Source organism: Manis javanica, chromosome 18 (assembly GCF_040802235.1).
Source record: "Manis javanica isolate MJ-LG chromosome 18, MJ_LKY, whole genome shotgun sequence".
Lineage (NCBI taxonomy): Eukaryota > Metazoa > Chordata > Mammalia > Pholidota > Manidae > Manis > Manis javanica.
The window spans coordinates 1,485,887-1,769,477 of NC_133173.1; the positions used below are offsets into that span (position 1 = coordinate 1,485,887).

The following is a 283,591-nucleotide window of genomic DNA, read 5'->3' on the forward strand; positions in this document are numbered from 1 at the left end:
TGGGCTGTTTCAAGCTGGCCACCAAGATCTTTGATATGGACCTAGACACGTATATGAGATCAGATAGCAAACAGACTCATACCAACTCTCACTTTTCCTAGGTGCTCACGAATCCCACGAATGTGGAGGAAGCTCTGGCTATGAGCCGCGCCGTCTCCTTTCCTGGTAGAAATCCCTCCTCTCCGAACTGCAGGTGAGCCCAAGAGCTGCCTAGCGGAAGGCACTTGTGTCCTTTGCCCAAGTGCTGGTTGGAGATGCAGCTCATGTGTCACCTCATGTCTGTTACGTAAGGACTCACTCGATAAATTTCTCCTTGAACACGGTGCCAGGAAAAATTTCTCTTTCCAATCTGATTCCAAAGTGGTTATACAATGAGAAGCATAAGGGCCAGTGCATTTCCCTTTCATCCGGGGAAGTCAGAGGTAAGTCCAGCGCTCAGATGTAGTGAGAAGGGCCTCATCCCCGGTGCCTGGAAGCGTCCTTCTCGTCTCCTCTCACTTGCTTGAGTTGGATTCAGGTTTTCCAGTTTCCTTTTGGGGTTTAGTGAGGTGCAAATGTCCCCCAAAGAAGTTTGCACATATGTACATGTACAAGGCATAGATGGCCCTCGTCCCCTCTTACTACACCACCGCCCGCCCTGGCTGAATGCCAGGCACTGGGGGCATAGGATGAAAGGACGCTGCCCAGGGACTGGATGCGGTGGGCATATTGGGAAGATCTACAGATGCACAGAGAACCTGAATGCCAGACAGAGCAGGGTCAGCACTGAAACCGGGGTGGACAAGAGGCTAGCGGTGTTGAGAAAGAGACGGACTCTGGACATGACTTCTGAGTGGGGAAGGCTTCTGGGGAGACAGGGAGCTGGAGCTGGTCTGAGAAAGAAGGAGCAGATTCGGAGGCAGAGGTGGAGGAGGAGCATTTCTGACTTAGCAGTGTGAACAGAGACGGGTATAGGGAAAAATTAATCGCCCTCCGCATTTGGCAAAGACCTCCGGACTCTGAGTCTGCAGGCGAGAATGTGAAGGAGGCAGGGGCCGAGGATGAGGCTCTGTCCCGGCGGTGCGCACTTTGCATTTCACAAACGGGCCTGGGTTCCATCTCTCTGTGGTTCCACTGCCCTGTGAAGCAGGCAGAAGAGAAATGATGATTCGCTTTTATGGCTCAGGCACTCATTCTGAGCGACCCAGCCCGGAGTGAGAAAGCCCGTTCCCCAGACCTCAGTCTAGGGCCTCCTTCACTACGGTAGCTCCATTTCTGGAAATACAGTAGGAGGGGATTTGCAGGGCCAGGCCAGTGAAGTTCATCTTGGAGATACCATGTTTTTCATATTTTTCCTGAAGGGGTCAGGGTGGGGGGGCTACTGAGAGGGGGCAGCCGTGAGTGTGATTCACAGCGGCGGCTCTGGGGCAGCCCTGCAGACGGTGCGTTTGCAGGGCGCGCTGCCTGCGGCCGCCCGGTTCTCCGTGCCTTTCCGTCACCGTTACCGAAGAGGAAGTGAGGGATAAGCAGTGATGTTTATCTTTCCAGCTCTGAACTTCCAGATGCTGGAATCCCCCAGGGCTGGGGAGAGTGGGTGTGGTCACTTCCCACCATTGCTGAAGGCGGGGGGAGATGCGGCAACCCCAGTGGGGAAGAGGGGGTGTGATTTCCTCCCAAATAGGAAACTTATCTCCCAAATGGGAGGGTGCAGAGAGTGGTCGAGGGCTTATCTCCAGAAGCAGATGACCAGAGAGGAGCCCTGCCCAGTCCTTTACCCCAGGGAGAGTGAGCCAGGCCGGAGCAGGGAGAGGGGGGCCCAGGAGCTCGGGCGCGCCCCAGGGCAGAGTCTCTCCCAGGACCCCGAGGCGCGGTGGGGGGTGTCCCAGCAGCCCCTCCCGGGATGCTGGTGGCACTGGGACCGGAGGAGCAAAGACCACATGTGGAATTGGGAGCAAAGGGGAATTTTGGTCCTTTCTCCCCACTGAGTCCAGAATTCTGGGACGAGCAACTCAGCTCTCAGCAGTCCTGCTTCGGAGATTCCAAAAGCCGCAGGGCTGTCGGGGTGGGGGGGGACGAGGCATCCTCTCTGGGCACTTACAGTACCACAGGAAGGATGTCCCACCCCCTTGTCAGGTGGAGAGACTCAGAGCCAGACGCTATAAATACAAATTGTCAGCCTGATTAATGATGTCATTTCAGTTTTTCTAAATCCTTACTTCAAAAAATCTGTTTTGTTGGACATAAAGGTATGCATTCTCCCTCTCCCAACCTTCCTCCTGGTGTCTGCCTTATTTGTAAAGGCTCTTTTTAAAAATTTTATTTATGCACATAATTTACTTACCTGCATCTGTCATCTATGGCACGGGGAAATCTTTACCTCATAGGTGTGTGTGAGATTAAAGTAAATAAGACAATACATGTGCGGTATTTAAAACAGTTTGCGAACTTCAATCCATGGTACCATAGGGGAGAAATTTTCCAGTTTTAATTTCTTCCATCTCTGCCTGACTTCCAAGGTTTCGGTATAGTCTGAGATTTTAACAGTTTCATGCTCATTATTAAGCGTTTTTTTTCTTTAGGAGTTATATAACAGAGAATTGTTTCGTCACTCTATTCACTATAGTAAATTTGTTTTCTTTGTTTTCTGTTTAAAGTATTTCTGTGCTTGAGTGTTGTCGGGCGGCTGCGTCTGGGGAGGTCCGTCCCTGCCCACCAGGTGAGGCCCCAACCCTGGGATGGGGGAGGGTTCTTGACTCTGAAAGAGAGATTCTCTGAGCAGGTAGGACCAGTGCAGGTAAGGAAGGGATTCATTAAAGCAAGAGGAGTGACAGGTGGTGTGCAGGCAGCAGAGAGGAGGAGGGGCAGAGGGGGGACCGGGAGGCCCGCTGAGCGCCTGCCCAGCCAGCTCCCGAAGCCAGGGACCCCTGCCTCCAGGGCCTGCTTGGATCTGCACAGGATGGGAACTAAGTTTCTACCACCCCAGGATCTGGGGGAGCCAAGGAGCCCTGGGTGGAGTGAGATTATGTTCTGAGAACTTCCTGAAGGCAAAGAAAGGAGATTTTCAGGCTACTAAGGAACGTGATTGTACAGCTGCAGTCCTGTCTGGGCCTCCCAGGCGACAGGAACTTGCAGACCCAAATCAGAGCTCTCAGTAGCCCCTCCCTACTTGTCTGAGGTAGAACAGAGACAGAGTGAAGACTTGTGCTTAAGTCTAGAAAATAGAATGAAGTAGAGTGACAAAGACTCTCACCACTGGAAGAGGGCAGAGACAATACACAGTAAGTAGAGCAGCAAGGAGGTTTTATTTAAGGCAAAATGCACCCTTGAAGAAAGGGCAGTGTGGGTGACCTCAGGAAAGGATGTGGTGGGGGGCGTAGGCTTGACTTGTGGTCTCCTGATGTTTGTCTGCAGTGAGAGACGTTATGTCACCACCCAGTCAGTCCTCCAGATATTCTGTAAGATAAACTTAACACGGGGAATGTATCGATCCTGTTCTTCTCCGGGACAGCGGTCGCCCTCAAGCAGGGGCAGCGTATCAGGAGTGCTCACCCTGCCTTAAGATAGGCTGTTGGCCGATCACCAAAGAATATGTCAGCAATCTTACTTCCCAACTCTGTGGTTTTTAAAGTGGAATCTTAGCCTTAAGATGGAGGCCCTCCTGTTCTTATTATACTGTTTCTATCTTGGCATTTTTCATCATCGGCAGGAAAAGTTCATCAGGATGCTTGTCCCATGTCCTGCCCTCCCTCATCGGCAACATGTATATTCTCAGTGTTTATATATTAAGTCCTTTTGTACTCCAGCCTCCCTATTATTGAGCTCTTGAACTTGATTTATAGCCCAATTGCATGATATTTTTCAGGAAAGTTACCTCAGAGGCGTATCCTGAGCTGATATATTCCTTAGGATGTCTTTCTGTTGCCTTAAATCACGAGCAGCATCTTGCTGGGTTCTGAATCCTGCTTGGCCGACTCTTCCCCTCGGAGTTTTTTTCATCCATTAAAGGAGTTTGAGGCCAGCTCTGTTTTTCTTCCTTTGCCAATGATGTTTGATACACCTGCCTAGATGATGATAGGCATCTCACTTTATCCATGAAATTAGAAGAATGTCTGCCCCCTTTGTCTCTTAGGACTTCTTGTTCTAAACACAAGGAGGTTTACCTTGCCCGGGGTTTCCTCCCCTAATATGCGGTTGTCATTTTCCTGGGTGCCCGCTGATCTGTCTCCTTGAATGTGGGTAGTGCCTCCTCCCCTCCGTGGGACGTAACTGGCTCATCAAGCCTGTGTTACCAGCTCAGGGATTTGGCCACCGGTGCGGCTGGCTTGGAGGAAGGAGTCTAGAAACCCCCTAGATCCATGTGTTTTGTTTTTCATCATTCACTTTACTGGGATGAACTTTCCCCTTCCAACTTCTGATCGGTTCAGCCCTCCGTTTGTGGGTGGGTCCAGCCAGGGTTGGTAGCCAGAATGTTCACAACCTGCGTGGACTATTCAGAAAGCAGCACAGGGCCTGTGGGGGTGCAGGTGTAGGGCCCCCACCCTGTGCCACATATTTATCCTTCACTGTTGAGTCATGGTGGCGTGGCCGGGTGACGTCTGGGTGACCTGAGAGGGAAGGGCTGGGGAAGCCATTGTAGCAGAGACACGTAGGCGGAGCTGGGACAACAGCTCTTTGCAACCAGTCTGGAGTGAGTCAATCGTTAAAACCAGAATAGCCGTGCAGGTGCGTGTCCAGCCTCCGGGGCCAGGGACCGTCCCCCTGCTCTGTCTCCCAGGTTCTCCATCTTTGCCTCGGGCGGGGATGTCTCACAATGCCGCCTGAATACCGGCGGCACCCTCCAGAGCTCAGAGCAGGGCCAGACAGCGAGGGGGCATGCTTGGGGAACCTAAGCGCGTGCCTGGCCAACTGGCCTCGCCGCATGGCTACAGACGGCACCCTTGCTCCCATCCATGGCAGAAGGTGCAGCCCTGAGGGTACTTTCGGGGATGGTGAGTACCATCTGCACAGTGAACTGAGGTTGGCTTTAATTGTTCCTGAATCTCACCACCGCCCAGGACTGAGCCAACGCATGGCTCTATCACATGGCAGACAAACTGTTAGCAGAAGCGTGCCAGGACATACGGCTCTGTTGGCATCAGCAGTGACGCGCTCAGAATATCCTCACAGAGGAAGGGGATCAGGAAAGTAGCGGGATCCTGGCACCTGAGGGACAGGGTGGGGCTGGGGCTGGGGTGCGGGGTCCGGGTCAGGGCCAGTGCCTGCCTGAGACCTCTTGCAGGAGACATGAGAGGGGAGGGTCCATGCAGAGTGTCATGGAAACCCAGTACGGACGCGGCTTGCAGGGCTTCGTGGACATTGCACTGCTTCTGGAGGAGGCAGGCTGGTGTCTTTGTCAGGCAAACCCCAAGGGACACAGGCTTACCCTGCAGATCCCCAAGACCCAGGGGTGATAGGCTAGGGCAGGTGAGGGCACAGGAGGCACTGTGGTGTGGGATCCTCAGACTGGGAACTAATTTAGAAGGAAAAACGCAGTCTATGGGGTTGACAGTAAGCACGGAGCACCCTAAGGGTTGAGGATAAACAAGTGTTATTCAGGGTCTGCCAGACAGGAGCTACGGCAGGCACTTGGGGCTGAAGACCACGTCACCATCTCCTGCAGGGCCGGTGGCTGAGGAAACATGTCATGGTGGTGGTGACGGCAGTTTGACGGGCAACACTCACCGGGCCCTTAGCGGGAGCCTGGCTCTGTAAAGCCCAGGAGCTCGCGGGCTCGCTGCATTACATGAACAAAGTAAGCGGTGTTTCTATCCCCATTTATGGATGAGAAAACAGCAAAGAGAAGAACAAACTCCTGCTCAAGTGACGCAGCCAGTAATGAGGAGGACGTCAGCGAGGTCTCTTCCGCCGGGGCAGAGTGGGCGACAGACTCCCGAGGAAGTAAAGAAACTCAGGACTTCTGCAAAGTAGAGAAAGTAGCAGTTGAATTCAGCACAAACAACAGGATCGGCCCAATCAAATGCTGCCAGGAGGCATCTACTGGCAGGCGCTGCCAGCCAGCTTCCTCCCCGTCTCTTCCTCCTCCCGCTCATGCAGTGCAGCTGGGTGCGAGCCGGAAAGCCACGCGGGGGGCACACGGTGGAGACGGCAGAGACCTCAGCCGGGGCTCCCTGACCGAGGCGGGCTGAAGTGCTGCAGGCTGGTCGCCAGGCAGTGGGCGCTCAGAGCCTCTTAGTGGAGGAGGTGGGGCTGGGATGAAGCCCAGACCACCTCACAGTAAGGTGGACCCGTGTTTTGTTCCCGGTGTGGGGATGGGCACGGGAGGGCCAGCTGGAACTTCTCGTAGAATCCTTGCTCAGTGTACCCGGGTCTTGCCTTTTGGAGGAGAGTTTCAGATCGTGGGCTCTGGCTGGCTGGAGTCTTGGCGCATTAGGTCTAGCCCTGCCCGGCCGCTCCAGATTCCTGCCGTACACCAGCTGCCCTGGAAACGGAAGCCCTTCCCGCTGCGGCTGGCAAGGTCCCGGCAAAGAGCCGAGCACAGCGGGACTGTGCGTCATGTCCACCTCATTCTGCGAGAGGTAACTGGCCCATGTTTCTCAGGAGGAACATACAGGGAAGGTGCATGTTGGTGAACCTGGAATTTCTGAAGAAGTTGTGAGAATAAAAGAAACAGTGGGCATGGCTGTGTATGGGTCTGGTGGGAGGGGCTGAACCCAGACTTTTCTGGAAATTCTGGACGCATTGTGTGGTCCACGGGCTGGGAAGTTGGGTTCAGCCCAGCTCCCAGCTCAGACTTCCCGTGCCAGCTAGTGCCTGAGGTCAGCTGGGAGTGGAGGGCAGTGGAAATGGCTCCCTCGCTCCCCAGGAGCTGCGCTGAGGAAGCGAGGTGAGGCAGCCCTGACCTGAACGGTGGAGTGTCTCCACGAGGAAGAGGACGGACAGAGGGAAGCTAGGAGCTGTGAGGAAGGCGTTTCCTCCCACAGGAGGGCCTCAGGCTGTGCCAAAGGGAGGCAGTGCCCATGATTTACGAGGCACCTTCTGCTCTTGGAATGTTCTGGAATGATTGCCTTTGGAGATTACGTACTGAGGAACCGTGTGAAAGAATTCTTTCCAAGTGTCTTATATCTAAGTCTTGTATCTGAAACTTTGGAGAAGTTAAAACATAGAGGAATCAGCTCCCCATGCCCCCAAAATCTCGAGCTAGTTAAGGAGCCAATGGTTGTTAGTGGTTTTAAGGTTAAGAACGGGGTGTTATTCGCTGTTGAATCCCAAGGAGGTTGGGCACATAGACTGGCCAGAGGGCTGCTCGCCATGAGCGAAGCAGTGGGATCCTGGCTTTGGACCCACCTGTACAGGGGTCAGGAAGGGTCACCTGCTGGGAATGTAAACTTTGAGGACGGGGTGTCTGGAAGTGTGAGAGATGGTAGCGGGCTGCGCTGCGTGACCTGCTTCTTCCCTTGACACACAGACGTCATCAGTGAAGTCACTAAATTCACAAGATACTTAGAGTTGGTGGATTATTGTTTTTTCCAACACAGGGCCGAACTGAGAAGGGAGGCCCCAGGGACCCAGAAGTGGTGTCACACCCAGATGCGGAATTTTCATTTATGACCTGATCCTCATAGTAACTATAAATAAAGGATAAGTCTTTAAGTACTCCTTTATTAGATACTTATTATGTGCCAATAACTATGGCAAACTCTTCTACGGATTACCTTATGTGACCCCCATGACATCCTCGCGAGATCCATGTTCATCTCTTAATTTCACAGACTAAGGCACGGAGTTCAGTGACTTCACATCACGGGGACCTTGGGCTGGAACCCAGCCCCCCATCTAACTGCGGTTTCCCTGCTCTTAGCCAGCTGTTTGTCTTTTCCAAAGCACAATGGTTTTTCAGTTTATTTGGCTTGAAGAACACGGGTATAACAAAGTGCAGAACTTCTTTCCCGGTGTGGGAACACCCAGGCCACCTACCTGCCTTTCTGTTGTCTGCTGGACACACAGCGCGTATGGACTGAATGTCTGTCGCTCAGAATTCCTATGTTGATGCCTTAGCCCGAGTGAGGTGTATCTGGAGGGGAGCCTCTGAGAGCTGATTAGTCCAGGTGAGGTCGTGAGGGTGGAGCCTCGCGGTGGGATTCGTGCCTAATCAGAGGAGGAGATGGGGGGGGAGCTTCCGCTCTCTGCCGAGTGAGGACACAGCCCCCAGGTGGCCGTCTGCAGGCCAGGGAGGGTCCTCCCAGGAACTGAGAGTATCAGCCCCTTGACCTTACACTTCCCAGGCTCCAGATGGCTGAGAAATACCGTTCAGTTGTGTGAGCCACTCAGTCGGTGGTATTTTGTTACAGCAGCCGAGCTGACTAACCATATACCGATTTGCCTTAGGAAAACAGTTTTACTGTTTTTGAAAAAAAAATATTGTAAAAAATTCAATGAAAACACACAATAAGGAAAAATTATTCCAAATTCCACTACTCAGAGAGAATCACCGAAATGAATCTGCCGAAGATTCTTGCGGGCAACCCTCTAGGCTTCTGGACATGGGTATCGATTTGTACAAAATCCGGCACAAATAGCCTCAAACTTACATGATATTCTCTAGTTTGCTATGTACACAGCATGCTGGTTTCCTAAGGCCGCTGTAACAAACAGCCACACCCTGGGTGGCTGCGACGGAAATGTGTGCCCCATGGTTCTGGGCTCGGAAGTCAGGGGTCCTTCTGGAGGCTTCGAGGCAGAAACTTTTCTCCCTTTTTGTGGTTCTTGAGAATCTTTGGTGTCCCTTGGCTTACAGATCCGTCACTGCAGTCTCTGTCCCCATCTTCACGTGGCGCTTTCCCTGTGTCTGTACCCAAATTTCCCTCTTCTTACACAACCACCAGTCACTGGATTAGGACCCTCCTTAAAACAGCACGACATGACCGCATATCAACTTGATTGCACCTGCTAAGGCCCTATTTCTAATAATGTCACCCTCACAGGTACCAGGTAAACGTGAATTTGGTGGGGCCACCACCCATCTCAGTACACATGGATATATGTTTATGTAAATAAATGTAGAGACCCATTATTATTTTTCAGCACACTATAATATTTTGGTGTGGCTAGATATCGTAATTTTCTCACTCCAGTCTAGGTTGTTTTATTTTTCTTTTTGGCTGTTTTCAGCATCTGCTTGATATACACCCTACACATAGATTTTATACTTGTACAGTTCTTCTCAGAGAAATACCATTAATAGGGGTGGTGAGGTAAAGGGCGTGCACGCTTATGATCTTGGCATCTCCTGACGGGTCCTCAGGGGGACGGTCCCAGCGAGGGGTGCGAGCAACGCCAGGCCGCTCCTCTCGCACACCGAGTGTGGTGGTCCCTGGAGGATTTCCAGAGCCTCACTGGTAGCTCATTTCAAGACACAGAATTATATGCCTGTATCTGACATACAATGGGCATTTAATAAGTGTTTATTGAATGAATATGGGTATTTACAAAACCCAAAAATTTCCAGGGAAAAATAAAAACTTTCTTGATTGCTGCATTGGGTAGAGCAATGTCCCTGCATGTCCCACAGTGATTTTTCTCGGGAACCAAATGCATGGGAGGGTGGAGAGCAGATGCTGGTGGTGGCTGGGGGTGGGGTGCTGTCCTGGCCCTCTTGGGGTGGTGGGGCCAGCCCCCCGAGGGGGCAGCATGGCATCCAGGCTGGACTGGGTGGCAGTCCCTCCGTCTGTGCAGGAGCCAGTCCCAGGGCACCCAGGTTACAGGACCAGGGGAATCCATTTGGTAAACAAAGGCCAGTCTCCTTCTGCCTTCCAGAGGCGGGTGGAGGAGTGTGCCTGGGTTTGTGGGCAGAGGAGGAGGGCCCCTGGGAGCCTGGGAAGACGGCGGGTGACTCCAGAAGGCAAGGAAGCCTCGCATGGACGGTCACTTGGGAAGCCGACTGGCAGAAGGGAAGGGACAGTGAGCCACGGGGCAGGACAGGAACCAGAGCGTGTGGCTGGGCGCTCTTGGCCAATAAGGTCAAGGCTGTACTCAGGTGTGGGGGTGCCTGTACCCTACTGTGCCAAAGGTGGTCCCGAGGGACCTGGAAAGGAGGAGCACGTGGCTGAATGATTCACGGACTCACACGTCCTTTGGACGCCCGCCGGGTATCAGGCACCGGGCTCAGGAGGCACCGACGGACCCAGAGCCCTCCTGGAGCTCATCCTCACCCCAGCTGCTCATCGCTGAGAAAAACTGCTCATAAACTGTGATCTCAGAGAAAATACAAAGTGTCATGTGGGCCAGGGGACGGGGAGCGGGCTTGATCCAGTGTGGGGACGTTGAGGGAGGTGAATGGGACAGGCTGGATGAAGGAGCGGGGGTCACACAGAGAAGAGGGGTTTAAGTGAGGGAACCCAAGCAGAGGGAACATCAAGGGCAGTAAAACCACTGTGCCGGGAAGTCAGACCCGAGCATCTTAGGGCAAAACGTTGAACAGCATTATTTACCGGAGAGGAGATGAGACTGTTACAAGTAGACAGTTCTGACCTCTGACTGGCCCTTAACCTCAGTGTTTATCATTTTGAGGGGAGATGCGTTAAAATTTCCAGAAGCCCAGCTTAACAACTCCCTTTGGGAACAGAGACCCACCTGTAACCTGGGGCCTCTTCCCTGAGACCAGACCGGCTAGTCGAAAATCATTTTATTCTGTTAGGGACAGAAAACTACTCATGACACGTCACACGAGGGCGCAGTTGCCCAACTATGGAATCAAACTTCCAAGAGAGGTCGGGAGAGACTTTGTCCGCCCAAACTCTTCTGAATGACAAATTACGATGAGTGTGAGAAATGGTCCAACGTGATTATATTAAAGTTGCCGACATCTGCTGAGCGGGGTGCTTGGAAGAATTTGAGCCCATTCTTGGTGCTAACTTCCAAGACGCTTTATCCACTATTCCTGCTGTTGGGACCCCAATTAGAGCTTCAGCTTAGGTGTGCAGGGCCACCAGGCCAGAATGTTTTCAGAATATTTTCTTATTTTTATGATCCCAGAAACAGTTGCATGCTCATTACAGAAAAGAATCTCATGCTTATGCAGAAAGCCTGATGTTTATCACCTACATATATGTGGATTATATGTCTAGATTATACAAAATAGATTATACAAGATATGATTATATATATTATATATTGTGTTCTGTCACATATGCATTTCAGTATACAAATCAATGTACACACTATACACATTTATGAACTATGTTGTTTTTTCCTATGAATACACATTTTTGCAAAACGGACGGCTTACATTGTAAACGGTCTGGTACTGGCTTTGTGCTTCTGGGTCGTTTAGGTCACCCCACGGGGTCACTATCTCACCCTGAGGCAGAATGATACCTTCACAGATAATTAACTCCCCAAATGGACTTTTCTTTGTATCACATGGAGCCCTGATAGTACGCATTTACTGCCATGACTATTTGCAAATTATGTATTGAAGATGCGCTTCATTTTCCAGGTTCCTACTTGGAACCTTCTAGTCTAACAGGAGAATCGGGGGTCCCGAGTTTTGGCTCCTGCTCTGACAGCACTCGTTGCCTGACTGTTGCTGTTTCTCTTCCCATGGCTGAGTCTTTGTTTTCCTATTTGCAAAGTGAAATATCCCTTGAACTTTAAACGTGTAATTCTTGCAAACACAAAACTACCCGGTTAAGCCACTCTTGAGGTCAGTGTTTTCGGAACAATAAGCAGTATCGTGCCCCTAGTGGTTCCCGTGTCCTAGGCGTTGTGTCAAGGGTGTTACACGCATCATCTCACGTGTCACAACAACTGTATGAGGTGGCGTCACTAGCTCCTCATTTTACAGATGGAGAAACTGAGTCATAGAGTAGTTGTGACCTTGCCTGAGGGTCCCAACCTGTGAGTGGTTAGTTCTGGGATTTGAACAGAACGCCTGACTCCAGTGAGCCTGGGTCTTTAATCACAGAGCTAGCCATAGAATGCAGACATTTTCCAATCTTTCGTAGTGGCCAGGCCCAAATGGAGGGATGTGTAGAAGGAGGCCTGAGTTCTCTTCTCCTGGTGGGTTTTAGTTCTGGCCCTGAGGCTAGTGTGGGTACTTCCCACAACCATTCTGGGCTTCCGTTTCCTTGTCTGTAAAGTGAAGTGACGCCCTATCTTTTACCATCAGATTAAAGGAACTGGAAAAGCTGACAGTTTGGGGAAATGTGTTTTTGTGTTGATATTCTCTGTGCACATTTACCCCGTATCTTTGAGAATTTCCTGGAACCGGTCTGTTTCTTAACTTTATCCTATTGTACTATGTTTGAATGACTGCACCACTTTCAGAACACTCTTATAGTGACTGGCTTTTAGATCCCAAGAGAAGGGGGGAAACTGAACTAAGTAGTTGCTGAGACCAATTGCAAAGTGTGTGCATGTGTGTGTGTGTGGCAGGGGCTTCCTCCATGCGTAACACCAAGCAATTCTCAGACCCCAGTGGGGTATCCGAGAGTTCAACTCGATTCTGACACTATCTGCCCAGGCCGAGGCCTCCGTCCTACACCCTGCCCCCACCCCACTCCAGACCCCAGCCAGCCCCCAGCTGTTACCTGTGCTCCTGACCGGCAGCGGCAGTCTGGAGGGTCCCACGACCTCCCTCGTAGGTTGCATTAATTTGCTAGAGGGGCTCACAGACTCAGGAAACACTTTCTTACGTTTACCAGTTTATTAAAGGATGTGGCAAGGGACCCCGATGGACAGCCAGATGCAGGGATGCATAAGGTGAGCCCCGGACATGGCATCTCCTGTGCCTGGAGCCTGGGGCCCGCCCGGCTCAGTGGCTCCCAGAAGGGTTCTGCTTCCCCAAGCCTGGAAGTTCTCTGAAAAAGGAGGGAAAGGGAGAAAGAACCAGCAAGATCGCCTCTTGGACTGGTACGGAGGCTTCATTACACAGTCTGACTGACCAAGTCATCGGCTGTTCAACCTCCAGCCCCCAGGGTGGGGGGTGGGACTGAAAGTTCCCACCTGTTCATCACAGGGTTGGTTCTCTGCGGCCAGCCCCAGCCCACCTCACCTTTATGGCTCTCAACATTTTCAGGAACTGTGGATGAAGACCAAGTATATCTGAGAAACAGCCAGATGGCCAAATATATATTTCCTTTAAATCATTATATGATTATCCTTCTTGCATCCTAAACCTTGCCCTCAATGTATGAAATGCTTCCATTTCTATCTTTCTGAGGCCACAAGGGCTGCAGCTTTCTTTTGACCAGGAAGACCAGACAAGGGTCAGAGGCAACACACGAGTGGTCCCACGAGCGGGCACAGGTGAGGGCTGGACGCAGAAAGGCCCCGGACCTCAAGGCAGGTGACGTGGATTCTGACCTCTGCTCCCCCTCCCGGCAAGGTCGTGACACTCAGAGCCGAGTCCCTCAGCCTTGACTCCTTGCCTGGAAAATAGGGCAAATGCTGGCTCAGTGGTTCTCTAACTGCACCGTGTAGACTCCGGGGCCTCCAGCCGGGCAAGGGGGAGCTTTGGCGCTCACCACCGGGGTCAGCCGGAAGACCACCCTGTCGTCTGTTTGATTCGGGCATCTGAGTTCTGCCCTGCGTTTGTTGACCTGTGTCCCCTTCTCAGGATCCCTGCCTCTCCATTCCCCCCGCACCACACTGGGCCTCTGTCCCCAGGCTGTCTCCTGACTGCCCTTCCTGCCCCCACCTGCCTGGAATCTGTGCCACAGTCTGTGGTCCCAGCACCCTTCCCAAAGGGCTGCTTTGCCTCGGTCAGTTTCCTCTTGAGAAAGTCCCAGAGGTTTCCCCCACCTTATGGAAGAGAATCCACAGTCCCCACCGTGGGACCACAGGCCCTCGGGCATGTCCCTCCCAGTCTCCCTCGTTGCCCAGCGTTCCTCTCTGGCACCTTAGATACTGGTTTCTTGCATCCGTGCCTCATCAACACCCTCTGTCTGCAAAGTGCTGCCTCAATTCCTTAATCTGCTTGTCCAAATCCTACCCGCTTTTCACGTTGCTGTGTCCGTGGAGCCTCATAAAATCTCTGAGTTGTTGTTCTTAAAACATTGGTCTTACAAGATGATTCTTTAAAAAAAAAGAACTGCAAGGAAGTAAGTTGGAATTAGCTTGGGCCGCGCCGTGTGTTAGCGTCTTCCTGGGGGTTAGAGCGTGCGCCTTATGTCCGCGGCTCTGAGAAGGCCTGCAGCGAGGACACCTGCCCACCCAGCGTTTCTTAGACAGAGTGACCACAGAACCCCTCCGCCCTCCACGTCTGTTAACACACTGCAAAGTATTGTGGGACTTTGTCCTGGAGACTCACCTGTGAAGTTATTCTTAACTTACCTTTATCGATGCCTTTATCGATGAAGACATGGAGACTCAGAGACACAGTGCTCGCATGAGCTGAGCCAAAGCAGCTTCAATCCCTGTTTTTTCCTTGCTAGACTGTGGTGACTTAGAGTACAGGTCATCCAACAAGGACCCTGAGAGTTATTTTCAGAGCCTTGGACGTCACTTGCCTCTATAAACTCTCATGTCTCTTTCCTAATATCTGAACTTTGTCCTACTTCTCTTTTCTAAAAATGATTGTGTCCAAGGATTTTTGTTGGCGTTTCTTTTCCTGCCACATGTTTCACAAGTGAGTAACAAAAGGCCCTGATTTAATTTTTCCAAGAGTCTCATCAAATCATGAAAAAAATAAGTAGCAGATACATTTTCCAGGATACGCCTGCTTTACATCAAAACCAATAACTATGAAGAGGAAGGAGTGGTGGCCTGGTTCCAAGGTGATACTCACCGCTGAGGACGGCATAAATTACATGGTGGCCGGCAATGTGTGTGTGTGTATTTCTGCTTTAATCTTAGCTTTGAGGGTTTTAATGTATAAAATAAACATTTATCATTTTTCAAAAATAAAAGTAAAAATTAGTAAATTTTTGAAGAAATATTTTGCATATATGTTTACCATTTTATTATTATCGCTTGGCTTTTAAGTCCACCTCTTGTAAGTTATGAGATCATTCTCTGTGTTACTCTCTTTCTCATATTAAGAGTCATTTGCCTGGTCAGGGGCCTCTGTGCATGTTCATGGCTATACCCCAAAAAGTGACATCAGGGGGCTGCACACTGTTGGGGACCAGATCTCGCTGAACTAATCTGGCTAAGGTCACTAAGCAGACACTTAAGCCAAACAAGCAAACAACAATAATGGCAACAGGCACTGGGAAATAAATATATGGAGTTGCTACAATGTTATCTGAAAAGTCTAGTGTTCAACAAAACATTATGAGACCCGCAAAGAAACAGGAATATGTGACTCACACACAGGGAGAAAAACAGGATTTGAGAGGGCCCAAATGTTGCACTTGGTGGACAAAGACTTTGGAGCAATTATCAGTGCGTTCAGAGAACTAAAGGAAACCATGATGGAGGAATTTAAGGAAGGTATAATAACAATGTCTTATCAAATATAGAATATCTATCAAGAAATGATGAAAAAAAAAGAACCAAGTACAAATTCTGGAGCCGAAAAGGATCATGACTAAAATGGAAAATGCACTAGACATGTGAAGTGATAGGTCATAAGAAGAAATAAGCAAATTTGAAGATAAATCAATAGAAACTATGCAATCTGAAAAACAGAAAAATGAATACAACCTTAGAGAAATGTAGGACATAATGATTACACCCACGTACACATAAGGAGGGTCCCAGAAAAAAAGGAGATATAGAAAGGGGCAGAAAATAATAGTCAAAGAAGTAATGGCAAAGTCTGATTTAAAAACCCCATTAATCTACACATTCAAGAAGCTTGGCAAATTCCAAGTATGACAAATGCAATGAACTGTCACCCAGAGCATATTCAAATGATGACAAAGACAATGAGAACATCTTGACAGCAGGAAGAGGCCTGACAGGACAGTAGACATCGCAGGGAATCACAAAAAGATTGACAGCTCTTTGTCATTGGAAATAAGGAAGGTGAGAAGGCAGGAGTACGGCGTGGTTAAAGTGTTCAAAGAAAAAAACCTGTAACCAGGAACCTGACATCCAGTCAACCACCTTTCAAAAGTGGCAGTGAAATAAACCGTAAGCAAAAGCTGAGAGAACATGTTGCTCGCAGACCTGCCTTACAAGAAATAACAAAGAAAGTTCTTCAAGTTAAAAGCAGGTAACACCAGGCAGTAATTTATATCCACATGAAAAAAAGAGCACCAGGAAAGATAATGATGCATGAAATTATAAAATTACAGAGTTGCATATTTTTTTCTCCTGACTTATCTAAAAAGCAATTTTATAAAACAATACATATGCCATTGTATTGTTGGGCCTAGAACATGCTGAAATGTAATATACTGATAATAACAACAAAAGGAAGTAGGTGAGAGGAAAGCAGTATTGGTGTCAGGACTTATTAAATAACCAAATCACCAGAACCATATTAGATCATGTGGAGACCAAAATTGCCTTATCATATCCCTGATTTTACAGGGACACAGAAACACTTAAAGGGAAAAGCTGGACTTTGAAGTCAGAAAATGTGGGCAAATCTTTGCTTTGAGAAACGTTTAGCAGCTTGAACTTGGGGTATGTTGCTAGCTTCTTTGAGTCTCTGTTTTGTGACGGAGCAGCTGCATTTAGTGTTATATAGTATCTGACTTACCTTTGTCCCATTTATCCTGGAATGTGGTGATGCACTGACAAGGCCAGTGGATTTGCCAATGGGTGAGAATGTTCCTGTTTGTGTCCCCCACGGCAGCTTGCCAGCTCAAATCCTGCCAGGCCCAGATCCAAAGCCGCCCTTTCCTCCGTTACCTCCCAAGGGTCTCCCAGATCGCATTCTCTCACCCCCCCAAGGCAGAACTGAATCTTTCCGGTACAGCAGGCACAGCCTCAACTGCACTTAATTCCATTCTTGCTGTCACGAGTTATCTTCCCTTTCAGACGGGGCGTGCTGAGGGGAGGCAGGGTCCCCGTGCCTTTCATTTCTGTCCTGTCTCAGCAGGCACTAAACGAAGGAGAATTCCTGACCCCATCAGAGCAGCTCCAGGTAGTCCTATAGTAACTGCTTACCTCTCCTCCTTATAAAATATTTTGTCTTAAAAATGTTGCCTCCAGCACATTCCCGCTTTATCAGGAGTTCTTTTAAATCACAGACTTAGAGATTGGGGAGGGAGGAGGAAGCTGCGAAGTCTGTGAAAGTCTGGGCTGCCGGAAACATACAAACCGGACTGTGCTGCCGTGATCTGCTTCTTGCCCTTGAGGCGCCGAGGCTCCGAGCGGCGCGCCCTTCCGCCTCTCTTCTGCGTTGCTGGGTCTCCAAGCGCCCACCCTGGGGATGCATTCGTCCACGATCGCGGGGAAATCGCTGCGGGTTATGAAAACAGGCTGCAGCCAAGCCCCGCTTGCATGTAAATGCTCCTCTCTGCTGCCTCAGCAAGAAAAGGACGCTCTCCTTTCAGAGCATTTTCCGTTTAGAACCTGAAAAGAAAAGGAAAGGTAAATGTTAAATTTCTCCCCGGGGAGCATTTGGCACCCCAGACGTCCGCTGCTTGGAGTCGCCCCGCCCCCAGCGTCCCGCGCGCCCCGCCCCCAGCACGTGCCGCCTCTCATTGGCCGGCGGGTCCCAGCCCTCACCAATCGCACGCGCCCCAGTCGTCATGGCGACGGCCGGCGCGTCGGGCCGCGGGGACCAGACAGGACCAGAGCGGGGACCATGGCGGGGAACCGGTACGGCCCGGGCGTCCGGATGGGCCACTGGAACGAGGACGTCTACCTGGAGGAGGTACGCGGGCCTCCCCGACCACCCCGCCCCGCACGCGCCCAGCATCCCGAAATCCCCTCGGGACGCGGGGGAATCGCACCTGCGGCCCGGCAGCCCCGGCCTCACGCCCTCCCACCCTTTCCGCGGGTCCCTCGGCCCCTGACTCCGGGCCTCCACTCCCCAGCCCCCGCGCCCCGTGCGTCCCGCTGGCGTTGCCGCCCAGTGAGGAGGCACCTGGCAGAAACACTATGTTCAGGTAGGAAACACCTAAGCAGGAACTGCCCCACGACTCCCTCCTGCTGAGTGTCCCCGTGTCCCGTCACTGACCTTATACTCCGGCCTTGATCTCTCCTGTGGTGGTCCGACGAGGCCCTCGACCACCTGTGTGTGCATGTACTTGGGGGGGGGGAAGGGCTTCCAGTGTCGCCGTCACACCACCAGGGGACCTCAGCTGGGGGCACATGGCCACCCAAGGGCACTCACAGGGGTCCCTTGCTGGAGGAATTACAGGTACGTTTCTCTTTTGTGCCTTTCTCATTTTTCCAAATATTCTACCATGAAATAAAAGCATTACGGTAAGGCTAAAAGGTTTTCCACTTTTCCCATGATGCCCACATTTGTTTTTCTGTCGTCAAATTTTGCTTTTTCGACTTGACATCCTTCTGAACCAATGGTTGCCAGTAGGTGTATTATTCAGCGCTGTCGCTGACCCTTTGGGTTTCCTTCTTTTTTCTCTTTAATCAGGAGCTCATGAAAGACTTCCTAGAGAAGAGAGATAAGGGCCAGCTTCTCATACAGAGGAGCAGAAGACTGAAGGAGAATCTTCTGAGACAGGTAGTTCTAAATTCAAGCACTGCTTTCAAAATTCTATGGAATTAAGTGTGACCACATGTTAAGCAAGCAAAACTTCCACAAGTGAGTTATCGTTTGGAAAAATCCAAGTTTTTCTCGTTAGATCAGAGAACCACAATGTTTAAGACTCCTTAAGTATTTTAGAAACAAGGCAAGCATGCTCTCAATTATGCTTACCTGCATTTTCCAAATTAAGCAACAGATTAATACATGAATAAGTAAAATGCCCCTTCATTGGCGCTCAATAAATTCTTAATGGATTTGAATAAATTATTAATGGAGCCAACCCCTGTGATTTTTCATCAGCTTTGTTTTGCTTCTTTTGGAATTACTGGGGGTTTTGCTTTGGCAAAGTGGGAGGAGCTCTGTGGTAAGACAAGGAAGAAAACTAAGAACTTGAGGGGATGCAGGACTTGATGCCTCTCCTATTGAAATGGGTCCCATACTGAGAGGGAAAGAAGGGTCTGGCAGTGGCCTCCGTGCCCGCCATTCAGGATTTGCACGGTTTACCTGAAACACTCCTATTTAAATTGCAGATGCAGCTTTCCGTATCCCAAGATGGGTACATTCACTTTGGCGACAAAGTGATGCTGGTGAATCCCGACCATCCTGAGGTAGAAACTGACCTGCTTCTGCGTGGGGACCTGAGCCTATGTGTGACTCCAGATGAGATCAAAGCCCTTCTAAGCGATGAATTAGAGGGGCCCTGTGGCCTGAGCATGGCTCCAGCCAAGATCCCACTGGGCAGAAACACTTTTGTCATTTTGAGGTAGAGATGCTTCAATTTTCAGCTCACTTGTGTCATAAAGATGTCCTCACTTGCAGCCGCAGGAGGCCTTGGGGCTGGAGCAGGTCTGGCTGCAGGCTTGGGTCACACCAGCATCCTCTGTGATTCTCATGTTGCTCTCCTACCTTGAGGACTATTGTCAAGGGGCCGTTATGATCCTCTTTCCTTAAACATCAGGATAATTGCTAATTCGTATTCAACTAAGAATGTTTAATTCAAGGGTATTGGATCCAGCGAACTAAATTCATATTCTGCCCAGAAGCTGGGCTTTCCTAATAACATCTCAGCATGCTCTGAGCTAATGTGAGCACTTTTATTGCTCTTGGTGTTGTTATTTTCACATTAAAATAGATAGTTCAATGCAAGGTGGAATTACATGGGATTGCTATCTTAAAATTAATTGTCCACTAAAAATGTACTTGATGAGATTTTGAAAATGAGCAATTAAATTCTTTGAGCAATTAAATTCTTAGAGAACAGGACACATAATTGCAATGAAACAATGTTGCTTTCAATTTGTTAACTAAATATTTGATAGTAGTATTTCTATTACAAGAAAATAGCCAATCCTTTAAGTCTTTAATTTAGATTTCTTTTGACTACAGATAATTTACATTAAGACAACTAAAAGTTGACACAACTTGTGTTTCCTAAAGGATTGGGACGGAAAGCTGTGTCAAGTGTCTGCAAATGTTTAGAAAGAAACTTGATGCAGGTGCCTTCTTGTAGAATAGCTTGATGTGCTCGGTCCCCACTAGGCTCACAGAGTAGGGACTGTGTTGTGGCTCCTGGGGAGAGTAGGCCGTAGGGAGCCACTGGATTTGAAGGCTGAAAGAAAAGACGTTTTGTTTAGTTACTTAATTCAGTTATGGGGCATGAACCCACGATCAAGGAAATCGATTTTAAACAAAATATTGAAGCGTAGAGTGAATCTAACACAGACAGTCTACATTATACTTATTCTTCCTGACAGTGTAGACAGAGATGCTGATGGTCAAGTCCTTCGATTCGGGCAGAACTTCCGCCTTGGGATAACAGGAGGCTTTGAGGACAAAATGGTGAGTCGCCAGGCGGTACATGTACTTGGAAGCAGCCGTTTTTTCCAGGTAGGCTAGCGGCTGCTGTTGAAGTGGACAGAGAGCTCTCCGTCCTGGCTTCAGTATGTTTTCAGCCTGCACCTCTTCACAGGCACTTTGGAGCCAGTTCTTACCTTCTAACTTTGCAAGTTATGAAAATACACCCTTAAATGCTAGAGTAAGGAAGAAAAACCTTTTGGTAAGATAGCTGGCAAAAAGAAAAAAAGTGACACCCCCTCCACCACATAAATAAATTATTGGATTAATTAATAATCACCTGACAGCTGGCTAATGTCATCAGTGCCAGCAAGGTATATTATCAGATAACTTTTCCTTTACTTTTTATTACCAAACTTCTGTCTAATATGGGAGAAGGATAATATGACAGTCATTTCAGCTTCCAAGGACGACAATTTTATCTCTTCTCAAAATCCCATCCCTCTTATTTTTTTCCCTTGTATCTGGAATAACAAGCACTTCTGGGGTATTCATAAAAAGTCCAGTGATCATGGCATTTGAGATTCGTGCCCGATATATTATTATTTCTCTTCACATTAATGACAAAGAGCTTGTGGTCTGGCATAGCTATTCTTGGCCACCTGAAGTCCTGATTTCCTGTCGCTCTGAAAGACACATCTCCCCATTCCCTGGGGCTGAAGCAATACCACATCCGGGACCCACCTCTCCTTCTCACCCACATCTGGCCCATCACCCAGGCCCATGGTGCTCCCTCCACGATGCACGCTTTACTGTCTTTCATTCCCAGTGCCAGGGCCTCACTCCATGCCCCCACGGTTTGACTCCTCTGGTCCATTCTGACACTTCAGAGCATAGTAGACTGGGGACTGCCAGACTGATCCTTCAAAGTGGTCACCTCCCATCCCCACTGAGAAGTCACTAGTGGCTCCCCTTAGGCCTCTGAATGAAGGGCTGCTGTTTGCTGTGGCATTTAAGGCCCTCTTTAACGTGCCCACACTTCTTGCATTTGACCCCCTGGTACCACGCCGCCGCCTCCTTGGAGCCCTTCCTGAGCTGCTGGGAGAGCTGGTGTCCCCACCTGGGCCCTCCTTCAGCTTTTCGCCCCTCTGCTGACAGGTGCTTCCGCTTCTGTACGCAGCCATCCCTCCTGCCGGTCAGAAAGCTTCCTGGAGATAGCAGCGCATTCCTGCCTTCTCCATAATGAGATGCTTTGCATGTGGAAACCTGTCAAAATATGCAGAAATGGCTCCGAGGTTTGGGGTAGAGGTGGATCATTAAAGGGTCAAAAAGCAGCTACCAATTCGGACTTCTTGGCAGGGTGGGGTACTTGGCAGGGTTCCGGGCAGCCAGGTAGTGAGGTGCCTGAATGGGTCCAAGTGCGGCACCTTCCCGAGGGGCGTAGGGCCCCTGTGGAGGCTCACAAATGGTTGCCAGCTGCGATGGCGTTGCTTCGGGAGCACATTGCTTCATGCAACAAGTTTCACGCAACAGTATTTATAATCAGTACAATTTTGATCCAGTCCCTGTGCCCTGAAAAAGCAGAAGATGGGAGTGGGGGTGGGAATGAGAACCGAGAGGGAGTTTGGTGTTCGGAGGGGGGAAGGGTGGCCTGAGGTGGTGGGTGGCGGCCCTGCATTCCCAGATGGCCTCTCCAAGCCGGGGGGCACCGAGCACTCATACTCAGGAAGGGCAGGGTTGTGAGCACACCTGTGCGGTTGGCACCTCATTCCCCAGCGTTCTGAATAGTGTCCTGTGGTTCACCCGCTTGCTGCTGTTTTCAGTTATATTTATCAAGCGACCACAGGACCCTCCTGAAGTCGTCTAAGAGGTCCCGGCTCCAGGAAGTGTACCTGACAGATGAGATCTCCTACCTGAACTGCTGGCAGGCTGCCTACCTGGACCCGCAGCTGCGCCTGGAATACGAGGGCTTCCCTGTTCCGGTGAGCCGGGCCCGGGAGGACCCCCGCTGTTCCTGGGCGCGACTTACCGCCTGCAAAGTGGGGCTTGTCAGGGCCTTCTGTGTATTTCTCTCTCCTTTTCACTCACATCTCAAGCTCGGAAGGCACTCCTTGGTCTGTGGCAGCATCCTGCCGTGGAGTTCCCAACTGTGGCTCACGTTCGAATCATCTAGAGAGCATTACAGAACTGGGAGGCCAGGCCCTGCCCCCGGGCTGGCTGAGAACCAGCGCGTGGAGACTGGGCCGGGCAGGGCACGCTTCTTCCAGGCCTCTGCCACGTCCTCATTTCCAAAGACACGGGGCATTCTGGGGAAGTGAAGGGGCCAGCAGGGCAGCCACACAGGCGAATGAGGAGGTCCTGCAGGCCAGCACCCTCTCGTTCTCACCAAGGGGCTTTTTCTCAGGGGCCCAGTCCCTGCAGGACTGGAGCCCGAGGCCTGATCCTGGCGGGAAGGCAGGTGGGGGCGCAGGGCTGTTGGGAGGGCCAGAGGCTGGGCTGCTTGCTCATGGGGCAGCCTGCAGACGGGGAGGGAGTAAAGCCCCTGGGGTGGGGGACTTACAGCAGGGAGAGCTCGGGGCAGGCCAGGCTGAGTCTGCCCAACCCAATGGGCTTCTCTCCCGAGCTCTGGGGGCTCTGCAGGCCCCGGGTGGCTCTCCCAGCACAGGAGGCCACACCGGCTCACAAGCACCATGCTCGGCATGCTTCTTCTCCTCAGCTGGCCTTTGCCAGGCTTTGCTCTAATTTCCATGATTAAAGTGTCAGTGCCTCAGTTCCTTCTCCATGAAATGGGGTGATGGTAACATCTACTCGTGCGTTTTTGCGAGGAGTAGGTGGTCAGGACACTTATGGGCCTTCCCAGCAGTGCGGCTGGCTGGCCTACACGCAGGCAGCCCCCAGGTGTACACCGTGGAGGCGGTGGGGCTGGTTGGAGTGGGTGAGGAGCGGTGGCAGAACACCAGCCCCTCTCACTGTCACCAACCCAGGCCAGAGCCTGAGGCGGGTCCCCAAGCCTCCTCACGCTCTGCCGCACATCTGCAAGTCAGGAACCTCATATCTGTCTGGGCTGCCTGGCCGTGTTGGTGTCCTCTGGCCAGGGACCATCCGGAGCACCTGTGGTTGAACATATCACCCCGTGGGGAAGCGTGAGGGGCATGCCACAGGAGGGTGCCAGGAAGGGGGCGCTGCTCCTGATGCATGCTGTCGGGAGCCGGCAGTTCTGCGATGGGGCATGTCAGCTCACACTGTCATTTGGGGGAGCAGTGGCCGCCGCTCACAAGAGCTGGGCGGTGGGTCTGTGGTGTCCTGCAGCTGCACACGCTCGTGTTCTGTGCTCTGACATGGTCCCAGAGGGGTTTTGTTTTCCCCTTGCTGCATCACGGTCATAGGGTGGCCGATATGGGCATCCTGAGAGATGGATTCTGTCCCAGGAGAGCACCCAGCCCTGCCCTGAGCGCCATGCCAAATGCGGACGTGATGGCCGCTCCTTCCTTACGCGCACAGCTTCAGCTTACACGGCAGGATACTGGAATGATGTGCGCCTCTTCCAGTTACAAGCGTAGTATGTGTTCACTTAGAAAAGCTGGAGGAGTACGGCGGCCATCACCAGTAGGTCTGTCTGTCCTTCAGGAAAGCCAGCCGCTGCTGGTATCAGCTCCACCCTTTCCCATGCATATGGTTTTTATTTACTTTTTACAAAGTGGAATGTCACGAATATCACTGTTTTACACTTAAAAGTACTACTGATCACATCTCATGTTGTCAGAGATTTCAGGTGACTGTAGAGTGTGTCCTGTCCTGTGTGTATCCACAGTAGTGATCTAGTCAGTCTGTTGTGGTTTGGCTTCTGTCTATATATAGTAAATTTAAATGAGTACATAATACATTTCCAAATGTTTGCTTTCAGAAAACCAGAGACCTTATTTCAGTAGGGAAATAATGTGCTCTCTTTATCTTTAAGGCAAATGCCAAAGTCCTTGTCATTCACTGCGGCACGAACCGGGGCCTGGCGGCCCACCGGCACCTTCTCTTAGGGTATGTGTCCTGGGGCTCAGCAAAATGCCAGGAATGGGGGTGGTGGCTGTGCCTATTAGCAAAGGAGCTCGATTTAAAGAGTGTCCACACACACCAAAGGTCCTTTGATGAAAAATACTGTCACATTGAACTTTGATGGTGTGAAAAATCCCACTAGCACCTGCTCCATTTTACAACTTCTTCTCCACAAGTGGGTTTTAGCTGTAATGGGGTCCTACCCACCTCATCCCTGACCACACATGGGAAACTTCTGGCAAGCATGTACTTCAGAGAGCCGTAGGGGTGTAAATGGCTGAGGCAGGTGATTCTGAGGCGAGCGAACAGCTTACAGAGAGCTGGTGTCCCATCCTCCGCGTTACTTCTTTCCTGTCCCAGGACCTACTTTGGAAAAGAGGCTGAGGTCGTTGCTCACACACACCTGGATTCACACAGAGCCGAAAAGGCCAGGAACCACTGGATGCTCGTGACTGGGAATCCTAGGAAAGACTCATCCACCCTGTTGGACCTGCCCAAGCCTCCAGCCCAGGACACCCAGGCCCTGGAGCGGGCAGCGGACCCGGGGTGCAGTAACCCACCGTAAAACGGAGCTTTATGGGGGATCAACAATCTTGGTCAGGCCTCAAGCTATTTTTAAGTACGGCACAGAGCTTTCTGAATACTACATTGAAACAGAGGCTATTAAATTAGTCGTGGGGGTCTAGGACACAGAAAAAACCTAGCTCTGGGGAATAGTTCCTAACGAGTGTTTGAAGGTGACAGGTGATATTCCTCCGTTGATTGTGGATCCTCTACTTAGACACTGGGGGGCAGCAGCTTCTGCAAGGATGATGGATGAGGTGTGACGTTTTTAAGCTATGTCTATGCCTGTGCAATAAAACTATGCTGAATCTTTGCCAGCTTCTTCCCCTGACTGTACAATGTACTAAGAAACACACAGTGTGTAGCTGTGAGCTGTGGCCTTACCTTGGAGTTAAACGTTTTCCCCTTGTATTTTCGTTTCTACCTCTGGCTTGAGGGTGCGGGTGGGAAGGGTGTCAGTATCTCTACCTGACCAGTCACATTATTTCATAATGATTTTTGAGCCACAGAACCTCTTTATTTCTACCTTAGCTTTGAAACTGGCACATTAGTTGTTCCATGTGATCAGGAAATTTCTGAAAAATAAACGTGTCCTTCCATGTGTTTGTCCAGCTCTGCAGTTCTTCGTCGGGCCCCTGTGATGTGTAAGGTGTTTTCCCCCACCTGTAGGTAAAGGTGAGCTCAAAGGCTGGCTCACCTATGAGTTACCAAGGGGCAGAAAGTAAACCGCAGGTGAGGTACGTGCATCTTAAATAGATGCAGCTTCAAGCCAGCGTGGACGCACCCTCTCAGGGAGCAGGTGCAGCAGGAGGGCAGCAGTTCCTGACCTCGGCTGGGCCTGGGGCGCACCTGGAGAACTTCAGCAGTTGCAGATGCCTGGGCCCCAGCTGGGGAGTCCTGATTTCGTGGTCAGTGGCACAGCCTGGGTATCGGCTAGCACCTCTTCAGACGGCTTCAGCGTGCAGCCCAGGTCGAGACTCACTGAGTTAGGAGGTGGGGAAGGGAGCAGGGGTTCCTTGAGGGGGCCAGGGAGGGCTTTCCTCAGTGGGTCTCCACCTGGCTGCACTTGAGAATCACCGAAGAACATGGAACAAGCCCAATGCTCAGGCTGCACCCAGACCAGGAAATCAGAAATTCTGGGCGGGGCCCACCTCCAGAGAGGCACAGGTACTTAACTGATTTGCAGTGGAGCTGGGGTATCAGTATAAAGACTTGCTGATTTATTTTAATGTGTAGCCTGGGTGGAGAAGGACGGACTCCCAGTGGGCAGAGTCAGGTCTGCCTGTGTGTCTCCTAAGGGCAAAACCAGGGCCATGGGTAGGTAGGTGGGCTCCCCCCCGGGAAGGACGTTGTGGATCGAATGAGTTCCGGTGCCCAGGATTCTCCCCTGGCCCTGGCTGACTAGCTCACTGCACACCTGCGGGCAATGCATGGCTGTTGACTCTGTATAAAGAGCTCCACCCAGTGCTCTGGGCAACACAGTGGCAGGGCTGCAGGGCTGCAGGAGAGCAGAGCAGAGGCTGGAGTGGTGGCAGCGCCGAGGACAGAGGCCCAGAGGATGGCTGTGCGGGACGACTCTGCGGGCAGAGAGGCCCAGAGGCAGAGACCGGCTTGCTGCCTGCAGACTCGCTCCGAGTGGATGGGATTCTAGTGACTGACCTGCCACCTGGAAATAAAGTTGGGTATAACCACTTCACCCCAAGAACGTTTGGCTGTCAGTTTCTTTGGTTGCTTTGAATCCATAGCAAACTTGCCCGGGGCTGAACCCCACTGGCAAGACAGACGTCCTTCAACAGTCTGACCTGTCAAAGGTCCGGACCCCTTCTGTATTCCGGCTCCTGCCATCAGGCATTCACAGAAAGCTTCTGTTCCCTCCTGACCGAGCCGCCGAAGGGTCAGCCCCGGGAAGCCCGGCCCAGTGTGCCTGCTTGGAGCTCAGGACGCCAGACAGCACCTGCCACCTCGCTGACGGCGACGGTAAAGCACAGTCGTTCTACCTCAGAGACACCCACGTGGGGAAGAGGCTCCCTTCCATCTCGGAGTAGATGAGATCCAGCCAACGGCCAGAAAGTTAGCCCCGCTGTGCCGAGCACGCTGACAGATACGTCACCTGTGTGACCTTATCAGAGCTGCTGCCTCGCGTCTGCTGTGCACATCACAAAATCATACGGGGTTTTATGCTCAGTCACTCATTTGGTTCCCACTACTCTGTGGGGTCAGAGCAGATGTTGTTCATTGCTGTATCCCAATTTCTGGAAAAATATCGGTGCACTGAATGAAAGACTGAACACATGAGTGGATCCATGCTTTCTATAGAGGCGGCCATCAGCTTGTAGACGTTATGTCTCGTGCTCAAGGCCACACAGCTCGTAAATAGCAGAACCGGGGCAGGACGAGTGAGGTAAGACCTTCCTCTAAACCGATCTTCCCTGACCGGTCACTCTCCATTTTTTTGGTTCAGATAATTCTCTTTTATGGGGCCTGTGCACTGTGACATGTCTGGCAGCCTCTCTGGCCTCTGCCCACTAGGCGATTCAGCTCAACTAAAAATGTCTCTAGACGTTGCCCACTGTCCATGGGAGGAAAACTGCCCTCTGGGTGCTGCTGCCCCAGATCTCGTAGATCTTTTTTCTTTGCCATCTATAGAGCATTCCATAAAGGATTTGTTTCCTTTCTGTTTTTATTCTCTATAGAGTAATGCAACATAGAATATGCGGTCTCTAAGGTAGCTTCCAGGTATACCAATAATCTGCTGTTAACATCTGATCTTCTGATCTGGGCTGTGTGGACACCTAGGATTTTGTTCAGATTGGCCCCCTGGGACAGGGTTGCTGTGTGGACCTGTGTACAGTGCTGGGAGGCAGACAGGCGGGGTACACAGGCTGGCCCCCTGAGATGTGGAAAAAGTTCAGAATATGTATATTATTACTTCATCCTTTCAAATACGCTCGTATGCATGTGGTTTCTGCTGTTCAAAATGTGTTTAATGTACTTAATAAGCCTAAGTAAAAGTTATAAATGTAAGCATATATGAATGTGTGTGTGTCTAGCTAATGCTCAATCCCATGGAAAGGTGTACAGTGGCAGGCTGTGGAGGCCATTCTGTGTGCTGTGGGCAGTTGTCTACACAGAAAATGCCACCGAGTCACTGTTACGGCACAGGTGTGTCCTGAGCCATGGGCCAGAGGCTCCCTCTCTGCTCAGCTGAACACATGGCTCATTCCTGTGTGCCAGGGTAGTGGAGACAGCGAAAGACGAGGCTGAGACCCTGCAAATGGCGGAGGGGAGCGCGGTTGTGCACGGAGCACTCCAGGACCCCAGGAAGGACGGGGAGATCACTCGCAGGGCGCCTGGGGAAGGAAGCCTGCCCTCCAGTGAGCCTTGAGATAGAAAGGCCTGAGCCCTGGGGGAGCTGAGCTGCTCTCTGGTGGGTTTGGCCAGATGAATTATATTTTTCCGTTCGATCTCCTCACCAAAGGCAAAGATAGTAGAAACACTGTTTTTTCCATTAGTAAATTTGTGCAACGGCTCTTGATACCATCCAGAGCCCAGATGGGGGCAGGGGCCCACCAGAGGCCCCGGGAAGACCAAAGCAGGCTGGGCTGAGCCTGCCCCTGGAGGACAGCGATGCCAGGGGTCGCCCACCAGCCTCACGCCATCCAGCGCCCTGGAGGGGGGCCGCGGGGCCGAGACCTGGAGCCGCCCGGTGCCCCAGGAGACCCTGTTTCCCCCCCTCCCCCCGCGGCGGGTTTGGGCGTGGCACTTCCCAAAGTGGCCACAAGGTGTCAGTGTTAAAAACGCCAAGTCAACGTTTACAGTTGCTCAACGGTTGAACTTAATTTCAAAATACTAGGGAGTTTTCAGTTTTCAAATGTACGTTTTAAGAGGAGAAATCATAGGAGCGCGGTGGTCAGGGGTCAGCCCCTTATTTTTCCTGGGGAGACGGGTGTCAGGCTCAGGCAAACGCTGCTTCCAACGGCGCCCCTGGGGCTGCGCGTCCGCGTCCTGCCCCAGGTCTGCTGCCGCCCGGGCCCGGGGCTCCGGGTCTGTCTGCCCAGGAGGCGGCAGCGGGTGGCTGCGGGGTAGAGCCCACCGCTCTCCTTGCTGCTGCCCAGAACGGCCTCAGTTTCTCCCCAGGGCCGCTAACACCCCCTCGGAGCTGTGCGGAAGGTTCAGCAGCACAGAACGACGTGCGTGCGGCAGGCAGGAGGGGGCGGCGCTTCTGAGCCCCTGCGCTGGGGTTGAACCACCCGGCTGCGTGACCCCGGGTGCCCCTGCCCTCTCCGAGCCTCCCTAGGCTCATAGGGTAAAAAGGCGCTGACATACCAGCCGTCCACTGGGCTCGCTGTGCCGCAGCCCCTGGGCACCCACATCCTGCCCAGCGCTGGATTGGAGCTCGTGCTGATGGTCAGCACGGTGGGGGCATCTTGTGCCTCCCTGCTGCCCTCTAATTCCTGGCTCCCCCACGTGCCTCTGGGCTCCCCAAACGCAGGGCCTGCATGCTATACGTGCACAGTTTTATCGCTGTCCTCAATGTCCATACCTCCAAAAGTGACCTCCTTTTCCCCGCTGATTTTACCGGTGACTAAACGAGGCCAGGGAGGTGCAGTGACCCGCTTGGCACTGCTCATGAGCCGGCACATCCCCGTCACGGCGCCTGTCATTCTGAATTGTGTGCTTGCTTGTCTGTCTGCCAAGCTTGACCGTAAGCCCCCCGGGGACAGGGGAACTGATTCCCGGTTGTGTCCCCGTCCTCATCGTAGCCACATCCACGGAGCATTTTCTAGGGGCCAGGCTTCGTGCATCAGTCCGCGGAAGCCTCACATCTGGCCAGTGAGGGAAGCACCCCTGTTCCTGGAACTTGGCAGGACAGGAAGCAGACATGGAGAGGTTAACCTGTCCGGTGCTGACCCGCCGGCGGGGAGCCAGGCAGCTGATCCCCCTACAGCCCTCAGCCGCTAAGCAGTACTGCCTCTCAGCACGGTCTTCGATGTACGTCTGCGGGATCGCACGGAATCAGTACGATCAGAAATGGAGCGACGTTGGGGTGCATCATGGAGCCGCTGCGGGTGTGCATTCCGGTTCTGTGCTCACGGCTGCTTTAAATGTGCCATTCCAGGGGGATGGGGGTACCTGCCTGTAGGTATTGATGGAGGAAGAGGGAAGGTGTCGGGGGAACCTCTCAGCTCAGGGGCCACCCAGTCCTGGGCAGCAGGGAACAGGGGCAGGGCGCCGGAGGACTGGGTGCTGCCGCGGGCCCAGGGACAGACTGCAGGGAACTCCTCTCAGCAGAAGGTCGGCCCAGGTCCCAAGCACCCGCAGGCTGCCTGGGCTCCCCTGGAGGCTCTGTCGTCCCACCACACCCCCAAGTCCACATGCGCGGTGTGTGCAGTCTGCCTTGGGTACCAGTCCTGCTGATGAGTAGGTGCTCTTTGGAGCCCTGCACCCAGCAAGACTGGGGGGTGTCGGTCCCAGAGAGAGGGCGTGGGAGCTGCCCCCTGTATCCAGGAGGGGGCCGTGGGCCACGTTTTAGCCAGCTGGGTCCCAAGCCTTCCCTCCCTGATAGACCAAATTCCTGCAGCTTCTCCAGGCCCCTAGGGCGGCCAGGCTGCCTGGCACTAGGGTTGTGGACTCTGTCTGGTTGCTGAGTGCAACAGGCTGACCCACCCAGGGCTCCACCCCAGAATATGGCACCGTGCATCCCACGTGCTAACTCAGCACATGCAAGCCGCACACACAAACACCCTCCCTCCCTCTACCCCCACCGGCCTGGCAGAGGTGGCTGTCCCCAGCTGCTGGGCAAGAGGCCCCTCCTTCCCTCCCTGCAGTGTCTCTGTGCTGTGTTATTGTTGGCAGATATGAACAAGGTTGAACATCTGCCAGACATCTGCTCGTGGCTCTGAACGTGCTCCCAACAGGCGGGTGAAGGAGCGCCACCCTGGGGCGGAAGTACCAGGGCCTGTGAGCTGCCACCCCGGGGCGCTGCCTCATGGAGACGGTCCCTTTGGGGGCCTGGAAGGGTGGCGGGGAAGCCACTTGGCTCTCCACCCTGACCTTCCTCCCCGGAAGGGGCAATGCTATGGGCCAGGGACAGTCGACAGAAGAGAGGCCTGGTGGAGGTGGCTGGGGGGACTGCAGCCTCCCCGACTCCTAGGATGGACGTGGGAGGGGCCATGCCTCCGGCTGGGCTCCCAGGGCACTGGGCCCTGAGACAAAGATGTGACTGCAGCCTGTCTGGGAGCAGGCAGGGAAGGAGGAGGGCCAGTACGAGGTGCTCCCCTAAGCAGGTGGCGCTGCTTCAGAACCCAAGAGACAGGAGGGGCCTCAGTTACCCCGCCTGGGGGTGGGCCTGAGGGAGATCCCTTCTTCACCCCGTCTCCACCACTGATTGGGGGCTGCTCTGGCCACATCAGTCTCCTAGCTTCTCTGGCCTGCAGCCTGGATGGGGGAGAGAGAGCCCCAGCTGGCAGGCCCCAGGAGCTGGCAGTGGGAAGCCCCAGAGCGGAACTGGGCAGGACTGGACAGTTCCTGCTAGAGGGGATGGGAAGGTTGGAGGTTAAGGACAGCTGGGGCGTGGAGCATGCCGGTTCTCTCCTGCCCTCTGCCCTCTTCCCTGGGAGCTGCCCCCTCACCCCTTCCCACTCTTGCTCTTTCTGCCTTGTGCCTACCTCCCCTCATCCCTGACATTTCACAAGCACGTGGTGGAGCCATATAGGGGCTTCATCCTGTTCTATGGGGCCTGCGCCTTCCTGTCGCCGGGGGTGAAGATGCCGCTACTCCCCTTGAGGAAGGCATCCTTTGACCACTTATGCTGCTAAGCACTTGAACACAGTCTCAGCTGAGCGATTCACATGCGACTCCTCCATGTAACGATCAGCTTCGGGCCTCCACGGGAAGGTGGGCCTTCTCTCCCGGCCCAGCTCGGCTCTCTGCTGGCAGGAGGCCCCTGCTAGGTTTTCCTTCCCATCCTACCAGCTGCAGTTTCTGACCCTTTTGGGGCTGGAGCTTTGGAGAAGAGCAAGATCTGGGCATCGGGGAAGTCCTTTCCTGACAGGCGCTGCTGGGAGCCCTGCCTCTGGGTCCCCAGCCTGGGCAGATGGCCCAGGGGACTGTCCACCTTGAGGGTGCCAATGGGCCTGCCAATGGGTTTCTTCCCACTCGTTGCTCACTCTCAGCCCCTGGGCATCCCCGACACGTGGTTTATTCCTCCTGACGTCTGGCTCTTCTTCCAAGACAGATTCTGGATGGGACCTAAGGTGACCCCACATCCTCCCCCCGTTGTGGCCACACCTGACCCACAGGAACCATCACGGATTCTTTGAGTCCTCACAAATTCAAGGAGTGCAGGGCCATCCCAGTGCAGCCGCCTCTTCTTGCCACCAATGCAGCAAGCATCGCTTGGCCTCCTGGCCAGAGCTTGGCCCCTTCTCCCGAGCGTTCCCTCACTGCCCGTCCCCATCCTGGCTCCCAACAGTGCGTGAGCTCGAGGGTGAGGCTAGTCTGCCTGCCTACACCCTGCACAGATCTGGAGATGAGGCGCCACTGTCACTCACTAAAGTTTCTCTAGCCAGTGCCTGGCATTAGCTAATGCTCAGTGTGTGTTTGTTGAGCGACTGAATGACCCTGTCGGTTTGGTATGGCCCCAGTCTGACCCTGGAGGGAGCCTGGGGTGGGGTGGTGGAGCAGGCCCCTTGCATGAGGACCTTGGAGGAATCTTTTATTGAGGTTGATGGTTAGGGTCAGATCCCCTGCTGCGTTAGATGGATCATACTATAGACGGGGTGTGGGGGGCACGTAGGACCAAGCGGTGGGCCTGTCTGTGACCACAGGGCTTGTGAACGGCACCTTTACCTTCTCCTTTGTTTCAAATGAGCCACTGAAGGCCGACCTTGAGCATCGGGCTCAGATGCCCTTTGGCCTCCCTGACTTGTACACTCAGCTACTGGAACGACTGGCTTCTCTGGCTCCGGGCTTTCCTTTCTCACTCGGCACAGTGTTCGTTTGAAACATCGGGCAGCTTCTGCTTTTCCAAAAGCTGAGATTCCCTCCAGTCGTGTCCTCTTTGCTGCCTCATTATTGCCAAGATCTGCTCAGCCCCTCAGGCCTTCGGGTTCCCGGTCCCCAGGTCTGCAGGGAAGCTGATTTCGGGGGAGAAGCTTTGGAAAGAAGGCCGTTGAGCCGGCAGAGTGGTCCACAGCCAGGACTCGTCTTGCTTCCACCTCCGCAGGAAGCAGGTGGTCCCAAATGAAGCAAGATGGAACCCTCCATCACTGATAGCCGCATGGTGGGAAAATTGGGTCAAAACAGCTGTTTCAGTCAAATAGCTTCATATTGAGGTTGGTTCAATTACTCATTCATTCATTCATGGAGCCCCCGGTGTGTCCCAGATGTTGGGGACCCAAGAGACAGGCAAATGTAACTTAGCTGACATCTTCCTTCTGGGTTCTCAGCAGCCTCACCACATGCATGAACCACATGAAAAGGGAACTCTTGTTCCCCGTTGGCCCCCGAGCTTCCGCGCGCCTGCTGGTGACTTGCTTCCCGTCCACTGGCCACTGACTGTGTGGCCTGTGTGGTGTTCTTGCCCTGTCTGTGCCCACCTTTAGCCTGTGTTCCTGTCCACAGGGTTCTGAGCCGTCCCGCCTCTGGATGCTTGCAAGGGTCTCCCTGGACCCACGAGTGACATGTCAGCTGAGGCTGCAGAGTTCACGGATGTGCGGACTATAAGAACAAGTGAACAGGGTAGAGTCGGAACGCTCACCCAGCACCGCACTTTGAGGGACTCTCAGGCCCGGCAGCCCTTACGATCTTCTTCTGGAACCCCTACCTTCCGGGAAGGGTGACAGGGAGGGAGCTGGTTAGGGCTGATCCAGCCTTGGACGCTTACTCCAAGCAGCCCTGGAGCCATGATCTCTGGTCCCTTCAGTCCGGCCCACTGCCTTTCTGTGCCCCAAGGTGGCCTCTGGGGTGCGTGGGGGCTCACTAGGTGTGCATGACAGCTGGGAGAAGTGGCCTCGAACCCGTGGGCTGCCCTCTGGGATTCTCGCAGAGCCCTGCCCTGGGGCACCCAGGCTGCTCTGCGCCCTGGGCTGAGGCCAGCTCCCGCCCCGGCCTCCTGGGGACACTGGTGATGGGAGCCTGAGTCTGGGCTTCTCAGTGAGCTGGTCCTCCACTGGCCTGGTCGGGACTCCGCGGTCCTTCCTGGCGGCCTAGCAGCACCTCAGCCCCCAGTGGCTCTGGGGCTGTCCTGGTGCCATCAGGCGCAGGCCGATTCGTCCTTGCAGCAGGGACCCCTGTGCTAAGCCTCCTGGCCAAGCCCAGCTGATGACCTCTGCTGCTGGTCGGGCGCACCGCCCCCAGGATCAGGAAGCAGCTCACTTTCCAGATCTCGAGGCCGCATCTCTCCAGGCCTGCCCTTCCTGGGGTGCTCGGTCCTCTCTGACGGGATTTCCCTGTGAGCTGGGCAGGCTGTGATCTCCCTAGTGTTGTACCTGAGGGGATGCGTCCAGATCAGATGGGGCAAAAGCATCCTCCTCGACTTGCCTGGCAGGACCTGTCTGCCACACCCCTTCTCTTCTCCTGCCGGGGTCCCCCCGCCCCATCGTCCTCTGGGGCCAGAGGCGTGGGCTGCAGCGTCTCTACTCCCTCCGCCCTCTGCTGTGGAGCAGCGTCTTAGGCCCTGGTCTCCCGCATAGGCCAGAAGTATTTTCTCTCTATTCTGAAATAGACTAAGACATCTTGCACCCACACCTGCTTCCTGGTAAGCCAGGCAGGAACGGGGAACCCCTTTCTTACCGCAGCTGTAGCTCACAGGACTCCTGGGCGACTGGACAGCCCGACGCCCTGTGTGAGGTGCCCGGAGCAGAGGGACGGCTTTGCTGTCCGACTTTGCTGGCTGCCCCCTGCCGGCCTTCTCTCTCTTGTCCCGGCAGGGGTTGGCTTCAGGCTGTCTAGGAAAAGCAGGGGAACCGAACTACAACACCTAAAGGTGGTGGCGTTGACATGCTGGTCGGGCTTCCACAGAGAGGATCCGGTGCCGAGGAAGCCCCCACCCCTGTGTGCGCCGGTAGAATGTTTGTAAGACTCGTGGTTCGTGATGCCGAGGCCGGCCCACCGGTTCCTCAGGCGCGTGTAGCTCCAGGGAAGGGCTCAGAGAATGGACCGCGGCCGGCATGCGGCATGCGCTGGTGGGCTGGCTGTGTTCCGGAAGGTGCCCCAAGGCCGAGATGAGCACAAAAAAGAACTGACCAGTCTCCAGGGGTAATAAAGGGGAAGGACAAAGGCCAGAAACGAAAGCTGGAAAAACTGTCTCTAGATGATGGAGCAAGAATCGGGGTTCAGGAAGACGTCAAGCAGCCAATGGCAAATATTCGATTAAGGGTGCAGTGCCCGGCTGGATGCAGGGCAAAGCCAGTATTCGAAGAGGGCTGTGGACTGCACGCACACTGCTGCCAGCTGCCTTAAGGAAGCCGCTGCTACACCGAAGGAAGGTGATTTGGAGGCAGTAAAGCAGGAAAGAAGATCTGGGAAGTGAATCTTGAAAGAGCAATGGGTGTGGTTCCTGGGCCTGAAACCCACCCCCGAGCATGAGGGTCCTGCTGCCGGGAAAGAGAGGCCTGTGATTTTTGGGCCTTAACGCTGTAGCTGCTCCGGGGCTCCAGCTATCTGCTGGCAGCCGACAGGCCGAGGAATCTATGCAGCCCCTGCGGGGGACAGGCTTCCAAAGCCTGCTACGCATGTGGCCGAGGAGGTCAAGGGCCAGGAGGAACTTCCAGACATGTCCTTGGAGAAGCAGTAAACGAGGCACGGCCTCCCAAGCAGGACAAAGGGCACCTCAGCGAGCATGGCCGGTCCTCAGGCTGGAGGTCTTCACAGCGGCTGCCCAGCAGGATCTCCGAATTCCTGTGGGCCAGTGACGGCTGCGCGTCCCCGTTTTCCTCTTCATTGAATGGGACTGTCTGTGGATATTGTCCTGTCCCTGCAGGCCACTAGGTCTGCAGAGGGCAGCCACCTTGGCCTTAGATCAGTCGTTGGCAAGCTGCTGCCTGCTGGCCAAATCCCGCCTGCTTGCTGCCTGACCGTAGGAATTAAGTCTGATCGAACAGCCACACCCACTCATTTAGGTTATCGTGATGATTTCAGGTCCCAAAGGCAGAGTTAAGTCACTGCAACTGAGACCTGTGGTCCACAGGCCTGACGCATTCACTCTCCGGCCCCTTAGGAAGAAGTTTGCTCACGTCTGTTGTAGAATGAGAATCCTCTGGACCAAGAGGGGTCACGGCTGCCCCGGTGCAGAGCCTGCTGCGCATCTGCCAGAGAGTCTGCTCTTTGGGGCTGGGTCCTGGGGCTGGAGGGGACAGGGTCCTATGCTGTGGACCAGGAGGGTTTTCTTTCTGGGGAAAAGAAGGGGAAAACAGAACCTGGCCCCCAGACTCTGGCTGAGATCTGAAGGCTTGCCGAACACCTGTGCGCTCTTCCTGGCTGCCCTGAAGTTGGGCGTTGTCCGAGGGCGCGTTTCAGGCAGCAGGTCGTGAGTGAGAATGACATGTGTCGCTTTTGGCCCGAGACCCGGAAAAGCCACTGTCCATTCTCCGGGGCCCTCATTCCTGCTATGAAACTCGGCGGGTGTCATGCTGAGATGCTGGAAACAGGAAAGGGGCCGCCTGGGGCCCCACGTTGCCTCGGGGGACGCGCTGTCTTGGAAGGTGGCCTGATGCGCATCAGACATCCTGTGAACGAGCAATAAACTTTGTTGGGCTGGAAGACTGAGATTTGAGGATTAATTGTGTTATTGCCTCTGAAACTGCTGTTCTGACTGATACAGTATACATTACACTCACATCATGATTTAAATGAAATTGAGTTTATACTTGCATACAATTGTTATTCAGTTATACAATTTTATGTTTCTATTATCAATAGCCTCCTATACTATGTAAAGTCATCTTTGAAACATGAGTTTTAACAGCTTCATATTTCCTTGAATTATTCTATTGATAACACACAATGGTTGGGAAATAGGGTGAGAAAGACAAGTTCATTTCCTGTGCGTAAAAGAGAAATTTAGTGCAATTATTTCTGAAATACAATTTAACAACATGCTTATCGCCTTTGATCCTGGAAACGTATCCTCAGAAGATAATGAGAGACATGGACAAAATTTTATGGACACAGATTTTTGAGCTTTATTTACATTATCAAAATTGGAAATAATGTAAATGCCCAACAGTAACCAGAGAGTCACAAAAATAATAGTGTCTCTCTAGCGACTTCCTGCCTGTCGATGTGCCTTCTTTAGCATCGGCTGCCTGCAGCATGAGACCAGAGCGTGGATCTGGCTTAGCGACTAGCAGATCGGACGCCTCTGTGCTTCAGGCCGCACCCAGCCTCGCCCTGCGGCTGCCTCGGCTCACGATGGGCTGACCCAGGGTTGTCTACTTCTCATTCCCTGGCTCCGAAGATTCTTCAGATGGTCTCTTGGACATCAAACGATGACAGCCCGGCATTTGGTTACATAAAGTGCAAATGAATCATGAACACATGGATCCCATTTCCATTCAAATACACAGGGGTTTCGATTTCTGGGAAATGGGCTGTGGGGTGCTGGGCTGCGCGGCCCAGCACTGGGCCCGGGAAGTCGGTTGAGTCGCTGACTGGGTCCTCAGTTTAGTTACGTCCATTTGCTCTTCTTCCCCAATCCCCTCCTTAGCACCCTAGAAACCACAGCTGTTTAATTCCAGGGGACGCTGAAAGCTAGTCTTTGGTCCAAGAAAGAGGGGAAGCCGAATGCGTTTGCCAAAGGTTCCCGGGGTTTGCTTGTTTTGTTCCAATGCTGGTGAAGCTGAAGAAAATGCAGCGTGGACCCGCCCTTCCCCTTGGCTTCTGTGCTGGGACTTTGCAAAATCTCATCTCCTCGCTCAGGCTCTTCTCTGCCTTGTTACAAATTTCTTCCTTCATTTGCCTCTTGCTTGCTGGCATTTCCTAAGGCTTCATCCTTAGCCCATTGTTCTTACTTCTGTCTGAACCCTTGGCTTGACCGCTCTCTCTACACCGGTGATGCTCCGGTTGCATTCCCCAGCCCGGTGTCTCCCCGGGCCTCCATCCTGTACCCCTACACCCTCCAGGCACCTCCTCGCCCTGGAGCACACCGAAGTCCCAAACCCACTGGGTCCCAACTTCACTTCCCTTCCTCCTCCCCAGTCCAGCCCATCTCCCTGCAGTCACTAGTAACTAGAAGTCAGTTTGGTGACTAGAAGTACCAGCCATTCAGTCACTAATGCTACCATTTAATTAGTTCAGGAAACTGTGAGTTCTCCCTGCATGCCATGCAAAGCTCAGTACGGGGACATTAAGAGGAATAGACCTAGTTCTTGCCCTCCGCGTGCTCACAACCAGGTGGGGTGGGTGGCGGGCATGGGAGGGATGATAGGGTGCCAGGGAGCCCAGCATTGGAAACAGGCAGTCTGACATACTGTGGGAGAGGGGCATGGACCCCGTTGGCTGTGGGGGGGCATTCACAGGAGGGCTGGAGAAGGGAGGTGCCTGAGCTGAGAATCCGAGGGGGCGTTAGGTCAAGTAAGAGACCGGAGGGCACGGGGGAAACAGGGAGGTGAGGGCAGCCTGGGGAGCAGGTGCCTCGTGGGTTCTGGCGGCTGGAGCTGGGGCAGGCGACAGCTTGGCGGAGGCTGCAGGGGTGCATGGGGTGGGGTAGGATGGGGGGCTTAAACCCCCTAGCACAGGTGTGACTCTCATCAGACAGTTTATGCGGAGGCTTAGGGGAGTGCAGGGGGAGGGTGGAAGGCCCGATTCCTGCAGGTATCGGGGGGATGGATTTGAGGAGAGATGGAGGGGGGTAGAAAGTTGGGGGGCTGGAGTCATCCTGGGGTCACAGTGTCAAGGGAAGCCAGTAACTGGCAGAGGGAGCAGACAGAAGGCTGGGCATCTGAGAGATGAGCTGAGAGCAGTGATAAGGAAAAGTGTCCCCAGGGTTAACTTGTGGACATGGGGCTTGGGTGGCGGGGAATGTAGTGATGGTGCCAGTGAGCAGACACAGGGCTCAAAGTTGCCTCCTGCATTCCGCACACTCCGATTCTTGTCCCCGTGTTGGGGCACATGCTGGTCCCTCTGGCTCAGGCATGCTCGCCACCCGACCTGCCCAGACCTCCAGAGCCACCCCGGCCGCCCAGGGCCTCTCCTGCCCGATGACAGGTGTGTGCCCCCAAATCTCCCAGCGAGAAGCTTTACCTCAAGCCCACCCACTGCAGGCACCTGCCTCACATTCCCCTGTCCCTGCCCGTTAGAGCCCCTGAGCAGCTGCCGAACGCTGGGAGAAGAAAAGCTGCTCTCTGTGGTTGCAGAATGGAAATGCCCAGCACTGGGGAAATGAGGCCATCACAGGGGATTCTGGGATTTGGATTTGCGGCCGTTGTTACCAGTGTGGTCTGGGGGGTCTGGTGGTGGGCGGTGGCCCTCTGATGGCCCCTGGGGGCTGGAGCAACTCCTCCGAGTCCTGTCTGCCTATGAGGGGACTCCACCCGTGCAAGTAAGTGACCGACACCCTGGAGGCATAGGCCCGTGACCGCAGGGTGGGCACAGGCCTTTCAGAGACCAGTGTGGGAGGACAAGGGCAGATGTGGATGTGACCACAGCCGGGGCCCAGGTGTGGGGCCCTTTGGTCCCCAGGGGTGCAGGACGAGGGTCAGCCGCGGGGGGCCTCAGGAAGGATGAGGACAGGAGAGGACTAAGGTGCTGGGGGCAGAGGGTGGGGAAGGAGGGACGAGGACCTGGAAGGAGGGGGAAGCGAGCAGTGCCCCTAGGGAAACGGGGGCCATGCCCACTGCTGACAGTGTAGCCTCCACACCTACAGGGCGGCTGCCACCGGGAGGCTCCAGGCCTGACGGCCTCGCTGGCGGTTCTGTCCGCTCTGCGGCCAGTGTCGGCGGAGTGGGGACAGGCGCGCAGAGGCCGGGGACGGGCGGGGAAGGCAGCCCGGGGGGACAGGGTCGCTCTGGGCCAAGCTCAGCCCCCGGCACGAAGCTCAGCCTGCGCCCCATCACGGGGGCTCCGGCTCTTCCCTGAGTCGCCCCCGACCAGCAGCCAGTTCGACCCGCCCACACACCGGCTCCCTGATGTTGTTCTGCTCTGCCCGCTGGACGAGGACTGCGAGCTTGGTCTGCAGCTGGCCCCTGGGCCCCCTTGAGGACTGAGCTCCCGACTTGGTACCGGCCCCCTGTACTTGAGGCTGCCCCGCAGGGGAGACCTGGTCTTGGGTGGGCCGTTGACCTCTTCTGGGTTGGCGTCCATCCAAGGACAGCCAGTTCTCCCTGGAGAGGTGGGATTCAGAGACAGTGGTCCTTAGTCCCCCGGTTTAGCACTCTGCGTCAGCCTGACTCGGCGCCCCTGCTGAGTCTGCTCCCGCCGGCTCTCCCTAGCTGGACCCGCTGAGTGATCTCCCCACTGCAGGACCCAGCTGACCTGGGGGACAAGGAGGGTCCAAATGGTGCGCTTATTCCCATCCACTCCGACAAGGGAGAGCAAAGCCAGGACGCCCCGGGCTTGCCACGGGGTTTCCAGACTGGTTCTGGCTCCTGAGTCACTCCTGTGCCCCTCCCCACTCTCTGGCACCCCTGCCTGGACTGGTGCTGCAGTCACTGTCCTGTGTGCTCCCTGTGCTGGGCTCCCTGGTCAGCCGGCCAGCCAGAGGATGGGTGTCAGTACCCACTGATGACCCGTCAGGTCCTCATCTGCCTTCTCGTTTACACTGGAGGAGGTGATCAAGCTTTGGGGGACACATGCTGCAGTGTGCTGCTGGTCACGCCTGCCTTAATCAAGAGGGGGGGCAGTGAACGCGAGGTGATCTGCACGGTGCCTGACGCAGAGCAGATACTCAGGAGGCGGTGACGATCCCCATCCTGTCGCCGTCACCGCTGTCATCCCTGCTTACTGCCCCCATCATCATTATCGCCCATTACAGTTACTCGTATATAATCTCTCCACCTCCCAGGCCCAGGCTAGAGGCTCCTGCCATCGCACAGAGCTCACTCGGGGGTCTGCTCCGGAGAGAGAGAAGACAAGCCGGAGGGAAGCCAGAGGCCTTACAGCCTGGAGTCACCGAGCTCAGCCCATCAGTTGTCAGTCTCGGGCTGGGAAGAGGTTGGAGAGAAAGGACAAGGGCCGGGTCCACCGTGGGCAGAGCTCGGGAGAAGGGGAGCAGGAACAGCTGCTGAGCGGGAGCAGGTGGAGGGCTGGTTCTGAAGCGGCCGTGTGGGTGCCGTGCCCGCTGCAGCGCTCCTGTCCCACTGAGCAGTGGCTCGGGCCGGACCTGCGGGAACAGAAGGGGGTGTTGTGGAGGGCAGGCACCCGAGTCGCTGGTCGGTGGCCCCGCAGCCTGGTGCCTGGCTCAGTACAGATGACCAGGAAGTCCTCGTGGCCACGAGCGGGCTTCCTGATGCCAGGAGGGGCCGTGAGTTTCCCCCTGTTGACCTGTGCTTGCTCCTGGGTTACTCTCGGGAACTCACATGTAGTCGGCTTAATTTGTGGGAATTTTGTGTGTTGTCCGTGGGTAAAATAATGGTAAATATGTAGGTATATATGCGTCTGTGTTCATACATGGTGTAAGACATGCACACACACATGCATAATGAAAAATTTTGCATTAAAACAATAAAAGGTTTCCAGAATAAAGAGACTTTGTATCTTTGGGTTTGCAGAAAATATTTTCTGCTTTGAAAAGCCCAAGGAAAGTGAAGATTCGTAAGCAAGTTCTCGTCATCTCTGTGATTGGCTGGGTGGTCTCCCTGCTCAGGGAGCCCCGTGAACAAAGGAGACTTACCAGGGCTGGTCACCGTGGGGGCGGCAGAGGGCTGGGTGGCACCGGGGCCCTTTGGACTCACCATGTCTGTGAACTTCTGTCTTTGAGTCAGTAATTTTCCCCCGGGCCTCCGCGTCCCCGTGTGTACGAGGAGAGGGCTGCTTTGGGACAGGGGTCTTGCAGATGTGCCCGGCTGAGCTCTAGGGGGCTGCTGAGGAGTGGTGAAGGGCACCAGGGGCCAGGGCAACGGACTTGTCAGCCTGCTTCCAGCCAGAGCAACTTCACATCGATCTGCTTTATCTATTGATGTTCCAAGCAACATGTTTGAAAAAACCCATCTGGTCCTCCTGGAGGTTTGCAAATCATGTGCCCTGGCTCATCCGGAGCCCTTCCAGCTCCGACGTGCGTGGTTCCGTGACTGCCCTCCCAAGGCTTGAGGAGGGTACCAGAGGTCGCTGCTTTCCCTTCTGGGCACAGGGGGGTGGGCGCTTTCCCCTGCTGCAGTATTTCTTTAGTTCTTGATTGAGAAACTGGAATAGACACATTTCTGGTCTATATAAGGATACCTCCTATATCACCTCCATCATTTCTCGCTTCTGTGGCCCCAGGCAAGTCGCCCAGTCTCTCAGAGCCCACACTTCCACGTCGTAAAATCAGGAAACATATGAAATAGGACAATTCTTTCTAATCTGTGTGGAGAAGGGTATTGCCCATCAGTGTTAAGTGGTTAAAATTACAAAGCATTTTAATGCCATAAACTGGCAAAATAGGCTGTCTGTATAATTTTCTAAGTGCAAAGTAAAATTTGAATATTTAAAAATTAATGGGTTGGTTGAACAAAAAAATTGATTTTTAGGTTCATTTACCATCCATAGGGATGAAGGCTTTTGGGTTAATGATTACACATCAGACTGAAAAATAGCTTTACTGAGCTACCCCAGGCTCCCTAGGGGTCAGTGTCATGCAGGCTGTCACGTGTCCGTCCGTGCAGTGTGGCAGCCCCATCTGTGAGAACGTGTGGGAGACAATGCTGGCCTCCTCTGACAAGAGAGCAGGCCATTGCCGCGCAGGGCCTGACGGAGAGCCGAGAAGCAAAGCCTGGCACGATGCTGGCGGGCAGTGGGCCAGCTCTGTCCTAAGTGTTAAATGTGCTCTGACGATGTCATCTCGAAGCTCAGAGGCCCCACCAGAGGGAAACGGGGGGAAGTACGCTGGGGGCCTGGCCCTGAACCCACTGTGTAAGGGGAATGGTGGAGCCAGGCTGCTGTGGGCTGTCCGGCAGGCGGAGGTGCCTGTGCTGGAGCCGTGCGGGCCGCAGCCTGTGTTAGAGGGGAGCGGGGGCACAGTGCACAGTCTCACCTCCTAGCTAGCAGCCACCAAGCTAGATGACATACACAGTCACAGGCAGGGTCAAGGGCAGGTCTGGGTCCAGCGGGGAGCAGACAGGCCAGTCAGTGGACGCGGGAGGTGGTCTTGGCGATCAGACCAAAGCCTGGGAGCTGGGAGGGCTCTGGGCTCCCCCCCGGACACTGCTGACCCCTCACACACAGCAGTGAGGGGTGAGGAGCGAGGGGCTGGCCAGCCAAGCTCCCTGCGCCTCCAGTGTCCAGCTGCCTGGTCAGAATGGGTTCAGGACCAGACAGGGCCATTTCTCAGCTGGAGGTGTCTGTGTCTGTGACCCTGAAGGGCTGGGAGACACGGGGACCAGCCGAGGAAGGGGATAGTCCTCTGAAGTGAGCAAATCCAGGGGGCCTGCCGAGTGCTGGGGGCGCCCTCAAATTCTCAGCCAGAACCCTAGAGGGCCGGTAAGGGGGCACCATGGGGGGAGCATCGGGAGCGGCGAGAGCTGGGCAGGGAGTTGGAGCGTGGGTGGTCAACGGGTCATGTAACAGCCAGCACGGGGGAGGTGCACCGGCTCCCGGGCGCCCCTCTGGGGCCCTCGCTGTGGCTGGAGCCTCTCCTTTGCCTGAGGGCTGCATCCTCGCCGCCGAGGCACCCGGTTCTCCAGTCCATGCAGGTCACCCTTCTTCCTCCACATCGTAGTCCAGAGCTCCCAGGCTGAGCTGGCCCCTTCAGGCGCCTCAGGGGACCTTCTCAAGTCACAAGGAACTGGTGGCAGCACGCCGTGCCCTGTAGGTCACTCAGGGGACTGTCCCAGGATCTGGGTCCAAACAGCCCTGGTGACATTCCCGTGTGGGCAGGCCCCCCCACCCAGTGGCCTTTGAAACCCACCTTCCCTCCAGGCGGGCAGGCCTCCACCTCCTTGTGGGAAGGTGATGATAAAGTCTCTCTTATCGCCACATGCTCTCCCCACATCTATGTTTATGGTATAAATGTTGTGCTCTGAATCTTCCAGGTTTGCTCTTTGTAGTCAAAGCCACGCTTTTCAGATCAAAGAAACAGAAAATAAAACCAGTCTGAATATGTGGGTTTCCTATGGCTGTTGTAGCAAACTGCCCCAAAACTAGTGGCTGGAAACAATAAAAATGTATTATCTTACTGTTCTAGAGGCTGGAAGCCCAAAGGGGCCCAAGTCAGGATGTTGGCAGGGTCACGTTTCTCCCCGGAGGCTGGAGGGGACAGCCTGCGTCCTCGCTGCGTCTGGTGCCCGGATGCCACCTGCCTCCCGGCCCGGGGCGCCTTCCTCCCCCTCGCAGCCAGCCGGGGCCCCTTCCAGGCTCTCTGACACCCCTCTTCTGCTTCCCTGTCCTGCCTTTAAAGACCCCGGTGATCACATCGGGCCCACCTGGATAATCCTGGATAATCCCTTTACCTTAAAGTCAGCCGACGAGCAACGTTGACTCCCCTCCCCAGGTAATGTGACGTAGCCACGGGTTCCTGGGAAGATGGGGACACCTTTGGAGGCACCCTTATACTGCCTTCCACAGCAGATAGTAATTCCTTTGTCAAATGCTTAATTCATATGCTCAAAAGCCATGACTTTCAAAATTATAGTCTTTGCTATTATTGATTTAACAAAATCTGTTTAGGAGTTCCAAAGCCAATGACTTGAACTAAAAGGTCTTTTTTTAATTAATATTTTTTCCTGTCATCCTCTAGCTGGTATGAATGGAAAGCTATTGCTACTCCCGGAATTGTAGGGATGACATAAAGGATGCAGAAAAGCCCACGTGGATATTGGGAAACTCACACACACACACAAAAACATCCTCAATTTTCTTTCTACGAATTTAATCTCATTTCATGTATATAGGTCTTCCTAAACTGTTTGTGTTTGCAACCGAATTTATTCACTTAGCAATATAGCGCAGACATCTTCCTGTGACAATACATCTGACTGTATCACATCGTTTTAATGTCCGCAAAGCGCTGCCTGTTTATCTAGCACACTCCCACCGTAGCAGCACCTGGACGGGAATGAAGGCCAGTTCCCCGCCCTCCTGGTGCTGGCCACACGGCCGGCTGCAGCAGCCTGCAGGCTCCGGGCCTGGGGAGTCAGCTCCTGTTAGCCTGGGCAAGGAGGAGCTGCGGCAGGGGAATGCCGGCTCTGGATGCCACCCCTCATCCTGGAATGGGGAGGCCTCTCAGGGAGCTGTTCCGGCTCCAGGTGCTGATAGCAGAGTGGGCCGAGCATCCCTGTGGCACTGCCCAGAGAAACGATTAGAGAAAGGTGTGAATGGGGGGGTGGGCACTGCCGGGGACAGAGGGACCTGCAGGTGGATTGAGTAAAGTGGTGGTGACGCTGGAGCTGGACTGGGGCCCTGAGTGGTGGAAGTGACATCCATCAAGGCGCCAGAGGCAGGCACGGCCAGGGACCCTCCTGGGAGACCCGGGGCACTAAGCAGGTGGCAGGTGACCCAGGAACCAGGCCGGGTCTGCCCCACTTGCCTTCCTGGCGAGTCCCTCTCTCAGACACAGCGGCCTCTCCCTTCGGTCCTGTCATGTTGCTGGGTCCTGAAAACCATCGTATCCCTCCCCGGGTTTCAGTCCTGACTCCTTGCCTGCTTATTGTATATTCTTTTGGTCTTTTTGGTAAGGAATCCAAGGATTTATTTAACCCAGCAATCAAATCAGTCATTTAAAATAATAGCACATCTTGTCCAAGTCTAAAAATAAAATCTCCTGGTACGAGAAGGCAAGCCGGGGACACCCGGGGGGGAGCGGGCGGAGGGAGTTTCACAGCCCAGTTCCCCGGGCTGGCATCCACTTTTCTTTCATCCGTCCTGGTCCTGACATGGGCGGGAGTCAGCGTGCCTTCTGTTTTGCCCTGATTAAAGTCAGCCTCCACCTTCCCTGGGGCCCAGCTGCCCTTCGGGGGACGCAGGCTGCATTCACCACGAGCCGTGCCGCCCAGGCCCTGTGCAGATTTTATGAAAGGCGTTTTCTCTTGGATTAAACAGGCACTGTGTTTGTGTGTGCTGTGCGCGAAGGAGAAAATGAATCACTTGGACTTTGGGCAAGGATTGTAGGTGTTGTTTGTCCCTGCAATTACATAAACACACCAGAACTCATTAAAAAAAGTGTGTGTGTGTTGGGGGGGTGGGTTGAGTGCCTGGGGTGATCATGCAGCACAGCACACTTCCCATACCTTAGACCCCAGAAGGAGCTGTGCTCGGCCCTCTAGCAACAGACTCCGAGGCCAAACGAAAGTTTGAGGTTTTGCCTTTCTGTTTGTGGTAGAGGAAAAGGCTTAGGATCCGAGGGCTCGATTCAGAGAAATAACATTGCCTTTATACGCATTGGCTTCGTAAGGAGGGCAGGAGTTGGAAGCCACCGTCCGGAGACGTTAAAGATTTGCTGGCAGAGGGAAAGGGATTTTTTCTCCTCCCTCCCTGCCGAGGAAAAACAGTTCTAACGAGCAGTTACTTTGTAGTTTTAACGCAAATTCAAATCCTCCCAGCCCCGGAGCTGCCGCGGATCCCCCAGGGCTCTGTGCCTGGCCCCGAGGAACCTTCCCCGGCGCTCCCCGTCCTCACAGCCAGGGCATGAGTTTGCAGAGAAGCATCTTCCCCTGGAGGGAGAGTGGTGAGTGCGCTGCTTCTCCGGAGACTCGGGGGAGGTGGGACGGACGGGTGACCCTGTGACACCCTCCTGGAGGGGCGGAAGCACAGCGTGGGTATGCCTCGGGGTGCATGTGTGCGCGCCTGCATGTGCGGCACAGCAGGACGGGGTTCCTGTGTGTGCGTTGTCTTTGAGGAGGCTGGCTGGGGGCTCACTAGGCTGCTTGGCAGAGGGGGAGAGGGCTGGGGGCTCGGCAGGACTTCAAGGGGGTCAGAGAGAGCCCCTGCGGGGCAGCGGGCTTCCATGTGCCCCTCGGTCCTCTGCGGGTGCTGCTGGCATCCGTGTCTAAACGCCGGCTGCCAGGGTCCCCCCAGCTGTGCTCTGGCTCCAGCCTGAAGCGGACGGCAGAGGGAGCTGCTCAGCCTCTGGGGGCCCGGGGAGCGCAGGTTCCTGCAGCGGGGACCCTCTCAGCACGGGGAGGGGCCTCCGGACACCCCGGCCCAGCTGCAGGAACAGCCCGGTAGACCTGGTCATTCCTTCTAACAACCTCCTCCTTTGGCTCCAGAAATGTAAATAAACAGGCATCAGAGAAAACGATTTTAACCCCTTTGCCCAACTTTTAAAGTCAACACTGGCAAAGCTTGAGCTGCGTTGTGGTGTAAGAGAGGGAACACATGGTTCTCTTTAAGAAGGACAGCAGGAAGGCAAAGGCGCATTCCGGCTGTTCTGCCCCAGGAAGGTCCGGAAGACAAGGCTTAGAATTCTGGGACCCATTCGTTGGGGTTCCGTGAGAGCGTCTCTGAACTTTGCAGAAAGGCAGTGGAACCTGGGGACTGAGCCCTGGGTCCGTGGGGTTCGGCCACAGGGGCTGGAACGCCGGCCCTGAGGTTAACAGGCCAGTGGACTTTGGCAGGGTACCTCGTTTCTCCAGGGCTCATCAGTTCCTCCTGTGTGAGGCAGGGGTCACCGCTCTTACCTCCCAGGACTACGGGGAGGGGGGGTGCATGAGGCACAGCTTGTGAAAAGGCCTGGGCAGCGTGCATGCAATGCAGGTGCTCCCCGCTGCGGCGCGGTGGCCCCCTCAGTGGCCCCAGGTGGCACAGGGTCCCGGTCACTTGCAGAGAGTGGGCTGAGCATTTGGAATGTCTCCCGTTGGGGGTAGACCCCAGGGATGCATTTACACCGGGGACCCTCCGAGGGCGGGACTTAACCTAGTACTTAGTTGGTACTCAATGATTGGTGAAACATTTCACTCATAGGGAGGTCTTGCCACTTCCTGTCCCTGGCGGCCTCTCTGCCTTTGGTTAGGTTTCCCTGGTAACAGACGCCAGGACAGGGATTGTGTGTGGGAGGGTCACTGGGGAGTGTTATGGGCACAGCAGCCGGGAGGGCAGAAGAGGCCGAGCGGGGCAGAGGGAGGAGCCGGGCTGGGATGCCGCTGGGATCCGGCTGACCCCACGGGGTCTGCCCCCCGTGATGGCCGGGTATTGCACACTGTCCCTGGGACCAGGCGTAACCTGGGCAGAGTAGCTCTCTTCCGGGAGAGAGATTCAGCTGCCGGCTGTCCCAGCAGCCCTGGCGTCAGCCGTGGGAATGATGCCCCGCCTCGGGCTGGGAGCGCACTCCATCTGGGTGACGCCCGGAACAGTCCCTCGGGGACACTGGTCAAGTCTCTTTCTGTGGAAGACTGGAGATTAGAGGCAGGAGTGCCTGTCCAGTTAGGTTCTTACAGGGCAGTGTGACCTGGGATCAACCCCTTCTTATATTGGAGATGCACTCTAGAAAGTGGACGGAGGTCTGCTGGAGTGGACACGGCCCCTGCAAAGCCTTCCAGCCCTGCCATTCCACCCATGCAGATTCTGGACATGGACATGGCAGCTGATTGGTCCCCAGCGTTGGTCACATGAGGCCTTCCACAGGCACCTCAATTCCTTCCTCTGGGAATGGAACCCAGGAACCTGGGCCCCGGGGGCTGCCCATGGCCAGCTGTCAGCAGGGCATGTTGGGGCTGAGGAGAAGCAGAGGGAGGCTCTGCAGAGGCAGGGAGGGTGGGGAGTGGGGTCTGCACCCTGCACCCCGCACCTGACGATCCTCCCAAGGAAGAAGTAAAGCCGCATGGGACGCCGCCGTGAGTCTCTGGCGGTTTAGGCGCTGTATGAACACTGCCCTGGATTTATTGTATTGCCCTCCTCACCCGCATCACCCATTTTCTGTTTATTTTTCAATCTACAAAGGATGAAGTCACTTTGTTAAACACTTGGAACTCGTTTTCAACAGATCATTTATTCAGAGCATTCTGTGCTGCAGGCAGCAGGCTGGGCTCTGGGGATGTCACGGGCCACGTGCAGAAACATAACGACGGAGGGCTGAGGGCTGCGCGGGCTCTGACCCAGGCTGGTGGCTCGGGTGGGCCTCCCCGGAGCGCTGCTGTGTGAGCTGTTTCCTGATGGGTGCTTGGGAGTCAGGCCGGGCGCAGGCTGGAGAAACAAGCTCCCGTAACGGGGACAGTTGGAGCAGGGGTGAGAGGAGAGACAGGTCTCAAATCTTGGCGGCCTCGCCAGGCACGGTGAGCGTTCCTAGGATTCTTCCTCCGGTCTGTCCTCCCTGCAGCATGTTTTTAAAAAATCATGGTGATACATCAGCTCAGGGAATAAGAGCTTTTGCTGGGGAGAGGGAGGCCTCAAGAGCTCTCCTCTCTGTGTATCGGCCTCTGCTCCCCACGTCTGGCGGCCAGCCCCAAGCGTGCATCCTGCAAATCTCTCTGTGGCACCAGCATCTCCTTGCCCCTGGGCGCTCTTCAGCACCAGGTCCTGATTTAGGACCCTTGTGGGCTCTGACTCATTCGATCCTCCCACAACCCCATGAGGTGCCACTGTCTTTATTTCACAGGTGACTAAAAATTAGGCTGTGGGGTTTATCTAAATGGTGAGTGGCAGGACTGAGATTTGAACCAGGCCGATCTGTCTCATGTCAAAGCCGTGTTCTAAGTGTGCTGCGCTGCAGCTGAGAAGTAACCCGGCTGGTCCTCACACACACATGCTGACTCTGACGTGATGTTCCCACGGCCCCGGGCTTCTCGGCTCCTGTGAATGATCAGAATCACCACGTTCATGGCCTCACACCTGCCTTGGATGTCTGCACAGGTCGGCCAGCCATTCCCCACATTACTGACTATTAGCTTGCTTTCTATGGTACTTTTTTCCAAAATATTATTATTAAAAATATTTAAACATTCAGAAAAATGGGAAGGATCGTTGTCAGCAAACACATGCTCACTATCTAGGTTCTACAAGTGCTGTTTTATATGCTTTTTGCCCCATCATCTTTCCATCCACCTCTCTGTCCTTCACCATCCATGAGTCCATCTTATTTTTTTATACACTTCCAAATAAGTTTCAGGCATTGCAACACTGCACGTTGAAACACTTCGGCATGTATATAATTAACTTGAATTTGGTATTCGTTTGTTCTTCTCTAAGATAAAATGTGCCTATCTTAAGCACACCATTCAGTTGGTTTTGAAAAATGGGTACAGTTGTGTAAGACAAGGTCTCAGCCCAATACAGCATTACCATGACCCCAGGAAGCTCTCCCATGTCCCTTCTTGATTGCTTTTGGTTTTTACTAACAACATACAACGCATCCCTACGTTTAAAGTCCTGGTTTATAAAGGAACAGTCACTGCTTGGTTCTGGCCTGGCTATGGACCAGAACCTTGGGCTGTAAAGGCCCCCATGTTTGCTGGGCAGGTCTTGCGATGGGCTCAGGCTTGGCTGGGGTGCCGAGCGGGGAGAAGCACCATGCGGCAGGCTATTCCGGGCTCACAGGAAGGTGGGGAGGCTGTGCCTGAGCGCGGGGCTCGGGTGGGGCTGGGGCTCAGGGTTCTGAGAGCGGGGTTAGTACCGGGCTAGGCAGCGGTTGCCATGGGGACTGGGCCAACGGGCGGAAGGACCGCCAAGGCCATATATACACATGTGTCCTCAGGCCTCACGTGGGGCCCCTGCATCCTGAGTCAGGGAGATGGTGCCAGGCTGTGCTGTGAGTGTGGCTGTGTTCTCTGGCTGTGGTCCAATTGGCTCAGGGAGTGGGTGCAGTGAGAACACAGAAGCAGCCCAAATGGGTTGTAGGCCACGTAGGGTGGGTGTTTCCAGCTGTCTGAAGTGCTGTGATGGCATGAGACCCCAGGACACAGGGACCTAACACAGGGACTCCTGGCGCCTGCGGCCTGCCCCCTGTCCTTCCCATTGAGGATGGACGGGGCCCTGCAGCGGGGTGGGATCGAGGGAAAGAAGACAGAGCTGGTTTTTTTTGCGGAACCGCTAGCACGTGTCAGACAGGGACAGCACTCTTACTTGAGTCTCACGATAACGCCTTTGGCAAACGAGGGACCTGAAGCGCAGAGGGGCAAGCGGCTGATCGCAGGTCACCCAGCCAGCTAGCGGCAGCCTGGATCCGCGGCCAGCGCCCTTCCACTGCAGTCTGCTTCTGGGGACGGGACTGCATATGGACACCCCGGCCTGCAGCTAGGTACATCCCTCCATCTACAGGGCTGCGTCTGTCCATGGGCCTGACCACAAAGGTGCCCGTCTCCCTTTCTTCCCTGCCCTCTCTCCTCTTTCCTCTCCTCATCCCTTCCTCTAATGGCTATGTAGCATTGCCCTCATGCCAGTTACTGTGTAGGGCTAGAGAGAGAAGTCAGACACAGTACCTGGCATTAAGAACTCACACTTACTGGATGACACGGGTGCGAGAGGTCGGCATGGAGTGCTTTGAGGGCACAGGACACCTGCTAGCTCAATCAGTGCGTGCAGAGGGCTGTCAAGGAAAACTTCCTGGAGGAGGTGGCTCTGAGCCAACCTTGCAAACTCCAGGAGTTGGCTGGGGCGCAGGGTGTCTGTGAGTGGAAAGGGTAGTGTGTGTGTGTGTGCACACGCATGTGTGTGCCCCAGGCTTGGAGGTAGGAGGAGGCATGGGGCCCTGGAGGAGCTCAGGCATGAGGGAGGCCAGCCTGAGACCCTGGGCAGGGACTTAACACTTTTACTTCTTGAGTCAGTTGTGTCATGACAATAACAAGTTAAGAGAGAAAGAAGGGATTTCTTCAAGTTTAAAAATGTTGCCTTCTGGTGTGAGGCAGGAAGTGGTTCCTGGCAGCTGTGGGGCGAGGCGGCAGGGGCGGCCAGTGGCCACGGGGCCGGCCTGCGTGGTGAGGACCCTCGGGGTCGGCGCTGCTGGCATCCCTCGGCCTGGGAGGGACAGGAGAGCTGAGGGGCTCGGCTGTTTCCCCGCCCTTGCCCAAGGAGAGCTGCACACACACTGCTGCCAAAGTCATGCTGAGCAGGGGCAGCCACCCCTTGGCCCCTGGCGGCCCCCATTACCACCCTGCCCCTTCCAGCGGCTGTGCAGAGCCTCCTCACCTGGCTCCACATGCACCCCAAGTGCAGCCCTGCCCCCTGCTCTCCTGGAAGCCTCCTTGATCCCCGCCCTGTGGCTGGGCTGACCCCGAGGGCTGGGATTTCCAGATTGCTCAGCACGCTTGGTTTATTTATTCAGCCTTTACTCCAAGGATGAGGACTGCCTGGACTTTGCAGTCAGGGAGCCTGGGCTACAACCGTGGCTCTGTGCCTCAGTAAGGCTGTGCCCCCCACAGCCCCACCCGGGCCTCCTTTCTCCCTTCCTTCTCAGGGGAACCTGGATAAGTGGTGGCACCGCAGGACAGGTTAATGGTGGGGAGGGAGGCCACGCTGCCAGCACACACCACAGCAGAGGGTTGCTGTTACCACTGTATGGGGTCAAGGTCCCTGGGCCCCATGTCTGTTCTTCATACCAGCCATGGGTCAAACCCAGTGCCTCTGCTTGTCCTGTCCAGGGCATCATGGAAGCCCTCCCTCTGGGGAGAAGATTCTCACTATTAATGTGTGGCCTTCAGGAACTAGGAAAGACAGCGTTAGCGTGTTTTTTAAGTTCCATTTAAATCTGTGCCCAATCACATAAATGAGATTAAGGAAATGTCTGTAAGAGCTCCTCGTAAACTCTCAAACACGAATGCCGAAGCTCGTTAAGCGGCATTCATCATTTATTTATTCATTCAGTTATAGGTTGATTCACTCAGTACGTGTCTGTTGAGCCCTTTTGGGCCGGACCTGTCCTCGAGCCCAAGACCCACAGTGAGTGAGGTGAGGATGCCGGATCGGGGAGCTCGGGGTGTAGACGGGACACGGAGGCGATGCCCGAGAACCAAGCCAGTAACACGACTGCCTCCGAGGGTGACAGGTTCTGGGGAGAAAGGAAAAGGAGAGATGTTGTAGGGGTGGCAGGGGGCCCGTTCCGACTGGGGGTGGGTAGCAGGGAAGGCCCCCTTTGGCAGCATGGCAGGGAGGAGGCAGCCAGATGAGGACCTGGAGCTCCCAGAAGCGGGGGTGGCTTGGGCAAAAGCCTGAGGGTGACCCCCCGGGCTAGGCCCGTCCAGGGAAGGGAAGACAGACAGGCAACATTCTGGAAAACGTCTGCGACATGGTAAGGAATTTAGATTTTATTTTGAGAAAGCCATGCAGTCCTGGGGAGGAATGGATGGTGGGCACAGGGCACTTTTAGGGTAGAGGTGCGCTTTGCCATAAGGTGGACATGGGACATGCTCTGGTCCCAGTCCGCGAGCCGTCCTGCTGACAATCCCGAACGTGCCAGCATTGACTTGTCCATTGTACGAATGCAGGACGGCAGTTATAGGAGAAGCTGTGTGGAGTGTATGGGAACGTTCTGTACATGCTGAGCAACTTTTCTGTAAACTTAAAACCGCTGTAAAACAGAAAAACTTTTTTTTTTTTAATTAAAATAATTAAAGCCAAGTCTCTGGAGGACTGTTTAGGTGAGTGTTATGATTCCTCACATTCTAAAAAAACCTACCCGGTATTGTGTGGAAATGGGTTCCGGGGGCCCAGGTAGAAGCCAGAAGTCCACTGGAAGGTGAGGGTGGTAATGGGGCCAGAGGCCCTGGGGGCTGAGTTAGGATGGTGGCCGCGCAGAGGGAGGGACCGACGGATTCAGGGGAGATCAGAGCCGATGGGAAGCACGGTCAGCGGGGTGGAACGTGGAGGGACAGACAGCAGGAGACAAGAGGCACAACAGCTGACATTCCCGGGGGGCTCGCTCTGCAGGCACCCTCCTGGGACCCTTACAAGCATCACCCCCTTGCTCCTACAGCAGCCCCTGGGGGACAAGTGCAGGTGCCATGACCTTCCGTAGACGAGTCGGCAGCCCACAGGGTCGGCCTCTTCACCCACCCGTGATTAGCATCTGCCCACGGCCTGTCCTGATCCCAGGATTCTGGCTTCAGAGCCCATGTGCCCTCAACTCCTCAGGCCTGGGTCTTCTGTCCTGTGCAAGCGAGTGGATGATGGTGAAACTACCGAGACGTGAAAGCCCGGAAGGACTAGATTTTAGTGGGGGACATCGGGAGTGCAGTTTAATGGTATTAATTTTGCAATAGCTGTCTGACGCCCAGGTGGAGATGTTACGCAGATGACAGGAAAAAAGAATTCAGACTCCAGGGCCAGAGTTGTGCGTTGGGAGCTGTGGATGTGTGGGTGACACGTGGGTGACATGATGGGGCTCACGTGCCGCTCCGCCCCAGCAGCTGTGAGCCCCAGACAGGCATGCTCCTGGTTCTGTGCATTCTGGTCGCTCCACCTGTAAAATGGGCGTGAGGACAGCCTACCTCATGGAGCTGATGAGAGGGCAAACGGAGTACAGCGGGCACGAGAGCCTCTGACACACGGCCTGCGTGCATGTGGCCAGCATTCTTACCGAAAGCAGAGATGTGCATGTACCTGGGGGGGTACACGTGTGAGGCCTCCTGGGTGATCACACGAGGGGATTCTGCTTGGTTTTGATGCTGAGGAACATGAACCTGAGGCTGAATGGAGCCTAGGCTCTCTGACACCACACGTTCGCACAGCCGTTAGCGGGCGCTCCCTGTCCTGCTGTCTCTCTCTGAGATGAGTACACTAAAGCTGAGACATGACCAAGACCCGTGGGAGGACCTTGGCTGGGCCTGCGAGCAACGAGGTGCCCAGGTCTCGCCATGCCGGCTGCGCCTCCCTCCCTTCTGCAGGCACGCGGGGAGCTGGCCCATGAGCGTGACTGGGACTCGCCTGCAGGACTGCCTGGAGGGCGAGGGTGGATCATGTCCACCCGGGGATGGACTATAAGGATCTGGCAAGGTTTCCAGTCGTATTTGCAACTAATTCACCTTCTGAGGGCGGGCAACGCTTTCAGCTGGTGATGGAGGCAGGGGCGGGCTCAGGGCTGGTGTGTGAGGGGGGCTGGGGGCCCTCACAGGCCACGGCACGTGGGAAGGAGGATGCTGGCTGCTCCGGGCTGGGGTACCGCACAGCCTCCAGGCTTTCTGCCAGAGTGAGACAGCCCTGGGCCACTGCCTGGCCTGAGCCCCGGCCACACGGCACCCAGAAAGCTGAGAGACTCTGGGGTGTGAGCAGAGCAGGCGGCACTGACCGGGGCCCACGTTTCCCGCCCTTGCCAAGTGCCTCCGCTGCCCTCCAGCCACAGCCCTCAGTGTGGGGCCGTCCCCCATGCCTGCTGGCAGAGGCAGGCTTCTCTCCAGCGCGCCTCCCTGTGACTGTGGCCTGGACACCCCAGCAGGGTCTGGACCTCTGCACGAAATGCCAAGGGCTTCCTACATCACGCCTACACCCTCATTAAAGCCCCCAGGAAGCCCCAAGGCGTGTGGGGTGAGCGCCGGGAACATTCCATTCTTCAGAAGAGAGGGCCATGCACAGGCCCTGGCCAGTGCACTCTCAGCCCACGGAGGCCATGCTCGGGAGAGAAGCGTGCACTGCTCCCCAGGGCAGGGGGGTCAGATGTCACCCGTGGGGGGGAGAGGCACCCGGTCGCATGGCGATGACCCCGACAGGACAGACAGAAGCTCCTTGTCCCTGGCTCTGCGGACCTTACGTCCTTCCTTCTCACACTTGAGCATGCACCACACCACCTGGAAGGCTTGGGAGAACCGGCCGGGGCCCCTCAGAGGCACTCAATCAGCCTGAGAACTGCGGCAGCTTGAGAATTTGCGTTTTTAGCAGAGGCTGCTCGTATCACTGGCCCGGGGCCCCACTGAGAACCTCTGAGCTGCACCAGCTCGTGAGGGACAGTTGGTAATTTTAGGTTCGGCCTGGCTCAGAGAGGCAACGCCATGCTCTGGAAGGAGCCCAGCCTTTGGCATCGGTCGGCTCTTGATTAAACTCCTGGCCGACACCTTGCTGGCTGGGTGACCTGGAGGATGTTGCTGGGCTTCACTGAGCCAGCGATGGGCTAGGACCACAGGTCCCCAGGCCTGGTGCAGGGAGGGTGCTCAGTGAACTTTTGTGCAGTGACTTTTCACCCGTGAAATGGGTGTGATAGTGTTTACTAGACTGACGGCAGGATTGTGGGAGCTGACGTTCATGTCAGGCTCCCTGCAGCCTGCCAGGCACATGTAGGCACGGAGGTGACATGTCCATCACCTTCCTGCCTCCAGCCGCTCCCCAGCTGCCCAAAGAAGGCAGGGGCCAGCTGGTTTAGGCCGGAACCCCTTGCTAGGGCTCTGGGCTGGCCTCCTGGGTGTTCTTTGCCAACCCAGCAGATGGTGGGCCCTCTTCCAAGGCTGGGCTCCCCGGGCTGGCAGCCCCCGTTTGCACCAAGCTTTTTCACGTAGAGAAGTCAGATGGTGCAGGTCGGGAGCCTCTGAGCAGACCGTGCCAGCTTGGACGCGGCCGCCCCAAGTCACCTGTCCAGGGCAGGTGGTGAAGGCAGTGTCTGACTCAGAGCATCCAGGCATCTGACTCAGAGACCCGCCTCTGTGGGAGCAGAGAACGTCCAGGTCTCATCCTTTGCCTTTGACGGGGCCCCGTCCCCCGGCTTCCGGGATAAGCGATGCCGTGGTCTGGGCCGGGCAGCTGGAGAGAGGAGTGAGGGAGGAGGCAGCCCCGGGGCTGTGTGCAGGGAGGTAGGTGGGCGCCCAGGTGAGTGACTGTCCCCAGGCGGCCGGTCCCCGGGCGGCGTTAACTGAGGAGGAGGCCGGCCTCTCGGACCTGTGCAGGGGAGGGCCTGGGCTGGGGCTTCATGCCGGTGCGGGCAGCTGTGTGGGGCCAGGGCCGCCGGTGGGAGCCGAGTGCGCTGGGCACAGGGCCAGGCGGCGTGGGGTGTCACCATCCCGGGTCTGCAGCCCCCGGGCCTCTGGCTCTGGGATTTCCCACTTACCAGCCTTGGGCCTGGGGCTGTGGAAGGAGGTGGAAGTCAGGCAGCGGCTACTGCCTCTTCCGCCGCCTGCAGGGCTCCTCACCTTGCGTCCCCGGCGCTGACCGGAGACGGGTATTCTCGCCACCTGCCTGCCAGCCGAGGGTCCCAGTGCTGGCGAGCTCGTGCTGGTAGGCGGGCTTGCCTTCTGTGTGGAAGAACATTCCTTGCTCCCCGTGAACACAGGAGCCCCACTCCTGCTGCCCCTGCCCAGGGAACTCCTCCTGGTGCAGGCTGAGCCCCCAAGGGGTGGCACCTTTGTCCCTGGAGCCAAGCCCCAAGCCACCGATGGCCTTCCTCAAGCAGCCTGGGGAGCTCCCTGTGGGTGGCTCCCTTCCCTTCTCTGGGGTCCCCTGGGAGGGCAGCAGGCTCCCCTCTTTTCCTCCTTGCGTCCTCCCTTCGGGCCTGCAGTTAAGTGGCCGTCAGCATTCATGGCCACAGCAGAAGGCACCTCTCTGCTCCGGACAGGACAAGAGCTCCCCAGGTGCAGAGGCCCCTCCCTCAGAGCCCCTGCTGCGCATGTGTGCAGCCCCCCATGATGCTTGTCAACAGTACTGAGCACTGCAGCTGTTTCCCGTGCACTAAAATTTTTGAATGCTTTGTCGTGTTTGAACCTCACCACTGCCCGAGTTAGGTAGTGTGTCCCCCAAACTGAGAGATGAGGTGACTGGACCAGGACCACTCAGCCAGAAGGTGGCACCCTGAAGACCTGAATCCTGGCCTGACTCCAAAATCCATTCTCTTAGCTGCTCTGCGACATACCTTAGCGAACATTTATATTTCCTAAGTACAAAGATGGTCATACCCACAGGTTAAAAGGACCCCAAACTGTTACATTATAATTACCTACAGCAGTTGCGTAGTTCTTTTTATCCATGGGAGCTTTTTGGAATTGAAAGCTTTCACGAAGACCCGTATGCGAACTGTTCAAAGCAACGTTGTTCAGGCAGAAGGCAGGAGCTTGGGACCCGCCCTGGGCCAACCTCCTCCGCCCTCTCTGGGCCCCAGCAGTGGCCCTGGGGCCTGCAGGCAGAGCGGGGAGGGCGCGCTCTGGCATGAAGTGCACTCACTGGCCCGGCAGGGTCCTCATTCCTTAAGGGGCTCCTTGGTTCCCATGATCGCTCGTCAGCCTGAACTGGACATTCGGTCCCTTCCCTCCCTGCTCACACCCACGGCTCCGGGGCCACCAAGAGATTTGGTCTGCTGTGAATACACAGGGTCTTTTAAGACTTTTTGCCTTGTACACATTGTTCTCTGCTTTAAATGCTTCCTCCAGAACCTTGTCTCCTTCCTTCTCCATGTGGAAAGCCCGTCTTTGCTTTTCCAGCCTCAGCTCACGGGCTGAGTTCTCCGTGAAGCCCCATCAGGTCACCTGGGACTGTGCTGCTTGACTCAGACCCTGGTTATTGAACTTCCCACACTAGGAATATCCAGTTATAAAGCTCTCTTCTCCGAACGGGCTGTAAAGGAACCATGTCTTCATCCTTTACATCGTCAGAGCCTGGCGCACATGAATCTCAGAAAATACTTGTTGCGTAAATAAACGAATAACATCAGCATGAGAGCAAACCGCGCTGTAACAGGAGCACCTTACACACGTGCTGCCCATTCGGGCTGGCAACGAATTTTCATGCGGACGTTTTTTGATACGAAGACCCTAAGCAACATATTCATGTACACGGGAGACAAAGACCCAGTTAGGCAGAATAAACAGAGTCCTAAGAGCTTAGAGTTGGGGTAGGAAGGCAGCTTGAAATCAGGTATTTATTGCACATTCTTTTTTTGGATTCTGACTGAAGTAGGGACGAGTCTATGTCGGACCTGTTGGCTTGGCGAGGTTGCTTAGGGTGTGGCAGGAGCGCCAGGGCTCCTGCCTGAGGGAAGGCGGCACATGTGGGGCTGAGCACAGCCCGTTGAGGGGCAGGTCGCCTGGGAGGGGGGCAGGGCCACTGGGAGCCCCTAGGCTCGCCGCACTCGGAGCTGCTGGAGGAGAGGGTGTGCTTAGGGTGGGAGCAGTTCATGGGGCTGGCGGTGCCTCTGCTCCGTGAGCCAGTTGCTGGGACCACCCAAAGGGGGGTCTCTACAGGGCTAACTTCTGTCTGAGACGTGGCATGCACAGCTGGGCCAGAGATGCTTTTAAGGACAGCCCTGTCCCATGTACTGGAGGTGGTCACCACGAGCATGTTTTTCTAAAGATCCAGAGGCCCCTCACTGCTGGGATGGCTGGCCCTGGGGTGCCCTCCCTGCTGTCCAGGGGCCCTCAACTGGCAAAGTAAAGCTGGGGTCGGCCCAGGCCCCTTCCTCCATCTCCTACCTGCATATGAAGATTAGGGGCAGGGGGTTTTCGAGTCCACCCCCGGCCACAGATCTGGCTAAGCAAGGTCTCTGAGGAGGGTCAGGGAGGTTGAGGCAAATCATGGTGCACATGGACAGGCCCAGTGGCTCAGGGCACGGGAGCTAGAGGGGAATCAAAGCAAATACCCCGTAGGAAACCGCTGCAAGAAGATGGAGAAAATGTCAGGATGGTGGTTTTTGAACATGACCCATAATTGGGTTTAAAAGTGATTCAGTGAGTTGAGACCAACATTTCTTTTTAAAGAAGAAAAGAATAGCCTGTGTCAGAATGCATCAGATTGTTAGCAAAATCATATTATATGTCATCTTTGCCACGGTTTTACATTGCTGCACCACAGTAAGGGTGGTGTTCCATGAGATGTTTGTTTCAGTTGTGTGTATTTATTTACATACTATAGTATATATTTATACACATGTATATACATATACATCTTGTGTGCATTTATGGGGTACGTATTTGATGTAAAATGTAAATTCTGACTGAAGTTGAGATTTACAAAGTTTCAAAAAACAACGGGTGGGGTTTGCAATGGCAGAGATGTGTAGGAGAGCATTTTAAGCCCCAAATATTTCTCATCTTTTCTTTTAATGCGATGGCCTTCCCCCATCATCCAAGGCAGAGACCCCAGGTCTGTGAGCTGCAGGCTGGCCTCTCCTCCTGTGGGTACCGTCTCTTAAGTGGATCAGAAGAGCCGGAGTGGCAGGAAGGGCTGGGAGGGCGGGCGGGCACTCGAGCCTGGGTGCATTCCCTCTGCCCTCTCCTCGTCCTCACCCTCCTAGGGTGCTCGGGGCAGTTCTGACGGGCGTGCTGGGCCCCAAGCATGCAGAGCAGCTGTGCACGGAGCCCGGCCTGGGGGGGCCGACTGGCACAAAGGGTGGGCTCAACGCTTCCCCTGCTCTGCGCTAACCGTCCAAGGCAGATGATGAAAGTGTGCGTGTGTGTGTTCAAAGGCAGGAACAGAAATGATCTGGGAAGAGATGATACATAATCTCTTACCAAAATGCAAACAAAAGGCAATCATTCTCCACACAGAGCAGCAGCTGGACCACAGAGTCTGAAAACTTCTTTCAGGCCAAAGACTCTGCGATGACCTATAGTTCTTATGTAGCATTTCTTTGGATGTCCTGGCAGCTCTACTTAGAGATGCCCGGGTACCAATGTAACGGCCCCACGATTCATTCCCAGGAGGGGTCTCGGCTGCTTACCCAGGGGTCTGCTTCGAGCCGCTTCCTTGGTCCAGTCCTACCCAAAGTAGAGCAGACTTTGGGTTTGCCTGTTTCAAATTTGTTTTTTTTGTTTGTTTGTTTTTAGATTGTAATTAAGTGAGGTATGAAATTTATTATTGGTGTATGGAATTGCGACTTTGCATTTTAACCTTTACTATTAGGTTTCACTTTTGATACCCAGTGGTTACAAAGGCACTGCAGTGGGTCAGATTCAGGCGTCTTGGTGGAAGATCGGGCCCTCAGGGTGCCCAGAAGAGCACGTAAGACAGCACGGGGTCTGCAGAGGGGGGCTCTTATTTTGAGGAAGTGTTATCTAAAATGAGATCTGAAGAGTGATGAACATGTACCATAGTCAAGGGTTATAGAGAGCAGGCAAGGCTTGGAGGAATGCTTGTGCCTAGGCCCGGAGGCCAGAGGATGCCCGGGACCCTCAGGAGATCAGAGGGTTTAGTAGTTCAGTCGGAGTTGGAGGAAGGAGCAGAGATGGAGGCCGGGGCGGGTGGCGGGCAGGTGGTGTGGGGCAGCCGACGCTGGGCCACAGGGGAGACCCCTCTAGTCACTGTCCTCAACAGGATTTTGAGAAAGCAAGAGAAAAGATATGGAGCCACATAAGCAAAACAAGTCAGAAGGAAGATGTCTCAACTAAGATACAAGATATAAGGTTATCTATTAAATACATATAAGATATGTAAGATACAAGGTTATTATAAAAGGAAGACTCTCAGATTCAGCTTAAGGAAGAGAAATTAAAAAACCTAAGGAAACAACCTCTCCCTTTCAATCCAACCACATTCCACTTTCAAGAGACACATTTAAACCCAAATCACTTGAAGTTAAGAACAAGGAGATGGGTAAATACCACACAAAGGCAGATTAAAAGGGAGCAAGGAGCAATGTTAACTGTCAGACAGATAAAAATTTAGGCAACTGTTGAATAGATCAAGTACTTCTACCAAATGATAAAAAGAACACACAATAGAGATTTGAAAATCAGAAAATGTTATGCACCCAATAAAGTCACTGAAATACATAAAACAAAACATTTTGGAAACAGTTTAACAAATACAGTGTCAGATTTCAAAGCACACCGCTCCAAGATTTTTCAGGTTAATTAGACAAAATATAAATAGTTTGAGGTTTAGAATTCTGTGACTTACAAGATTGAGCACATATTTATGTATGTTGTATAATATCACATTTGAATATACACATAGTTGAAACCCCAAACAGAATACTCATTCTTCTCAAACGTGCACAGAACATTTAAAGCACTTAGTCACATCGCAAACCAGCTTACAAAGCCAACCTCCATGAATTCTGACAAATAAAAAGTGTCCAGGACACATCCTGTGGCCACGATGCAATTAAACTGGAATTCTCTAATAAAAAATTACAGAAACAGTAAAGCTAAATCTTGGAAACTCAACCACAAGACATTAACAGTAACACTAGCCATCTTCTAAAGAACTGAGTCTAACCTGGGACTCAAAACTGCAATTACAGGCCATTTCTAGAATAACAACAATTAGAGCGTCACATTGCAAAAGTCATGGGTCGTGGCCAGAGGGGTATTTGGAGGAGGACCTCTAGCTTTAAGAAGTAGTGACGATGATGGCGACCGTGTTGGCAGTTGTGACCAGCCAGGAAACTACGCCGAGGGATTCGCATCCAGTATTTATTCATTATGTATTATCAGAAAGTGGCTGTGAGGCGGCTGCTTCAGTCTTCCCACTGAACAGCTAACAAATCTGAATCGCAGAAAGGCTAAGAAGATTTTCCTGCTCAGACACTCTAGTTGGGCTCTAATGCCAGAGCAGGTAATGGCTGCATGATCTGCTGTCATTTCTAAAGTAGAAAGAATGGATTTGAGGGAACAAAATCTTAAACTCTGTAAGACAGAAAAAAAAGTCAAAGCAAACTATAGCAAAGGCTGGAAGGAAAAACTAACAGAAGTCAAGCGGAAGTAAGGACATTGGCAAGCAGACCCAAAGAGTAGATGATTCCACTAATTCTGAGACCTTCGGAAGGACCAATAGAATGAACCTGCTTCAGGCAAGGCTGGATCAAGGTGAAAAGGAGGGCATCCAGAGGAAATGCACCCGATGGGCTGTGAGAGGCAGAGCAGAGTCAGAGAAACAGTACTAAATGCTGAGCCTGTGACAGGCAACCTACACTAATACATGTGGAAATTTGGATGGAAGAGTGACTTGAGGACAATGTAAGCAGTCACAGTTGACAGGGGAAATGACCTTTAAAAGTTGAAAAGACGAATAACCAAGGAGGTGATGGAAGGCTTCACAGAACCACCTGAGAAGTGATGCCAGGACCGAAAGATTTTATGGGAAAATTATGTCAAGCTTTTACTAGATGTATTTCAAACGGTTAAACTATTTCAGAACATTAGAGGGAATGCCCGGCCTCCCAAACCCTTTTGTGATATCAGCCTAACCTAAGTTACCAGCTCAAAGAGACGACCGGCCATTTCTCTTTGTGAACATAGACCCAAAGTTCCCAGACAACATACAAGGAAACCGAGTCCAGCTCTCTATTAAACGAATTGCACGTGGTAACCCAATGCGGCTTGAAACAACAGCAAAAGACAGGTGGCTCAGTCTTAAGAAAGCGGGAGGTATGTTTCTCTGCACTCAGCAATCAAAAGAGGTGAGATAGGGCCAGGGGCTGAAAAAGCATTTAATCAACAACACCCACTCGTGGAGAAAATGCTTCCCAAAATACAGTGAGCAGAGTATTCCCTTAAGATAATCACAAATACAGCAGTTGATACCCTACTTAGCATAAAACTCTAGAGGAATTTCCATTAATGTATAGAAAAGGACATCAAACATCTCTATTGCAGTTATTATTTACCAATGTTCTGGAGACTTTAGTCAGTAAAATTAGAAAATAGAAATGGAATAGGTAATATAAATATTTTATAATGAACCAAGTTTATTAATGTTCAGAGGCCATATGATTGGAAACTCAAGAGAAGCTGCTTATATGTTACTAGAATAAGACAGATCTGTAATAAATTTATAAAATAAATAAAGTGATGAAATAAATATGCAAAAGTCGAATTTACTTACATATAAGCAATAACCAACTAGAAAATATATTTCACAAATGGCTCCATCCAAAATAGAAACAAAAGTGCTGAGGAATATATGTAATTAGAAATATTTAGAACCCCTATGAAGAATATAAAATTGGATTGACAACCTAAAAAAAATTCGAACCAATATAAAAACAAAACAATTAATTTAAAAATGTCCCTGGATGGGAAGACTTCCTCCCTAAACTCATCTGTAAATCCAAGGCAGGCTCAATAAAAATTTTAACCAGATATTTTGGAATCTGAGAGGATTATTGTCAAGTTCATCAAAGCTACTAGTTGACAAAAATTAGCCATAAATTTCAATTTTATTCCTCAGATATTACCCTATTTTTGTGGTAATAACTGTGATGTATGGTTGTTGTAAGAAAGAAATGAAGCATAAGAAATTATTAAGTAGAATAAAAAGTCCCTTATAAATACCACCCCCTCGCATTTCATTGTACCTTTCAAAAAAAGACTATTAATAGTTTGGTGTTTATTCCTACAAGTACATTTTTGTAAAAAAACTAGTCTCTACAACCATTTCATGGCATTTCTTAGTCCCACAGTATACTGTGGGTGTCTTTCCATAGCCACATAGCTGTTTCATTCTCGGCTGCAAAATGTTCCATTGTGTGCACGCACATGAGATTCTGAATAAAGCCTCTCACTGACGTCCATGTGGGTTGATTCCACCGTCCATCAGGCATTAAGCGCAGCACCTCTCAGGCTGCCCAGCATTAGCGCTGGCCTGCCCACTGTCTGGGAGGTGGGTGGCTATGGTGCTGACCAGCTTACCCACTGTCTGAGAGGTGGGTGGCTAAGGTGCTGACCGGCTTGCCCACTGACTGGGAGGCGGGTGGCTAAGGAGCTGACCAGCTTGCCCACTGTCTGGGAGGTGGGCGGCTAAGGTGCTGACCGGCTGGCACCGGCTGCACGATTATAACCGGGACCCGGCATGCACACCATGGCGCCTGCTGAGGGGATGCCCTCACACCTGTGCACCCCTCCCAGCCTCTCCTCCCGAAGGCAGCAGCCTGGGCCCCAGCTTTGTGAGACCGACCGCCTATTTCATCCGGAGCAACACCCATGGAGGGTCCCCCACGCCACGCGTGAGGGGGCCCCTGTCTAGGCGATGGGGGTCTGTGCGGGACGGGCCTCAGACAGCCCCTTCTGAACAGGGGGGTGGATGAGTTCTGCTGGTTTACCTAGATCCTTCCTGAGGGTCGTTACGCTTTCAGCCCGCACCGCGTGGAGGGGAGGCATACAGGAGGAGAGGGCCTTCGCCTCGGAGACGTGGGTCCCCCGGCGGCGTCCTGAAGGCCACACTGTCCCCGTTGCTGGGTCAGGTGGCCCTTCTGGGTGCCACGAGGGCAGGCGCGTGTGAGGGGCCCTACTTGGGGTCTCACGCTGCCTTCAGGGTTTTCCTGAGGCCCCGACAGGACACGTGCTCTGACGGGCAGTGGCGGCTCCTTGTCATCCGGTGTCAGTGAGCCCCTTGGGGTCCTGGGTTCTGTGGTCCAAGAGGGTGTGTTTCCTCTGCCACCTCAGTCACGGTTCTGCACAGAAACAGAGCCACGGGATCTACAGGGGGAAACAGGGGGACATTTGTTAGGGGGGTGGGCTCACGTGAGCATGGAGGCCGAGGAGTCCCGTGAGCAGCCCTGTGCAAAGCTGGAGCTGTCGTCCCTGTCCGAGTGCCAGGGCCTGCGAGCCTGGGGCATGAGAGAGGACCAGGGGGCATGAGGAACCAGGCGGTGGGAGTCCCAGCCCAGGGCGAAGGCCCCAAAAACCAGCAGCGCTGGCATCTGAGGGCAGGAGAGGACGGATGTCCCGGTCGGACAGGGAGCACACGCCCTTTGCTGCCTTTCTGCCCCGGGTGGGTTGGGATGTGCCCATTTACGGTGGTGAGGGCACCTTCCTTACTCCGTCTCCCAATATAAATGCTGCCAGCTTCTGGAAACACCCTCTCAGAGTCACACAGAAATAATGCCCACCTGCCATCTGGGCATCCCTAGGCCCAGTCAGGTTGGCACATACAATCAACCTGGGGACACAGAACTCATGAGAGACAGTCTCTCCCATCAAGAGATAACAGTGTAGACGAAGGAAGAGCCCAGACACACGGCCAGCGCCCACAGACCCCGCGGGGCTGGCCAGGGACGCACAGAGGGGACGCATAGTCGTCCCGCGCCGGCCCCCAGCCGCCTGTTAGAGGCGCTCCTCTAGGGAGAGAGGGGACCACATGCGGCCTCCGCCCACATCTTCTCTCTCCTGTCCAAGACCGAAAGAGACTCCCTGGGCCTTTGACGTAGGGCCCTGTGGGAGAATTTGGACATCTGAGCACGTTTTCTTGGCGGCTCCCCTCCCCCACGTGCGGCCCCTATCCCTGATGGCCCCCTCCCCCACGTGTGGACCCCCTCCCCCATGTGAGGCCCCCCTCCCCCACGTGCTGCCCACCCCAGGGATCTCCAGTGGCCTGCGTGTGGTCCGCACAGGTGAGGCCCGGGGGCCTCTCCGCCCGCGTGTGGCTCTGCCCGCACCGTGATAGGCACGTGCAGCTTCCCCCAGGTGCTCCCTGAATGCAGCCGATGCTGGTGGGGGTGGAGGGGTGAGGACAGGCTCCCTAAAGGAGGAGCTGGCCGGGTCTTTGCGTCTCAGCTGCACCCCTGGCTGTGCGTTTTCCAGGCCGATGGCCACTCAGCCAAGGTGGGCCTAGGCATCCCCTGGGAGCCAGGGCTTTGCCTCCAGTCCCCTCCTGTGGCCGGCAGACCCTTCCAGCCCTCACCCCTGGGGGACACGAAGGGAAGAGCAAGGGCCGTCCCGGTGTCGGGGAGAGGCTGCAGCCCCAGGACCCTTTGCTGGAGTAAAGCAGACCCTCCGCATTCCCTGCTGGTAAGTGAAAGCCGCTGGTCCTGTCGGCTTAGCCACGCTGGGCCTCTTGGCCTGCTTCCCAGGAAGCCTCCGGAAGAGACCCACGGGTCGTCCTGTGGAGGATGCCCTGGGGGCCCAGGGAGGCTGACAAGGGTCTGGAAAATGCCCCTGGATCCTGAGGCACAATCAGGAAGCCGGAGTTATGGCCTCTTGCAAGGGGATTTGGGGCGTGCTGCGGCCTGCCCCCAAGCTCTGCTGGCATCTGTTTCCATCAGGGAGTGGTGGCATCGGGTTCTAATGTCCCGACACAGTCACCAGAGCTGAGCGGAACCAGGCCCCCGCAGCCCTGTGTTTTCAATTAGTCTCTCCTCTTTCTCCTTGCCAGGCCTGCAGGCAAGGCAGCCCCCAAGAAGGGCAGTTCTGGCTTCTTCCCTGCAACCCTTTCGCGATTGTCCCCTTCCTTTCGTATGTTTTCCATAATGACAAGGACTATTTTGTAAGCCATCTTTGCTTGGACCAAAGGGCTGAGCATGTAGCCCTAAAGCGTTGCCAGCGTCCCACACCAGAGTCCCTGCCATCCCCCCGGGAGGGCCACGGCCTCAGGAATCGAGGCTCCCTCTGCAAAAACTTACTTTTAAAAACAGACGGTACTCATCAAAACACTGCTGCCGGCAGTCTGCTGGGATTAGCGTGGTTTCCACCAAGGAATCTGATCCCTCGGCTCTCCGCAGTCCCACCTGCAGACAGCTTGGTCACGCCTGAGGGAGGCACACAATATTGCATCTGGTCCTGGAGGTTCCAGGTGTTTGTGCCCTGGAAGATGCCCAGGCAGAGGGCCGGCCTTTGCTGGGACAGCTTTCCTGTGTTGGAAGAGAATATGGGCCAGAGCGGGAACTGGGTTTGTGTTCTAAGAATCCACACAGACTGTGGCAATGCTGGGGGAAAACTAATACGAGAAGCTTATACAGAGCAGAGAACAGGAGGGGAGGCAAGCCGGGGCTGGAACGGGGGTGACTGGCTCCTCCCCTAGGCTTGGGGTGAGGCAAAGACAGTTTCAAAAGGCACTTGGCCCTGGAATGTCACTATTTTGCATAACTTGCATCAGTAGCATCAGAAGGAAAAGCAACTATTCCAGAAGGATTTTTTTTTTTTAAGTAGAAAGAGGAATCTATTCATTTGCCTAAGTGAATGGACAGTTTGGCTTCAGGTGTAGCTAGATCTGGGTGCTCATATTATGTCACCCAGTCTCATTTTTCTCACTCTTTCTGTTCTCCTTCCTTTCTCTCCTCTTCTTTCTCTTGACCACCCCCCCAGCCTCTGCGCATTCCATCCCCCTGTGCAGGCCCCACTCCCAGGCACGGTGGTCCCCAGTGCATCCATGTTTATAGCCCCCCTGCTTAGCACCAGTGAAAGCCCTGAAAAGTTTTAACACAAAACTTTGATGACATTTCAGGTTTTCAAATGCTGAATGGATGCCTGCTGGCTGTGACCATCCACACGCACACACAGGCACACACACATGACCATCTCAGTGAGCTCCGCATGCACTGTGGGGAGTCTGAGCAACACGCAGAGAGATCTGGACACGTTAATATGGATGGGGGCATTGGTGTTGAGAGTTCCTGGTTCTGGGAAATTGAGTTGGCAGAATGCAAAGGAACTCCTGTTTTGGGAGACAGTGGGAGGAAGACAGGCATTTACAATTCAGATTTGAAAGGTGATATCTGGAATTAAAGGGAAGAAATGAGACCAAAAAAACATTCTAGAAGCTTGAATTCCATTTATTCTTCTGTCAGTGGAGCTGAGCAGTGACTGGTATTGAAAAACACAATCTTCTTTTAAGAAGAGGGGACTCTGTGGACTGTCTGTTGGTCAGTCTCTGCTTTTCCTAATTCAGTACTGGGTGTGCACGCACAGCACACGGTGGGCCAAGGGCCGCGCGCAGTTCGTTGTTCCAGCAGCAGGTTCTGTTCTGTGGCTTGGGCCTGAGTCACAGCTTTGCTGGAGGGGCCCCTCTCACCACCTGCTGGAGGAGACTGAACTCATGGGTGGTGCCCCCGGGCAAAGCAGAGCTGCACTCGCTGGGCTGAGAGCGGTGCTGGTGGCCTGATGGGTGAAGCCGGCTGTGGGGCCCTCAGTGGGGGTGGGTGATGGGGAAGGAGCCCCGAGGCTGGGCTGCTCTACTGGCTGGGCTGACCTGGGGCCCAGCAGATGGCGCACAGGCCTATGAGGTGCCCGCTGTGCACAAGCGCTCTGGTGAGCCTGGCCCACGCTGCCCTGCTCGCTTATGCCCACCCAAGGCCAGACTCCAGCCTGGGCCACGGGCTCTCCCTCTGTGGACTGGGGACACTGGTGGGAAGTGTCGTGGTGGGCTCCAGGACCTCCAGGGTCTCTATGGAGACGCTACAGGAGTCACCCGGGGCGGTAGAGGGGCCAGGCAGGCGCAGCTTCATCCCATCCCCGGCTGACCTGCCCTGTAGACCAGGGGTCCCTGGAAAGGTTTGTTTAAGAAGAGCTTTTAGGTTTAATGACCTCACAGAGTGTAGGTCCACCTGATCTCTGAGATCCCTCCTGTGACTCTGACCCCGGCTCTTCTGCTAGCGCCTTCCGTGGCTCTGGGCTTGCATTCCCCTTCTCTGGGCCTCAGTGTCCCTGTCTGTAGAATGAAGGTTTGGGTAAGGGAAGCCCAGGGCTCCACAAGCCCACGAGGAGGGGTGGAAAGCCCTTGGGTTCACTGAACCCCATTTAGCTAGTGCCACCGAGGCGCGGTCTCCCATCTGTCCTGTGTTGCTGGGTCCAGGCGCCTGTCCGCGGCTCCGTCCCAGGACTCTCGCGAAGCTCCCTTGTCAGTAGCAAGGCACATGGCTTATGCATTCCCTCCTTGCTCCAGGGACCCGCGCAGTGGCGGCCAAGCCCAGCGCGGTCACCGCCCGTCGGCCGCGCGCCAGAGACCAGGAGAGGAAGAGCTCCGCGTCTTCCCTGAGGATGGACCCGCACGGCCGTTCTGGGAGGAGAAAACCTACGAAACCCCGGTCCATCTCGCGGGCCCTGATCCTCTGTGGCGCCAAGACCAGTGACGATGGCTCCAGCCCGGACGAGAGATGTCCTGACCCCTTCGGGGCCGCCCTGGGCCCGGGCGAGGGGGGCGGCCTCCACGCAGCTGCGCCCCTGGCAGGCCCGCGGGAGGCCGGGCCCAGCAGCGCTCCTGGCCCAGCGCCGGCCTCCGAGGCTGCTCGGCTGTCAGCCGCTGGGGGCGACCGGGGCAAGGGCTGCAGGCGGGCGTTCTTCCTGAAGGTACGCCCGGGGGCGCGGGGGCCGGAGGGGCGCTGGGGTTTCGGTGCCCTGAGGAAGGCAGAGTTCTCATTCTGAGCGCAGGAGGAAGGCGGGCGAGGCCCGCCGGAACGGTAACCGGGCATGTAAGTAGTCCGTCGGGCTCAGGGGAGGTGCGGCAGGACGCTGTGCCGGCCGCGGGAAACTGAGTCAGGCCTCTGCTGGGAATGCGGCCGCCAGAGTCGGTGTACCGGGAGGTCTTGAGCCGCCGGCATGGAATCAGCCCTGTGGAGAACCCGACAGAACCAGCCGGGCGGGCCGGGCAGGGCAGGCGTGCGGACGAGCGAGTCTGCCCCTGAGCGCCGAGGGGGGACGTCTGCAGGGTGCCCTACTGGTCCCAACAGTGTGGGTGCAGAAGGCGGCTGCCCCTGAATGGGCGGAGGGGAGACTAGGGTCTGCCAAGAGTCAGAACGATCTCTATTCTAAGACCGTGTTCCAACTTTGGGTGTCACGGTGCTGTGGAAGTCGCGAGGTGCCCGGGACAGAGGCGACGAAGGCGTTTTGCTCCCAAGTTATTCTGTCAAGTGCGGCCTTCAGCCTTCCATCAGCGGCAGGACTTCCCAAGGGCCCAGGCAGCTCTGGCCCCGGAGCCAGGGCTCACGCGGTGACGGGCCAGCCCCGAGGGGTTTCCCCCACACTTGGCTGCCGGGACCCCCCCATCCCGGCACAGGCCCACAACTGACGACAGCAGGTAGGGAGCCTGTCCTGTACCCTCAGAGGGGGTCAGTGCGTACGACAACCTGTCCCCTCGAGGAGGAGCATCGTCGCTGACCACGTGTATGTTAAATGATGTCACGTGATGTTCTGTGACAGGTCGGCAGGCCCCAGAGAGGGGAAGCCCAGCCCAGTAATCCTCAGACACAGGCAGAGTCCTCAAGGGCCCCCCTGCCTGGCTGCTCTGTCACCCACCATGTGACATCTGTTGATATACCCTGAGATGGACAGAAGGTGGGACCAGCGGCCAGTGGGTTTGGGGGGCCTGGCCAGGCTCCTGATTTACCCCGAATGACGTGACACATATACCATCCATCAACGGACAGTCAAATCTATTCATGACAATATCAACTTATCTGGATTCGAGCTCAGATAATTGAAGTTCAGAAATGCTTTTGAGGTTCTGGCAGATTGTTAGAACAAATCATTCACTCATGTCCATCTAACTTCCTGAGCCCCAATTAGGTGCATGTGCCGGGCACTGTGGAGACCCACTTCTGCTCTCAGGGAAATTGTCTAAAGTGGACTAAAAACATACTCCAAGAGGGCTGTAGGGGCTCAAAAGGAAGGCGCCCACCCTGGGTACTCAGTAAATACTCATGGACACTGCCCTGCCTTGGACACTGTCCTAGGGGCGGGGCCAGATGGCCTGGGGCCTCCCCTCCAGCCTGTACTCTGGTGGGCAATTCAGATGTTAGTGGCCCGAGGGATGGGGCGGCACTACAGAGCGAAGCATAAGCCGGGTAAGGGGCTGCCCTTGTGGGGAAGATCGTTAGGGAGCTCTCCTAGAGAAGTGGCATCCGAGCAAAGACCAGAGTGAATGAAGCAGAGGGAGTCATGTGCACACCTGGAAAAGCACTGCAGGCAGCGGGAAAATCACCTGCAAAGGCATGGAGAAAAGAGTGCCCCGTGGCGCATCAGAGAGAGCAGGCACAGGGTGACAGGGGCCGGGAGAATGGAGGAGGAGGCGGGGGCAGCGGGGGCGGAGAGCCTGGGCCAGACTTTGGGCTTGATTCTGAGAGGGATGGGAAAACGCTGGAAGACCGAGCCGCGGAGCCACAGGATCCCTGCAAGGGGCGCCCTGGCTGCGAGCAGGGTGTGGAGGGCAGGGCGAGGGCTCGGGGGCTGGGACAAGGCCCAGGCCGAAGCCGCGCAGTCTGGACCAAGATGGTCACCATAGAGGCCCTGGAACTGGTCAGGGTGGGGCTTTATTTTCAAGGCAGACCTGCAGGACTTGATGAGGGACATGGAGGGGGGATGAAGGGCCATTGTGGTGGCAAGCGGTGATCTGGCCCACCCCAGGGAGAGGCGATGGTGCTCTCAGCTGGGAGACGCTTGGGGCTGGGAAGACATCAGGAGAAGGTGAGCTGTTCCCGGCGGGGGGGTCAGCATTTGACTCAGCAGAGGCGGGACTTCATCAGCAAAGAGAGGGGGTGCGGGAGTGTGTGGTGGCTGTGTGGGGCCACCGTGCACAGCAGAGGGCCCGGCTCTCTGGGGCACCTGCCCAGCCGCTGGGGGCTGCACACCTGGGGAAAGCCAAACGAATGGCACAGGGGCAGAAAGTGGCAATGAATCAAGGACAGCATCACTTTTCTCATCTCTGTGCACATGTTTCATGTATGCACCATACTTTGGTTTACAAGGTGTTTGCACAGCTCTTAGCTCATTGTCCCCTTGTCATCAGTATTTGCATATAAGAAAATTCACCTAAAACAGTAACTGTGCACATAGTGATTGTTTAATAATACTCACAGTAATTTCTTTTTAGGAGGGAGACACTGACTGTACTCGGTAATGAAGGCATGAGTTGCCAGCATTCGTCAAGTGCCTTCAATGTGCCTGGCAGTGTGTAAGAGGTGTGGTTTTGTGATGCTCACAGGCGAGTGATGCAGACATGACAGACTGCTCCTACTTCAGGGCATGGGTGCAGATGTGCAAGGGAAACCACGGGCACCCTGAGGAGGGATGCCCGCCTTTATTTGGAGGAGGTGACTTGGGAGCGGGAAACCCGAGATGTGCGGATCACAGTGAGCAGCGCAGAGGGGCAGGGGGGCACAGGCAGCGTGGGGAGGGGAGGGCCCCATGCTGGAAAGATGGCTCTTTGCTGAGGATGGGGAAGGGACAGCGTACACAGTCGAGCCAAAGCTGAGGCGGGGGTGCCACGGGATGGTGCAGGGGTTTGGCCTTCTTTCTCTTTTTAAGGACACAGGTGATCTCTGGCTGTCCACACATGAGCCCTGAGCAGGCGAGGCCTCCGGTTGTCTGGGCAGGTCCTGTGTCAAATGTGCCAGGGACACCCTGGCCCCCATCCTGGCCTGTACCCTGCCCTGTACCCATGCGTGACTCAACTGGCCCAGAGGCACCCCCCACCTTCAGAGATGCCATGGTTACACTGAGCTCAAAACAACATGTGGACAGAGGCCCTGTGACATCAGTCCCTCCTCTAGAAACGCCTAATAGGAAAATCAGAGAGCAAGTCAGATGGTCAGCCCGCTGACAAGAAGCCTTGGGCGATGAGCCACCCTGGGTGGAGTGATCGCCGTGAGGAGCCGTGCCGAAGCCGGCCGGACGCTGCACCAGGGCGAGTGAGCTCTGAACCCGTTGTGCAGCAGGCCAACGCTGGGATGTCCTCTGCAGGGGTCCCCCGCCCCGTCGGGGGCAAAGTCAGACACCCTAACTAAACAACAGTCTGTCAGGCCTAGGCCTTCGGAAAGAGGAAACGCCCAGAGTCCAGACCCGCTGTCCCTTTTCCAATGGAAAGAGCATTTGATAATGAATGCCCTGTGGGAGGCGAGCTCGGTGGGGGCGGATGCCTGCCCGGACTGCCCCTCTCTCCTTCTCCTGTTGCTGCAGACCCGGGCAAAGCCCCCGCCCTGAGCTACCCTCTGGGGATAACAAAGCTCATCTGACACAATCCTCCCTCAGGGAGCTTGCTGTGTGGAGAAGGGGACGGGGTGGGCGTCATCAGTCCTGTCCCTTGTCCTCTCCTCTGCGCTACAGCTCTGCCTGTCCAGTCCTCTCGTGGAAGGAGTCCCACGCACAGCATCACTGAGCCTTTCATGTCCCGGAGATTGTACAGCGCTAGGACTTACGCCCTTCATGACCGACCTTCCCTAGCAGCGAGTGGGGCCAGCAAGATTACTGTGAAATCTTGTTTTTCTAAGGGATCTGTTTTCAGCACACACAACCTCCCGTGGGCATTTTTGGGTAATCACAGCTCTGTTTCTTCCGCCTAGTTTTGATACAATTCCCCTCTATTTCACGGGCCGGGGCCCGCAGTACAACGCTGATAGTAGGCATCCTCGTCTCATTCCTAATTTCAGGGGGAAAGTTTCATTATTTTGCGAGTAAGTGTAATATTTGCTGCAGTTTTTTGTAGATTGTCTTCACTGGATTGAGGAGGTTTCCCTGTTTGCAGTTGGAAAGAAGTTTTTGTTTTTCCCCTCATGAATTGTTGAGTTTTATCACATGATTATTTTTCTACATTTACTGAGAGAATCATATGGATTGTTCTACTTTATTTTCATTAATGTGATGAATTACATTGACTGCTTTGAATAGACAACAGTGCATACCTGGAATAAATTCAACTTAGTTATGCTCTCTTATCCTTTTAATATAACCGTGCATTTGATATGATAATACCTTTGCCATTTGTGCTTGTGAGAGAAATTAACTTAAAATTTTCCTTTCTTGTAATGTCATTGATGGGTTTTTGGGTCATGGGTATGTCTGCCTTATGAAATGAGTTAGGGAGTATTTCCTCTTTTCCATCCTCTGGAATAGTTTGACAAATACCAGTGTTACACTTTTTTAAATGGTTGGAAGAATCCACCTATGAGCCATCTGTGCCTGGATATTTCTTTGTGGAAAGGTTTTAAATTACCCCTGAATCTATTTAATAGATACAGGAATATTCAGATTTTAAATTTCTTATGTATCAGTTTTGTTAAGATGCCTTTTTGTTCTAAGAATTTTTTCATCTGAGTTTCTGAATTTATTGGCATAAAGTTGCTCATAAAATCGTACTGCATTTTGTGGGAATTTTATTTAGATAATTGTAGATTCACACGATGTTGTGAAGAATAATGCAGAGGGGCCCTGTGTATGTTCTCCTAGTTTCCCCCAAAGGGAATAACATTTGCAAAACTGTATTATGATATCATAGCTGGGGTGTTGACATTGATAAGCTCCCTCATCTTATTCGGATTTCTCCAACTTTATTCATAATTGTGTGTGTGTGTGTGTGTGTGTGTGTGCACATTTCACCTTTTAGATATTGATAGGAGCTGTGGTGTTTACTTTCCATTCCCTATATTGATACTGTGTCTAATTTTAAAAATTAATCTGCCATTCCAAGGTATATCAATTTTATATCTTCTCAAAGAACCAGTTTTCAATGTTGAATTTCTCTGTCTCCAATTATTACTATTTAACTGTTCTCTGCTCTTATTATTCCTTCTTCTACATTCTTTAGGTCTGATTTTTGGTACTTTTTATCCAATTAGAGATGAAAGCTTGGATTATTGATTTTCAGCTTTTGTGTTTTTTTTTCCTATCTTAAGGCTGTAAGTTGTCTTCACATTTAGTAGCTTCATCCAGCTATTTTGATATTCCATACTTTCATTATTTTTAGATAGATATATAGATGAATGTAGGTATGCATTTTTCTATTGTGATTTCTTGTGTGACTCATGGTTTATTTAGAAGTGCATTGTTCAATTTCCAGGCAGTTAAGGATTTTCTAGTTCTTTTTTTTCTGTTTCTTTCTACTGATTCCTACGTTGATTATTCTGTATCCAGAGAACAGAATGTGAATAATTTTAATTAGTGGACATTTGTTGAGACAGCATATATATATATTGTCATTGGATGCAGTGTTCAGCATACGCTATTAAGTCAATTCAACAATCACATTTTTAAGATCTTTTTTATCGTTAGTGGTTCCATTTCCGTAGTAGTTACTGGGGGATGTGTGTTAAAGTCTCCATTTATTATTGTAGGTCTGTTTCTCTTTTATTTTTGTCAGTTTTCGCTTTGTATACTTTTAAGCTATATTTTTACCTGAATAGACATTTAGAATTAAAAAATATTTTCCTGGTGGATTAGCACCTTTATGATTTTGAAGTATCCCTTTTTTGTCTAGTGACGATCTTTGCTGAAAAAATTACCTGATATTAGTGTAGCTCAGCCCACTGCCCCCTGGTTAGTGTTTGTATTGTGTTTCTCCTTTTCTCTATCTTCAGCCTGTGTTCATTTAAGGAATATCTCATGTAAACAGCAGGAGGTTATTTTTCTTCCATCTTGCAATCTTTATCTCATAGTAACAGTGGGCACTGACATTTGATGTCATTCAAATGTGTTTGGGTCTGTCTCAGTCTCCTATTGTTTGGTTTCACATTGTCCCAAAATCATTATGATCCATTCTTGGGTTTTAAATATAAGTAGAACTGAAACGCATGACAGAAAGGGCAAGTGTAAATGGAGTTGTGTGTCCTTAGGTCTTAGTATTGTCTGAGAACAAGTTTTTACATTCGGTTTTCCCTCTCTTCCTGCCCTCTTTTAGATTCACATATTATTTTACAACTCCATTTCTCCTTCCATTAGCTGGTTACTTGTTCATTTTTTTACTGCTCTTTTAACCATTCAAACATACAGCATATGTTTCTAATGCATTAGTCTCATATACATCAATACTTTAACCAGTTCTCAGACAATACCAAGACCTGGGAACACACACCTCCATTTACACCTGCCCACTTTTGGGGATATTATTGTCAGGCGTTTCAATTCTACTTACTTTTAAACCCAAGAATGGATTATAATTATTGTTCCCCGTGGAGTCCATGTTCACTTACATCAGTTCACCTGTCTGCCCATCCCAGGATCCTTCACTCCTCCCCACACTTCTGTGTCTCTCACTGGGATCATTTTCCTTCTGCCCAACACAGGTCTGCCTCTCACACAGGCAGGACCTGGGGCAGCAGGGCACATGGAGAGCCACATGCCGGACGTCTAAATACTTGAGTTACAAATCAAGGTAAAATATGTTCAGAAATGTATGTACTGACCTCCTTCCTCGATGAATATACCTTTGTGAGAACTTGGATCACCAAGGTCAACTAAGCTGTGGGGTGGCTCAGGTGTGCCACCGGCCATGCCCCCCTTTCCCCACTGCCCCCAGCACTGCCCTGTGTGCGAGCATCCGGCCTCCTGCAGTCCCCTCGTCACCTGCCCTCCCCACCTCCCAGCAAATGCTGCCCTGGCGCCCGTCCAGCCTAGGGCTGCACCAGGGGAGTGAGTGGCTCCTGGTAGGATGGACTCAAGGGAGAGATGGGGCCAGGACAGACCTCCCTCGGTGCGATCTGGTGCACCACACCTGACTTTTCTCAGTTTCTCTCTAGTTAGATATCAGCAGATCACCAAATAGGCCCGAAGCTCTGTGCTCACTCACTGTGTAGCTGGTGGGGTTTTATGGTCTTGAGCGAGGTTGGGACCTGCACCCGGTAAAGGCTGTATAAATATCTGTGGAAAGATGTCTGCGTAAGTGAGTATAGGGAGGCACCCATAAAGCAGGGAGTCTTGGGATCAGCTCGAGCTCGCGCAGGTTTTGTGAGCCTGCCCATGGGCTCACACTGGCCCTTGCTCTGGGCCTTCCCCCTGGACACGTCATTCGGCTGGGAGCCTGTCCCTGAACACCCAGTCTGGGACAGCATAGCAGCTGTGGAGCCCAGACGCTGCAAGGCCCTCCCCCTGGGGCTGCCTTCTAAAAGGGTGCAAAATACTTGGATTCACATGGGAACGGCCTCCGTAGTATGGAAAATCCTGCTTGTTCCAAACTGAAAATGTTGGTGAGGCGAAGTCACACTCATGGAACATGACTCAGGATGTGAGGAGGCTAGACAGCCGCCCGAGGCCCTGGCATGTGCTGTGGGTGCACGGAGGGTGGTCAGGGCCCCCCACGAGCAGACAAGTCCTCGTTCCGCTGCCTGTGAGCAGCTCAGCCTGTGGCTTTGAGGCTCAAGCTGCCTTGGCAAGTGGGAAACCCAATCCCTTGGCCTCTTGCCTTTCCTGCCACGGAAGGGCAGCATGCGGAGGCTGAGAGCCACCCCAGGGAGGGAAGCTAGGGGCTCCCGGACTCCCATGGAGCCAGCCAGGTGGCCGCCAGGACGGGGAGGGAGGTGAGGGTGGTCCCCGTGCAGGCGGCCCACAGGTAGGATCAATGTGCGCCTGTACAACTGCCCCCCCCACCCCCAGTCTCCTCCTGGTTTCCAGGTGCCGTTTCCATTGTCAAAAGACATTTGGAGCTAATTACCTGGAAGCTGGTCTTTCGATCTTATTGGTGTGGGAGGGCGCCATTTGGTCAGTGAAAAGGGGTTTGGTGCAAAGAAGCAGAAAACAGAGAAATTGGGGAGAAGCAGCCGAACCGTGTACCTGCCCAGCCCTGCTCCTCGGTGTCCCAAGAGACTCTGTGACCGGCTGCGGAAGGGTTTCTGTGGTGGCTGCTTCAGAATCCTTGTCAGGCAATTCTGACGTCTGACTCATCTCAGTATTGGCATTAGGTGTCTTTTCAATTCGTATGAGACCTCCCGGTTCTTAATGTTCCAAGTGACTTGGACATTTTCCTTATTGTGTTAGGAGTGTCTTGATGTGATTTAAACCATCTGTTTTCGCAGGAGACCTCCTGCAGGTCTAGCGTGCAGTTCTGGGCTACCATGGTGGGTTTTTGTAAGGACATTTCAGTTTTCAGAGCCTTGCAGGGCTGTTCTCGTCCACTTCTTTTCTCTGGCGCTGCTGGAGGTCTCACTTCATCCCTGCAGTTCTGCCTGCTGGGGTGGAAGGGGCCTCTCTGGCCTGCCTGGTATCACCTGCGACCATCTGCTGCTCGGGGTGGAGCTCTGCAGAAGCTGCTGGGCCCGGTCCCTCTCGCACTGGTGGAAGGCAGGAATCTGGGGTGGTCAGCTGAAGCTGCCCCTCCCGCCTGTCCCCTGGTTATGGCAGGGGGACCGGGTCGGCCTGAAGACTCGCTCACCTCCACTGCCGCCGTAGGCTGGGCCACCTGCTGATGTCCTAGCTGCCGAGCAGGGGCTGCGACACCTGCCAGAGTTTGCTGTCCCTGAGTGGGCATTCGGGCAGCCTGATGGTGCCCTGGCTGTGGGCAGGGGCTGTCCAGCCCCTCGTATGAGTACACAGTAGCTAAAACCTCAGGACCCACCATAGGGTCACCCTCAGGTCCGGAGGTCCCTGGCCGTTCAGCCTTCTCTTTCTGGCTCTCAGAATCCTTTTACTGCTATCTGTTCACTGATCTCCAGCGTGTTCAGTTGTGCTCAGCAAGAAAGAGGACCGCGAGCCGAGGCCATCTTGTCCTGGAGCTGAAGTCTCGGTTCTTGTCCTGGAGCTGAAGTCTCGGTTCTTGTCCTGGAGCTGAAGTCTCGGTTCTTGTCCTGGAACTGAAGTCTCGGTTCACACGTTTGAGCAGATGTCTTTGCTTATCTCCTTTCTGGTATAAAGGCTTTTTCCCCTTGTCAGGTGTCTGAATTTACTAGCCTTGTCCAATGGCTACACCCCGTTAGCTACGCTGTGGAATATGTTGGCTGTGTTTGGGATTACTTGTTTTTTGAATGATTTGTAGAACTTGCTGTTAAAACCATCTGGCACCAGTGCTTTCCTCATGGACATATTTTAAACTGCCCAGTGTCTTGATTTTTATAGGCCTATGAAAGTTTCCTAACTTAGCTTGTCTTGATTTTGTAAGGTTTAATTTTCTCAGAATTTTCCCATTTTATCTAATTGTTCAAATATATTCTGTAGAGTTGTTTATAATATCCTCTTCTCTCTCTAGTCTGGATTGCATCTCTACTTATGTCTCCTTTTTATCTTTCATGTTACTCGTATTTCTCTCCTTTTGTTTTCTCGATTAATCTTGCTGGAGTTTCATCAGTATTTTAAAATATTCATCACAGAACCAATTTTTAAATGTCAGTCCCTCTATTGTATATTTTATAAATTTTACTCTTACCTTTATTACTGTCTCTTTTCTTTTCTTTAATGATTACCTGAATGTTACGGTCCGTGTTTTTTGTAATGTAAGCCTTTAAGGTGATAACTTTTCCTATATGTCTTCTTTACCATTAGCTGAATTTCCAAGATTGATATATAGATTTTTATTATCATTCAGTTTGAAATGCTTTCAAATTTCCAATATAATATCTTTTTTCACCCATGACCTATTTAGAAGTGTGATTCTTAATTTTTCAACATAGGGGTAGTTTCCAGTTAATCTTTAAAAAAAAACTTTTTAGTTCGAAATAATTACAGATTCACAGAAATCTGCATCCAGTACAGACAGTATACCCTTTGCCCAGTGTTCCCAGTGGGTACATCTTACTTAACTATATAGTATAACATCAAAACCAGAAATTTTATATTAGTACAATGTATGTGTTGTTTTACATTATTTTATTACATGTGCAGATCTGTGCAACCACCGCCTCAGTCAAGATACAGACCTGCTCCGTGAGCACAGGGTCTCCCCAGTGCTGCCTTCACACCAGCCTTATGCCCCCTACCCTGTGGCAACAGCGAATCTGTTTTCTGTCTCTCCAGTTATCTTTTTAAAAATGTTTTGTAATTAATTAATTGTGTTGTTGTCAGGAAATGTGGTGTTATTTCAGTTCATTGAAATTGTTGAGAATTATTTGATGACCCTGTAGGTGACTTTTGGGGAGTAAACATTTTGTTCATGTTTGAGTAGAAGTTGTCTTCTGCTCCTGAATCATGCTGTATACCTTGTGATTTTTATCTGCTGGATCTGACAACTTCCTAAGGAGTAGGTTAAACATCTTCCACTCTGTTTTCCTTATAGTTATGTCAGTATTTTGAGGCTGTGTTATAAGGTGCAAACTTGGAATCATTATATCTTCTTCATGACTTGAAGCAGTTACCATTATGCAGTGACTTTACCTCTATTAATTCTTTTTTTTGAAATCTGTGTCTATAAAGTGGCACCAGCTTTACTTTGATCAGCATTTGTCTGTTTTCTCTTTTTACTCTTCATTCCTTTGTTTTCAACTACACACATATGCACATATGTACATATATATGGTACTTTAAAATTTTTTTCTACTCCTACATTTGAGATGGACCATTCTTCAGTGGGTTTATGGTTGGATTCCAAAAGTCAATCCATAACAACAGAGCATCAAACTATGGGTGGCAAAAACCGATAGGTCTGTAAGGAGAGAGAGATGAGTCCACTATCATAGATGTCTCACCAAAGAAGGAAAATACGCACATGAAAAAATGCTCCACATCGTAAGTCATCAAAGCAATGAAATCGAAAACAACGATACCACTACACACCCATTCGAATGGCCAAAATCTGAAACACTGACCCAACAAATGCTGGTGAGGACGTGGAGCCGCAGAAGCTCTTGTTCATGGATGGTGGGAATGTAAAATGGTGCATCCATGTTGGAAGACAGTTTGGTGGTTTCTTAAAGACTAAACATATTCTTACCATATGATCCAGTAATTGGGCTCTTTGGTATGTACCCAAAGGAGCTGGCAGCATGTCCACTTAAAAAACTGCACACAGATGTTCGTAGCTTTCTCTGTAATTCCCCAAACTTGGAAGCAACCAAGATGTGCCTCGTAGGTGAGTGTGTAAATAAATGGTGGTATATGCAGAAAATGGAATATAATTCAGTGCTACAAACAAGTGACCTATCAAGCCATGAAAAGACATGGAGGAACTTTAAATGCATATAATTAAGTGAAAGAAGCCAATTTGAAAAGGTGCGTGCTGTCTGATTCCAGCTAGATGACATTCTAGAAAAGGCAAAACTACAAAGATGATACAGAATTCAGGGGTTGCTGGGGGTGGGGTGGGTGGACAGATGAATAGGCAGATCGCAAATGAATCCTCAAGGCAGTGAAAATACTCTGCATGACATTACAGTGATGGAGATTTGTCATTATACATCTGCCCAGAACCGTAGGGTGGACAACACCGAGAGTCACCGTAAAGCCAACTATGGACTTGGGACAATTATGGTCTGTCCATGTAGGTTCATCCTTGGTAAAAAATTTGCCCTCTGGTGAGTGACACTGATGATGGGGGAGGCTATGCATGCGGGGATGGGGGTGATTTCATTACAAACTTAAAACTGCTCCAAAAAATTCTTTTTATTTTAAAAAATAAAATGCTTAAAAAAATTTTAAGTAAATCCATCCTGACAATCCATGTCCTTTAGATGGATCCTATATATTCTTAAATTATGGACATGTGTGTGTATACAATTATTTCATTTTAGATATTTATGCTACTTTTCCTGTTTTTTTTCCCTCTGGTTTCTTGTCTTTCTATTGATTAAATTTTTCTCATTCCTTTTTCCTCCTCTGTCGGTTCTGCTTAGAACTCTATTCCTGTTATTTGATGGTTATCCTGGACATCTGGGCATACACATTCAGGTTTTCAAAATGCAAAATTGATCAGTTTTGTACTATTCCTTCTGGATAGTACAAAAACCATGGAATATTTTCACCCCTCTGTACTCTCTCCTAATTAGTATCCCATTATTTTCAGGTAATTTAGATCTATTTTTAATTTGTAAAAACACAAGACATTACTATGATTTTTGTTTAGATTTATCCAAATATCTGTTTTTCTTCTTTATCAACATAGTTTATATCAGAGGTCATCAATCTGTAATAATTTATCTTCCTCCTAAATACTTTTTTTTTCCCTACAAAATTTCCTTAGTGGGGATGTGCTGGAGACAAACTCCTTCAGGTTTTCTATCTGAAAAAGCTTTTATTTTCCTCACTCTTTAAAGATACTTCAGCTCGTATACAATTCTATGTTGATAGCTGTTTTTTCTCTTTCCATATTGAATTCATCACTTCACCACTGTTTGACTTACACAACTGCAGTGGAGATGAGAGCTTTCAATTCAACTGTTGCTCATTTGTGGACAGTCCGTCTTCTCTCTGGCTGCCTTTAAGATCTATGTGCTTTGATGTTATGTAGTTTCACTAAGAACCAAGTGATAACTTCATCTTATTTGGAATCTGTTGGGTTTCATGAATCTGTGGACCGATGTCTTTCATCAAGACAGTAAAATCCTCAGACATTACCCCATGCGGAATGAATCTCTGATCATTTCTATTCCCTCTAGGTATTCTCACTCTATCTTACTGCTGCTCAGTCTCTTTTTAATATTTTCCATTTCTTTTTTATTGCCATCTGGCTACATGTTTTTCAGATCTATATTTCAATTTTCTTGTCTTCTCTTCCATGCCATGTGATCCACTGTTCATCTGTGCAATCCATGTATTTACTTTTTAATATTAATAATTGTGTTTTTCTATTCTTGGTTCTTCTTCAAGTCTGCCGAGAAACATTCATAGTTTGTTCTTAAAATTTCCAATCATTTATTTACTTAAGAAAGTAAGTCTATTTGCTTTGTATCTGTGTCTGTCAACGTGATGTCTTTGCAGGTCTGATTTTGGTGTGTATTGCCCCCTCCAGTTTTCTGTCAGGATGCTTTATTCCAGAGGTACCAACAGTGTGTGTGTCGTGTGTGCGTGTGTTTAGTTTTTAGTTTTTAAAACATTTTCCCCTGAGGGCTCAGAAGTTCTGTAACTTTCTCTGGGGGAATCTTTACCACCTAGGTTAAAGCTGGTTCCTCCAGAGAAGATTCAAATTTGCTTCTCCCAAGTGGTTGGGACGCCACCAGCCTGGAACCATTTTAAACTAAATTCTTGTCTAGAGGTTTTTCAAACATCCATGTGGTATGAATTAGGGTTGCCAGCCTTGTGAGGCCGTCTGGTAATTGTTAATCTTCAGCGAATCAGGAAGGATTTCCCCCTTCCCTCCAGGGCCATTTCCACACTGACAATTTTCATGCAGTTTCTGAGGATAGGATGGATTTATTTCCAGTCCACATTTAAAATAAGGATGTAATTAGTGGGGGCTCCATCTTTATGCATGAGGGGTGTCCTGTTACACTCTTCATCATGAGAAGGAACTGGGACTTCCTCTTTGCGCCTGACATCCCATAACACTAAAGATGATGAAGTTTAAGTTCAGCCAGTTTATAATATGATCTCAGTGCAACAGCTAGCTTCTGGGCTTGCTTAGTTCTTGGGAAAGTTGTGTGGTGCAGACTTTATTTACTTTTTGGCCTCTGAGTATTCCTTACTCATTTGCTATTTCACTGGCATATTCACATCCCATCCAACACTTTTACTTATTTTTAGCAGAAGGATCAAAGAAACTAGTTCATCATCCTGCTAGAAACAGTCTCCTGCATTGCATCCTCAATCATTTCCCAAACTTTGTTTTCTATTTCTAATGATATGATGATCTTTGTACACACATCTTTGTGTATTTTGTCCAATAGTTTCCTGTAATAAATTTCTAGAATACAAAAAGGAATTGACAGAGTTGAGAAATATTTGGGAAATAGATTGGCACCACTTGGCAATGGACTGGATTTTTAGGGTTCCTACTGGTCATCAAACCAGGTAATTTGCATGTATTTTGTCGTTTAATCCTTCCCAAAATCCCACTGGACCTAAGATGAGAAAAAACTCCACTGAGGTATTTCTGTTAAATGAGTAGAAATACAGACCCTGTTTTGGGGGAAAATATCCAATTAAAAATAAAGTGATATTCTTTAGAGTTATCTTAAAATTTAGGAGAGCTCTCTCAAAATTAATAGGAGGAATACTTTTTTTTAACTGGACACCATAATTCTGTAATGTGTTTGGAAAAACAAACATGTAAGAATAGTCTGGAAGCAACGTAATGAAGGGCTGGTCCTATAAGCATCCAAACCGCTGTAGACGAATCTCAATGCCTTTCTATTTCAGCCTTTCTGGGGTTTGAATGGCAGAGGGACTCCATGATTTTCTCAGGAGGCAGCTGTTTTGTATGGAAATCACTACAAAGGCTAAACACCTAAATTGAATCTCAAAGAACAAAGGGGAGCGAGAATGGGCAGCAACACAGGGCGGGACCCAGAAGGGTGCCCTGGTGGGAAGGAAGGCAGACTGGGTGCGGGGAGGCTTGAGTCCGTCTGTGCGGGGTCGGAGGAGGCGGGAATGACATCCAGGGAGTCTGGACCTCATCTTAAATCTATCAGAGACCGAGCCGCCAGAGACTTAATCAGAAAGCGTCACGAGTAACGTTTGCCATTGCACAAAATCACGCCGGCAGGAGAAGGGACTGGGGGGCTGGACAGCTGTGTATTAGCCCTGCCCACCCACCGCGATGAAGGAGCCACCCCACCAGCTTTTAGTTTTGTCGGAGGTAATTGTTCAGTGTGTCCTGGGAGGAGGTGAGCTCAGCACCTTCCTACGTGGCCACCTTGAACCAGAGCCGCCTCATGGCGGTCGTGAGCTGCATTCCCTGACGGCTAACGATGCTGAGTATTGTTTCACGTGTGCCTTAGCTTCTGTTTATCGTCTTTAGGAAAATACCTATTCATTACTTTTGTCTGCTTGAACTTTTGAGTAGTCTTTCTATTCCTGAGGTGTAAGAGTTCTTTACATATTTTCAACAAAAGTCCCTTTCCAGATACATGACTTGCTAATATTTTCTCCAAATCTGAGGACTGTCTTTTCACTTTCTTGATGGTGTCCTTTAAAGCACAAAGGCTTTTAATTTGGGTGAAGCCCATGCATCTACATTTTTTTTCACTTGTGTTTTGATGTCGCATCTAAGAAGTCTTCCCCTAACCTAAGCTCGTGAAGATTTGCCCCTATGTTTTCTTCTAAGAGGCTTGTAGTTTTTGCTCACATGTTGATCTCTGATCCACTATTGTGTGTGGTGTGATGAAGGAGTCCAGTTTAATTTTATTTTACATGTGTTGCTTTTACATGTAGATATCCAGTTGTCCCAGAATCGTTTGTTAAAAATATTCTTAAAAAATACTTTCCATAGACCCCTGGGCCATTGGAACAGTACAGTCCAAAAGGAATACTTTGAGGAGGAGAAGTTTGAGCAGGTGGAATCACAAAGGCCTGGGGACGGTGGTCGTGCAGGAGCACGGGAGGGGAGGCGGGCTCGGGGAGGGCTCCCAGGTTTCTGGCTTCTGCATTTCCTCCCCATGTCGGGAGGTCTGTGGCCTCAGCATCCCACGTGGCCACGTGGCCATCCCTGAGTCAGGGCCTGGCCCGTTCATCCTCAGGACTTAAAGATCAAAGCCTGTTGCTGCACCATCAACCCAACCACAGAAAACGAGCCTCGACTAGGACGGCTGACTTACATTCTGTGGTTCCCTTGGGCTGGAACAACTATAGCATCTCAGTGCAAAGAGAAAATGCAAAGGCTTGTGTTTAAGCAGAAGGCAGCCAGCAGACTCCAGAAGCGTGGAGCCTTCTCACCCCTGGGGGAGGGGTTTGCGGTCCAGAATGATCTTTCCTGTAGGATCCAGTGCCCCAGAATTCTGCATCCTCACTGTGGGCACACTCCCTGGGCAGCCTGTGACTTTTCCACTTTTTGCGATAGTTGTTTGGCCCTGGCAGCCACGTGACTGATCCTCACTTTGGGAAAAATACCTCAAAGAGCTTTCTGGACGGTCTCCTTCATTCCTCACTCCATCATCACTGGTAAATATAGAGACTGCAACCCAGGTAGTGGTGGAGCACGCCGCCCACAGAACTGTAGCCCAGGGCCTCGGTCTCTGATGAGAACAAGGGGAAATGTGTCTGGAAATGCTGTTGCCAGCCCCTGACCTCAGTGACAAGTCCAGAGATTTGCAAGCAGCCCCGCCTCGGGAGCGGGGACAGAAGAGCTCTGTTCTGTGTGCTGGCGCCAGAGCCGCACCGTGCAAATGTCCGTGGGCTTCCTACAGAGGCTCCTTTGATGGGAAGCCGCTCCACCCAGCACATCCTTGCCGGAGAGAAACCAGACTCTCCTGGGAGCCGAGGAAAGAGATGTTGTTCTTGTGCGGGATCTTCTGATTTGTCATCATTTCCGAGGGGACAGCAGCCGTTTAGGTCCTTAGACATGATCCTCGGTTACATTCAGAAGCAGAGAGCTGAAAACTGGTCACGACCTTGCTTAGGCCGCCTCTCAGCTGACAGAGCGGGAAACTGAGCCCAGCAATCATGCAACAAGCCCAGGGTCATGAAAGACTTAACGCTGCTGGTCTCATGCCCCCTCTCTGCTTTATCCCACTGCGTGTTCTGGTGAAGGAACCATTGAGCTCGGGGTTTTATGGATTAGAAAGAATGAATGATGTCTTGAAATGATCCCAGTTTATGGATGTGTTTTGGATCCTTGTTGGTGTCCAGGAAATAGAAGGTCTGCAAAATTCGTGCTTCTCTTTGTGGAGCTTCGGGGGCCATACAGTTATTTCACGTGTCTGAGCGCAAACTGCTACTTAGGTCTCGTCTTGGGTTAACGGCGCTGCATTCCCGTCTGCCCCAGTAGCAGCCATCCAGAGAACCAGTTCACACCGCAGGCACGTCAAAGTGAAGCACAGCAGCTCTACACATCCACCGAAGAGCTTGGCGGTTGCCTGGTTAGACGCAAGTTATCGGAGCCTCCGCCTAGTTCAGAGATTGGCTACAGGGCCGGGCGAGGGGAACAGCTCCTGTTACCTGTATCTGGGGCAGCTTTGGCTGGAGGGCATGGTCAGGAAGGGAAGGGCTCCCCTGCACTGCCACAGGCCTCTGTGACCCGCATGTGTGGTTAGATTCCTGCTCCTGGGGCCATGACGAGAGGCTGCCCCGCTGGAATACAGAGGATGCTGGGGTCAGGTGGTTCTTCTGGCTGACTTTGGAGAAGGTCTTCTGCAGCCAACCGTGAAACCCCAAACGTGTCCCTCTTCCGATTGTGACATTAACCATTCCCAGGTAATCTGAACAAAAGCAAAACATAAAAGACTCCACTTTCTGTGATTCTCCTGCCATCGGTTGGCTTTACCCGCCAAGCAATTTCAAAATCACCTTTTGAACAGGATGCTTCGTAAAGAGGATTAAAAAAAAAGAAATTTAACAATAAGCCCACTTTGTCTTAAGTCTGCTAACATTACAATCAAAATAAGTGTGGATTAATCTTTTGTTTCTGGTCTGTTATAAAAGTAATAATGTTCATTGTGGAGAACATGGAAAATAGAGAAAGTTGTAAAATAAAGAAAATAAATATCCCTTATCCCATCTCCTAAACACACTGCCAACTCCTGATTGCAGGATGTTGTCTCTCTCATCCACTGCCATGTCCAGAAGCCATCCGTGTGCTTGGAATGGTGCCTAGGACCTAGTAAGTGCTTAGTAAACAATAAAATTTCTATCTTTGAATAAAGAACCATTGCTATTTTAGTGTATTAATTTCCAGTCTTTTTTCTATGCCTATTTTACTATAGTTCAGGCCCTATTTACAACATGATCTCTTTTTTTTTTACTTACCATCATAATACAACCGTATCTATATCACAAAACTCTTCATAAACCTTATTTTTAAAGATGTTTGATACATCTCATTTCTGTACTTATCTTCATCTCTCTAGGTATTTAGGGGGGATTACAATTTTCAAAGTGACTTTGCAAATAAGTCTTCACTTTGGACCAGGAGGCATGCTGGCTACGTCACTAGGCTCCTCTCTGTTCAGTGAGCCCCAAAGGGCTACAGAGTCTCATTTTATTTACTTCCACTGCCGTCCTTGTCATCCTGGGGAGCGTGAAGAATGGGAATAATGCTGGAGGGAAGGTGTGATGTTAGAATCGGATCACGACCTCAGAACTTGTCATTAAGCATCTTTTGAATATATATTATATGAAGCAATTAATTCAAGGTGTCAGTCATTATGCTAAGTTTTAGAACTACAACGTCTCAAGAATTCAACAGAACTAAACCACGTTCAGTAGGATCCTTGCTCTCCGCCTGAAGATTCCCTGCGAGCCTGGTTAATGGTGACTCTGTTCAGGCTAATATGGCGCCATCTGCTGCTGAGACAGAAAACGAGGGCCTGGGAAGATGAGTTCACTGATTTCAACACTTACATGCGCAAGAAATAAAAGGGAATTAATTGATAGGCAGTTTTTTACAGGACCCCCTTATGTCAGAACCGGTACAGTTTTAAAAAGAAAAAAGCTGTAAGCGGCCTTCTGGCCCCAGAGGCTCCAGAGTACACTTTTTAAACTCCCCCACCTCTTAGAAATGTCTATCAAAATTCAAAAAATATCTATGTATGAATAGGGAGAAATGCATGTCAGAGCAGGAAGCAAGAGAAAGGAGCCACTGCAACACGGAAGCCACGAGAACTTTCTGCATGACGTAGTGCAGGTGAGGCTGAACCGAAGGAAGGGGTCCAGCCTCTTGGGGACCCCATGTGAGGGAAATTCTGGGCAATGAATGGGACAGATGCCAGCTCAGTCGCTCTCTGTCAACACCTCAGTTCACAGCACCAGGGGTGGATTGGGGATGGGCTAGTGGGTACAGGGTAAGGGGCAACAGTTCTCTTGGGGGCTGCACCCGGTGCTGGCCGTCTACACACTCGGCACCTAAACCTAACCAGCACCCACAAGCCTGGCTTAAATAAAGGCAAGTAGGCCAGTTAGAAAAGGCGGGTGCAGCTGCTCTAACAAGCCTCTGGGGACACTGAGCGGAAGTCCCAGGTAGCATTCAAGCCAGTGATCATTTCCAGATCAAATAACAAACACCCAAAGATTCTATACTCATCAGATCTTTCACGTGTGACGACCACAGAAAAACATTCTCAGACGGGCAAATATTCAGAGAGCTTTCCATCCACATAGCTTTCCTGAAAGAAAACACACACACACACTTAAGGATCATGGCAGTGAGTAATGAAGCCAAGATAATTCAAGAATCAAGCCAAGATCCTTGTGGCTAATAAAGCTCTGAAAATAGAAAAACACTACAAAAAGCATTTCTGGGAAGAGAAGCAAAATAGCTAATACCGTTGTCCTCAGTATCAGCCTCTATCTGTGTCCCACCGTCCTTGGTCCCTAAAACCCCACGGTGAGGAGAGGAACGTGAAAGAAAGTCATCTCAAATCCTCATCCAAGTTGAGGGAGAGTCGCAGGCTTTCAGTCTCATCATTGACCCCGACAGAGAAATGAGTCTGATGTGCTGCTTAACACATTGCTCCTAAACCCAGTACGTGGTGAGGTTTCTAAGCTGTTAGTCTAAAAAGAGAGCAAGGAAAATTTGATCATAATGGCAAGGTAGAAAGAGAGAACCATAACCAAATTTAACTTAAGAATGTTGATTTTGAAAGTCCTAAATGAAATTTTCACGAATAAAAATCAGCAGGATAAGAAAATCATAATCTCTCAAGAAAATCATCATCTCTCAAGAATGCATGGATGGTTCAATACTAAGAAATCCATTTATGTAACAGTTATTCAGGGAGGTTTCCAAGTGCCAAGACAATGGGATTTTCTTGATCATCTTCTCAAAATCACACCTCCCAGCGTCCCCATTCGTGCCGCTGTTTAGTTCTGTCCTTCAGAGTGTTTGCCATTCCCTCTAATTACCTTTCATCCTTATGTGTTGGTTTGTTTGCAGCCAGTCTTCCTTCAGTAAAATGCCATTTCTCCAAGATGAGTGTCTTTGTCTGTTTTGTTCATGGTTCTGCTTCCTCGGTCCTGACAAGGACCCTGGCACGGGAGAGCTGGTGCATTCATTCATTGTGTGGTGCCTCAGTTCAATACCTATGCCGTATCTATTCATCCAATGCTTTTACTAAATGAGTGATGGTATCTATGAGTTGGTGGATGGTGGTGGTTCCGCACCCCTGTCCTTAGAGAGCCTGTAGTCTAGTGGGGGTGCAGACAATGCAGCAAGTACTTCCATGGCCAGTGTCAAAATCCCAGTTTTCTAAGTACATCGTTCTGTTTTAACGGACTTGCTGAATAAAAGGTGGGAATTGTTTTGCAGGAAGCATCTACAACTTCTCGAGAGAGGTCTGGAAAATCAGATGCCCAAAGTAGTAACTTCCTGCTTCCCAAAGCCTTTCACCAGAGGACACGCAGCAACTCGACCAGTAAGTGTGCGGGCAGACAGTCCTCAGGAACGGGGCTTGGCTGCTGCTGGGCATCAGGAGTGTCAGTGACGCGGGAGGTGCAGGGCAGGCGGGTCTCTGCTGCAGCTCGGCTCCCCCAGCTGGGCTGCAAGCGCTGGGGTGCGAAGGCCTGACGCAGAGGATGAAGGACAAGGGCTGTACTGCTCTGTCTGCTGACATGCTCAGTCCCAGGGCCTCCGTCCCCTCATCTGCTCCGGGATGGGAGATGAGGCTGGAAGGCGCCGTGGCTCTTGGTCGTTGCCAACAGTATGGCTGTAATGTGAAGTTAACTTGAAGAATGCAAAAATGCACAAAGAAATCAGAACCACACCAAATCCCCTTGTTAGAAATAATCTGTGCTAACATTTTCAGTCATTTCCCTCCTATGGAGACACACACACACACACACACCCCTTACTATTGGGAGCAGACACATAGTGCTTTGTTACATGAACGTGCCTCATCTCGTGAGCCAACTGCTTATTACGAGTTAAGTTATTCACATAACCAAGGTTGTTGAGTGTGTAAACGACATTTCGAGTTTGTGGTGATTGTCTCAGGGGAAATACAAAAAGCAGAGGATTGGTACGTGGCTAGGAGCTCACATTTGGGAGCGAGGTACTTGGATTCGGACTCTGCTTCCAGAACTAACTGTCTGCGTGGCCTTGGGAAGATCCCTTCTGCTCTCTGTCTCATATTATTCTGTTGCACGATGTACATCTAAAACCTATCTGCCGGGCTCATTTCCTATCTTTGGACGTGCTAGTTGCTTTTTTTTTTATGGTAAATTTTCATTTTTTTCCCCCTTTAAAATAATTTCTTAGAGATGGAGTTTCCAAAGGTAAATGTACCTTAGATTTTGACTTGTGCTGCCCAATTTAAAAGCTAACATTCCAATAAAGTGTATGAATACCTGTTTCTCCAATCCTAGCCCATAGTGTATTATAATTTAAAAATATATATATTTGCTATGCATGTGTTTCCCTAGTCCCTTCTTCCTCCACCCATCGTCTGCATTTTTTTTTCTTTCCTGCCCTGCTTTGCACCTCAGACCAGCTACACAGTCTGTGGGGTGTCAGTGTACAGTGAAAACGGTTTGGATCCCTGTTCAAGAATTTCAAGGGTTTCACAGCGGTGACAGTGGAGAGACCGTCACAGTGAGCCAAGGCCCTTCCTCCCATGCGCGGGGTCTGCCTCTGGGTGACTTCACAGGTCTCCTGCGCATGAAGCCGGCCCTGCTTGCACCTCGGGCACTGTCCTGTTCAGACCCCGTCCCCTCATCCTTCAGTTCCTGGTTGGGTTCAGTCCACAGAGGACTGGAGGTTGAGAGAGCTGCTGGCTTGCTCCTCCCCGTCCCCTGTGGTCTGTGGTCTGACTGTGGTCCGTCCCTCTGCGACCATCAGTCAGGCGAGGGTGCTCGACCTCCGTGGCCCCACCACTCACCGGGCTGTGGTAACGCCGCTTCCCCCACCGCCCCTTGCTGATGCCGAGGTGTGCGGTGGGACCCGCTACTTTCCTAAGCCCTGTCTGCCGCCTGGTGAATGGCCCCTTCGGTCAGTCTGCTCAGAGACCTACCTGGCCGCGCCCTTTGTCTCCTGCCAAAACCCTGGCTGACACTCGCCTGTGGAACAGGTGCAAACAACCCCCCATCTACAGATAAAGCCAAACGTTCCCTCATTTATTTCTCTCTTTGTGAGTGTTTTTCCATTTTTGTGACCTATTTTTCTATTGCAATGAGCATTTTATTATTAGTTCATAAAAAGCATCTTGGTTCAATTAACATCTGACTGTTATGATTGTTGAAAATACTTTCCTCTGTTTTTAAGTTTGTTTTTTTTTTACATGAAAATGTTCTCACCTTTACAAAATCAAATCTATTGATTTTTTTTCCTTTCTAAACGTTAAAGTTACATCAAGAGGACTATTAAATATTTAGCTCTATTTTCTTCTAGGTTTTAAATGACTTACCTCTTTTTTCCCAGACTTACTTTATCTGTCACTTATTTTTGGTGTTTGATAAGAACCAGGAAACTAGGTAGACTTCTTTAAGAGGCCAGCTGGTTCCAGAATCACTTGTTGGTAATATTTCTGCTCAACCCTGGCTTCGCTCTTTTAGTTTATTTTGTTTATCGCTTGCAAATAATATGCAGTTAGATTCTGAAAGCACATTTGGTGACCTTTTTAAAGAGATGCTCCAACCATTGGCATTAGTATTTTAAATAACATTTGCTTTTATTTATCTTCGTTTTATACTTTCTGCTTTTATGGTCACATTTATTTGCTTGATTTCTGCCTCTTGCTGTGTGTGTGTTTGATTTTTGCAGTGATTTGGAAGATTTACTCAATTTTTATCCTCACTTCTGGTTTCAAGATAAGTTAATTAATTAATCACTCGGGTTTGGTTAATTCTTTAATACTTGATGCTATATTTTCCAAGTTACTCCCTCACTGAAGGTGATGTTTTTCATCTCAATTTTCTTTTCCCACTTCTTTTTCCATTTCATAAGTCAACTTAACCTTAAATTACAAACCTGTGTTATTATATAATCACCAGAATCATCAGAATAAATAGTTTCCCTTTCAGAAGCTATTTTGGCTTTTGCTTTGGTGTTTATACACACATGGTCAGTGACTTTGCTCCATGCTAGATGTTTAACTGCTTCCCATCCCCCCCCTGCCCCGGCTTGAGATGATAGTTTTGATATATTTCCTGTGGCCAGAGCACATCCATGTGTGATTTTCAGAAAGACCAGGGGAGGGCTCGGACCTGGGGGGCCTGCTCTCTCCTGGCCGGCTGCGGGCTTGTGTCCATGCTGATCTGAACCCAGCGAGGACAGGAACCGCTAGAAGCCTAAGGGCTGCCCGGTCAGGGGTGTGGGGGCAGAGCTGGGGGGGCCTGGCAGCTCTTCCTGTGTTTGGGGGGCTCTGGGGCTGTTCTGTTCCCCCCGAGTTGCCCACCTGTTGCTCACCCTTGTCCCCTCTGGACTCCTACCACACCCTGCTGTCCTCCCGCAACACGCAGGCCACCTTGCTCTGCTGTGAGGCTGAGAGCGGGAGAAGGGGTCTCATTGCCCCCCTGGTAAAGTAAGGGGCTGAACGCCAGCACCGTCCCCAGAGGCCTGCTGCTCCACTGGCCACATTGCCCCGGGAGCCCGAGACATAGTCCCAGAGCCCCCAGGGCAGGTGCGGTCTGGGTGGGGCATGGAAATCTGCCCCGCTTTGTAAAGCACCCCAGGTAAATAGGAAGCGCAGGCAGGCTTAGGACTTGACCATCTCTAGGCACGCCCCCCCCCAGGCCCGTGACTCTGTACCCACTCTTTCCACCCTCTGCAGCCTGCACCTGCCCCCGGGCATGAGAGGCCCCCGGTCACTCTGGTCCCTGGCTGCTGGGAGCCGGCAGCTGGCGGGGGTCCAGGTGTTCTCGGTTCACCTTGGCCTTTTGGGTGCACGCATGATTTCCTCCTTTTTCTGTGCGTGTTTAGGTGTGAATCCTTACTGCGCAGATTCTCCAGGGACCATGAAAGCCGCGGGCCCCCACGACGGGCAGCCTTACTCCCTCTGCAGCGACAGGAAGTGTCTCTCCCAACAGCTGGATGGTCCAGAGGGAATGGCTGCGGTAAGGGTGCAGGCGGGGACCCTGAGAATGGTGGGTAGGGGCCACACTTGGCATGGCTGCAGGGGCGCTCCTGGGGGTCCCGTCCGCAGAACTGCAGGGGGCGGCTGACATCATGAGCGGGGCTCCTCTGGGCAGAGAGCCACTCAGGCACTAGGCATTGTGCAACTGCAGGTAAAACACAGACACACCGCCGGTGCAGGCCCGGGACTGAGGCCCGGTCTCACCTGCGCAGTGACTGCAGGCGGCAGAGGGGGCCAGTCCCGTGTTGCGTGGCCTCCCTGCACGGGAAGCAGTACACACTCGCCTCACATCTCCCTTCCCCTTCTCAAGTGCTGTATTTTCCATTTGCAAACGGGGCACACTGGGGTTCAGTGCTGGGAAAAGATGACTTCCCAAGTCAAGGTGACTACACGGGGGAAACCGAGGCACAGGGGAGTTAACTCACGTCCTCAAAGTCATCAGCTAACAACTGGCAGAGCCCGGAGAACCCAGGCCGAGGGGGCAGAGGGGCCCCCAAGTCTAAGCTCTGGCCTGCAGGCTAGGCCCCTCCCTGGAGCGGCTTCCTGCGGTGCAGAGGCCCAGTCAGAGGCTCACCTGGCTCCTCTGAAGGAGGGCATAGCCGCCTGCCTGCCTCCCCTGGAATGTGCATCTCGGGTTTTCCCGGCACAAGGGGAGCTCCCTGTAAACGTACCTCGGACGCGGCTGGGAGCACTCTTGGCAGTTGGTATCTGGCCCCTCCTTGAAACTTTGGGGCTTGTTGTCCTGGCACAGTTTGGTTCACGAGCTTTAGGAGCCTCTGCCTGCTGGTCCGCAGGGCGAGGGGGCTCAGCACAGTGGGCTGCTCGGGCCACCAGGCCCCCACCCAGGCCGCACTGATCACCCTCCAGGCTTTAGGCCGTGGGCCCCCAGGGGAGGAGAGCTGGCTCCCCCTTAGCTGGCCTCCCTCCAGGCAGGCGTGTGCTGCCCAAGCCCGGCTTGGCCCATCCTGTCCCCACCCTGGTCCTCGTTGCAGGGCACATCGAGGCCAACGCGGTCGCTCAGCACAGCTCAGCTCGCGCAGCCGTCTGGGGGCCTGCAGGCTTCGGTCATCTCCAACATCGTGCTGATGAAGGGCCAGGCCAAGGTAAGCAGGGCCACGGCAACAGGGTGGACCCTGGGCTAACACCAGGTCCTGAGACGCTGCCGTGTCGAGGGAAGGGAGGAGCTAGTGAGTGGGGACCCCGGCCCTGGGTGTGAGAGCCGGGACGCGGCCGTCGAGGCTCTGGGAGGGTCGGCCCACTTGCTCTCACGTGCAGGTCACGGCAGTGACAGTGTCCCCAGTTTATTGCTGGCATGATGTTTTCTATGAGTTAGGTTTAGCTGATCATTGAATTCAGATCACTTAAACAGTGTCTCAGTTCAAGCTACTGTAAGAAAAATCCCACAGACCTGGAGGCCAAAACAACAGACATGAATTCCTCATGGTTCTGGAGTTGGAAAGTCCCAGGTCAACACCGCAGGTTTGGTGTCTGCTGAGGTCTCATTTCCTGGCTCACAGGCAGTGTCTTCTCTCCATATCCGCTCTGGATGGAAGGGGAAGGGGCTGTGCGGAACCACTCATGAGGGTTCCGCCCCTAGGAGCCCTCCCAGGATCCCCCGTGATCAGCCCTAACCACCTCCCAGGGACCCCCAACGTGATCAGTCCTGACCACCTCCCAGGGATCCCCCAACATGATCAGCCCTGATTGCCTCCCAGGGATCCCCCAACATGATCAGCCCTGATTACCTCCCAGGGACCCCCAATGTGATCAGCCCTGATTGCCTCCCAGGGATCCCCCAACATGATCAGCCCTGATTACCTCCCAGGGACCCCCAATGTGATCAGCCCTGATTGCCTCCCAGGGACCCCCAATGTGATCAGCCCTGATTACCTCCCAGGGATCCTCCAACATGATCAGCCCTGATTACCTCCCAGGATCCCCCAACATGATCAGCCCTGACTACCTCCCAGGGATCCCCCAACATGATCAGCCCTGACCACCTCCCAGGATCCCCCAACATGATCAGCCCTGACCACCTCCCAGGGATCCCCCAACATGATCAGCCCTGATTACCTCCCAGGATCCCCCAACATGATCAGCCCTGACTACCTCCCAGGGATCCCCCAACATGATCAGCCCTGACCACCTCCCAGGATCCCCCAACATGATCAGCCCTGATTACCTCCCAGGATCCCCCAACATGATCAGCCCTGACCACCTCCCAGGATCCCCCAACGTGATCAGCCCTGATCGCCTCCCAGTTTGGTCCACAAGCTTCAGAGATGGAGTTTCCACCTCTACATGAATTTTGGGGGGACACAATTCATGCTTTCACCCTGACTTGTGCCCCACAGCTGAGAAGTACTGAAAGCAGGTAATAAATCAGTGGTGGTGGGACCCAGGCCTTCCGTTGCATCCCTCCCAGAAGGTGCTTCCCTGTGCCTGGGGCACACAGAAGAACTTCCGGAATAGACCTGGGCAGCCCCTGCAGGTTGTCAGGCCAGCCTGTCACCCAGGCGGTCAGTTGTTGAAAGGGAGGGCTTTGTACCCAGCTCGTGGAGTTTTGGTGTGTGGTGGAAAAGGGAGCTCTCATTGCTGCCTCTGTTCTTCTCAGAGGAGGGCCTCACCCCTCTTCTGGAGTCGTCTCTGTCTCTGCCTCTCATGCCTTCTCCGTCCTGGGAGCTGGGTGGAGAGATAAGAGAGAAGGCAGGAGTGAGACACGCTGAGATTGCCGCTTTAACCACTGGGAGTAACTGTCTCCAGGGCTGGTTCTCTGCAGACAGCCCCACTTTCTGATTGGTAGATCACAGCTCTTTCCCCTTTAAATTTAAGGGGAAGTGTTTTTAGAATAATTGACTTTTAAATTGTTTGCAATGTTCAAAATGAGGCACAATAGGAAGGGTACCAGAACTCATGCAAAGATGACCTGGAATGGTTTCATTTATCTTGGTTTGTATGGGATAAACACACTTTCTGAGAAAATGTGCCACTGGGCAGACTGAGCTGGCCGGACCCCCAAAATGCATTCCCTGGGCCCAACAAGCCAGGTGTGGCTCAGACTTCAAGGGCTCGCAGCCCCGGACGAGTTCATGAGACCCACGCAGGGCCCCCTGGGAGGTGGGAGCTCCTCAGGTCAGCAGGTGAGGCAGGCCACCATTTCCCCACTGCCTCTGGGTCCACCCCGGGTGGTCTGCTGACTCGCGGCAGGGCTGCAGGGGCCACACCCTCCCTCCTTCCGCTCCCCCCTGGGCCTCACTCACCCTGTCCCTGGCTTCCCCCACCTCTGGCCTTCTCTCTGCGGCCACTGGGACTGTCTGTGGGGCCTCCACGCCTCTCCTCCCCGGGCCACCTGCCCAACCCTGAGCTCCCAGGGCGTGAGGCAGCTCAGGACCCTGCAGACAGAGCCGGTCCAGGGTTGGAGTGATGGCCTGGGAAGGGCAGGGGCCAGACACCCAGCGGAAGGCGAGCGAACGGCCTTGCTAGGAGAAGGGCTGCGTCTGCCTCGTGAGCTGCGCTGGTACCAGGCCGTTGGTGGGGTGTTTGTCGTCGGGCATCCTAGTGAGCTCTCACATGCAAGCCTAGGACGTGGGTGATAGGAGCGTCACTTTACAAGGTGGTCAGGTGCGGCTCAGAGGCAGGAAGCCTTCGGTCCAGAGCTAGAGGGGCAGAGCTGGGCCCCTCCATCCCCCCACTGCTCCGTTCAGGGAACGCCGGACTCCCGCCAAGGCTGCACGCGGCCCAGGGCGCTCTGGCCCCCGGCTCTGGCTTCGCCGCTCCTTTGAAAGTCCTGAGACCTCTTGGCAGAGCTCTGGGTCCCCTCTTCCCTGAGTCCTTCGCTCAGGGCTAGGGCAGGCCCTTAGGAAAGGACTGCGCAGGGACAGCGCGGACCCTCCTCAATCCGACCTGTCTCCCTCCCCCAGGGCCTGGGCTTCAGCATCGTCGGAGGCAAGGACAGCATTTACGGCCCCATTGGGATTTACGTCAAAACCATCTTTGCAGGAGGGGCAGCAGCAGCCGACGGAAGGCTGCAGGAAGGTGGGTCTCCTTCCCTTTGGCAGCGGGGGTGCTGGCTGAGGACTAAAGCCTGACCACCGGGCCTTGGAGGACATCAGGCCGCAGGCAGCGGCACGCCTCCCCCCGGCCGCGTCATGCTCAGCGGGCTGGCTGGCTGTGTTCGCACACTCAGTCCCGTCCTGCTGCCAGGACGCCCCCCCATCTCCCCTGCTGCCGTCACCTGCCTTCCCGAGGTCCCCACCCAGCTGCTGGCATCCTCTGACAGCCACTCTCCTGCCCACTCCATGCCCCCTGGCCCACACCTGAGGGAGACCCAGCCCAGTGCTTCTAGTGAGCTGCGTAAACCTTCTCTGGGAGCCCGGGGTGCTCTGGGCTCTAGGGACGTTGAGAATTACCAGGCAGGACCCCTCTTTTCAGGGGCTTGTGGTCTGCCGGTCCTGGTCCCGCCAGCAGCCTCCCCTCGGCTCTTCCGTCATCTCCTCGGGGAAAGGAAGCACCTGCCATCCTGAGGGAGGGGTTGGGCACAAAGCCATCCCCGGGTGCCCTTCGCTGTCTTCCTGTCCTGGGGGCGCAGAGTATTCTCTCCACCCCAGCTCTGCCCCACAGTCCTGTTCCTCTGATGGGGCAGTAGGCTCGGCCCCAAGATGCCTGGGGACAAAGTCAGCCAATCCCCTAGAGACCTGCTCAGCCCTCCTCTCTCTCTCCCTGCTGCCTTCGTCCATTCTGTAACTTGAGTTATTGTCTGATGTCCATGACCCCCAAATAAACAGCCAAGAGATCCCCAAGCAGTGGAGTGGAGGTGCGGGCAGCTGTGGACCAGAGGGAACCCCGCAGCCGGACACTGGCTTGCACCCGGACCACAGCCTAGAGCGCCTCTCAGCGCCCCCACTCGTCTCCGCCAGGCCGGGGCTGTAGGCTACGCGGAGCCTGACGCTGCCGAGGGCCTGACTTGCCTGTTAGGCTCGTTGTGCCGCAGGCCACGGGCTGAGTCTGGCCCACCAGCTCGTTTTGCATGGCTCGCGGACGCAGAATGGTTTTTATGTTTCTACATAGAAAAGCCTTATTAGCACATGGCCACGCTCACCCACCTGTTGTCCAAAGCCGCTCTGGGGCCCCCCCAGCAGTGCTGAGCGGCTGTGAAGGCACGTGGCCTGAAGAGCTTAAACTATCTACTTTCTGGCCCTTTACAAAGTTTGCTGACCCCAGCGTCATGCGAGGGTGCGCATATGGATTTCATCGTGCGGGGGGCGGGGAGCATTTCAAAGGCTTTTAGAATCTGGGAAGGACCAGCTGTGACCAGGGCCTTTAGATGCTTCAGGAAGCAGAGTGTGGGATGACGTGGGCCGGCGAGAGACCAGGGGCCGCACCCCCGGCTCAGAGGCCATTGTGAGCGCCGGGGGAGGAAGGCGCTGTGTCCAGTCTCTGTCGGGGGAGGCCGGGAGCGGCGGCTTAGAGACCTCGACCTGGTCAAACTCCCCCCGAACAAGAGACAGAGGAGGAATGGGGATGGGTGAGCCTGTTGGGGTTTGGGCAGCAGCAGCGCGCAGGCCGAGGTGTCCAGGCGGCCACTGGGCGGTGCTGTCCAGCAGCCAAGTGAAAACCTGTGCCTGGCTGGGGAACGTGGGGTCCCCGGCAGCTGGGCAGAGCTCCGTTACAGCCTGACAGGGTGCATGAAGGAGGCAGGGCAGCAGGGGCCCGGGGCGTGCGTGCCCCAGGGGCACGGCCAAACAGAAAGGCGGGTCAAGGGTGGGGATAGGCCAGGAGGGGGAAGAAACGTGCTGGAGGCTTGAGAATGTGTCGTTTTAGTGTCTTCAGTGGTTTTTCTGTGTTGGAGTAGAAGGTGGAGGAGTTGGAACAGCACGTAAAGAGGGTACTGGGTGTCGTTTTCTTCCCAAATGCAAGCCCGACTGAGCCTCGCTTCCTTCTTTCTCTTTTCTTCCTCCTGGGTTCTTGTCTCCCTTAGTTGATAGAAACGTTAAAAACTCAGTGAGAAAGTCATTCGGCTAGTCTGCAATCAATTCTAGCCTCAAAAACTGGACCAAATCACCTTTTGTAACTTCTTTCAAAAGTAAAGTTTTAGAATCTGCCCCGGAGTCCATGTCCAAGCACATGAGCTGCAGCAAATATTTGGCGTTCACATCAAAGCTGTGCTCCCCTTCCAGAGCGGCGATGGCGTAAGATCTGTTTGGTGAAACCGAGGTCGGTCACCTTCACCGGCTTTGGCCAAATGAGTGAGGACTCTGAGGGGCCCAGAGTTGGTCCGGATGTTCCGACGCCTGGGAGAGGAGGTCAGCCTCTGTGTCCTTAGGAGTGGTCGTTCCCGAATTATGATCGTTGTATATCCATCCTTCAGGCAGAGTAGTTATATTTTGATCATCTTAAAGGTGTGTCTGTTTCCACTGCCCAGCCTCACCTCTTGATCTCATGGTTCCCCTCTCGGAATCTCGTGAAGACCAGGGCTGAGCTTCCCATTTCCGCTCCGGGTCCGGCAACCTGACCGATTCAGCCGGTCTGCGCCCTCTCCCCAGCCCACCTCCACCCTTTCTTTTTAGCACGTAGACATGTGGGATAAAATAGCACCTCTGAACTCCAGAGACAGAAATGGAAATGCTTATCTGCTGGGAAACAAGGAGACAACCTCAGAAGGAGGCCGTAGCAAGCTCAGGCGCTGATGACAGGAGGGGAGAAGGTGCCTCCCGGGCCTCGGGGCCGGGGACTGCGGCTTCAGTGTCCATACAGGACAGGGGACGTGGCCTTGGGCCCTGGGGAACCTCTGAGAACCTTTGCACAGAAAAGCTGCCCTCCTGGAAGGCCATCAGGCCTCAGGGAACAGCGAGGAACCTTGACGTTGCCCCTCAGTCTTGGATGGGGAGGTGACACCTCCCAGACCACGACTGAGCCCAGCCTGTACCGCGGCCACAGCTGGAGCCCCTACTGGGCACGGGAACCCCACGCTGAGGACCTCATGTTAACCCTAGTCCTCAGCCACTGACCCCCTGGGCTGCCTGCAGGAAGGAAAGGAAAAGGTGCTTGGCAGCAACTTGGGGTGTCGAGAAAGAGCAGCTCTCCTGAAAAGCGAGCTCCGTGTAATGGTCACACGCTCTGCGAGGTCTCGTCGGCCACCAGCGGGCCGGCAGAGGTAGCTGACGGGAGCCTGAGCCCTCACAGGTCAGGGCTTCAGGGCACCCCAGGGGGACCCCAGAGCCTCCCAGGCAGAGCGCTGCACGAGGGACTGGCCCTCACAGAGTTCTGGGCAGCGGGCAACGCCGGGCAGCCGGGCGGGGAGACCAGGGTTCAAGGCTGGGAAAACGTCCCTGATTGGACAACTTCTTAACTCCTGTTTCTCCCTGTTTCCCCAGGTGATGAAATTCTGGAACTCAACGGGGAATCGATGGCTGGACTCACACATCAGGAGGCTCTGCAGAAGTTCAAGGTGACCGTCTGTGGCCAGGATAGGGCCAAACTCTGGGGCCTTCAGACAAAGGAACCAAGCCCCCAGCATCACCCTCCTTCATTCAGACCCACACAGTCAGACCATGGGCTCCTCTGGGGGGACCCCAGGGTTAGAAAAGGACGCGGCTCAGGAAACAGTAGTGCAGTCTGTGCGGACTGTGTCAATTATTTAAGATTTATAGAACAGTTTTAAAACCTTCTACATATATAATATATATTGATGTATTTATAAATGTGCTTCACATTTTTAAGGAAATCACTAGAAAATAGTTCTGAGGCTCCTTCTAGTTAGCTCCATTCAAGACTGTCTATCTGGCATGTATGTACACATATGTATGTCCTCTACATGATGTCTTATCGTATATGCACATACGGACACACGGCCCATGTGCGGGCACACACACGTACACGTCACACGCACACGGCCCCGTAGCCTCAGAGAGCACCTCCTCCCCGTCACTCTCAGAGGCAGGTTCCCGCCTCGCCCTGAGTTGCTGCTGAGCGGGTGGCACCCTCTCTTTCCTTCCAGCAAGCCAAAAAGGGGCTCCTGACCCTCACAGTGAGGACCCGGCTGTCGGTGGCCCACTCCCCGAGCCGCCGCCTGTCCCCGCCGCTGGCTCGCTCCTTGAGCTCCGGCACCTGCACCGCCAGGGACAGCGGCCCCCTCATCTCGGGAAGCCCCACGGCTCCTGCCGGTGCCTCTGAGTGCAGCCCCCGAGTCATGGTGGAGGTGTCCCTGGAGAAAGGTAGGGGCTCCTTCTGGAGGTGACGCCACCCCGCCTTTCCCTACTGGGAGTCAGTCCAGGGACAGGGCGGGAGTGGCCCGGGGGCAGGAGTCGCGGCCCCTGCTTAGCAGCCCGGTCTGGTGCTCTGTCGGCCTGCAGACGCCCGGACATGCCACCCCAGTCCGTCCACGTGTTCTGCTGCAGCAGGCACCGTAAGGCGAAGCAGAGAGGGCAGCTCACTCCCCAGGCCATGCCATAGATGGGCCAGCAGTGGAAGCCTCAGCGGACAAGCTAAGGGGCCCCGGGCAGCTGGCCTTGCCTCCCCGGTACTCATCTTCCTTCCTGGTGGCAGGGGACTTGAGGTCCTTTCAAGCTTGGTCACTGGGGGTTGACATCCATTCCCTTGCAAACCCCGGGCGGGCTGCCCTCTTTAATGAAGTGCAGCTAGCTAAGGCCTGAAGGGTGAGGGGGACGCAGCTGGGCACAGGGCTGGGCCCTGGCAGAGGAAATGTCCTTCCCTAGTGTCCTCCAGCTCGGAATTAGCATCCTCACCTGCCTCACTGATGCCAACCCTAAGCAGTACCTGCCCCCAGCTGCAGCTCTGTGCGTATAGGTGGCATGGATGCCATCAGGACAGGGGGCACCAAGTGGCCCACGGCAGTGCTGGGCACCGGATGGGCTAGTATGGGCCCAGGGACATCCAGTTGCGGCCCCTCACCCCTCCCTGGCCTGCCTTCCAGAGGCCGGCGTCGGGCTGGGAATCGGCCTGTGCAGCGTGCCCTACTTCCAGTGCGTCTCCGGCATTTTCGTTCACACTCTGTCTCCAGGATCTGTGGCACATCTGGATGGACGACTCCGGTAGGTCCTTATTTCTGTTTTTGTTTAGAAAAGACCCCTGATTTGCAGCAGAGGGAAGGAATTCCTCAAATGCCAGGAGGTCAAGACATTTGGAAATGGCCCAGGCATGGCTCACAGCCTTGCTCCTTCAAGTGTGGTCCCTGGACCCGTGGTCTCGAAATCGCTGGGGAGCTTGTCAGAAACACAGACTCCCAGGCCCCTCCCCAGACGTGCTAAATCAGAATCTGCATTTTAACAAGACTCCCCAGGATCTGTATGCACCCTGCTGGTTAAGAGGCATTGTCTCAGAGAACACCAGCCCGATGGAAAGCATGAAGTAAATACTTTAATTCAGATTTAAGTCACAAAGAATTTATAGTGACCTGCATAGGAGCTTTGATGCTGTTTCCCTTGTGCTCAGGTAGATAAAGAAGCTTACTGAGCAAATTGGCAGTTTTAACTGTTTCCTGATGGCCTAACAAAATATTTTTCAGGCGTCCCAGGTATATTTCTCTAGGAATAACTTGTGAAGAACAAATCTAATTGGCTTTTCCTTAAGTGACCTGAGATACGTAATAGCATTTTATCCCAGTTTTAACCTGCTGCAATACCTTATACCTCAACATCAGTACGTCTTCTCTCACACACTATAAACTCTCATATGATATGACTTCACGTCTGTCTTCTCTGGCTGATTTTGGTTTTGCTAAATCAGGAGAGTTTGGCTGTAGATGGGGAAACTGAGCCACAGAGGGTGAGATAAGTTCAACAAGACCTCGCTTAGGGATCAAAGCACTTTCTGGAAAGGACCAACCAGTAACTATGTGGGCTTCACGGGCCTTAGCAATTTGGCTGCAACTGCTCAAGTCTGATGTAGCATGAAACTAGCACCTTCTGTGACTCAGTTTCCCCACCTGTGAAACACGGGAGCAGGATCGTCCACATACGATGCATCCCTGTTTTCTGCCTCACTTTTTCCCACCTCCTCCTGCCTTACGAGAATGAGTTCCACCACCGTCTCTCCTTAGTTCTTCTGCAAAAACTTCAGCTGCCCTCCACCCAGTTACCTCGTCCTTGCCTTTGAGCACCTACTGGCCCCCTGCGGGAACCCCGCGGGCAGACGTGATTGGTCAAGTCGCGGTGAATTGTTCAGTTGGTGATGTCGGTCAAACTGCACCCTTCATGTTGATCGGGGCATTTAAATGGGAACAAGAGGAAGGCCAGACAGACTTGAGCGACGCCCGCCAGGTCCTCACTGCCCCCCGCTCTGTGGTCCCGCGGGGAGGCTGGGCTTCGCTGCCCTGGTCTGAGTTCCAGTCCGGCCGCTGAGGGCTGCTAACTGATGTGAGTCTGAGGTCTCATCAAACAGCCCAGCCAGGAGTGGGACCCCAAGGAAGCCACCACCCAAACGCCCTGTTGATCAGCTCGCTGACGGCTTCCTGTTGGTGCTTTGAAAGGTGTGGTGATGAGATTGTGGAGATCAATGACTCCCTGGTGCGCTGCATGACGCTCAATGAGGTCCACGCCATCCTGGGTCACTGCAGTCCCGGGCCAGTGCCCATCACCGTCAGCCGCCATCCGGACGCCCAGGTAGCCCCCCGCCGCTGGCCCTCTTCCCAGGCTCGCTCTTTCAGGACCCAGGTTGGGACAGGGAAAGGGTGAGAACGGAGATGTTGCTGGCTGGGTTTGGACCTGAATTTCCAAGAACCGGTTCCGAGTTCTGCAGCAGAGTCCCACTGACAAAGTCCTAGATGCCAGAGGCAACGGTCATTAGCCTAGGGACACTCGTGCCTGGGTGCCACGGTCTAGGGCAGGAAGATACAGACCCGGGGCCCTTCTGCAGATGCGAGACAGCCATTCACGTGTGCAGCCAGGGGGTACCCCCAGGTGGCTGTCTGGAACTCGGCTCTGCGCATACCGAGGTAAGCAAGTTCACAGGATACCGTCCTGCACAGGGTCTCGTTGAAAAGACCAACACAAAAATAAGTGCAATATAGTGTTAAGACCTTGGAATACAGGGATATAGAAATGAAGGTTATATAGAGCAAGAAATAGCAGGAGCTTGTTTTCTCCAGGCAAAGAATCTGAGGAAGGCTGGATCGGGCAGTGGGGACACAAAGCTCTAAGCTACGGAGTCACGAAGGGCCTGTCCTAGGAGGTGGCAGGCTCTGTGCAGCCGGGGTGGAGGGTAGTGGGAGAGAGGCTGAGCACAGAGATCGGCAGGCCTGGGGTTACGCCATGAAGGGTGTACACAGGATGCTAAAGAGCTGGCAGTTTATTTCGTGGGCTGTGAGGAGTTGAGGGAGGTTCTGTAGCTATGGATGTATTATATTCAGGTCCTATTTATTTTTCAACCTTTGGAGGCACTGTGGAGGGCAGGGTGGAGTAGATGGAGCCCGGATTTTGTAAGAGAAAGGAAATGCATGGTGAGGATCTGAACTGCACAGCGGGCATGGGAAGGTAGAGAAGAAGGGGTGACAGGCAGCCACCCTTGGGGAGAACCAGCAACATCTGCTGGCCGATGAGCATGGGGGGCCCCAGACGGCTGGACGGCTTTAGATTGGATGACCGAGTGATGCTAATACCACCAGCAGCAGAGAGAGTGGAAGAGGGGCTGAGCGGGAGAGGGTGAGCTCGGTGTGGACACGCGGAGGCCGGGGTGCCTGTGGGCGTGCCGTGGGGGTGCCTGGCAGGCAGTTAGATTTAGGGCTGATGGCTGCAAGTGGGTCCAGGTTGGAGCTAGACTTGGGAGCTGAAGCCCTGGGCCTCGCTGAGATCACTTCGGGGCGGTGGTGATAATCGCCATGACGGCTTGTTAATCCTCAGTGTGCGCCAGACACGTTCACCAAAGATGCGGCCCAGACAACTGCATTCGTTGTTGGGAGGCCCCCCGAGTCAGTATGAGTTTCCTTTCCAGTTCAGAGGAGGACACGGAGGCCCAGGAACAAAAAGGAACTTGCCCCGTGGTGGAGCGACGAGGTAGAGCGGCGAGGAGTGAAGCCCACGCTCTCGGCTGACGGGCTCGTGACCCCCGTGGAAATGGGGCGGAGAATGGCCCTGCCTCGTGGGGTGGGATTCACGCCAGCCCCACTCAGTTAGACAAGCCCATGGGGAGAAGCAAACTTCTTACTTCTAGTAAACAGGGAATTCATCTGAAGCATCTGGGCCTAGAAGAAAGGAAAGGGGATGCGATGGGTTCCTCGGGGCCCCTTGCTGCTCTGGAGTGGAGAGGGCGTCAGGGCGCAAGGCCCCTGCCTGGAGGGAGGGGTGTGTGCGTGCGGGAAGAGGGGGCCGAGGCCCAGCTGCTCGACCAAGAAGCCAGGTCCTCAGGGTCAGCAGGGCAGAGACAAGAGGGTCAGGGCGTGGGAGCAGAGTGCCCGGCTTGGGTCCGCATCACCACTAACTCGGGGTGACCTTGGACACCCGTCTCATCTCTTCTTCAACTCTGCAACAGCGGAGAGTCCTGCCCCGCTGGGCTGCTGCTGAGTGTAGCTCATCTGTTAGTTTGCTGTTTGCCAGGTATAGTGCCCAACACTGATTTATTCAGTGTTACTACTTTTAACCGCAGTAAAACACGCAGGCATCACAGTTCTGGCTTCGCAGTTTTTAAGGGTATGAGGTCGTTCACAGTGTCCTGCAGCCACCGCCATCCATCTTCCCAGCGTCTGAAACCCCACAGCCGTTAGACACCGATTCCCTCCCTTCCGCAGCCCCCAGCCCCCGCCCCACGTCCTGTCTATGAATCTGACTGCGCTGGGCACCCTGTGTAAGCGGAATCATACAGCATTTATCTTTCAGTGACTGGTTTATTCACTTAGCATAATGTCCTTAAGTTTCATCCATGTTGTAGCAGGTGTCAGAATTCCCTTTCTTCTTAAGGCCGAATAATATTCCATTGAACGTGTGGACCGTGTTTCGATCACCCATCACCTGTGCATGGACACAGCTGCTTCCATCTGTCGGCCACTGGGAATGATGCTGCCCTCGCAGGGGTGCACACGTGGCTGTTCGGCGTCCTGCTTTCTGCTCCCTTTCGGATGAGTATCCGGAGCGGAAATGCTGGGTAGTATGGTATTTCCAATTTTAATTTTTTGAGGACCCTCCTTACTACTTCCCACAGTGGCCGTGCCATCCTACACTCCCGCCAGCAGGGCACAGGGGTCCCAGTTCCCCCCCACCGTCATCAGCACATACGGCTTCCTGTGTTCTCGTTTTCTGAGAGCAGCCGTCCTAGGGGTGCGAGGTGGTACCTTATTGTGCTTTTGACTTGTATTCCCCAGACGGTCAGTGATGCGGAGTGTTTTTTCATGGCTTCACTGGCCATTTGTACATCTTCTTTGGAGAAATATCTATTCAAGTCCTTTGCCCATTTTTAACTGGCTTCTTTGTTTTCCTGCTGTTGAATGGTAGGAGTTCTCGTGTATATTCTGGATTATAACCCTTTATAAGATACGTGGTTTGCAAGTATTTTCTGCCTTTCTATGAGTTGCCTTTCATTGGTTTGATTGTGTCCTTTGATGCACCGAAGACTTTGATTTTGACGTAGACCAGTTTATTTAGTTTTTCTTTAGTTGCATGTTCTTTTGGCGTCAAATGATCTATTTTTTACAAACCCTCTGTCCTCACTGTGAAATAGGTTGTGTCACTGTTATTGTTTCACAGAAGAAGCCGAGCTTGAGCAGGTAGCTAGCTGTCTGAGGGCACATGACTGGTAAGAGAGGAATTAGGACTCGAGCACAAGTCAGTTTGGCCCCAAGACTCATGACCCAGGGTGACGGATGACCGGTGACAATAAATGGTGAAGGCCACGGCTGTGGCATTGATGGGGACAGTGATGCCACGGCGGCATTGCCGAGAATGGAGTGGCTCCCAAGGTGAACCTCGAAGCGGACCTTCACCTAGAGCTTGGCAGCAAGCAGCCGAGAGAAGGTTGGAGGGTTGGGAGGGGCCACCTTGGAAACCCCTTTATGGACAGACCTGGGGCTTCACCTGAAAGATACCAGGGAACAATTGATGCCCTGACATCCACAGGGTATTTCTGAAAGTGGAATTCGTCAGCTATTTGCAGAGAGAAGAAACCAGACTTCAGGGGCCCAGCCTGAGGGTGGGTGCAGGACTCGGAGCCTGGTGCTCCCCCTGTTTTTGTGAGGAGGTGACCGCTGTTTCCTAGGTCTCCGAACTGCAACTCAAAGAGGCTGTGACCCAGACTATGGAAAACACCAAGTTTGGAAAAGAGAGGCATCAGTGGAGTCTGGAAGGTAGGAGAAGTGATGGGCTTTGACTTGCGGGCTCTGCCTTCTCAGAAAGAGCAGGGTCAGCCCTTAACTCGCCCTCCGCCCCGGGAATATGTAACGTCGACACAGGCAAGCAGGGGACCGTGGCTGAAAGCTAGCAGCCCACCAGCTAAATCTGGCTCACATTTTTGCTTTGCTTGGGAGGCACAAGATTTTAAAAGCATCTGAATTTGGTGAATTATCTAAATGGCACTTCTGGTTCTTCCTGGTTCCCACTGTTCCCTGTTTTAGACCAGGTCACCCTTCATTCCATCGCCCCTGCAGGCGTTTCCACCCCTTGGTTCGTGATAATGGACTCTTTAGAAATGATAATATCTAGTAATGTAACATCTCGTATTTATTGAGTTTTTATAATGCTAGACACTAGGCTAATTTATGCATTATTTCACTAAATATTTATATGTAATTGCTATGGGAAAAAGTGAGGCCCTGAGCATCCCCCTCTCTCACAACGTTATCTTGCGGTGCACAGAGGGCCTGGGACGGGAACCAGGCTGGTCGACTCCAGCGCCCAGCTGTCGGGCCTCGTCTGGGCCAGCATGGCACGTGTGATGGAATAACATGAGGCTAGAAAAAGATAGGACATTTTAACCATGTTGTGCCATTTCCACCCACAATATACATATGTGCTCAGGAAAAAAACACAGAGAAACACCCCAGTATTCCGAGAGTGGGCATCCCTGGTGGTAGGACTGCAGTGGGATTTCTACTTTCAGCCCTTCCTTTTTGTGCTGAGGTTTTCCTAATGAGGGCCACTATTTTGTGTCTGGGAAAAACAAGGGCACACATTTTTCTTTAAGGAGCATTTTAATTCGAGGCACTGACCTGGGTTCTCTGCGGGGCTCCCCGCTCTGCTGGCCTCACTAACGAGCTAGAATTCGCGCAGGAGGCTGGACATCACTGCTCCCAACCCTTTGTGCTGTGATTCTAGGAAAGGGACATTGACAGTTCACCCCTAGAGAAGGGGCCTCTCGCGGCTGTGCGGGTGGGCTGGGTGCCGGGAATATGGGGATGGGACCGGGAAGAGGTGAGGGCGGGAAGGGGGGTGCTGGCTGACACCCCGCCGGGGGGCCAGTTGTGCTTCCTCCTGGGCTGGGAAGGAGGGGTGACCCCTCGAGGCAAGGCTCAAAGTGCACTCAAGGCTACTCCCCCTTTTTGATGTAGAGCCTCCAAACAGGCCCCGTGACTGAAATTATCCCCACTTTACAGATGTGAAAATGGAGCGCTGCAGGTTGGCAGGGAGCCGACACTGAGAGGGTGTTTAGCTGCAGGGTGTCAGTGCGGAAGCATTCTGGGGACAGCTCCTGTTGGGGAGACGGGGGCAGCAGGGCTGGGCAGAGAAGTGGAGCTGAGATGCACACCTGGCAGCTTCATCCCAGGGGCTCAGGACCCCTCCCTGGGCCGCAGGGGCTCTGGACCCCCTTCCGTGGACCCCTGGAGCTAAAGCAGCCCTTGAGAATGGTTCTGTTGGCAGAAATGGCCCCTCCTTCGTAGCTCCATCTCCATCAATCAAAGGAAAGGAGGCGCCCCTTGGGTGACAGGCCTCTGTGCCTCTGAGGCAGTCCTGGAGGGCTGACGCGTGCAGCTGGCCTCCTCTGGCCCTCCCCACAGGTGGACACCACCCTTCCTTGATGGGCAGACTGGGGGGCATCTCTGCACCCATCACACGGGGATTTAGCAAAGGGGAGTGGGTCTCCCAACCTAAAGTTGTGCAGCTCGCCAAACGCAGGGCAGCCAGGCTCCGGAGTGGCGCGAGGTGAGCTGTCAGCCTCGGGGAGCAGCGCGGCCCGGCGCCGTGGAGATCAAGGCCGGGGCGTGCCTGCCGCCTGGAGCTCAGCTGCCGGGGGTCCCGTGTGCCCCTCTGCAGGTGTCAAGAGGCTGGAGAGCAGCTGGCACGGGCGGCCGACGCTGCAGAGGGAGCAAGAGAGGAACTCGGCGCCCCCGCACCGCAGGGCTCGGGAGGTCGTGGTCCGCTCCGGCAGCGACGGCGGCTGTGCGCCCGCGTCCCCGGCTGGGGGTCCCGGCCGCTGTGGGGGGCAGCAGCCGGCGGGCCCGGACGTCAGCTCTCCCAGGCCCAGGGCCGAGCTGCCCCTGGGGCAGGAGCCAGCGGGGCTTCCCGCGGCCCCGTCCAGGCCGGCCCAGGAGAGCCCGCCCCGCCCCGACGGCCAGGACGGCCACCCGCCCCTGAGACTGAAGAAGTCCTTGGAGATTTTGGTGAGGAAGCCCACGTCCTCCAAGCCCAAGCCGCCACCCAGAAAATACTTCAAGAGCGGCCGTGACCCTGAGACGGGTCTGGAAGAGAGAGACTCTGCCCCGTGCCCTTCTGGGCACGCCTCGCCCGCCTGTGGCCAGGTAGGAGGCGTCTGCCAGGTGGGGGGTCTCCAGCCGAGCGTGGTCGGCCTTGAGCGTTAGCAGCTGGGTCCCAGGGGGAGCGAAAGTTTCTCCTGCTCCCTGGCAGAGGCGCTCAGCTCCAGCCCGGGCCGACTGCAGGGAGGTAGTGCTGAAACTTGGCAGACACAGAATTGGGGGCCCACTCCTGCGGAGGGGCTTCTGGGCTCCCATCAGAAACCCTCCGGGAGTCAAGGCTACTTTCACATGGTCACTGTTGGGCTCCCTCCCGGGGCACCGTCGGAGCCCCTGAAGGCCGTTCTGCCAGGGGCCGGGCAGGGGACTTTTGCACACAGGCCTGCAGGTGTTCTGCTCGCTGGGGGAAGGTTTGCCGGAACCACTGAAGCAGGCAGGAGCTGGTTACCCCCTTCGGGGAGCAGCCGCCATGCTCATGAGAAATCAGCTCCCCTGCCTTCCTGCTTCCTTCCGGGGACGTGTGGGGGCGACGTCCTCCGAGCCTCGGTTTCCTTCTCTGTTGACTGGGGCTAAGGTCGGTGGCTTCCTCCAAGAGCCGGCGGGGATTCAGTGGAACCGCTCAAGCGAGTGGCCGCCAGCACCCCCGTGGCCATGTTTGTGCTGTGTGGGTTCCTCCCCCCAGGCCGCCTGGAAATCTCCGTTTCCTTCCTCTGAGGCGCCTCCATCCCCTTACAGAAGGGCAGGCCCGGCAGCTGCCCCGTCTCGGGCCATTTGCAGGCGCCGGCACTGGGCTGAGCGTGTCACGTGCACCGCCTCAGTTAAGCAACAGCGGGATGTGGGTCCGGATCATGCGAAGAGGGAACAGAGGGCCTTGCTCAAGGTCGCGCTGCCCGTGGGCCGCCCCTGGGTATGCTCCTTGCCGTCCTCCCTTCAGCCGCCGCCCCAGCGGGGGAGTGGGGCCTCTGCAGTCCCTTGAACAATCGAGCATTAGGGTTGACAAACCTCAGAAGATGTGAAACCGTGGGGTGACGGTAGGGGGGAAGGGCTCCGGCAGGAGGTGGGGGAAGCGAGAGGGGCGAGGAGACCCCGCCCTGAAGAGGAGGTGCAGGCTCCCCGCACAGGTGAGATGCGGGCGGCGGCCATGCCAGCCTGTCAGGGGGCTCTGTCCCCACCTCCGCCTTCAGGCAGAAGTTCCATTTTTCCCCTGGGCCTGAGACCTGGGAGTCCAGGAGGGCGGATGGGGGCTGGAAGGTGGGGAGCCGGGCTCCTGGCCGTGCCCCTGGGGACCCAGAAAGGCGGAGAGGCCTTGCCTGCGGGCCACCTGCCAGGCTGAGCCCTGCGAGAGTCAGGGGGTGAACCCAGGCGAGGCGGCCGGAGGAGGGGAGGCCAGCAACAAGCTTCCCATGGGCGCATCCTGCGAGCAGCCTTCCTCGGCCCGTGCGCCCTGCCTCTTCAGCATCCGTGGCTTCTGCCTGCCCCCCACCTCCTCTGCTCCCCGTCACTCTGCTGTCCTGTGTGGCCAACGTTTTACAAAAGCCGGACCCGCACAGTGCAGTCTGCTGGGCTGAGGGGTCACAGAGAGCGACGCTCGCTGGGGCTTGGAGGACGCTCTCCCTACCAAGCCCGCACCCCCGTCCTCTTTGCTTCTCTCCCACCCCCTCCCTCACCCATCAAGCTCTGTGCTAGGAAGGACTGCACAGAGGAACACTTGAGTCAAATCAAATTTATTTCAGGGACTAATTAAAAGCAAATCTCATGAAGAGAACGCCACGCCAAATGTGTGAATGAAAAGACAAAAGACACTTGCTGTCTGTGCCCAGATGCAATGTGGCTTTGACAGTTCTGGTTGGTACCAAGAGCGTCAGCCTGTGAAAGTGCCCACGACTCTTGGATGCAGACAGCTGCCACCTTACCGAGCTCCCAGCAGGGTGCAGCTCAGTCTCAGCCACACGGCATGTCTCCTGCGGGGGGAGGGTCCTAGCTAGCGCCAGCCTGCTGTGGTGAGATGCTAACACCACGGCCAAGCCTGGCCTTCTCAGGGACGCATTCACGGAGCCCCCTGAGTCCTCCGGGCCGGTCAGTCTCAGTGCCTCCCGAAGGCTCCCCTAGAGCCCAGCTCCCGGAGGGGCCTTGGCTGGGGCGATGCTTTGTGAACACGTTTCCAGCTTTTACTGACCTTCCATTCTCGAACAGTTTTACTGTCAGTGTGGGCATCAGATCTCAGCCCACAGAGGCTGCCACCCCCTGACAGCCCAAGACGATGCTTTTGTTCATCCTGTCTTTCTTCCTCTTGAGGGGAAGTTTGCAGCCTTGTAACTAGGCCTCCCCCCACCCCGTGTGACTCGGAATGAGGAGAGGCAGCCGGTTGGGTCTAGCACGCATTTCTCTTGCAGACAGTCAGGCACAGGGGGCACCGTTCCTGAGGCCGTCTCCCTCCTCTCGTCGCCCTGGGGGTGGGCTTGCACTCGTTCCCCCCACAATGGGGTCTATGCATTGGGGGCAGTCTTCTGATTCTCCCCTGGAAAGTTCTTACACTTCGTTCAAGGACCGGACAAGAGGCACCCCCTAGGGAGCCTTCCCCACGCCTCTGGGGCAGAACTGCCACGCTGCCTCCTCTGGGTCCTGGCAGCACGTCACTCGTGCTGTATGGAAGCCCAAGCTCTGGTCAGTCGCCAGCCGCCTGTAATGGGCCTGGTCCATCTCGTCCCGACGCTGCGTCCTGCAGGCACCCCGGGCTCCTGTGGTTCTGTGGGGAGAAGCAGTTCTCCACGGACTGGTCCTGTCCCGCTGCGGGCAGCTGGGGGACCCCAGCACAGGCCCGAGCCCTCCTCCCCCTCGCAGCATGCTTACTAAGCACCCGCGTAAAGAATACAGGGTCCAGAGCAGGTGACCCTCCCTTCCTCCGGGACTGTAGCCTTAGCTCAGTGAGGTGGCGGTTCTTTGCCCACCTGCTTCTACCCTGTCTGTGCCTGGGGGGCAGCTCAGCGGGAGCAGGGGTGACTGGAGGTGTACCAGCCCCCGTGGACGCCCCAGGCCACTTCCTGCACACAGAGCCCGGGGCCCACCTGTGTGCCACGGACCAGGCTCTTGGAGGCGCAGGGGAGCCCTGGGGTGCCGAGTGCAGTGTCAGCTGTGGGCAGGACTCTCCTGGTGCCGATGAGCCCCCCATGCAGGAGCCGGGCAGCCGCTCCCTGGGCCCACCAGGGTGAGTCTAGCCTGCTCAGCCCCACTTGGGTCCCACTTCCTGTTTATGCTGCAGGAAGCTGCGGGGATGTTACCATCACGGCTGCCACCGGAAGACACGGCTGGGACAGTCCCCCGTGCCGTCGCCTGCTGCCCAGGACCTGCAGCCGACCCGCACCCAGCGCCCTCCTCGGAGGCCCAGCCGGGCAGGAGAGCAGCCCCCCCAGGTAGGCTCCTGTCTGGGCCTCCCAGAGGAAAGGCCTTCTGGGTAAAGGCCCGATGAGGAGGGACGGATGTGACTGTGGGCCGAGGCCTGCAGGTTCTGGGTTCTGCTGCTGGACCTGGAGCCCCGAGGCATAGGGCAGTGGGCGCTGTCCTGGGTGGGCACCTCCTGGCTGGACTGGTGATGCCAAGTGAGGGCCAGTCCAGTCAACCGGGGAGTGGGGCCTTCAGGAGCAGGTCCCTAAACATGTCCATCCAGCCATCCTGGGCGCTGCCCAATCTCTAGCGTGTTGGGTCCAGGACTCCCAAGCTGGAGGGCACAGGGCCAGAAGAGCAGGAAAAGTGTTTTGCTGGTGGCCCCCACCTCGGAGAGGAGAAAGGGGCAGAGGGACAGAGGAGGAGAGAGGGGATGGCCAGCTACTGCCATCAGGGGGCTCCCCAGAGTGGCAGGGAAATAGATGCGTGGGCAACCACTCCGCGCCCGCTTGGGAGACTGCATGGAGAGCGCGGGGAGGGCTCCGGGGGGCGTTATGGATGGAAACGTCTGGGGCATCTCACCCCAAGCAGGCGCCCACCCCGCTTCCCGATCGGGGCCCACACTAGGACGCACTCTGCCCGGCGTGAGGGGCTTGCCTGCAGAGCCTCTGCCGAGCGTGTCCACCCCAGCCCCTCCGCAGAGCAAGTCTAGACCAGAGCCTGGCCGAGGAGTCAGCAGCCGCCAGGACTTCTGGGTGGCGCAGTGTCTCCTTGATGTGAAGGCTGATGCTCTGCGTGGTTTGCTCCCCTGAGGCCTGGCATTGAGGCGAGGGACAGGAGGGCTCAGTCCTCCTAAACTAGGGTGCATTCTGGTGTTCAGCATCCCCGGAGCAGGAGCCCAGAGCAGCATACTCCTACCCCGAGGAAGGTCAGACCCGGGGGCCGGGGAAGGGCCGCACATCCACTGGCTTCTTTGCTGTGTGGGGCTCGGGGCCTGCCTCCCTCGGACCCTGGGAGAGAGTCAGGCAGGGTCCCCTCATACCCTGAGGGGATACAGGGCCGGCGCTGGCTTCCAAGCAAGACCCCCTCATGCTGCTGTGGTGGGGAGTGGCTGAGCTTGGCAAGCCTGCCAACAGAGCAGCTGGGAATCGGCTGCCAGCTTACTGCTCTGGCACTCAGGCTGCAGCTCAGGTGGGTCACACGTGGGCGGAGGGAAGGCCACTGTAAACGCCAGTGTGCAGCCAAGGTTGGGAACCTGTCACAAAGCCTTTTTCTCCCGGGAGCCTGCCTGTCAGCCCTTTAGGTGAGGAGACCCCTCTGTTGAGTGAGCCACTCAGTGGCCCGAGAGGACAGGTAGTTGCAGTCACATGACTGCGGGGCCCACGGGAAGCGTGTAAAGGGGTGAACCGCTGGGCTGGCCAGGGAGAGAGAGTTCATGACTTAATGATCTGGTGGTCCAAACCAAACGTGCCTGCCAACTGGGGTCTTTGGTTTAAAAGTTTAAAAGGTAAGAGAATTGCTTTGGCTTTTTACATTTTCAATGGCTTACCTGGGAGGCTGCTTAGTGCGGCTGGGAAGGACGCAGAAGGCAGGGAAGTCGGGGGACACAGGGATCTTGCCCCGGCTCTGCCAGCGGGTGGCCCTTGCTTCTGAACCCTGCATCCCTGAATTGTCATGACAACTCCAGAGACTGGACCAGGTGGTCTCTGTGAGCCCTTCCAGCTCCAAGACGCTAGGGCGCCGTGAAGGTCACTCCAGCCTCGGGTCCTAGTGAGCCTGTCTGCTGGCACTTCAGTCGGGTAATAGCCCCTAGGTCCGGGGCTCTCCCACGCAGGGGTCCACCTCTCCTGCTGACCTCCTCCCCTAGAATCCTCCTTGCTATCGGCTTTGAAACTAGGACTGGGACGAACACTCACGTCCAGGTGTGACGCCTGGCACCGGCCTCGTTTCTGCCCCACAGTGACCCACCCGCTGCTCCGGAGGCAGGCTCGGATGGACTACAGCCCCGATACCACAGCCGAAGACCCGTGGGTTAGGATTTCCGACTGCATCAAGAGTCTGTTTAGCCCCATCATGAGTGAGAACCACAGCCCCATGCCACTGCAGCCCGCTGCCAGCAGGGGTGCAGAGGGGACGCAGGGCCACCCGGCCGGGACCCCGCCAAAGCTGGATGCCCCCAGCGGTGCTCCCCAGGTCTACAAGTCGGCCGACAGCAGCGCCGGGAAGAAGGGTCCTCCCGTGGCCCCCAAGCCGGCCTGGTTTCGCCAGAGCTTGAGAGGTTTGCGGATTCGCGCTGCAGAGGCGGCCGCCTGCACTCAGCCAGCGCCCGCGCCCAGGGGCCACCCGGGGCCCCACACACGGGCCGTCTCCTCCATCAAGCAGAGAATCAGCTCCTTTGAGACATTTGGTGCCTCTCAGCTGCCTGACAAAGGGGCCCCGAGACCAAGCCTCCAGCCCTCCTCGGGGGAGGCGGCAAAACCCGGGAGGCAGGAGGGAAGCAGGGTCTCTGGTCCCGCAGGGCAAGGGGCTCCCCACTCCGCTGCGCAGCTGATGCCGCAGTGCCATCCCAAGGCCTCCCAGGCCAGTGAGCCAGGTGTGGCGGGAGCCCTGCCCCCAGGACAGCCAGCTGCTCAGGAAGCCCTCGCCCCTGACCCCCACCCGCTCCTGCGGCTGCTGTCATCTCAGAGTGAGGACGCTCAGGGCCCGGTCGTCAAGGCGCCCAGCCAGCGGGCACGGAGCTTCCCCCTGTCCAGGGCGCAGTCTTGGGAGCTGAGGTCACAGGACGAGAAGACCAGCAGGCTCTACTCCATCAGCAGCCAGGTGTCCTCGGCCGTCATGAAGTCCCTGCTGTGCCTCCCGTCCTCAGTCTCCTGCAGCCAGACCGCCTGCGTCACCCCGGAGGGTGCCCCTCCAGCACCACTGTCCAGGGAAGGCCCTGCGGCGAGCGGTTCTCCAGAAGCTCCTGCCTCCTGCCCAGACTCGGGGTTCTCGCTCAAGTGAGTGGCTCTGCCCAGGGCCCCTGCCCTCTCTCCTCTCTCTGGGAGCCCTATCATCTGAAAATGTCTCAGGGGTACTGAAGGCATGTTCCACCTGCCTCTGCACGCACGGTGTGCGCGTGTTGCCCCCGCCTTCCGTGGTCTTGGCCGGGGCGGGAGGGGGCGGTGGGACCTGTGGGGACCTGGAGAGCTGATGTGTATCCAGCAAGCCCTGCTATTTCCTGGGAAGGCCCGACTGCGGCCAGGAGATGACCCCTGGGGCGTTCCTGCTGCCCCCGCCCCACAGTGCGGCCACTACGTTCCGCTCATGGGGTCAGACCCTGGCACTGGGGGTCGGGACGTCTGGGCCCTGGGCCCAGCTCCGGAGCTGACTCCGTGACCACAAGCAGGCTCCGTCCACGCCTACCCAGGTTTCCCCTTCACTTGAAATTAGGAGGTGGGCGAGACCTGCCCCACAGAACTAGGGGCTCCCAGAAATGCTTGCCAGGGGCTGGGCTTCTTCTCTTAGACGGGGTTGCCCTGCACGTACCAGCTTCGTTCACTGTTCCCGCACTGCTGAGAGGGGCTTGGGGCCCCCTGACCCAGACGTGCCATCAGGTTCCAGCGGCTGCAGGCCAACCGTGGAGGGCCGGGGCGGTCCTGGCAGACACCTAGAGCAGGGTCTGAAGAGCCCACCCAGCTCCCATAGCCGGTCACAGCTGGTCAGTGGTGGGACGGAGCCCTTGGGCCTTCCGCATCCCGTCGCTGGTGTTTTCTGACTGAGAAGCTGTTCCGTGGGAGCTGCAAAGCTCTCCGTCAGAATTTACTGCTGTGGGACCCCACACCTCTTAGTGGCAAAGGTCTGTCAGTAGAGGGAGGGGTGCCCTCTATTACTGAAACCACAGTTTCATGCAAAATAAGAACTGTAGGTAGGAAAAATAGCTGCAGATGCCAGGTAAGTTCAGAAGAAAAAGCCAGGCCAGACACTGGCCGAGTGGGCGCCACTCGGAGTTGTCAGGGGCCAAGGTGGCTTCCAGGTGCGGACAGCCCGTAGGGTGGGGAGGGCAGAGCCGAGTGTGTCTGCCCAGCGCCGCCCCGGCGACCGCCTCAGAGCCCCGCTGTGACCCCACAGGAGCCGTGGTGCAGACATGTCCAGAGTGTCAGCTGGGCTCTGGGCTGAGGGCTTGAGGTTTGCAGCACAGACTTGGGAGTCCTGCGCTGAGCTGTGATTCTGAATCCGGATCCCAGCACCTCATAGCCATGTGACCAGAGGCAGGTCATCTGCCGCTTGAGGTCCCGGTTTCCTCATCTCTACAGTGGAGGGTGCTGGTATCTGCTCACAGATCTGTGGCATCCAACGACAGAATGCGCATAGCTGCTCAGCCCCAGGCCCGGGCTGGAGTGACTATGCAGTAAACGCTAGTTCTTATCGGTGTCATGATTCACACCACGTGCTCTTTCTCCACGAAAGCCTTTCTGAGCTGCGAGAGTACACGGAGGGTCTCAGCGCGCCCACGGAAGCTGACGCCGGGGACCACGGCTCCCCTCAGGCTGGCCAGTCGGTCATCTCCCTGCTGAGCTCTGAGGAATTGAAGAAACTCATAGAGGAAGTGAGGGTTCTGGATGAAGCAACCTTGAAGGTAGGCTTCCTTCGTAAGCACTATATGACGAGACCTTACTGTGAGCGGTGGGGTCCCCTGGGGCCAGCAGCCACCCAGACCCAGGTACCCCTGCCCATGGTGACAGCCACCGTGTCCCTGGGCCACAGCAAGACCTCCCACTTGGATGGAGATTTGTGGCTATGAAGTGCTCCCAGTCATTGACTAACTGCATCTTTCCGACCATTTTATAAATGAGAGAGGTGATGTCAAGGTTGCAGAGCCTCAGTGTTTTTCTCCAAGTTTAGTGCTATTTCCACGGCCCGCGGCAGCTGGCCTGGCGGGCGTCCCCAGGGGCAGTCTTCACGGGAGTCACTGTCCTCGTAAGCAGCCTGGGCTGTGAACTCTCACCCACGCTTCCCCTGAATACTGAGAGGGGATAGTTCCCGGCCCCACGCTTCAGTCCAGTCACTCTGAAAGTCCCACTTCCCGTATGCCTCTGAGTACACCCCGGAGGTGCGGGGGAGGAAGTGGGGGCAGGCGGGGGCCAGCTCAGCTCAGCTGAGCATGGGCTCACAGGCCTGGCGCCCTCCTGGCACGCTCCGAGTCTGCATAGGAGCTTCTGGCACAGGAACCAGCCAGACTGGGATGAGAAGCTAAGGAGGCATCACAGAGGAATTCTCCAGGCCACGGGGGAGGTGAGGCCTGGGGTGCACAGGATGCCCCGGACTGCGGCTCCTCTGTGACGCCCGCTCACCGCCTGTTACCAAGCCCAGCGTCCTCCGGGGCCTTACTCCAACCACAAAGAGCTGTCTGGCCTTGGTGTTACTGGGAGGGCGTTTGCTTTGCAACTTCACAAAGGCCTCTTGCGAGTAAGCAGATCCCCGGATAAAAGCTGGGAGATGTGGGCCACTCAGTGCTGGGCAGAGGCGGGATAGTGAGGCACACGCATCCCTGCCATCCCTCCTGGGTCTTGGGGTCAAAAGGTCACAGAGCATCGGGTGTCAGCACACGTCACTCTCTGACATGAGGTCATTCTCTTGCGCCAAGGTACTAACTGGTGGCCTGAGAGCCATGTGGACCTGCAGGTACATTTTATTTGGTGTGCATGGTGATTTTTTAAATTATTATATTTTAAAGATTATAAAACCTGAATCATAATGTAGCTTTTGGCCCCTTTTCCTTAAAGGGAATGGTCAGATGGCTTTTGGCCTGTGTTGCTGTGTAGCCGCTGGTCCTCGTGAGCAGGAAATGGGCTCTGCACTCCTCCACGGCCAGTATCGTTCCTCGGTGTCTCACACCTACCCATTTTGCTCCTTGAAGTGGCCTTCCTGGTCCCTGCATGCGTTTGAGTTTGAGACTCCAAAGGGGCCAGAATGAGTCTCTGACTTCAGTGCAGGGGGATTGTCTTGGTGCGTGGGAGCCCATGTCCAGGCTGGGAAGCACTGTGTGCCTGGGGAAGCATGTGTGTGCACATGTGTGCAGGTGTGGGCATGCATGTGTGTGTCCAGGTGAGTGCCCTGTGCTGCTGTGGTGCTCACGGAGGAGCAGGCGGAGGAGAAGCAAGTGGTCTCTGCAAAGCAGCGCGGACCCCGGGCGTGCCGACTGGAAATCCTCCAGGCTGGCCCCGCCCCACGCTGAAATGGCAGAGCTGTTACCCAACAGGCTGGGATTTCCAGCTGACCTAGCGCAAGGCGTGCAGGCCTGCTGTACATGTGTGGGTGTAGATGGGGTAAGAAAGGAAAAGAACTTGCATCGCTGCTTTACACACTCTTTTCTTCCGGGCTTCCTATGACCCCAGACGGCAGAGCCCTCTCTTTACGGACAAAGCAGCCCTGAGGATGTGGTGCAGCTTGGAGCACGGCCGGGCTGCGGATGGAGATCAGACCGGCCTGATGTCAAAGCACTTTTTAGATCGTTCATGCTGTCGCAGTAAAGTGTTTTTCTAATGTATGCAATTTCTTCTGCAGCAATTAGATAGCATCCACGTCACCATTCTACACAAGGAAGAAGGCGCCGGCCTTGGGTTCAGCTTGGCTGGAGGAGCGGATCTGGAGAACAAGGTGATCACGGTGAGTGAAGCGGTCCAGAGGTGGGGGCGTGTCACAGCCAGTGGTGGCGGCCCCGGAGGTGGGACACTTCCAGGAGGTGCTTGTACCAGGCATCGGAGGGACGCGTGACACCAGGCCGCTGGCAGGCGGTCAGGGGAGCATGGTAAAGGGGGCCGTCAAGCCCCGTCCTTCTTGAGAAGCAGAGCGACTATCACCCTGATCACGAATCTTCATTTAACAGACGTCTTGGAATACCGCAAGCCACTTCGATATGCCCAAAGAAGTCAGAATTAATTGTTTTTAAATTTTAAAGAAATTAGTATCTCAGCCTCAAATCAGAACCACTGAGTCAGAATTTCTCAAGGTTGAAGTCTAATGCCTGCAGTTTTGAAGGTGCTAGAGGGATGTTTTAAAAACTCAAACCCACTAGCTGTCACTGAACTGCATACTTTAAAACGGTCCATTATATGCTACATGATATAACAGCACAGAAAAAAGTTCAAAGCAAATTTTATTCAGTGTCATGTCTGTCCTTCTGGGACGACAGACCCCTAGCCTGTTGCCACCAGACATTTAGACAAGAATAACTTATGAGCCAGGGGCCGTTGTGGAAGGCAGCACAGCCAGGACTGGAGACCTGGCCGCGATGCTTAGCCCCGCACACCTGGAGGGAAGGGGCCTTGGGGAGGCAGGTCCCGTAAGGAGGCTGCCTGCCTGGCACTACCCACTGGGAGAGCAGGGATGTCAGACCAGTCTTTGTGCTGGTCTGATGGCTGGCTGGGGGCAGGGGGCCAGGAGCAGTTTCTGAGCCTGGCCCAGACAGTTTCTGGTCACCCTGCACAGCCCGGGGCTGAGGCACGTTGTCATCTCATGGCTGTGTCACCTCAGTACATCTTTTTGGTGGGTGCGTGGATTTGTTTGCCAGCAGAAAACAGCCCCGTGGCTCGCAGCATCAGTTGGCGTCAGACACACCACGCCCGCTGGCCACTTCAGTACTGCCCGCGTGCGAGCAGCCGCCTTCTGGCCGGCGAGCTCTCCACTGTGAGGACGGGTTTCTGTGGCATGGGGAGCACACAGCTGAGCATCACAGAGACATTCCCGGGTGTGGCATTCGCTTCCTTGGCAAAGAGAAGAGAAGAGAGCTTGCCTGAGTGCTGACGTCTCTCCGCCCCTTTCGGCCACCACCCGAGACCCCGCGGCCACTCAGGGACCAGGAGGAAGGGCCTGAGCACAGACTTCCTCCTCCTCCCGTGTCAGGGTGCTTCTGCTCCATTCCAGACCTGTGAACGGGCAGCTGACGCTGAGCACAGCTCATGACCCAGGGCCACGCTGGCCGCTCACTGACACGCCACCTAAGCTCGCCTGCCCTTGTCCTCGGGACGGGGAACTGGTGGCATTTATGCTCCTTCTAGAGAGGCAGGACCTGAGCGGAGGGCATCACCGCGTCTGAAGCAGAAGTCTTCTGACACCGAACAGTTCAGAGACAAAGACCCTCATTCACACAATCACGGCAAACCGGCTCGTAGCGCGTTTCAGTGCCTGCCCACCCGCACACGCTCGCCGGGTCCTCTTGACCTTGCAAACCAGAATTTACCTCATTAAAGAGGTCTAGCCAAAGACATTTTTTTTTAATTCCACATATTTTGCAGAAAGGGGGCTAGAGGTGTGGTCCCTTTTAACTCAAGTTAGAGGATTAGAACTTATGGGAGGAAGCCATAAAAGTGGTGTTTCTCAAAAATGCAGAAGATGGGGCTTGAGGATTTCTCGATGCAAAAAAGGATTCTTGGCGGAAACCCTTTTGCGGGTCACTGAATTAGACTGCTTCCCCTTAGAGGAGCGTCATGCAAATTTACATAGCAGAGTCTCTGGGGCTTTTTCTGTATGCATTTTCAGAGCTTTTCTTTTATCCAGTATTATTAATGTCTTAGATCTTAGGAATCTTTTCATAGATAATCCTATTAATATAGCACAGAATCGGTGCTCAAGGAAAGTCCTCTGGGAAATGCTGACATAGAGCAGGTAAGGCAAAGCCTGCACTAAACGTTCAGCTAGGATTGTGGTCGTGCAGCCTAGGACGCTGTGCGGGGAGCGATCCGAAGCCAAGCTGGCCGTTGTTGCTACTGTTCTGTGCCCGGGGAGGCCCCTGTGCCAGCAGCCCTGATCTAGGACACACTTAGCTTGACTTTCTTGGGCCTCAGAATCCTCTAGGTTTGACCACTGGCTCTGACCCTCCTCCAGAAGAATCTGGGTCTGATGCCGGTGACTCCCTCCGGTTCCCTCAGGTTCACAAAGTGTTCCCCAGCGGGCTGGCCTCCCAGGAAGGGACAATTCAGAAGGGATATGAGGTCCTTTCCATAAATGGCAAGTCCCTCAAAGGGGCCACGCACAACGATGCCCTGGCCCTCCTCCGCCAAGCCCGGGACCCGCGGCAAGCCGTGGTCGTCACAAGGAAGCTGCCTCCGGAGGCCACGCCAGACCTGAACTCCTCCGCGGACTCCACAGCCTCGGCCTCCGGGGCCGGTGACATTTCCGTGGAATCCAGTAAGTTCCCCCAGCTCAGCGGGAGCCCAGTGGGCCCCGTCACCTCTGGCTACGTGGGGCCAGTCCTAGTGGGGCTGTGCAGTGATCCGTGGTCCCAGGGATGTGGCCTGCCTTGGGTGCTGCCTGAGACACCACTGAGCTCACTCGCGCACCTGCAGGACTCCGCGGGCGGCAGCCGGGCTTGTGGGCTGCCCGGGCATCCGAGGCCCAGACAGCAGGGCGCCCCTAACGAGCTCTTGTCTCCCTCACAGCGGAGGATGCGGCGTGCACGCTGACGCTAGAGAAGACCTCTGCAGGGCTGGGCTTCAGCCTGGAAGGAGGAAAGGGCTCCCTGCTCGGGGACAAGCCTCTCACCATTAACAGGATCTTCAAAGGTGTGTGCGTCTGGCTCCGGGCGGTCTGTCCAGTGATGGGTGTCAGGCCAGGCCCCCACCTGGCTTCTGAGTATCTTCTAGACCACGTAGCGTAGCGTCCCCACAGCCCCTCCTGGGGGCAGGCAGGCCTTCAAGGGCTCAGTGCTGCCTTCCCTCCCTTCCCTCCCTGGCCCAGACACCCCTTAAACTGACTGAGGCCTGGGCTTGGCAGGGCTGGGACTGGGGCGGGGCAAGTGAGGCGCAGTCCGGTTCTCCCCTTGCATAGCTGGGCCTCCTCGTCCAGCTGACTGGACAAGTCGGCATGAGCACAGGGCTCGGAGTCAAGACGCCGGGGTCCCCTGGATTCTGGCGTTGGCCCTCCTCCTTGCTGGAGGAGGATCTGAGCCGGTGGAAGCGTGACCTTGGGACAGTCCCTTTGCTATCCTGGCCCATGTGCCACACGGGATGTGCCTCTAGCTGCAGGGGGAGGTGGTACCAGGGGACGTGGACCCTGGGCTCGAGCGCAGGCGCCCCCTTAGCACCTCTGCCGTGTATGTCGCCCGAATCCTCGGCTCCCTCGCGTGCACATACCTCAAGGGACCACCGCCATGAACGCGGGTGACGGCACCACGCTGTAGGCACACCGCCGGCCGGCACGCCCCGGTTGTCACCATTGCTGTCATCTTTAGCTCCTCTTCAATATATGTGCATGTCATTGTGTCAAATGGATGGGAAGTTTTCTTTCAACCAGTGAGACAGCACTTTCCATATGCGGCCCCAGGAGTGTGAGAGCCGTAGGTGAATACGCCCCCCTCTCTGGGCCCAGGGGCTTCTCCAGGCCGCTAAGGGCCACGTGTGCCGTGAAGGGGAGGGATGCCGGGTGTATCCGAGGAGGCTGTGAAGAGGATGTGGTTCCCCAGAGTCCCCTAGACCCGGCCTGGAGCTGCCCGGAAGCCCCTCCCAGGGGCAGCGGAGAACCGGAGGCTGGTGATCACCTCCAAGCACCGTGTCAGGAGACATCTCATTTTTGAACCCCCGACCGGCTCCTGGGGGTCGGGCAGCCTGCTCCTTCCGGGCTGCCCTGGCTTCTCAGAGACCAGGGGGAGGTCACTTTCCTTGCTGCCCGTTGCCCATGGACCCCACTCTCTTCTTCTTCCTCGTCTCAGGGGCAGCCTCAGAACAGAGCGAGACGGTCCAGCCAGGAGACGAAATCCTGTGCTTGGCTGGCACTGCCGTGCAGGGCCTCACCCGGTTTGAAGCCTGGAACGTCATCAAGGCTTTGCCTGATGGACCCGTGACGATTGTCGTCAGGAGGAAGAGCCCCCAGGCCGAGGGGCCGGCGGCGGCCGGAGACTGCTAGGCAGTGCGCGCCTCCTAACAACCGCTGAGCTCAGGGTCACTGCCAACCCTCCGCCCAGAGCGGGGACAGCACGGTGTGCTTCCCGGGGCTGCTGCCTGGGTCCAGACCTCCTGGGACACTGCCCAGCAAGAGAGTTGTCCCAGCGGCAAGGGCAGTCACGCTGGGCGGCCGGTGCAGACTGGACTATGCACAGAGAGAGCTGAAGGGTGACACTGTGGTGCTGTAAATAAAGTGGATCTGTGACCGTTTGTTACGGGATCTGGGTCCTGCCTGCAGGTCTTCTGTGGCTGCGCAGGGACCCAACCACCACGGCAGCAGGTGTTCTGCTCGTGACCCCGCAGTGCGGGTGGCCTGGACAGCTGAGCTCCTCCCGCTGTGCTCGGTGTCAGCTGGAGTCCCTCCAAGGCCGGGGGCTGGGACGGCATGAAGGGCCGTTGCTCACACAAATGGCGGCCTACACTGGCTGGTGGCTGGGGACCTGGCCACTCCAGGTGGCCTCGTCCTGCGCCTTGGGCTTCCTCACAACCACAAGTGTCCCCAGAGGGCGAGGGCCAGGCGGGAGCCGCATCCCCCGTGCAGCCTGGCTTCCTTAGGTGACAGCTCGGTCCCCCTGGGTGGCATCTGGGCGGGTGCAGCTGAACAGAAGGGAGACACGGCACGGGTTGCTTTGGGAAACAAGGGGCTTAGATTAGTTGGCATCCTGCCTGTGGCCTTGTGCGTCCCGTTCCGAATGATGTCAAGCCTGAGATACTGACAAGAACTTTGAAATACTGTATGTACCAGCTCTTTAGATTTAGCAGGAACGCTGAAGTGAAGGGTGTGACTCAGTTCAACACGCACTCCCAGGATGGCACAGAGTGCCTGCCTGAGGCCGGGCCGTGGTGAGTCAGAGGGCACACCTCACCCCAGCCTCCCCCGTGTGCACACTGATGTTTTCCCATAGCCAGACTGGTTCTGATCTCTCAGCAAGCAGCAGATGAATGTGGACCAGCCCGGGGACGGGGGATGGCTTTCCATCGGGGCTACAGGCGGTGGCACGGATGAGCAGTGCTGGCCACGGGCCTGGGACACGGAGGAAGCCTTCTTGGGCGACCAGGCAAACCGAGTGAGCATGTGAGGTTTGTCTGAGGCCTTCCGGGTACCTCCTCCTGTCTCCCAGGGGCCCCTGAGGACACTGCCAGTGCCTAGGTTCCATGCCCAGGTGAGGGGAACCAGGAACCAGCAAGAAGGTCCTAAAACGAAAGGTTCGTCCATTTGAGCGTCCTGAGGCAGGGGGATTGCGCGTGAGGCCCGGTCTCCTCAATCAGCTTTTGCAGAGCTGACAACAGGCAGAGTGAACAATGCCAGGTAAACAACGGCCCCATTCATCACAAACTCTCCATGGAAATGGATCTGCCACCCAAGGGCGTCTCCCGGGAGCCCTTCCCTGGTTCCTACATCCTCTCATTTGCACTGACTGGTAAGAAGCAGGCTACACCGGGTTTGCATTTATGTCCCTGCAATTTCTTTTAAAGATGAGAAGTCAAAACAGAGGAAGCTTGGCTGTCCGAGAGCCTAACCTCTAAGTGGCAGGGACCGGATCAGATGCGTGTCCTGTCCTGGTCCGGTATTCAGACCAGCATAGCCAGTGCCAGAGGACAGAGCATCAGACGGCCCCAGCAGGACGTGGCCCCGGAGCTGGCAGTCCCCCTGCTGGAGGGGAGCGCAGCGGCCTCATCTCGTGAGGTTGCCACCTTCCGGGGTGCTCCTGAGCTGGTGGGCTCGGAGCTGGCTGGGCCTGGGGAACTGGCTCATGAGGAGATGTCATAGAACAGTGCCCGGCACAAAGTGGGGACCTGCTGAGCACTTAAGGAATGAAAGCAATCTAAATAAATGGAAGAGTCCGATGAAGATTTCTTGATGAGAAGAGGGGGTGAGCTGGACAATCTTGGTGCCACACCCATGGGACCGTTAGTTGCACTGGAACAGAAAGAAGGGCCTTTTGAACTCCTAACTCTGAGCATTCATACTGCAAAGCTTGCTCAGACCTGGGCACGTCAGAAGGTGCTCTGGGGCTCAAGGCGGAAAAGGAAGTTCCTGGGACGTGGGGCAATGTTTTCCACTTGGAGGAGTGAAGATTGAGGTACTCTGGGAATTTCCTGCAGACATTAGGAACCTGAGTAACTGCAGCAGGAGGGACACCGGTCAGACCCATGAGGACCCATCCTTACCAGAAAGGTGGTGGGACGCAGATGAGGGTGATGGACGTGGACAGAATTCCACACAGGACGGCATGGTCCTGACCTAGGAGAGGGGAGTGCTGGGACTTCCAAGACCTCTCCCAGGTGGCAGGGCTAGTTGATGGATGTACGGGGTGGGCAGAGCCCAGGCAGGGTTTTGCAATCTTACTGCAGAGCCTAGAGGGGGGATCCCAGCCAGTGCCACTGGAGGGGGACCTGCTCTTCCATCCTGCCTGCTGGCAGCAGCGTGGGGGTGACCAGGGCCTGGAGTCCAGAGGACCCCTGCCCCAGCCTCCACAACAAGAGGGGAAAAGGTAGATGCCCCAGGCAGAGAAGGTTCTCTGAATTTAAAGCTCCACATGCAGCTCAGAATCAGTTCCAAGAGTTCTCTCCCCCGAGGCTGCGGGCTTGGCCTGGGGCAGATTCAAACTGCCTGGTTTGGCCAGGGACATGAAAGTCAAAACAGGAAGAAAAAAACAACCGATCCGAATGGGAGATGCAACAGGAATGTTTAAAGTATTCTTCCTTAATGCTTATCTCATTTTTAAAAATATTTTCCAAGTTGACATCATGTTAAGAGGGAAATACTGTGAAATGTTACCAGAAAAATATAGATGTGGGTCTGTGGCACAGCTTGGGGAGGGTTCTAGATGCTCAAAAGGCAGCAGAGCCTGGTGTTCAGTGTCCATGGGGATTCTTTTTGACAAACAATGTGATCTTTATAATAACTGGCATGGAAGAGGGATCGGTGTTTATCACAGGGCAGGGGCTGGGTATGGGGACCTGGAGGCCTGGGGCCCCCCTGTGCTGGGTAGGTGTGTATCCGCTGAGGGTGGGGTACCGTGTGGGGCAGGTGTGTGCGCACCGAGGGTGGGGTCCCATGTGGGCAGGTGTGTGCGCGCCGAGGGTGGGGTCTCATGTGGGGCAGGTGTGTATCTGCCACGGGTGGGGTCCCGTGTGGAGCAGGTGTGTGCGCGCCGAGGGTGGGGTCCCATGTGGGGCAGGTGTGTATCCGCCGAGGGTGGGGTCCCGTGTGGAGCAGGTGTGTGCGCACCGAGGGTGGGGTCCCGTGTGGAGCAGGTGTGTGCGCACCGAGGGTGGGGTCCCATGTGGGCAGGTGTGTGCGCGTCGAGGGTGGGGTCTCATGTGGGGCAGGTGTGTATCCGCCACGGGTGGGGTCCCGTGTGGGGCAGGTGTGTATCCACCGAGGGTGGGGTCCCATGTGGGGCAGGTGTGTATCCACCGAGGGTGGGGTCCCGTGTGGGCAGGTATGTGCGCACCGAGGGTGGGGTCCCGTGTGGGCAGGTGTGTATCTGCCGAGGGTGGGGTCCCATGTGGGGCAGGTGTGTGCGCACCGAGGGTGGGGTCCCATGTGGGGCAGGTGTGTGTGCACCGAGGGTGGGGTCCCGTGTGGGGCAGGTGTGTGCGCACCGAGGGTGGGGTCCCGTGTGGGGCAGGTGTGTGCGCGCCAAGGGTGAGGTCCCGTGTGGGCAGGTGTGTATCCGCCGAGGGTGGGGTCCCGTGTGGGCAGGTGTGTGCGCACCGAGGGTGGGGTCCCGTGTGGGCAGGTGTGTGCGCACCGAGGGTGGGGTCCCGTGTGGGGCAGGTGTGTGCGCACCGAGGGTGGGGTCCCGTGTGGGGCAGGTGTGTGTGCACCGAGGGTGGGGTCCCGTGTGGGGCAGGTGTGTATCTGCCGAGGGTGGGGTCCCGTGTGGGCAGGTGTGTGCGCACCGAGGGTGGGGTCCCGTGTGGGGCAGGTGTGTATCTGCCGAGGGTGGGGTCCCATGTGGGGCAGGTGTGTGTACAGTGAGAGCAGGTACCCTGGTTGGCCTTTGTGGAGGCCAGCTGCCCACCAGCAGATTCCAAAGGGTGAGACTGGCCCTCGGGGCCTCCCAGGCCCTCCAGTGTCCCAACGCCTGGACCTCCACATCAGCTCATGGAGTTCTTGGCCAGCAGCGGGAAGGTCAGTGCCAGAACGTCGTCACTGCCCTCTGCAGGTTGGCGTAGAACACGGCCATGCTGCGGGGGAAGAAGGAGTCCACCACGCTCTGCGGGAGGAGCCCGCTGAGGTCTGTCTGGAAGAAGGTGACGAGCCGGGTCTGGCCGGGCGCCCTGTGAAAGCAGTGGCGAGTTAGGGCGCAGGCACAGGGCTGGGCCAGGCCTCGGACAGGTGAGCGCCCCGGAGAGAGAGGCCGTGCACCCTCTGTACCTGCTGGCCTTGGGCTGCCTGGCCTTCTGCAATCCCCCGGGGCTGTCGGGCTGGGTGGAGTCCCTGCCTCCTGCCCAGGAAGGTCACGCATTCCCTGCACCCCAAGGCACTGGCCCAGGCCTTTGGAGAACCCACTCTGCACCGGCCCCGGGGGAACAGAGACGCGGGTGTGGCCCCCAGCCCACGCAGGGCCATGTTCTCCGCATGTGCCGGGAACCCCGGGTTCCCGATACCCTCAAAGGGGTCTGCGAGGTCAAAGCAGCACTCGTAACAGCGCAGAGACGTGATCGACCTTCTTTTCATTCTCTACGAGGGAACGGTGTGTGACGTCACAACAGACTGGCTGCAGAAGTGGACATGGGCTTCCGTTAGGCCTGACATTCAACAGATTTGCAAAAAATGCAAAACCAGGCCGCTCTTTGTACTGGAGCTTTTTTTTTTGATAATTATTATTATTCATAAACATATTTATGTTAATATGAAATAAATGTATTATTTTTATTTTAAAATAAGTATTTCTAAATGTCTCAGTATTAATTTCAGGTATCGCAGACACTGACAGACACAGTCCATATGAACAAGAAGCCCTCCGATGCCCTGGACACTGACTAGGGATGTGACGGAGCCCTGGACCGAGGATGTGAGAACGGCTGCTTCAGAGAGCCGACCGCCTAGCTGGGCCTGTGACGGGGGGACTCTGGCCAGGTGGCGGCAGGAGCCCGGAGGGAGGGGGAGAAGGTACACGGCTGGGACCCTGGGCTGGATGTCCGCAGGCAGGGCCCCGTCCCCAGCCTAGCAGCTCAGGGCTGAGGGCGGTGAGGCCCACCAGCCAGAATCAGATTCAGCGAAGGGCACATGTGAGGGGGGATGGGGCACAAGAGGTCCTCCCCGTCACAAACTTCCCAATGGCCAGGACAACAAAGGCCAGCTTTGTGGGGGCTGCTAGGCACTTTATTTGAATGGAGTCTTCAAGGGCATCAGGAGCCCCACACAGCATTGCAGCTGCCCATCAAATGCCTCCTGCCATCACGAGGACCACAGCTTAGAGCTGGAGGCCCTTTGGAACCTGTCGCCCTCCCAGGTGCACAGACAGGGCAACCGAGGCCCGGGGAGGGACGCAGGGGACACGGCAGCAGGCCGCCTGTGCACAGAGCTGACCTTGGGGGCTCTCTCGGCACTGCCCTCTCTGGCCTGGGAACGTGAGGAAGGGGGAGGTTTCACTGGGCGACCAGGGCTTCCCCAGGGTGGGCACCGAGCTCGGTGGGAGGTTAAACATGGCCCGTGTGGGACGAAGCGACCCTGGTTATGAGAGTGGCTGCGTGGTTCTTGCTGGTGACCATCAGGGACCTTCACAGAGTGGGCAGAGCAGGCTCAGAGAGGTGCCAGAGCTGGAGCCGGAGGCCAGGATAGGAAAGGGTGCCCACCGCCCACAATGAGACCCGAGTGGGGTGCAGGCTCGCGCTCACCAGGGCCATGCTGCCTCGCTGGGCCCTGGAGAAGCCTGTCCCCTGCACGGCCACCACTCTGCTCTCTGCCACCACTGCCTGCCTCGGGGCTATTCCCCTAGACTCCCCACCACACAGAAAACCCAACTCAGAGCCTGTCCTGCTCAAAACTCCACTGGCTGCCCGCCCACCCATTTGGAGAAAGTACCCGCATCCTCCGTCCCCATCACGGCCGGGGACCCTCCAAGGAGTGGCGCCTGCCCCCTCACTGACCGCGTCTTAGCGCTTGGATCCTGCACCATGGGCTCACCATGCCCATCCCCACAGCCGCTCCCGCCTCAGGGGCTTGGAGCTGCTCACCCCTCTGCCAGGAGCGCCCCCACATTGTGCTTTGCTCTGATGCCCTGCTGGGGAGGTGATGCCCCACAGATGTCTCACTCCCTCTTTCCCTGGCTTGGGTCGTCTCCACAGCGCTGACCATCTGACTGTTACGAGTGGACGTCCCCGAGCAGCTGAGACCTATGCATGGGTTCTGCAGTCTCCCCTGCCCGCTGGACGCTCAGCTGCAGGACCGGCCCTTCCTCTGGTCTGAGGGACTGAGGTGCAGGTCGCGAGCATGGATTCTGCAGTCAGGCGCCTGGGTTTAAACTGCAGCTCTATTGCTCCCTGGCTGTGTGAGCTCGGGTAAGTCACAGCACTTCTCTGGGCCCTAGTGTCTATCTAACAAATGGGGATAATAACACATCTTAGGGTTGTTACAAGAGTAAAAGTGAGGTGATTTATAAAAGTGTGTAGAACAGTGCCTGGCACTCAGAGGAGGGCTGTGTCCTTGCTGATGTCCGTATGATCGCCATCTGCAGGGCCCACAGTGCCTAAAACAGGTGTCCACACGATGGTGGGGACCCTCATCACACAGGCTTCAGACCCGCAGCCCCACGGGTGAGCGCACGCAGCAGGCGCCCACAGGAAGTGTGACGGGGAACATGAAATGCTTGTCGGTCAGGCCAGCGAGGGTTGACGAGTCAGTGGCTAATCCCGACCTCTCCCTCTCTGGATTCTGTGGCACCTCCCAGCCCTAACCAGGCCATCTGCGAGATCCACGCAGTCACCGACCCACTGGCCCAGGGCAGGAGCCTGCCGTCATGCCGCACATCCCCAGGGGAAGACGGCGTGGCAGCCAGGCCCTGGCGGGCTCTGCCTCTCGTTCTGAAGGCCCCTCTCCACCCGACGACCCAGCACGGTGAGAGGGCGGTGCCCGACGGCCAGGTGGCAGCGCAAGGAGCCGGGGCAGAGGGGGCGCTCAGCTAGTGGAGCTACGGCCAAAACCCCCAGTGCAGGGTCTGTGCAGGGCGGGGGGGGGCGGAGGGGCGGGTGCAGCCAAGCTATGTGCAAACTCATAAAGTTTTGCTATGTTTAAAGTAAGTCTTCCATGAGATGTTTGAAAAGTTGGCTTAGCAAAAAGCATTACACGGAAGTGCTGGACTTGGGTTTCTAGTAAAATCTCTGGCACCAGGCTCTTCCCCCAGGGACTGTGTGGTGGAAGCCAGACTTCCTGCCTGGTGTCTGTTCTGGGACCAAGGGTCACACTGGGCCACTCCCTCAGGTGCAAATCCTTCACTGTCACCTTGGGTGCTTCCCAGGAAGAACCAGTGACCTTCAGGTTATTACTGCAGAAAGCTCCTGGTAAAAACCTGGCCATACCCGCTGAGAAAATGGGGACAGAACTGGGTTCAGTCCAGGGCTGACTCATGGATGCTCTCACACTGCCCTTTAGCCCAGGCCCCTCCGTGTCCTCCTTGTGGAGGGACAAGCACTGTGTGGACAGGCTGGGGACGCGACCGCCCAGCTGCTCCCGGCTGGTGGACAGAGCTCAAAGAGCAGAAGAGAAGACTGGCCCTCAGGCCCCACACTGCCCACCTCTTAGGCCTCTGACCCTGGGCAGGGCACTTAACCTCCCTGGTCCTGGGTGTTCTCACCTGCTGGATGGGACCATGACATCTGCCAGCTCGCCTTGTATGGCTGGAGGGGGGAGTCCCACAGCCAAAAGAATGAGTGTATTCCCCAATCCTTTCCCATGGTCCTAGTACGTGGCAGATTGTGTCCCTGATGTGGGGGGACAGTGCTTGAAACGTCAAGGCCTAAAGAGCTACAAGGCGTTTTCATCATTCCAAATTGTGATTAACGTGCCCACTGAATAGGACGCTCACGGTTAAGCCACAGTTACGTCTGGACGTGCCATGCAATCCCGGACACTCTCCTTACCCTGGCAGAGGCTCACAGAAGCAACCGCAAGGATGGTTAAAGCCTCTCACGTAGCCAGGTTTCGGGGGACAGGATGGGTGTTCCACACTGATAGCTGGAAGACAGAGTGTGAGGGTCAGTGCATCACAACTTCAGACCACGGGGCCCTGCTGCTGACGCACCTTCCCGGGCACCCAGAGCATGAGCCACAATCACCCGGAGCCCCAGAGTCAGCACGGGAACCCTGCCACTGCTCTGGAGACCCCTTCCCCCACCCTTCCCTATGCACACCCATACTCACACTCTCACGCTCCTGCGCAGAAACTCACATGCCCACAACCACATGCACCCCCCATACTCATGTGCACACACATCCATGAACATGAGTCCATGCATGTTTACATACATACACACACACACATGCACACCCACATACATTCATGCACACACACATACACACCCAAGACACATATGCACGCCCATGCACTCCCATTCTCAGCTTCCCCACGCCTACTAGCATTTTAGGGAAAAGAACATTTCAGAATGCAGAGCTTGGGGATACAGGGGCAGGTAGCCCTCCAAAACCCAGAATCCCCCAGTGTGGAAGGCTCAGAGGACCCCAGTGGCTGTGCTTCCAGGAGGAGGCGCTCCGCTAGGAAGGCACTCCCGTGGCTCAGTGATGGCAGGACACTCACGCTCTCTGAAGCCCAGAAGTAGCCCAAATGTACAGGGCACAGACTACAAGCCTCAGCAAGAATTAATAGGGGGGCTGGCCAAAGCTGTAACTTAAAAATAAAATTTCTAGCATGCAGACACTCCGTGGCACAGAATCCCTCAAACCAGACAAGGGGGGGCCCGCACAGAGGAGTCACAGTGTGTGCGGTTCCTGCCGATTTCCAGTAGCAGCGATGGGGGAGCCAGGGGCGCAGAGGAGACAGAGCCCAGCATCCTGAGGCCGCCCCTCCCCGGCGCTCACCACTGGAGCTGACGGTCCCATCTTCGTACTTCCTGACCAGCACCAGGTCCACAAAGTCTCGGGGAGAAATGAGCTTCATGGCGGCTGACGGGGTGGTGGTCCTGCTTATGCACAATGTCTGTCAAAGCAAAGAGGGGTTTGTGCATCTGGCAGACATCTGCCTGCCCCATCCCACCAAGTGTCACTGAAACACCCCATCCGGTCACACCTAGGGCTGTGACACGGGATGCCCTTGGCCGGTTAGCCCTAGATCAGAGCTGCTCTGATTGCATCTCAGGAGATCCTAAGAGTTCCTGTGTGCACAGTAGGGGCCTTGCTGGACAAGCACTCAGTTGTCCCTCACACCTGAGACACAGGAGCCATTAACCCATTGACAGGAGGAAGCCAAGGCCTGGAGAGATGCTGGCCCTCTCCATAACGCTCATGCTGATGGATCTGAACAGAGCTGGGGAGAGGGTGCAGCCAGGCACCAGTCCTTTCTCAGGGCCGCCCTGCACTGGCCGGTCCTGAGAGCAGGGCCTCCTCATGTGTGCCCCAGGCAGTGGGCTGGCTCCTTCCTAAGCTTGGCCGTGCGCACCACCCGTGGGAACTCACCCCATCCAGAACGTCCCGGCTGCCCACTGCCCCACTCTGTCAGCCAAGCACCCAAACCCAGCCCTGCTTCACCCCACCATGCCTGTCTCTGGGCCCCAAAGGGGAAGTGCAGCTCAGGCCCGAGGACGGAGGCTGGGACATGCCTGGCAGATGTCTGGGGGGCAGCAAGCAGGGACTGGAGAAGGTCTTTCTTCCCCTTTGTCTTGCTTGTTGGGCATTAAGACTTGGGTGCCACGTGTCCTGCAGAGACATGCTAGTCCTTGGGGCACAAGCCTTCCAGGTGGCTTGTGGTGCTCGGGACACCTGAGAGCTTCCCCCACAGCACCTGGGAGCAGCTTCCAGTGACTCTATGTACCTTCAGGTGACGCGTCCTTCCTCCTAAAATCACCTGCCTGAGAACAGGCTGCTGCCTCACCAAGGTCTCCTCTCCCCCTGAAAGGCACAACACCCCCACCACCACCCACGTGCAATCTTCCTGGGAGGCGCTGCCCCAGCGTGTAACGTCCCCCAGGGTGCCAGAGGAGACACACGGGGCGCTGATTTCAATGAAACCCAGGCCTTACACACCAGAGGGGGAATTTTGTGTTTTCCCCTCCTGTAAGTACATTCTTTTTAAAGGCCAAAGCCTGCTGTTAGAAACAAGGTGATCTGGCCTTTTCTGAATTCTGGTATTTTGTAGTAGGAATGGCAGAAGTGATGAACACAAGTTTTCTTTTTTTTTTTTAGTAACTACACAGTTTCCACTCTTGATTACTACCGCAAAATGCATCGTTCTGAAGCAGTGTCTGCAGACCCAGAGGAAGAGGACAGCGGCAGCGGCAGCGGCGGCATGTACCACAGAACAGCAGCTGGTGGCGCAGCTGCGTCTCGTCCAGCCGGCCGGCTACTGCCCACCTCCAGACGGAGTATCTGAGACTTATCACCATCACGCAATAAATGCCAGCCTGCAAGGAAGGGCCCTTTCCCCACATTTTCACTGTTTTGCTGAATGACAAGGAGCCTCCCACCTGTCAGATGTTTCTCTTGCTCTTTGGAAACCTACGCTTACCGATAGTGTGTGTTTCCCCTTCCTGCACTTAATGGCTATTGAAGGCTGTATCTTTCTAGTAATAAGTTGTATCTTTTCACAGACAAATAAAATTAGAAAGAAGACCTCTCATTCATCTCACTGAGAGATGTAAAGTATTTCATTTGTTTAATAGTCCTTTATCAACATTTGTCATTCAATCATATTATTTTACTAAATTATAATCCTATCTCAATCCAGATTTTTTTAACATAGGTTTATAGTCACAGGAGACAAGCTTTTTAAAAACAATTTCAACTTATGTACATATTTATGATGCAGGATGATGACTTTCAAGAATACATGAGGACAAGATTTGATGGGCTACATGGAATAGAAATTCAAGTTCAAGAAACAAAAAGAATTTCTGGCTGTTTGAGGTAAATCTGTTCATGTAATATGTCTAAAATGGTGAAGAAACTATTATTTAGATACATCTAGAAGAATGATATCACTGTTCTGTTCAAAACTGCCAGATTTACTACATGCTAAAATGACATACTTTGCAATTTATGATGATAATTTTAGATGCCAACTAAATGTCGATTAGATTTGTGGGAATGATGTCTAATTTCTCAGAAGTCTGTTGGAGGTTTGCAAGCGAGAAGTTTGAAGACTGTTATACTAGAGGACTCTGGGGTCAGGGGGTGTATAGGGGGAGGAGGCAGCTGCTTTGGGTGGGCACTGGCTCAGCCTTCAGGAAGGGGCGCCAGGGGTGGGGGGATCTGTTCAGCCTGGTTGCATGATCCCAGAGAAGCAGGCATGCTCCCTCAGGGATGAACCTGGGTGTGCAGAGGAGGCAGACCCTGCATCCCCCCCAAGCCCCACGGGCAGGCTGGCCCAGGAGGCAGGAACAGTGGGTGCCAGCTGCCTGTGGGCCTGGCAGGCTCCGGAAAGTGGGGTGTTTGCAAAGGAACAATGAGGTAGACATTTACCAGCCAACCTCCCCACAGGCCTGCAGAACCCTTACAGATCACCGCAGGGCCTCTGAGGGATCACGTCAGCGGGACCCAGACTGGGGGTGCGGTGAGGGCACAGGGTCACCGAGGAGCTGGCAGCCTGGAGTCTGGAGCCCCCCACCAGATCCGGCCTGCCGGGCCACGCCACTGATTACTTGTGTGAACCGGGAGCACCTCTTTCCCACTGTGGGCCTGTCTCCTTCCTCCTGGGGTGCCCTTACAAGGCTCTGAGCGTGTAGCAGGGTGTAAAGGGATGTGGTAAGTGCTTATCCCCGTTATCACTACGGCAGCTCCGGGAGACCCCTAGAACTTCCCAGGCCTTCATCTCTCTCCCGTCCCACCGAGAAAATGCAGCCACTTCCACCTTCAAGAACAAAAGTCTACATACGATCATTCTGTTATGACATTTGTATTATGTTTGAAAAGGCACCAACCTGTGTTTCCTCCTAGTGAAGCATTTGTGTATAATTATTTGTATACGTGCTTCACAATTTTTTGCTATTTGTTAGCATCTATCCTGTTGTTCACTTACTATTTTTATCTGAATGTGCTCACTTTTTAAAACTTAGGCAAAAATATTCAAGGGTTCGTTAGATTCTCTCTCTGATTTGGAGCCTGAGGCCAGCAGCCTGTTTCCTCCTGTAAAGCAGAAGGCAGGGGCACGTTAGCACCACCCTGAGACTCCCCTCGCGGCAGCTGAGGATTAAAGAATTGAGTTGCCCTCACTCTGGGTGATTAATTGTAGCTTTGACTGTTAAGGTCCTCATATCACCTTTTGTACCCGGGGGGTGTGCCCCACCCTTCAGGAAACAATGGCCTAGACTCCTGTTGCTAATGAACTGGGAATGGACTGAAATGTGGATTCTTGGTCAGGGTGAAGAACACTGGGGTGCTACTGATTGACCAGTAAATAAGTATTGCTCGGGTTTCCCAACAACATAAATGCCCAGGCATGTGCCACGTTCACAGATGTCACAATCAAGACACCATTCAAAACAGGTTGGCAACCTTCCCCCAAGGCAACTTTTGTATTAGTTTTGGCTAAGACTTTTTTTTTCTTCTTAACTTCCCTGATCAAAACGCGGTGGGCTCTTAGGGCTACAGAGGGGACCCCAGGGCAGGGACAACCAGATCAGGGTGCACTGTCTAGAGCAGCCGCTAGCTCCACGCGGCTTTCTAAATTTTCACTGAGAGTAATGAAAATTAAATAAAATTAGCAACTCATCTCCTCAATCTAGGTACCTTTCAAATGCTCTGCGGACACAAGGGGCTAGTGGCTATGGTGCGGGACAGTTATAGGACATTTCCATCGTTGATAAAGGTCTGTGGGTAGCACTATTAGATGTCACACTTATTTGGCCAACAGAGAAACTCACCCCAAAGCTGCTGCCTGGCACAGCCCCACCGCTGGAGGAGAATCCTGACTCACCAGACAAGATTCTCTCAATTCATACCCATGGCCCCATCACCGGGTAGCATTTCAACCTAGAGCTGGTGGGTCACATTCGTGTCTTCAGTGTGTTCATTCCATGCTGCCCCACCACCTGCTGCTGAGGCCCCTCTGCTCGGCTGGGGGCATCTCTACTTCTCTGAGTCACACTGAGTGCACGCTGGGCTCCCATGGTGCCAGCAGCAGGCAGCCTGTGTGTGCTGGGCACGGGGCTCTTCAGGGCACTCCCCTTGCCGAAAGGCGTCACCGGCCCCTCCCGAGTGGACAGGGATGACAGAGCGGGAAGGGACTTACATCAGTGATGCTTTGTATGATTTCAAAACTGGTCACATTCTCATCCCACTTGTCCCGCAGGGTCCCAGCCAGAGGCTTTACGCAGTCCCACACATTCTCGGGGGTCCCATTCAGGATGCCTTCCCCTCGGTACCTGGAGCACGAAAAGGGAATGTGACTCCACAGCATCAGACCTGCTTACCCTGGGACGCTGCATGAGGCCTGGATGCCACGCCTGTAGGTCTGTCATCGCCCTCTAGGACAACCTGGTAGAGGAGGGGCTGACGTTTACCAGCCAACCTCCCCCCAGGCCTGCAGAAATGGACAGCACGCATTCCCAAGAATATAGCGTGCTGGAGACGATTCAGTTAAAAACATAAGCTTTTCTGGAAAATAACTGGTGACGAATCCAGGGTGTGAGGGTTGATCAGCATCTTAGGAAGCAAACCCACAGAGACATCAGGAAGGCAGTGGCCCCTCGGACCCCTCGGACGAGCTTTGAACAAGGTGTGCACTTACAGCTTCCCTGGAAACTCCATAGATGGCCTCCAGCAAACGGAAACTCCGTTCTGTCAAAAGGCACAGAATCGCAGAATTTTAGGGCTGGAAGGGCTGTGGGAGATCACCTGGCACAACCCCCCTGTCCTGTGGACAAGAAGTCGGGAGCCTCAACAGAGGTGAGTGTCCGCGGTGATACGGGCGCTGTGAACGGCGCAGGGACTAGCCCCGGACAGCGCTGCCCCACAGGAGCGCGCGGGGGCCCCAGGGGGCTGAACTGGCTGCAGTGGGCAGCTCTGGGAGGTTTTCAGACCCCCTCGAAAGCCACCAGGCATTCTGCTCCCTCCAGCAACTTAGGTCTATGTGTCAAAAATCAGAAGCTTCAGATAAAGCCATTCCTACGGGAACGCGAAGGCAGGGCTCGGCTCTGGGGTAGGAATAAAGGCTTGGAGCCTGCGGATCTCGGCTCCCGTCCTGGGCACTATTTACCTTCCAGGTGACCTTGGGCAGGCCCTGCAATGAAAGGGTCACTTACCTCCTGGGGTCACTGTGCGCACAACAGGCCCAGTGCTTTTTAAGGAAACAACCCCCAGTGGAATCTGCTCCTCAATCCAGACCCGGGGGTTGGAATGCAGGAAACGAGGGGGAGAGAAGGAGCCTGGGGTCTTCGAGGACCCTGGCCCAGGAGCCAGGCCCTGCGACCCCTTCCCGCCCACTCCTCACTCACGCCTTCCCGGCAAATCTTCCAGCCAGACTGGTCTTGCCGGTACTGCAGCACCTTCTCCGCCACCGCCTCGCCCATCTGCGCGGCCCGCGCCGCCTCCATGGCGTCCGAGCCGCGAGCAGCCGTAGGGTCGCGGGCAGGCTGCTCAGAGCAGCGATCCCACCGCGAGCAGGGAAAGCCCAGGCGGGGCGGAGCCCGGAGCGAGGAGCGCGGCCCTGGCCCCGCCCCCGGACCCCTCGCCCCGGAATGGTCCGGCCGTCGGGCGGGCACCGCCCCCTTTCCGGATTGGTCCAGCCTTCGGGCTGGTTCCGCCCCTTCCCAGATTGGCAGGGAAACTGGCAGGTCCTGCGGTTTCGGCTCCGCCTTCCTGGGGAGCACGTGCGTCACGTCCCGGGGCGGTGGCGGCGGCTGCCTGGCTTCCTCCAGCCTGCGCTATAACCGGCTAGATATTAGGAAAGGTCAACGCACAGGTCTGTTTGTGTGCTTTTCGCTTCGTTTAACGCTTAAGGAGATGGTGTAAACACAGTGACTACTTGGAGACCCTTTTTGGACGGCGTGGTGGGCTGCCAGGTTGTAAAGAAGCCCTGGGCAGGGAATTAGGGCGTCCCAGTTGTAGCCCCAGTGTCACGCACTGTCCGCTGTGCGGCTTGGGGCGAGTCACTGCACCTCTTTGGACCGCAGTCTGCAAAAGTCTACCTGAGCCTTTGGGGTGGGCAGGTATAATAATAATACCTGTGCATGAAGATTCCTAGGAGGCGTGGAGAAAAGACGAAAAGTCAACCACATTCCAAAGTTAAGCACATCGAAAATACAAAAAGTCAGATAATAATCTGAGGGAAAAAATTGGAACATATTTCAAAAGAGCAGTTTTCTTAATGTACTAAATTGCTCTTACAAATTATTAAGGCATTTCCAAGCAACCCAACAAGTCAGAGTGTGAACAGATAGGAACAGACACTTTGCAGAAAATAAATGAACATGGCTAATACAGGTATGAAAAGATGCAGAACGTCCGTCCTAGCTGGGGACTTACAAGTTAAAACAGTGGGGTACATTTTACACCTATCTGATGAGCAAAAAAGGAAGAGATTTGTTAATTCCTATGTTGGTGAGTGTATGGAGAATAATTGTTTTTACACACTGGGTGAGCGGGTATATGTGTAACCTTCTGGGCAAAACAACATGTTAAAATTTTAATTTACTTAAATTGACCCATTAACTCCTGTATAAAGATATATAAGGTGGATCTTGCAACTAGAAACAACCTGTTTATCAATAGACTAAACGAAGTGACAGGACATTCACTTAGTGAAACAGTATGTAGCCATTAATATAATGTGGCACAGATGAAGACAAAGGGGACGTGAAAGAGACAGGACATGCTCAATAGAGCCTGGGTACCAGTCTAGAAATACGAGTAGATGTGAGTAGACTATTCCAGTTAAGAGCAATGTACTTTCTACAAGGAGATAAGTGTTATTTAAAACTTAACTGTAAAAATAACTTACTGTTGTTGAAATTTTTATCCCCAGTCAAATATTTTTTTTTTGAGAGGGCATCTCTCATATTTATTGATCATATGGTTGTTAACAATAACAACAATAAAATTCTGTATAGGGGACTCAATGCACAATCATTAATCAACCCCAAGCCTAATTCTCAACAGTCTCCAATCTTCTGAGGCATAACGAACAAGTTCTTACATAGTGAACAAGTTCTTACATGGTGAACAGTGCAAGGGCATTCATCACAGAAACTTTTGGTTTTGATCACGCATCATGAACTATAAACAATCAGGTCAATTATGATTATTTGTTTGATTTTTATACTTGATTTATATGTGAATCCCACATTTCTCCCTTATTATTATTATTATTATTATTATTATTTTTAATGCTGAAGTGGTAGGTATATGCAAGATAAAGGTAGAAAACATAGTTTAGTGCTGTAAGAGGGCAAATGTAGATGGTCAGGTGTGTGCCTGTAGACTAAATATTAATCCAAGCTAGACAAGGGCAACAAAACATCCACGGATGCACAAGATTTCTCTCAAAACAGGGGGGGTGAGGTTCTAAGCCTCACCTCTGTTGATCCCCAATTTCTCACCTGATGGCCCCCCTGCGCCCCAGTCAAATATTTTATATGTTTATTGAAAGGAACACTATCCATAATATATATATTAAGTCAAAAAATGTAAATTGAAGGACACAGTATTGCAGGTAGGAGAGTTGTTTCTGATGTCCCCTCAGCTTGCCCCAGTTCAAATCCCAGCATCGCCACTTACTAGCTGTGATCTTGGTAAGTAACTGACCGTTCCAGACCTTAGCATCCTCATTTGAAAAATGAGGAAATTAATAGTACTAATTCATGGGGTTGGAAAGTGGGTCAAAGGATTTAAGAAGCAAATAGCAAGTAGAATGGTGGTTGGCATGCAGTAAGCATATATATAATATAATATATATACATAGTATCATTTATCACTTATCATACATATATATTTGGAGTGAGAAACAGACTGCTGCTGTATACCTGGAAAGGTATAGAATAAACTATTAACAGTAGAGAGTGATGCCAAACGGCATTTCTTTTCATTTGATATCATCACATACTGTTTATTTTACTTACTAACATACTGAAATTTTTACATAAAAAAAAAAGCCTTATTAAAAAGTTCAGTGCATAGACTGTTGAGAGGCTTGGGGTTGATTAATGATTGTGCATTGAGTCCCCTATACAGAATTTTATTGTTGTAAACAACCATTTGATCAATAAATATGAGAGGTGCCCTCTCAAAAAAAAAAAGTTCAGTGTGGAATGTTTCTATAAAGCTGCAGCTCCAGACCCCGTCCGGCTGGGCTCTGTATGAATTTTGTTTGGGGATAAAGTGCTATGAAAACAGCTGAGGGGAAATAAGTCTTGCTGTAGAAAGTGACTTGTTAGACATCAGACGCTTAAGAGATTTCTTTTTTACTTATCAAAATGGAGCATGGATTTAAAAAAGTTTCAGCACTGTAAGAGCTCCCAGAATATGGGAAGCTCTGAGTACATGAAATATTTGGAGAAGCCACCTGTTTATCCCTGAGGCGAGGTCAGGCCAGCCTCGGGCAGGACTCTGCTCTGTTTTGCCTCCGGAAGCCGGACAGGGCGGGGTGGGCATCAGCCTCTGCATCTGCCTGAGGCTGTGGTTCAGAGAGGACTAGAGTGACTGGATTCTGTGGGCCTCATTGATCAGAGCCCCCCATGGGGTTCCCCAGGCCTCTGAGTCACCCGGCTTCCCAGAGCGGACCTCACCGAAGCCCAGTTGAACCCTGAACTGGAGTTTATGGGGTGAGGGTCCAGGGGCTTCTAACCCAAAGCCCTGCCAGACCACAGGTGGGACAAGCCCAAGTGTCAAGGTCGCCAATCCTAAAAGCTTCTAAATGGGGTATTTGCTTTCCACTCAGGCAGTGAGGACGCATCCCGTGCCTGTTTGGTGAATCTGTGACCCTGAGCATGTAAGTGTTTGTCCAGCCTTCCCTGATGGCTGCTCAGCACGTGCTTCCTGGCAGTCACCCTGCCACGCTCTCCATGTGGGACCCGCCTCTGAGCCCTGCACACACCCCTGCCTGCCATGGGCTACGGTCGACAGCACCGCCTTTTATAGGCTGGGAGCCTGGGGATCACATGGGGTGCCCAAGGCCACGGAGCTAGTCGGTGACTGGGCCGTGGCACACCGGTTTCTACCTCTGTGAAGGCCACACATTAGCGTGTGTGCTTCACGCCTCCTGCCCCCTAAAGGATGTGCAGTGACGACCATGAGACGGGCAGAGTGAAACACAAGCGGGAAAACCCCCAACAATCTACAGACCCTAAAGAGAAGGAAAGCACACGCACAGACACACAGACACACAGACAGAGCGGGAACAGGAATCCTACCTCAGACTCGGGAAGTCGGGCTTTCAGAGATGCACATTTCTCTAATTTTCAGGCATCCACAAATCTGGAAACAAAACGAGTGACCCAGGGAGACATCTACGATATTTACTAAGGTATTTACCAGACTATTCTGATCAAAAAGAGTTCACAATTTATATTTAGTGGATATAATTGTTATGATCTGAGGCCTGAGAGGAATTTTTTATATAGGTATTTTCAGGAGAGATTTTTAATAGTGCGGATCATGTTGTCGGTGATAGTTGACCGACCAAACGGCAGCCGTGAATCATCTCCCAGTGCCCCCCACCCCACCACAGACCAATACGGAAACCAGAGGCGTATTGTGAAACCAGGGGCGCCAAGGTGTTTTGATAGAGTAGATGTGTGGCTTTTGGTCACTGCACCTGAGAGAAGGGCGGGGACTTGATGGCTAATGTCAACAGAAAAACGGAGCAAAGGAATTGAATAGTCAATCCTTTCACAGGAGAGAAAATGCAAATGGCCACCCACCACAGGAAGGTTTCAAACAGTCAAAGAAATGCCAGTAATTGAAAAGGCTTGGAATGTGTTTTTTTTTCTCACTAGGCTGGCAAACATTACGGGGTGGCAAGCCCACGTTCCGGTGGGGCTGTAAGAGCAGTGGCCCCCTCGTCTTCCGAGGGCGTGTGCATGGAGGTCTGGGCCGTGGAGACAGGTGAGGGAGACCGAACATGCTCATTCCTGTGAGCTAGTGATTTCTCCTTCAGGAGGGCCAGTATCCACTCGGGCCACTGGCCTGTGTGTGATAGAAGTCACAAAAAGATGTTTAGTGCCACATGATTTTTAGCTACAAAGAAGTGGAAATGATTCAATGTCCATCAATAAACAATGGATATATACTGAGTTTATTAATTTCACGAAATACTGTGCAGTAGTTATGAGTAAGCTTGAGACATATGTTTCTTTGACAAATCTCAAAAGCACCAGTATGTACCATTCATGCATTATTATAGCATTTACAATACATGCATTATCAAAGCACTTCTTGTATGTTGCTTATGGATGATGCTTTTACATATATATTTACACACATACACATTCACGATGTGTAACCATATGCAATGGACTACATGGACGTAAGCCAGCTTCTTGGTAGTGGGAGGGCAATGAAACTAAGCGTGGGCATCAGAGTGGACTTCGAGGAGATCTGTGAGATTTTCTTTAATAACAATAATAAAACGATTAGATGGAAGAAAATAAACTTTCAACTGTTGTTGACACAGTGGGAATATGTACTATTCCATATCTTTGAGATTTGTTTAAAGACACAGCCCAGGCAGTGCCGGGTGCGCGCGGGCTCTGGTGCGCAGTGAAGGCAGTGAGCATGCTGGCACTCTGGTGTGTGTTGGCAACGCTCGTGTTTTCTTAGGAATGTGGTAGGGCCTGCTTGCCCTCTGTCCTAGTGGAGGGCCTCCTGCAGACGCAGGTGCTCTGACAGATGCCTGGAAGCAAAACTCGGCTTTTCCAAAATGTGTTTCAGGGTCCCAGTGAGCCCTTTCCCAGGACCGTGGAAGAGGGGACTGTCATGGGACTCCTGTGGGCACCTCTATGTTAAAGGGTGTCCCCATGGCTTTGCAGGCATTGCGGACTCCAGCGTCCTGATCTGCCATGCTTTTGACACACTGAAAATGTGTGCACACCTTTCCATGAACTTGGGGAGGAGGGGTCACCTGTGTCCCCTTTTAAAATGGCATTATTTCTACTGCATTTTCTGTGTGGTTAGAACTGGAAGTAGATCTTGGGATATAAACCTGTTGCCACGTCGTTTGTGATTCACTCATTAGTAAGTTATTCACTTATTCATCCATCCACTTACATGCCAGAGATGCTTATCACGCATGTAGGCAGCTGTCTCCAGCCGCCGTGGGATTCTGGCCCCCAAACACCCCTTTCCTATGCAACGTTCCATCGAGTGTGCCGGCTCCTGTCTAGTGTGATAAGATTTTACTCCCATGCTTAGGTTCTGTTATATGGTAAAGATGAAGTGATTTTGGAAGATGGAATTAAGGCCCCTGGCCAATTGACTTTGAATCATTCCGAAGGGAGCCTCCCCTGGGTGGGCCTCACTCGATCAGGTGGGCCCTTTTAAGGCGAGTCCGGGACCTCCCTGGGAAAGGGGATCCAAAGCTGGTGGGGCCCTCTCGCTGGTCTTGGAGACACAAACAGCCACATTGTAGAGAGGGCCATGTGCGTCGCCCCTGGGAGCAGAGAGCCTCAGTCCTACAGCCTCAAGGAAATGAATTCTGCCAAGAGCCACATGAGTTTGGAAGGGGACTCCTGCCTCAGATGAGATGCCGGCTCTGGCCTCGAGTGAGACCCTGAGCCCAGCGCCCAGCTGGGTCGTGTCTGCACGCCTGACTCACAAAACCGGGAGATGACTATGCGCTGTTTTAAACCACTATGTTTGTTATGCAACAATAAGAAATGAGTGTGATACCTATTATGTGCCAGAATGAGTGAACACCATTTTGTTCCAAAGGCACCCATAGTCTGGAAGAGGAGACAGAGCACGTGAAAGACACGATTTAAGAGTGGAAGGCGTTATCATGGAAATAGGGATGGGGGTCAATTCTGGCTAATCATGGTGGACACACTGCCATCAAAACCCTGCACACAGCCAGTGAGAGGGGGTCAGCCAGCAGGGTGAAGATGATGTCATGAGGAGAGGGACAATTCTGCTCTTTTCCCTGGGCTCATCGGCTGGGTCTGAAACCTGCGTTTTCTGTGGCTGAGTTCCTCCTCCACCTACCCTGTGGAGGAAGCCCACTGCTGCAGGAGAAAATGAAGTCCCCAGGGTTTGGAGGTGAAAAACAGAAGCCTGAGGGTGTTTGATGCCTGGGTCCAACTGAGCCTGAAGCCAGCTTGATTCCCACCTTCCCAGTAGAGGAGACAGTGATCCTCGGGGGTTGTGCTGCTTCAGTTCAGGTGTCCTGATCGACACAGACACACAGGATAGCAAGTGCTCAATACAGTGTAGTTACTCTTGTTACCGAACTGATTGTTCACGTGAACTGATAACGTGTCGTGACGTCTTTAGGGGTGGCCACCTCAATTCTGGGTGCTTATCTGGGGGGACTGAGTTTTGCATGCTGAGAGGGAGCATCACGGTACAAGCCGAGCCCTCGTGATCAAGGGCGAGCGTGGACACTGCAGGCGAGGCTCTGCATCCTGGCGGTGGTTGCGGTCGCCCCGAGTGGCAGCAGAGGACTGAGGCTTTTGAATGACGGCCTAATGGGCCAGTGGTGCTGCACACGAAGAGACCCCCAGACAGAACCCATTTGTGTGCGGCTGCTGTGGGACAGGGAGCTGCGGCCCTGGGGGGTCTCAGGTCCCAGCCGACATGCCTGGATATGCCTACTGGCCTCCCCCACAGCCGGTGTGGGGCTCTCTTTCCAGAAGGGCAGGACCGTGCACTGCCGGACCAGCACTCCAGCGGGGCCCTGGGCTCTGCGAACGGGACAGCCGAAGATGCCCTAGACATCTGAGCAGATGAGGTCGTGCAGATCCGCGGCCAGTGCCTGCCTGGAGGCCACCTTCCTGCTGCTGAGGCGGCCTGCAGACTGCGGGGACTTAGCCCGGCTGCGGGCGAGCTGGAGGTACTGGTCAGCACCGCTGTTCTGCTGGTCAGTGCTGGACGCCGCTGACGCAGAATCCGACTCTGTGACGGATGGCTCGGGCTTGGCCTTGCCTCTGGGCTGCCCGGGGGCTCGGGGGCCCTGGGGCTTCCGGGGCGGTGGCTTTCTGTGCACAGACCGCGGCCTGTCAAGCGGGCCTGGAACGCCGTCACCCCAGGACTTGTGGTGCAGCCTGCCCTGGGGCTCCGGAGCCAGGGGCCGGCTGTGGGACCTGCCACCCACATGGCAATGCGGAGGCCCTAGGGGGCCTGTTGGGGATGGCCGGTGGCAGGGCCGCCCAGTCTCCTCCTCCTCGTCACTCACCTGCCGCGGGGCCCAGGACACACACTGCCGCATGCTCCTGGGGCTCATCTCCACCGCGCCCTGTAAAGCATCTACCTTGAAATGTTTTTCTGGCCAGAAAGTCGGACGGATGTTTCTGTGACAGTCACAGTCATTGACGATGTAGTATTGGGAGGTGTGGGGCCTGGGAGCATGCGGCGCCCCGGCCGAGACCCCTGGTCCATGACGGGGAGGGCGGCGGTGCTGGACATCTTTTCGGAAAGGAGGCTCTGAGCGAACACGCTTGGTGTGCCTCCCAGCCATCACTGGCGCGCAGGGGCTGCAGGTGGGAGGGTCCCTTGGGCCTGCACGCGGGCCCCGCAGGTACCTGTAAGACGGGGCGGGGTGGTGGTGGTGAGGCCTGTGCGCGTGGCGCTCTCAGCCCTGCGCCTGCCCCGCATGGCTGGCCAGGTTTCCTCACGCTGTCAGGGAGGCTCGCGCCAGTGTTTCTGAGTGTTCTGCGGGCTGCGCGACGGGTACAGCACGGATCTCATTAATGCTGGAACTCTGGGCAGCTCTGACGCAGTGAGCGCTCCGCGAAGCTCTGTGGAGCAGGCAGGGCCCAGGGGGCTGTGTTGACATATTTCACTGTGAGCACAAAGTGGGGCTAATATTTGGGGAGCACCTGCCGGGGACACAGGTCTTCACCATCTCTGCCTCACAGTTGCCCAGCTTCTCAGGCACTGCCTCCTGGGTCCACCCGGGCCCACTGGGCCCACTGGGGCCAGTGGACGGTAGATGAGAACCCCCAGGTGCTATCTGGATCGTCTCCACAGTGCTGCCTTCAGATCAGACACGCTTCCCCGTGGGAGTCTGGGTCAGCGCATCCTTTCGGACGCCGTGGCCTCTGCAGGAGGCAGGAAGGGCCCCGCTCCCCACGTGCAGGCAAGCCTGAGACACCGGCCCCGGGAGGAGGAGCTGGCCTGCCAAACATGGCCGGCCTAGAAATAAAATACAGAAGAGCCTGCCAATGATATGGCCAGTCTGGAGTCAAAAACTAAGACATAAAACAATTTTCAAGGCATGTTCTCCTGTTAGACTCTAGAAATGCATACCCTAGGTTGGCAGGAAGGTCTGCTCACTGTTTATATGGCAGAAGGACTCGGAGCAAGAAATTGTCCTGTTTGACAAACCTCGTCCCTCCATTTCTTCCCAGAACCGGCTGTCCCGGTCTCTCTTGACTCCATGGCCTTCTGGCAAAAATTGGAATTTAACAGCCCTGGTCACCTGACACTGTTGAGGGCTGAGGCACCCCTAAGGGCTCCTTGTCCTGCACATGGAGACCCCGGGCCTTTCCTGGAGGCATCGCCTTCAAGGGGGCGGCTTTCCTGGGGATTCAGTGGCCTCACCTGTCAGCAGTGAGCTGCGGCTTGGATCTGGAGATGCCAGGAAGAGGTGAGCCGGGCCGGCCAGGCGCTGGCTGGGGACCCTGAGGCTCGGGCTGCGTGACAGTGTCTGCCAGGCCACCCCTGCTGCGTGACAAGTCGACGCTGACTATATCGCCATAGTTCTGGGGGGTCCCCGAGGTCGCCGAGGACAGCTGGCCACAGGGACCGCTCCCCTCCGGGGGCCTCCTGCTGCCCTCCTGGCTTTGCATTCGGGCTGCAGAAAAAGGCTGGGTGTGAGGAGACCACCTCCCAGAGGCGCTGCGTTCAGGATGGGTAAGGGGCAGGAGGGGCGTGACTTCCCACAGTTGGGTCTACAAGCAAGCGCGTGTTTGCAGACGCACCTACCCGTGGGCAACAGCCATTTTGTAATTTAAATCATTTCTTCACAGAAAGTTGGAGCTGGACTGAAGTGTAGGCACCAAATAAACCCCGAGGCTTTACAGACTCACCCTCTAAGGCCCCCACAAGGCTGTTTACCAGCCACGGGGCTCAGGTCAGTGGATGTAATAAAGCTTACATGACAATTAACGTTTTTTGGAAACAGTTCACAGAACATCCTGAAAAACGATATAGCCTTAAGCTAGAAAATGGACACATGGTCACTACCCTGAGAAGGTTTGCGGACATCCTAGTGTTCGAAGACACCTGAACTGAGCTTATTTATTCTCCACTGGCCAGAAATATTTAACAATGACAGACGGGTTTCACAGCAGGAGCTGCACTTTGCATGGTGATTTTCATCTGTAGGCCGCTCTCTGAACATGTGGACAGGGCAAGCCAAACCCCGAGGCCGTGGCACTCTTACAGGCATTTCTTCGGAGGGGAACAGATCCCCTCCTCTGCGCTAAAGCAGACAAAAGAGTCGGCCGCATTCTGGGTCTCGTTCCTATTGGTTTGGAGCGGTGACTATGAACTGTGCTGCCGGAACCGCGCTCAGAGATCCACCCAGCTCGCAGGGTGACCCGTCACTGGCCCCGGGGCAGCCTGTTTCCTCTAAGCTACACACGCCCACTTCTCCCTATTTCTCATTCTTTTTTCCTGTTCTCTCCGTGAGCCTGGATGGGAGCCTGGATGGGAGCACGTTTGCCCAGGTGCGGCTGTAGAAGGTGCGGAGAGAGGTGTGCCCGTCAGGTTTGGGTTTGCGGCTGGGCCTGCGCACCAGGCGTGGCTCTGCAGGGGTGGGACAGACGGACGCTACCTGAGGAGACTGGAGTCTGGGGCAGACGCGGGCAGGGAGGGGTTCTTGCCTGGAAGAAATGGCCCTTGAGGAGAAGTACACAAAAGTGAACGTGACAGAGACGTTCTAATGGGTTTTCTCCAGATGTTTTGTACTTCTTTTCTCTCTTATTTTAAAATTTCCCTGATTTCAGATATATTTTTGGGTTATTCACAGGCCTGGGTATAATAATAAAAAATTGTAGATTTAAACCAGCATTTCTATCCCTGGGTTTTATTTTTGTTGTGCCTAGTTAATTGTGAAAACCAGAGTATATCAGAAAATTTGCTGGGTAGGCTGCCTTAAATGTGTATATTTTTAACTGCCCACCGACTGAGACACTCACCTTCTATCATTTGGGCGACCTTTTTCTTATCTTCAGCTCTCGCCTAAAACATAAATGATAATGGTGTGTTTGTTGGGGTTTAGCGGGAAGGAGTAACACGCTGTTCCGGGGGTAGGAGCGCATGCGTCACGGCTCATGCGGTGGCCACGACTGACTGACCACCACTGCCTGCGGACGGGGCACTCTGGACTGGCGCCTGCTGTGTGATGGAATAAATGCTGGCACTGAAAGCAGGAGCCTCACTTAGCAAGCTTTATTTTTAGGGGCAGCTGTTGGAGAGCCCGTGTTTAAATTCTCCCAATAATGGTTTGCCTGGAGCACAAAGGAGAAGTGGGGGTCTGGGTAGGGGTGAAGCATGTGAGGGGCCCCCCTGAAGGAGGCCCCCTCCCCAGGGGTGAGGGTGCAGGTGAGGCGGAGCAGGGAAGGGGGACAAGGGTCATGCCTTTGTCAAATCTACTCAGCCAGCGGAAAGGCCCAGCTTATTTTTAACTTAGTCCATATGCTGTTCTGTCTCTTCTTCCAGCCCCTTAATCAATTCACCAGGATGAGACAGACCTTTGGAGTGTAAATGAACTCAAGGGGAAAGAATGCTAAGATCTGGATCAACACAGTTACTTAAATAACCCTGTTCTTAAGACAAAACTTCAAAGGAATTATTAATCACCTGCCCTACCCCTACCCCTACCCCAAAGGCTCTATAAAACCCCAAACCCTAAACCCTTAAGTGCACCTCCACTCTGAGGTCACCCACACTCCCGTCCGAGTGTGTGCTGTCGTATCAAGGAGACTTCCTTGCTGCATAAGCCTACTGCACTTCATTTCTGAACTTCTTTTCATGATAAAGATAAGAACTAGCCTATATATTTGGCACTTTGCTGTATATCATTCAGCTTTCTACTCTTAACATGGTCCTTTTCCTCTTTCCCTGGTTTATTTCAGACCAGGAGAGAAGGGGAAGTTCTCAGAATATCATCCCACTCCCTCAAGTGTTCCACGGCTCCCCCAAATCCTGGGGTGGTGGGGACCAAGCAGACGCTGGACGCCAGGTGACCCTGGCTCTAGGAGATGGCAGGGGATCTGCCCTGTGCCACGCAGGGGTCAGTGGACTCGCCTTCTCCCCTCCGCTCTCCCTTCTCTCTCCCGCCTGCTGGCTGCTGACATTCGTACTCCCGCTCCAGCAAGGTCCTTGCCTTGCTGGCACTTGTTCAACCTGACTGCAAATTCTTCCCCGATTAGAGTTGAGAGCCCTCCCCGGGTGGGCTGAGGTTTGGCACAGTGGGCAGGGAGAGACCTTCCCGGATGGGATGCCCATCAACACAGGGTCAGCTTTCACCCCCTTGCCTCTCACCCTCATCCTGACAGTGGGGGAGCACCCAGGGTGCGTGGAGGGGAAATTGTTGGTTCTGAAAGCTTAGGTTTGAGTCCCAGATGGGAGAGAGGGAATGAGAACCAAAGTCTAAGAGAAATGCAAAGGGTGGGTCTTTGGGTCCAAACAATGCCTTTGGGCTCAGGTGCCCACATTGACATGGGATCAGGAAGGGCACTTTCTCCTCCCTTCCCAGTCCTGCCTGGCCAGACACCAGGGCACAGCACAGCCACGAGAGGGGCCTGGAGAGCTCAGGGCACCAGCGAGGCCCCTTGGAGAGGTGCCAAGCATGAGGGGCCTTCTGGGCGAGTGGGGCCGTGTCTGGGTCTTCTCAGCAATGACTCTGGGAGATCCTGGGGGCAGGGCAAGGCCTTAGCCCCTTGCTGGTGGCCAAGAGTCCTAGTGGTCTGGCAATGCGAGCTCCCTGTATCCTCTTGGGGGTGAGAGATGGGGGGTCGGGACACATGCACAGCAGCAAAGAGGGGGTGATACTTGCGTTTTGGATCTTCAGTTTGAGCTGATGGTTGCTAAGCTTTAACGATCTTGCAATGCTCTGAAGGTAGTAGATGAGCATGCTAGGGCAGAACGGCACAGACAGTGAGTGGGCTTCAGCCAGCTGTCAGCCCGGGCCACGTCCCCTGCTCAGCTGGCCTGCAGGAGCCGAGGCTCCCAGGCCAGATGCGGGCTGCCCGCTGCCCTCCCCTGAGGACAAAGGTGCCTGCGAGCTCCCGGGCTGGGAAGGCCTGGGGGAGGGCTGCCTCCCTCTTCTTTCTTCTGCTTTTCACAGCAGTGCCGCTGACCTGGAATTGTGCACGGGGACAGCACTAAGCCCGGGCGCTGCTGGGAGAGGCACCTGACATGTATCGTGTACTGGAGCTGCTCACTGTTATTTTTTCCTTAAGTCAAAACAGCAGAAGCCACAGAACTGAACCGTAAACTCCTTTTCAGTACTATTCTAACTTCAGGAGAATAGGGTAATGATGGCATTTAACCCCATTATAGTGGCCACAGGGACTGTCCAAGTGCTCACGAGGAGTCGGTGTCGCTGGACTTCCACGGCTCCTGTGCGACTCAGCGTCCCTGTGTGACTACAGCGCCAGGCTCTGTAAGCGACTTTGATGAGCACATCGGTTTTATGGGTTATTGGAAAGCAGTGCTTTCTTGGCCAAATGCACAGACGTCCCCCAAATGCTGGCGGGGAGATGGAGAGAGGTACTCACATAAGCAGCAGCAGGGCCGGCAGGACGGTCACGGGGCTGCTGATGTGGCTGGCCACAGAGCCGAGCCACGCAGGGAAGTCCTCTGCAATCGTTTCTGACACGATGTCATAAATTTTCTCTTGTCCACTGTGAGGGGGAAAGACGTAACTCCAGATGGTGTAGCTTTTGGCAAAGGAATGCCGCCAGCCATCGAAAAATAGCCCTATGGCTAGAGTCCTGTCCCCTGAGTCAGTTACAAAGCTAGAGTGAGTATCTGGACGTAAAATGTGCTGATGTAGAACATTCCCACGGTGATTCCATATGAAGTAGTTACCTGGTTAACGTTAGGCTGAAGGTGTGGTCAGCACTCACAGTGTGTGAGTTTAATGATGTACGCAAAGGGTGACTGGACGTGACATATACGCTGTAGCAAAACCGACTTACAGCAAGTGCTCGGTAGGGGTCAGTAGGGACTTCCCCCCTGATGCACTTAGATAACGTGGAATCAAACGTGATGTGGATTATCTTCTAATAAAAGCTTTCTGACTTCTGGCAGGGGAAGACAGACCAGGTAGAATTTCTTTTCAGCACAAGAGCAGTGCTGTTGCCCTTCTTGGTTTTAAATGGGCTGCGTCTCTCGGAGGGGCGCGGAGCTGACTGTACTCGAGCGCAGCCTTCTACCGAGGGAAGGGCACCGGTCCTGGCTTCAAAAGACATGAGTTTGAGGCCTTTCTCCGCTGCTGAGCTGCTCCGAGGCGGGAGGAGAATCCGTCCGATGCGGGGGTCCCTCCCCTAACGCTACCGACAGCTGCAGGCAGAGCTCACGGAGCTGAAGCGACTTACCTGAAAGGCCCACAGCTGAGCGACGGCTTGTACCGGACGATAGCGAAAATGGTGGGCAGCATGCAGAGGGAGAGCATGAACAGCAGCGTCGCCAGGTAGAAGTTGTTGGACCTGAGGAACAGCCAAGTGCCGCGTGCTGAGTTCGCCGGCTGGCCGGTTCCTGTGGTGGTTATGCCCAGGGAGCCGGCGCAGAAGCTGCAGCCCTCTCCCTTCCCTGCCTGGGAGAGGGTCTGTCCCAGGGGCGCGGGCAGCTAGCAAACTAGAAATCGGTGCTCAGACGGACCGTGAGGATCATGCAGCCCCACCTGTTCATCTGCTGAATCTTTGCTGAGCCTCTGTTCACCTCGAACCAAGAGAGTGGTGAGCGCGTGGCCATTAGCCCATGATCTTAATTCGTGGAAAAGTCTTAGAACCTTTACCGCATCCAGCTGGGTCCCTGCCTGAGGTTTCCTCTCCTGCTGCCAGCCTCGAACATGTCCCCTGTGTGTGACGATGGGGCGCACCCTTTGCTTATGGTCCTCGATTCTCTCCCTGGGCTGCGGCCTGCACTGCCCTTTGAACCCCGGCCCCTGGCTGCTCGCTGTAAATGTTCTGCCTGACTCAGTCCTGGTCCCTGGGCCTGAGTTCTAAGCTGGTACCAGGGAGCTGGGCTGCCCAGGCCTCCCTGAGGGCAGCTCAGATCTGTCTGGGCCACAGGACCCTGTACACAGTTCTGATAAGAGAATGAGTGGTCAGCGAACCTAGAGGCTGTCGCCCAGCACTCTCTGTCTCTCTCCCTCTTTCATGAAACAGACTGGACTACAAGGAGTAGAAATGTCAGCACGTGGAGTGTAGTAAGTAGGACTGTTGATTTGTGAGACCTTCCTCTCTCTCTGTATATATAATATGTTTATTATATAGAATATATAGAATATATGAGTGTATATGCATTTGTGTATGTATGTTTATACATGTGTGTGTATCTATATATACATACATATAAATGAGTATACACATGCATATATAAAATATACTTATTCATATATATGAATGCTTGCCTCTATGTATACTAGTCAGTAGATAAAATATAAATACATTGTCATGCAGGTCATGGTCAAGAATTTGAAAGCCATTGATGTAGACCCACATAAATCATGATTATGTCAAAATAAAACAACTGAGCTTTAATCAGCATGTTCAAAATGTGTTACAGATTCACCAAAAAGGCTAAAATAGAAAACAGAGAAAAGAATAAGTGCGGTGAGGTTGTGGGACTGTGGGACTCTCCCTAATGTCTGCGGAAGCGTAAAAGGTGCGGTCCCCCTGGAAACCCCAGCACCGTCTTCTAGGTGAGGTGCCCCGCGACCCAGCGCCGCGGCCCTGGGATGCACCTGAGGAAGACATGGGAATGTTCAAGGCAGCACCAGTCCTCAGCGAACTGCTGGGAGCGAGCCCCGTGCCCGTCGACAGTGGCACGGAGAACAAAACTGGGGGCGTTTTCATCAATGAGATGATTGAGGGGAAGAAGCCAGAAACAAAGAGCGCATGCTGTGTGTGATTCCATTTTGCCCAGTGAACCACCAGGAAAGATGAATCATGCCGCTGGGAGTTGGTAGTGCCTGGAATTGAGCACCGGGGGCTGCTGGGTGTTATTCTTGCTCTGCTCCTTGGTCTGGGTGCTGGTGAGACACTTGTGTGGTCACACACTTGAATAGTCCTCAGGCTGGATATTTATGATTTCTGCACTTCCTAAGTGATGACTAAACTTCAGTTAAATGTTTTTCAAAAATGTGTCATGAGCTCAAGAGGAGTAATGCTAATTCCAACGGTGGCTTCAGGGGGAAGTGAAACGAGAGGACAGATCATACTTTGGTGGGCAGGAGTTGGGGGACCTTGCAGGGTGCCGCCTGGGTCAGGAGAGTGTGGGTGACCTTACTTCTCTGGGTGAAGCCGACTTTATTCTCACTGACCTGGAAGCTCGGAAAACCTGCTGGTGGGGGACGTTGCAGGTCAGCACCGCCCAGCTCCTCAGGTACATGAGCCCGATCAGCTTGAGGACGTTGAACGCTGGGAGACACGGGGAGAAGAAGGCGCCCATCCTGCAGCCACGGGGAGGCCAGTTAGTGCGCTCTGGCTTTCGGTCCATGGAGGTCCTGACACCGTGGCGTTCATGCCTTGTGCTTAAAGAACTGCAAAAGGCCCCTGCAGGTCCGAGACCCGTGCCCCCCGCCTCCTGGAGATGACGCCAAGTCCTCCTATAGGTGGGTGGCAGTCCGGTATTGCAGTGCCCGCCTGACCCAGGCATGCCCAGCCTGCGTCTCCCTCTCCACACCCAGCTGAGGAAGGGCCTCCTCTGGTGCGGAGGCAAACACAGGTTTTCCCCGCTGTCCAAAGTTCGCCTTACGCCTCTTCACTTTTACAAAAGACCTAGATTAGTGCCTGTTCCTGTTGACAGTGGAATCCAGGGAGGATTCTCACGTTTATGAGTGCTGCCTGCCTTCCCCCCTCACGTCTTTGCAGCCTGGGGTGCTCTCCCGTGGGAGTGGGGAAGCAGTGATGGGTGACCGCACAGCCGGGGCCACGCCCCAGAGATCCAGCCTCACTGACGAGGGCCGCACTCATCCGCCACTGACTTTCAGGTTTAACCGACATGCATCGAGCAGCTGCTTGTGCTGGACACCGTGCTGAGCGCCCGCACCCATTCTAGCTTGTTTCATCTCCCACAGTCTCGAGAGGAGGGGCCAATGTCTGAAATGTTAAGGAGCTGGGGCAACAGGTGAGAACTGGGTCGCCCCGGGGAAACAGACACGCAGTCACCCTGCAAATCGGTCTCAACTATGGAACAAAGCCCAGGTCTTGGGAGGGTTATGCTGGACATGCGTCCAGCACAGCACTTGTGGAATCTGGATTCCATAGAAGGAAAATGAGTGTAGTATGCATAGAGATATGTTTGACATGTAAAAAAAAAATTTTAGAAGAAACTTGGTTTTGCCCAGCAGGCAAAAATATCCCTGTCTTTGTGTGATGTCAGGCAAGGCACTTAGCTTGTCTGTGCCCCAGTTTCCTCATCTTTAAAATGAGAAAATAATACTAGCTACCTCATAGGTTTAAAATGATTGAATTGGTTATTACAGGCACCAAAGTATGTGTCTGGCAAATATTAAATACATGTTGTATATTATTTTTAATCCTGTATTTTTGAAAAGTCTGCAAAATGTGATGGGCTCTAAGAACACAGAATTTGACTGAAGGAATATTACTTTATACCTCTTGATTCCCCATGCATTTTATTGAATGATTATGAAGAGAGATTGTGTTTTCTGAGCACTCGGAACATCTAAGGTTTTTCTTCCTTTTCTTTGCTTGTTTGTAGTCTGACAAGTAGCACTACGTGTGGTCTGATGGGTAAACTGGAGATGGAGGAATGTGTTAGAAAGCCCTCTGCTGCGCGCGCGCACACACACACACACACACACACACACACACACACACACACACAGGTCAGAGGACCCCTTTCAGGCTGTGGCATCTTTAAGGGCAGGAAGGATCACTTTGGCCGGGAGCTGCCTGGCACGAACGGACCTCTGGACTTCTGGCCTCCCCCCAGGACGGGTCTGTCATTTGGGGGACAGCCTTGCTCCTGGGATCAGGGTCTAAATGAAGTCAGGGAGGCATGTTGGAGGGATGGGGAGGTAGCAGAGGGCAGGCCTGGCCGAGGTCCCACCTGTGATGACCACCCCTCGAAGCCCCCATTTGGGGAAGCCCCTCCCCCAGCCTCCCCCGATCCTCCCCAGCAGCTTGTTTCACTCATTCCTGTGCAGATCTTTGGCCTGACACAGACTGCTTCCTTCATCATTCCTTCCTGCAAAACGCTTAGAAAGCCATCACTCATATCAGTGATGCAGCTCAGTGAGAAGCTGTTCGTGTTTATGTCCTTCCTTACTTCGTGCGGCTGTGTTCCTGATGGCCAGGCCCACCCACATGCAGTAAACCAAAATCTGAGCTCAGGTGGGACTCCAGCAAAGGCAAGGGGGGCTCCGGTACTCACCAAATCATGCCTTGGTTGTAGACTAAGTGTAACACGTTCTCCGCTATTTTGAATTCTCCATATTCAGGCTACAAGAGAAAATGAACTTCTGCATTAATAAATATTCCAGAATTCTGTGCATAAACCACTTAGTTCTTTACAGCCACAAACAGGGAATTCTTTGCTCTTACAGACACCTAGAGATCACTGTCACGTGGCCATCTGGCCAACAGTAAATGAGAAGGGGCAGAGCTAGGTGGACGCTCAGCCCGTGCATGCCTCCCTCTTCCCTCATGTGTTTTCTCCCAGCCACATGTCTCTCTGACTGGACACCGAAGAAGGACGGGCCCGGCCACATGAGCCTCCCCCCGGGACGTGGCGCCTTACTCACACACTTGTTTTCCAGGTCCCAGCACCAAAAGTCACTTAAGTACCGGACGAAGAGCCCTCGGAAGAAGTCTATGAGCAGAACGCTGGCCGCGGTGAAGAGCATATCGATGATGGAAAGCTTCAGCATCTCCTGAAACACAGGGGACCCTTGGGTGCCCCACGCCCTGCCCTCCCGCTGCCCCCTTGTTCTTCAGGAGCCCCCCTCTCTGTTCGTTCCTGTGGGCTTGAGCCGCTGAGCCCCCTCCAATAGCATCTTTATTTCTGGCACTGGAAGGGTGCTCAGTAAATATTTGTGAATTTGAATTTGGGTCTTGGTCTCTGGGGCCAGCATGACGTGAGACCAGGGAAGACTCTGGGGTCTGTGGTTCTGAATCTCTGGGGTCTGTGGTTCTGAACCACAGGAGGCTGTCCGAGGCCCGTGATTCAGTCTCACTGGGAGAACACCTCGGAGTCGGGATTCTCTGTCCAGATCACGTCTGGAAAGGGGAAGGCAGAGGGGCTCAGGGCACAGGCGGGAGCAGACGGCAGGGCTCAGACCCTTATTCTCATCTTCGCTACCTGTATCCTTGGGCAAGCGACCTGACTCCCCGTGCCTCGGTTTCCCTGTCTGTGCCTATGAGGCTGATCAGGACAGGATTTTTCTGAGGACCGAGCACTTAGATTGGCGCCCGGCATACATGAGACTTCACACTGATTATAACTATTAATTTGAGACCTGCGAAGCCATGAACCCTCACTGACCCTTATTTTCCTTTTTTTATAAAGTGGGTGATGACAGTGCAGAGTTAAGTGATGATATGGATGCAAAGGGTTCCGTGAGGGGGGAAGGGAGCCACCTGCCCCACGTATGTCTCCCAGCACTGGTCCTGCAGACCCTGCGGGTAGACGGCAGTCCTGTTGGCCTCCGAGAGAGGCGGGGTGGCCGTGGGGGCACCAGCCCCTCCTGGGGCCCACGTGCTGTTCCTCCCGGGCTCTCCCCCAGGCCCAGGTGTGGACCATTTCTGTTCCATAGGGACCGTCCTGGTGGAAGTGAAGACTGTAGGATCTATCCAGGGACTCGTGCTGTTTTTTGTGGCAGCTTCCTGTGGGGAGAGGGAGGAAGGAAAACAAAAAGGTTTTCCCTGTATTTGTAAGTAAGAATTTATCGTGGACCAAGGGTGTCCCCGCCGTGTTTGGGAATAATCTCCCTGTCTTGCTGTGTCCCCGTCTCCTCACTCTCCAGCTCGTGGATTCTTCCTCGACGGAAGCTGGCCCCAGGAACGAAGCCAGGATGTAACAGGCAGCACCGAGTGGTCCCTGCCGAGTGCCAGAGGCTGTTCCTGGTTAAGCCATGTTCCGTCTTCCCATCCTCACCAGAGCGTCGGGTAAGCATTAGGACCCCGTGTCACAGACGAGGAGACTGAGGTCAAATGCCCAACGTCGCTTGCCAGTAGGTGGCCAGGAAGGACCCAGTCTGGGCACCATCTAAGCCCGGAGGCAGAGGCGCTGTGCCCCATGGCCTCCTCTGCCTTCTGACCTTATGGATTTGACGCTGGCATGTATGGCCCAGGCCAATGGCCTCCGGGAGCCACCTGCTCCCCCTCCCTGCCTACCCTGCCCCTCCCCATTAGGGGTATCCTCAGAGGAGGATAAAAATTCAGGGCAGGCTAAACATGTGCCTCGAGCCACCCTGGGAGGGAATGGCCACCCGGGCCGGGATGGTGGGACACTCTGCACCGCTCCCCACGAGATGCTTGTTTTCCCCCAGTTTGCTGAGTGAGGCTCACAGCCTCTCTCCCCCAGATCATGGGCAGCAGCTGGTAACAGCTTTTCCTGATGGAATTCAAGAAAATGGGGCAGTTCTGTGGAAAGAAACTTGGAGTCTGAAGACCCTAGCACTCGCCATAAACCCTGGCCTCAGTTCCTCTGCCCGGGAAATGGGTCATTTGTCTCTCCTTACCTTGAGGAGGCCGTCAGGGAGTCGAGTTTCAAGCATGCTGCACGAGTGCGCGTATAAGCAGTAGTCCCGACAGGGACGATGGCCCTGCTGCGTGCACACCTGTGTGCCTGCGCGTGTGCGCGCGCTTGGCAGTGCCCGGGCTGGAGTGCTCACCTCCGTGCTCATGCTGTTCACTTTGTCCAAGAGCGCGATGATGAGACTGTAGAGGTTCCCCAGGTACAGCACGAGGACCCTGAAAGCCACAAGCCCACCGTGAGAGGCAGGAACCCCCACAGAAGTCCAGGCGCTACCCCAGGGCTCAGGGGCCGCTGCACGGTCGTGCTGAGACACCGGCTGCCAGCCTCGGTTTCCTTCAGAATCATAAAAGGGGGAGGCATTTAAGACATACAGAATTCCAGGATCCATCCTGCTCCAGTAGCCTGGAGGGGGCCTGGGAATGTCTTTACAGCCTCTCCGGAGATTCCACTGTGGTCCGTCCTCGGATTGGCATCTGGAAGCCACCATGCAGCAGAAAGGGCGAGAGCTTAGGAGGTGGGGCTCGAGATGCCGTGTATGTTACCTGTACTTGGTGTCACGTTTTGTGGTTTATGGAGCGGTTTTCCAGGTGTTTTCTCATTTGATTCTCACTGCTCATGAGGAATATGCTACAATCACCCCCTCTTAAGGGACAAGTCAAATCAAACACAGAGAGGGGAAGTGACCCACAGTCAAAGAGACGCAAGAGACATGTTCAGGATCTTGGTGGCCTGGCTCTGAGAACCCAGATCCGGCGGACAGAGCCTGTCAGATGCACTGAGGGGCCAAGCAGGAGGGGCTGGGGGTACAGCCACAGCGTGTGTGCACCGGAGCAGACGGGATCTGCCGGCAGCCCCCTTGACCAGCCAGCGATCAAAGACCTGAGGCCAGCTTCCTGGAGCTGGAAGGCTTTGGAAACATCCTGGGATTTCCCAGGAAGCAGCCTTAGACTTAGCAGAAACCCAACTCATTTTGGAAAAATGAGATGAGACAGGAAAACAACAGGTTTACAAATACCTCCTGGGCATACAGATGGGCATCTTGAGGATCAGGAAACCAGCACCAGCCCATGGAACCGGGAAAGCAGCTTCTTGGCGAGGAGAAGACTCCCCGTAGAAGCTTTGGGAGGTGCACCTGCCCCACAGGCCCCCTCCTCGGTGTAGAGCTGACGGCCCGGGGCAGGGAACAGGGGGAGGCAGGGGGCATCCTGGGAGCTGCACTGGCTCTCCCCAGAAGTGGGGCAGGCTGCCTTTTGCCATCAGCATAGAGGTTTCACCCCTACGCTGGCAGGGCCTGGCATGCCGCAAGGGCCTCCAGGGAGCTCGGGTGCTGGCTCCGGAAGGCCCGAAGGATTCGGTCCCCCCAGCCATGCCATTGCATGCTGGTTTTCGCTGTGTCCCGGGGGAGGTACCACAGCCTGCTGCAGGTGAGTTCACGGAACTTAGCCATGTGTCTGGCTCTTATTACCAGAATTAGCCCTGACTCGTCCGGGGCAAGTCTGTTGGCGCCTGTTTCTGTGGCGTTGAGCATGAATAACGAGGCCGATCTGTGTAACAGGATTGCTGTGAGACAGAGTGCGGCCACAGGGCTGAGTCTCCCCGCCGCCTCCTGGTGAGCACGGGGCTGCGGAAGGCACTTCTCTTCTCCATCAAGGCCGGAGCAGGTTGCAAAGACCGGGGGCCAGGCCTGTGGGCTGAGAACCTCACCCACAGATGGGCTGGTCCGAGAGCTTCCTGCAAAACCTTGGCTCTTTGGAGCCTGCTTTTTCCGTCTTTGAAATGATAACTGGGTTTAAGGAGGTGGCCAGCTCCAGCCTCTAAGCCAGATCCTGCCCTCACCTATTTTTGTCAATAAAGTTGTAAGAAACATGGCCACTCCCTGTCATTTATGGATTGTCCTGTTGTCAATGCATTTCACGCTGTGACCTCAGCATTGAACAGGAGAGACAGAGGCCCTAGGACCCTCACAACCTGAAGTGTTTATGACCTGGCCCTGTGTATGGGGGACCCTGGGTGACTCCTGGGGGAGAGCAGCCCTTCCCTGGGGGTTCTGTAGAGAATCCATTCTGTAGAATGTCACCAGGTGTTATAGCAGAAAGTGCCACGCCACGAACACAGGCCCGTAACGGGTGGGGGCAGGTCAGCCGGCTCACCCCGCCTCCCTCTCCACCGTCAAGCCAATCTTATCCAGAAGCCTAGGGCTCAATGCAGAGAGGGGGACACAGGGTTTTCAGGAAGCCAGGGATGAAGCCAGGGGGGGTGTTCTGACCCCCACGGGGTGTGTGCCCGGGTGGCCCTCTGGCCACCAGTCTGCTGTGGCTCCCTGACTGCCCTCTGTCACCCCCACCGGCCTCCTGGTCCACAGTTTGTAGAATTATTAGCAAATGTTACGTGCGTCTCATGTCTGGAAAAGCAAGGTGGGCCTCTTGCAGCACCGAGAGGCAAGCCATGCAGGGGCCCCGCGACGGGGCGGCTGGGCACAGATCTGCCCTCCCCGGGGCCCGCCTGCTGCCCTCCCTGCTTTTCCTGCCTGCTGGCCCTCTCTGCCCCTCCGCCCGCCCCCTGCTTCCCTGCTTCCCTTCCACCCACCTGTCCCGCCCACGCCCTCCTCTCTCCCTGCCCTCCTCCCCCCGCACCCCCCATGTTCTGCCCTGTGGTGTCCTGCCTTGTTGTGAGATGCATCACAGGGGAAGTTCTGCGCTAAGTTTTGGGGGAAACGAAGCAAACTGTGGCTCTGAGGGGCTGGGGCCCCCACCCTGGGCAGGCAGAGGGGTGACATTTCCCGTGGGGTCACCCTACCTGGCCAGCTGGAAGCGCAGCGAGGTTCGCGGGTGGTACATCTCCAGGGCGGCGATGAGGTCAAAGGCTGATGGCGCCAGCATGGTGACGAGCGAGACCACCACGCCCACCTGCCCGAGAGTGAGCGCCAGACATGAGCTCCCCGGCTTCCGCCTGTGGGCCCCCCGTGCTCAGGTTTGGCCAGTGGGTGTTCACAGGGACTTGCAGCTCTTACGAGAACTTCCCTCGAATCTCTACAAATGAGCCATTTCCAAAAGGCCACTTTATGGTGGTTTATTCCCCTTAGGAATTCTCCTTCACCTGAGACACGCTCGCCTGCCATTCGGGATTCACTCGCCTTCCAGCCCTACTTCCCAGTGACCACGTTGTTCTACTTGTACTTCCTGGATCTTGGATGGCAGGTGGAAATAACAGTAACTATTAAGAATAGACAAGGGAAGGCTGAGAGGTAATTTAATATTCTTTGTGTGCATGGAATGTTAGTTGTCTAGAGAATTATGCCTGCCTCTTGTTTCTCTGTTCTTAGGGAAAACCAAAGAGTTGTCGCTGGTGCACAAGAGATGTGAGATAAAGGAAGAAATAATTTCTTAATTTATCTTCAAAAAATTTATCTATCCCTTCCTACCTATCAACACACAAGCACAGATTTACACAACCCACTTAACTGACCTAAAATAGAAAGAGGTGTGGGGAAAGGCTAGCTAATGTAGTCTGGGATTTGGGGAAGTTATTGCACACCAAAGATATCACCTACACACGTTGCTTTTTAAATCCCGAGAATGGTGATCATTTTCATAGAAGTGGTCTGAAAGGTGGCATTTGTGCTATTTCTGCCTTTCAAAGCTTGACAGGTAAATTGAACCAAGTCTCAGGGACAACAGTCTTATGATACTGAGATTGTAAATATAATACTGAGATCGTAAAATTGCTCATAACCTTCCTCTTGGTGATTTTTCTGTTCACAGGAATATTCATACAAATGGAGGGAAAGGGTGTTTGGAATGATAAGCCGTGGTGTGGAGCTGGTTCAGGAAGCGTTCGTTATTGGTAACATGGAAGCCACCGCAGTGCTCAGCGATGGGCACACGGGCAGCTTTGACAATGCGGCGGGACACGGCGTCGTCTCTACCGCAGGTCTGCAGGTGAGGTCGGTTTCTGGAACCGTGTACTCGAAGAAACACCACGCGAGAAAAGCAGAGTTGGCGAAAGTCAAAGGGGAAGAACAGCGCGGGTGCAGGAGGGGTTTTGAGTTAAAGTCTTCCCCGCTGGAGGGCAGTGAGATCACCCAGCCAGCTCTTGGTGTCACCGCTCGGCTCCAAGTCCCTGGGGTCCCTGCTCTAGGACAAGGGACTGCCATTTCTAGCTAATCCATGTGAGACACACCCAGGGGGCAGAGGGCAGGCCCCTCTGTGCCTCCCCAGCCGGCAGCACGCAGGAAACGGGGGGACGGACGGTACCTCATTCTTTTCCCAGAGGGTCAGCTCCTTCTTGGACTGCTCCAGCTTCTGGGACCGGTCCACCACAAAGTAGATGAGGTAAATGCTCCCAGCCAGCGAGACAAGCACCAGGATGTTGGCGATGACCCTCAGGCAGACGGTCACTGCCCTGCGGGGAGAGGGCGCGAGGTCAGCTCACTGGGTTCTGCTCAGGGCCCTGAGGTGCACAGACAAAGACCTGTTTGGCCTGTGCGGTCTCCGCGCTGAACGACCAGTGCCCCCCCCCCCCGCCCCCCAGAATTCCTCATTTCCTAAGTGACCAGCGATGACTTACAGACCCAACCAGCCAACGTCGGTGGGCTAGGAATGGGCCCACACACACGGGCCCGGGGGGCTGGGGGCCTGGGTTTCTGTCCCTGCTTTGCCCCCTAGGGCTGGGGTCCTGGCGCGCGCAGGGAGCCCTGGGGGCCCAGCGGCCAGAGGAGGGAGGCAGAGGGGCCTGGCGGTTCCCTCTCCTTCCCTGTCACCGGTGCGCAGTCCCGCCCGGCGCTCCCTGGCAGTTCACCACCTGTCTTTTCCCTCCGGAACATGAGCTCCCCGGTTTCCTAGTCCCGTCAGGGCTGTGCATCCTCAGCTCTGGGAACAGGCCCAGCGCCTACAAGCCCCGTAGTGTCTGCTGGGTGCTCTGAACTGCCAGGGAGGTGTGCTGGGGGCTCGCCTCCCTCTCATTCGGCCTCACTTCCTGCACGTCTCAGCGTGTGAGTAGACCTCTGGGTCTACGCTGATTTACGTTTACAAGTGCATTTCTGGTTTTAACTGAAAACGTCCACTTTTTCTGACACTGGAGCGAAACCCCCTGTCTGACTCCAGCTGGCTTATTTGTAAGGCATCTCCTTGTTTGGGGCCAGTGTTAGCTTTGGTTTCCCTCAAGCGGAACCTGGGCAGGGCCTGTCTGCAGGTAGTTGTTTGGGAAGTGGCCCCAGGAAGCCCAGGGAATGTCTGGGGTGAGGTGGGCAGTCAGTAGAGCCTGTGAGGTGGAGATGGTCAGGCCGGGGGGGCCACAGGGCCTGCGGGGGGCCTCTGAGTCTCAGACTGTCTGCCCACCATGACCTGGATGCACTTGTCCCCGTGGGTCAAGGGTGACTCCGCGAGCGTTAGCCCCCCGATGCGGCCAGGCACTCCCGAATCGAACGGGGGACGTGGGCTTGTCCCCCCGTGCAGGAGGGCTTTGGACAAGGAATCCCTGAGCCCTGGGGCTGGAAAGCCCAAGACAGAGCGAGGCCCGCCCACGCCATCCCGGTGCCCTCCCGCCGTCCTGTCCCAGACCGTGCTGCCATCCTCTGCAGGGTCGTGCTGCCACACGGCCCCCTGACACATCAGCTTTTCTCAGACTCTGGCAGAATCAGGACGATTCAGGATTTGTTCGCGGAAGAGGAGAAACAGGGTTTCTGCTGGTTCATGTGCTTGTAAGAGAGGCACTGACTGAACGTCTTTGAGCTGAATGGATGCAGGATGCCCGTAGGTTTTCATATTTGAGGGAACATAAAAGCCACTTGTGAGTTTTGCACTGCCAGACCTGCTAAAAATGTGGATTCTTGTGTCCCGCTCCCAAGACCCTAATTCCGGGTCTGGGGCAGGGTCCGAGCTGTCTGCTTCTGCAGCGCCCACAGGCAGGCCTGCGCGGGGGCTCCCCACCCTCAGATGGGCGCCGATGGAGACCCATCCCCTCAGCTCACAGGTGGGGAAGCGGGGACCCCGAAGGGCACGGGAGCTTCCCAGTCGTGGAGGTCAGTGAGGAGGGGAGGGCTGAGTGCCCCTTCCCCCACGGAGCGTCCTTCCGGCCGCCTGCTTCCTCGCCGGGCCTGGTGTCACAACTCTGGGTGTCCCGGGCGCTCCTCGGGACGGGCTTTCCGCATTGCAGGCGCTGCTCCCTGACTTTGGGGCCTGAACCAGCGAAGGCGTCGAATGGGCCAGTGAAGACAGGGCATAGCCCTTCCTGGGGGTGGCCCTTCAGGGTCAGCAGGACTGGGGCTGAGGGGCCTCCCCACCACCAAGGTAGCCCCCACCTCGAGGAGAACTCCACGCCTGAGATCACCCGGAAGGCTCGTCAGCAAGAAGTGGGTGCTGTCTGGGTCTCCTGCTGTCAGAGACTTGTCGCTACATAACAGCAGCCTTACTTACTTTAGTGAACTAGAAATTGGTGCTAAAAATACCTCTTTCATTATCTAAGTAAGAGAACAGGAAACTGGTCAACTTCAGACCACTTGGCTCGGCCGCATGGAAAGAGGAACCACCCCAAATACTGCTGCTGAGAAATGACCGGCTCCCACACAGCACGTTTCCAAGAGGGCAGATTTTAGGAAGAAAAAAGAGCTGCCTGACTGTGTGAAAATAAGATACAAATCGCCTGCTAGTGTTTGTACCACCTTGAAAGAGCGTGTCAGCGACCGCAGCACGGGGAGGCGTATACGTACAGGCTTCGCTTTTTCTTCTTCTCCTGCTCGTCCACGATCGCCTCCTTTAGGGGAAGACACACGGCACGTCACAGCTTAGCTTTGTCAGTGGTCACAAATCTCCAGAAGTATTTGTAAGAAGCAATTTATCCAGTAATCTTAACCATGACTTCACCGTCCAGACTTCGCTCTGTCATTATATTAATATCACTGCTTTGTATCTTAATGAATAGATAAGAAAAAGGAAGTTGAGTGCTGGGAAGAGGAGAGGAGGAAATTATTTGGGTACCAGGAATGAGCTGAACTCTTTTCTCAAAAGGGAGCCGGCTGCGCCCCGCGGGCCTGCGGGTCTGGGGGCTGGTGACCGGGCTGTCCTGTGAGGCGACACAGAGCTGGTACCCCCTGCGCACCTGCCTGTGTTCACGCACAAGCTATGGACATGCCATGCAGTGGTAATTCATGTATTTATGAAAAATATACAAATTGAAATTTTAGAGGATGAAAATAGTGAGTGAAAATGAAGAGAAGGTCGGCTGCCTCCTCCTGCACTCCACAGGGCTGCCTGGGGTGTGCTGGGCGATGGGCCTCACCGTGCGGTGGCTCCCCTGGGCGAGCCCCACGGGGGGGAGGACGGCCTTGACCCCGGCCTGGCCTGGCCTCCTGCAGAGGCTGTGCCCTGAGCAGCCCCAGCTGGGCCCCCCGCAGCCCGGCCCCCGACTCACCCTGATGCTGTTGACAATGGCAGCCGCTTTGCTTTCTGCAGCCTCCGGGTTCCCGATGAGGTAGTCCCAGGCGCAGAACACCCGCCAGCAGAAGGTGTAGTTCTCATCGGAGGTGCTGGCCAGGCTCGTGCGGGAGTTCTTGGCCATCCTGCAGGAGGGTGCCCAGGGCGTCACAGGACAGCGTCAGAGCGGGCACGGGCCTGGGGCTTGGGCCTGGGGCGGCTGCACACAGCTGCCCCGGGTGCGCAAGCAGAGATCTGGATTCAGCCCCACTTGTATCCCCACAATGTGAAAACTGCAGCCTGTTCTGGGGGAGTGGGAGCATTTGACAAGGGTCCCCAGCGGGTCGCAGAGCAGTGCACCCGGGAGCCAGTCAGCTCCACCTCTGTGCAGCTGGGATTGTGAGGGAAAAGCCTTTCCTTTGAGCTGAACCTGTCTTCTTGGAGCCCCTGCCCACTGAGGGGGGCTCTACCCCATGTCACGGAGCTGCGGGGTCCCTCTTGCACATGATAGTCCTTTAGATGCATTTGCAGGGAGGGGGTCACGATCCCTTCTCAGGGCAACGTGCACCTGTCCTGCAGAGCGGTCCTCCCGTTATGAGCGTCTACCTCTCCTCTCCGTCCATAATTCTTGCTCCGAGTTTGCTTCAATCTGTCTGAATCTGTGGCCTCTAGCTAAGGGGCCTGTCTTCTAGGTGGGCTCTCTGGAAGCTAAGCCAGAGATCCCCATGTGAACCGGAGGCCCCAAGTCACTGCGTCTCCTCAGGTCCGATGGAGAGGCTGGTGTGCACGTCTACCTGCACTTGGCAGAGATGCCCCGAAGTGCGAGGTGAAGGACACACACACCAGCGGGTGCAGATCGGGGAAGCAGCAGGTGGCCCCGGGGCGGAGCAGGACCTCCCTGGCGGGGCCTCTGCCTGTCTGCAGTTACCTGGCTCCCACCCAGGCCTCAGACTGTGAGAGCCGGCAGTGGACCTGGCAATCCCCTGGGCCCACCTGCCGCTTTGCAGAGGAGGCCAGACAGGGAAGGCTGCTGGCAGCGGGGCGGCAAAGGGCGTGCCCACCCCCACCCTGCACGTTCGCTTTTCTGCACCATGCTTCCTGCCAACGGTGGACCCCACGTGCGACCTGCATCACAGCACAGATGGACCCAGGCTTTGCAGGTCTGTAGCTCCGTCACTGGCACACGCACAGCCAGGAGGGCGTTTGGTTCCTGCATCCCCTGGTCACCAAGGCCTCTGTGAGTGCAGCTACCACACCGCCTGAACTCACACCAGCTGGCAAGCCTGTACTAGTGGAGTCTCTCCAGACCCATCACAGAACCCGGCACCAAGTAGTAACTGCTCATAAATGTCAGCCAAAAGAGCGTATCTCTTAGCCTTGGTCTCCTCATCTGTAAGTTGGATGCTGTTAGGGTTTAACTCACAGGGTTGTTGACAAGATTAAACTACATATCATTCTTGACACCTATTTTGAGAAACCGGGCAGCCATACTTTTTCAAGAGGATGACGAAGCTGTATGCAAACACCGCCATCCCCACCAGGAAATAGGCCAAGGGCAGCCGGTAGCCAGCCCTCCCGATCCTCCGCTCCCTGCCGTAGTAGCCGTAGAAGAGGACTGAGTACTGGAGGTAGCCCTGCAGAGAGAGGACTGCATGTCGTTTCCGGCCCCCGGGTCCCAGGACTGCAGCCCCGTTCCCCCTTCCCTCGAGACGAGTGCGGCCGAGCCGCAGCCTCACCCCCAGGGACCAGACGGTGTCCAGGTCCTGGGCAGATGCAACATGCTCCTTGGGGATGCGCTTGCGGGCCGTGCTTCCGAAGGGCTGGCCTGCAATGAGCTGGGGAGAGAAAAGGATGGCTTGTGGTCCTTGGGAGTGGGGGGGACCGAAGAAAAGGGGTGGCTGATGTTCACGCATCCGGGATGCTGCACGTCAGACACCGAGGGGGTGGATTTCGGCTTGATTCCCACTGGTGGGAATCGATCTCGGGTGACCAGAGTTTCTGTCTGCCTGGTCAGGGCCTGCCTGGGTGTCCTTTCTCTGGGCCGGACCTGGTTTCTATGGGCAGATTTTTGGGGTCACTGGATTTCTGGAATGACATGGGAACTAGATCCAGTTACTCTGAGGATGAAGTTCAGTTGAAAAATGGGTTTTGTTTTAACAAGATTGGCAAAACGGCCCATAGGCCAAATCCAGCCAGTCGCCTCTTCTTATATGGCTTGAGAGCTAAGGACGGTTTTTGAATTTTTAAATGGTTGGAAAAAAATCAAAAGAAGAAGAATATTTTGTGACACATAAGGAGGATGTAAAATTCAAATTTCAGCATCTATAAATAAAATTCTGTTGGAACACAGCCACACTCACGCGTTTACTTTCTGTCCATGGCTGCTTTTGTGCCCCAGGGAAGGTCTGAACAGCTGTGACGGGAACAGCCGGGCCCACAGAGCCCGGAGTGCCCACTATGTGGCCCTGTATGGAGGAAGCCTGCCACGCCCTGCTTCACAGACCATCCTCCCCACAAGGACCGGGGAGGCCACCGGTGCTCTGCTCTGACACCTCTTCTTTTAAAAGGCGCTTTTTTTCTCTCCCGAAATAGCTCTTACCTCTGGAATAACAATGAAAGCACCTGTCATAACTGTGAGCACAATATTGATTCCAAACAGCCATCGCAAGAATATGAAATAGGAGGCGACACCAGAGCCGAAATGACCTAAACAGAGACAAGGGGATGAGAACAGGTCATGGAAAACGCTCCTCGTGCAAGTTCTCCCATGGCAACACCCACTTTTCCCACACCTGCGGGACACAGACGAGGCACGCCAGGACGGCGCGTTCCCGAGAGGGTCCTTTACAGGGGCCAGCACTCTCCTCAATATCTACCAGGTGTGTATGCAGAAAAGAAATCCCTGTTTTAATAATTTCCCAATGATGTCTTCATTTAATTTATATCCTATCTATGTTCAGGAGAATTTGATGTATCTCTTTCATGTTGCACAGTTTTGAGAATTCCAAGGATTTTTCTAAGGATCCCTTTGTCTTAATTTCAAGATAATTAACAATTCACTAGATGTTAACATTAGGGGAAACGGGGTACAGGGCTTGTGGGAACTCCCTTTGCAACGTTTCTTTACATGGGAGCTTATTCTAGAATAAAAAAATGTGTTTAAGAATAAATTTCTACTGAGGAAATAAGGGAGCCTAGAGGAAGTTAGATGTTTGATGACTTTCTAGAAGGGGAGATTTGCACCATAATTTAAAGAGTAAAGCCTCTTGAAATTTTATTTCAAATCCAGTGTGTGTTTGCCATAGTAGGAAATCACAAAAAATCACAGAGAACCAACAAAATGTAGCACTTCCAAGAAGATCAAATTAAAATCACTATTAGAATTAGCTTAAACTTTGAGTGTTACCCTCCAATCCTCTTCTGACTGTATGCATTTTTGTATAAAATTGACATCCCTCTGTAGTAAACATCTTGAGTTACCAATATATTACAAGCATTGTCTCATGCAAAAAACATTCTTCTATGAAATGAATTTTACTGTTCCTTCAAATGGGTTTCTCACAGTTGATTTAACCTACCCCTCACCCCTGACGTTTAGGAAGTCTTCAACCTTTCAGTAGGTAAGGTGTTCAGTAGGTACGAAACTGCGCTAAGTACCTCCTGTCTAAGGTCAGGGTTCCTAAAAGCAGAGCCTGAGAAAAGGATCTGGCTCACATGGTACGCTGAGGTGTGCTGTCAGGAGAAAGGCGGCAAGCGGGTCAAGGGAGGTCAGGGAACAGGGCTGAGGTGTGGCTTCAGCTGGATCCCTGCTTAGCCAGGCCCTATGGGCGCTCTGGAAGGCAGGTTGGTCCCATCTGGAGCAAGGGTGGGGTATGAATACCCCCCAGTCAGTCACTGTCCCTCGGCTCTCCAGCGGGGCTGGAGGGCACCCTCTGGAATGATGCAGGCCAGGGGCGATTCTCTAGAGAACGGGGCAGCTGTGAGCCATGGCAGTGAGCGCTCAGAGCAGCGGAGAAGAGGCGGCCGGCCGAGTGCCCGGATCCGGGTGGGGCACCAACCGCATCGTGCAGCCCTGTGCATTGATTCTGCTCTGGCATCCTTCTCCCCGATTGTTAAGGACTGGAAGGGTTTATCCAAGTATAAACATTTTGAAGACTTTGGGTACAAAGTACAACTTTCCTCTAGAAATGTACATTCCCACCAGTTGTGCACAAAAGGGCTAAATTCCATTTAAATGCTGAAAATGGATTCCCCCCCCCCCCCTTGTTTTGTCCTGGAACCTCTAGCTTTGTTTATTATCTTTATGTATGTAAAATTTCTTTTATATGTAATTGAATATAGCAGTACTTTCCTTGATGAACTACTTGTTCATTATTTAATTAGGCAGGCTCCCATTCTGAGACCCCCATTACCTGTGTTTCCTTTAATTCTTTCATGGTTTCCTATTTTATATTTAAATGCTTACCGGAACTTTAAAGCGAAGGATCTAATGCGCGCTTCCAGTTGGCTGCCTGGTGCAGCACTGCACTGCGCCGCGCCCGTTCCTGGGGCTTTGACGGCTTATTGGAACATTTTGGTGCTGACAGTCATTTGCACTTTTCCTTAAAGAAGTTTTTTTTTTTTGATTAGTCTCTGGGACATTGAATCTTCCATATAAGTTTTATGATCATTTTGTTGAATACAAAAAAACATTACACTGAGATTTTTTTTTGAACTACATTAAACATTTGTAGGGAAAATACTGGGAAAATCAATTTTTTGTTTTTATCCTGGGGTCCAGTTTTATAGTTTTGTTTATTTCAGACTTACTGTTGAGTTTCTTCCTGGTATTGTGTGTAGGTTGGTCAATGTGATTGTGAAGGCGATTTATTTATTCTGGGGGCTGTGTCTTCTAAATGGTTCCTATCAACTCTGAGAAAGTGCATCTTTTTGTATTTTTATTTTGCAACTGCCCCTGGTAGCCTCTTACTCACCCACACAACTGTTTACTCACTCCTTCGGGTTTGTGTTGTGTCTGGCCAGTGAATGAGCTGACAGAGAACAGCAGAGCCATGGAGGAATGTGGAAGGGCAGAGGCTGGGATGGTCCCTGTCCTGGGGCGTGGTGGGGACAGACTCCCGTCACCCACTCCACTGTCCCACACCCAGGCTGGGTCTGCACCCTAGGTGGGTGCCCCTGGCCGAGCAGGGTGAGGACCAGCCATACAGACCCTTCCGGGCCTCGCTGTCAGCTGGCCCCTGGGACTGCACCCCTCCATCCCTCTGGGTGCCAGCACTTACTCTCAATTTTCTTTATCCTCATTTCCCAGGGAATGAAGACGACCACAAAGTTACTGGCAAGGCGAGCAAGCTTCCGCCAGAGCTGCGGGGGAGGCAGAAGGGGAGAGAGCTTTACAGTCATGGAGGCGGCAACGGCCTCGGGGTGCGAGGGCCCTGAACGAGCCGGGGTTCCCAGACCCACCACATGGTGCCTTTAATTGTGGCTTCACAGCCTTGGGCAGCTGTAGGACCAACACAGCACCCGGCCCCCCAGCCTGTCTTCTCTGTGCTCCTGCCCAGGGACGGCACCTGCTTTGGGCCCCGGTGTCTGCATGAGGTGCGTTTTCTCTGGAGTCACAGCCTGCCTGTCCCCTAGCCTTTCTGCTGCAGGGACGGAGAGCAGGCCCCACTGCAAAGCACTTGAGGAATGGCGTCCAAGCACACGGCTTGGCCGACCCTGGGAAGGGGCCCAGGAATCCACACGGCCAATGAACCCTCGGTGGTTACCACTCCCAGCCCTGCCTAAGGATCAGGGGTCCAGAGCACACCCTGAAGACGAGTCCCAGCCCGTTGTGTGCCCCACATCCTGTAGCCTTCCTCCTGGCCAGAGCTGCCCGCCAGAAGGTCTGGACATTTGCCTTGTGTGTTTGATGCAATTGCCAAAAGTTTAAAAATCTTAATTTTCCCTGGTCCTAGTGTCTCACACAGTGCAAGCTGGCATCCGGGGTGGAGTTTGTACTCAGGGGGGAGTCAGCCGCCGGCCAGTCCCTCATATGGGGCACGTGGCCCATTAGGACTGGGGGCGAAGGCTCTCCTAAACAAGGGGGTCAGGGAAGGTCTGCCCAGGGAGGCCATACTTGGGCTGAGACTTGAAAAGGAATCAATATTTCAATAAATAATAGATCATTAGAGGAGCTACGTAGAAGGGGAGAAGCAGGACAAGTTGGCGGGTTAGCCCGAGCTGGGCGCTTTGCAGCGGAGGGGTGGGGGGGAGGGAGGGGAGAGCCCATAGGCAGGCGATGGGCAGACCAGGCAGGCCGGGCCAAGGGGTTCGGACTCAATTCTGAGGGTCAGGAAAGCCTGTCACGTGTCTACCCATCGACCTGCCATCTATAGCCGTGGCCCCCTGTATCTATCTCCTGGTGCTCCAAGTAAGGGGCTCATGGGTGGCTCACTGCCTCGGATTGCCCCAGCCCTGTGGGGAGAGAGGGCAGTGCCGGGGGTCCTGAGTGGAAGCAGGAGGGCCTGGTGGGAGGCCAGTCAGCCCACATGCCACCACAGGCAGGTGCCCTTAGCTCCCAGGCAGTGGGACTGTTCCTGCCCAGTCACACCCTGAAAGCTTCCATGGGGTGACCTCCCTGGTCGGCATCGTGGAGAAACAAAGGATATAGGATTTTAGAACTAGAAGGATTTTAAGAATCAAACGTCAAAACCACATCGCTTTCAAAGTCATCCCCCGGAGCAGGGAAGCGAGAGAAGGACCTGGTGGCCTGCCCTGTGCTTGCTGTCCCGTGTGCCCGGCAGCATTTCCCCGACGTGGCTTCCTGGGTCCTGGCGTCTCACACACTCAGACCTCACTTTCTTAAGCAACACAGAAATGTGTTTGTGCTAATGGCAGACTGTCTGAGGCAAGACGCTTTCCTTCTAGAATGAAGCAGAAACCTATGGGAACGGAGGATGCAGGTGGGGGGCGGGCAGGTGGCTCCAGAGGACCTCCTGTGTTCTGGGGCGGTGATTCCCAAGGGAGGGCAGAATGGCAGCGCCCATGGTGGTGATCAGATCTCAGTGGTGGGAGTCATGGGAGCATAGGAGTTCATATTACACAAAATGTCCTACTTGGAAAAGTCACCATTTTTATAATATAAACCAGAGACTCTAAGTAGAGACAGAACTCATGAGGCTGCGGCAGTACTCATGCAGGGACAGACACCTGCTCCTTCTCCTCTCTCCTTTGCAGGGTGCTGGGCCCTATAAAAATGTCCAGCGTTATAGAAACTTCTAAATATAGAAAGGGACTGGAATGCCGTTCTGAATGGGGGAGGGAAGAAGTGACGTGTCAGGAAGACGTGCTGGGGCGGGAGCATCTGCAGAGGCCGGAGAAGTCACCTCTTCACGCCCCCCACCCTGCGCCCCAGCACGAAGCATGGACTGACCCCCGATCTTCAGGGGCTCGGGGGACGGGACAGACGCAGCTGGTAAGTGCTGGCTGGACCTTCCGGGGAATCCTAGGTGAGCATGAACGTCCTGGGTACCGGAGGGCGGCCAGTAGGTGTTGGCGGGCTGGCTCAGGCTTTACCTTTCTCATCCTGGAAACTGCTGCTAATAATGCAGCCCGTTATCAAGGCTCCCTTACTCCATACGGAGCTTCACTGGTCCTGAAAGTCCTGCTCCTTTTTCACTGTTACATGTACTACAGGCTGTCTGAACTCTGAACTCAAGTGGAGGACCATATATTATTTCACAAATGTTTTCCTATAGCATTTCACAGTTTATTTAGAGAAAATAAGGAGAGGGCTTGGTTGCACGTAGGCTCATAAGAGGATACTTTGTTTCACATGCTCATTCCTTAGGCATCTTTGCAGTGTGACACATATAGGAGACATGGACAATTTGGGTCAAAAGAAGGGCCTAGAGTTTTCAGGCAGCATCTGTGAGGAGTAAGAAGGCAGAAAGGCTAGGAACTACTTGCCATTCTTCATGTTTTATAACTTTTCAGTGATGTAAAATTTATAACCAGCTTTCACTGAAACTTTATTTTAAGAATACTTTTTATTTCAGGGACTCTAAAAGGTATGCCTCTATCAGTGTTCAGAAGAATACGCTTTTGAAAAATACCATTTCAACACTGGTAGGATATCATGAAAACAGGAAACTGTCTCACTGTGGATGGCAATCTAAATCACCAAGACTTTGCAAAAATCATTTATTAATATTTATCAAGAGTCAAAAATAGGAAACATATTCTTTTCTACATGAATTAATATGATTATAGTTCTGACATTTATCCTAGGAGAGGAATTAAGAAAGATGGGAAAAGCTCTATGTGTCAAGGTAGGTTATTAGTGAAAATTATAAGCAGTTTAAATATTCAGCATAGGCAGCTAATTAAGTTAACACACATTTATCTGACAGGATATTACTTAGTTGTTGAAAAGGGTAAGCATAAAAACCACATAGCAATATGGAAAAACCCCTGCTATGGGGTTAAGTGAAAAGAGGAGTAATTTTGTATAATGTGAAAATTATATGTTCAATAACTAAAATGTGAGATTTTTACAAAGACACTATATTAGGAAGGAGGAGGTCAAAGGAGGAGAAATGATTTTGTTCTTTGTCTTCTAAACATTTATGAAAATTATTGTAATGTCTTTATAGATAATTTTAATATGTACTGAAGGTTAGCTTTCAGTAACTGAATGGGGAAAACAACAAAAACCTTAGTGTATTAACAAATGAGCATCAGAAGGTGCCTCTAACTTTCTCATTATAAGACATGCAGTGAATAAAAGCTGCACATATGGGCGAGACTAAGTCAGGAAAGATGCTCGGTCATTCTCCCAAGGGAAGTTACTCTTTTTCTGATGAATCAGGCTTACCCAGGGTCAGCTGGGAAGTGATGGCATCTAGGATTAAAATGTTAAGTTTTGGGAAATGCAGCCCTTCCAGCTCACCGTCCTGCTCTACAGAGGGTCGTGAGTGATGCCGACAACCCGGGCCTAGTGCAGCAGCGGCCGGGCACCCCCAGGCGAGCCCCTACCTCTGCGCCTGCTGCCTGGTAGCCTCGGGTCCTGGTCAGCCTGCCTTCGAACTTCAGCACCATCTCCTTTGCACGCCTGCGAGAGGAAAAGCGTGACGGTGAGCACCTCAGTTAGAATCATGGCAGAACATGTGAACGGGCAGCGAGACGAGGCGGGCGGACAGCGCAGGACACTGTGCTGGGGGGTGGGGGTAGTTACTCCCTTCTTTCCTGACTTTTGGTAACCAGAAAGCTCCTTCAAAATGGTGTTTGTTAACATTTATATGGATGAATTCATGGGAAATGATGAGTTGATACCCAAATCAGTTAGAGCTGAACGTGTGAGAGCCCTTTCCTCTCCTGCTTGGCTGGGAATTGTCAACCTTGGGCATCTGCGCCGCAGGCGCGGTGTCAGGCCCTGCACCTGTCCCAGCAGCCCTCCACTAGCCGGTGAGAGCCAGACCCGGCTTCAGAGGGTCTGCTTCAAGCGAAGGGGGGTGTCTCATCAACATAAGCAAGAAAGTCGGGTCTGCATAGCCACGCACAACCCGCTCCAGCTGGCACAAGCCCCTGATACGCTAACTGAGATGTTACACTGGAGATCAGGTGACGTCTGACTCTGTGCCTAAATGATGAATTCCTGAAACGGACTGAACTCACTGGGATAGACGGTGAAGTCCACACCTAAAGGAACAACAGGGTTAGAAAATCAGTGCTAGTGCCACGGGGCAGAAGTCCAAGCCTCCTGGAGCTGACTGCCACCTTCAGGGTGACGCCACGTGATCCTGCCCTGATGAGGCCCCCTCACTGCCCCTGGCCGGCCACTTCTGGGTGACATTCAAGGCTGAAGAGCTGAGTTCTTCCGAGTCGTTCATCCTGTTGCTTTGACCTGCTCACTGCTGGGGAGATCTTGGACATGCGTGCGGTGCAGCCTCCCCCTGACTCTGAGGCACGGGAAACCAGCTGACTCTCTTTTCCGTGAACAGAGGGATCGTTTCAAAACAAGACCCGGCCGAGGGCTGGGATCTGGACCTCTCTGCCCTCACGGCTGCCAGGCCCTCTGCACAGCCCAACAGCTGCGGGCAAGCCTGAGGGCTGTGTCCTACCCTGCAGAGCCTCGAAAGACAGAGGCCCATAAAAGCGAAATAATCATTCATTTCATGTAGTTATTTAATTTTTTTTCCACCAGTGTTTTCTGTGCAATTATTTTGGGTCAAGCAGAGTGGAATACAGAGGAGCATGAAGCAGTCACTGCCCTGGAGGGCCTGCTGGCTAGTGGGTGAAGGACACCTAAAGCCACGATGACCAAGACAGGGGGTGGGCTCTGTGCTCGGGTAGAAGGACAAGTGGGGTGCTGCGGAGGCAGGGAGGCCCCGACCTAGCCTCGGCCGCCACAGACCAGTGTCACTCCAAGGACACTGACCACCTGCTTCCCTACGAGGGCAACAGGCTTGTGCTGCGTCCTCCCAGACAGGCGGCTGTTGCTCATGCTCAGAGCCGGAGGCCCTGCTTCTGTCTGTGTCAGCAAAGCTACTTTGATCCCCGAGCTGTCAGGCTTCAGTGCCCTCCATGGAGGCACCTCGGGGCCCAGCTAGTGAAGCATGGCCCCCATGGCTGCCCAAGGTGCTGGGAGAGGAGCTGGATGACAAGGGGATGATAAGCGAGGTGCTCAGGGGATGGCAGCTGCTCTCTGAGAGTCTGCCCGCTGGCCAGCATGTTGGTGGCATCGCCATTTGGTGACACAGCCTCGCACCATGGCAGACAGCCTGGGGTGTCTTGTTTCCAAAGTCTCTTCACAGAAAAGTTGTCATTTGCTCTGTGCCACCTGCAGGTTAAAAAGGCTTTGCCTCTCACTAAGCATAAGTGATCAGTAATCATTCATCATCAATAACCAATCATTAGTGTTTCTGATTGTTAAAAACTGGCTGAAAACAAAGGACTGCTTTTTAAGATGAACTGCTCTGATTAATTACTTCGGGGGCGTTCCTGTTCAGTGGAGCAGAACCCTGGAGGTGGGTCAGGGAGCCCAGGTTTAAAGCTCATCCCAGTGCTCAGAAGCTGTGTGTCCTGGGTTGAGCCACTTAACATCTCTGAGCATCAGTCTTCTCATCTGAAAAATGCCATCCTTCCTCAAAGAAACAGGTGATGAGAGCCGATAACCGACAAGGAGAATTAATTGGAAACTTCTAAGAGTGACAGCTGTGGGACTGGTCCCGTGTGCATGGTGGGTGCCTGGAGTTCAGGTGCCACGTCTCCATCGCCAGGAAGGCCCACTTCACAGGCTGGGGCAGCTCCGTGGTGCTGATCACTAAGATCGTTCTGTTAACTCCCTGCACGGCCACCCCAGGAGTCAGCGTCACCAGCCATTCCTCACTTACAGGGTTACAATCATAGACCAGATACAATGCTGAGCACACTCATGGTTTATCTCCCTTATTCCTTCAACAGCTATCAGTGGATCTTGAACTTTAGGATGTGAATCGACTGAATGGATGTTCGAGATACTGGAGGCCTCTCTCAGTTTCTGACTCAGTAAGGTCCGAGTAAAACCAGAATTTTCAATGATTAATAGGACTCTGGAGGCTGGATGCTGACATTTTTGGAAACGTGGCTGCAGAAGGCAGGTGCTCTGTTTCACCACCACTTCGGCTTTAAAGAGAAAGGGGCTGGTGGGAGGAGAAATCAAGAAAACTCCCCACTATTGCACAGCTAGGGATTGGGAGAGGCAGCATTTGAACTCAGGCAACCTGCCCTCACCCCTTCCGCCGTTTGCCATGATTTAAACAGGCTCTCTGATAGGACGCCGAGCCCACAGAGATTCCTCTCCCCCGGAGGAAGGCGAGAGCCACGCATGTAGAATTAACCCCTATCTTTCTTTCTGGGCGAATGCCTGTCTCTGGCGAGTTTGGTTACTTCGTTCACCTCTAGAAACAATGCTAAAATCTAGTGTTTGAAAGCGAGGGAGGAAACCCAAAATGCCCCACTGACACACACGCCCAACCCAGACATGCGCATGCAGACACACGCACAGAGGAGCCGGCCACCCGGAGGCTGTGTGTGGATGGCTGGACCCCTCAGAAATCTCACCAAAGGAGACCAGAGAATGATTCCTGGATAGCAACACCCCTGTGGCTTCCCTAAGTCTGGTCAAGAGTGACTGGTGCACTCCTCACGCGGGTCGTCATGCTCCTTTAACGGGCAGGAGGATGTGGTTTAGCGGGAAGCACCCTTGCGGGAAGCCCACACTTGCTGTTGAAGTCCTTACCTCAGTGCCCGCAGCTTCTGTCCCATGGTCCAGGGTCTGCAGCGAATATTTGCCATGAGATCTTTCTGGAACTGTATATTCTGGAAGATCTGCTCTGGATCGTTGCTGTCCCCTGCTTCTTCAGCAGTAAAGCTGTCATCCAAGTTACTGAATGGATTAGGACATTAGAGAGGAAATCTGATTAGTAGAATTGCTTCCAGCAAAGACCTCCGTGCCCTGGGAAGGCCAGCATCTCCCCGCCCCGGGGTCATCTCTGCGAAGTGTGCGTGTGCAGGGCGGCAGACAGAGAAATAGGCTGTGTCGGCAGCCACGGAAGCACATTCATTGGATTCTATTACTTTGGTGGGTTGCTGAAACAGAGTGGTTTGTCAGGTCAAATGGTTTCACGGATGAAAGCTCCCACCAGAAAATGTCCTAAAAGGAGACGAGAGAATGCTTATGGGTGATTCCTGAATAGCAACAGCTTTTGTGGTGGTGAAACAATTTCTTTTTCAGGCTCCTTGAAATAATCAGATAACTATACAAACAGGCCCCCTCTTGTCCCTCAACTCTGGAGGTAAAATAGATAAAACCGAACTCCATCACCCAGAGACCTCTCCTCACATTCCCCCTTCGACTCATTTGAAGCCCGAAAGAGCAGAATCAGCAGCAATTTCTATGAACAAGACATTAGCTAAACAAATCTACATGGACAAATATTTCAGGGAACTGGTTACGCTCCAGGAGAACAATTTTTCAACATGTAGCAACGTTTATTCCCAGCAACAATCAATGTACTAAACCTAATGCAACTTTTCAGGGGTGAGAATATTCAGTGACCACTATTTGATCAATGGTGCACTTAAAAGAAAATAATTCCTTTGCTTTGCCCTAATTCAGTTTGCTTTTACTTACTCAAAGGAGAATTTTCTCCTATTTCTCCAAATTAATGATGCCTTTACAAATATTTAACTATTCAAATAGCACTCCCTACTTCTAATCAGCCTGAAGCCTTTTCCAGCAGGCACCTGATCATGACAGATACACTGTCTACTCTCTCTCTGTCTCCTGGCATTGCCCCATGAGTAAACAGAGTAAAGATGAAGCATGCCTGTGGATGTGGCCACGACAAAGCCAGGCTGGACCCAGCCTTTTGGACTCGGATGCCCGGCCAGTGGGCAGGCAGAGAGCAGCTCAGTGTGCACACTGCTGAGGTCACAGGCCCAGGTGTCCAGGAAGCGAGAGAAAGGGGTCTCTGAGCTCGTGCGCAAGGAGAAGCGGGCAGGATGGGGGCTTTGCCTTCTGGTCAGAGGCGAGTGAGGCTCGGGTGCCCTAGGCCTTCCTACCTTGCACGCCTCCTCTTCTGCCCAGGGACTGGATGGGACCGGCTCACCTGAGCAGCAGGGACTCCTGGTAGAGGTAGTGCTGGCTGGCATTTCTTCGGATGCCTCTGTAGCGCTGGGACACCTTGGAGGGTTTCATGGGGGCTGACCTGCTGTCAGGGAGCCCCAGGAGTGGGCAGGGTGCTGTGAAGCTGCAGACAAGGGTCTGCTGTCACTGAGGCTTCTGACCAGAGCAGCAAGTGGCCCTGCCCTCCCGCTCTGGCAGCCGGCTGCGTCTGCAGCTGGTGCGGGGCAGGGAGCCGCCAGGAGGCCCGTCAGCATCTGTGATGTGCAGGGGCTGTGGGCGGGGATTGGCTGGAGGCGGGGCCAGCAGGGGCCTGGCCAGGTTGATGAGGGCTCACTGGGCGCTGTCCAGATAATCACATGACCCTTGGGCCCAGATAGGGCTCTGAGGTTTTGCCAAGCATCTTACATGTATTAGGACTGGTGTTCACAAAATACTTTGTCCAGGACTTGCCCCAGTCTCACAATAGAAACCTCTGCTTTTTAATTGACACAGGAAATGGTTGGTTTGCAGTAAGGTTAATTGTACATTAACTGAGTAGGAAGGTGCAAGACTGAAATGGGAGCGGCCCCTCCGTTGAGTTCTCCACTTAGGGCACTGGAGACGCAGCCAGCGGGAGCGTAAATGGATGGGCTGGGCTTGCACAGCGGGGCGGAAGGAAACGCAACAGCTGCTCCTGGTTTGACCACAGAGAGGGACCTAATCACCCATCACTCATCGTCCCTCCCTGTAATTCATTAGCAAGTAATTAGATAAGATTTCTAAATGATTTTTTACAATGAAAGTAATGTGTAGTAATTAAATGAAAACTGGAAACAGTTGGAAAATTATTAACAGGAAAAAAGCCTAGAACCTTTGTTGCTTAATGATGCTGTTAACATTTCCAGGGCTTTACCAAGGGTGTGTTTTCCTTTGTGTTTATGTATTTTGCAATTTTACTGTATGCATGCGTGTCTCTTAACGTTTTCATCAATTTTACGTCTAAAGCAATTTTCATGTTTAAAAAAATCTTCAGTGAACACAATTTCATGAACCAGTGGACCACAGAGTGGACTATTCTATCACATGAAATATTCAATTTTTCTCCATATTTTCTCACACTCCTTATTTTCCTCTTGCATGCATTTTTTGATACCGATGGTTTTTTTCTGCTTTTAATATCATTACCATGAAATTAATGCCATTTCTTTACAGTTAGTTCTCCAGAAGTGAAATTACTGGATGAAAGGGAATAGCGTTTTTAAAAGTGCGGTATGTTGTCGAATGAAAGTCGCTGTCTTTACAGCTCTATTGGTTTCACGTGTTTCCATTATTGGTGGTAAAATGCACTTCCGGTTTGGCCGGCTTGTCTGGCCTCTGTGGTGCCCTTGGTGTGGTTTTTAAGTTTCCTTCTGGAGCACACTTGGCATTCATTTTGGTGATGAGTTCAAGGTGTGGCTGTCAGGAGGGACTCGGACTCCCTTCCCCGGTTCCTCCCAAGGCCCTTCGGTTCCTCCGGGCAGAGAGAGGCCGCGCAGGGGAGGCGGCTTTCCGGATGCAAGTGGATCGAGCCTGCGGCGTGCATTTTACTTCCTCTGACGATTTCCTCAAAGGCTTCAGGTATGCTGGGTGATTTTAAGTTAAATCAGCATGTATGTATAGATAAAATGGCTAAAAATCCCTCAAATGGTTACAATTGGAATACTAAAAAATCAGAAAGGATGTCCAATGTCAAAATGGGCCCAAACCATTATTGTCTAGACCGACTGCTTTCAGGATCTCCGTGGTGGGAGAAGGAAAGCAATGCGGGAAAAGGAGAAATGTAGCAAGTGAAACCTATTTGTAAAACACAGAAATTCCTTTCAGTCAAAAAAAAAAATTAGAATTTTGTTATAAATCCCAGTAGCTTTTAACTCGAATCATCAGATGGCTTAGCTTACAGGAACAAGCACACTCATTGCCTACGTCATCAATTAAAGAAAAAAAAATTCCATTCCCCTGCTAAGTGAATTCTATTCTTAGACGTTAATGTCCCCGAGCCCATCTGAGAGGGTGACACAGGCCTGCCACCCACAGCGCGAGCTCCCTGCTCTCAGCCATCAGGCTCTTAGCTCTGGATCTCCCGAGAGAGACTTCCCCATTTCTGAGATACAGTTACATGCCTGCCGCATTGTTTCAGTGACTCTTAAACTCTGTTTGAAGTTTAGATATATTTTTGGGGGTCTGGAAAAGGTTACTTAGGGAAGATGCTCAAGAGTAGATCGTTTCCAGTTTTCTGAATAACAGCTGATGTTGAGACACCAGAGGAATGTTTCTGCTGTTTTGAGTTTCTCAGGAAACACCAGCTGCAAGTAAGTTTGAAACTGGGCGGAGGCTGAGCTGTCCATCTGGGGCCATGCGCCACTTCCCAGTGGGGCAGAGATGGGAGGGCCCTAGAGGGGGCTGCCCGGCTACAGTCGCCCCTGCAGTAAGTGAGCCCCAACAGATGCCCTGGAAGGAGGGGCCGATCATCAGATGGGTCGCAAATGAGATACAAGTCACAGAGCTGCCCTGTTCCGCTCTGTTGCGCTTTCTCAGGCAAAGAAATTCTCTTTCATAGGTGACTAAATCTAAACACATAAACTGTACTAGGAAATGAAAGAAATATCAAACTTTCTCAAAATCTGGGGTAAAGGAAAGCAGTTGAATTTCTTGTCAAGTGACCATGTATAGTTGGCTGTGGTTTTTCTTGAACGATTCTTAGGTTATTTGATTTCCTTACTGTCTGTGTACTTTTAGAAAGCCCAGCCAGGGTTGTCTCTGAGGAGGGGCATATTTGTGAGGGGCCTCAGGGACCCCTTATAAACTCACACTGGCTGTAGATGAAGAGGGCAGGCCAAGGGGAAGTGCCGGGCAGGTGGTCAGTCCGCAGGGAAGGCTCGTGGGTTGGGGATGGTGGTCAGACACTGGCCACATGCAAGGGGGGTGCGGTAGTCCTGGGGACCTTCTAGATGATGGCTGGCATGACTTCATCCAGGAACATGGAGTTGCTGGTGAGTTATGGCTCATGGCTGTTGCCTGAGGACCTTCCCCTGTCCCTCTCCCTCATTCTCTGGCCCTCATATCACTTAATTTAGGACATTACAGGAAGTTTCCCTTGTCAGCTGTTTGGTTTATCTACACTGTATCTTCAACAAGCATGTTGGGATTTGTGTTCTGATTAGTAGCCTTTCTTTATCAGTGTTGTTTACAGTTTTTCCCTTGGCTTTGTGATCCGTGAACTTAGCCTTTCATTCAAGCATCGAGGGCCTGGATCACCCTCATCGCGTACCGTGGAATCCCACTGACCCGGTGTGGATTTGCCAGTTTCCTCTGACATCTTCCCAGCTCCCAGTTCCCTTTGGGGCTCATTATTTCCTCCTATCACCTCAGCTGCGGTTCTGTTTCAGGGACAGCCACTTCGTGTTGTTTCACTAAAAGAAGCAAACACAGTTTAAAATTTACATTTTATTTTCTGTAGCCAGGGAGCTCTTTGTAATAAGAGTTTACGGTAAATCAGGCCCCTTCTCTTCTAGAACCTCCAGCAGCTTCTCCTCTTGGTCAGAATAAAAGTCAAATCCTTACCTAGACCTGCAAGGCTGGGGAAGAGCTGGTCCTTTGATGCTTTCTGAGCTCATGTCCTGCAGTTCAACGCCCTTGCTTTGCAGTGACCACACTGGCCATCGTGTTTGTGGCCTCAGGCCGTTTGCACGTGTCAGAATGTTCTACCCCATGCACGTTCACTTGCCTACAGTCTTTTCTCCTTCAAGTCTCTTTCCAAATGGTTCCTTATCTGAGAGTCTCTGGCTTGCTTACCCTGTCTGTAAGCCACCCTCATTTTCTTCTTATCATGCTTTATTTTTTCTCTGTAGCACTTATACTGCCTGATGCTAGCTATGCACATATTCGCACCTGCTAGCCCACCTGTTACAGAACTACACTTTAACAAAAAGTAAAAAAAAAACTTTTATTACATATTACATCTTTCTCTAAAGAAGACAGAATTTACTCTAACGTGTGACTAAGCAAAAATTGAGTCTCTTATTTGTTCCGTGTCTCCTCATCCGTTTCATGTGTGCGTCGACTTGGGGTCAAATCGTCTAGCCACCGCGTGCGGGCTCCACTGCCTGGAGAAGTCGCTGACTGTCCACGAGCCTGTATTTCCTCACCTGTTGGGTGGAAATGACCTTGCCGGGTGGCAAGGACTCAGGATGCTGCATAGGATGTGCCTGGAGGAAACCTGGAGTCTAAAAACTGGCAACTATGTTTTATTGTGTCTGTAGCAACATTGTTGTTTAAACCTCCCCATGAAAGCATGGCTTGAATACTATGAGTTTAGTGATTTTGTGTGAACTATTGTTAGAGCCATTTCATCACCATCATTCGCATTGTTTTAACTTCAGCATCAACGCCTGAGCACAGTGGTCGGAAGCCCCCACTTCCTGATGCCCGACCTGATTCATCGGGGAATTCGCCAAGAAAGCTGACTGCCAGTCTGTCCATTCCATGACAGACGCCCTGCCAGGCTCTGTAATCTTCAACAAATACAAATAAAGGTCTGAAAGTGCCCCCCTTCTAAAAATCATACGAACCTTATAGACAAGCCTGAACAGCAGCCTTTTGTCTCCTTAGAATTTAACCGGGTGTTCGCCCTCCTGCGCTCGGCCGCGGCGGGGGCGGAAGCCTGCCGAGGCCCAGAGCACAGGGATCCATCCCCGGGCTCCCGGGGCGGCGGGCCAGCGGCTGGGGGGGGCTGACCGGGCCGTCGCCCCTGTGGTCCCCGCCCGACTGACCACTGAGGACGGATGAAGTCTGCTAAGCGGTGTCTTCCATGAAGTTAAAAAGTGAAGACAAACGGGTCTTATTAAACCCTACAATAGGGTCTTATTAAATGTCTGCCCTGCTAATTTGGAAACTGTGATAAAGAGACTTGGCCTATGTGATAGAGAAAAAGTACGATGAAATGCTGTCACCGGGAAATTTTGTAGCCGGCGCACCGCTGATGAGAGAGGCCTATGGCTGGCTTGCGGATGGCCCTCAATCCCGTGGGCCCATGTTTGACCCCCGTGAGCCACCTGCGTGGATGCTGCCACGGCCACTCCCAGGGCAAAGCCAGTGCAGGAGGATCACCCACGAGGCAGGAAATACCTGGGCGGCTGGGAAGTGGAGAGAAAAGCTTCCTGAAGAGCCCAAAGCAGGGAAGTGGTGGGGGTGGACGGCAGGAGGGGCGTAGGTCGGGGTCCCCGCAAGACAAGTCCCAGTGTGGAGACAAAGCTCGGGACCTGAGAAGGGCACCACCGTGAGGACTGGTTGAGGGCGCCCCTCCGAGGAAGGGGGCCCTGACCCGCATCTGGGGCTGCATTTCAACTGGCGAGTCCCCGGGGGCCCCACACAGGGCCTTCTGCTGACCTCACCGGGCAGTGGCTCAGCGTAGCCAAGGAGGGCTGCCTGCTTCCCTGCTGGTTTAACCCTGTGATACACAATCCTGTAAACAGATTAATTTCCCCCGGGACTTCCGAAGCCCCCTAACTGCATTACCATTTCTCTGCACAAAGGAAGCTTAGCCAGAGAACAATTAAGAAGTGGACTTCAAATGGTCTGCAAATGGGCATAAAACAGGGAAGGCAGTCCACGGAGACGGGGAGGGGAAAAATTAACCCAGTTTTGCCTGCTGAAGTCGAGAATTCATTTGTTCTCAAGCGGTGTTAACCCTTTCCTGTCCTTCTCCCTTCTGGTTTCTGGCAGAAATCTTGGGCACCTCGTTTACAACAATTCTGTTTCTCTCCTACCTTTCGGCTCCGCCCTTCCAATCCCAGCTAATGTCAAGGCCAAAGGAGATTCCCAAGCTGTGGCTGGGGACCAGAGTGAATGCGCCAGGATGGTAAGGGATGAATCAGCCCATATGTCTTGAGTTGACCCACCAAGGTTTGCTGACTGTCTGGTCCGTGCCTGGTCCTGGATACTTCCTCAGGGGTTAAAGGCTAAAAAAAAAACTTCAATCCTTTTCTTAAAGCATCTTGATGCTCGGTGGGGTGACCGCTGGGCTGGGGAGAAGGGGAAATTGTCTCCTTTATACTGTTGGATCTCTGGCTGGGCCTAAGAATTATAGACTATCAGGAGAAAAAAATGCACATTTTGTGGAGCCAGAAAGTACAGCCTGGGTGCTGCTTGCATCTGTGAGCTCTAATAGCCTCCACTTTAAACCCTGAGAAGAATGGTGGTTATGAGGTGATAAGAGGGATAACCTGGGCTCATTGCGTTTGGCTTTCCTGTATTCTGGGTACATGGAAAGACCCAGCCCCTCTGCAACCAGGCCAGGTCCTGAGCCTGCTTCGGATCACATGAGCTAAAGCAAAACGTGCCACAAACAGAACAAGACATCTGAGAGCGGGGATAAGCCATCTGCAGCCACACGTCTTGTCCCTTCTGGCAGTGGCCATGGAGGTGGTGGCTGAGACGGCAGAGCCGCAAGGCGGAGGTAAGCTGGATCTCCGAGTCACTGCACGGAGGAGGCCGTCCCTGGACCCACCAGGCTCTGACGGGAGCCGACACTGACCTTGACCGAGCTGAACACACCCTGCAGTGCTGACGCCCACAGACCCATGTGTGACATACCCAGTGTGACCAGGTAGTCTTGATGGATGTGACTGGTGGCGTGTCTCGGTTCTGTAATAAGAATCTCCTGGAGAGTATCGGCTGAAGGAACGGCAGTCACTGGGAGGAGCATAGCCTCTCGCCACCTGCTCGTAAGTCCCTGAAGCAGACGTTTCTGACGCCTGTTAATCCCAGTGGCCAGGCTGAGCCGTCCGTGATCTCACACGCTCAGCTCTGTTCTTTCCCGCTGCTGCTGATCGGCCTGTAAAGGAAGTGAAGCAAACGCAGGGACAGCATCTGCCGGCCCTGATGCAGGTAAACAGGTGGAAGTTTAGCCAGTATCGCCCCGAGGCAGCCCCAGGTGTCTGTTACTAAGAACAGGAAGCACTGGGCGTCCGTCCGGGCCTCGCTCCGGGATATCACCAGCTTCCGGAGACCAGGGGTCACGAGAAAGCCATTCAAGCGGGTGTACCAGCTCAACAGGTGTGCTGCTTTGGGAAGGCAGAGGCAGGCGTTAGCCTCTGGGCAATGGGAGGTGGGGGCTGCTGGTCTCTACTGCGGCCCCCCCTGGACGGCGACCAGAACTCTAAGTCGTGGAGACCCGGGCTGCCGGCTCCCTCTGCTGCCGGACCTTTGCTTCTTACTCGCTCTTGCCCACCTGTCCCTGCCCTGGCTCTCCCCCAGCTCCTGGGGTCGGAAGGCAGGAAACCCCGGCTCTTCCGGTCTTACACTTAGGCCAGTGCATCCTGGCACATGCGGTCGTGTGTCTGCCTCTTTGTCTTCCGGATCTGTGGTGAATGGCTGACGTCTCACTGTCTGACCTTGCAGGTTGGGGTGCCGGCAGGTGGATAAAAGACTCCAATGAATGGTGATGAAATTATGTGACCCCAGAGTGCACGCACATGCGTGTATTTATGTGTGTGTGTGTGTGTGTGTGTGTGTGTGTGAGTGAGATGTACCAAGTCTTACTTGACTTTTGAGGCCTGACTCTCAGTGGTAAGTGACTCAAATGAGGCCACGCTGGGAAGACAGCTCCCGGCGTCCTGGACTTGGAGAGACTCGCCTCGGAATGCGGGGGACTTCTCCCCTTCACATTCATGATCCCTGAGCTTCCCTGTGATAATCGGCCGACGCAGGCCGTGTCCTGCTCTAAGGGACCCCGTCCTGGGCGCGTTCAAGGGCAGTAAGCAAACGGGTGCCCCCCGGCCTTTTCCTGCACGCGGCCCTACAGCCGCAGCCCGCCCAGTGGGACGTCCAGGAGGTACTGAGCCACCTTTTTAAAAGGACTGAATGGTGCTGCCCCTGATCCCAGGGGGCTGCTCAGTCTGGTTCCTCCCGACCCCGCCTAAACCCCTGCGCGAGCGGCTTGCCTGGGCCCTGCATACGGGCCTCTTTGGAGGCAGTTCACGTCACAGCTGCTTATTTCTCTAAGATCAGCAGTCTCTCCCCCCTGTCTGCTGACAGCTGATTCTGCAGCCTCTCTGGAACACAGTTTTTCCATATTGTCAGTGGGGTCCAAGGCTGGAGAGGAAATCAGTCGGAGTATTTCATTCTGAAATTCTATGTACAAAATTTCCAGGTGGACTGCGTTCCAGGGTCAGGATAAAGTCTCCATCTGGCGGCCAAGTTCAGTCCTGCAAGCACTCTGGGCGTAACTGACCACGAGCAACCCACCCGCGACCTGGAGGGGCGGCTCTGAGGTCCGTGACTTCCGTGAGAAGCACAGACACACCTTCTAAACTCTGGTCCAGCAGGACAGGCTTCGTTCCCAGCCACTTGGAAGGGGGTTTCAACTTACACAGTGAACTATGAAAAGATATTGATGCAGAATTTATGTACTATAAAGGCATCATGTATTGGGGGAAATGACCTAGGGTCAACAACGCAAGGACATACATGAATAAAATAACTCAGGTACTTTATAGAGAAAAACTCCTCCAAGTGTCTAAGTAAAATAAATTCACCTAAAAGTGGGAAAAAATCCCTGGCTGGCTTCAGATTTCTCCGTAGCAGCACTTAAAGCCAGAAGAGGGTGTAACAACAGCCCTTATAGATCCTCAACGAAAGATAGGGTAACCCAAGGATTTATTTCCAAGCAAATTGTCCGACAGGTACAAAGGCGAGAGACATGCTTTTGAGTAAACACGACCTCAGACTCTTCTGAGAAAACTACCAAAGGGATGAACCTCTGTGAAAAACGATGTGAAGGCAGAGGAACAGTGAAAAAGGAATATTGTTAATTGTAGAGCTAGGACTAAATAATGCAGAAGTGAGGGGTTAGAGGGGAAGACAAATATTACATGTGCTGATGATGTAGGAATGATACAAGTAACAGAAATAGGTGAGAGAGGTCAATTCAAGGTGGGGAGGTAAAAAAGCGGTATTTACCACCTGCTCTGCAAGATTTGGGAGCCAAAGGAATTAATTTAAAGCCTAAATGGAAATCTTAGTTTAAATCGAACAATTATACCTTTAAATAGTTCAAAAGCAATCCAGAGAGACATAATACTATAAATCAACATGGGATTGTAGGACAGGGAAGAGGGGACAGGAAAAGAATGGGCTAATTTACCGCTATGGATAGTGATAACATCTGAAGACACTGAGAAATAACGGTATTAAATAATGTCATATAGGCAAGCCCTGGAGGGCCTCGCAGGCCTCTATATTCATCAGAAAACCCAACACACACACCACACAGTCAGAAAGACCTTAGATAGATATAAACAGAAATTATAGTGTAAAATAATACAACAGAGATAAAACCAAACTATGTCTTGTAAATATGCTAAGGGTTTAACTAATTTATAAAGAGAAAGGTATTTATATTGGGTCCACAGCAAAACATGGTTCCCTTTTATCCGGAACTGTGATGGAGAGAGGCCGACACGAAAATCCAGGCAAATGAATCCAAGTGAATTCAGACCAGGTGCATGGCACCCATAGCCCCCCCACCAGAAAAGGCGGTGCTTAGCCCGCAGAAGGGAGGACATGCCCACTGCAGCCCCACGGTGTGTGCGGTTAACTCAGCAGACCGGCTTTCCTGTCCCAGGCGTGAGCCCCACAGTCCGGCCTGGTCTGGGGACCCAATATAACTACTGTAAGAATTCTGCTAAGGACATTCCTTACAGCTGAAGTTCAGTGTGGCATAGAGTCATGATTATTTTTTAGGATAAGTTCCTGAGGCTGGGAAAGGACACTGGCTTGTTCTAAATTGTCCTCAACAGGGTGCCCCAATTTTCTTCCCAGTAACCATTCTATGAGAGTGAATGTTTATCTCCCAAACACCAGGCAAGTCTTTTAATTCTGGCCATTTTGTTAGGTGAGGAGTGCAGGCATTGTGCGGTTTACATCCCCGTCTGCCGTCACCTTGTATCCAGGTATTTCCGTTTCTGGCAAGTCATCCCTGAAACTCAGGATACAACGTTTAGGAGGAAGGGAGGGCTTAGAAAGGGTGTGAGGTCGCGTTTCTCAAGGTGAGGCCAGTGGGCCGCTTGCATCAGAATCGTTTGAGATGTTTGCTCACCGTTCAGATCCAGGTGCTTGGGCCGCACCACCTGCGGGATCATGTCTACAGAGATGAGACCCATGTATCTGCCCAGAAGAGGTGATTTCTAACTACGCTGAAATCAGAGGTTAACTGCCCAGGCTAACTCCACTATCCAATTCTCAGGCCACCTTGACATTCCCGCCTGCTCTGGCTCCTCCACAAAGACATCTACGCGTCCCCCTCCCACATCAAGGTTCCAGCAGAACCAGATTCTCTTCCCGGCTTGTGGACAGACCTCTTCCTGCCGTTCCTCGCGTGGCGGAGAGCATGAGCCCTGGGCTCCTCCCCGTCCCACGAGGGCACTAACCTCTGCGCGAGGGCCCTGTCCTGACCTCAGCTAGACCCAGCTGCCACCCAAAGGCCCCGCCTCCGAGCGCCGCCACGGGGGATTGGCTTCAGCACAGGACTTCTGCGTGGGCGCCAACTCTCAGTTCAGAACTTGTGTCCTGTGCCCCGAGTTCATGCTCCTCTTATTACCTGCAAAATACATTCATTCTACCCTAACAGCCCTAAAATTCTTAACTCCAGCATCCATTCTCAAGCCTGAAGTCCAAAGTCTCATCTAAGTATCATGAAGTCAGACACGGGTGAGACTGGAGGTCTGGTTCGTTCTGAGGCAGAATTCCTGTCCAGCTGTGAACCTGGGAAACCAGATCAGTCAGGTGCTTCCAACTGCACAGGTGGCCCAGGTGCAGGACGGACCTGCCCGTTCCGACGGGGAGAAGGCCTCACGTCTGCCGCTGGGAGTCGTGGCCCCCAGGCTCCGGGTGACCTGCCTCCGCGGCTGCAGGGCACCCCTGTCCCGTGGCTGGGCTCAGAGGCGGGCTTGCCGGGACCGAGGCGATGCCCAGATGATCTCTGAACCGTCTCCGTGGTTAGTCTTCTTCTTGCCGTGAGGAAGGGGGCATGCGCGCCGCCTGCTTCCATTCTGTCCCGTTTTCTCTGTTTCCTTTGGCCCGGCTGGCAGGGTTTCTATTCCTGGATTCAAAGACTGGGGTCTTTGCTTCACTCCGTAGCCAGTGGTTGGTCAGCCAGGCCACCCTGAAGGCCTCGCCTGTCGGAGATTAGGGTCCCGACACATGGACTGGGGGGCCGTGAGCATCCGGCCCATATGCCCGCCCTGCGTTTAGTCAGGGGGCTCGATGTCGCGGACCTGCCAGAGCCATGATTCTCCTCGAGTCCTGCTTCTCGGAGTGGGATCTGCACGTTTCTCCTGGCGTAGCAGGGGTCCCCGTGCAGTGTGGCAGCTCTAGAGAAAGAGCCATGAGACAGCCCTGCTCACGTATGTTTTACAAATTTGAGATGTAGCATTAGTCACCCTTTCAGAATCCGCTGCGTTCCTCATGATTGTATTTTAAGGTTGTGCCGTGACCCCAGAGCTGCGCTGATGTGTCTGCCTTCGCTACGATTCAGCTGATGGTCCTGTTTCCCGTGGCATCTGTGTTCTTAAGTTGCTGTCACAACTAATCTCTAGTGGCATAAATCAGGGGCTTGAGCACAAGGGGCTTCCCCAGAGCTGCCGAGAGGTGGAAGAACTGGCCTGGGTACCACCAGCCGACCACACGCAGCCGGGTGCACACGCGTGGGACTCAGGAAGAAAGGGGCCCCTCGGAGTCGGGGCCGCCGGCAGGGCTGTTCACTCTCTCCTGCATTCCTGCATGTACAAGGAGGCGCTCAGAGATCTGGGCCTCCAGTGAGATCTGTGCAAGCGGGGGGCATTGGGCATCTCAGCCCTGGCTAGACCTCCCTGGTGTTGGCAGTGAAGTGTTCCTGGGTACCATCTGTGCCTGCTTAAGCAAGGGGGAAAGAGAGGAGGGAGAGGGCAGAGCCCCTCCGCCCGTGCTCTGCACCTGGTGAGGCAGGTGGGCAGAGGTGCTGAATTTCAGGTGGACACCATGGAAAGGTGTCGGGCTTAAGTCACTTTGATGGTGCCTCACCGAAGAGGGCTGCCAGGCAGGCAGGGGAGCTCTGGGCTCGTCACAGGAGACAAGGACTCGGGCAGCCTCTGGGGGCAGCAGCTGGGAAGGGGGCTTCCTCAGGGTGTAAGCTGGTGCCTCTCCCAAGAAAATGTGGCCAAGGAAGCCACCCTAGAGTCCCCTACGGAGCACACACATGCCTCCCTGAAGAGCCACCCCCTGCACAGAGCTGCAGGGACGCCAGTTAAAACACCAAAACACCTGGAGCCTTTTCTCTCATTCATTCCCCCGTCTAAGGAGAGGGGCAGGGGGCTCTGGTCTGAGGCCTGGCTGGCCCTGGGCAGCAGGGCAGACATAACATGAGACTGGGAAAGCGGCTTGAGTTTAGAGTGAACTGGATGGAGTGCAATGGGCTTTCGAATACTTCAAATACCTCATCAGTCCCACCGGAGAGTGGCCCCAAAGCTCTGGGATTTGCCCGAAGCATCCTCAAATGCTGGAAAGGAAAGATGCAACTTACTGAGTTTGAAGGCAAAGATTAGAGAAAAACAAAAGCCATTTTGTGTTGCCTTATTTAGCTCAGACTGTTCAATAAATCCAGTTGCAACGGTTTTGAAGTGTATTTCAGCATGTTAGTCAATAGCTTGAGCAGCTTGAGTTTATGGCCTTAGGACCAAAGATCACAATTTTTAATGTTGAGATGTGATATCAGAGTTCATCAGGAATCAATTATGGGATGAACAACTTGATCATAAAATGCTAAATTTTCTCTATTACTTTCCTAGTTGAAGAGGGACTCTCATATTGGGTATGTTTTAAAATCACATCTATATGCTGCAACAGGTTATGAAGAAATTCTTCTTATATCCAAGTGTAACTAGAGATCACTTGCCTCTAAAAAAGTATTAATTTATTCAGCACGGCCTAGGTGACAGGTACTATGGGGTGCTTTGCATATATTAACTCAATATGTCCAAAAAATTAAAATGTTCTGATGTTGCTCCTACATGTGAAAGTTCTTTGCAAACTATAAATGCTGCATAATTATCAGGGGCTCTAGCTGCTATTAGAATGGCACTGACACTGTAGCAAGATTTTTCCTTCTTTCAGAAGGTAACTTGTGCTATATGAATGTGAATTTAAGATGGAAGAACCAGTAATTGAAATGAATGAAATGGATTAGATGAATTAGATTATTCATTAGGTAAAATGAATTAGAATGAACACCATTCAGCCTGCATGTTCTCTAGTCCCACCCTGCCTCTTTCCCTCGTCAGGGGGTCAGGCTGCCTCTGGAAACCATGACCCTCCCCTCCACCCCGCCCGCATCTGGAGATTTCCACCCCCTGCTGGGCGAGGGCCAGACACCTTCCCTTGTGCAGCTGTGAGGGCATTCTCCGTACCACACCTGAGTCATGCATGTGCTTGTGTGATGGCCCCAGCCAGACTGCAAAGCATGAGATGGGTTCTTCGTGGAAGGGATCTGATCTCGTTGCCCATCCAGCAGCCAGCACATTAAACACCCGCGGGTTGAACTGATCAGAACCGCATCGGTATGAATTCCCCGGGCAAACATGAACTGCAGCAATTTGGTTTCAGAGGCAAAGCCATCTGCCCGTGTCCAGCCTGACCTCACTCCTTGACGATAGCCTCACGTGCCCAGTGTGGTCACGTGGAGAGTGTGGTCGTGTGAGAACATGGCCGCTCTGGGAAGCCCTGGCTGCCAGGCCTTGGCATCCTCACGGACGTAGTGCCCGCTCCTGCCACTGGACCAGAAAAACCTCTATTCAGGGCCTCTGGGTAGGCCGCTCAGAAGGGTCTGGGCCCCCGGTGAGCCTTAACGGGGCTCCTGTAAACACACCTGAGGCTCCGTGTAAGCGCTTTTTACACAGCATGCCATGTGCTGGTTAATTCCCACAGTAACCCTATGGGGTGCCGACTGTTTTGGAGAGGAGAAAATGGGGAACCAAGACTTTACATAACTTTTAAGATCACAGTTTGTAAGTGGTGCAGGTGGTTTCGAATCAGTGCAAACTGTCCTCAGAACTCATGCTCTGCATGGCTTCCTGTTGCCCTCTGGACAGTGGGACTGGGCCTGATGCAGTTTGAGCTCCAGTCTGCTTAAGGTAAGTGAAGCGAAACCCTGACGATGGTCTGTCTGTGCAGCTCATTCCTTCCCACCCTTTAAACAAACGATAAACAATGCTTTTCGGTTTGACACTAAGAAGGACGTGTGGTCAAAGTATCTCAGAGGTTTCCTCAGCTCTGTGTTGCACTTCATGTCTCTGCATGTAACTGAAAAGTCTTAATTTATGAAGTATGTGTTCATTACTCTTTGCCACACACTGAACCTGTTTTGCAGAAATAAATCACTGGATGTGAATTTAACACGAAGCCACAGATGGCGCCAGAGAACTGAGCAACACAGAATTCATTTCCAAAGAACCTTTGTGCTGTTTCAAGAGACCTGCGGGCTGTGGGAAGCTGGGTGTTGGTCACTAGGCCACCCCCTGGTGTACCTTCCGGGAAGGGAGGTGCCCCTTCTCTCTGCTCATACCCGATGCTGCTGCGTCTGTGCGCCGTGGAAATCTCTGATGCAAACACGCAGGCCTCGTCTTCTCGAAGGGCCTCCGCAGGTGCAGAGGTGGGGTTCTCCTGGCTCTCCCTGGAGCAAAGCGGGGTAAAGCTCAAAGAAGTGTCCCTACAGAAGCCCCTTACTATCGCTCTTGCTGCAGGGTGGTCAGACCTACGAAAACGTCTGCTAGACAAGCGGGAGGGTAAGAGATCCACGCGGCCTAGACTCGGCGGCTTATTTTTGTGAAGAGGGCAAGACCTGCTATGGCCTCTCAGAGAGAAAATGACCAGACTGAAAACTGGAGGTTTCCAAGAAGTCTGGGAGGTGATTCGCCGACAGCAAGATGAATTTTATTAGGTCTCGTCAGAGGCCTGCACACACTCTGTGCCTTACACGGGAGGGGGAAAGGCGGGCCCAGCCGGCAGGGGAACACGCGGTTCTCATCAACAGTTGCCGCCCACGTCACCTTCTTCCACCTGCCAGTACCCCATTTTGCAGACATGGGCTCCTCCAGAGAAACCAGTCACCCCGCCTGCGCCCCACCCTGTGGCCCAGCCTGCTCAGGACAGGGCAGTTTAGGGAAGCCTGGGTCACATTCAGACGCCCCACCTGCACCATCAACATCGTAAGCGGCAGCTCAGGGTTTAGTTCTGTCGCACTGAGATGCTGGCTGCAGCCGGAGCCGCTTGTGCCTGGGGTGCGCCTGGGGTGCGCCTGGGATGCCCTTCGCTGGCTCATCCTGTGGCTCCGTGCCTCCCCTCGGTCCTGTGTCACCTCACTGGAGAGACCTCTCCTGACCATTCCGTCTAAAAGAATGTCCAGTCACCCTGTCTCATCTCCCTGCTTCTTTACATCCAGTACTTTTCAAAGTCCAGATCATCTCCTCTCACACGCACTGGTCTGCCCAGTGCCTGAGCGTCTGCGGTCAGGGCAGGTGGCAGCCTGGGTTTGTGTCCCGGGTTCCTACCGTACTCCCCGCCTTCAGGGGAGGGTGTGGCCCGCGGCAGGGGGCTCAGTGCCGATGGGACGAATGAGTGAATTGTGAGCGGTAGGTGGGTCCACGTCTCTATTTTCTTCTGGTTATGAAATTTGATAAAAAAATTAAGTTTGGGTCAAAGCCATTACAGAGAAGACTGGGTCAGCACACACAGCTAAATCATGCCTCAGCCAAAGACAGTGCATAACCAGAGGGGATTATAGAAAACCCAGAGGGATATATTCCCCCCGGTGATGAGGCCCCAGACACTTGTGGGCAGTGATGGCAAGGAGAGCACAAAGGCACAGGCGCTGGGTGGGCGAGCAACTGCACGCGAGGTGTCCTGTCCCCGTGGGAACTGAACATCCCGGCTCAAAAAGGGCAGAATAAGGTCGGCACACTCTAGGTTTATCTGCAGTTTGCATGACCACATGGACCTCCACTAACTCCCTTGCCCAGCAAAGAGGGACGGCTTGAATTCTTTATTTATAGCCATGTACAAATCGCATCATCTAACGGATTCTAGATGGGCTGGAAAAGATCGTTTCAGTACTTCAGAAAGGCTCCCCTGCCCTCCCATTGCGTACCTCTCCCTTGTGGAGCTGGTCACACGTGCAGTGGACTGGCGAGTCGTGGCACTTGTTATCTCATTTCTCTGACCTCCTTAGCATGCGAGTGTGGAAATGTGCAAACCACAGGGTCCCTGAAGACGAAGTCTGGTCTCAGAAAACTGGCGCTGTGAGAAATGCCTGCCGCGTGGAGAATCAGCCTGAACCCAAGGACCCCATCCAGCCAGGGCCATTAAAGGGCTATCACCTCAGAAAAGGGGGCCAGAGCATCATACCTGCTGGGCCGGGCCCCCAGCAAGGCGATCTGCCGGTGTCCGCAGTCGGAGCAGGCCAGCTACAGACAGGAGGCCGAAGGGCAAAACCGGGCAAAACCATGCAAAATGGAAATGTTCACCCAGGAAACTGTGGCCCAGAGCTGGACCCTCTTGAGCTTGGGGGCAAATGGTTACTCCCTGCAGGGCTTGGCAACCTCCAGCTGAGGAAATGAAATGAAAGTGGCCTCAGGTTGGTAGTGCCCTTGGCACCACACAGAAGCACGTGCAGATCCTCTCTGGGGGGAGGACCCTCCGTCCAGAGCCCCAGTCTCCAAACCAACTGCGGGTAGTTGGAGGATTGGCGGAACTCCTAGGAGAATGAAAACAGGAAATGCCTCCTCCAAGACAAGACAAAGGGGGAGAGAAGGGTCAAAAGAAAGCAAGGAGCTAGAAGAGAAAATGCTACTAAGTATTAAAAGAGCACAAAATGATTTAAGATAAATACAACTAAATAACTAATAACGCAAAAAGATGAAGGGCCTAAACACATCTGTTAAAAGGCACAAAATGTGTCATAAGATTAAAAAGAAACCTAACTGAGTTACCTGCTGATGGTAAGAGCGTGACGTGCCATATACATGTGCCAAATACATAGAAGTGACTGAAATGTCAAAAGTGAAAAGAAAGGAACACAGCAACCAAGTACTAACCGAAAGAAAGCTGATATCTCATTATTAATATCAAACACAATGGTTTTTGAGACTTAAAACATCAGAGTGTAGAAATTAATGAATTATGATAAAAGTGTCACTTCATCAGAGAGATTTAATTCTAAAGATAATTACCTAAAATTGCACAAAATGTACAAAACTAATTACAAGGAGAAGAGGTAGCCAATTTCTATTTCTCTCAGGAAATTTCACTACTCTTCTCAGTAATTGTAGGGTAAACAGACACACACACATACCCCACAGACCCTACACACCCCACAAATTAGAAAATTTTGCTACATGGTTAATATGGTAGGATTTAATGGGTGTATTTGAAACTAGCATGTAGGAAGAATACAATTTTTCTCAAATTTACACAAAACAGTTATAAAATTAGGGCAAGTCCTAAGCCATAAGCAAACTTCAACACATTTAAATAATTTAAACTAATTATTTGTATACAGAACGAATTATTCACCATAGTGCAACTGAGCTTGACAGCAATAAGTGATAATAAAAAGGGTGCCACATGCTCAGGCATTTAAAAACTCATGAATCAAATACAAAAAAATGGAACTGTATAAACATTAGCATTGAATACTAAGAAAAACACTAGATGCAATGTGATTTTGTGACTATGTAGCACATGAGATTATGAAGGAAACAGGAAAAAAAGATTTGAGGCCATGTGGAGAATTCTCATGGACAGTTCCTTGAAATCATGAGCACTTGCAGATGAATATGTTTTGTTGGGAATTGATGCCTGTCGTGGCATGGTTCTTATCATGCTGGAGTGTCTCCAGTTTCAGCCTCTCTCGCTTCACTTTATAGGCTGATTTGTGTCCCCACCCAGATTCACAGGTTGCAGCCCTTCCCCCCCGAGACCTCAGAATGTGACTGCGTTTGGAGATAAAGAGGTACCTAAGTAAAAGGAGGTCACTGGTGTGGACCCTACTCTGACCTGTGTCCCTATAAGAGGGGAGGTGGGCGCGCAACATGCAGACCACGTGAGGACACAGCGAGAGGGCGGCATCTGCGAGCCGAGCAGGGAGGCTGCGGAAGGACCCGCACCTTGGACGGTCGGCCTCCAGGACTGTGAGAAAATGAGCCTCTGCCGCTTAAACCACGCGGCCCGTGGCACTAGGCAGCCCCACTGACAAATAACTTCCTAAGTGAGCACACGTCCCAGCGACCCAGGTGGCCTCCACGTGGCTTCTCGGTGCAAAATTAACTCTTCGGTGTCCGCATCTAGGAAAAAAGGCGCCAACAGATATTTCAACGATGCTGTTTAATCCCTGTTTCCTTGGATTTCAGAAATAGTCCCCGTATCCCCTCCTGGCTGGGCACAGTCTGGGAAAGGCAAGAAAAAGGCTTTGCTCTGCCCACCGCCCTTTCCCCCTCAGCTGTTGGCTTCAGACCGTAACCTGAGACTCGGCAGCGGCCAGTCCGACCTCTGCTCACTCTCCGACCCCGCGTGGCCTCCACAGGGCAGCTCCTCGGTTTGTTTGTGTCCATGTTTCCTAAGATGACCAAGCCCAAGAAAACACGACATTGCTTGGTGAGGTCCTGACGCCGTGCAGCTCAGAGTTCAGGTGGTTCACCTGGCCACGGGAAACTGAGGCACGTCTGTTTTCTTGCAGCTGGTCCGCCCATGACGGGAATTGCTCAGAGGTGCATCTGACACGCGGAACTAGGTGTCAGGGTGCTTAGGAAGCCAGGAGAAGCAGAGTCTGTCACTGGGCTGGAACCTCCGTTACCGAAGACTAAAAGATGCAGGAATTCATAGGTCGCTGTCTCTGCCTCTAAACTGTGTCAGTTAGACAGGTGAGGGTTTGTCCCTTCACCTCCACACTACAGAGCTAAAGTGGAAAGAGGGACTCGAATCCTTAAAGAAATCTGTGAAACCTGGGGTATTCCAATCAGGGCACGTGACCTATTTTGGTGGATGAGGTAGAGGTGTGAAACGGAGACCTTCAAAGCCAGGGGCTAACCTGGCAACAACTCCCATTCGCTTTTTATTCATTCACAAATGACACACTGAGTTTCAGGTTTTTGTAATGAACTGTTCGAGGCAGAAGACAATGAAATAATCAACAAATAAGTGAGTATATATCAAATAGTTAAAGAAGTTTAAGAGATGTGGAAGCATAGCACCGCTGCAGCTGATGATGCAATTTTACATTCTCTGTTTGCAACTGATTCAAAACTCAAATAGCTGGTGTAGGTGGGATTTCGGTGGTAACTGATCCTAGACCAGCTATGCTATAAAACGATATCATGTCGTCATGATATGCAAAGTCACAATATGCCACTATCATCTCTGTGCCCAGCCTTTGTGGTATGGTTATCATTCCCTTGCCAACATTTTAAAAATCAGATGTCATTTTCCATGACAGCTAATTAAATGTACCATCCCGTGGTGATTTCTCTTCTTTTATGATAGAACGCTCTGAGCCCATTAGCAAATCATGAATTGAGCTACTGATTCAAGTTAGTCATCGATACGAATGCAGCGCCTACGGTGTGCCGAGGGCTGTCTTAGGTCATGGGCTGCAACAACTTTGTCTGCACAGCCAACCCAGAATCAAGTTGTCTTAAGGATGTTTATTATTTTATATCACTGGACATTCAGAGGAGAAGGAAGGAGGGACGGCACGTTCAGGGCCTGGAGGACGCCTTCCTGGGTGCCCACTTCTGGCCTCTCTGCCCTCTGCCACCCTCAGTGTGGCTTCGTCGTGAGCCTGGCTTCCCTCGGGGTTTTAAGCAGCCTCAGTAGTTTTCCGGGGATGTCATTTGGATCAGACAGTGTCCAGAGGCTGAAAAAGGATTTCTCTTCTCACGTGTCCTTCTAAATAGAGTGGAAGCTTTTCCCAGGATCTCCGGCAGACCACCGCCCACACTCTGGTGGCCCATATGGCATGTCTGGGACATAAATACTTGTAAAACTCATTTGCATTTAATGTCACCGCAGTAATCGTTAGCTTTACTCTCTCATCAGTCTAAAGCACTTGTGTTTGAGGGGATAATTACAGATATTATAATTAATTTCTGTAACAAAAGTGACAGTTTTGGTGTGGGATAGATCAGTAGGGGAGAGACCAGAGAGGAAACACAAGATACTGAAGTATTTTAGGTTTGTCCAAAAAAAAAAAAAGGCTGACGATATGGTCCAAAATTTGGAAATGAGAAGGACGGGAACACTGGGTGAAGCATTAAAAAAAAAAATTGACAGAACTTAGAAACCTTTTCTGATACGACTGGTTTGTTTGCGGTGAAGGTGTGAGCGCGCATACCCGAGGGAATAGACAGAACGGGCACTTTTTAAATCCTATTGCTCTTATTTGATGATTCTTCTGCTATAACTTTCCCTTATCATTTTTGCAAAGAGGCTGTTATCAATTTAGCAGCTTTGACATGACATCTTTTTTTTAATATGGGATCAAAATAAATTCCTTCTGATGCCTGTATCCTGGACTAGAGAGGGAGTTCAATTTCCAGGAAAGAAAACCAACCCATAGCAGTTTTTAGAAGCTGAAGTAACAGGGTTGTCCTCCTTGTAGAATCACAACTGTGTTGAATTTAAGCAAATGTAATTAGGCCTGGAAATCAAATTAAAATATGGAAGACACTCTTTCTGCCCTAAGACTTTCCCCTCTGTGCAAATCAGACAGAAAACATGTGTGATTTAGGAGGATGCTGATTAAATTACCCTTCAGCAGCCACCTTTCCATAGCATTGCTTCTCCTCCCAAAACCACACCATAATCCCTAAAGGTGAGGTGATCCTGCAAGAACAGTTTTTCATAAAGGAATTTAATGAAATAAAATTAAACAAAAGTTGAGGATTGATAGAATGATGACTGGAGTCATTGGACACAATAACTTCTGGGAAAGCCTGCTCGCCACGTTCTCAATCCTGTGAGTCAGACTATGTATGCATGCAAAATGGGTTGAAAGTTGGGTTTCTGCTTTGTGTTTAGACGCCAATTAATCAGTTGTACATGTGCTTCTGTGACAGAAAAAGTTTGCTGGTCTATCTCGGGGTTCATTCGTTTCTGAGCTTTACACATAAATAGAGAAAAAGGCACCCCGATTTGGTGAGAGAAGGCAGAGAGAGAGGCCGGAATCAGTACTGGACCTCCTTCCAGCCACACCCGGCTGCCTGTGAGTCTGGCTTCCTGCAAGTTTCTCCTGCTGAGCATCAGGGAATCTGGCAGCTGGGGGACCGGAGAGGCCCAGCCGCTGAGGGTGCTGCGTGCAGTGCAATCTGGGCAAAGCCGAGTGGCTGCCTCTCACGCGTGTCCACTCAGATCACTGAAGGAACGTGACAGGAGGGGAGGATTTTACCAGCACAGCTCTCAGGCCAGCATGCCTCCAACAGCCAAAATGAAGGAAAAGCTGGTAAATCTGGAGGTCACATGAGAAGGAAAGCTCAACAGGAGACTGGGGGTAATGAACGCCTGGGAGCGCCCCACCAGCAGCCCTGGGCTGAGGGACGCAGCCTCGACTGTTAGCCTCAGGGGTCCACGGAAATCGCCAGGTCTGGTTTGAGAGCAAGCATCCTATCTTGCCACGGAGTGCAGCCCAGAATATTCCCTGCATCCAATCTGTAATGATAAAAATTCAATCACTCCACAATGTGTATGTACATCACAATATTGCATTGTGAGTGCTAAATATGCGCGATTTCTATATGCCTGTCATCTCTCCATAAAGCTGGGGAGAAGATTCTCCATAAAGCTGGGGAAGAAGAAGTAATACATGTGCATTGCGGGGATTTTGAAGACACTTAGCTGTCACCTGACCTCTCCGGAAAAAACCGTCATTAACCTTTAGCTTTGCGCTTCCTGGTATTTGCATGCATATGCGTGTTTATGGTGTGTAAGCTTTTTCTCCTTGCTTTTTTGAATTCAGTCTTACTTATGTCGCCATCATTCTATAATCACAAAAATTATTCCAAAGTAAGATTTTACTGACAGCATAAATGGCGGTATCATACTATGTTTAACTGCTTCCCTGTCGTGGGTATTTACATTGCTTCTAACTTTCCTTTATTATTACTATTTATGATTATTATTTAGAGCAGAATTGCTAGAGACAGTGTATACTATGATGGTGCTGGAAAATAAATTTTCTAACCTCCCTTTACAGGGTTTGGGTCCACTTACTTTCCGCTATTGGGATGTGAGGGTGCTGTTGAACTATCCTTGATGGTCCTGGTACATACTTAAATAAAAAATTTATTATAAGCACTATATATTCTTCACTCAGGAGCCCTAGTCTCTAACCAGAATGAAATTTGTGAGTTGGATGCAGCCTTTCATGGCTTTTCCAGAGACATATTTTTGGGGCTGACCAAAGGATACCGGCGCTTATTACACCTGCCACAAGCTGATGGACTGTCCCTGCCCCAAGCTGGACTTGGGATTTTTATTTCACAGCTTACAAAGTAAATCTAATTTTACAATCAAGTCCTCCTGGCGTCTGAGAACAGCTTTATGCTAAACATATATTCACATAACAAGCATGATACGTTCGGGGGCATTTGTGTTCCTAGTAAAGGCAGGCTGCAAACGTACAATGCAGAGCGAACAGAATCCCGTTGACAGTGAGCCATGCTTCCTTGGCGGCCGAGCTTCGGTTGGTCGGTTTTGCAGAACAGAGCACAGGAACATGACGCGGTTCTGAGGCTGTGTTTCGGGCAGTGTGTCTCGGAGCACACGGGTATTGGAGCACCTCGGGCCCCTCTTTTCCCCTGAGAAGGATATAGCTGCTCACAGGTGGGGAGGGGGTGGGAGGAGAGGTTGAGTTTATAACCAGTGGCTGTAAAGAAGGCGGTGGGACAAGTATGGCCCAGAGGCAAAGGCGCCCCCAGGATGGCGACTAAGGGCCCGGAAGGGCTGCCGAAGCCCCACGTGGAGGTGTGTTGTCATCCTCTGGAGCATGAAAATTTGCTTCCTTTTTAAGCAAACTGCACTCATTGTACCAGTGATCTGAACACGACTTCAGGACTCATGAGCACACGCCCTGTGTATGGACACCTGGCGATGGGAGGTTTCTTACATCTCCTAAAAACATCAGTGGTTTCAAGCAAAAGAGAACCGGCTTTTTTGAACTTTCAGATAAGGAAAGATAAAACTGAGTTGTCAAGAAGAAAAAGAAATTAAAACATTTTCTATGTAGTATCTTGGCTTTTGTAACTATATCTGCCTAAGTCTTTCGGGATTTTCAAAATAGCAAAAGGCAGACACAGTGATTTTGGTCAGGGCCACTGTGAAAATGTGACATGAAAAAACTCATCCAACACTTTGGAACTAAAGCTGGAAGACAACTGACTGCGTGTCCTTTCAATGTCAGATGGGGGCAGGATTTCACAGCCCTTCCCCTGGCTCTGGAGAACACACAAGTTTCTGTTCTTTGCTGCCACTTGATTTAGCGCATTACAGTTCTAAATTACATGCTCGCTTACACATTTCTGTCTGGTAAAAAGTCCTCAAAGATGACTTCTGTTACCCTGTGGCGCACTGCGCAGCTTCCTATCTATTAGCAAACTCATTTCGGTGCCCCTCGGACCAACTCCATCCATCTTCATTCCGTGAATTCCTTGAACAAACACCTGTCGCACCATTCTCCAGGTCCCCCACTAACTGAGTGGAGTGAAATGTCCACACCCGCTCATCCTGTATTTGTGATGAACATGAGAATGTTCATGAACATTGTTATTATCTGACAGTGGGGATGGCTTTGCGTCGTGGTTTTAAGAGTGCTCCGCGGAGCTGAGGTTGCTTGGCAGCCACGGGCTATAAACCTCCGGCCTGGAAGCTCTTTCCCTACCAGGAGAGCTGTGGACAGAGCCCCAGACCTCGATACGGGGAGCTGTGAGGACAGAGCCGCGCTCACTGCGGCAGGCTGGGCTGGCAGCCCAGAGAGGCTGGTGAGGCTGCTTAGAGGGAGATGGCGAGGACTTGGAGGGACAGGGGAAGCGAACATAACCAAGGGCAGAGCTCAGAAAGGCCATGGAAAACTAGAAGACGGGGTTGAACTAAACCACATGGAACATAAAAAAGAAAGAAAAACTGTATTTGATGACTCATGGTATCAACTGCAGAATATTTGAATCCCTTGACTCTATCCCCATATGTGTAAATCTATCCCAAGTTAATAATCAAAACTATGGAAAGAGATTTTTGCACAAAAATGTTAATTGCCGTGTTGTTAAGAATAATGAGAAATTGGAAGCAATTGAAATGTCAACAATATGGGAATGATTAAGTAAATTGTAGTGCATCTAATTTGTGGATTTTTCCCCCTAACAAATTTAAAACAACATTTATTGTGAAATATAGCATATAATAGAAAAGCACATACTACACAGATGTGTAACTTACTGAATTATTGAAAAGTGAACAGCTGGAGAACCTCCACTTGTACCAAAAAAAGATGCATATTCCGTGCTCCCCAGGAGTTCGTTTCCTGTGTTTCCTCCAAACCCTAAACCTCAAAACCTCTAAAATAATTATCATCTTAGATTTTATATAATCACTTAAAAAGCTTTTTGGGGGAATAGTTTTCCTGTAAGTATGTATCCCTGAATACTCTAGGTTAGCTTTGTTTTTTGAAATTTATGTAAATGGAATTATTGTATTGGATTTCTTTTTCAAATTGCTTTCCTTTTTTAAAAAATTGAGAAATTATATATATGCATATATATATATATATATATATATACACTATTCACCCATTTAAAACGTGCAATTCTGTGGTGTTAATATTGTCCCCAGGTCGTGCAGCCATCATGACTAATTCCGGAGCGTTTTCGTTACTCCAAAAGGAAACCCTGTGCCCGTCACTCCCGCTCCTCCCTCCCCCGGCCCCTGGCGATTCCCGATCTACCTTCTGTCCTGGGGGTTTTGCCCGCTCTGGATATTTCACATCATGAAACTGGAATCGTGCACTAATGGCTTTTGCAGCTGCTTTCACTTCACAGGCTGTTGTCAAGGTCTTTCGTGATGCGGTGCGTATGCAGATTTCATTCTTTTTATGCCTAAGTAATGTTCCAATTCAGGCATCTACCACATTTTACTTACCCATCGTGAAGCGATGGGCATTTGGGTCGTTACAAATAATGGCTATCAGAAACAATGTTGCTCTGGATATTCATGTGCAAGTTTTACGATTCACATTTCTATTAGGAATATATAAAAGCATGCATTGCCGGACTGTGTGGTAACTCTGTGTTTAACTATCTGAGCAACTGCCAAACTATTTTCCAAAGCAACTGCTCCAATTTTCATTCCTGCAATATGTGACGGTTCCAATTTCTTCACATCATTGCCAATACCTGTTATTGTCCATAAGTTTGATTGTAATTATCTTAGTGGGTGTGAAGTGCTGTCTAATTGTGGTTTTGACTTGCTTTTCCCTCATGATTAGTTATGATAGAAACCTTTGCATATACTTGTTACACACGGCACTTGTTTATCTTCTTTGGAGAAATCTATTTGAATCCTTTCTCCATTTTTTATTGGCTCGTTTGTCTTTTTATTGTTGAGTTCTAAGAGTTCCTTATGTATATTGGATACTAGTCTCCTGTCAGATATATGATTTACAAATACTTTTCTCCCGTTCTATAGGTTGTGTCTTTCATTTTCTTGATGGTTCCCTTTAAAACACAAGTGTTTGGGTTACAGTTCTACCCGCCAACTATATATCCTGGAACAGTATCACTTAGTTTTGCCTTTTGAAGTTTATACAAATGGAAGTTGTATAAATTTTATGTTGGCTTCTTTTGCTGAACAGTATAATTATTCTCTTTTTTCTTAATTTAGAAATAATTAACATGCCATAAAATTAATCTTTTTAAAGTGTAAAATTTAGTTAAAAGAAGAAGTCCAATTTATCTTTTTTTTTCTTTTGCTGCTCATGCTTTTGGTATCATATCTTAGGAATCATTGCCTGATGCAAAGCCGTGAAGATTTACACCTGTGTTTACTTCTAAGGTTTCTATAGCTTTAGCTCTTACATTCGGTTCTGTGATCTATTTTGAGTTAATTTTTGTACAGGGTGTGAGGTGGAGATCCAGCTTCCTTCGCTTGCATGTTATCCCCGAATCATTTGTTAAAAATTTTCCTATTGGATTGTGTTGCCACCAATGCAAAAATCAATTTTTCCTAAATGTAAAAAAATGTAAAAATAGTATTCGGGATTCTCAATTCTACTTCATTGATTTATATGTTTACCCTATGCCAGTAACAGACAATCTTATTTAACTGTAACTCTGTATTAAGTTTTGAAATATGGAACTCTAAGTCCTCCAAATTTATTCTTGTATTCATTTCAAGATTGTTTTGGCTACTCTGAGTCCTTTGAATTTCTGTGTGAATTTTGTATCAACCTGTCAACTTTTGGAAAAAGGCAACTGGAAATATAACAGAGATCGCATTGAATCTGTTAGATCTGTTCAGGGGCATGTTCCCATCTTAACAACATTAAATCTTCAGATCCCTGAACATGGGATATCTTTTAATTTACTTAGGTCTTCTTTAATTTCTTTCGATGATGTCTTACAGTTTTTAGAGTTGCAATTGTACACTTCTTTTTAAAATTCATTCTTAATTTTTTTGTGATGCTATTGTAGATGGAACTGTTTTCCATTTTGAATTATTTATTACTAGTGTGTAGGAGTACATAGATCTTTATATACTGATCTTATATCCTAAATCTGCTGGATTTATTTATTAGCTCTAATGTATATTTTTTGATTCTTCAGGGTTTTCTATAATCAAGATATGCCATCTGCAAATAGAGGTAGTTTTACTTGTCCCTTTACAATCTGAATGCTCCCCCTTCTTCTGTTTGCCTAATTGCCCTGAGTAGAATCTCTGCACAATGTTAGACGGAAGTGGTGAGAGCCAGTTTCCTCATCTTGTTCATGATCTTAGTGGGAACGTTCCAGTTTTTCACCATGAGTGTGATATTAGCAGTGGGTTTTCCATGGATGCTTTCATCAGACTGAGGAAGCTCCCTTCTGCTTGCAGTTCACGATTCCCTAATGACATATAATGCTGAGCATGTTTTAATGTACTTTTTTTTTGCCATCTGTGTATTTTCTTTTGTGAAATGTCTATTTGTAACTATTGCCCATTTTTAATTGGGTTGTTTGTTTTTTGTTGTTCAGTTTTAAGAATTGTTTTATATTTGGATAGCAGTCAAGGGACTGATATGTATTTTGCAAATGTTTTTTCCCAGCTGGTGACTTATCTTTGTATTCTTTCAATAGTATATTTCACGGAGGAGAAATTTTTAATTTTAGTGAAGTCCAACATACCAATTTTTTCTTTCACAGATTGTGCTTTTCTGTTCTCTAGCTTTTGAACAGATTTGAAATAATAGACTTAAAATGTTTAGTGAATTCTGCATGTGGACAGGAACACTATCTATTGACTGGTGTTTTTCTACATATGGGACACACTTTCTTGTTTCTTGGCACATGCATAGTTTTTGTTGCTGAAACTGGATATTTTAAATATTATAATGTGGCAATTCTTAAAGTCAAATTCTCCTCCTCTGTATGATTCATTATTGTTGTTTATTGCTCTTGTTGTTGCTCAGCTGCTCTGTGTGTGTGTGTGCGCGTGTGTGCACGTGTGTGCGTGTGTGTGTATATGTTTTCATCTCTTTCCTGAAGTGATTCTGTAAATTCTATATTTTCTCTGTCATGTGTGACCACTAAAACCTTTGCTTGGTTAGTTTAGTGGTTGGCTAATGATTGAACCCAGATCATCTTAAATTCCTGGGATCAGTCAGTCTCCCTGTGCTTGCTGGGCTCTGTGTGTAGCTGGGTCATGCCTCCAGCACTTAGCCACCTGGCCTCCAGCGTGCCTTAGCCTTCCCTCCCTTCTTGCACAGAGCCTCAAAGTCAGCCGGAAGTGAGGGCAAAGTCAGCCGGAAGTGAGGGCCAAAAGTCTTCTCCGGTCTTTCCTGAGTATGTGCACGCTCTGGGGCTGTGCATGAGCCCACATGTATGTGCGGTTTTCTAGATTCCTAGGAATGGGTCAAAGTTTCTCAAAGCATCCTATCAAAATCTCTGGCTTTTCCTTTCAGTCTTGGTCAACCTGCTGTTTGCTTCAGTTGTTACTGTTACCTCAGTTAACACTGATATTAAGCAACTGCTGTGTTTTTTTTTTTGTGTGTGTGTGTGTTTTGATATATGCCACCGGGAAAAGGCTATCAGGATGGAGCGACCTTGAGTGAAGCCAAATAAAAATAAGCCTTGTGTGTTGTCTTCCAGACGGGTCAAACAGTGATGGTTCTCTGAGATGGGACTTTGCAAGAGGCCCAATCCTGCCTGGCCCTTCCACGGGCTGCTGGGCTGCTGGTTTCATTGTGACTGTGGGAGTTCAGGAGAAGGTGATGCTCATAGGACAAATTGCTCACTATTTCAACCAAGATTCCACCATTTTTCTGGAATAAACACTTTGTTGTAAGTTTTGGTTAATTTCTAGAGTTTTGAGAAAGTTGACTTTGTCTATTTTTTCTATGTGTCATTGCTTTTATGGAGAGGATTTTTAGAGGTCTTCAACCCATCACTCTAATGCATGCCTTGATATTATAATTTTGAGATTCATCCATGCTTTTGGTTGGTTTCAGTCTTAACGCCCCTGCCCTCCCTGGGAAACACGCCTCTGTCCCGCAATCAGCTCTTGGTTACGCAGGAAGTTTCCGCCTGTCCGGCCAATCATATTCATTGAAGTAATGCTGACAATGAAGAGAAAGTGGGTGTCCTTTCCAGGAAGTCCCCACATCCAAAGTCATAATACAACTAACCGCGTTTTGTACCTACTACAAAATGGCCCAAAGAGTATGAGCTTCGTGTCGCTTCATCATGGGAGGCAGTTAGCAGTACTGAGACCTTATCTGACCACGGGATGATTTGAGGACCTCCCGCTTTTTTTCTTCTAAATTATGCAATTTTTAAGGAAAAACCTACTCAGTTTTCCACCTGTTTCTTCCCTTCTGGCTGCTTCCCGTTTACACAGATGCTTCACTCCGAGCGCTTCTGGCCACAGGTGTGGTGGATTTCCCCCTGCACCAGCCCATCCTGTAACCCAAGCTGGGTGTCCCACAACTTAACTCAGTACTCGCACTGTTTACCCAGGGATCCAGATCTTACAGGCTCCCCACCCAACACGCTCCACATGACTGTCACAAACCCAGGTGGTCACCTGTGGTTCTGACAAACTGGCTCTAGGGTGGAGGCTCCAGTGGCCCCCACTTTGGGTTTGATTGATTTGCTGGAGTGGCTCAGAACACTCATTGAACTTACTTACATTTACACAGCCGGATGGAAGAGACGCATAGGGCAAGGGTACGGGCAGGGGCACCGAGCGCCCAGGCCTTGGCCAGGAGTGCCACTCTGCCAGCACCTCCCTGTGTTCACCGACCCAGAAGCTCTCCAGACTCTGTACTTTGGGGATATTTACGGAAGCTTCTTCATGAAGGCAGGATCCTTCATTAATTCCATTTTCACCCCTTCTCCCTTCTCAAGAGCACAGAGGGCAGGGCTGAAAATTCCAAAATTCTAATTATGCCTCGGTCTTTCTGCTGACTGGCCCCCACCCAGAAGCCCAGCCAGGGCCACCTCATTAGAACAAGAGACACTCCTATCGCCCAGGACATTATAAAGGTTTCAGAAGCCCTGTGCCAGAAAGTGGGGGCAGAAACGAATGTATGTTTCCTACTATCTCACAGGATTGCATGAGTCTATGAGGAATTGTAATCATTGCAGTAATTCAGCACCCAGTCTCAGCCACAGCACGCTCGTCAGGAGAGGAGTGACACGGATGTCAGGGGCCGCCTTAGCCACTGGTCCTCAGGTTTTGACAATACGGACATAACCGTTCTCTTCTACGGGGCTTCTGTAATGGGAGTGAAGTCACTGGGGAGGCTGATAAGGGGTTTAGTTCAGGAAGATTTGGTTTTCCACTGGGTTCAGGTCACTGGGTCCGACATTTATAAGTTCATTGGAACCTTTATCTCCTCATTTGTAGAACAAGGCGAGTAAGACCCACCACACAGCTTGTGGTGAGGATTCAATGAAATAATATTTGTGAGAGAAACAAGAGCGACTCCAGCATGAGAGCTGATTACAATGACCTAGAAAATACCCAGGAGTCTGGGTCCCAAGGCAATGTTGCTTCCAGGAGGCATCGATTGTCCCCTGGCAGGTGCACATTCCCGCCGATTCAGATTTAACTGGTCCTGGATGTGTCCTGAGCATCTGGGGCTTTGAGGAGCCCCCCAGGTGACCTATCATGTGGTCAGGTCATCTTCGTCTTGTTAAGAATGGTTGAAAGAGAAAAAGACTTCAAAATGATGGCTTTTAGATCTCTGTTTATCTCCATGGCTACAATCCACAGCTTGGGTTTTGCTTCCAGAAAGCTTAAAAAAGGGAACAAAATCAGTACATGTGTGAAAGCGGTTCTTGAAATAACTCCTAGAGATGCTTAAATCAACACAAGGGAGAATAAAGATGAAAAGATCAGCATGTTTCCCTCACTGTCCTGGATATTTTGTGATGAAAACCAAATGATGGCCTGACCCAGATATGGTCCTTTTGTTCTTTCCTGGGTTGTATTTCCTGCAGCAGTTTCTCCCACTGTTGTAAAATATCTCAGCAATAATAAACGTCCAAACACCTTTCAATAATGCAGGAGAGGACGCTGTTTGTGGCTTTGGCTGGAGGCAGCGTGTGTCCTGCGCACAGACATCCCAGCTGCGTGAGCCCAGAAAGTGAACCCAAGGTGGCTCTGTGCCCTTTGCTTACTCCTGCTTATTGTAGCTGTGTCCTGACCCCACGGTGTCACCTCATAGCTGGGGACATGAACTGCAGACCTGACAATTCCTCCTCTTTCCTCTTTACTTCCTTTCTTCCTATCCAGAAAAATAATGTAAGAGGTTGCAAAACCTGGCAGACTGATTCCTCTAGGGCTGCCTCTTTCCAAAAACTCCTGTGTATTTTGACACCTATCATAAGAAACAGAGGAGAAAATGAGAGTTTTTTCCAACACTCGGATGTAAACTGGCAAAATCCAAGCATATAGCCAGTCGTCTGAGGGATCAGGCTGAAAGGTGGCCTGTGACCATGTGACTGAAATTGAGAGACCTTCCCAACTCCAGTTGGGGGGAGCAGAGAGGGATCTCAGAAGGGGGGACTTGAAAGTGATTGCATCTGATTCAAAAATTCACAAATGTCCCATCTGCATTTGCAAGTTTAACTCTTAGGAAATTAAAATCTCATGAACTCTTTTGACCTGGCATTATATTGCTGACTTTATTCTGCATTTTTAAAATTCGTTTTATTTGACTGTAACGGCTTCCTCAATTCCTTTAATTTTAAATGTCTATACTCTTTTAGTTGACTTATTACAATTGCTATAATCCTTTTGCTTTTTTAAAAAACTTCTGTGTCCAACCTCCCTACATCCCCACCCTCCCTAAAAATCATACCTGGGAATAATGGCAGGAGCTGCATTAAATTGCTAGATTATTTTTTTAACAGGAAGTGATTAAAAATGCTGACTTTCCCCACATAGCAATATGGCATGTTTTTCCAGAAAAACCCCTAAGCAAATCTTTCCTTTCAAAATATCTTCTTAGGTCTTCCAGTAAAAGGCTTATTTTTTTCCTCTAAATCCTGCATGATTGTTAAATTCTATGAAGTTTTGCCTTCTACATTTTAAGTTTGATCCACGCAGTTCCTTTTTGCGGGCTGGCTCAGAGAACTCTTGCTGCAATAATATCGTAGAACTGGTCAAAGCCACAAGCCATAGCAACGATCTAGGAATGGTTTCCAAGGAGACCCCTTTTTTATTTTCTCTTTTAAAAAATATTTCTAGCAAGTTCTCGTGATGCTGAGGCTGGCTGTGGGTCCTTGCAACACACTGAGAAAGCACCAGCTTATAGCAGGTGGTTTTAGCCCTGGCTGCACATTAGAATCATCTGGGAGCTTTAAGTCCCCCTCGTATTGTTGCCTCAACTATCCCAATGTATCGGAATCTCTGGGCATAGAAAACAAAAACCACCTTTCCCAGGCGGTTGGCTTGGAGTCGCATCCGACGTGCCCTGGGAGCACAGGCCACGCTGGGTCGGTGCACAAGCCTGCACGGTGTCCGGCGGGGCAAGAAGCTGCCTTGTGAACTAGGTCAGGGATTCTGCACAGCGACAAATCAGCTGCAGCGTTAGGGATTTTATGAAAGAAAACCAATGGCTGGGTGTCACAGGGCCTAAAATGGGGGCCCAACACCACGTGTCCCCCTGACATCTGGGGAAAACCGGGAGGGCCTCCAGGGGTCCAAGAGCAAGTTCACCCCCCCACCCGCTGCTGTGGTGGGGGCCCCCAGCGCGCCTCGTTTGGGGACCAGACCCAGCTCCTGCGGATGCCCCGGGAGTGGGTTTCAGCTCCCTGCCAACCCACGGATCATCCAGACAGCGCCTGTCAGCCTCCCCAGGAGCCGGGGTCACCCACCCTCGTTATTCACGCTGTTCCCAAGCGCAGCCCCACGTGGCCCCATGAGGCAGCTGTGTCTCCCTCCGTGGGGCTGCGAGTACCCGGGGCCTGTCGGCCACTGTCTGCGTCATCTGCCCAGTGTCGGGGCCACGGGCTCCCTCACCAGCGGGGTCCAGACCAGGTGCTGAAACAGCCCGATCCGTGCTTCTAGCAACATGGGCCGCCCGGCGCCCACCCCAGCCAGCCCAGTCTAAGGAAACCCCTCTGGCCACCCAGAAACCACCCCAAGACCCTGAGGCCAGTCCCATCCATAAGGTCAGGTAACCCCGAAGATTTTAAATGTCATTAACGTGACTGAGCTGACTGCATAATCCTCAAGGGGACCACTTTGGCGCCGGAAGGAGAAACAGTTGCGTGCTCACACAGCCCCCCGACGCGCACACAGCCCCAGCCCCGCCCACTGACCCCTCATTTCCGGGGGCGGGGAAAGGGGCGGGGAAAGGGGCAGGGAAAGGCGTCAGATGCCCGCCCAAGTCTCTCCCGTGGCGTTTCCTGGGGGAGAAGCTTTGGGGGCTCTGGACAAGTCTCACGACAGACGCAGGCTTTCCAAACCTTTGCCTCGCTGTGGGCTCGGAAGTCCCCCTCCGAATCCCGTCCTATCAGCGGCTGTTCAGTCCTCGTTCTTCCTCGTGACAATCTTGATCCACCATGAGAAAAGTCGGGGGTGTGGGAGCGGCACACAAGCAAGTGCCCCAGGAATACGCACATCACACGTTTAAATGTTACTATAGGTGGTCTGTATTCAGAGGGGGAAAGGGGGGGAAGGGAGGGGAGGGGGAGGGGAATAAGGGGAGGGGTAAGAGGAGGGGAGGGGAAGGGGAGGGGGAGGGGAGGAGAGGGGGAGGGGGGAGATAGGAGGAGGGGGACAGGGGGAGGGGAAGGAGAGGAGGGGGAGAGGGAGGGGGAGGGGAGGGGTGGGGAGGGAGAGAGGGGAGGGGGGTGGGGAGGGGAGGGGGAGGAGGAGGGGTGGGGAGGGAGAGAGGGGAGGGGTAAGAGGAGGTGAGGGGAGGGGCAAGGGGAGGAGCAAGGGGAGGGGGCGGGGGATAGGGGCTGGGAGAACCCTCCCCTTTTACCCTCTCCTCCGCCCTCCGAGGACTTCTCTGCAAATGCCAGAAGGCCAAGAAAGCCGTCACTTCAAACACACGGCGATGCAGGAAAGGTTGCCTTTTGACCTCCAAGGGCCCAAGTCCTGGTCATCTCAAGGAGACTTAAAACTTCGTTTCCCCGGCAGATCGAGCTACACACCCCGTGGCCCCCCAAGCAGCGCCAGAGGCCACCGCGCTGCCTTCCCCGGGAGCCCTGAAGGACTCTGCCTCCCCAACTTCTGGAATCTTTGCCGACCTGCCTGTCGGGGCACATCGGGGGAAGGGGTGACGGGAGCCGTCCCCTCGCACCTGCCTCCACCCGCCGCGGGCATGCCGGCCTCCTCAAGGCCGGGGGGCGGGCGGGTGTCCCCCCCCCTGAGCCCTCCCGCTCTCCCGAGGAGCCGTAATCCCGGTCGTACCCCCTTTCCCAGAGCAGCTCCTGCTCCCCCTGATCCGCACGAAGCCGTCGCACTGTCCTGAGTGGGGCAGGTTTGTGCCGCTTTCTGAAGGCAGACGATCCGCTATTAGCTCGTATCTTTACATTTCGGTTCTAGGCCGTCCCTTGAATATTAGGAACTTGGAAGAGTATTTCTGAGTGAGGGAACTATATTCTGAGTAAATGGGCTTTATTTATAAATCAGCCAATTAATGACAGGGAGTCAGTACTATCTTGTTTCGTCAAGACTTAGATGCAAAAATGCCTGCATTTTGATCTTGGAGAATTTGGGGGGAAGACACATCCGGTCTGGAACGAATCTGGATCTGGGTTGATCGCAAGCCACGTGCTAGATACTGAGACTGAAGACGGACACTGACCCCAGACCCCTTCTCGGGCGTCCCTCCCACCGGGAAGACCCGGTTCACTCTTTTCTTGAGTTCCTGTTGTCAATGGCATAGTCCAAAATTCCATGATCTCACCTCCTTTAGCCAAAGTTATATTTTTAAAGATGCAGCTCTGACCATTTAAAGCTTTGATAGGTTTTGATAGTTATCCAAAATCTGAAGAATTGGGTTATTATCTGTATGTATGTATGTGTGCATATTGGACAGGCCCTTTTATATCCTCTAGATGAACGGCTGCTGTGAAAGAGGAAACATTTCTCTGTATGCACGTGCTCATTTTCACCTGACTAAGATTATCAGTGTTTATAAGCAGGCAAAGGCAGAGGTTAATAAAGTAGAAATAAAGCATAAGATGATGAAGGCCAAACCTGAGTTCTTCAAACAGATGAAGTCTTAAACGTGGAAAACAAAGCTGTAAAACTTCCAGAGGAAAATATAGGGCAATATGCCTATGACTCTGGCATATGGAGGGTCTAGTTAAGGAAGTTACATAAAGCAAACACACTCCAGAGAACAAGACTGATACATTTCACTACATTAAATCAAGAATTTATGTTTAACAAAAGGACCATAAGTAAGGTGAAGAGACAAGGTAGAATATCCAGAATATATAAATCATTTAAACCAATGAATTAGAAAAAGGAAATGATTCAATAGAAAAATAACTCACAGTCCTGAATAAGCACCGCATAGAGAAGGAATGTATGAAATCTCAAGAAAAGATACCCAGTATTATTTGTAATTCAGAAAAGGCAAAGCAAAAGTACACTGAGCCCTCATTCCACACCTGTCACATTGACAGAAATATTCAAATGTGCAAAGTCACTTATGTTGACAGTGGAATGGAGAAACAGGAACTCTTGGAAGCATGCCGGAGGGAGCACGCTTGGCCTAACAGCACACATGTGGCGTTCTCTACTACGCGCAAGACGCACCTCTCCTGCCACTCCATCCCTGGGAGTGAACTCAGACACCTAGAAAGCAGCATTGCAGATGTGCGTCAGGAGACAAGATCAAGATGTCCAATGCTTAATACAAAAAAAAAAAACCTGAAGAAAATCCAAATGTACGTTATGCACAGGCTGGATGAATATGCTGTGGTGTATTTGCACAGGGGGAAATACGATACAGCAATACGAATACGTAAACCACAGCTATGACAGCATCAAGGGTGCCCCTTAATTGTGGTCAGTTAAAAGTAATAAATTAAGTCATAAAAGAACACAGTATAAATCCATTTGCAAAAAGTTATTTTTACAGTGCATAAACTAAATATATTGTTTAAGGATGTGGTGAACCATGAAGGAAGCTGAAGGGATGGTCCTCAAATTCCCGGGGGTCTGCCTCTGAAGGGAGGAGGAGGGAGGAGGCAGCACCCCCTTTCTTGCCCTGAGAGGGGCTCCTGCGCCTGGCGGGCAGCTGGTCCCCACGGGGCGGCCGTCCGAACGGGGCCTTATTGGTCGGTGCCTCTGCGTGAACCTCTTCTGACAGCTAATAGGTCTGACACCCATCCTGGTGCCGGTATGTCTGTTGTGTTGTTATTCTGTTCCTGTTACGAATTATTTATTTATTTATTTTTTCACCATTTGTACCAGAATTCAGTGCAATGGGAGAATCACGAAGAAGAGCGGAAAGAGACCTTACTTGTGATTTTACTCTCTCCTATGTCAACCTTTAAGGCAACATCCAGAATAAAAATAAAAAACTTTAGTAAATGCGAGCGAATAGAAAGATGAGACTGTGGGAACATGGCAATAGGGAGAAACTGAAACTAAAGAAAATCAGAAATTTAAGAATTTAGAAGTTGAAAATAGGGAACACGAAGGGAGCAAAAGAAATATAAACCAGGACTCTGAAAGGTAAAGTTTAAAAGTTTAAAGCTTATTAACAATGAATGGAAAAACTAGAACAATCATAATAGATAAAAACCACTGGCCCAAACTAACAGTGATCTAATCAACATTCAACCACCAAAGGGTGACTAGTAAAAATCCAAAGAAGATAAATAATTCAAAGGAGATTAACCCCAAACTGGGAAGCTGGACGCTCACTCATTATTCAAAAAAGATTAGTTTGGATTTTTCTGTGTGTCAGGAAAAGTGCTCAGCACTGGAAATTAAGGCCCAGACCTTAAAGAACATAAAAATTATGTCAATGCTACATTATTAAAGAGTAAATGAGAAAAGATATAAAATATTTAAGGGGCAGATAGACGCTGCTGCGCCCCGTTTCCTTGAGTCCCCGTGTGGAGCCGCAGTCACCAGCCTCAGTCGCGAGATGCAAGAGCAACACAGGTCTTTACTGCTAGTTGGAACTAGGGTCTCAGTGGCCCGTCGGAACACAGGACTCGGTCTGAGACCCTGAACAAAGGTCCCTTTTTGCCTTCATACTGTAGGAAAAAACAGGTAGGGGCTTTCCAAGGGGGGTGGTTTATTGTGACCTTAGCTGATTGGCTGAGGAGGGTTGCTGGGCAAGGTTTCCGTGGGAATGGGCGTGGCTTGAGCGGGAAACTCAAAATGGGGGAAACAAAACAAAGAGGAGGGACATAGTTATTCAAAATGGAAGACACAAAATGGAGGCAGGGATGATGTAGGGGACACAGCTATTCAAGATGGCGGACACAAAATGGAGGCTGAGGTCAAGTAGGGGACACAGCTATTCAAGATGGCGGACACAAAATGGAGGCTGAGGTCAAGTAGGGGACACAGCTATTCAAGATGGCGGACACAAAATGGAGGTAGTTATCCAAAATGGGGGACACAAAATGGAGGCTCATAGTTAAGTTATTCAAAATGGAGGACACAAAATGGAGGCACATATTATTCAAGATGGGGGACACAAAATGGAGGCACGTATTATTCAAGATGGGGGACACAAAATGGAGGTGGGGGATCAAGCTAACCTTCCAGGGATCCCACATTCCCCTCTTCTATTGTGTGTGTGTGTGGGCATTCTTATCCCACTATGGGTCTGTACTCTCCTTGCTAGTTGGAACTAGGGTCCCAGGAGCCCATCAAAACACAGGACTCAGTCTGAGACCCTGAACAAAGGTCCCTTTTTTTGCTTTTATACTGTAGCAAAAAACAGGTAGGGGCTTTCCAAGGGGGGTGGATTATTGTGACCTTAGCTGGTTGGCTGAGGAGGGTTGCTGGGCAAGGTTTCTGTGGGAATGGGCGTGGCTTGAGCGGAAAACTCAAAATGGGGGAAACAAAACAAAGTAGAGAGACATAGTTATTCAAAATGGAAGACACAAAATGGAGGCGGGTCATGTAGGGGACACAGCTTTTCAAGATGGCGGACACAAAATGGAGGCAGGGATGACGTAGGGGACACAGCTATTCAAGATGGCGGACATAAAATGGAGGCAGGGTAGATGTAGGGGACACAGCTATTCAAGATGGTGGACACAAAATGGAGGCTGAGGTCAAGTAGGGGACACAGCTATTCAAGATGGCGGACACAAAATGGAGGCAGGGGTTATGTAGGGGACGCAGCTATTTAAGATGGCAGACACAAAATGGAGGCAGGGGTGATGTAGGCCACACAGCTATTCAAGATGGTGGACACAAAATAGAGGCAGGGATGATGTAGGGGACACAGCTATTCAAGATGGTGGACACAAAATGGAGGCAGGGGTCACGTAGGGGACACAGCTATTCAAAACGGAGGATACAAAATGGAGGCACAGTTATCCAAAATGGGGGACACAAAATGGAGGCTCATAGTTATTCAAAATGGAGGACACAAAATGGAGGCACATAGTTATTCAAGATGGGGGACACAAAATGGAGGTGGGGGATCAAGCTAACCTTCCAGGGATCCCACATTCGCCCCTTTTCTTTTGTGTGTGAGTGGGCATTCTTGTCCCACTATGGGTCTGTACTCTCCTTGCTAGTTCGAGCTAGGGTCCCAGGAGCCCATCAAAACACAGGACTCAGTCTGAGACCCCAAACAAAGGTCCCTTTTTTGCTTTTATACTGTAGCAAAAAATAGGTAGGGGCTTTCCAAGGGTGGGGGTGGTTTATTGTGACCTTAGCTGATTGGCTGAGGAGGGTTGCTGGGCAAGATTTCCGTGGGAATGGGCGTGGCTTGAGCGGGAAACTCAAAATGGGGGAAACAAAACAAAGTAGAGGGACATAGTTATTCAAAATGGAAGACACAAAATGGAGGCGGGTCATGTAGGGGACACAGCTATTCAAGATGGCAGACACAAAATGGAGGCTGAGGTCAAATAGGGGACACAGCTATTCAAGATGGCAGACACAAAATGGAGGCAGGGGTCATGTAGGGGACACAGCTATTCAAGATGGCAGACACTAAATGGAGGCTGAGGTCAAGTAGGGGACACAGCTATTCAAGATGGCAGACACAAAATGGAGGCAGGGGTCATGTAGGGGACACAGCTATTCAAGATGGCGGACACAAAATGGAGGCTGAGGTCAAGTAGGGGACACAGCTATTCAAGATGGCAGACACAAAATGGAGGCAGGGGTTATGTAGGGGACACAGCTATTTAAGATGGCAGACGCAAAATGGAGGCAGGGGTCATGTAAGGGACACAGCTATTCAAGATGGCGGACACAAAAATGGAGGCTGAGGTCAAGTAGGGGACACAGCTATTCAAGATGGCGGACACAAAAATGGAGGCTGAGGTCAAGTAGGGGACACAGCTATTCAAGATGGCGGACACAAAAATGGAGGCAGGGGTCATGTAGGGGACACAGCTATTTAAGATGACAGACACAAAATGGAGGCAGGGGTGATGTTGGGGACACAGCTATTCAAGATGGCGGACACAAAATGGAGGCAGGGGTCATGTAGGGGACACAGCTATTCAAGATGGCGGACACAAAAATGGAGGCTGAGGTCAAGTAGGGGACACAGCTATTCAAGATGGCAGACACAAAATGGAGGCAGGGGTTATGTAGGGGACACAGCTATTTAAGATGGCAGACGCAAAATGGAGGCAGGGGTCATGTAAGGGACACAGCTATTCAAGATGGCGGACACAAAAATGGAGGCTGAGGTCAAGTAGGGGACACAGCTATTCAAGATGGCGGACACAAAAATGGAGGCTGAGGTCAAGTAGGGGACACAGCTATTCAAGATGGCGGACACAAAAATGGAGGCAGGGGTCATGTAGGGGACACAGCTATTTAAGATGACAGACACAAAATGGAGGCAGGGGTGATGTTGGGGACACAGCTATTCAAGATGGCGGACACAAAATGGAGGCAGGGGTCATGTAGGGGACACAGCTATTCAAGATGGCGGACACAAAAATGGAGGCTGAGGTCAAGTAGGGGACACAGCTATTCAAGATGGCAGACACAAAATGGAGGCAGGGGTCATGTAGGGGACACAGCTATTCAAAATGGAGGATACAAAATGGAGGCACAGTTATCCAAAATGGGGGACACAAAATGGAGGCACATATAGTTATTCAAGATGGGGGACACAAAATGGAGGTGGGGGGTCAAGCTAACCTTCCAGGGATCCCACATTCCCCCCTTTTCTTTTGTGTGTGTGAGTGGGCATTCTTGTCCCACTATGGGTCTGTACTCTCCTTGCTAGTTGGAACTAGGGTCCCAGGAGCCCATCAAAACACAGGACTCAGTCTGAGACCCTGAACAAAGGTCCCTTTTTTGCTTTTATACTGTAGCAAAAAATAGGTAGGGGCTTTCCAAGGGGGGTGGTTTACTGTGACCTTAGCTGGTTGGCTGAGGAGGGTTGCTGGGCAAGGTTTCCGTGGGAATGGGCGTGGCTTGAGCCCGAAACTCAAAATGGGGGAAACAAAACAAAGTAGAGGGACATAGTTATTCAAAATGGAAGACACAAAATGGAGGCAGGGATGATGTAGGGGACACAGCTTTTCAAGATGACGGACATAAAATGGAGGCAGGGATGATGTAGGGGACACAGCTATTCAAGATGGCGGACACAAAAATGGAGGCAGGGGTCATGTAGGGGTCACAGCTATTCAAGATGGAGGACAAAATGGAGGACACAAAATGGAGGCACATAGTTATTCAAGATGGGGGACACAAAATGGAGGCAGGGGTCAAGCTAACCTTCCCGGTATCCCACAACACAAATTTTATATGATCGTAAAAATGAGATATGAAAAGGATTATGGAACCCTGTAGGCTTCAAAGGTTAACATGAGATAAAATAAATGAAGGCGTTTTCAAAGAAACGTGTTGGTGCAACACTAAGAAACGTAAAGGACGAGGGGTAAGTGGGGCTGCCGAGCCACCACTGGGGGTGTGGCCTTGAGCGAGCCACTGATCTGCTGTGGCCTCCTTTCCTGATTTGTGGAGAGGCGCAAATGATAGCTCCTACCTGGGGGGCTTTGCGCATCAAGTGAGGTCGGGAATATAAAGCGATTAACAGAGCGCCTGGCTGGGGGCAGCGCCGCCCCTACAATGAGCCCCGGGTGTAATTTTGGAAGCTTCGGGATTTCAGGAAAGAAGGGAAGGCAGGTCATCGGAAAGCCCGGGCACTTGTTTTTCCGGCCCTTCCAGCCCCGTGGCCGAGCTGACCCCGGGCGGAGTGGGGCTGCTGGTGAGGGTGTCACCACCGCCGGCCTCCCGCCCCTGCTTCTGACCGTCTCTGGGTTTGGGGCTTGAGTTCGCCCGCATCCCGCCCGGGCCCCTGGCCCCCACCCCACCCCCGCGGGGCCGTCAAGCCTGGTCGGGCCCGCGGGTCCCCAAGCCTCTCCCACGTGGAGCCCCGCCGCCCCCTCCCGCCCGTTCCTGTTGGGCTGCCGCGGGGAACCGCGGCCTCAGCGGCCCAGCCCCGCGGCCCTGCGGGCCCTCACGCAGCGCTGAAGGCGGCGCCCTGCCCAGGGCCAGCGGGAGGCTCCCGGGAGTAGGCCCGGGCGGTGCAGCAGGACACGCGCGAAACCACTGCTCGCGGCGCACGGCCGTTGGGGGCGACGGAGAGCGGTCCTGACTCTGTGGGGTCACTTTCCCTTTTCTCCTTGACTTTACTCTCAGCTTTACGATCTCACGGGAAAAGGACAGACTTTATTGTTGGACGTGAGTGATTCTGGATGATTTGGGCGCTGGCATTTGTGTATCGCATGGAAACAGGTCCAGGTGGGAAAGCAGAGCAGTCGGCCGAAGCCCGTGCCCGACCAGAGAGGAGCCCCTTCCGGGGTCGCGACGTCGGGAGCCCCCGGAGCGGCCCTGCGGGGGGCTCTGCGAGCCCTGAAGTGCGTCCTTGGCTCTCCGCTCTGCGCGGGAGGCCGGCGAGGAGAAGAGCAGACTCGAGGGGGGCTCGGAGCGGCAGATTCCAGCCCGCTGTCTGCTGGGCGCGGGGGAAGCGAAGAGGGACCGGAGAGGCCCGCCCGCCCTTCCTTCTCTCTCTCCTTTTGTATCGGTATCAGAGTTCTCCAGTGTCTACGAGCCATGCCTGAAACGGCGCGCAGCCCACAAGTTCCGTGCAGCCTGTCAACTGGGAGCCGGGATCCAAAAGGTGCCTGCCAGGTCCGGCGAGAACATGGCGGCCGGAGCCATAGACGCGCAGCCGCGCTCCTCCCGCCCATCCCCCTCGCCTCGGGCAGAAACGGGGATGGGCCGCACGCCAGCCTGATGTCAGGCACTTCAGAAACTCAAACCAAATCCCAAGAGAAACATAAAGCTGTAAATATTAAAAAAAGTAAATATTGGCAGGGCGGGAACACAGCTATAAATACCGCAGAAATACATATTTCATTCTGCCACGGATCTGATGAATTCTGTGCCCTACGCGACTCCCCTTCAGGGGTTCGAGAGCCTCAGCTGCAGTGCCACCTGTATCGCCCCAGGCTCTCCAGAGAAGCGGACCAGTAGCCAGTTTCTTATAATAAATCTCTATTATACATAAAGTATTACATAGACATTGTAATATATATTTATGTATTATATCATGAAATATACAAGGTGTAAATACATTGTGACAATATATTTACTTATCATGTTATATATCGTGTTATATATAGAGGTTTATTATATATTTTACATATATATGTATATACTATATATCTAAAAAAGAGATCCCAGAGATCGGCGAGCTGGAGACCCAGGACGGAAACGCCCTCACCGCCGGTGGAATGATGCCTGGCGGGTGTGGGGCCCCGGGTGACGCATGAAACTGACCGCCACACTCAGCGCGTGCCCGCTGAAAGCGCCGCAGGAAGACCAGGAGGGGGGCGCGGGTCCCCAGCCGGCGTCCTCTGCCCTCCGTCCTGCGGCCGCACAGTCGCGGGGTGTCTGACCCAAGGTCTCTTGCAGGGCGGCCCAGAGAGACCCCGCTGCCTTCTGATCCGGCTTCTGCCCCGGGCCACGCCGGCAGCCGGTCTGTGCGGGTCAGGTCCACACCTCAGGGAAAGTGGACGGTTGCCAGCCGAAGCTCACGGGTGCTGCCACTGACCCCCAACTGCAGGCAGTAAAGCGGGAAAAGTCAAGTCAGCCCTTGGCCAGAGGGAATGCGCGGAGGCCGCCCTCCCTGCCGGCCGGAACCAGCGACCGGAGCGCACGGGTCCGCGGGCTGCACAGCCACGGCGCAGGAGGCATTCAGGACCCGGGACACAGCGGTGAAGGCCCAGAAGTCGGGTAGTTCGGCCCCAGGGGCGCTCGGAACGACTGCGAGGTGGCCTGGGTTGTCCCAGCTAGGGGCGCGCTCCGGGACCCAGCAGGCGGGGCCCGGCCGTATCGCACGACATCCCAAGCTGCGCACTCGCCGGGGGCAGTGGCCCGGGCCTGAGACCGCGGCCCCGGGGCAGGATCCATCACCGCTCAGTGCGGCCCAAGCAATACGCTACTCGGGCCGCCCGCCCGGCTCATTGGGCCGCAGGTGCACGTGCCGTCTTCCTGCCGCACCACGTGCTGGAGGCCCACCCCGGGCTGGCACTCGGCCCCACCCCGCCTCACCCACGTCCGCGTGGCTCGTCCCCGGCATCCTTCAGGCGATGTGCTCGGAAAGGCCTTCCTTGGCCACCAGTCCACAGCGCAGCCCCTTCCCCCCGTGGGGTCCGCAGGCTTCCCTCGGTTCCCGCCAGCACCGCCCTTCACTGCGGACCGCTGGGCGCGAGCCCCAGGAGCGCAGGGCCCCGCGGCGTGACCACTCATTTGAAAACGCGCCTGACACAGCGGCGACGTCGCCCAGGTGTTCTCCGGTCACGGGAGCGGCGCCTTCACCTGGCCACACGCGCTCGTATCAGAGCGAAGGTCCAGCTGCTTCGAGGCCAGTGGGAGTATAATGCAAGCATGGCTTCATTCACAGTAGAAGCACGGAAGGATCTTGCAGCTACACTGACGGACAGATGCAGGATACATATAGATATAAATATATATATGAAACATTTACCAAGGAACGTGAAAGATCAGAATAAACTGAAATTTTGCCTAAGAAGATAATATAAAGGTTTAAATCCATTCCAAATAAATCTATAATGTAAGTACAATTTTGACAATTTTAATAGAATTGTTTTGGAAACTGAAAATGTCGAAAAACAAAACTTTATCTCAAAGAACAAAGAATAAGTGGTCAAAAACAGTCCAAACCGCTGGCTGCTGGTGCCTGCAGCCTCAGAATAGGAAGGAGAAGAGATAAATGGAAAAAAAATTTTTTTCTTGTTCATTTTTATTGAAATGGAAATAGGAAGTAAAGAAAAAAGGTGAAAGAAAAGATGTACGTGCACTTAGTACTGACTGATTCGTTTTTGCTTCAGATGACAAGAACAAAATCCCTAAATTTTAGACACCGAAGAATAGCCATTTTTCACAAACTTGGTGTTTTCAATGATACAGGTTTCTTCTTGCTATGATTTATTTTTTGGAAAATGCTTTTGGATTTTGTCAAACTGATAAATAATCGCTGTAAAAAATGAACCACACATATAAAGAACAAAGCTATTTCACAATGGAATCAGTAACTAATAGAATTTGTACTTAAAGTATTTACACGCAAAATCAAAGAAACAGAAAATCCCAAAGGTTTGTTTTGAGACACAGTGAAACTAAGGACAGAGGCTTTTTCTACATTTATTTTTTTCTTCCAGGAAATGTGTTGTTTGCTCAAAAGATTTTCGTTCATTGTGATCAGAGATATTACAAATTCTGGGGCAGCAACTAAGGTTTCTAGTTTAGTCCTAAATTTGCCGCTTACTGTGTGACCTTGGGATGGTCACTTTTCCTTATCTGGTTCTGTTTCCTCCATCTGAGATGAAAGAAAGGGGGGGACGGGATTTCAAGACCCCTCCAAACACCAAGTGCGGAGGCTTGCGATTTTGTGGTGTGTTATTACAAACCCCCATTAGGGGGCAGCATTTACACAGTCAAGGGAGGCTCTGCAGCCAGAAGTGGGCTTGAACTTGCAAAACTCCTTTAGAGCCCCTCGAACCCCTCTCTGCAGAGGGCAACAGGGTAAGAAGGGGGAGCCCGCAGCCCTGCAAGGAATGCCAGCACTCTGTGCCAGTCTGCAGCCCCACTGGGAGGGAGCCCACGCCGTTCCAGCCCTGCGAGGCCTGAGCTGGGCAGGGCCTCCGGCAGCAATCCTGAGCCCCGGGCCCCGAGTGCCGGCCTCCTCCTCAGTGCTGACGGCCTTTGCTGAGGGTACAGTGTGCGTTGCTTCATTTGCTAATTATTTGTTTTCTCTTCCTGCCCCTTAAATACGGGCGGAGACATCGGCGGGTGCTTCCCCCCGAGACCTCAGCAGCTCTCCTCGCTGGGGTGCCCGGAAACCTCGAAGTGCAGGCCTGTGGCATCCTTGGCGACCCCCCAACCCTTGGGCAGCATCCTGCACCCAGTGCTGCAGACCGGGGGGTCCTAGAGACCCAGGGCACACCACAGACGGAGTCCCACCCAGATCTCGGTGTGGACCAGGGCCCAGAGATTCCAGTGGCGGTGGCAAAGGGAAGAATGTCAGGACAGGGCTCCCCGGCCCGGGACCGCTGCTGACTGTGCCCTCCCCGACCCCAGCCCCGACCTCCTCCACCAAAGAGAAGTGGGGGCTGCCAGTGAGTGAGGGATCACGGAGACGCGTCCCCGCACGTGGACAGGGCCCCCGACCCCCGGAGGAGCTGCTGCAGAGACCCCGAGGCTCTCGGGACAAGGCTGTAACCCAGGATGCGCGTGTTAGGAGATGAGGAGATGGTTTGCGGGGGCACCAGGAGAACCAGCCGAGTGCTGGGGGTCTGGTGCTGAGGCAACATCCCTGGCCTTCCTCCGCCTGGGGCCCTGGACAGGGGGAGAGGGTTTGGAGGAGATGCAAACAGGGCGATGGCAGGTGAAGGAGAATGGCCAAAAACGTTTGGGCAGAAAGGATGTGGTGAGGCTGCAGCAGAGGGCAAGAGTGGACAGTAGAGAGTGGCAGGCAGGGGGGCACGAGGGAAGCCCCTGCCTGGAGGGTTGATGGGCTCTCCTTGAGCCACCAGAGCCCCAGTCTCCAGGGTTAGAAAGTGTGTCGGAAGTCGGGCGCTCGCCTGTGCTGTTTGCACACGTGTAAATCATTATGTTTCTTCCGGACAATTTAGCCTCAAAATAAAAATTGTATGCCCCTATGATGTCACCGTCAACCCCACTGCAAGCAGACAGATGCACCAATGCCGAGGCCTATGTGAGAGCTGGTCCTCACAGAATTATTTTTAATAGTTAAAAATTAGAAAGAAATCTGTATGTCCTTTGAAATGGAGCTCAAGTAAATAATGGCATGCAGGAAACATTTAATACAGACTAAGACTGTCATGCTGAGGGGCTCACGCTTTGCTGTTCAATGCAGCAGACAAGTTACAGAACAACAATCACAACGATACCTTCTGAACGTCGTCAGTGTGTGTGAATGGGAATGTGCCCGTACAGAGATGTCTGAGGAACGCTCACCAGAGCATCGACAGGTGTCTCCGACGTTTTTATTTCATGTATTGTCTCAGCTCTTTACGTGAATGTGCATGCCATTTTTACAAAAACTCTTCAGAAAAACAGAGACAATGAGATGTGTACATAGATAGATAGATTTTGAGGAATCAATTCACATGTCTAAAGTCTGCAGGGCAGGCCGGCAGGCCGGAGGTCCAGGGAAGAGATGATGTTACAGCCCAAACCCAGCGGCCAGCCACTATGGTCTGTTGGTTTAGTCATACGTAATCATTTCTAACAAGACGGAATCATAACACTGTTTTGCAGCCTATGTTCTAGGTGAGCAACTGTTTATGTTATTTGGCACACTTCTATTCAGTTTTATTATGTGAGTACACACTGATTTTTTTAACCTGCCACTGGACATTTATGTACTGCTGATATGCTCACATGACAAACTATGAGATATTTATAGGCATCTATTTGAGCACTTACGTAACTACCTACTTAGAACTGATGATGAAAACCAGAGTCGCTGGGTGTCAGGTGTTCGCAGTCTGAGTGTTCTTGACCTACATCACCGAGTGGAATTCCAGGAAGGCTGGAGCCAGCTACATATTCACAGCAAGCATATAAATATGTCCAATTCTCTTCAGTTCTCCCCCAATTTATCCATACACTTAGCATAATCCCACTCAAAATTCTAAAGGAATATTTGGAGGAATTTTATTCAATGAGCCTAGAGTTCATAAGTAAGTATGCCAGAATGTTCAAGATAAGGTTGGATTTTCCCTGTTTTTAAATTAAAATTTAAAGCTATTAAAATTTATTATCAAGATTCAAAAATGTAATCTGACACCAGTGCAAGAATCAACTGATCAGAACAGAAATCCTAAAATCATACTAGTAGTGTGTTTACGTGCACGCATCTGCTAAAATCCAGCATATGCCAAAGATGGAATTTCTCATCAGCGGGGCACAGAGGAATTAGTCAAAAGCTAATGTCAGGACAGTGATGTTAGGAGAAAGATTAGGGAGATCTATCTTCAACCTCACAACAAAAGAAAACAAAAAATAAAATATGAAATAATTAAAATAAGTAAAATCCAGACAAACATAAAGCATATCTGAATTTATAAAACTATGAGGTAGGGAAGGCATTTCTAAGCATAATAGTAAAGGCAGAAATTACAAACAAATTAATTGATAGACTGCATTTTATAATCATTTAAAGAACCATAAAATAATTTTTTAATTGAAAAAAATGTATCTGTAAAATATGTGGAGATGATGATACAGTACATATATTGAAAACTGACAAATTAAGGAAAATGTTGGAAAGTTAACTAATGTAATAATCGGCTTGCAATGAAAAATGACTTCTCTTAGATATAAAGCAATGAAAAGAAAAATTATTTTTTTATGATATTCACATGGTAGTCATATTACTTAGGTGTTTTATATTCAGTTATTTTATTTTATTTTCTGTTTTTAATTGTTTCTAATATAAATGCTTTAGTTTTATGCAAATGTAATTCACTGAGTTTTAACTGACTTTTCTGTTGTTTCTAGAAATCCAATGGTCAGTTTGATTTTCAGAGATTCTGAAAATATTATGTTTTTTATGTTTTCTATAATATCCATAGTTTTTATAATTTATCTCCTTCACACATCTGGGATTTATTTTTCATGCTATGAGATGTGGAGCTAATTTTATTCAAGTGCCTTAATAGTTTGAAGTGATGCATTAGGTGTTTATTCTTGTTTATTCTTTTTCTAGTTTTTTATACCATATTAATGGACATTCATTGGTTCATTCAACACAATTTGTTGAACGTTTTGTTGAGCAGTGTTGTTTTATTCATGTGTCAATCATTACTGCTGTAAAACGTATCTTTGTATCTAGATGTTATGATCAAATGAGCCTCCTTGTCAATGGACTGATCCATCCTCACGCTGTTTCCCTGAGGGTTACAGGCTTGTGCATACTTGTGAGCTGAATGGATGATTCCACAGGGAGAAATAGGGCTGAAATTCCAGGGACATAAGACATGATTTATTTGGTGACGTTCCAGGTATAGCCAAGGGCACAACCAGACGGGCAGCCTTGGAGCAAAAGCATGGGTGGTTTTGGTGTCAGAAGAGAAGAAGGCAAGGAAAGAAGGAGACTGAGGCACAGGTTGCCACAGGAGGGCTTCCAAGGTACCACCCTCTAGCAGAACACCCTGCCCTGGGGGCTGGGGGCTGAGGTGCTTAACTGAAGGCAAAAGAGGCTGTTTGCACTGGAGAGGATTTCAGAAGAAGAGGTGTCCCGAGGGGTCATTTTATGGAGAAGGAGAAGCACTGGGGGGAAATGGGGAAGAAAGAGCGTTCTTTCTGCCAACGATCCATGCCTTAGAGGGACTGGTGAGCACACCGTGACAGCAGACGGAAGTTAGAGGTCCTCCCAGGAAGATGGTGGGGCCTCGATTTTAGGATTATGCAACATTTCAATAATGCATAAGCTTGCTGCTCTCTGAGAACAAAGCCCCCCATCTGCAGTGTGAGCAGATGAGAGCTGGTTTCTGCACCCCAGTTTCTGGGTGCACCTTGGGCTGTTAAGGAACACGCTCCTGGGAAAGATGGAGGGTGGCTGCTGAGTACCAGCCTTCTGAGATTGCCCCTGGAAACTCTCCTCTCGCTGGGAATGGAATTGTGTGAGCACAAGGAGACGAAGAAGGTCTGGAGAGTGGACAACAAGGGGAGGCGACAACAGGCTCTGAGCCTCACTTCTAGAATCTGCCAGCGACATGATCTCATACGTTTTTACAACATCTTTATGAGATGAGCAGGAAATGGTTATCATCACGTGAGTCTGACAGAGATGAAAGTCCACAGGGGTCCGCAGAGGCCAGGACCCCTCTCCCAAGACACGGCTATTTGTTACAAGGATCAGGAATATAACAAGGGAGTTAGTAGCCTTAGAGATACATGGACTTCAAGAGAGGGGCACGGGGCGGGGAGGGGGGTGCTTTCTAGATAAAAGAGACTCTCATCATTGAGACCAGAATGTAAGGTGTTTTGCAAATACAATTTTCCTGGTTCTCACTGGGTTCAGTCGCCTGTTTGCATGTGCTGACAGGCACCCGGAGGAGAGCTCTGACCATCGGGCACACAGCCCCACCTTGGGATGAAAGGGGCTTCAGCGCGCGGCTTTGTACCCAGAGAGGAAGTACGAACCCCTGCAGAGAGGAAGGTGTGCTTCATCCAGCAACAGGGGCTGTGCCGGGGCTCGTTGGTCCAGTCTGGCAGCACGGTGGACAGTCCAGCACAGGGGCCAGGTGTGCAGGTGGACAAGCTGGCAGCCATGGGACTGGGGATGAAAGAGTCGTGATGGCTTCGGCCTCCTGGCAGTGGATGGCACCCTGGCGCTCTGCCTGTTGTGACGATGATGGAGATTGTCCAGGAGCGCCGCGGTGGACCGGCCCACCCGCACAGTCTGGCTTTGTGCGTGCACCACAGGGCACTTCCCTCATCTCACCAGGGAAGCTCGTGGCGGGCTGAGAAGGCCCACGGAAAATGCCTTTCCTAAGGATGCTAACACTTCCGCAGCTCAGCAGCAGCACTGAACATGCACTCCTGAAGGTGCAATTCGGAAATTAAACTTTTCGTGACGGAGGAGAATGTGGGTACCTTTATCGCCACCCCCAAAACCCAAGGGCTCCAGTGTCAGGGACTGGCAGCATTCCCAAACCACCAGGACTTTTTTTTTTCCCTGAGAAAGTATGGCTGAGATTTTAACTATATAGCAGCTGGGAAGGCAGCAATAAGAAACTGGGAAGGTTTGATTGTTTTGAAGAAAGTGTGAGTCTTGATTTTCTTTCTCCTTTGTTTGACCCCCGCAGCCCTGCCTGCACCCCAGCTATTTGGCAAATTAACCACATCCTTGAGGTGATATTTACTACGATGCTTTGCCCATCATTGGCACTCAATAAAGAGTTGACTGGCTGATCATTTAATTACATCCTGTGCTTTCATTTTTTTCAAGCACAAAGCAGCCTTAGAGTAGACCCAGCACCACCGAGGGTCAATGTTAAGAACTAATCAGCCCTTGTATTTGGGCTGCGCTATTTCTTTTACAAAATTCATTGGTTCTAGTGCCTCATTCCACGCATACAACACTGCAAAGACTGTGCGAATCAGGGGTTGACAAGCTTTTTCTGGGAAGGGCAGATTGTAGTATCTTAGGCTCTGTGGGATGAATGCTCTCTGGTTCGATGACTCAGCCTCACTACTGTAGTGTGCGAGCAGCTCTGGACAGAATGTAAATGGATGGATGCGGCTGTGTTCCAACAAAACTTTATAGAAACAGGTAGTGGGCTGGATCTGACCTGCAGGCCGTAGTTCACGGATCCATAAATATTGATGACAGGGCATTGCTCATTAGGAGTGTGATGCTCTTTGTTCAGCTCACTACATGCTAACTCACTTGGAAAAGGCTCTGTATGCTAACCTGGTCTCAGCCCTAATGGTTCAGAACAATCAACATTTGGTGAGGGCAGTCACCCCCAAGCCCACCCCTCCTCTTATCCCACTAAACCGCTGCTCGGTGTCTTAGCGGAAGTGGGAAGTGACTCATGCAAGAAATGAACTGAAAGGGGTTGAGCATTGCTTATAAACCACGGATGCCAGCGAGGAATGTGGCTGGTGGACTGTGACTCTGCTTTCTGAGCCTGTGTGCACCGAGGCCCATGCTATGTGCATTCGCCTGGCTAGATAGGCCCTCTCCTTTCATTTAAAAGATGAGAAAACCAAGGCCCAGAGCGCTTAAGTGAACTCCTCAAGGTCACACACAAGGTCACATGCAGGCACACAGGGCCCCACTCTCAGAAGGGCCCTGTTCATGCTTGGCTTCAAGCTCTGCTGTCATCATCTTGAAAATCTTCATGAATTTTGAACAAAGGGCTCGTTCTGGTCACACAGCCAGAAGAGTAGAACTTGGGACTCAAACCCAGCTCTGGGCCCTGGGCCTTTTCACAAATCCGTGTGCAATGCTCACCGTCAACCCCCATGTGACAGGACTGAGTGGGGATGCTGACGTCATCAGGCTCAGCTTCCCAGGGGTGATGCATTTGCACGGGAAAAACTGAGATGCGTTCAAGGGACCGTATCCGTGTGACCCAAGCAGAAGATGTGAAATGCAACACAAAAATATTTTTACATTATGTGGTCCAAAAGATCACAGATACGGAAGACAGCCTGCATTGTGCAGCGAGTCGACTTTTACTACCCGGCAGGACCCTTTGCATTTCCCTTTATGGGACCATCATTATCTCAAGGTCCAAAGGAGGACACTGAGGCCCAGAGAAAGTGAAATAACGAAGGGAGGCAGCACGGCCGGCTGTTTCCAGCTTTTCTCTCTCAAAATGTAAAGGATGCCCTGCCCAGGTCTCATCTCCACATCCACGTTCCAAGTCATTCCTGGAAAGGAATATCATTCCCGCCTGCCCACGAGCAGTTAAAGCAAAGAAAGTGTGCCATTTATCCCCACCCGAAGAGCCCCCCTGCCCTTCTCTGTTGGAGCCGACGATGTGGCCTCCGGTCCGCGCGGCGTCTCTGGGAAGGCTCACCCAGAAACCTCTGGGCGCCAGAGGAGCTGTTAGGCAGAGACCCCCATAAAACTTAAGTGGCAGCAGGCATTTTTCCTGGGAAACCCCCACTCCGGTGTGGCCGTGCCTTATGTGGCAGAGGCTGTCTCAGCAGCAGGGAGAGGGGCTGCCGCCTCCAGACTTGCAAGGGACGTGAGGCCCATCACTCCCAGGGGCCACGTTTCCGTGAAGCCCTTCCCAGGGTCTGAGGCGAGGCTGCAGTGTCCTTGAGACACTGTTATCCACAAGTCACAGCTGGCCGGCTAGGCGACTCAATTCTGGGTGCCCAATAGGCGAGCTGCCTCGGCCCAGGGTGCTGAGGAATTCACCAAGGCGAGGGACCCTGGGGCTGGGAGTGCGGCCCCCGCGAGGTTGGCGGCCCGGCTCCACGCCTCCTGGCAGTGCCACCTTCCCTTCCTGGAGCTCCAGGGTCCTCAGCTAAAACAACGCTGAGATCAGCGGCCACACACTGAGGCTGTAGGGATAAAGCAGCCCCAGGAATGGGCGAATGCAAAGCATGAATGTCAGTTAAGAAAACCCCACGGAGGACGCTGTAATAACATGCCGTAAATGTTGGTGTTCTGCTTGCATTTCCAGCCCTCGAATGTGATTGTAGGATTCTCTGCAAGAAAATCACACTACAGGATGGAAGTACTCACTCAGAGTGCCGGCCGGAAAGAGGAGGAGGCGGTTGTTCTGAGGTTAATAAAGCGCCTGTTTACAAGTAGGCCAGTAGGTCATGGAGACCGTGGGGGCTGGCGAAGCACCTCGGGACAGACCGACGGGGAAAGGGAATGTTTTCCAGAACCTGAGGAGGGCTCCAGCCACAGCAGAGGGTCTGACATGGGGGAACACGGCCCCAGGAGTGGCTTTTGGGGGTGTCAATAGAACACATCTGGCATAAGAGACATTAAAAAGCAGTGATTCCCAAATCTGGCTGAACTTCCACTCATCTGGGGATTAAAAAACTACACACACACACACACACACACACACACACACACACACACACACACACATAAATGCTATGTTATATACAGGTTATATAAAATATTAAAAATTAGATTTTGCAACTATGATGGTGTAAAGACAAATATAGTCCAGCCTGGGTTATATTCATTTTTTAATTCTGATTTAAAAATATTATAACATATTATTATATGTTATAACACATAATTAATATATAATGTGTAATGTATATAATGCATATACACACATACACACAGCCTTGCCCTTGACAGGCTCATCTAGGAGGTCTGGCTTGGGGAGGAATGCTCCCAGGGGGATCTTGAGGGGTTTAGGATTCGGGAACCACAGAAAGGTCTTCAAAAGCACTTCCACCCCCAGCTCATAATTGATCTGTAGGAAAACATGGGCCACAAAGATGGGATCTCTTGAAGTGTTTGCCCAACTGCCCCCCACCCTGTTCAAAACAACCAGTGTGGGTTGAACATCTGCGATGCACAGAGCCCTGGGGTCGGCGTTTCTGCACGGAATTTGCTTCCTGCCTCCTGCAGATACATATAAGATAAAAGATTCTGTAAGGATAACACGTTTTCATAAAACGTCAAGGCAGTACCAGGGGAAATCATGTGGGAGAGGTGGAAAGTGCCAAGTCGGTTGCAGACAAATTCCCCCCGCTGGAGAAGGAGGGGGGGAAGGAAGGGGGTAAGGAAGGGGCGCTGATGACCCCTCCTAGTGACCAGTGGGGGTGATTCCGTACTGACCCCTTTGCAGCCTGGCAGGGGCAGGGCCAGAAGCAGAGCCTCGTGACCTTCCTGGGCTCTGATCACCCCTGCCTTCCTGGCCATTTCCTCCATTAAAAATTATTAACAATTATATTTGACAGCTATGTTGGGATGAAGATGAACATAAACCAGACTGGGTTATATTCATTTTGTCCTTCTGAGTAAAAAAAAAATTTGTAATATTTTTGTGGACCCCCAAGATGGTCATGCCTGCTCTGCCTAAGGGAAGGTCCCTGAGCGTTGAGCCACATGCTCTGACATGCACAGCTGGTGACCAAATTCTGATCAGCTGTCAGTCAGGCCCTGCAGCAGGGGACCTCAACCTGAGTGCAACTCAGGATCAACTGGAGGTTGGGGGCAGCTTCCAAAAGACTCCCCGGCCGGCCTGCACCCAGACGGAGGGCTGCACACCAGGACGCCAAAGCTCCCAGGGGGCCCGGGTGTGACCAGGCTGGGAAGCATGCCCGAAGACCCCGCCTTCCGTGCGACCCCTGCTGCCTTCCTGAGGGACTGTGGGCAAGACTGGCTCCTAGGCATGAGCGGATGCCTGGGGACTGACGGGAGGGTCACATTTGTCTCAGCTCTGACCGTCCTGATTTGCCCCTGCCCTGCGCCAGCCTCCCCCCACTCAGCTGCTCTCTGCAGCTGAATCAGGGCTCTCCCTGCCCTGGAAGTGATCTCCAGGGTGGGATTCTCTCCTCTAGCCACCTGGCCCTAGCCCCAGCCCCAAGCGTGCAGCAGGCCTTGGGGGGCTGTGCCAGATGGTGGGCACCCCTGCCCCCAGGGCCAGGCTGGGAGGGCCCCTGGAAGAGTGGCCTGGGCATCACAGGAACAACTGCATGTGAGCCCACGCCTCGGGAGCCACACCTGCGGCCCAGTGGACCATCTCGGGGTCTCTAGTGGGGTGCTCGAAGGCAGACCCAGCTGCCCCCATTCATCCCCCAAACCCAGGGTGTGTGACGTGTGGGGTCACTCTCTCCAGCTCTGAGGGCCTGGAGCTGCAGTGAGGGTTTGGGGAAAGCCATGAGGACGAAAGGACAACGCATTCTCCGCGTGGCCACCTGGCCAGCACAGCGGGCGGCGCTCAGGGGCTGGAGGGGTTTGACTGGTTCAGGTTTGGAGTTTTGATTCTTGCATCAGAATAGACATTCTAACTCCTGAATTGAGGTTACATTGAGATGATAAAAATCACGAGACTTGGGTTGCTGTTTGATTGACCTTTACTTTAGTGGGGCAGCAGTGTCTTAAGGCTGCTGGAACGTTCATCCAGAGGCAGGGAAAGAGCTGCCCTCCCGGCACAGATTTGAACAAGGAGAGAGAAAGAGAGAAGAGGGAGAATAGGCTCCATTGCTTGTTCAATACCTGGGCTCCCCACTTCCCACCATCGGCGCTTTATGACCAGATGTTCTCCGACTTGTTCGCCGTCCGTGGCTCTGGAAGAATCCAGCTCCCAGCGGGAGGGAGGAGATGTTTTCATTTTGTTCACGGCTCTTTCTCTCTTGCCTAAAACCGCAGTGCCTGGCAGAGGGCACAAGCTCCAGAAACCTTTCTCTGAGTGCACGTGACCTTATTTCACTGTAGGCCTTGCCCTTGCCCATCAGAAACACATACTCTGCTAAGTGTATGCAAGTCGATGTTTCTGAAGTAGCATTAAATGAATAGTGGTGGGGAGCAATGAAGTTCAAATCGATAAATATTTATTGAAGGCTCATTAGGACCAAGATCTGTGAAGGACAAAGACTGTAGGCCTCCTCCAGGAAAGGGGAGAAGTCAGGACCCCTGGAGTCCCGGAGAGCTCCTGCGGGCTCCCTGCGAACACGCAGGCCCGCGCTCACCGGCGGTCGGCTCTCTGAGGTTCGGCAGGCAGCCTGGGGAGAGGCAAACATGCCAGCACCCGGGAAGGAAAAGCAAAAGGCAGAACAGAGGAGGGGCAACAGACAGGAGCTCTGCAGTGATCTGACCTTGCGTTGTAACCACATTTGTGTACGTGTTGCAAAAAAAGACACAGATAAAAAAGCATTGAAAGGGGAGGCTGCCCGAAGTCCGTGTGCAGTGCGCCCTGGTCTCTCTCCGCTCTGCCAAGTGGAGTAGCTGCACAGCCTATGCCCCAAACTTCTTTTCTATTGTATTTATTTATTCTGAGTCTTTGGAGTTGTAACAGAAAAAGAAATGGCACAATGAGCACACGTTTTTCTGATTGGCCAAGTTAAACAGCATCTTCTGGAGCACACCCCTTAAATCAGGGTAGTGGTGCAGAGGACAAACCGCCTTTTTAAAGAGTACAGAATCCATACATTATTTGAACTCTACTATATTAAAAAAAATTCTCTGGTGGAGCCAAAATATTAGGAGACTTTTAAAACAATTTAAGCTCTATTCATATAAGTCAATGCTATGCAGCCAGTAAAATTGAATAGAAGACTATTGCATGGTGTGGAAAGGTGCCCAGGTATAAAGAAGGAGAGGGGACAGTGGATCCCTGGGCCAGGCGAGGTGATCACCTAGGACCGTGCTTCTCGTGCTTGGGTGATTGTGACCCACCCTAGGAAATATATTAGTGACGCCATGCACAGTCCCCATCCCAAACACACACATACACACGCACACAACACACATGTCCCTGAGATAAAACTTTTATAGAACACTGACCCTCTTCTTTTATCTTGTCTTTCTTCATTTAAAAGTTTATGAAATCCCTACTCTATTCTTTTTTAATGCCGGCCACAATACCTAAACCAATTTCCTGGCAGGTTAATATGGGGCACAGCCTGAAATCTGAAAACCAAGGATAAACAGTGATGACTTCCTGTGATCCCCGCCACTCAGCACACAAAGAATTCTGAGCGATTTGCATGAATTAAAACAGTTGGTTTGGCCACAACTCCGTGACACAGTTATAACTTTTGTTCCATTGTACAGATGAGGTAAGAGCTGCAGAGAAAGAGGAAAGCCTCACACAGACAGTGGGGCAAATGCTGGTAATTATCATCCCCTTCCGGGTTCTGGGAAACACGTGGGTGCTGACAGTGACTCGGTCTTTAACTAATGCAAAGAACAAAGTCTGGAAATCTGTACCAGAAAGTTGACAGGGCTGCCCTCTGAGTGGGGACTGGAGGAGAGTTTAGTTTTCTTCTTTCTGTTTGTTTGCACATCCGATTTTGTAAAAATAAATTTAAACAGTGCTTCAATAATTAGAAGAAAGTGCATAGTATCTGCCTCATTTATCCATATCTGAATTTGATGACTACATGCTGTTGGATAAATTAACCTTGTTTAACAAATCTTTACCCATCTTAAATTTTTTAAACCTCCCTGTAAGCAACTCTGGGCGGTTTATCTGAATTACCAGGAGAGGTTCTTACAAAATCACTCCAGGGGTCACTGCTGGCTCCTCTGACTGCTGAGCGTTGTTCATCACCAGAAACCACCTGTCGAGGCCAGAGCTCCTGTTTGCTAACAAGCTGGAAAATCCAACCACACCCTTATTTGTAGGAGATTGATGCTGTCATCACGAATATTTTGAGGATGCAAACCTCCGGGGCTCACTCTGCCCTGGCCCAGTTTTACTAGGAAGTTCTCATCAAAGCAGGACTTAAGAAAAGGAATTTCACATAAAAATATCATCTTTTTTACCTCAGCTCACATAGGACTTCTTTAGTGAGACCTCCCTCCCGCTCCCGAGAGGACGCCAGGCTCCACTATCCCACAGCCCTGCAGCGTTTGCATTTCCTCTAGAGACAAGCCCACAGCGACGATTCCTTAAACACCTTTGTTCCTGAATAGTCTGCAGGTGGCGTGAGGGCAGCAGCTGTGTCCCCAGCCCTGGCGCGTTGTCCAGCACTCACAGTGACACCATGACTATTGACTGAACATGTGTATGAGGAATGTGCTATAGGTGAGTAATTAAATCAAATGTGGGAAGCATATTTAAAAAATTCCTCTTTTCCTTAGGTAAAGTCCACTCAAGTCTTTTGGACTGAATTCTAAAAAAAATTAAAGGGGGCTCTCAAATTTGCCTTTAAGGGACAACAGTAGAGGTTTCTGATGTCCTCAGGCTTGAATGAGGAAGACCTTTTTCTAACATAGGGATGTACAGTATCAATGGGATAGTGAAGAACTTCTAACACCTGTGGATGAGAAGCCTTCATAGCATATATGGGCCCCTCAGCCATAGGATGGACTCCCCAAGACTAAAAAATCTAGCTCGCATTTACCTGCTGAAATGGATTTGAAATGCAGTAAATATCTTTTTAAATTTTGGAGAACACCAAGTCAGGAAAGCTTAGGTATTTTGCCTTTATTCTGAATATTGGTATAAGTACCCGTAAGGACACTGGTACCAATAAATTGTGCCCCTGCATTTGGGAAAAAATAATACGAAAATAATGGCAACACTGAGTAAGCATTGAAGAAGGGGTCAGTCACTCTCAGGGTTTTGAAAAAAATTGTGAATATAAACAAGTACATTAAAATAATGTTTGAAACCCTCATACACAAAATTTTACTATTCTTTCATAATTGGGTGTCCAAGTAAGACCACTGGAGTGTTTTGCATTTCAATAAAACAAAAATGATTCCAGGATCTTTGCAACTATTATAATTATAAAACATTAATATTAAGAAACTTCAATCAACACGGATTTTTTAAAAGGTAGATGTGTCATGGACACATAGTCCTGTCAGTGTTTGTTTAAGATCTTCCATATTAACTTATTAAACTACTGTATTGGCTTTTGTGTCTAGAGAGATGTTTCATACTTTCTAAACACAAAATGTCACCCAGTTCCTAACATGAAATGGTTTAAGCTTATTGAGCAAGAACATATTTCTTGATAATTCTGAGTTTAGTTTGCAATACTGCAAATTCAAGCTTAAAAGATCTGAAAATTTACCAAGGACCTGTCATATGTTAGAGCTGACTCTCTCCAGATTGTACGTTGTCCTCCAGTGACACCCAGTTGGTAGCTTAAAGTCAACCATGTTTGGAATATTTCACCAGGACATTGACAAATTCTGTACCTCCAGACTTGTTTATTGGGAACACACACTCACCACCAGCACCCCTGTGTGGTACGGAAAGGGCTGTGATTGTGCTTGAGTTTTGCTGTGTGGTGTACAATCACCCACGTGTGTAACAAACCTCATGTGCAGGAGTCTAAGAGACGCACTCACGGAAGCACTGGACACAACAGGATGAGCAGCGAGGTGAGTTCCTGGAGCCGGACGGGCTGCGAGTCCCCTTTCCTGCCTCGAGTCATGCTTATCTCACAAGTGAGAAGATGAATCGCCTCGGCCCTTTTAACAAATGTGATTCTCTGGGTGAAGATTTTAGAAAGTAAATCTTTCTCGAAAGTTATCATTTATAATCATTTTGACATGAAAGTTAAAAATGTAGTGATCTATTTTCTAACCCTGCAAATAGTTTTGATCCGGCACAGCCGGATTTGGAACACAGTGTGTGGAAGCGTCCCTGGTGGATATCATCTCGTGCCGTATCTTGCCTGACCTCAGGCCGCAGTTTCTCGGCTCCATATTCCAGTAGGAACTTACGGGCTTTAGCTATTGAAGTAGCATATTCAGCTCTGACCGCTGTGCAGGTGTTAATTACATTAACCGCGTATCACCTTAACTTATGAACTGTCATTTGCTGAGGAGTGTCGATGTCCAATGACTATGTATATAATCACTGTATACACGTCAAGCACATATGTACTATATGCACATGCAGTAATTAAATATACTAAGATCTAGTTATTTATAATTCCTACGTAATACAATTCCTAATAAAATATATGAATATGTTCTAATTACTACATATTACAACCTGGCTACTTTTGGAAAACTCAGATTGCTTTTGGAGAAAAGAACTATCTCAGAAACTCAGAGTGCAAATCTCTGGACTGGAGTTCCAAGAACCTGCCTATATTCTTAATAACATTACAACCTGATTCTCCAAAAGAATGTTCATGGGGCAGGGGTGCAGGGGGGCCAGGTAGCTGCCTTTACAGTCCAAGATGCCATCTGCTACCCCAGCTGCCTCCTCGGCTGGGGCTGGAAAGACCATTCCAGCCCTTGCAGATTTCTCCTGTGAAAACAGATGCATTTGGGGGGAGTTCTTAGGAAATTTTCTCTCATCTTCATTGGTGATTGATCCATTCCTAGTTTCTTTCTTAGGGTAGGTTGTAATCTTTTATATTTTATTAGGGAATCACAGTGAGGGTTCTCAAGTTTGCTTGCAGAGAATTACAAATGTGTCCTTGAATTTTTCTTTTAATACCTACATCCATCCTTCCTTCTGACTTCCTTAGCTGTATTTTATTATTTCTCTCCTAACTTCTTGAATTAGTGTTTCAATGGTGTTTTCAAACAAATTGTTTGTTTATTAATAAAGACATATAAGACCCCGAATTTTTCTCTAACAATAACTTTATCTTACTGATTCAAATTTAAAGCTTTAAGTTATTCTTTTCTTTATATTCTTCAAATTTTAAGTTCCTCTTAGAGCTCCTTAGATGGATGTGTTAAATGTTTCAAGTGATAGAGTTTTTGTATTTTGTTCTCTCTTGAAGACATCTTAAACCTTGTTTTACTTTGTCACCCCTCTGTCAAGATGGCATCGGGGGTACCCATTCATTCAGTCGGTAAGTACGCAGCACATACTGTTACTTTTGATGTGGGAAGTGCTAGACACAAAGTAGCGAGCAGACACAGAGCAGGGCCCCGGTCCCACGGCATTTACACGCACGTGTGGGGGGCCAGTTAGAGCTGCTATTGTAAGCCCCCGGTGCAGCTGTGGATTATCTGACCGGGGACCGGACTTGGTTAAGGGGCTGAGGCAGCCGAGGTCTGGGGGCAGCAGTGGGGCCGGGGCCGGGAGTGTCCCAGCCGAGCTACCAGGGGCCACAGAGTCCCGGTGCGGGAGGAGCTGAGGCCGGACGGTGCGACTGGGGGGCAAGGGACGGGGCAGGATGTGGGAGAGGAGGGGCAGAGGGAGCTGGGAGCAGGCTCCCTGAGACAAGAAGGGGTGCTGGCGGCGGTCCGGGACGATGGCAGGGGCACAGCTGGGCTGCGGTGCGGAGGGAGAAGCAGACACACGCAAGACGGAGCTGGAGAAAGAACCAGGAACAGGCCACAGTGCCGCATTACTAACAGGAGGGGTGCAGGACATGGAGAGGCCCCAGATGCACCTCCATTTACCTAACTGGCTCCTCAGTCTGATTTCCAACGTGGCCCCTCGTCACCCAAAAGGCGGTACTTACCACGCCTCCCTGGACAAAGCCCTGGTCTGCTGCCCCGTCCGCACTTTCCCCTTGTCTGGAAAGCCTTCGCCGCCCAGGCAGATCCTGGAGAGACGGGAAAGCCCGGCTGGACACACGGAGGTGTGTCTTCCTCTCAACGTCTTTTTGTCTTGTGACCCTTCCCCTATTCGGTCAGCAGATCTGTCATTTCGTGGAAAGGCTATTCCCGCAGAGAGCAGACTATTTGCATTTCAAAAGCTCAGGCCTCAAAGGGCTGTCATAACGGAGAACAGCGGTCCTGAAGGAGGGGCCTTGGCCAAACCATGGGCCGTGGGAAGAAAACCCCAGCTTTGCTCCTGAAAAGAGGCTGACGTCAAAGACCTTGTCAGTGAGCCTCTCCCGGTCAGCTCGTGTGTGACCCGACGGAGGAGAGGATTTTCCCTCAGAGAAGGTCCGACACCTCACGCTTGTGTTATGAGCTCTGTATGTATGTGTTACAATGCCTGTGCTTCTAGTATGTATAATGGTCATTTGGACAAGATTTCTTACATTTAACTAGGTCAACTTCAAAGAAATGGATATGTGTCTTTGAAAGATTTTTGGAAGAAACTTTGGTTCCAAAATGGTACTATAATACACGCTCAAGACAGAAACAAGAATATAGCAGACATATCTCCTCCTCCCCAAATGAGTTCTCAGCTACCATGTGAGTTTAAAAATGATAATTTAATCAGATCTGGGGGGAAAAAAGAGAACAATTTTGAAATTATTAAAACTACTAGAAATACAGATTTAGATACACCACCATGAACAATAAACCTCTCACTAAATAAATCCAGTTCTCTGAGATAGCAACAAGAAGCCATGGCAGGAGCGTAAAGGAATATATGTGTTTTGGCAGGGCATGCTTTTTGTTGATAAACGTTTATAAATTACCGAATGAGGAATATTTGACGGGTCGTAACATGACCCCCCATTCACTGACACTTGAAAATATTCCTCTTGTTGTAGAGGTGAGAAGAGAGTTTTAAGAGAAGTTGGGGCTTGGATTCTGGTGTATTTCAGAGAAAGGAGGCCTGTGTCCTGGCTCTGTGTGGGTGCATCCCTGAGGGGAGTCACTTGCTCGTGGGGTGCTGACGGGTTTGTGTTAGAGAGAGCCTACAGGAGCTGCAGGGGGGGCTCGGATTCTCCTCGGGGGGTCAGAGAGCAGAGCTGTGTCCAAGCACCGACAATGGGGCATGGGGATAACAAGAACAGGTGTCGGACCTGACGTCCTTCTTCGGAGGAGTGGGGCATGCCGCGGCAGGAGGGGAACCTGGCAGCCACGTCCTGTCACGTGGCTCCTAAATACAGGTCTTGTATCTGCCTCTGGTTGTCTGATGTTTCTTCCTAGGCAGACTGGCATCTTTTTGAGAGTAAAGTGATGTCTTATAAACGTTTTGCCTTCCTCCAAAGCATTGACAGGGACATGTAGGTGCTCGTTGAGGGCTTACGGATTTATCGACACTTTGACCTTAGGAGAAATTGAGGTCTAATCCATTCACTTCAAATCCCGTAGACGATGCGAGTTCTGAGGCAAAACTAACCAGAACAGCCATGGATCCGGCAGCAGCTCCATCGTTTATTCCTTCCTTATTTAAACATTCTCATGTGGAACAAACCCTGAGGAAATGTTCTTGATCTGGGAGAGCCTTCGCTTTATTTTAACGGTGCAGCTATCAGCCCGAGAGCCACCGCAGTTTGTTTAAGGTTACCCGAGAGAAATAGTGACAGAAACCAGATTTTTCATTTTTACTGTCTCTAGACAGCAATTAGCAGTGAGAGAAATGTTGGATTTTGCACTTGCACAATGATTAGTTATTAGGACTAGTAACTGGTCATTGTCTTTAAAAAGCAAAGGAAGTAATATTTTCAGTGTCCGTTGGCCATCTCAGGAGACAGACAAACTGTTTCGGCCAGTGTCACCTTCAGGCAGTGGTGCTTGTCCCCAGCAGCAGAAATGAGCTCTAGATGCCAACTCCTTTCAACCGCAGAACCCTTAACATCAGGGCCCTCTAGTTATCTCAGCTGCAGCAAAGACAGTCCCCTGCCAGAGGTCTGAGTTCAAGTTCAACGGGGCCCTGCCTGCAGAGTTCTGTGTCCCGATCCCCCAGATGCTTTCCTTCCTTCCTTTCCTCCCCACAGTCCTCTGGGTGGGAGCTGCTTCGTGTGTGTGTGTGTGTGTGTGTGTGTGTGTCTGTGTGTGTGTGTGTGTGTGTGTGTGTGTGTGTGTGACTGTGTGTGTGTGTGTGTGTGTGTGTGTGTGTGTGTGTGTGTTCTGAGCTGCCTACTTGTTTCCTGTCTGTTCTTTCAACACTCCACCTGTTGTAGAAGCAATTCCTGTATTAACTTCCCTCGGTTGAAATACTTATTATGGCTTTTGCTTTTATGATGAAGCCCCAAAAGCTACAGTATCAGCAAAAGTCCCAGGAAATCACTCTTCAAGGATGGACACTGGTCTGTAGCCATGGTTCTGTGCAACAATTTGTCTCCAGTGCCAATTTGCAAGAACTACCCAAGGAAGCCTGTTCTCACCCACAGAGACAAGAGTATAACTCACAGTCTTGCCTCACGTGGGTCCCAATCTCCTGATCTCTGCCGTAATATAGTCCTCAGAGACCCTAATCATCTGGACATCCCACGACATCACACTGGCCCACCGTCTGAAGACATGACACTGACTATAACTGATGAACAACCATTAACAAGTACAGTGGGGGTCCTAATAGATACGCACAGGCCGCAGGGTAGGGACCCATTGACACGAAGGTGCCTGTCCGTGAAGTAACAGCCCTCAGTGAGGTCACTCGGAGGCACTCAAGTACCCCGAGCAAACTCGGATGCCCTGGGAGCCTCTTCAAGCTGCAGCAGGAACCACCGTGACGCCCACTACGGTTTGGGTCAGAGCCAAGCCCTCTTTTGCAGAGTCCAGCACAGAATCGTATCTCCACTTCCCTGGCTGATCAGCCCTGAACTCCCAGGAGCTGCCTTCCATTTTCCTTTCCCCAAAAGAGAAGTTTCTCTTGGAGGTATTTCTTCAACAGTTCAGAGGGGGGTGAGTCCCAAGAAAGAATTTGTCTTGACTGAGGGCTGATCATTTGCCAAGTCTCAGAAAGTAGGCCTGGCCCCTGGCAGCTCCACGGGAGCTCCGTCCGGACCCGGTCAAGATCGACGGAGGAGAGAGCGCATCCTGACTTCCTTCTGGTGCCTACAGTCCTTTTCCACGAACCTTCCCCTGTGTTTTTGTGGGGTCATTTTCTGTTTGGTATTTTTATGGGTAATTCAGTGGAAACTTTCAAATGGAATTTGAACTGTTTTCATCCAACTGTGATCTTCTCCAAAGCTTGTATATGTGAGTTTTTTTAATTAATGAAAGGAAAGCTGTATTTTAATGTTGTTCTGCATAAGGTCTACCAATGATGCTTTTACTGAATTACGTAAGATCTCAAGCAATTAGTATAATAAGACACAATTAACAGTGATACAAAAGCTGCTTTTGAAGAAGGTATCTTTCTAAAAAGTCTCAAGGTTTAGACATCAGACAGACGGACAGACACACACACACACAAAGCCACTCCCACCCAGAGGACTGGGGGAAGAAAAGGAAGGAAGGAAAGCATCTGGGGGATCAGGACACAGAACTCTGCAGGCAGGGCCCCGTTGAACTGAACTCAGACCTCTGGCAGGGGACTGTCTTTGCTGCAGCTGAGATAACTGGAGGGCCCTGATGGTAAGGGTTCTGGGGTTGAAAGAAGTTGGAATCTAGAGCTCATTTCTGCTGCTGGGGACAAGCACCACTAGCAAAACCAACATGCAGCAAAGAAAAAAGCAGCTCTCTCCTTCCTCCTCCCGATCCCCGATCCCCTTGTACCCCGTACATGAAGTTGCCCGGCGAGAAAACATACTCCCAGACCCCGAATCTCAAGATACAGCATAGACGAGGGGATCTGGGGGAAAGACAACAGGGAAATGATGGCCACAGCACAGTTCCTTTGAAGAATCCTGAAGAATTTAATTTATTCATTCAAAGAGGAAAAGAGAAATTTATGAGTAAGCTTTCTGTAACAAATGAGCACGGGCACTGGCTGGGTTTCTCTGAATCAGGATCTCAGTGAGTATTGTGAATCTGAGTTTAACACTGAATTGGTACAAATGCATTAAATGATTTGAGGTGCGAAAGCAGAGGTTACTGTGAATGTTTGTCCTGAGACTGGGAAATACACATTTTGCAAGCGACACCCCGGAGCCAAATGTGAAAAACACGCTGAGAGCGAGAGCATCAGTTGAAGATGAACAACGAGAAATTCCCGTTCAGTTCAAACCCCCAGTTCCAGTGTATTCATTTCATCTGAGCTTCTCCAATTTCTAAATTAATTTTAGAATTATGAGGCTGTCCAGTCCCATTTAGGATTTTGTTATGCTATTCCCATTTCCCAGCCTCACAGTGTAGTAACTTGGCCTGTTATGCTTAGATAAACACCTGGAAGCTCTCTTGGGAAAGATCCCAAGTCTAGACATGGTTTAAAAAAAAATCCTCACATGTGTTTCTTATTATCAGAAACTATTACTCTGTGGACAAGAAAAAATTCCCATGTCTTCAATGGATTGCCAATTATGTCACATTTTATGATGAAGCACTTATGACTAATTTATAAATAGTTGCCTCCAAAAGTAGAATAATAAAAAGATAGAGAAGAAAAATGATTTTATCTGAACCGTTAGAAGACCTACTAGTTTTTGAATGCGAGCCTTAGATGGCGGGAGTGGGAGGGGACCCAGAACAATTACCAGGTAAATGCGTTGTTATATTTTATCATTTTGGCAACACTACTCACAAGAAACCTGATCACACCACTTCAGGTTTAAGACAGGAATCTATACAAATGCATTCAGCTGCTACTGTTTTTTTTAAATTTAAGCTGAGATACTTCTCCTTCCCCCTTTCCCCCGACTCGTTTTTCTCCACGTCTTCCCTCACCTCCTCCTCCTCTGAGGAGGATGTAATGGGGAACGATCCCTAATAATACTCAATTCTAGGAAAAGGCACAATGTGCAAAAAAAAAAATCCATCAATACACAGTGCTATCAAATATGGACTCACGGAGGACCCATCGATCACATGTGAACTACGGGTAAAGGCTGGCTCTCCCTAGATGCCCGCTATCCATCCCCTCTCAGGGCAGCCAGACTGGCAGCGGTGGCAGCCCCTGAGCAGGTAGAGCGGGAGGACACAGATCTGACACCTAGCACCAAACTCCACAAAAAAGGAGGTGCAGTGATAATGCCCGATCTTGGCTAATATTTTGTATAGAAAACATGCTGAATCAGCCTGGAGAGCAGCCAGTAACTAGGCAGGGATGTGGGTAGCCGGCGAAGTTGGAGGTGTGACTCAGACAGCTTTGGGCTCCGTAAAGAACATATTAAAATAAAAATTTGAGGAAATAACCAAACTACCTTCTAGGGTTCCTTTGTCAATAATTCTTTTCCTATATTTCGCCAGTTGCTGGATGCCTGATCTCACACACTGAAAGCTTCATCGGGTTGGAGCGCCCAGCATTGCTCCCCCCGATGCCTAAAGAGCAAACCAAGAATGTGTACAGTCTGTGAAACAAAAACCCGCATTAACTCTGATATGCAATATTCACTATTTTTAAGTGAACAATAACAACAAAACACATTTTTGAATAGACATTTGAAAAGGTTCTGTAATAGAGAAAAGAACCTTCCGCTATCTCAGAGAAATATTTTCTTTTCTGAAACACTATAACCAGAAAGAAAATGCTTGGAAATGTCTCATTTCTTTAAGAAACGACACCACTGAGTCATGGAGAAGGGAAAAAGTGATCAGTATACCACTCACTTTGGAAATAGAAAATGTATAACGAAATTGAATACAATAAGCAGTAAAAGCAAACTGGGTGTAAGAATTAGTATTCTTGGTTTCACGGGATAGAATAGATTAAACAGCAGAGTTTATTAGCTCACATAACTGGATATTCCAGGGAATAAATTTAGCTTCAGGCATAGATTGATTCTGAAGCTCAAGTGATATAATCAACTTTATTTTGTAACTTTACTTGCCTCTGTTTTTCTTTTATTTTAGCCCCAATCTTTCTTACTCTATCCAGACTTGGGAAGGTTTATGACAAGATACACATCAGAATCCCTGTCTCTGTGCTCTGAACTCACAATCCTAAATGAAGAGAAAAAAACCTCAAGTTCCTCCAAAATATCCCAGGGAAAACTCTGGCCTGGGAAAAAGTCACAAATCTCTATCTGAAAATATCACCGTACCCACGGGGAGGCAGTTCTGTGAATCTCAAGCGTGCTTCCCGTGTGGGCTCTGGAGTTCGGGCCGTGGTTAACCGCCGCCCCAGCATCACGTGGGACGGAGAAGTCCCTAACGCCTGCCCTAAATGGCTCTGACCCCGGTCAGCTACTGTGTGAAATCAAAGAACAAATCAATGAATTGAAGCCCATCATCATTAGAGTCTCCAGAACTCAGGGGGAAAAACTAAGGAGATGAAAATCATCAGAAGATAAGAGGGAGACTTGTGAGAAAGACCCAGTGCTCATAAAATAGGAATCCAGAAAGAGAGAGTAAATAAAACACGCGGACAGGAGGCTGAACACAGAGAGAGCGGGCCCTGCCATCAGAATGCTCCTTGCACAGTGCCCCCCAGCAGTCTTTTCTGCTTTCTCGCTGAAATCTGCAGATACTGGGCCCCCAACAAGAGAGCACCTGGAGTTAAATTGTCTAACCTCTCCATTTCTTTGTTAATACTACAATTTGTTTTTGTTTCTTAAACTGGAAAAAAGAAATTAAAGACAGAAAGGTCTAATTAACCATCTCCAAAATCAACAGTTGTGCAAAAAAAAGAAGGAAAACAAAACAAAACAAAAACCCTGATGTCCCTCACTGATGTTGTGTGAAGCGACCAGCTCTGTACAACAGGACCTGCCTTCCACCGTTGCCTTTGTTCCAAGTCTCAGAAAAGAATCAGGCAGCAAAGAAAATAGGCTGCCTATGCTAGGGGGGCCGCCTTTCAAATGAAGGGGTGCAGAGGAGACTTGACAATGGGAAATGCCCACCGAGGTTCATTCACATTAGGAATAATGGTGGTTGTTTCCATGCTTCCCTTGGTTCACAGTTGCAGACTGAGAGCCTCCTCTTCTGGCAACACACCAACGGAGACTGTCTTGGAAATCAGGAACCATACTGGTCGCAAATGAGAGCTGAAATAGACATTTGTACAGATGCGCAGAGAGAGACAGACAGAAATCCGCTAACATGGTCTATTAATAGACTTTGTTTCCAAGACTGGAAACAAAATTTTCTTAGTATTTGTGATAAATCAAGAAGATACAATCAACAAAGGGCTATGAAAATACATAGCAGAACAGGAAAAAGGAATCCAGATTTAGAAGATGCAGAAGAGCGCTGTTCAGAAAGTGAACTATTTCAGTATTCAAAAGAAAAATTCTAGAAACTTTTGGCATCCTGAAAAGAATTCAGGCAGGTACAGACTGTCTGAAATAGGATCATACTAAGCTGAGGTGAAAAGATGAAAAATAATGACGTGAATGAGCGGATGAGGTAAGGATGATCACAAACCAGCAGCATCTCACGAACCAAGATCACCTCTGTGACACTGAGTGTCTCCTGGAGGCGTGAGAAGACCGAGATGACACAGGGACTGAGCCAATGAGTGAAGTGGAAAGAGCGTGGTGACTGTCCTCTCCGATTTTAGAGCACACAGTTAAGATGCAAATGCATAAGAATTCAAGTGAGGAGGGAAGAAATAGAACACATCCTAATACCTAAAGAAAGTAGGAAAGAAGAGAAATAGCTAAAATAAAAATGGTTCAAATAGGAAATTAAAGAGAGGACAAAATTGATAACTGTTTGAAAAGAGTAAGAAAACAGTAAATCTCTGGTCTGAAACAAAAATGCAGAATAAGAAATTTTAGGAATAAAAACGGGTGTAACTTAAGATACAGTAGAAATTTTGAGAAGAAAAAGAACTGTTTATACTCCACGTAATTCAATTAAGAGAAAGGCTCTTGGGTTCAGGTGAGATCAATTTTTTAAAGCATAAAGATGCTGTTAAAGTACAAAGTAAAATTCCAGCATCTAGTCAGAAATAAAATAAATTGTTATTTCATAGTCATGAAAATTAGGCTTCCCCACACTTCTTTAGTGCAATGATTATTTTAGAAATGAAATAGAGCAATTATATATCTGGGAAGATAAAGAAAAGGTTGTGACATTTCAGTACATCCATCCAAGATTCTTCACATGCTCATGTTAGGTGGGAGTAGAGATATTCCCAGCTACCTAAGGGCTCACAAAATACTCACGCATTTTGCTTAAAGGTTTTATTTCAACAGATAACTCTTCTAAAGAGATAAAGCAAATTTAGGAGTTTAACAATCAGACTACCATGGTATGAAAAGTCCGATGTTGGGCACTGAGAGCAACTAAATAGAGCTAAACCTAAATATCTTGTTGCTATAATTAAAAACAAATATTGTTAAAGATTTACTCTTTAGAAGAAGATATATAAATTAAAAACGATAATCCAAAATTCTAGATAATATTAAGAACAGGGAAAAGTAAAAAAATGGGTGCAGGCAACAGAGCAGGCGGGAAAGTAGAATGTGTCAAGTTTCTTACTGCAGATAAATGATACCATTTCACACCCGTGACTGATAAACAGAGAATATGGCTTAAAGTAAATACATTACTCTTTGAAATGTATGGAAAGTGCTGTTTCCATGGGTGAGGGGGAGGGTGGGTGCAAGAAGTGAAGGCAAGAAAGAGATACAATATCAAAATTAAAAAATAAATCAGTCACAGGGATGGAAGTGCAGCGTAGGGAATACAGCTCATTATACTGCAGTATCTTTGCCCGGTGAGGGGTAACGGCACCTCCTGTGCGGCGTGCTGAGCACTTGGTGATGTATAGAATTGTCAAGTCACCATGTTGTTCACCTGAGATAATTCTATATATCTATTATGTGTCAGTAAAAACATTTAAAAAGCAGACTGTTTTCCAAATATGGGAGAAAATAAAAACAAAAACAGAAGAAGGAATTCTCTGGAAGTTAGTAGGTAGCTTCGAGAATCCGTGGGAAGGTGCGGCAGACGGCGGGTCCTGCGAGGCAGGGCAACTAAGACTTTGTTACAAGAACAATATTCAGGGGCCACCGCTGACCCCACCCACGTGCGGCTGCCTCCCTTGCTCGTGCCGCTGGCCCCATCGGCCCTCTGCCGTCCACTTCCGCAGCTCTCCGACACTTGCTGTTGTTCCACAGGACTCTAGACTCTCAGCTCAGCCCAATGGTCGTGAATAATCTGTAACTGACCCAGAATATTTGGGCCACCTCCTCAGGCGTTAGGGTCTGATCATCTATTCTCTGACACATGCCCGCGATCTAGCTCCAGACTAGTCATTTAAGTGACCTGATAGCTTTTTAATGATAAGGATTCTAGGCACTCACACTGGAAGTAAAAATTTAGAAGATCTCTGATAAAAATCTCTCTTCCATTATCTTAAAAAGCTGTTCGGAAGGTTCCAGGGGTCACCCTGATCTAGGTATTGCTGTGCTCGAGTCAGTGCAGAGGACAGAGGACCAGGGACCTGGCAGGGACTGCAAAAATGGAACGGCCGTTGGACAGAAGGAAGGGAACCGAGGGACGAGCCTTGCACATTGGTTGGGACGGGGGAGGAAGGAATTCCAAGGAATACAGCATGTTTGAAACATTTTCCAAGCCTCAAGGTTGATGAGGGTGAGAATTAATTAAGAGAAAAACTGGAAGCAGATACTCAAGAGATCATGCATGAGGAAATTTGGAATCAGAGCCACGGCGGGTGGGAACGGAGGTGGGGGAGCAGCTGGCATGAGGTCGCAAAGCAAGGTTGACATTCTGAGCTTTTCAGAGCTCGAGATCAGGAGTGGAATCGCTCTGTGTGGATGGTTTCTGACCTGTCCCTGCTCTTTTCCCTTGAGCCAGAATGTTTTACATACAGATTTTTCAGTGTGAAAAAAGGGAGGTGACTTGATGCCAAACACTATGGCTCTTTGAATGACCCTGTTGCTAATCTCCAAAATTGTTTATGAATGACTTTCAAGGAATGGGCAAGGAAATACTGTGTGTGAATCACGTAGGATCGGAAGCAGTTGACGCGTGTGAGCATGGCTGACACGAAGTAGTCGGGGCGAAATGAGACAGGGAAATTACGTTTGTCAGAAAAAGAAGAATTGTCCCAAATATCAGTGAGAACAATTTTTTTTTGTCCCCAACAGAAATCCAGAGATTAATGGGACACGGCATTTCACTTATAAAGGGGGAGTTCAGAAAAGCCAATTTAGTAAACTTTCTGGAAAGAAATCATTATAAGGGTGGAAATGAAGCTTGCCTAAAGAATGCATTTGCAATTAATAGTGCTATAATTCATGCTAGTTTGAGAGGTCTGGTAAGACAGTATGTTTGGGAAAAGATAAGCTCCAGAATTTGGGATAACAGAGGAGACAAGTTACAGAGAAACATCTTGAAGAAACAGCAGACGTTGTTCATCTATGAGATTTATAATAGGTCCTTGGAGACGCAGAGGACCCTCTGAATTCACAAAGCTTTAGTTACTAAGAGAAAGAGAAGGAGTTATGGGTTAGAAAATCAGCCCCTGGTGGTAGGAAAGGCCGAAGAGACTCAGTGGGAAATGAGACATTAAACCAGACGGAGAAATAGATACAAAAATGGGCCTATAGATAAAATGAATCTCAATTGTTTAATTGAAAGAAGTTTCATTGTGCTAATTTAGAAGGTTTTTTTCCCCTTAAGACTGTACATTTGAATAGTGAAGGGGGAGACAGGGACTAACTTCATGTTTCAAGAGCAATCCGCCCCTCTGGACGGGCTCCATCAAGGACAGCGTTCTGTGAAAAGAGTTTTATTCAGCAACTCTTCAGGGACGGCATTTCAAACCTCCAGTTCGCCACGTCTTCGTGTTGGAGTGAGACCAGCTGCCCTCATTGTCTTCAAACTAAAGATACAGCAGCTTTTAGGGATATCATGCATTCATTCAACAAACATCGGTAGAGGGTCATTTAAGTGCCAAATCCTGTGCTGAACACTAGGAATTCCCAGATCAGTAAGACACCGAAACTCCATGAGGTTCCTGTGTGGGAGGGGCAGATAATGCCACGATTACTACGTGATGGGATAAAAGGCAGAGTTTTCCAAACAGGCAGAAGGGAGCAAAGAGGTACTTCCCGGGGCCCAAGGGGGCTGAGAGAGACGACCAGGCAAGGGTTCCTTGGCTACAGATCCCACCACGTTCAGGTTTCAGGGATTGGGAAGAGAAAAGAGCCACTGCAGATTTTAGACATGCGATCTTTGTGAATGAGGTTCTTTTCAGGTCTCTGCAGGCCAGACCCGGAAGAAACAGACGGGCAGGGCCCCCTAACAGGCCCCTGCCCCTGGTCCGGCCCCTCTCATTCTCTGTGCACGCTGCTGCGAGCACCTCTGCTTTGGAGAGAAGGGGCGCCAGCGCCTCGCTCATCCGCCGGGCAGTGGCTGAGGAGCACGGTGGGTGCTCAGAATTTTGCAAGAGGGCTGCAGGTGGTGGGACAAGCTCCTGTCCACAGACCCCGAGCTCCTCTGTGAAGCAGGACGTGAAATCCACGCTATGGGGACCTCAGTCGGCCAGGGTTGTCAGGGCAAAATCCCATAGACGGGAGGCTCAGACCGCAGAAATGCCCTCCTCTCGGTCCTGGAGGCCAAGGCGCTGCCACGTGTGGCTCCCCCAGGCCTCCCTCCCGGCTTTCGGAGGCCGCCTTGTGGGGCTCACGCGCCTGTCCCGTCCCCCGTCCCCCGGTTAGGGACACCAGTCCCGCATTAGCGCCCCCACCGGGCGACTGCACTTAACCCCCGGAAAGGCCCCATCGCCAAATACAATCCCTCTGGGGGCAGGGCTTCTGCACCCGGATCAGGGGGGACGCGATTCAGTCCGTAAGAGAGGGGGAAGGGGGTGGGCAGGGCTGGGGTTTGGAGAGGGACGTGACGTCGACAGGAAGCAAACAAAACCCACCGACCAAGGGCCCTGCCTGGGCTGGGGGTCCGGGGCGCCGCGGCCGCTCCCCGCAAGGATGTGCGCTCGGCTGCCCGCTGTGGGGGCGGGAAGGGCCGGGAGCCGTCGGGTCTGCTGCGGGGGCGTGCGGAGCCCTGGGAGGACCGGTCAGGGGCGGGACTGCAGAGCCGGGCAGGAGGACTGGAGCCCCCGTGGGTCAGGGGGGGCCTCAGGGAGCGCGGGCCGGAGGGCATGAAGGAGGGGAGGGCTTCCGAGCGCCTGGGGTGCCAGCCTGGGGCTTCGGGGACGCAATAAGCCTGGGGTTCCACTGGAGAGCGAGTGACTGAAAAGCCCAAATGTGTGATTAAATAAAGGAATATTTTGACACATTAAGAAAAAATGTCAGTCGTTTCCTAAATGCTAATTAAATTGACAATACTTCGGCACCACTTAAGAAAAACGTTACTAGCTAAGGTAATTTACAACACAGGCACACCTCATATTATCTCATTTTATTCCCTTCGCATTATTGTACTTCACGGATCCTGCGTTTTTTTCAAACGGAAGGTCCGGGGCAGCCCTGCTTTGAGCACATCTGTCCGTGTCCTTTGCCCAGCAGCACCGGCTCACTTTGGGCCTCTGTGTCACAGTTTGGTGATTCTCACCAATTCTTTGGTAATTGAAATATTGCAAAGTTTTCATTACTATTTGCACTTGTTATGTTGTCTGTGGTCTGTGATTAGGACTCCCTGAAAGCTCAGACAGTGGTTAGGCTTTTTTAGCAAGGAAACATTTTTAATTAAGGTATATGTACTTTTTTTTTTTTTAAATTAATGCTATTGCACACAGAATAGTAGATAGTGTAAGCATAACTTTTATTATATGCACTGGGAACTCCAATTATTCATTTGGCTCACTTTATTGCAAAGTTCCTTTATTGTGTGGCCGGGAACCAAACCTGTAATGTCTCCGAGGGAGGCCTGTACAGGTAAATTCTTATAGTTCCGTGTGTGACCCTCCCCAAGGTTAGCCTTAAGCAGAAGCACAGGGGAAAAAAGCAGGTTTCATCTATGAATTTTCCAGACCAGTTAGATTGCACAGCCGTAGAAAAGAAATGCATAAATATCAACGCATGTTAAGTTCATCAGGAACGTAGAGGCTCTGGGGAGTCAATTTAAATCTAAATTACAAAATTAATTAGAGATAATTTTGTATTTTTCACTGAGAGCTGTCAGGGCAATGGTTTGTCTTCAACTTGATGACACTATTAATGAGAATCCTAGTCCCCTGGATGGGCTCCGGATGGGCCAGGCCAAAAACTACCCCTTCTCGTGCAACCAGCTTGGGGAGGCAGCCCACGCGGGCCCTGGCCCTCCTCACACGGTTGGAGGAGGTTCTTTAAAAGGTCTGGCCCCAGTGAAAGAATACAGCTGCTATTGTTTGCACATCCTTTCTTTTCAGATAATGCTCTGATGTCAAAACCACACTCTCTGTCTTTGCCAGGCTGGAGCCAGGCGAGAGCACAGGGCAGTCACGTCGCCGAGCAAGGAGGGGCACTAACGATGCCCCCTTGCCCAGGTATGTCCATCCCGAGGATGAATGTGCATGTAAGGTAAGAGATCTCCTTCCCTGGGCTCAGGCATGGGGGAAAGTAGAGACTGGCACGATTTCCCTTCTCTTCACTCTGTCCTGTAAACATCTCTTTTGTATGAACATACCTGGCACAAAGAATGCTCACTTGGCCAAAACTTTCAGGTAGACTTGGAAAATATGGATTACATAAGTATGCAGTTCTCACATAGAGTTGGGAAAAAGTGCCTGTGTATGAAGTATTCTGTTTGATGAATTTTGACAACTGTCTGCACCCACATGACCATTCTCTAAAATAAAACATGGAATGCTTGCATGGCCCCCAAAGTTCCTTTGTGCCCCTTCCCACTCAACCGTCCTTGTCCCCGTGGCCACTATCAGAAACTGGATTTAACTTTGAAAGAAGCAATATTCTTCCTTTGTATCTGGCTACACTTCACAACACACACAAACAAATGAGGGTGGCCCAAATCAGAGGGAGGGTTATTGTGCGTATTTGTACAATAAAAGATGTCTGGGGTTATGCATTCTGGATTCTAGCTCTCTCAGTCATGTGAGCACGCAGTCTACCTTCAAGATCACCTTCCAGGGTCAAGTTGGGCTGTGTGGCTAAACCAGCATATTCTAGAAACAGAAAGGAGGGAGGGAGAGGAAAGGACAGATGATCACTTCTCGGCTTTACAAGTTTTCCTGGAAAGTCCATGTGAAAACTCCCGCCTATGTCTGCTCAGTCACACCCATTCGCAAGGGATGCTGAGAAATGTAGTTTTTTCTCTTTTTAAAAGCAGGGCATACTGACATACCTCCAGGGATAGGGGTTTTAGGAAGAAGGAAGGTCAAATGGTTATTGAAAGGGGTCCCAGCTGCCTCTGTCACCTCGCTCGTAAGTCTGTGCGCCTCTGGTGAAGCTGGGTCTTGTCCAGCAATAAGCCTGGAGCAGGTGACTCCCACCGAAGTCTGCAGGGCCTTCCATTCCCCTGGCCATAGAGACCCGTGTCAGGAAGGGCCAGCCAGAAAGGACAAGCGTCAGGTCCATGGCGTGTGTTCTCAGGAGTTTTCCCTTTCTTCCATAACATCTGGAATTGTGTGGCACTGGAGAGCTTGGCCACCTGAGACAGGTGGGAAGATGCCATGTGAAGAGTCAGAAATCGTGTCCTGCGTGGTCTCAGCTCTGGTGTCAAGCCTGCCCCCAGAGGCAGTAGGCAGTGTTGGTAGAGGCGCAGAAGTAAAATATAAATTCTTGGGAAAAAATTTAAATGAGAACTTAAAAATGCACTATTCATTACTTCCAGATCTTCCAATAATGGGATGAAATAAAAGACTAGGAGAAATCTTCTCGTCAATGAATACATCCTTCTTGGTCTTAAATCAGCTTTGCTTGGGTTTTCTATCACAGCTAAAAGAGTGTAAATGGAAGCACTCAGCCGAGTGCACACTTGATGGGTAAAAAGACTCGTGTGTATTGCTGGTTCTCCAAACAAATGGGACTTTCATTTCCATATATTTTTAGAAGTATATTTTATGCATGCCATTTAGAAAATTTCTGATATTTTATCTCCACTTATTAGGTATTGTGTTTTTTGACAATTAGATGCATTTTGCCTCCATAACTACTTTGTCTGTTGTTAATACTGTCCTCTGACCTTTGTTCGGATCTGCCTGGTCCCTTTACCTTCCCTTTATTTACACTTGTCTCTTATTCACCTATCTTATAATATTTTTTAATACATTTGTCTCCTTTTCTTTTCCTCTTTTCTTGATAGACTTTTTATATTTCTAATCTCTTGTGTCATTATTTGGAAGTAATGAATACTGAATCTTTTAGTCTTCATTTTAATGTTTTTTAAGGACCATTGTTTACTTCTTTGTTTCCACTAACACAGTGGTCTGCCTGTCAGCTGACATACCTATGTATTGGTTGATTTTCATGGTACCAAGAAAATTCTGGGAAAATTATATGGGCCTAAAAACGTGTCAACACAAACCAGGAAATATTCCTTCCAGGCTGGCCTCTCGAATGCTAAGACATGGGAACACAGGCCATTGCCTCTGGGTGACGCACAGGGTCCCAGTGAGGTCCTGGTGTGCAAGGTTAGAGGTCAGCTCCATATTCAATGCCACACAGGGGACTCAAACAACAGTCACATGTACAAATGAATAAACAAATAAAATATAAGCAAAAAACGGGTCCTTCAAGTCAAGATGATGGAGTAAACACAGGTGAGAAAAGTACTGTCTCATACCACATCACGAAGTGAGTTTGTTAACAACAACAAAATTCTCCAACAATAGTCAATCTAAGTAAAGATGCAGGGACTAATCTAAAGCCATGAACACCCAAAATGGTGGCCGCATGAAAAACAAAAGATTCTTATTTTCAGTTAGAGGTCGTAGTGCAGAGTACCTGTGCATCCCACCTTCATCCTTAGGACAACGAATGGTTAGAGTCATTTTATAAAATCACTTTGATTTGAGATGTATTTGAGAACCCCCTGCAACTAAAGATATGGCTCAGTCCTCACAGGCCCACCAATTCTCCTGGTCTTTGCCTTTCCATTTTATTATTGTTGATTTTATTGATCGAAACATATGCATAGAAAGATGCCTGCTATAATGTTTAAGAAAAAAGCAGTAGCATAGCTCATTCAGGAGGGTATCTTGGGGACATTCTGCAGCTTTGCAGACAGTGCAGGCTGGACAGGGCTGGGGGTCTGTCATCAGCTCCTAACTCGGGGACGCTGACTCAGGGGAATCCACTCTGCCAACTTCAGGTGGAGCTCTCCCACCACCGAAGGAGGTTCTTTCTCAGCAATACCCGAAAGCCGGGATGAGAATTAGCGACTGACCTGCATATACAATTTGTTCGAAGCATTAGTTACCCCATATGTTTACAACATACGGCGAATAACGTGAGACACAGTCTGGTGTTAACGCCAACCCTTCTCCCTCGGCAGGCGGCACATTCCCGACCCAGGTGCAGCGGGGAAGAAATGCATCTGCTCCGGTCCAGCCGCAGCCAGGAGCTTCCTCAGGGCCTCGCACTCTGCATTTTCGGCGGGGTGCCCCGTCTCCCCACCATTCACCTGCCTGCTCTGGTCGCGTGCTTACCGCCGGGTGTTACAAAACGGATAACCAAGAAGCTCAGTTCTGGGGCCAGTGCCTGAGATTCATTGCCACCAAGTGCGCAGTCTTACACACTGGTCTTTACCCTTGCACACTGCTGGTTCTGAGCCAGGCACTTGACAGCTTTCTGCAGACCCTCGGGCTTGGCAGTGCGCACACTTCAACCAGCGCCACGTCCCTGTTCGACACACATGTCTGACCTCCCACCCGGGCCTCGTCTCTGCTCGGATCTGTATGTCCTTTAACTCACACTCTGTCTGCCTCCGAGCTGGGCCCTCGTGGTGGCAGAGACTTTATGTGGCTGTAAAGCCTCCTGTCTTCTGTGCAAAGACAGCAGATTCTGGTAGGGTTCAGTGTGAAGAGCTGTGCTCTGTGTGGAAGTCGTGGATTGCACGACCCCAGCGTCTCTCTATGACTCTGCAGGGTCTAAGCACCGGGTGGCTTCACCTTGGCTTTTTTGAGTGAACCTCCCCACAAACACCTTCAGCTTCTGCCTGAATATTTAAAGAACGAATTTGTAAAAAGTACAAAGACAGGTTTGGGTTGTACCTGTAGCCTTAGACCAAAGACATTTCACAACCCTTATTCTGTAAGGAATTTTTGGCCATGGTTTCAGATTATAATCGCCAAACGATGCCCACCGCTTTCTGATCTTAACAGACACACCAGACCGTTGGTAAATCAGGTCAGAGTCTATGCGAGAAGGGAAGGAAGATCAGATTCATTGATTCTCTGTGTGTCTCACAGCGGACTTACTCTTTGTAGGTATTATTCCCTTTTTTCTAATAAAGACGTTGAGGCCAGAGCAGTTTATGCAGCTTGCTTAGCTCACCACCCAGCAGCCAGAGTGACGGCCGGAGTGCGCCCCATTCTGAAGCTGGTACTTAGGTTGAATGTGATGCATTTACCAGAAGGCAGATATGCAGGGGGGTGGTTACCAATTTTTAAAAGATGTGCAAACGTTTATAACATCCTTTGCTTCAGACAGCTCAAGGTTGCTGCGTAAGGCTGGTGCTGTTTCTTACACTGGGTTTGTTAACACAGGTCGGGCTCTGAGCGCGGAGAGGAAATTCTTAGTAAGATCCCAGGGGCGTCCGGGGATCCACGTGGTACTTATTAGGAAGGGTTTGCCAGAGTGGCTTTGAGGATTTCAGTGGGGGCAGCCAATCTGGGGGGACCCTCCCGCTCCATATGGGCTGCATTTCCCTCAATGGGGTCTTTGTTAGAGCTCAGCTCTGGAAGGGGGTCAGGCTGTGGTCAGCGGAGGAAAGCGCCGCCGAGAGGCCTGAGCCCTGAGCTGTCATTCCCCCACTTTGCTTTGGACAACGTACAAGAAATCCTTTATGGGCTGGTGCGGCGAAAACTGATGGACGGCAGCTTTGTTGTATTTTTGTAATATATTTCTGGTCGAGTTAATTCAATGGAAAAAAATAGTCAGCGGGTCCGTGTGTTTATATAGGCCCTCATCTTGCTGCCCTGTGCCAAGTTCCCTGGGTCTGCAGGAAGTGAAGCCAGACGTGCTCTGCCTCCCGGGCTCTCGCCCCAGTGACCCCTTAATCCTTCCCAGTGTGCCCCGCTCTCTCACAGAGAATCTGCGTGGAGACTGATCTCTCAGCTCCTGGCTTTTGGCAGGAAGGCACTTCCTTCATATGGAAAAGTGTTTAATACTGATTTAATGGTCTGTCTAGCCACTGTACACCCTGAGCACCACTCTTCTCTCAGTACCCATTGGCACGGAGCGTGGAAATTTAACTTTGAATTGCCCTTTTCCAACCCCCTGCCCCATTTTTTTCCAGTATCTTCACCGCTTTTCTAATGAGGGCTTGCCCCATATTCCCTTGTAATCCCGCAAAGGGAGAGACTGCTACCTACATTAAAACGCTGGTCTGAAGGCATCCATAGCATTTTTTAGCTTCTCCTAAAAGAAGTATTCTCATGAAACATAATTGCGGACGGGAGGAAGGGGGTTTGTGTTCTTATGAACCAAAGCAAATGGAAACAGTTTCGTTGGTAACACTGATAGAATGGTGCCAAGCATTTAAGTTTAAAGAATTAAACTCATAAAGGCCAAGGTGAGGAAAACAGACATGTAATGAACACTTTCTGCGCCTGAGGAGTCAGATAGGGGATTACACATCGAGGCAAATCAGAGCAACATTTCATCTGAGTGCCTTTCAAGAACATACACAATCATAGTGGAAAGTTATTGAAAATACTACAAGAGTCTTAAGATAAACACAGTGCAGTCACAGATAAACATGGTGTGCTCTATCTTTTGTTACTTAAGGGAGAATTTAATGGTTTATCCTTGGCCAAAGATAAATTCTGCTTTTGTTGATTGCTGTGGCTGCTGTTTTTGTTTTAAAGCATCGTTATGGTTTAAGCTGTCCAATTTTTAAAGTCATTCAGTTGTAGTCCAAGTATCAGTGTCCCAAGCCCTCCACGCCAGCAATCCACTAAGTGGCCCTGGAGGGCCACCAGATCCCTTGCAGTTCCCCAAAGGTGCTTTAATTCCCTCAGACATTTACGGTTCCATTATCCCTAACACACCTAACACATCCCCCATCAGGTTACATGTCCTAAAAAGAACTGCTGTAGCCCTGAACACTGCTTACCTTCTGGTTTCTTCTTTTTACATTTTAATAGTCTGCACACACTATTTTAGTAGAAGTAAAACAAGAAATTAAGGCCCTTCCCAGCAGTCCCCACTGTTCACGTACACCACTGTGTTCCAATCCGGGGATTTCCTCACCAAGTCCCCACACGTGCACACAAACGTTAACAAAGGCATCCTCGTGGTTTCAGCAGAATTCATTTTCCTTTCACTTAGTATTATATTCAAAGTGTTTTCTGTGTTGCTGGGTGATCCATTCTCTCCACAATCTCTCTTAATGGACTTCTGTGAGTTATTATGAAAAAGTCATAATTACCTTTTCAAAAAACAACATAATATCTCATTATATGCATTAAGGAGCATCCTTTAGTGAAGCGCACGCTTTCACTGGGTGTTTAGGTTTTTCGATTTTCTGTATTATAAGTAAAGCAATAATGTCATCTTGTATCCTGCCCCCGCCCCCACCCCTAGTTCACACCCCTTCGTGGGTAAGTTGTGAGGCATTAATTGGTGCCTTGAGCTGTGATTTTTTTAGTATCTTTTAATTGAAATGTAATTTATACACAGCTATACAAAACTCAGACATGTGTAGCCCACTGAATTTTTAGACAATGAACATTCCTATAAAATGAGGGTAAAGGTAACCAGCATTCTAGTTTCTATCATGATAAATTAATTCTGTCCACATTTGTAAATGGCATCATATAGTGTGTCCTTTTATTTTCTGGATTAAATCACTCATTGTGTTTATAACAACCCATGGTGCATATAGCAGTAGTTCATGTATTTCACAGCATGGAGAATAAGCTTTTTGCCACCTAACTAAAAGGTAAGCATTTTAGTGTTTTTGTGAGTTTATTTTCTATCAGTAAAGAAAAAGAGTTGGGTGGGTACTGTGGCAGATTCCATTAGGGGTCCACCAAGGTGTGTTTCCCCTTATCCTACACAATGGAACCCTCCTGGTTTAGCAAGGCTTGTGTTGCCGTGAATAAAGTCTAGATCTCCCAGCCTCTCTGGCAGCCATGTGGGGCCCTGTGGATGAGTTTTCCACTGGGACATAAGTGGAAATGGTGTGTGTGGCTTTGGGAAGCATTCTTAGATGGGGTCTATGCATTATCCTTCCATTTTCTCTTCCTTATGGGCTGGAGTAGAGATGTAATGACTGGAGCTGCAGCAGGCATTTTGGGCCCAGGAGGCCATGCCCAGCAGGACACAAGAAGCAGCCTTGGATCCTGCATGAGAAACACTGGTCAGCCCTGGACTGTCTCTTCCCATCTCACCTGAGAAAGAAACAAGCTGCTACCTGTTTCAGATATTTTGCTTTCACTTATGTTTTCCCTTGTTATAGTAAACTTAGTCCTAATATAGTAAACTTAATCCTTAATAGTAAAATTTTACAAAAAAAGAATCTGACTCCAATTTTTTTTTCTGGTGGAGAAAAATGAACATTTTTAGTTTTGCTAAAACTAAAACTATTTCTTCATTATTTTCTCTTTGGGAGCAGAGAGCCTGGAATGGAGCCTAGAAATGATGCTTTGGAGTTTAACATTCCGTATGGTTTATGTAATCAAAATCAGAGCTTCTGGAGGGCTTTTTAGGAGTTCCTGATGAATGAACTACCAAATCAGAATGTGACATGCCGCCCCAAGCGTAAAAGTCCTGAACCCTGTGCCTTATCTCAGTGAGAAGAGTGCAGTGTTTACCCTCTTTCCCACCGCCTTCGGCTGCACAGATTTCCTTATGAGAGTCAAACCGACTAGCAGCAAATTGCACACAAAAAGTAAAAAAGCCTTTTAAAATAATGTTGCCTTTTCTCCTAAGGAGCTCGAAGCTTGTCAGATACCCCCACCCCCCTTGTTTAACACAGCTTATGTACGCACTGCTGCCGGGTGGTGAATTCTATAACGTATTGTGTAGTGATTTGATAAACTTAGCCTCAGGTGAGCACTTTCAAGAAATACCCAATTAACTGTTTTCAGTAACTTAGCTCTTCCACAAAGACTATATCAATAATTGAATCGGATCATTTAGCAACTTCAACCCAGAGAAATGGCATTACAGCCTTTAAAAATGGAGGCTATTATTATGGATGACTTATACTCAAGGCCAACAATATATATGGTTAATAAGAAAAAAGTAGAAGAAAATAAAAATCTATAATAATCTTAATCAGACAGCCATGGTTCTCAAACTTGACCCTGTGTTTGAATTATTTGTTGGGCTTGTTAAAACACAGAGCCTGGGACTCACCCCCATGAGTTTCTGATTCAGCTGATATGGGCGGCAGCCAGGAACCTGCCGCTCTGACACCATCTTTCGTGATCTGCCACTGCCGGACCCAGGACTCCGCTCTGAGAACCATGTAATTGCTTTTGCCTCAATGGTGTCAGTCTTTTCAGATTTCTGGTCAGCAACGCCTAGCCATTCTTCAAGGTTCCAGTAACGTCCACAGCGCTCAACACCAGGGCTCCTTCTCGGCTGTCCTCGCTTGCATGTACCAGCAGAATCAGACACAGTCAGCCATGCCTTCCTCGTGATGCACTGCCTTCATTTGCCTTCGGCTTCCTCTCGCACCTGCTCCAGGGCTCAGTCTGGTCCTCGTGTTGACTCCGTCCACACTCCCTCCCTAGATGGCCTCTTCCAGTAAGTTTCATGGATTTCAAATACCACCTCTCTGTAGAAAATTCTTATTTGCTGGCCCAGGCTGGTTATAGTCCCCGGGCGCCTTTACGACTCACAGAGCCATCTTCTCAGTAGGTGCTCTCGGATGCCCAGTAGCCATCTCAAACTCAGTGTGTCCATGCGGGACGCCTGGCGTTCCCCCGTCCTTCCTGTAGGTTCCCCGTCACCGTGAGCGGCAATCTCGGCCTGCCAACGGGCCAAACTAAAAGTCTGTAGTCATACTGACTCTTCTTACTTTTTTCAGCAAATTATGTCAATTCTTCCTTTGAAATATATCCACCATTCCACCACTTTTCTGGCGACTACCCAGGCCCAGACCACCAACATCCCGCACTAGAAACTGCATTAATGTTCTAGGTGGTCTCCTTGCTTTCGCGGTGACCCTTCCTATGGTGGAAGAGGATCCTGCAAAAACGTGTATGTTAAGTCATGTCACTTCTGTGCTCAACCAAGGACCATGTCTCGTAGGGAAAAACTGAAGCCTGTACAGTGGCCCGCAAAAGCCTCTGGGCTTTGATCTCCACCATCTGTCTGATCGCTCTCTCTGTCTCTTGCTCAAAAATGTCCCGCGACATCAGCCCCTTGCTGGCTCGTGTTGAGCACATCTATACGTCTTGCTCTCTCTTCCTGGAATATCTGCACAATTTGCTCACCACTATTTTCAGATCTTTAATTTTTCCCAAGGGTGAGGGCTGTATGACATAGAAAGGCCTCCCCGCCAGCCCTCTTACCCTGTTTTGTTTTTCTCCATAGTTCGTTCCTTACAACCAAAACTGTCTCGTTTAGTTGCCTGGCCTCGAACTTCCCACCGCCTTGGACCTTCCGTGAGGACTGGGATACGGTTTGGTTTCTGGCTGTATTCCCAGGGCCTGGAAAAGTGCCCACGGCATAGTAAGGTCTCAGAAATTGATGAGTGAATGACTGTTATTAAATATGAACGTTGGCACCTGAAAATGGTGATGATAATGCTAATAATGGTGATATAACAAATAATAATAATGCCTAACTTTCCTGAGCCCTTTGATGTGCTTATATATAGTACTCATAATAGCTTCATAATCTTGCAACCCATATATTTTTATTTTGCTCCTTTTGCAGAGGAAGAAAGGGAAGTTTAGAGATATTGAACCACCTACCCAAGGTTCCTGAAGCCAAAGTTTGCATCTTAGCCATGTCAGTGTTTGGCCTCAGGGGGCATTCTTTGTGTACACTCACAAATATTTTTACAAAAATAAAATTATAACCGGTGCATCAAAAGTTATGCATGCTTTTAAGGAGTTTCTTATCAAAATTTTTAATAATTATATATGGTAATCAGAATTTTGATAAAAATAAATTTACCTGCCCTAATAATGCAGCAGCCCAGTTTGAAAAAGACAGATGCACCCCTATGTTTATCGCAGCACTATTTACAATAGCCAAGAAATGGAAGCAACCTAAGTGTCCATCAGTAGATGGATGGATAAAGAAGATGTGGTACATATACACAATGGAATATTATTCAGCCATAAGAAGAAAACAGATCCTACCATTTGCAACAACATGGATGGAGCTGGAGGGTATTATGCTCAGTGAAATAAGCCAGGCAGAGAAAGACAAGTCCCAAATGATTTTACTCATCTGTGGAGTATAAGAACAAAGAAAAAACTGAAGGGACAAAACAGCAGCAGAATCACAGAACCCAAGAATGGACTAACAGTTACCAAAGGGAAAGGGACTGGGGAGGAGGGGTGGGAAGGGAGGGAGAAGGGGGGAAGAAGAAAGGGGGCATTACAATTAGCATGTATAGTGTGTGGGGGGACACGGGGAGGGCTGCGCAACACAGAGAAGACAAGTAGTGATTCTACAGCATCTTACTACACAGATGGACAGTGACTGTGAAGGGGTATGTGGGGGGGGCTCGGTGAGGGGGGGAGCCTAGTAAATATAATGTTCCTCATGTAATTGTAGATTAACAGTACCAAATTAAAAAACAAACAAACAAACAAATAAATTTACCTGAACCCACACCTAAGCCCAACCTTGAATGATTGTCAACTTGATCAGTGAAAAATAATACCTTATTATTGTATTAGTTTACATCTCTTTGTTTAGGTTGAATATTTGCCCAGGTACATTTTTGCCATCAGCAGTTTTCTTCTTTCCTGAATTTTGTATTTACGACTCTTCTCAAAAAGATGTTAAGGTTTACAATGGTTCTTAGAATTTTCTCAAGCATTTAAGAAACCAATCACTTATTGCACATATTTCTAATAGTCCCTCAATTTTTTGTTTGCCTTTCAACTGTGCATGTTACAGTTTTAAGCGTATGCAAGTTTTTGGCTTTTATATAATCAAAGCAGATCTTCTGCATCACTTCCTGGTATTTACGTCAGAAAGCCTTTCACATCTAGATGTGAGTTTATCATTCTTTCTCGTCCATTTATGGTTCTATGATAACATTTACTTGTAAACCATTTTGATGTTTCAGCGATCGAGTCGAGGCGCAATCTAACCGAGGTGTAAATATATGGTCACCCAATTGTCTCCAGAGTCTTTATTTAAAAATCTGGTTGAACAAGTCCATCCCACACTAAGAGAGCAAGAGAGAGGGGGTGACGGGCATCCTTGCCTAAGTGTTATACCAGATGGACGTCACTATTTTCTTCTTTCTGGAACTAATTCAATCTGTCTTTTACGTTCGATTACATTTTGTAGTGAGTCATTTGGCTATTATAGATACATATGCCCAAGAATCTGCATTAATTATAATATGTCTTTTATTTTTAATTTTTTTTAGTCATTATCTTGGCTGACATCTTCAGTAACATGGTAAGTATTTTTAGTCATAGCAACAAATATATATATAAAGAAACTCACTAGTAGGTTTTATTTTGGGAATGCAAAGTTAATGTGATATCATAAAATTTATTTACACAATCCATCACATTAGAAGATCAGAGAAAATAAGCAATTGGCAAAAAAAAATTAATAAAATTCAACCTTCTCCTAAGTTTAAAACTAAGATTAGCAGTAGATTTACATTATTTTTAGTTTGAACAATGTCAGCCCTAAGGGTGATATTCTACTAAAAGATACACCAGCTTAAGTCAGGAAGAAGACAAGCATGGTTACTTTTTCATTTATTTCTTTTTGTAACATTTTTTCAAAGAATTTTTCTGTGTTCTTCTTCTCACATTTGGAAGCTACATATTTTATTTCTATTTTAAAGTGGTTACCACTCGTAATTAAAAATGTAAAAGCACTTTCAAATTAATGTCAAAGGTGGATTATTATGTATTGGTCCGCTCTTAAAAGTGAGGTGGGTAAGCAGAATTTTAGTCCCTTCGTCCTTACCTTCTGCTCTGCAGAGCAGGTTTGTGGCCGCGATATTCAATGCTGGATGGCTAGGATTAACGTTAACTTCACTGTGACTTCTGAACCTTTCACTTCAAGGCCCTGCGACCTGATGCCCGCCTCCCTGATGCAGGGCCGTCAGCTTCCAGCCGCACAGCCCGAGCTGTCATGGAGTGAACCCCCTTCCTTCCTCGGGGTCCCTACGAAGCCTCTCTGCTGCATCCCCTTCTCCTACTTAATTCCCACTCCCCCTTCATACATCAAGTCAAGCCTCACTCCCCTGTGCCCGGATGATAGTGTGACCTTCTTCAGTTACAGCATTTACTGGAATTCATAATTACATATTTATGTGTGGGAAATTATATGCTGTCTCTGTTCCTGTCACTTCCATGTGGACAGAAACTGCATTTTGATGACCATTTAATCACCAAAATGTTCTTTAATTGAATGAATGAATGATGTGTACCTTAAATATGAACTTGCGTAGCCACACGAATGGTGATTTGAACCTGCACCTGCCTGTTGCCAACTGTCCACCTGCCAGAGGAGACTCTCAGTTTAAGTGGGGGCCGCAAGGATGGTGAGGCCAGGGTGGGATCACACATCATTGCACATGACCCTTCCTCCCCATCACGCAGGGCCCCTTCACGCAGATCCGGGTTCTCTCTGTGAGCCACAGAGGTTCTGATCCCAGCATTAGAGGCAAAGTAATACTGCAGGCCAAGGAGGGGTGCTGAGGTCAGTCTGCAAGGACGGGATGGAGGGGACAGTGTGTATCAGGTTTTCCAAGCACTGGAGATGACCCAAGGTGGGTCATTCCTCAGTCCCTGTAAGTGGCTTTCAAATGGGTTCCCAAGAGACTTTGCTATGGGTTTTTAGAGAAAATTATTTTCTGCATTTTCCAATTGTTCTATAAGGAGCATACTATTTCTTTCATGATTAAAAATAAGATGTGAACTAAAATAGAATGGCTCTTTACAACCTTTGGACCTTATTGTGGAATCCAGTTCTATGAGAGTTTATTTAAGTTTGGGACTTAAACGCCAGCTCTAAGTGCTATTTCTTGCTGCCTTCGGCTGGTTTATCTGCAATTAGAATATACTGCCATTAATTGGCAGGCATTTGGAAACCCATCTGAGGGGTGCGTTGAAGCTGCCTTGAGCATGTTTGCAAGAGCTGAATGTCACATTTTCAGGAATTTTGCAAGCCGTTTGTTAAACCCGCAGCAGCTTGAAATCATCTATGGTGGAAGTTTTACACCATGGAAATTGGCAAATGCTGCAATCAGGGCATTTTTCCCCCTAGACAGCTGACTCTTAAACTTTTACCAGCACAGCCCTGGAGCAGGCTTCCGTTGGGCAGTATTTCCCTGGGCAGCTTTAAGGCAGAGCCTTAAACTCTGAGTAACCTAATCCTTCCCATGTTTGGTTAACCAAGACAGATGGTGGAATGTCGCCCTGCTCTATGAATGCTTTATTATATTAGGTGCTTGGCAAAATCAGAGGGGACTTCCTTCTGTAGACAAGATGTGTTTGATTGTTTTAATGGGCAATGAGGCAAAATTTCAAGATGCCAAGAAGCTTAGAGACGGAGCCAATGGTCAGACAACTGCTCATTTGTCTTGTGTATACGCACAGCCACCTCACCGTGTGTGCATGAATAGTCAAACACACTCTGCCTCAGGATTCAGCCCTTTGCTTTTGAGATGAACTCTTATTTTGTGTGTCTGAGTGGAGCTAAAACCTCCCCCTTGGTGTGCGGGACACGTATGGAGGGCTTGGTCATCTTAATTCAAACGTGAGGGGGGTTCTTTCCTCTTAACATCCCACTGAAAGCAAATGATGGGCAGTGAAGCCATCCGCTGGGAGCACCGCCCCCATGAGCGGCACTGACGTTGTCCAGTCGGAGCATTAGTCCCTCAATGACGTAACATTGATGGGCAGGCCCTTTTCTCCTCTTCAGTAGCCACGTGAAGTTGGGACATAGTTTAGGCAGTTTCCTTGCACCAACGTTTTCAGGTGCTTCACGTCCATTTGGCCCTAAAGTGTAAAATGGATTCCTCCGATAAGAACGTGCACAGATCATATGGGTCTCAAGTCGAGACTAATCATGAACACTCTGTTTTCTTTTCTTTTCCCCAGGAGGAAACGCGCCCACCCTCCCACTCACGGAACATGCACTGCCTGTCGGGGGCACCCCGGGCCCGTGAAGGGGAGTCTGGGCACGGGCTCCTGGAAGATGTGCACGTGCGGTGGGTTCACGGCTGCACCCAGTCGGCGCTGCGCATGGTGGGCGCTGTGCCCACGCTGCCCGGTGGGGCCGCTCCCGGCTGCTCGGCGCTCCTCTGGGGCTGCGTCCCCAGGGCCTCCTCAGCGCCTCCAAGACCCCGAATCCAAACACAGGAGCTGGTAAGGTGGTAACACGGGGCCCGAGAGTGAACGGCGGCCTTCCTCCGCACAGAGCGCGGCCTCCTGGGATCCGCAAGCTTCACGGAAAGGTAATCAGGTTCATTTCATTTTAGTTCTCTAATTTTGTGTTTGTATTTCACAGGTTTAATTTTTGGAAATGTTTTTATTTGCTTCATTGGCAAAGGGCAATCTTTGGATGAATTGCTTAAAAAGTTTAATCACATAGCTTGCATTGCTCAGTTGAGATCAAGGCCAGGATAGATCCTGTTTCAAGACTCTTTTTTGGAAATCTTTGATTTTCACATGTTTGGTGCATGTTCCGCACGTGGAGACTCACGTCCATTCGTGGCGTGATGCGCGCGTCCGGAGCGCTCTGTCCCCGTGCAAGGCTGTGGCGTTGTTCTCTCCTGGACTCCATTCCCATGCACTTCTTACATTGGCCTCCCGCCAAAGCGCAGTATCTCCAAGGAAACCTGGGGCCGGTTGCCATGGACACTCCCTTCGCTGGAAGTCACTTCGCACCTCTCCACTTCTGAACACGCCCACGAGGCGAGCCCTCTGGGTGATCAGACAACTCTCTTCATTGACATTTGCCAACCCCACAAGCTCACATCCATTTCGTGAGCAAGGAACAGACATGCAGGGGTCCCTGCAAATGCCTGCCCGGTCCTGCCGGCATGGGGCAAAGGCATTTCTGTGGTTTGGTTTTACGCCCTGGGGAATATGTGAGCTGCAGCCAAGCCGGGGCGCGAACCGGAGCGACCGCACTGCCCTGACCAGAGCAGGGGGGTGCGGGGGTGAGGGCTCCCTGGGGAATCTGGTCCTTATTATCCGACCATACTGGATTCACCCCCACTTGGCCGAGGGTCCCCCCTCCCTCTGCGCCCTCTGGGGGTTTCCCGGTGAGACCAGGCTGGCTTAGGGGCCGTGCGTGCTGGAGGTGTAAGTGTTCACCGTGCGGCCATTTTTTGTCATGAATATTTTGCTTCTGATTTCGTAGTGATTAGAAAGCAGAGGTCACCTTCTTAGTACCTCACAGAAAGCTTTTCTTTTAGTTCGGGAGCAATGGGGAAAAGCAGAGCTTACTCAGAATCTGCTGGTTGACCTGCTTTCTGGCATCAGACACGTTGAGCCCCCAGGGGTGCTAATGCCCCTTGCAAACTGGAAACTCTACCTTAAAGCCAAAGAGGGATGAGCCCCTCAAGGCAGGGTTATTTGGCCACACGTTCTCTTGGGTCTTTGCTCACCACTTTACCTCTAAAATTACCTGATGGACAGGGACACCGGGCAGGCAGCCGTGGTTTTCTGTCAATCCACAAAGATGAGGTCATATATATTTAAATGTGTAACATAAGCCAATCATATATATGAACAGACAGACAGGACACTGTGGAAACATGTACTCCGGATTATTAACACTGGCCACCTTATGGGGTAGGGAGTGGGAGAAATGGGGCCGTAATAGAGGAAGACTACCCTTTCCTCTAATTATCCTGGTATTGTTGGCTTTTTACAGTGAGGATATGTTAACTTTCGTAGTTAAACAGGGAAGTCATTTTTTTAAAAGAAAACGGGTGGCAATTTTTCTCTTCATCCTTGAACACATAGTTATCTGCTGTGAATATGGGGATAAAACGGATGCAAATAAGCCGTCGGAAGATGTAGGGTTTGGTCTGCCCAGGAGCACAGGCTGAAGATTGCTCTGGGGACGACTAGAACCCAAGGGCAAGAAGGTGGCTCGGCCTGAGACATTCGTTTCCCTGCCCCTCCCAGGGATGGAAATGCCCACAGACGCGCCGGTCTTGCGGGGGTTGCTGTGTGCTGCCGGCGGGGCCAGAGGGAAGGGCAGGCCCGCTGCCTTCCTGAGAGGGGGCGGCTCTCCACGGGCAGTGAGCAGAGGACACGCAGGTCCGAGCGAACGTGCCAGCAGCTCGAGAGGCTGTCTCAGTAGGATATGTGCCCAGAGATCCTCTCTCCCCGAGACAACGGCTTGGATTCAGGGAAGGACAAGGGAAATCTCAAAAGCAGACACCTCGATGCGGTGGCGGGCGGCCTTGGCATCGGGGGGCGAGCCGCTCAGGGCAGGAAATCCAGGGGGCACTGGAGAGAAGGTGCGGCTGCGGAAGACTGAGCTCCCAAGCTGGCGCTTGCCTCGTTTGCTTACATTTTCCACTCTTGTTTGGAATTCTGTTGCACAGACGTTGACATTTCCACATTGATCCTCCATCTCTCAGATTTTCTCTTGTTATTCTGTATTGCTCTCTCCTTTCCTAACGCCTCTGAGACAGTGTCTCAACCTGTTGTGTTTGCGCAAACATTCTTCAGCTATACCTGTTTTACTGTCAAATTCACCCATTGTGTTCTTTATCCAAGTTTATATTTTCCATACCCAGTATTTGTAATTCCCATATCCACAGTCATTTGTTTCTATTTCATGCTACCGAAATTTTCCTTTAGCTAAGACTATTTTCTACGTTTGTTTTATATTCTTGCTTTTTTCTTCTCCGTAAAATCTCAACAGTTAGTGGTCTTTCATGTATGCAGATTGTCTAAGATATCCTGGCGCTTATCTCTGTGAGTTTCTATCTTACTAAAGATAGCAGCTATCTTGGTAGAGCCTGTGTACCCAGGGGCCAAACTGTCAAGGAAGCGGTCCTGGTGACAGTGTCAAGAGAGGAGAGCCTCTGAGTCTGACCAGGCCCCGTTCTATGCCACCCTCCCAGTCCCATCCCTCCCCATCGCTGCCCTTTCCTGGACTGAAGCTCTAGGATTTGTCTCTGGCTATGCCCACCTGGCTTTACAGGGGGCGAGGCTTGCGCTGCTGTTTTCTGTCTCCCAGAGGCAATGGTTTCCTAAGATCTGTGTCTGGGAGAGAAAGATCCCCGGATTCTACTCCAGCACAACCCTCTCCGCATCCCTGTTCTGGGTCACCAGGCCCGCTTCTGCTCCAGGCTGCCTGTTCCCTCCACCTGGGCCTCCCTGGGGTTTTTCACAGGTTATCAGTGCATCCAGGCCCCTCCTCCTATGGAGCAAAATAACTCCTACCAGGATAAAATGGCCATCTTTGTCTTAGGTAATACTTGTTTTCAGTTCTACGTAGCTGTGGTTTCAAGGCTACTCCTTTTATGTCCCTTTGTTTAGCATAATCTTCCCTATCCTTGTATTTTTCTTCCCCTGCCTCTTTGATTTAGGTCTTTCTTCTGAAATGCATAATGAGATTTTCTTCTATAATATCTGAAAGAAGTTACCTTTTAACAGGAAGCTCTAACCCATTTAAAGTAGTTATATAACTAAGATACATTGTTTTCAAGCATATCATTTATTCCTATATTGGCTTTTATTATCTGGTTCTATGTTGTTTTTTTCTAAATGTTTTAAATATGGTTTCCATTTTCTTCTAAAAGAACTTTTTTCTTTGCCCATGTTTTTAAAAGTATACATCCCAGTTTTATATTTACTAATGATTTAAGATTTTTGAAAACTTTTTAGCTGCTTTACCTAAGTTTTGTTTCTTTTATTTCAGAATGGTGATTACTAATGCTTGTTTCCCATGTGCCTCTTAACTCTTTTTGCTAATATAACCTGAAATTTGAAATTCTAATCATTATTAATAAATTCTAGTTCAACTATCACAGATTCTCTATTTTAAGAATTATTTTAAAAATATATATTCATTTAGCATTTCAATCTGCTTTACTTCTATTTTGATTTATGCTCTGTTGAACTAGCTTAAATTTCTATCACCAGTCCTATTTCATCATGATTTCTACATTCTTAATCTCTTAATTTGCCTCCTTCCCTGTAGATTTGGTGTCCACATCAAAGGGCCTTTAAAAAACAAAATACATGGATGCTATGTTGCTGAACTTTTGCATATTTGAGACTATCAGTTTCTACCACACTTGAAAGAGGATCGTCATGGGAAATAGTATCTGGGTTACATTCTTCTTCCCACAAAATTCAGTAATTATTGCTTTATTGACTTTTAGGTTTCTGTCAAATAAATCGATAACCGTAATGTAATCACAACGAAAATTCACTCAATTTATCTTGACAAAAGAACCCTAACATTTCTGTGGACAAATGAATGTGAAGAAAGATCAAGACAATTTTGAATAAGCTTTTTGATACAAATGTGTGATGAGGGGAAACTTGCCAAGTCAAATATGAAAATACTTTATAAAGTTCTAGCAATTAAAAGGAAACTGGGTCAAGAGCAAGCACACAGACCACTGAAATGGATTTAGTATAAGATTTAACATGAAGTAAAGAATAACATAAATAATGGGGAGAAAAGATAGAACATTTAACTTTCGGTATTTTGGGAACCTACTTATGGCACAAGGAAAAATCATTTGCGCCCTCAGATTGACGAATACGTTTCATAAAGTCTGAAAAACGAAAGTTGAAAAACTAGAAATAAATATAGTTGTGTCCTATATAAGTTTGCAGTGAAGGTGGCTTACGAACGACAACCCTGTTTATCAGTCCTGACTGTGCACAGCGATGATGCGGCCCAAATCAGGGGAATAACGACACATAGACCCTTGGTGGGTCTGCCCTGCAGAGCGTACGCTCTCATATAGATCATTAAAATCTCTAAGAATAACCCAACACAGAAAAATCACACAATATATGAAAATGCTCAGTGGTTAAGAAAAAGGATATGTTTTGTGGCTGATGTGTATAATCATGCAAATTATTCTTATGCAATAAATTTGCTGTAAGAATAAGGAACACAATTCATTCTAGTTTCAATGAATTTCAAAAAGTATCAATAAAAAGGAAATGCCTGAAATCAGTCAAGCTAGCTTTCAAATAAATGCTAAAACATGAACATTAGAATAATGCGGAAAACTGAGTCAATTGGTTAGAACATCATTTTAAGAAATGCTTCCAGAAGTCAAAAGGAAAAGATAAAAAGGTAAATGTGAAGGAAAAGATGTGCAAGAGTAGAGAACACATCGCAGAGACCCGGTGTGGCCAGGGCCGCTTGGCACCCGGCAAAAGGCCAACAGAAGGACAGAGAAGGTAAAAGGCATTTGAAAACTGGCTCAGCCTCTTGCAAAAACCTTGATGCTGATTTAACGTATATTTTATTTTATTGTTTTAATAGGAAGAAATGAACTACTAACAGAAATAAAAGATATTCAATTATTAATGTACTATGAGAAAAATATAGATATCTAGAACATAAATGAGAATGCTGATTAACATGTTAGTAAATTACAATTAATGTGAATGAGTTTAACTTTCCTATTCAAAGCTAAAGACTTTGTGGTGGGGGAGTGAAATATAGATATGTCTTATTATGTTTTTTTGTATATGTATTCATTTATATATGCTACTATATTAACACATAATATAGCATATAATAGTTATGTTGTAATATATTATAAAATGTATTACACATATTGATATCGTCTACATACAAGGAAGAGCTACAAATATAGTAAGATATTTAACCTCACTTGCCCTAGTCTTAAAAAATAATATAAAGCATTTGGATATTGTAAACATTCAAACAAACTTAAAATTCAATAATATGCACATATTACAGTAATATTCTCATAATATGATGAAGTATTAATAATCTCACTATATAAGGATATTTTTACAAATCAATAAGAAAATATGAGACCTAATTTAAAAGGTTTAAGGAACCAAAGGGAAGAGAAATACAAGTAAATAGTACAAAGGTTCAAATTATCTAGCCAAATAAGAACAGAAATTCATTTTACTATAAAATGATGTGGAATTCTAGCTATCAAATTGGCAAATACATTAAAATATCACATGATTAGTGCAGGAAGGAATGTAATGAGAAAAGAATTCCCATAAACTTCTTTTGAGATTGTAAATTGATACATATTTTCTGGAAGCCTATCTCGTATAAAAATGCCTATGTTTTCTGACTCAATATTGCTCAGATTTTCCCCCAAGGAAGTACGTGTGTGTGTGTGTGTGAAGATGTACAATGGGACATTATTCATACAAACAACGTTCCATCCATAGGACTAAGGCATGAACAACATTAAAGTCATGCTTCTGAAATTTTTTAAGAAAAATCTTACATAACTTAAAGAAAATAAGAAAGCCACACAACAGTATTTGTAGTACACATGTATTTGTGAGAACTGTATGATACATATTACATATATATATACCTTCACAAAGTATGTATGTAGATTTTTGTTGCATAAGAAAAATAAGCACCAAATGCAGATATATCATCAACATAACAGTGGTCAGCCATGGATGGTGAAGTTAAGAATTCTTCTTTTCTTCATAACACTGTATTTTTCAAGGAGTCTTCTGTGGACATATTCTACTCGAATAATGATCACAAAATGTTATTTTTAAAAGTGAGTCATCTGGTTTGATGGCATCTCTGCCAGATGGTACACCAGCCTGAACACTTCCAGGGTGGAGGGGTCTCAACATTCCCCAGATTATCCATTCCATTGTGTGACAATTAAAATTATTAGAAAATGTCCCTTATATTGAGCCAAAAATCTGTGAATACTCTCTTGGTCAGAAGAGCATCTTCTCTTCCATATGGCAACTCCTCAGATATCTGAAGGCAGCTGGCATGTGAGTCCACATTATTTCTGGCTACATTTTCTTCACTTCTTGAACCATCCCTGGTAAGGATGACATCTCGTTCACTGGCTTCCGACTTGCAGAATCATATGTTTGAGATGAAAAGCTTAATTATCTGTCAGCTCTTCTTTGCTTTGGAAAACTCCAAGCATGCCTGTGGCTACCTCTCTAAGCCCCACCCTGGGAACCTCATCTGGGGCCCATCTGGAGGTCACAGGGTGCCTCCCTGCCTCCATCCCTTCTCCTTGCTCAGCCAGGCCTCAGTTTCTTCCTCGCTACCCCAGGAAATGCTGGGACTTTGTCCAAGTCTGAATGCAAGGCACCTACTTCTCTACTCGTCCCTTTCACCTCTTCCTTAATGTCGCCTTGATTCTCTTCTTCTTTAAGTTGTTGACCAATACTGTCCACCTCGTCGCCCACCCCATCCCCACCCCGCCATCATCAGCTGCCTGGAAGTCCGTGAAGAATGAGCCATGCCTCCCACCTTCACCACACTTCATCTCAGAAGCATTACTTTTAATCACTTCTGCAGTTACATTTTAATAACATCAGAAGAAGCAAAGCTGAAACAGAAATAGAAAATGGAACTAGGTTATGGCCTAAAGGTATAAAATAAAGCTCCTAAACTCAATTCTGACGGGTTCTAGGAGCCACACGAGGTCGCTTCTCCATATGCAAGAACTGAGTCACATTGAACACCACCCCGTGAGGTTTCTAACCAAGAAAGAGAAAAGGGTTTCTTGTTCTCCAGTGCAGCAATATAATCCCGTTGGCCATAACTTTATATCCAGAACAGTCTACTCCTAGGGATTGTCTGTATGTTAGTGAAGGTTCTCCAGAGAAATTGAACTAAGAGGAGGTGCGCAAAAAGAAAAAGATTTATTATAGGGAATTGGCTCATGTGATCAGGGAGGCCAGCAAGTCCCCAAATCTGCAGGGAAGGCTGTGAAGCTGGAGGTAGGAGAGCCGATGCCAGAGCCCCACTCCGGAGGCCAGCAGGTTGAGGTCCAGGAAGAGCTGACCTTTCAGTGTGAGTCCAAAGGCATGGAAAGCTAATGCTCCGGATGGAGCCCGAAGACCTCGCCCGGAGAAAATCTCCCTGTGTCTCCCGGGAGGATCCACCCTCTGTCCCGCTTACATCTGCAGCTGACTGGATGAGGCCCACTCACGTTTTGGAGGGAGATCTACTTTACTCAAAGCCCACTGATTAAAATATTAATTTTATCCAAAGATACCCTCACAGAAACACCCAGAAGAATGTTTGGCAGAGTGTCTGGGTACCCTGTGCGGCCCGGCCAAGCTGACACGTAAAACCAACAAGCCCGTGGAGGGATATTAGTTGAGCAAACAGTAGAGCCTGGTAGAGCATTATATAGCTACTAAAAATCACAAGTAAATATACCAAAAACTTATTTGAAATAAGATTGCATGAAGAAAAGCAGAATAGAAATTCACATATCCACAAAAATAGCCCATAGGCTGCCTAAGTAAGTGCGCACACCAGTAACGATTAGAAGAACTCCTAAGACAAAACGCTGAAGGCATACAGAGGTACGAAGTCTCTGAAAGTCACAGGAAAATGACTGTCTGATACAACCATACTGATACCTCAGTCATGATGTCTGTGATGCCCTGTGAAACAATGAAGTGATTGCTTGAAAACTATGTAGGGGCTTTTCCTATAAGATGTGGGTTGAAGTTAATGGAATTCCCCTTACCTAAATTAGTGAGGGATGTTTCTTTCTTCAAATTTCCTTACTTCTCTTAAAAATAAGTGCCGAATCAAGTACACCAAGTGGTTTTTTCAACTGTGTTCTTTTTGATAAGGGATAAGCAACAAAGGCGAGAATCATCAGTACAGTGAGCTGCCTGCTTTCAGAGAAATCGCAAGCCTGATAATCATATAATTTTCAAAACAGTCTCCTGAAGTTCTCTCTCTCTCTCTCTGCAGTCCCAGAAAGTGGCAGAGGTGCCAGCTGTGTCTCTACAAGAGGTAACACAGGCTTTAAGCGCAGCTTGTTTGCAAAAGAGCGACCCCACTGCCTGAGCCCAGGGTCCTCTCGGCGTTTCCCTGTCCGTGGGCATGAGTCGGGAGAAGCAGCCCCGGATGCCCCACAAGGACAGAGTGTGGGGTGAGAACCAGCAGATGATCCGGGCACCCTGAAGCTGGTAAGAGCAGCAAGCGGGTGCACCCTTTCCCCAGGTCCAAAGCAGTCCAGGGTCGGGTTAGGGGTTGGGTAATGTTATCAAAACCCACCAAGACCAAGACATGGGGAGGATGGTCCCCGGCGAACTGGAGTCACGGAGGACACAGCCCCTGGGCCTCTGTGGGGAGCAAGTGGGGCAGAAAGACCCGACTCCTCGCCCTCCGGCTCCCCGTCTGGCTGCCGCCTCCTGTGCTCCACCCACCAGAGGCCGCAGGTGGGGGACTGGGCGACTCAGTGGGTCAGGGTCGGTCCAGACTCACAGAGCAGGGCAGATGATGGCAAAGAAAGTGGCAAACAGCTCTCGGCTTATCCGGGGGTGGCAGCGGGCTGAACCGGCATAGCGCGTTCTTTGCCGAAATGCACGGAGGAGGTAGAAGGTGTTCCCTGCTTCACCCGACTTTTCCTAGAAAACCTCATTTGTATCTTTGAAAGTAAAAATTAATCTCTTAAGTGTTTATAAAATACCAGGACACATGCTAGTGACCGTGGAGATAATAATATGGATGCTAATGTAACTTGGCTGCAAGTGTGGCATTTTTTAACTCACTTTAAAAATAAACTATTTTTTAAAACAGTTACAGATTTACAGAAAAGATTTTAAGCTAGTACAGAGTTCCTCTGTACCCCCTCTTTCAATTATATCTATTTTTGGTAGACTGTTTATATCCATTGTCCACTTTTTAATTGAGATTTTGGCTCATTTCTTGGGAATTTGTAAGAGATTGTCATGCTTTTGGGGAAATTAGTGGGTTTGTTTAATACAATTTACAATACTTAATCCCTGATTCTTATCTATCTTTTGGTTTGGCTTCTAATGGTCTTTACCAGGCAGAAATCTTATACTTTTATATAGTTCAACTTCTTAGTACTTGGTGACTTCTCATTCTAAATCATAGTTTAAAAATATTTGTTATGCTGAATTTATAAAATAACTCACATTTTCTTCCATAGTTAATCAACATTCTTTTCCCCTTATGATTTGAGATCAGTCCATAGAAAATAAGATCTGTTCTAATTTTGGTCTATTTCTGGACTTCCTATTTAGTTTCTCTGAGCTGTTCATAGCACATTTTTCTTTTAATGGTTCAGTGATATGTTTTCCTACTTGACACAGATTAAGGCGGCCACATACTGGGTAGTATGTGTAATTCTGAAAAAAAAAAAAAAAAAAGAACCATGACAATAACTAATGTTGGTGGCCCTGAACTGGCATTTGCTCTTTAACCATTGGATTTTAGAGCTCAATATAGAACTATATAGGCAACACCAGAAAATCAGTCTTATCCTTTGATTCTGTGATAACAATCCCGTTAGGTATCAAGAGAAGTTATTCAAATAAATGAGCATTTTGTATCTGTGGAAGCATTTTCTGTTGCATTACTGCAGAAAAAACTGGTAAAAACCTAAATGGCCAATAATAAGAAAATCAGTAATTAGTCTTGGGAAACGATCTAAATGGAATAATATTTAGTCATTAAAATACTAATTATGAGAACTATGTAGCATCCCAGAAAAATATATTCTGGATGTAATTAACTTTAAAAAGCAAAATAAAACTACATAATAACATACATAAGAGAACATGTCCACATGCGGGTAGTCGGCAATGATTAATATGTGTTCCTTTTCAAGATCCTACTTCAGTAAGACTTTCTCAGTTTTTCCCTGACTACGTAGAAGGTTTTCATGGCCCTAAGTGCCTTTTATCTGGAGTTTTCTAAGGGTCACTGTTACTTGTTCACGTATCTACCCATTACATTTTAGTGTGTTCTTATCCTTAAGCCACCAGTCAGTTTAAACTATTGAAAAAGACGCCTTTAAAAATATATTAATTATTTTGCTAAGAAATGGCTAATTAAGGTATTGCTGCCGCAGAAGGACATTAGAACTGAGTCATTAAAGGTCACGTGTTTAGAGCTGTCTTACTGTCAAGCGGAGTCATAAACATGGCCCCACTGTCACCCAAATGTCATGGGGAAGAGGGAGGCGAGCGGCAAGAACAGGAGGACAGGGACGGGGGCCTTGCTTTCCTCGGTTTCAAGTCAGGTTTTTCTTGTCTCCCTTTCGGGTGCAAACAACGATTCCTGCCCGCCCGCTCCCCGGGCTGTTCTGAGCCTCCGACCGCAGAGCCTGAACCCACGCGAGAAGCCATCGCTGTGAACACAAAGGCGCTTCTCAGAGTCGTCCCCTCCCGACCCCAAAGGCTTCCTTCCACCCGCTTCGAGGGAATAATGCCTCCGATCCCGCTGATGCACCCAGAGGCTGCTGACACCCGGCAGCGATGTGGTCTAAAGAGAAGCCAATCATGTCTGACTCCACACTTTGCAGGGAGCTGGGGGTTTTGTTCCCCCCCCCCCTTTTAGGAAAGCATCGTTTCACAAATCTTGACCTCAGTGGAGAATGAATGAGAAAAAGCACAGACTGACACTGACTTTGAAATACCTGACAGGACACAGGGCTGAGAGCATCTATCAATAATTCATTTCAGGTTCTGGGGCAGAACAGGACCCCTACTGCTTCTAAAGCCATTAATTGGTTGTTAGACTCCATTAAGTCACTATGGATGTGAAAAGATGTCTGAAGTTTAAAAAGTCACAGATAATAAAAGCAGCTCTCTTTTTCCTTCCTTCTTTCTTTCTTTTTTGTTTTTTGCACAATGGATGCAATTTCTTTGCCAGTGGGAAGAGAGCGTGGGTCAGGCGGAACTGGAAACGAGACCAGACAACTACGTTTCTTTGGTCTTTATATCTGGGAAGCAAAGCACAAAAAAAGATGGCACGTCTTTCTCAAACCATTGCTCTTTCTCCCAAATGAAACACAATTTTTATCTCGCATGTTGGTTTCCTGATGTCTGCTTCATGATTGTGTAATGCATACTTTAAGGATATTTTATTAAAATCATGTATTTTAAAGACAAGAAGGATTCATAGGCTCAGAGTCTATTTGTCTAAATAAATAAATGCACTTGTTAAAAATCACCCACTCACCCCTAAGACAGGCTCCTTGAACAAAATCTATTTTGCTGTAGATATTTTGACACTAAAACCCAAAACCACTCAGAAGCAGGGCCACTGGAGGGATGGGGCAGGGTTGGCAGGAAACAGGGCGGGCGCAGGGGTTGAATTTAATAATCGGGTGTAATAGTGATGAAGTGCACCGACCAACTGATGCTGGGGCACTGAGTTTGGGGGCTTTAGCCAGAGCCCAACGTTTGACCTTCAGCAAGTGGCACCTTCCCTCCAAGCCGCAGGGCACTTACATCACAATGAGGGAGTTACAGAGAAAGCTTTTAAGACTTCCCTGGTTTCAAGTGCACCAAGAAAACCACAACTTCAAGTCTGATTGTGGAACAATGTACGGGCAAAGCTGTCTGCCTGTCAAGGGGATCTTTTCCCTTCATGTGTGCAACGTTTCCCTCCCTTTTTGCACACAATGCCCATTCAGGAGCACTTGATTCTCATGAAAACCCAGACAGGAAGGTGGAACAATCATTTGGGTCTCCATTTTTCAGATGAGAAAAATCAGACCCGGAAAGTTGAGGTTTATCTGAAGACAACATACATACATTTTTGGAGAGACTTTTACCTTGATTAGTACTCTCGGCACCACTGGGCAGAGACCTAGTGAGGTCGCCTTGGGACCAGGGCTGTGATTCCAGGGTGTCTGCTGAGTTCATGCCATGCTTTCTGGGTCGAAATTATAGCAATAAAACAGCAGGTGACCTGCTCTTGGTAGGGAGTGAAATAACCCTTCCAACCTTTCCTCCTCTCTCTTCATTGCGCCATTTAGGAGCTCTTTTTTTTTTTTTTTCAGATAAATGTCCCATGCCTTCTCTCCCCCAGCTTTACTGAAGTATGACTGGCAAATAAAATTGTATGTACTTCAGGTGTACAAAGTGATGTTTTGACAATACATACACACTGTGATGGGATGGCCACAAACAAAGTGATTAACACATCCATGGCCTCATCTAGTGTTTGTGTGCATGTGGCAAGAACACTTGCAATCCACACTTGCAGCAAGTTCCTGGCATATGATGCAGCATTAACTAGAGTCCCCACACTGCACATCAGAACCCAGAAGTTACTCATCTGATAGGTAGAAGTCTGTACCCCTGCACCAACATCTCCCCTTTCTCCCCAGCCCCTTGCCCTCAGAACCACTGTTTTACTCTGTTGCTGTGAGTTTGGCTTTTTTAGATTCCACATGTAAGTGAGTTCACACTGTGTTCATCCCGCGTCTGGCTTATGTCGCTTTGCATAATGTCCTCTGGGTTCATCCATGTTA

The 283,591-nt window shown here is 51.4% G+C and overlaps 4 protein-coding genes and 4 long non-coding RNA genes across 44 annotated transcripts; 5 read left to right on the top strand and 3 right to left on the bottom strand.

Moving 5' to 3' along the window:
* Positions 1 to 7,622: 7,622 nt before the first annotated feature.
* Positions 7,623 to 16,894, bottom strand: LOC140847253 (uncharacterized). The gene is made up of 2 exons (XR_012127069.1): positions 12,567 to 16,894; positions 7,623 to 10,918 (listed from the first exon to the last, which is right to left on the bottom strand). It is a non-coding gene; the product is annotated as an uncharacterized lncRNA (long non-coding RNA).
* A 25-nt stretch (positions 16,895 to 16,919) lies between these two features.
* On the top strand, positions 16,920 to 25,595 carry CFAP161 (cilia and flagella associated protein 161). The gene is made up of 7 exons (XM_017676020.3): positions 16,920 to 17,752; positions 18,476 to 18,565; positions 19,120 to 19,352; positions 20,344 to 20,428; positions 22,207 to 22,365; positions 24,342 to 24,415; positions 24,791 to 25,595. The coding sequence occupies exons 1-7, from the start codon at positions 17,471 to 17,473 to the stop codon at positions 24,993 to 24,995; spliced, it is 1,128 nt and encodes a 375-aa protein (XP_017531509.3). The 5' UTR covers positions 16,920 to 17,470; the 3' UTR covers positions 24,996 to 25,595.
* Positions 25,596 to 46,365: 20,770 nt separating this feature from the next.
* On the top strand, positions 46,366 to 125,469 carry IL16 (interleukin 16). Of its 7 annotated transcripts, none has more exons than XM_037013540.2 (19): positions 46,366 to 46,790; positions 69,494 to 69,897; positions 90,566 to 90,671; positions 94,172 to 94,305; positions 95,318 to 95,428; positions 98,246 to 98,360; positions 101,699 to 101,772; positions 102,322 to 102,538; positions 103,258 to 103,375; positions 104,812 to 104,944; positions 108,525 to 108,612; positions 110,516 to 111,000; positions 114,212 to 114,362; positions 116,294 to 117,329; positions 118,780 to 118,948; positions 120,877 to 120,978; positions 123,240 to 123,498; positions 123,750 to 123,872; positions 125,018 to 125,469. In XM_037013540.2, exons 1-19 carry the CDS (start codon positions 46,751 to 46,753, stop codon positions 125,209 to 125,211), a joined length of 4,059 nt encoding a protein of 1,352 aa, XP_036869435.2. In that variant the 5' UTR covers positions 46,366 to 46,750; the 3' UTR covers positions 125,212 to 125,469. The 7 variants fall into 7 exon arrangements, with proteins under 7 accessions (XP_036869435.2, XP_073083217.1, XP_036869439.2 ...); XM_037013543.2 differs by lacking the exon at positions 46,366 to 46,790 and adding an exon at positions 56,623 to 56,637; XM_037013541.2 differs by lacking the exon at positions 46,366 to 46,790 and adding an exon at positions 56,673 to 56,763.
* A 2,453-nt stretch (positions 125,470 to 127,922) lies between these two features.
* STARD5 (StAR related lipid transfer domain containing 5) lies at positions 127,923 to 140,088 on the bottom strand. 2 transcript variants are annotated; one of them, XM_017676016.3, is made up of 6 exons: positions 139,869 to 140,082; positions 139,163 to 139,212; positions 138,665 to 138,797; positions 134,302 to 134,419; positions 133,347 to 133,440; positions 127,923 to 129,542 (listed from the first exon to the last, which is right to left on the bottom strand). In XM_017676016.3, exons 1-6 carry the CDS (start codon positions 139,965 to 139,967, stop codon positions 129,395 to 129,397), a joined length of 642 nt encoding a protein of 213 aa, XP_017531505.2. In that variant the 5' UTR covers positions 139,968 to 140,082; the 3' UTR covers positions 127,923 to 129,394. The 2 variants fall into 2 exon arrangements, with proteins under 2 accessions (XP_017531505.2, XP_017531506.1); XM_017676017.3 differs by lacking the exon at positions 127,923 to 129,542 and adding an exon at positions 129,645 to 129,982 and having other exon boundaries at positions 139,869 to 140,088.
* On the top strand, positions 129,989 to 135,753 carry LOC118971555 (uncharacterized). Its single transcript, XR_012127154.1, has 3 exons — positions 129,989 to 130,377; positions 131,556 to 131,768; positions 135,622 to 135,753. It is a non-coding gene; the product is annotated as an uncharacterized lncRNA (long non-coding RNA).
* LOC118971554 (uncharacterized) lies at positions 137,078 to 138,414 on the top strand. The gene is made up of 3 exons (XR_005060056.2): positions 137,078 to 137,178; positions 137,794 to 137,919; positions 138,287 to 138,414. It is a non-coding gene; the product is annotated as an uncharacterized lncRNA (long non-coding RNA).
* LOC108406982 (uncharacterized) lies at positions 138,791 to 191,433 on the top strand. 30 transcript variants are annotated; one of them, XR_012127134.1, is made up of 16 exons: positions 139,164 to 139,320; positions 143,309 to 143,359; positions 143,833 to 143,893; positions 156,752 to 156,888; positions 158,546 to 159,893; positions 163,568 to 163,729; positions 163,808 to 163,965; positions 164,247 to 164,423; positions 170,487 to 170,773; positions 173,203 to 173,776; positions 175,110 to 175,347; positions 176,839 to 177,007; positions 179,337 to 183,138; positions 185,940 to 186,092; positions 187,282 to 187,417; positions 187,970 to 191,433. It is a non-coding gene; the product is annotated as an uncharacterized lncRNA (long non-coding RNA). The 30 variants fall into 30 exon arrangements; XR_012127129.1 differs by lacking the exon at positions 163,808 to 163,965 and adding an exon at positions 164,755 to 164,816; XR_012127136.1 differs by lacking the exon at positions 163,808 to 163,965 and adding an exon at positions 185,641 to 185,811.
* TMC3 (transmembrane channel like 3) lies at positions 145,965 to 181,639 on the bottom strand. Its single transcript, XM_017676019.3, has 22 exons — positions 181,526 to 181,639; positions 180,154 to 180,300; positions 176,910 to 176,985; positions 173,174 to 173,255; positions 170,494 to 170,600; positions 169,631 to 169,729; positions 169,386 to 169,528; positions 167,893 to 168,040; positions 167,192 to 167,235; positions 164,739 to 164,886; positions 163,282 to 163,391; positions 160,622 to 160,700; positions 159,366 to 159,611; positions 158,531 to 158,659; positions 158,161 to 158,228; positions 156,083 to 156,211; positions 154,134 to 154,244; positions 153,312 to 153,437; positions 152,588 to 152,666; positions 150,726 to 150,768; positions 149,125 to 149,377; positions 145,965 to 148,103 (listed from the first exon to the last, which is right to left on the bottom strand). The coding sequence occupies exons 1-22, from the start codon at positions 181,612 to 181,614 to the stop codon at positions 147,293 to 147,295; spliced, it is 3,267 nt and encodes a 1,088-aa protein (XP_017531508.3). The 5' UTR covers positions 181,615 to 181,639; the 3' UTR covers positions 145,965 to 147,292.
* Positions 191,434 to 283,591: the final 92,158 nt, after the last annotated feature.

Bases quoted from the DNA above. Each gene is read 5' to 3' on its own strand.
- CFAP161 (XM_017676020.3), top strand. From the start codon at position 17,471: ATGTTAAATTTCTCCCCGGGGAGCATTTGGCACCCCAGACGTCCGCTG. The intron at 20,429-22,206 runs GTGAGTCGCCAG...TGCTGTTTTCAG, and splicing joins GAGGCTTTGAGGACAAAATG to TTATATTTATCAAGCGACCA. The intron at 22,366-24,341 runs GTGAGCCGGGCC...TTTATCTTTAAG, and splicing joins ACGAGGGCTTCCCTGTTCCG to GCAAATGCCAAAGTCCTTGT.
- IL16 (XM_037013540.2), top strand. From the start codon at position 46,751: ATGAGTTTGCAGAGAAGCATCTTCCCCTGGAGGGAGAGTG. The intron at 90,672-94,171 runs GTAAGTGTGCGG...GTGCGTGTTTAG, and splicing joins GACACGCAGCAACTCGACCA to GTGTGAATCCTTACTGCGCA. The intron at 120,979-123,239 runs GTGAGTGAAGCG...CGGTTCCCTCAG, and splicing joins TGGAGAACAAGGTGATCACG to GTTCACAAAGTGTTCCCCAG.
- STARD5 (XM_017676016.3), bottom strand. From the start codon at position 139,967: ATGGAGGCGGCGCGGGCCGCGCAGATGGGCGAGGCGGTGGCGGAGAAG. The intron at 134,420-138,664 runs GTAAGTCCCTTC...TTGCTTTGACAG, and splicing joins TCATACAAAGCATCACTGAT to ACATTGTGCATAAGCAGGAC. The intron at 129,543-133,346 runs GTAAGGAGAGTG...CTGCTTTCACAG, and splicing joins TTCTGTGAGCCTCTGCCAGG to GGCGCCCGGCCAGACCCGGC.
- TMC3 (XM_017676019.3), bottom strand. From the start codon at position 181,614: ATGAAACCCTCCAAGGTGTCCCAGCGCTACAGAGGCATCCGAAGAAAT. The intron at 176,986-180,153 runs GTAAGGACTTCA...TTCCTCTCGCAG, and splicing joins CAGAAGCTGCGGGCACTGAG to GCGTGCAAAGGAGATGGTGC. The intron at 167,236-167,892 runs GTGAGTCGGGGG...CTTCCCCTAAAG, and splicing joins CCATTGTCAACAGCATCAGG to GAGGCGATCGTGGACGAGCA.